Genomic DNA, 274,282 nt, shown 5'->3' with positions numbered 1-274,282 from the left:
CGTATTTGTACACCGCCGCCTTCGCAGGCTCGCTCCGTAGCGCGCCGGTAGCAACGTCGTTGCTTGCGGGCCTATACACAGCTTGACTTTATTTGCTCAGCGCGCCCACGGGACTGTCCCTACCGACGAAACGAAACTTGCGGTGCCGCAGTTGCAGGATCCGCGGAGTGCCGCGTGCAAGCTGAGAAAGGGGGGCGGGCAGCATGAGGCGCGCGCGGCCGCACGGAGCTGTTCTCGGCGCGTGTCGGCCTCACTCGATCGATTGTCGGCAGTCCGACTGCTGTGCATATTCTCCGAGTTGCGCACAGTATTTTTAGTGGCAAGGAGCTAAGCGTGCGCCGCGTCAAAGCAAGAGTTTGCCTCCTTGCAAGAAGAGCGGCCGTCAAAGGCGCCGCCAATCGCCGGGCCGCCCGCGGGGCCACGCACTTCGGTGGCGCCGCCACTTGGCGAAAAGGCGCCGGCTAGCCCTAGATAGTGCGAGAGATGCCAGCTCTGCCGCGGTCGGGCATGGAAGCGAGCCGAGGAGGCGTTGGCTGCGCGTAAGCGAGCGGAAGTCAATATGACGCCGACGTGATAGCTGCTCGAAATAAGCTGCAGCCGGCGCTCGAAGAATGGCCAGCGTCCAGCGAGATCACTGGTCTTTCGTCGTGCTTCAGTTTCTGCTGCTATCGCTGCTCATTTGCAGGCACGGTGCCTTCGCGGACCGGAACAAGTACTGTGAGTAGCACGCTCGGTTATGGAACCCCTTCTCGCGCCTTGTCCTGTGTTTCCGCGCGCGCGCTCTCTTGCCGCCGTGAAGCGCGCCGCCGGGACAATGCATGCGTGCGCACGATACGTGAATGCTACGAGTTATGGGCGTGCACGCCGTGGCTCTTGGCCGCGGACGCCGCCGACGCGGCGCGCTGCGAGTCGCCCCCAACGCAGCCCTAAATAAGGGGGACGCGGGCTGCACGGGAAAGAGGGAGTTCCGTGCCCTGCCCGTGCAGGCTCGAGCGTGCACCGCACGGCGCGACCCGTACAAGTATACTCGGACATTTCAGCCCCGTGCAAGGCGAGAATCGAGGTTCACTCGCGTGTGAGCACGATCTGTTATCCGAACTCTCGCCCCGCAGCTAACCGGGCGTGGGATGAATCCCAAGAAAGCAGGCCTTATAGGTACACGCACTGCGTTCAGTTAACGTTCCCTGTATTTGTTCGCAGTACGACCAGCCGCAGACGTTTTCGTGGTGTACGCTTGCGGGTGTTGGTTTTCCTTTGGTGTGAATTGAGCACCGGCGATTGGCCAGAAACGTCAAATAAAACGAGGATTGCGTATTCAAACCCACGCGAGGCATTGTAATACGTGGTGCGCTTGAGAATGCAAGGACGTTCGTGCAAAGTGTGTGTGTAAGAAGCGCATTTACGTTTATCGCGTGTATATGTATATATGCATGTACGTGACGCGAATATATATCCTTACTTATTTCATTTGCGCTGAATTTTAAACAAAGATATTGTACAGACAATTACTTCAGCCATGCATGCCGAAGAAAAGTTATATTACGTGGTGACTTTGTGAATATATATATATATATATATATATATATATATATATATATATATATATATATATATATATATATACAAGCTCTGAGCGAAATGATAATTTAGAGAGTTTCAATGAACTATAGCTACTTAATTTTCTCGAGTCTTTTCCTGGAATTGATTGTGAGCTCAAGCATCAATTATCAGTGTGAAGAAAATTCACAGGAGTGTTTTAAGGTTACAATGGAGAGACCTCTTTAAAGTACAAGTTTCATCGCCCGCAAAAGAAGCATGTGCTGGTTATATTTTTCTGCATTCTCGAAAGGAAGGGGAATTTTCCTGAATATTTACCTGCATGAATTTAATCCTGGATCCTATTTTTTGCCATTCGCAGTTCACATCTCATCATTGTGCATGGGAGAGCGACACTACCCTCAGTACAAGAAGATTGACGGCGCTGTGCTGACATCTGAAAGCGAAAACAACCTGGAGTGCGCCGTCACCTTCCAGACTGATTCAATCTTGCAACGCTTCATGCTTCGCTTTGAAAGGCTGGCCTTGGACTGCCACGATCATCTAGTCATTTTTGATGGTGCCCATGCTATAGGAAATCACAAGGTGCTAATAATAATTTGCATTTACAGGTATTGTAATCTGAACTGCTGCGCCAAGAACTAATATCAGAAACCGCAGGAAACACCCCGTTTTGCCATCTCCACGTGACGCGCACGACTGGTGTGGCATCTATGAGCAGTGTGTGTGCGTGTAAATGTAACACAGGGTGTCATGTACAAACACCATGTTGCTCTTTGAACTACATGACCATCTTCCCGCAAAAAGAAAAGTAGACAGAATGTCTTCATCTGATACGTCAGAACAGAAAATCAGTGTCCTTGCTACTTCTCTTAGTTAATTTTCTGTCTGCGAAGGAATTATTACTGCGTAAGCAATCGGCATTTTAAGAAAGCCGAATATACCAAATGCCGTTGTTTGCAAGCTGGCTTCACTGCAATATGACAATAGTTGCAGTGAAGCCGGACCAAACATGTTAAAAATATTAAATTATGGGGTTTTACGTAGCAAAACCACGATATGATTATGAGGCACGCAATATTGGGGGACTCCAGAATAATTTGGACCACCTGGGATTCTTCATCATGCACCTAAACCTAAGTACATGGGTGTTTTTGCCCCCATCGAAATGCGGCCGCCGTGGCCGGGATTCTATCCTGTGACCTCATGCTTAGCAGCCCAATACCGTAGCCATCAAGCAACCACGGCGGGGCAGACCGAACATGTGAGCAAGCATAAAAAAAGAAAACGTAAAAATTGGTGCTGCATCAAGAAAATGACGAGATGCTTACATTTTTCATGTTCAATTGCAGGCATCGAATCACAATGTCCTATTGTGCTGTAAATATCCAACTTTTAGAGAATTACTATTAGCTGGTTAAATGCTTAATTATACACTGTCTAATTGTCTAGTGCTTATATATAATCGCTTTTTGCTCGTGACACCTATGCCTGAACTGTTCAGTCAATTAAATATTGACATTCTACTGCTACAAGGTGGTCAATACGTACATAAAGAAAAAGAAAGAAAGAACAACACATGGTAAAATTTCTCTCTATAGCTGTTCAATATGTCAGCCTACTTTAGGCAACTTAGTTTGTGCTAATTATTTAACTCTACTTTTAGATCTTGTTAATACATGAGTCTTGAGCACCACTGCATCCAATTGAAGAAATGGAAGGTTTATTATAGTTGAAAAACAAAACCTTTCATTATGTTAGCTACTCTAAATAATATAATCCAGCTGTATCTTGTGTAAACTGGTGCTGTAGGGTCGATATCCTAAATTAGATAATATTTGGCATTCAATATATGTTGTATGAGCTGAAAAACTATGGACTGCTAAGACTTTTCCATACAAAAACATGTAAAATACAAAAACATCTCTGTATGTCATGTTAAGGACACGGTCTAATGCATGAGGTGACGTAATAAGAATTGCTCAATCACCATAATTACAATAAGCCAGATATGATAGCATTTAAGAGCTCATTTCTGTTGCACACTCACTCATGATTCTCGCTGGAACAACACATGCAAAACATTCAATAACCTTTAGCCAAAAACAATTGAGATTATTGAATACTTGAATATTGAATTGTCTCAGTGCTGAGCTTTCTCGTGACTTCTTTTTCTTTTTCTTTTGAACTCATGTGCACTGCTTTACTTTCATTGAAGCACTTGAAGAAGACTTTTAAAAAGAAGTAACTTATTTCATGTTATTGCTCTCCATGACATTTCTATTTGCCAGAAGTTGAGTTGAAGATAATACTGTTCTACCACAACAGTGTGATAAAGCTTCTTGTCTACAACGCAACTAGAAGGAGGAAAAAAGTGCTGTTTTTCACTGAACTGATAATATTTATGCCACGCTCCTGATATCCTTCGTGGCCGCAGGTGGATCTTTCATGTCGGAGCACACGCTCGGATGTGGGAACAATCTTCACCCAGGGGAACTACGTGACCCTCAAATATACCACTGACAGCTGGAGCCCACAAGGAAATGGCTTCAAGCTAATAATCACTGCCTACAAGGACAGCTCACTTCCTGGTGAGACATTATAGAATAGGACAGGCAGCAGTGCTTTAAAGAAGTAGGATTTATAGGTGTATTGACAAGTTCTTAGTGAAGTAAAATGAAATTTTTTTCACCATGGAATGTAATACCCTCTTATTGTTCCACTGAATGACACTTAAAACACTACAACATGCTTGCATGTAATGAAGTGGTTCAATGGAACAGCACTTCATGAAAGCCCCATTATGTATCATAATTGGTTGATTCCAAGTAATTTTAGACAGCGGATATTTTTAGTTTCAGATATGGGACAAGTGTGATTCTTATAATGTGCGAAAAAAATGTTTCTAACATGTAATATCATGACATTCATCCAGAATTGCTGCCTAGACATGGAAAAACCAAGTGTTATCTCAAATTTTATTCTTGCTCATACAATGACATGTCACTTTTTATGCACTTATATAAATCCTTATGATGCCCTTAAAATAGCATTTTCAATAGTTCTCATTATTTGCATTTCAGATCTCAAGCATGACCTGAAGTGCCGGGATTTTGAGTGCCGCAACACTTTTTGCATCTCAAGCAACTTGACATGTGATGGTGTAAACCACTGTGGAGACAACAGTGATGAGACAAGCCATGCTTTATGCATAGGTGAGAAAGTTTCAAGCTGGTTCTCTGCAAAACTGGGTAATTTAGTCGAGTATTTATGTACGTCGAGTTTAAGAACATTTAAAAACAATCACTAATGCACTCACTGTGTACGATGAGATCAGCCTCGGTATATCCAAGATAAAACTATGCAGCTTGTATACACAGCTCGGATGTTGGGGCTGACAAAAAATTACACAAAAGCAGGGATTGTATTTATGGCTTTTTTGGTCGATGTAAGTCCTTTTTGACGTATTTTGGGTCTCCGTTAGTACTGACTTGTTACGTGCCATACTTTAAGCTTACCACTTGCATTTTAAAAATAGCAGTTTGATTAATTCACATGTCCTCATTAAAAACACCAACATTAACTTGGGTACAAGCTCATGATCATGTAACTTGGAAACTTTATTCAGGTTTGAGAAATCTTTCTTTATGGAGCCTTTAATAGTAGTTGTGAGACATGCAGATAGGTAACACTGGTTGTGGAGTACCATACTGGCAGATGGACATTCATTACAGAGCCACTTCTCCAAAGCATAACCATTGTCAAATCTGGCATATTGTAATGCTGAATTCCTGCTTTCTATATGCTACACTAAAGATTGGGCACAGAAAACTTATTTTTGATGTACCAAATTATTGGCTTGCAGTATATTTATCTTTCGTCTTTTGTTTCAACATGGAGTCTTAATCCTTTTCGTTTAGCGCTGCTATCACATTTCAGTATAATATACTCATGGTCTCACTATTCCACACTGGTTCAGTGCATTATGTCATTTCTATACTGAAAGTTGCAACCCTGCCAAAGGGATACACATATATAGTTAGTCTTACATTTTAGAAATGAGGAGCAAGGCTGTTGAAACAAAATTCAACAGTGAGAGCTAAAATCAGTACCACAGAGGACTGTATTTTGATGGACAACAAATTTAATCCATAAAGACAAGAGCATACACATTAAATGGCAAGTAGAGAGAGAGATAGAAGGGAGGAGGAAAGGCAGGGAGGGTAGCCAGACTTTGTCCAGTTTGCTAGCCTACACATGGGGAGGGGATGGTGGGGTGAAAGAAAGACAGAAAGAAGACGCAAGTCTTGATCGCTCTGTCACATGCACTAAGCCAGGCGCAGCATATCTAAAGTCGGGCACTCAAGTCTGTCACCTTCAGGTACTGTAGAAGAACTTGAATGGCCTTGGGGCTGATGAGCTGTGAGGTCAGGCTCCCAAGACCTTTGATTCTGTAAATGGTCTATCGTCCAGTCTATTCAAGGCACAAATGGCAAGTAGAAGAGTATGTTTATAATACTGTGATGCCACTCTGTATATTTATCAGACAGACAGCTATTCCCAGTCAAGAAAGTAACATTGAGTGCAGTTGTATTTTTGAATGGGACCCAACTGGTTCCAATTGGACATCATATAGGAGGGCCAAGTTCCAATTGGGCTCCATGCAAAATTCAGTTGGTTCGAATTGGCCATCATGAGAAGTCTAGTTGGTTTCAGATGGACATCACTGGAGCTTCGTATGCCAATTGGTCCTAGCTGGACCCAATTGTAAATCATGAGTAACCTCATGAAACAACAAAATAGTTGATAATAATAATAGCAGAATTATAATGTTAGTTTTGAAGCAAAAGGTCTTTGTATATTGGTGTGATCAATGGAGAGAAGCATTTAGCTTTCTATTGAGTTAAAAATCTCTCTTGAAATTTTACCAATTTCTCATGAACCACTGGTACCGCTTGGTCAACCAAATATTGCTTATATGTATATATAGCATCTGACACCTATCTCTCATGTAGTGAGGTGTTGAATGTTGGTTATGTCAGTGAAGAGAATTGCTGTTGTGTGTTCATGGATGAGTATGCTTTTTGAAAGGAGTTTCGAGTATATCGGTGTCATGCTAAGTAAAGTGAGGGCCCATCTGTTGTTTTTCCCTTTCTTTTGTTTTTCATGTTGGTACCAAGGAGTCTAATTCAGAGGCCGATTTGGTCCAATTGTGTTCAAAAATCCAGTTGAACCTGTTGATTTTTCCAATGACTGTCCCAAAACACAATTGGAAATATCCAATTGGTTCCAACCGAAAATTTCGAATTGGTTTGAGTATTTTTTACTGCATTTCCTGGGCAGGGTCATGGGCTCTGAAGACACATATTCTTATGGGATTACTTGTGACCATGTCTTTTTACACGAAATGCATTGCCACCAAATTTTTTGGCAGGAAAACTTAGTCAAATATTGCAGTTTACATAGAAACAATTTTCCCATCTACATCGAGGCTTTAGTGAGCTTTTCTTTCTTTTGTTCACAAAAAGTTTACGTGGTTTGTGCTATGAACTGCGTACGCATGGTGCACTATCCACTGACTGGTGTGCATAATTGCGTCTTATAGGCAGACCATACTGCCTAAAAAACAAGCTGCATTAATGCATTTCCTTGCAGACGATATGGCCAGCAGCCAGATTCTGGGCCTTGGCGTGAGTGTTTTTGTGACACTGGCCCTGGTGGTGATAGTGGTGTGCCTGGTGCTGTGTGTGGGTGCCCTGTGCCTGTGCCAGCGGCTGCAGCAGCAACAGCAGCAGCGCCAAGCAGCCGCCGGAGCAATGACTCTGCCAGGGAGCCATCCCACTGCCCTGCAGGCCAACCACAGCGCCTTCCCCAGTAAGCGTGTAATGACGCTTTCCTGGCTTCCCCCCTGTCTGCTCTGCTGCACTGCCCTGCCTGCTTGTTGGAGAGGATGCATCTGCTCCCAGTGGTCATGCACTGCTCTGCACTAAGCTGGGCCTCTGCCCGGCCCAGAGGCCCAGTTTGTGTACAGTTAACACTGATGCTGACAGGACCGATAAGATAGTGCCTTGCTGAAGATGTGTGCCTATTAGTGCTCTTACTTGTTTAAGCGCAGACATACAAAGGTGAGAGTATACATAATCAAAGCATATTTTTTAGCCAGAAAAACAAAAGTGCTAGTGAGAAATTTGACAAGGTTCTGGCACCTTGTCACATTTCATCAGAATTAATACAATGGCAGCGCTTTGCAGTACAGTGATTCAGTGTGCACTTATCAGACTAGTTAAAAGAACACTAATAAAGTAGCAATCCACGACTCTTTCTGCAAGCTTGTTGCATGTCCTTTTTGCATGGATAAAAGAAAGAATGTCAGATGCATCCTTGCTCCCACTCCTTTGTCTCCTATCTGTTTCTGAAAACTGCACTGACGGCAGCATGTTGTGCCTAACATTATTACTGCGCACTGGAGGAATACAAATGTAGTCCTTATTTTCTACATCTCTTAACAGTGTAAATATATGTGCACTTGCCCCGTAACTTGGCACACCAATATATACCCACAAATAACATTTCAACACAAGGGCTCCGAGAGTGCTTGATGGCTTAGGGGGAGTCAAGATGCAACAGTCACTTTCCTACCAATGTACTGTTGGACTATGATGTTTGCATCTGCAAACATTCTAGAGTATGGAAGAAAAACCATGGCCTCCTGCTCCGCTACATTTGCTGTGACTGTTTCAGAAGCAACTCTGTAGTGCTTCAGGAATAAAGTTTAACTAGAAGTATGCTAATAACAATCCTTGAAATAGAATGAAGTACGAATTGAATAATGATGATGCCAAATCTAATATGAACTTAATAATGATGATACTGACTCAAATACAAACTGAGCAGTGATGGCACTGAATTGAATACAAATTAGTTTCTGAATAATTCAGAAAAAGTTACCCAAAACAATCCAGACCATTTAATTAGTATTATAACTTATGTGGCTACCTTTATATGTCTAGTAAAATAATTTGCAACTTGGGAAGTTATTAAAAAAATAGAAATTTTGAATATGAATATTTTTATTCAAGCACTCAATCAAACACTAGCAGCTATTCAATTTGAGTGCCAAATCAGCAAGACTTTCGGCTCGCTGCTTGAAATTTTTTTTAAGTTCACACCCACCTTCTAATAATATTTGACAAAGAAAAAATGGGAGTCATAGATATTGAGAAGGTGAAGTGCTTTTGTACTGAAAAGATTAGATTTTTAGGCATTTTACAGAAGTAGAATGACAATGCAGCTGCATAATGCAAAAAATTTTTATGACACACAGGCAAAGTATCAGCTTCTTTTTTCTCTAGTGTATGACTGTGAGCCAAAGTTCACAGGTAATTTCATGGTGATAGTTGAAACCTGGCAGAACAATAAAATAAGGATGCATAATATTTAGCCATTAGGTAAAGTCAGAATTATCTGCATGTTCAGGAATTACCACTGTAGTTGGTTATGTGATCTATAGTACTATAGCTCCTTTTAAGCCATATTTGTAAGATCAGAAATCGCTAGTGCGCTTCCATTAACTTGAAATTCTTTAGGAAGTGTCAATACAAATCATTGTTCTTGTTAGAAATGTCCTGTTTCAGCAAAGGGTATCTTTTGTGTGAGGAATGTTTGTGATGTCTTCAAAGGACATCACACAGCCTTCAACAATACTGAATTAGCTCTGTCTTTGCAAAGCACATCTTTTCTTTTCGCATTTTGGACCAGCTTTTGAGGGTACATGCATTATATTGTGACGTAGATAAAGATTAGGCAAAATGTTATGCTGCCGATGCTGCTCATATTTATTCAGTGCAGTTTTTATGTCTTGAATTCACATCCTGAGGCATACATTAATTGAGCCAGATTAACATGCACATTTTAATTCAATTTGGTGGGGTTTATTGGTTCTTTTCCGAGTTACATTTCTATAAAAGGCTACCTTATTCTATGCTTTTTCATGACATCTTGTCACACACACAGTACTTATGGCATTAGAGAACTCTTAAGCTAATCTTATTTAGGCTCAACAAAAGATTCGTTAAACAAATATATGATACTTATTAGGGAATTATACTACCAAAAATAGTAAACCAACCTCATCAACAACAGCCCTTGGCAACAATTTATTTCTCTTTATCGGGCAAGCACAGATTTGCTGGTGGGAAAGAGCAATGGTAAAAGCTAGGAAGTGCAGCATGAGAATGGGTATGCAGATTAATGTCCCCATATAAAACCATGAAATATGCATTGCTTAATGGAGCTTATTCTGATGAAAGCTTCCAACCCACAGGGTACCTGTCTGAGGATAGCTTGTCTCTGCACAGTGCTACCGGAGCAATAGGACAAGCCTCGTTCTATTTTGCACGCAGTGCACTTGCTTCACAGGCCCTCCCGTGACCTTTGAAACAAGTTCACTGCTTCAACAGACTCTTCGGGCATTGTGGCGCTGGGCAGAGACAAGCCTTTGGGCGGGGGGTTTGCTAAGGGCATTGACCCCCGAGGGGTGGTGTGTGTGACCCAGGTCACCAGCCTGGAAGCGGAGGTGTTTACGGGGGCACTGCCGAACGCCTTTGCGAGAAGCCTCCCCCATATCCTGGAAACAGCTACCCCCCAGCGGCCGGCATCACATTTCACGTTCCCCAGGAGAGCCTCTACTACCCAGCCACAAAGTGACCAGGCCCGCAACGGCTCCAACTGGCTCGTCTGAGCAGGGCCTCCAGCGCGACCTGTCCGCGTGTCGAGAGCAGTTCTCCTCGCCGAGGCCACTGGATGCTGTTCCTCCTGTTTCTCCGGGCGGCATCTCCCCAACTAGCATGTTTCGCCAGGGGTCCCTGTCGTCACAGCCTGACCTGTTGGCTGTCACACGTGGGGGTGAGGCCCCACAACACACCTGGGCCAACACGCTGCCCAGGGGTCGGCCTGATATACTGGGCCCCAGCTTTGCCATCGAGCATGTTGAGACACCTCCTCTGCCATGGGACATGCATAATGGCACGCTTTCCATGCTACGAGGAAAAGGCTCCGAGCTTCCTCCAGACTCTGTGCAAGTACGGCACCACAGTGTTGTCTCCGCTCAGCCCACTGGCTGGGAACAAACTTGGCTTTGAGCCAAGGTGCTAGTTGTAACTAAGAAGGGTGAGTGACACTTTCATCACCCCCACAATAAGAAAATTTGTTCCTGAGCAGATGGCCAATAGGGATAATGTTAAATTTGCATGGATTGAGGCAGCTATAGTTTATATTCAGTTTAAATGTGTAGATGCTGCGTTGCACTCATTGTGCAGAATGTGGTAACTTGCATTATTGGTAGTGAAAATACGTGCTCTGAAGGCTGTCTTTGGAGCAGCAAGTAAGTGAACTTGGAAAAGTAAAAAGAAATGAAGTGATGTAGCAGTCACTGTTTTTAATTCTTTAATTGTGCCACTTAGAGATCTTGGAGAAACAACCTTAATAATTATAGGTTTACAGTAAATTACAATAAGTATTTAGTTTGCATTACCAATCATTATTTATTATTTTTTATTATATATTTTGTGCAAATATATATTTATTTCATAAATGCATATTCATATGATGTAAAAATGTATAAACGAAGCTTGAAGAACATGATAGCTTCTGTATCCTTTTTTTAAAGCTGTGGCATCTTCTGTTACAATAGCTGTTAGCTAAACAGTATGTCATTATGTGTAAATATGTGCTGCTTGATATGAACCAAAGTGATGGATTGTATTACAGCGTATTGTGATGTAACAGCCACCAGAGTCTTGTTTATGGAACACTCTGGTAGGATACAAGTGTCCTCTAGTGATGCAAATGTATCAGCATGGTAGTATTTAATTGCAGTTGTTGAGAAGTTTGACATCGGAATGGCAACAGAAACATGCCACCTCTGGTGCTGTTGATGGTCAGCTGCCAGCAGCTTACCCAACTTATGTCAAAATTTCTGGAAAAAACATGTAGTTAATTACAAAATACATGTCCCCTGAACCTCAGTGTTACAGCTATAGCTAGGCAGCATAAAATTCAAGGATGGAGCCTACTTTTATAGTTGCAGCTGATGGTTAAGGGACAAAATTTTTACAAAGCTTGAAAATGCTGTGTATTCTGGGTTCCACGAAATGTCTGCAAGGCACCCAGTCATAAAAGCTTACACCAGGTGCCAACTCATGAGACATGGTAGCAAACAATTTTAGCAAGGTCAGCATTACTAACCACGAAGTACAGGCTCTCAAGCTAGCATGATAGATCATTAAACAAGTGTTTACAGTTTTTAACATTCCAAGTAAACAAAGTAATAATAAAGAATTGAATTATTTTTTCAGGGAGACAAAGCTGGACTTACAGCATTTGTCCAAAACATTGCCTTGTCCAACTGGTTCCAATTGGAAATCTTTGTACACCCAGCTGGTATTAAGACAGTTCCAACCAGACACCATTATGGAACTAATTGGCATTAAGACAGTCCCAATTGTACACCACTATGGGTCTAGATGGTGTCAAGACAGCTCCAATAGGGCATTCATTGGGTGTCATTACATAATTTTAGCCAAAGGGTCCAAGTTCCAAGTTCATCAATTAGTTATATATCCATGATCAAGGCTCAAGAACTAAGTTCATGGATATCTCATTCAGGTGTTCAGAGGCACCAATTGGAATCTGTAAATACCAACTGGTCTTAATGGGAGTCTGAATGCCATTTGGTTTAATTACATTCTAATGCATGTTTATATTGCGGTTTTGTTTAAAGGATCCCTGAACCACCCCTCGGGCTTGGTGAAATAACATAGTCTGCAGGTAGCATATGCTGTTGTGAACATTTCAGCCAAGTTTTGCTGTCACATGCGGTGCGTGGAGCTCGCAAGCGGATTGCGAAGTCTCCATTCTCTCAAATGCTCTCTTTTCAACAGAAGGCCCTGTCCTTACTCTCTTCTGGATGCTTTATTTCGTCATCAGACGACTTATTTCGTCATTTCCTTAGACAGCTCCTACTGGCCGATAGCTGACATCAAGCTGCGTTGACTACATGGTGTAGATACCGCGGCTGCCACGGGGTGCCGCCACGACTCCACTGGCTAAGCGCACTGCGGCTCGCTGAGGATAACCGCGTTTGGCTTACGTTTAGCGTGTCGTAGGCACCAAAGGCGGAAGTCATGGCGTCTATGTTAACTTCCAAAATGAAATTTGAACTGCGCGCCACGGTGACATTTAGAAGGCGGAGTGTTGTGGGCACACCCCACTGTGCCCTAGCAGTACAAGGCATTGAAGAAGGAGCGGGAGCACAGCGAAGGCCATGCTTGATTGCCAGTAATTTCGGTTCTGCTGAACGCATTGAACCACTTCTTGCCCGGAAAAGTATTTCTGAAATAGCCTATTTTCACTTCAAATATCTTTCTCCACTTTGATAAAAAGTGGTTCAGGGCCCCTTTAAAGCTTATTATTTATATTAAATTAGATTTGTAAAAGAAAGTAATGAAATGAAGTTTAGCTGTTGCAGTGATACCATAAACCTATACATTTTACTCAGTTTTAGGAAGATAACTATGCTAGTTTATCATATTTACTAGCATATAGAAACACACACAGGATCAGTTTAATTTTCTAAGTTTAGGCTTCACAAGCATTGTTTAAAAGCAAAAGCACTACATTCAAGTTTTGAATAAGGCAATGGTTAAAAATAAAGAAGACACAGCACAACTGTTTCATCTTTCGTTCTTTAATTTGGACAATGAGAACACAGCTCACTTGTATTTCATAGCAAACACCTCAAGTTTTTATTCCTGGCAGCTGGCTATCTGAGGCCACTGAAGAACAATGAGTACAATTTAGAGTCTGAGCTTCAATAACTCTGCATCACTAGTATTGGTGGAAAAAGCATTGGCTGTGTATATATATAATGTATGTGTGCATGCTTGTGTAAAACTGATCCTAACGTAGATCTGTACTGATATATACATATTTTATTAACACATATAATTTTCCTGTCGCAAACTTGAGTCATTTTTTTTTTATGAAAAAAAAAAGAAGCTGAACATTTCAATTAGGCCAACGTGTTTTATGCTGCATGCCAGTATATTGTAGGCACACATATATTTAAAAAAAAGCTAACTGTGCGTCAGTTGCATGCATGTGCGTGACAGTTATTAACAAATAAAATTATACTCTGGGAGCGCACACACCTGATCTCATATAATGGTGCCAGGGGATCATAGTGCCAGCCCATGGACGTGCGTGTCAACGCCATCTGTTACAACACTTCATTCTCACTTTGGAGGCTTCATGTTAAATGGAGTCATCTCTATGGGAATCAAGCTTTTGAAGATTAGATTACTTGCATGCATTTTTGAGAATTTTCATATCTGAGTATCTTGAGGAATTTGGCCAGCATAAGGGGGTGTGTTTTTACCACTGTTTTTGGACTGTTTCTGACAATGTTTTTTTACAACTTTGTCTAGCCTTAGAACACTTTTTATATCTGATGTGAACTCTTGATAAGAAGAACAGCCTGTTTTTTGGCAGTGAAATGCCATTAGGCTGTCATGTATGATGGAGGCAAGAGTCAGAGAAAGGTCTCGGACAATGCTTTTTTTATGATGCTGAAGCACTCTTACGCACTTACTTTGTGGTACGAGATGTGCTGGTGTTTTTTATTTTTGCCGCTGCGTATGGACGATTTCTTTTACAAGAGCTGCACAGGAAAAGGTGATCGTATTATTCACATTTTGCAAAGCCTAAAGTGCATATGTTTGCTAACGTTTTTGTTAACATTTCCATTTTCTATACAGTTGCTTGCATTTCTTGCTCTTTTTCATCATTAATGCAAATGTCTAATTATGTGTGCAGTCCTGTTCTCTTTAAATCATCCATGGCACTCAAATTTCGCTTCCACACTTTGCCCAGCTAATTTATTAATGACATATCACAGCCCATTTGCGATACAGTGACGTTTGGCAATATGTAATGTCATTATTACATAGAACAGCAATATAGTACTTTATGTAGACAGCTTGATGTGCAATGCTGTGATGAACTTGTTTTTGTTTTTCATTTTTGCATGGCCTGATATATATGATGCACATAGTGAGTGTACAAGGCCGTGCAGTCAACATACCCACGTAGCCTTATTACTGATAAGAAAAATGAGCCATTGTCAATAGGTCAAGTTATCAACATCTGTCACTAAAAAGAGAACAATTATGTCTTATGAATGCCAAAAATGAAAAGAGGATCACTGAAGGATTGTGGCATGTCAGTTCCACATGAAAGGAACTACCTGATCAAGAAGAGTACTCTTAAGCTGAATTATTATAATTGCTGACACCTTGATACAAGACCTAGATAAAAGTAAGCCAGTTGAGGCTGCAACAGAAGGGTGAAATTAACTATCTATTAACAACAGCTAAAAAATTGCAGTAAGTTGAGATAGGCAATTCATGTACTTGAACACAGTGCACAAATGTGTGAATGAAACGGAGTTAGTATCACTGTAAAGAGCATATTGGTGTGCTTCAGGGGTACCAAGTTAATGGTTGAATGGCATCATAAAAATTTATTAGCATTTTAATAAAATGAAGAAAATGGTCAAGACAAAGAAATTAATGTTGGTTAGCATGAAGCCTACAATGTTTCATCCCTTAAATGTAAAACAGGTGTGTCATAAGTGTGGGTCAATGCTTAATTCCCAAAAGACATGGTTTTGTGTTGAAATATTCTTTGGCTTTTATAATGCTGTGTTTTTCAGCGAAAATCAAACTGACCTTGCTATTTAACAAGTTTACTGATTGGTAACGGCAATCAACCATTATGATAAGAAAATTATACTGCTTCCAAACTTTCTGGAATGTTGGTAGCTCATTCTTGAGTAATCTGGCTCAACTGTATGAGGGTGTATTTATTTTCTTGAAATGCGGTACCCTGAAGCCTGCTAGCTTCCCTTCATTTTGGAGACATTAGTTTTATATTATGCTAATAACACCTGGCCTACCATGTAAAGACTTTAGTTATGCAGTCACCTTTATTGCACAACCATGATGTGACTGACATTTGACACTTGAGTTTCCACGGACCAAGCTAGTATACGCAAAAACACTGCAGGCATGATGGCCAGCATGCACACTGAAATTGACCTCCTGGGAAGCTTTGTGCATATCATGTTGTTTTTTTATGAGAGTTGTTTCGTGTACCTGTGTGGGGCCTTGTGTGCACACTGTAGAACTGTCGTGTTATGTCGGTTGAAAGAATCAGGGCTCTAAAAGAATAAAATGACCAATTGGAAGTTGACTGTGATCTCACAACTTCATTCAGATTCAACATTGTTCATTTGTTCCGAACCACAGATGAAAATGACACCAATCCAGCTCTACATGACTACAAGCAGACAGAGAGTGATTGAAAAGTTGGAGTCTACAAACATCACATTCATCTGCAGTATTGGAACAATGTACTGCTTTTGCACAGAAAAGTAATAGTGCCGACACGTGGAGTTTTTCTTTTTTTTTTCTATCTTGACTACTTCAAACTTCTTTTTATTGCTATGGATCCAATTATCTCCACTTGATAGAATAATTTAGAAGTTATATGTGTAACGACAGCCAATCTAGAATTCTATATGTTAAATAATAATTTATGGTTTGCATGCAGTTTATCAAGAATGACAGATTGTTTGCATTCTATGCAGGTGCACCAAGACAGAATATAGAACAGTCATGACGCCTATGTCTGTCAAACCAGATGTGGCCTTTGTCACTGCATGTATAATAGCTAACGGACACAGCTGATGGAAAGCAGAAATAGAAAATAAACCATCCCAACTACAGAAGTCAGCAATCACAGGTACGGTAAATCTGCAGCTGTGTGCTGCTGTAAAAATTTTTTTTTACCAGCTGCTGTTAGCTATACAACATAAAATTTGTATATTCACTCTTCACAGCCATATCCTTAGTTTAAACCACTACCTTCGAGAACAGCTATGACAGTTAGTGAAACCTACTAAATTCATATGGTTTACCTGCCCTTGCTATACATTATTTGATAAAAAAAAAAGGATCTTTCACTCTGTCAATTGATACTGATGAGATATGCTACCAGCGGAAATACTTTTATTTACTCGCTCAAAGAGTGTATTTGTTGCTGTAGTAAACCTGAAAACAGAGGAAATGCAGCTGAACTCTAGCAGACCTACAGTGAAAGGAACAGGCAACAAAGGAATATAGTACCAAATGAAAGCTATGAGTCAAAGAGGAAAAGGAGAAAATATTGATCCCATGAATCAGGATTCTGGATAATTCTGTGTGTTAGCAGGCAGTGAATTTTTTCAATTGAATGTTCTGTCATTCATGCAAAAAGTCTAATCAGTGATCTTTAATTGCTGTTTTTACAACTTCACCTAGCTACACTATGTCAAGTAAGCTTATCGGAAGTTATGTGACTTGAGTTGTCCATGTCTGGGGCATACATGAATGAGAAATGTAGGTTCAGTGACGCCTATCGGGAGAGGAGAGATTCTCCTCTCAGTCAGATTTTTGAGACCTCAGTGCAGCCCTAGTGGGGCCACTCGCACAGGTACGGCTTTGACGGCGGCTTCCTGAGACAGCGTCCGATCTTCTCACATCCAGGAGGCGCCCAGTGCTGAAAGGGGCATGCGAGAACGGGTGAGCTCGCTTATCTGCTGCAGAAATAAGTGCGCATAATTTAAAAAAATTATATATACAATTGAGAAAATAATATAAACGGGAGAGTAGGATCGTCGAGCAAGTATATCCCTGTTTCGAGAGAGGGCAACGTTAACAGCGTGTGTTTTCTAGAACATGAGTGGAGCCGCCGGCCATTTATCAGCCATTTAACATCGAGTTAGTATAACTAGTTAGTTATGCTAACTCTATGTATACGAATGAGCCATCCAAAGCACATACCTCGCTACTTGTACTCGTTCCGATTCCCTACACAGTGTCCCTACACAGCAAGTGGTCTGCACACTTTGCCATTGACCCGTGATGTTCCCTGCCTGTACAAATTTGAAGGCAAGGAACGGTAGATCCTTTCCCATTAGCCGAAGCACTCTCAACTCACAAATGACGAGAGTTATCGCGTTCACGGGGCCTTTCAGTTTTAAACGCAAAAAATAATTAAGATACAAAAAGCTCGCGCACTCTATACATAGATAGGCACTATCGCACTTGTCGATTTGCAGAGTCCTACACTATGTCACCTACACTTAGCTGATGTGGTTAGCTGATGCCGTTACGCATCAGCTAACCGCAGTTTCTCGAGCCTGCAGGTGTGCTCGCCAATAATCCGAATTTTCACCGGAAAGGTGGCTTCACTGCACACAGATACAATATGATGGAAAGCTTCGGATGTTGCGACTGTGGAGTTGTAGTAACGCGACTGAAAACTCTGCATAAGAAATATGATTTGGACCGCAGCTTCAAGATGTGCCGAGGATCCCCGGTTTTTACAGTAACCCAAAGCAGATTTTTATAATTTTTTATTTTTTTCATCGAACGTGGCGAAGGCAATGTTATGCCAAGGTTTAGAAAATGTTCCTCGACAAATTTTATTTTCGCACACAAAATCCTGAGCGGAATTACAAAAGAATGAACTCTTCATGTACCGCTCTTCTTATCAACTAATATCTCCTCTTAATCTTAAAGCGTTGTGCCGTCCACTGCAGCCAATATGGGGTATTACGTCCTAAAGCTTGTGGGGATGCGCGACTCTCACGCGTCCCCTGATATGTTGTTTTCTCGCATAGCTCCCGTCTCCTGTAATCCGGCTTTGCCGCGTGACTTTACTGCGGCGGTCGGTATGCTTGCAAGGTAGTACGAAAGATGGCGCGAGTGTTGCTCTGCTAACGGCGGGGTTACTTGGGCGCCATAAAGGAGAAGGCCCTTCCTCTTTGGCTCGGGCTCGGTATGCGGCGCGGACGTTCTGCGGGTGCGCCGATCCATGCTTCTGCGAGACCGCCTCGTTAGGCCTACCCCAGAATGGACGAACTCGATCGTTCGAACACGCCTACGTTCGCGTGACCGTACGCGCGAACGACCAGGCGTTGGTGTCCAGCATGGGGCGAACATATTTGCTCGTTATCCAGTCGCGGTGAGTCGGACTTCCGCGATTTGTCGGGCGCCCATCGGTATGTTTTGTGGATAGCAATTCGACTAGCAGGCATTAGACTATGAGAGGAGCAATAAATGCCCTTGTGATTGTTTGCACTACTGTGTTGTCGTTCCTTTGTCCCAAGAGCACGGGTGAGAACCCCACAAGCTGCACAATAGAATACGACGAACTCTATAATAATGTAGGGCTTGACTAGATCAAGCTTGTCTGCGTGGGGTTCTGTGACTCGTAGTTAAATACAAATACACGCGTGTGTTTTTATTTATTTATTTTTTTGCATTCCAACTCCACGCTGCCGCCGAAGAAAATCTAACCTCGCGACCTCGCGCTCAGCTGGCGAACGCAAAAAAAAAAGAAAAACAAGAAAAGGAGGAAGAAAAGAAAGCACTTATGCGATAATTCATTTATTGATTTATTCCGCTTTTGCTCCTGTCATAATAGCGATTTATAGTAAATGAAATAAGCAGGAACGTTGGACTGATTGAGAATATCTTCGGCGCCGTCCACAGAAGGCCGAGATGACCACCCACCGTTATACGGAGTAGAGATAATGCCGTCATTCATGCAGTCATGCGGTGCAACCTGTGCGCAGGGAAAAAAAGAGTGAAACTGAAAAAATAATGCGGGGGAATTAAGGAATGGAGGCAAAGTCTACTGCGAGAAATGCGCAGCCCCGACTCTGTTCTCGCAACTTGCCATGCAGGCCTGTACGAGTACATCCGCGCAATCACGTGCCGGTGCCCGTATTGCCTTTCACGCTAGCTATGAATGGCGCCATTCCAAGACGGTGGGTTGTCCCATATGGTGGATGGTTGCCTCAGCATGCTGTGGAAAGCGGTGAAGACATGTGTCAAACGCGATGACGTCCACTTGAGCGTATAGTGTCATCGTAGTAGGAGCTGTGCATCCGCCCTGTTATCTCGGTGGATATATAGTAGTTGCGCTGCTAACCAGGGGGTCCCAGGTTCAATTCCTGGCCGGGGTGGCCGCATTTTCGATGCCACCAGTTATATGCAAAAACGCTCGTGTATTCTGACAACCCCAGGTGGTCAGAATTAATGCAGAATTATTTAACCAGTTGGACTTGTTGGTTGCGTCTGTGTACTTCGTGTGCCTCCTTTGTCTCCGTCGGTTCCCGCGCTGTAGCCTTCTATTAATTGAAGCGCGTGGGTTCCTGGGTGTATTTTCATCACGTGCCAGAGTCTACTGGTAAGAGGCAGTCTATTTCCGATCATGCGTCATGAAACGGGCAGGCCACTGCTACTCGCGCTCGTCGCCACGCAACGAAGACGGCCGCTGCACGCACGTGGACCAAGCGCGGTGATGCTGGCACCGGGACGACCTCCAATAGCAGGAGGAGTGCCACAAAGCGAGAGGCGCGAGTAGCTGCGGCCTCACCAATGCAGCATCGCATGCTCAAAGCTTATGTGATCTAGAATATACCTCGAACCAGCTTATCTCCTGTAACATGGCGAAAACGCACTCCGGAGCTCTGTGCTCCAGACAAGTGTGGCCGAGGCTGTACAAATTTAAGGGTTTGCGACTTATCCATCGAGCATTGTTTGTTTCACTCACTTCCGCGTTTCAGCTTACTCACCATGACAGCAGCGTCGCACCAGTCTAGCTGCGGTTTGCCAGGAACCAACGATGCTTTGTGCTCGTAGTAAATGCTGAGAATGGGTGCCACGCTTTCGCGATATTCTGTGCTTTTCGGCCTGCAACAGCAAGTAAAACCACAACAGTAGTTTTAATGCGTCGATTTTTTTTTTTTGTCTGGGTTGCCACACGGCATAATGCCGGAACGAAATTAAATATTAACGTGGAGGGTCCCTTTCATGCAGATACTGCAACAGCGACTTACTAAATGTATTGTCTACAGGTATGAGCCATCCTTCAGGTTGGCCGCTCCTCAAATTCACACCCGTAAGTACACTATCGCGGACTCTCTTTGTGTCAGGACACATCCAAAGTAGATGGTGGGCGTCTGCTGCCGACGCAGGAGTGGAACACTTTGGACATCGTCTTCATGCGGTTGGCCTCAGGTGCAAGTGATGGTTGGTGCAATGTTTGTTATAAATTGATTTTTTTTTCTTTCGTTCAGCGCCCCTGATTTAAAGGATCAATGTCCACACCCGCCACCACAGTCTCGTTACGTATACACGCCGTCTGCCACGAAACACACCTGTAACTTAACTGACCCAGCGTGACCATAACTGATGTGGGTAGCTGTCGCAGTGTCGTATTTATGGCGTTACCCTCCTTTAAGTGTTACAACATCATCACAAAGTTTTTAGTTCGCTACGGCCACTATTGCATGGGGGATATACACATTTGTACAAAAATCTAGAAGGCAAAGGCCGGGTCATCCACCCTCGTGGCTCAGTGATGGTTGCCAACTGGCCGGTCTTGCACTGGCACAGTCAGTTTTTCCCTCGTGATGCCGACGCCGTTTGCCGGTTTTTCAGTTATCGCTAAATCGGCACATTATTGGGGGTGATAATATTAAAGTTTTACAGAAGTAAAAAAAAATATGCTGCAGATAACATAATCCTAGTCCTTGAATTGGATTATTCAGTGAGGCGGACATTACTTGCACGAGAAATAGAAACACATATTCAACAAATTAACAAAAACGCTAATTATCTTTTGAACTAATTGCTTTACGGCAAATATTGCAACTTACTAATTGTAGACGGTGACTTTGCAAGGCGTATCCACTTCGAATAAATTTCCAGAATGATACTGGTTTGGAGACATGCGTCATCAAACTCGACGTAAAAATGCACTGTTGCATTTACATTTTTAACGAAACACTCTTCGATGCATTAAAGCACAAAAGTAACTGGAACGCCCATGTATTTCGTCCGACACTTTGGGAGATAATATCTCAAAGTGGTGTCATCCTGGAAATTCATTTCAAATGAACACATCTTGCAAACTCACCGGCTACATGTATTTCGTAAACTGCAACATGAACGTGCCGTAAAGTGATTAATTGAGGAGTTAATTTGTGAATATCTGATAATTAGTTGACTATATGTTTCGATTTCTCGTGCTAGTAATGTTTGACTCTTCGAATAATACAGCTCAGTGACAAGAATAATGCTATCTGCCATCGGCGATTTTTTAAAAATTAGTAAAGCTACAAAGTGATCGCCCCGTATAAGACGCATCGCAAGCGATTTCCCGAGCGTTAATAAGGAGCAGACAAATGAATGACCGCCCTATAGCGGATTCATTCCTAATTTCTTAAATTTTTCAGCGTCGTGTTATCTGAGGTTGACTACCCGCCGTGGTTGCTCAGTGGCTATGATGTGCTGCTGAGCACAAGGTCGCGGGATCTAATCCCGGCCACGGCGGCCGCACTTCGGTGGGGACGAAATGCGAAAACACCCGTGTACTTAGATTTAAGTGCACGTTAAAGAACCCCAGGTGGTCGAAATTTCCGGAGTCCTCCACTACGGCGTGCCTCATAATCGGAAAGTGGTTTTGGCACGTAAAACCCCGTAATTTTAAATTATCTGAGGTTGACTGAACTGTCAATCCTTTGGCTTTATATTTTTTTCTTCATGAACTTTCTCATTGAGTCCAAGCGCATCTTTTGCTTCTCTGCAATTAGTTCCATCTTATTGCACTTGCGTAAGGAAACTGCTACTAGAACAAGGACGGACACAGAGGAACGAGACTAAACAGGTGAAGCACTTGGGCGTTTATTTAAAAACAAATGACGAAAGAAAAGCGAAAACGAAGGAAAAAAAGTCATAAATGTGGACCACGTGTCTTCAATTGCCGCTCAGGAGATCCATTTCGTGCCTTGTCAAGCTGGTCGAATTGCTTGAATGCTGGCGCACTCGCGTGCTGTTCCAGATAACATGGCGTACGCTTCCAAAATTTCTATGTTTTTATCCACGACCTTGCTAGAATTGATGTGTCAGCGAAAATTGACTTGCACTTTCAACTGACTTGTATACGCACTTGCACGAGGCCGCATGCGTACTACAAGCAGGCTCAAGGAACTGTGCTTCTCACGTACAAATTGTAACAGTTGTAGCGTGGCTTTTGTTTCAGAGCTGCTGGTGCCATGTCGATTTGTTACTTCTATAACAGCAGTTGTGAACTCGAAAGTTCGCCCATCGTGTTCGTCCGTGTGTAACGCTCTAGCTCAAACCGGCGTAATGTAAAAAGTCACAACGAGCAGGAAGACCCCGAGATGGAACCAAATATCCTGCTACATCAGGTCTATATGGTTTTAACCACTACGCCACGGCCTCACTCTGTCGCTTGCTTGCCGGAAACACACCTCGGAACACAAAACCGCGAGACGCCGTCAGAAAGAATGGCGCACAGCAAAGACCGCCGAGGTACACAACCCATCCGCGGTGTGATCCATTGTCGTATACCTAGGACGACGACGGCTCTAGTACACGTACACTTGCCGTGCAATTCCATGCTCAGTTTGTCCTTGAATGTTAACCAGCTAGCCAGCTGTGCTATCCAAGCAATAAATCGGGAGAGTTTTGCGTACCGACTCTAAAAATAGGCTCCCATTCAGTAACCATCTATGTATTGGACAAAATATAATGTGTGTAGTCGTTAGTGCTCAGCTGCATCCTAGTTTATCTTAGCATGAAAAGAGATGGCAATCAATTATTAGCATTCACATCATCCGTCTGATTATTCCAGGGAAATCGGTAAATTTAGTAGGTCATTCAGGTAAGTCAGAAACAAAAGTGGACGTACCGATCATTGCGGAACTCCTTGCGCTAGCATTACTTCGGATGACGATGTTGCATTACTTATCCATTCATTAAAAAAAAAAAGCCCCATTCACGACACTTATGGGGCGTCCATCTGAAATCAGTAGATCTCCAAGAGATTTCCGACAGATCTCCTGTTCGCTCCCCGTAGTTTTGTACTGATGTTTAGGAGATTTAAGTATGTCCCGCGGATGAAGTGTTTTCACGTGGTATCCCTCCGCATACGCACCTGATTGGGTACTTCTCTCCGGGATCCCTTCCGAGGTGGAAGAGAACCGGCGACGCCGTGTGGTTGAGCTGCTCGCGGGAGGTCACCTCGTCGACCACCACCCCGGGGCAGAAGTCGATGCCCTGCACGTGGCGTGCGCCGCGCGTTATCCGGCACGCGTATCGTGATGTGCACCGGCGCGAACGCTGTAGACACCGTACGGGCACTTTGTATTCTACACGTCGTCCTCTTCTATAAGTCGGGCAAGGTGACGAAGATGAGAGGAGAATGCCAAACTATACACTCGCCATATTACAGAAGCCTTATACACTCTTAGAATTAGCGCACGCAAGAGCCCGTTTCCATAAACCTAAACTCCCCTTGGAGTGTTTTGTACTTTCCCGTTTCTTTGCACGCGCAGTCCAATAGCGTGCCCTAACTTCAAGTCCCCTGTATCGAAAGCTCCCCATTGACAATGTGATAAGCTCCCGCCGCAGCTCGCTCTGGCTTCGGTCTTTCTACGTGTTTCTTTGTTTCTATGCGTGGACAAAAGACCTGTACGGCCTTACGAAGGTACAAACGCGCGCACACAATTCTGAAATCGGTTTATCGTACTGCCACTGCTTCCAAATTTTCCATACAAACAACCGTCCTCAAGGCTCTAATAAGATGTTAATTAACGAATTTTTGTTAATTAGTCTTTAGAAACTCAGGTTGTTAGAGGCAAAGTATCTCCGCCTCACCGACGAAATCCTCTGCAAGAACGCCACTTTCGCTACGCTCGTAGTTCCTTTATAAAAAAATCTGTATAGCTTAACAAAAAAACGCACTATGTTAATTGCACTATGTATAAGTTTACGTCATTCATTACACTACATTTGTCATTTGTATGTACGGGCAGTCTTTTTTATGCACTATAGGCCTGTATACAGACAATTTGTTTTCGTTAATTTAATTTTTCTATGTTGTATTTTCGTGATTGTGTTTGTTTCTTTTAGTTAGCTTGCTCTTCTTTAATACATCCCCCCATTGTTATTATTAACCGAAGGCCCCGTTGCAGTCTTTGACTTTGGGACCCTCGTCTGTATATTGTCTCTTACCAATTCATTGTATTTAAAGAATAATAAACTGAAATTGAAACTGACTTGACAGACGTCAAGTATTTTCCTTGTTCGTACAAAAATTAATTCTAATTTGTTTGCAAATAATTCATTAGCGGCTGGAAACCGCACCAAAACATCAAATTTTGCCGCCGAGCATCAATAAGAATAATGCACAACATCCCACGTGATGCCTATCATTATTGTTATTTTTTTGTGAGCCAATTAAAAAGCTTTTTTTCTCTCCCTCTCTTTCGCGGATCGTGGGGTGCAAGGTAGGTTGCACGTGACTGCGTGCAGCCTGCCGAGCCCTATTTATACCACTCTTACAAATTGAATTTACGACACGTTACACATGATTACATATGCTCACACATTCCCGCGTAGCGAGGGCCCGGAATTGTTTTGAGCGCGGCATCGATAATTCGCCTAGCTCTTCGACCGCGAACACTGAAATGTCGCACATAACTGGGATCCCTTGCACGGGTGACAGTGTGTTATCTATGTGCTCACGAGTGATCCTGCACTCGTCGCGTTCATTGCGTACATACCTGCTTGAACTCCTCCAAAGAATTAGTCCAGGTCCAGAAGTGCGCCTTGTAGAGGCCGTTGCGTACCGCCATCAGCTCGTTGCCGCGGTAGTAAAACACTGGCCTGCGTGAGGGCTACAATTACACGCTATGGAGGAGGTGCCCTTTGCAACGCTGTAATCGTATAAGAATTTCAAAATTTGAAACCGTGCGAAACAAAAATCACACGACGGTTACGAGTGTTTACCACGAATGTTTAAGCGTTAGCTGTTGTGGGGGCTAGGCGTTTTCGGTCCCGATCTCGAGCTCGCCGAATCGCTCGGTGGTCTGGAGGTCCTGCTTCATTCAGTGTAAACTTCCTCCAGCGAAATTTCAGTGCAAATGTTGTCTTATAGCGTTCCGGTTTAACCTCCTGCGCTCCTCTCCGATGCCCGACGCGCAGCAGCATGCCGAGCGAGCCACCACCGTCGGCGCTCCCGTCAAAAGATAAAGACGGAGTGATGTTAAGCACCATATGGCTAACGTGACGCGACGGCAAACGCCCGCACCGACACCGACTCGCGAAGGGAAAGGCGAGTGATTTGCGCCACGTGATCAAACTCTCCTCTCTCACTGGTGAGGTCGCACGCAGCATCGCATGCGCATCCATTAAAGGTAACACCTTCTGGCGCGATGCCAAGTTCTGCGCTGCGGACGGTGCCGGCGACACGAAACAGTTGAATGAGCTAAGCTAACGCTTTAAAATAATGTGGTCACCTTAGCGTGATGTCCTCTTCGCAAGCCGGTTGTAACGCATCATTTGAAGGAGCACCTACAGCCAAGAAATGTGTATTCAACATATATATATATATATTTTTTAAATTATGGGGTTTAACGTGCCAAAACCACTTTCTGATTATGAGGCACGCCGTAGTGGGGGACTCCGGAAATTTCGACCACCTGGGGTTCTTTAACGTGCACCTAAATCTAAGTACACGGGTGTTTTCGCTTTTCGCCCCCATCGAAATGCGGCCGCCGTGGCCGGGATTCGATCCCGCGAACTCGTGCTCAGCAGCCCAACACCATAGCCGCTGAGCAACCACAGCGGGTTTCAACATATTTGCAACCTGCTAAGCCAATAAGTCGTCTCTTCAAAACAAGTTTTTTTTTTTTGTTAACAATTCTTGTTGACTATTTTATGACAGTAGCCATATCAAACGAGGCTTTCCCATTACGGTAAAAACTTTTGCATATAACACTCTTGTTCTGTATATTTCATTTATTATGCACTTCTTAAACAATATAAAAATACTTTAATTTTCGCACTTTAGAAAATTTCGGAAAAGCTCATTTAGATTTTAATCTTTTCGCGTCAATCAAAATGTAAGCATTAGCAGAAGCACACGCGCCACCACGTGCGCTTCCACCAATGAGAGAGGAGGGTGGAGGTCTGAGAGATGAGAGAGCAGGTCTGCGGACAATGCCAACAACACGAAACTGAGGAACGAGCTAAGGAAAGCTAATGCTTTAAAATAGTTGGACCTTAGGAAAGGTAGCATTTCTAGTCTCACGTGTGGCGATCACAAACCAGCTATATCGCATGTGGTAGAATACGTACAAGCAGCTTGTTTCGTTGTATAATTTTTTAATCTAATTTAGAAATAGGCATTATCGCCCGAAAGGCGAAGCAGTGGCGGCGATAGCAAGGTATTAGACAAATTCACGAAGTGAGGTTCGTAGTTTTATCGGCCGTGTAAGTTGTAGTAAAACTTTGCTTATTAATTAGATTAAGCATGGTATCACCCGTACACATGCATGCATGAACACATCGCACTTGAACGCTCGCTGTCACAACGCTGGCGTCATGAAGAGCCCCGGAAGCGGGCAGGGGACGCGTCGTGTTGCCTCTCGCTTCAACGTGTCTCTGAAACTTAAAACTACGCGACCTCCAACTCTGGGCGCGCGGCAAGACTGCGCGCGGAAGCAACTAGCCATCTCGGCTCTCTCACTATTTGCACCCGCCGCAGATTACCTGCGCGGGCAGGCATGCGTAGCCACGGCCGGGTTAGAGGAGGAGACGCCCGCCCTACCGCCCCCATCCCCTAGCGCGCGCTTGGTCACATTGCCGCACGCTCAACTCACCCCCTTCCCCCTTGCACATGCTTTGTAACGGGACCTTCAACATTGGGCGCGCGGTATGACAGCGCGTATCAAGCTGCCATCCCTCTCGCCTCACCCTGGCACGCTTCCCCACGCACCCATAACATGCGGCGCGCGAGGCGTGATCTTATCGAACTTGCACTTTACGCGGAACCTCACGGCGACGACGACGGCTAAAATTCGCTTGGAGTGTCCATATAACTATCACAATAAAAAAGGCAGCGCAGGGGCTCCGAGGCTGCGCAGGGGGTGACGGCGAAGTTTGAAGTTCTGGATTCATTTTGATCCACCGGGCGCCGGGCGCCCTTGTTGCATATGTTGCTACTTGTTGCTACTGCACCTTGTTGCATATATGCAACATACCGATAAACGGCCATAATAACAAAATCTAAGTTCAGTTGGTTCTTCCTGTACATGATGTTGCATTTCTGCAACAATAGTTTGAAAAAGGCACCTTCATTCTCTGCCCTCTGTGTTCATTCTGCGCAATTATTGCCAAACAAACATGGTGGACGCTGCTCGCGCCAGCACGTAGCTATACAGGTAAGTTTTGACAGTTATAAATGCCTTTCTCAACGGAATAACCTGTTAAAAAAATGTTAAGCTGTGTAATACATCCTCCTAATCGTTTAGATGGCAAAAAACATTTTTTTTCTCGCAATAGTTTGCTTCTCACGACGGAAAGTTACTACGTTGCGTATTTGCAACAACGTGCTCACTGGGTTTGTTTTTTGTTCTCAAACTAGAAATGAACCTTTCAACGCTTTTATTGCCGAGCAATTCCGTCAGATAGCCAAGACAATGAACTTTCCGGGAGTGACGACGACCCCGAGTGTAAGTCTGTTTGGATTTATCGTGTGTGAAATGTGTTGCCTGGTGGAATGCCCGAATTTTTTTATCAGGGTGTGTGTGTGCGCGCGCTGCTGTATCGCATCGTTACGGCTTCACCCTTATATCTGTGCTCCTGCGTTTTAAATTTTTGGTTATAACCCGAAGACACCGTGCATAGTGGTTCCGTCTTTCAATATACAGAGGCACCTTGCTTTCTCTATCTGCATTTCGCTTTGTTTTACCGCCTATTTTATTCCCTGTATATCGCTGTCTGTTTGGGCTGCAGATGTTCAAACTGATCTCGAAAAGCTAAGTGACAGCACAAGCGAGTCGAGTGCATGCTCCGATGAGGACGAAGGTACAGCAAATGGCGCAACACCTGACCACCGCTTTATACAAGCTAAGAGAAGGATCATTTCGAAGAAGGCGAATCTAGTGAGAGATCCAGAGACAGTTCAGTTCTCCAGACAAAGTGAACTCCAAGAGTAAATTTCACAACTAGAGACACCATTCCAATACTTCAAGTTTCTCTTCCACGGCTCGCTGATTTAGCTATTTGCAGATCAGAGCAATTTGTATGCGCTTCAGAAAGACGTGAGTCAGTCCCTTTGTACCACCGCAGAAGATATGGAAGTGCTTATTGGGACGTGCCGCATGTGGATGTCGATCACTCAAATGAGGAAGTCGAGGTGCTACTGGAGTTCAGAAACCAGGGTTAGCCAAGTGGCTGACAACTTTCCTGTGGGCTTTGAAAAACTGAAGCATAACACCCACTTCATTGACAATAGTACTCCCGGCCCAAAGGACGCGCCAGGAAGAGATCGGCTTACGAAAATGCGTCCTCTCATTGATACCATCAATGATCAGTTGTCGCTTGTGCCTCTTGAAGAGAATCTGTCTATTGACGAACAGATCAGACCCTTCAAAGGTAGCAGCTCCCTCAAGCAGTACTGTCCCAAGAAGCCCCAAAAATGGGATTACAATGTTTTCGTGCTCTCCGGTGTAAGCGGCTTCTCCTACAAATTGGAGGTGTATACCAGACAGGAGAACTCGGCGCTAGGACGTTTAGGAGAGAGAGAGAATAAACTTTTTATTGTACGAAGGAACTCCGTGGGGTTAATCTCGGGTGGAGCCTTCTTGTAGAGCCCCACTGGCCGTAGCGGCTCGCCGGGCCTGGTCCAGGGTCGCCAGTTGGCTTCCCAGTGCCAGCTCGGAAAGCCGTGCCTCCCAAGACCACGTCGTGAGTGTTTGTGATGAGCTCACCAGCCTAGATACTGCCTGGGCTGGGCGCTCCGTACACTGGTAAGTAATGTGTGTCAGTGTGGCTGTGTGGTCGTTACACCACGGACATATCCCTGTTGTGTATACCTCTGGAAAGATTGCGTGCAGTCTCGATATGTGCGGGTATGTGTTTGTTTGAAGGCGGCGCCAGTCCCTGGCTTGTTGGCTGCTTAAGTTGGGATGTGGAGGAGCGCACTTCCGTCTGGTAAGGCGCTGGTACTCCAAAATCTGCCTGCCAGTGATGGTTTCCTCATGGTAATCTGAAGGGGGTCCCGAGGAGGGTTCTGCAGCTCGGCCAGCAAGTCCTCGAGCTACGCAGTTCGCCTCCTCGTTGCCCCCCAGGCCCGTGTGCCCCGGGCACCAGGCGACGGCATGGTCCTCAGTCAATCCGGGGCCCAGGATATCAGTGACGCACCTGGGAAGTGTGCCTCTGAGGTATAACCGACAGGCGGCCTGTGAATCTGTCAGAATGTATGCGGGGCGACCCCTTCGCTCTGCTTCTCTTACGTTTAGGAGAGCCTGACTGTGGAGCGAGTGAAAATGTTGTTGTTCGCTTGAGTAGAATGATTCCGAGAGGCGTACACCACAAAGTGTACTTCGACAACTATTTCAACTCGCACATGTACCCGACTGACACGTGGTCATACCATTCCTGAGCTTGCGCAGATGAGTTTTGTGTCTTCTTTCTTTTTTCGCCTCAGTGCTCCCTTCAGTTGATAGTGGGCGTTCGTGTTGTCCACTTCTCTACTCTTATGTCCTGTCTGCACGCCTCACCTCTTTTTTGCATAATGAATCATTACCAACTAGCTCAGCTTTCTGTCGTTCTAATATTTCAACTGCCCAACTTTGCAGGTGTACCTAGAAAAAGACTGTACACTGCATTGGTACTGTGCGGACAAACCGGGTCCCTGCAGTGAGCCTTCCTAGCGAGCAGGAAATGAAAAAAAAAATTACCGACGATTACGTTACTTCCTAATGCGAAATTTGAGCGCAGCAAATAAGCTGTTTCACCTTTTCGATAGATTGAGGCAAAGAAATCGAGCAACACATGTATGCGCTATCACAGAATTTTTTTTTTATTTTTCACACGTATTCCTTTAACAAAGACTCCACTAACAGTTCTTGACAGTCATGAAGGAAGCTTTGTGGTCGGAGAAATAGACTGATATATGTTCGACTTGGTACACCAATGCTTGATTCTCAAAGACGAGATCTATACAAGTGCCTCGCGAGGTTGTCACAGCCGTGGGACGCGTTACGAGCGAGAGGAACGGGATGTTCTCCCGCATAAGTGTTAGGAAATTGCTGTTTGTCTTTATGTCAACATTAAAGTCCCCCACTACTAACATCGGTGTGGATCGATGGACGGTTAATGCGAGTTGCAGGAAGTGCACGACGTCTTTCGTGAGTACTCCTGGATCATCTCGACGGCGGCGACGGTAAGCTTCTGCTTCGGCGGCACGCACCTCTGGATTCTGACGGCGACGGCGCTGGGCCTCTGCTCTGGCAGCTCGTTTAGCAGCAGCAGCAGCAGCAGACGGAGGACTTCCATCGGTCGTCTCGCTCATGGCTCAGAAAGAACTGGCAGATAATTTCGCAGTGGCGAACGGCAGCGGCAATTTCGGCTCGGGCGGTGCACATATACAGATCCGCCGCCACCGATCTGGCTCTCTGATTGCCACCGCACAGGGCGAACGGCAGCGGCAATTTCGGCTCGGGCGGTGCACATATACAGATCCGCCGCCACCGATCTGGCTCTCTGATTGCCACCGCACAGGGGTTGCATTGGAGGAGGAGCGAAGAAAGGAATTAAGTTCGAGCCGGCGCTTTGACAACCGGAGACTCGCAGGAAGAGGGGGGAGGGGGGCGGCGTGTACACCCAGCGGCAAACGATGGGGGCAGAAGCGCGCGCAGCAAGCGGACAACACGATAAAGGGAGGAGGGAAGAGATAGCAGTGACTGACTGATGCCGCTGACGCCGATAGTGAGTCAACCCCAGCTGCGGAGTTGGTTTCAGGGACAACGCCGCCGATGCCGGCACAAACAATATGATACCCTCGCTTCCGCAGCGCTAAGAACCAGGTCTAGCCGTGGGAAGGTGGTCACGTATTCGTCGACGTGCCGGGGCCTACGTGAAATAACCGGCGCGTCGGCAACTGAAGAGCACCCTATCCGCCACACAAGAACAGGGGGGGGGGGGGACCCTTTCCTCCTCTTTCTGCATGGCGGCGACGGTGTTCTATGCAGTCACGTTATCTTGACTCTCTAGCGGCGTCAGCGGCATCCAGCGGTATCAGTCGGTCGCTGCTAGCGCTGGGGGGATGAAAGGGGGGCGGAGCTGGTTACGAGGCCGACGACAACGCCGACGACGACGCGAAACCCAGGAACGGACGCCAAAGAGCTGCGCTCTAAAAGGAAGAGGACATTTTGAAGAGAGGGTTGCAGTTGTGGATGGAATTGAACTGTCATGCACAAGGTAGCAAGATACCCGAGCATTGACTTTGCTCTCCTACTTTGTTGGAACGCAGCCTGCTACAAGTGCATCAAGGTATAATCGTCAAAAAAAAGTACAGAGTAAGATACCATGCCCTGCAGTGATCACCATCTACAAGAACATGGGAGGCGTCGACCTTTTGAACTCCGTCATCTCCATTTACCGTCCCTACCGAAAGTCGAAAAGATATTATTTTCGTGTTTTTCTGCACATCCTTGACTTGACAGCTGTAAATGCTTGGTGGCTTTACAAGAGGAACATCATGAAAAAACGCGATCAGTACACTGAAAGGCTACTTCCGTTGGCTGAGTTCAGGATGGACCTGGCTGCATCACTCTGCAAGGCTGGGAAGACGGCGCTGAAAAAGCGAGGAAGGCCTAGCAATGAGTCAATAGAACAAGCCTGTGATGAGAAGAAAAAAAAGGGACCATCAACTCCAACTCAGGATGTCAGGCTAGATCATGTATTATTTCTCATCTACGAAGCTTTGTTTCAGTGCTCATTATTTTCATTTCTTTCCTCAGGTTGGTCACTGGGTTCTTTGGAGCAAGAAGCGGCAGCGCTGCCAGCTTCCTGGCTGCACAGGAATCTCCATGAGCTACTGTGTTAAGTGTGGAGTGCATCTCTGTTCCACAAACAAGAGCAATTGCTTTTTTGTGTATATCACACTACAAAATGAGTCCACCGTTTCTCATTACTTACCGATTACTGCTCAAGGTATAGAACCAACCTTTTCAAGCAAGCAAGTGAAAAAGCCTTCTATTGTACGATGTGTTCCCACTTGCTGATTGTCATGCAAATAAATGTTAGTTTGAAACACAATAAGCCGGGCTTTCCTCAACCTTTTCTTTATGTGCACGTTGTTGCAAATATGCAACGTACCCTTTTTCTGCCAATACAAACTGTTAAAGTCCACTGAAGGTATTTTTTTTGTTAGTACAGCTGTTGTTATGGTTCCCTGCAACGACATTAATAATTTTATGGCAAAAGAAAAAAATGTGCAGTAAAGGGTATACGCGCGCCAACATTCCAATGCACCAGTGGTCTTTTTTTTTTTTTCATTCTGCATGCAGCCACCATGCCGGACAGTGCATTGCTCAGCGGCGTAACGGCATATCCGTTGCTACAGACGGAGCCAATATATTTTTCCGAGATCCTAACGCTCAACCGTGTCGGCCTCCGCGACAGCCATATGGGCGGTTTAACGCAGGCGCCAGACATGTACAGTTGGCGTTCTCCTTGTGTAGAGCGCGGAAAAGGCAGCCGCCAGTGCGCTCCGCAGCCAGCCAGCGACGTTTAACGGTAGTGGCTGGGCCCGAGATTATATGCGTCGGCCGCGAGGGCCCAGGCACTCTACTAACTCTATGCCAGGCACTTATCTCGAGCCCAGTAGCTACCGTTAGACGTCGCTGGCTGCCTCCAGAAAGGCTCGGCGGCCGCCGTTCCCGCGCTCTACACAAAGGTGACGCCGACTGTACTTGCAGGGAACATGCAGCTTCAGTTCGCTCGTGCCTTCATCTACACAGTGCACTATGGGCACTATGGGATGTATTGTATATACCTGTTGGGCTGGAAGTGCGTGCCATCCAACGACGATTCCGCGAGCAGCAGGTGTGTCAGGCTGGAGCCGTCTAGGACCAGAGACGGGGGCAACGCCACACCGGCAAGCTCGCACAACGTCGGCAGAAGGTCAAGCACGGTGGCTGCTACTCCGCTGACCTGCTACAGGTCACATCATGGACTTACCGCTGTCGTCGACTCTACCCGAAGTGGCACAACGAGTTGCTTTCCCAACTTTGCACCTTCGGATAGATCTGACTTGTACAACTGCCATACAGTGCCGTGTGAAAAGCGTGGTCAACGAAACCTCATGACATCAGATTTACGGCACGCAACAAGTCATTATTGTTCAGCTGTGTAACTAAGTAAGGAAGTGTCTAGGTAAAAGCATGAAGCATTGTCAGTATACGGTGTTACTTTTTTAAATTCAAACACCTTTACAGCGAAGCTGTATATGGCTAAGTTACCGTGCATTTTTGTTCTCCGTGAACAAAAACTATCATCATCAATGGCTCATACCCCCGTAAGCATTCATACTCCCGTAAGCGAGCAAAAAATGTAATGGCTCATAGCCCCGTAAGGCAGAGGCTACAAGCACACAGCAAAGTGAAGCGAGCAGTGCTTAAATTCTTTCTAATCACGCATACAACATACAGAACAGCATGTCGAAAACTGTCATCATCAATGGCTTATACTCCCGTGAGCAATGGCCCATACCCCCGTAAGCAAGAAAAAAATGCACTGGCTCATAGTCCCGTAAGGTTCGTGACTACTCACTTTGTGTAAATTAGCTGCGATGACACTACCCATGTTGTCGTCGGTGATTTCAATGTGGATGTGTCGGTACCGCATGTGTCAGGCCGGTTTCTCTAACCTCCTGCGTCGGCAAGGTCATGGAGCGGCAAGGTCATGGACCTCAACAAGCTCAACGGGTACCTCGAAGACAACGAGATTTACACGTACAACATGATCGGCTTCCGCGCCGGACTCTCGACGCAGGATGCCATGAAACTAATCAAGCATCAGATCGTGGATGGCCGTTCCAGAGACGTAAGGCTCTGCTCGGTCTGAACCTTGAGAAGGCTTTCGACAACGTGCTCCACACCTTCATCGTCAAGACCATTTCAGACCTGGGTCTCGATTACAGATTCCACAGCTACGTCAGCTCTTTTCTAACGAACAGGAAGGCCAAGCTTCGCATTGGAGACATCCGCTCTGAAGATGTGCCCCTCGGAGGGTGGGACACTCCTTAAGGCGTTGTCATCTCCCACACACTGTTTAACATCTGTATGATTGGTCTTTCCGAGAGGTTGGCACGCGTCGAGGACGTCAAGCACACCATCTACGCCGATGACACCACCATCTGGTGCTCCGGCTGCGAGGGAAGAGTCGAAGAAGCCATGCAGGAGGCGATTGTAGAGCCGTGGTAAACGAGACGGACACACGTCTTTTCGGTAACAAGGCCTAGTTTATTCTGTCTAAAGAGAGAATTGAGCGGGCGCGCGCAGCGCGCCGGAAGTGGCGAGGGCTTTAGAGAGAGAGAGGAGAAAAGAAGGGAAAGGAGCATAGAGAAGTGCGGTGCGCGGACCTAGTGCGAAAGGAAAGCAGTAAACAAAATAATAAGAAAAGGGAGCTCGCGCACGACCTTCGGCACAGTGAGTCGGATCATGTGTCCGTGTGCCTGGTGTCCAACACTCGCGAAGGTCCGCTTACGGGAGGCCCGCGGGACGCCCCGCGGAGTTGTTTATGGCTGCGGGGGTGGTGCGCAGCTCCATCGCCGCGCCGCTACACGATCAGCGCGATCGAGGAGTATCTACGCCCCACCGGGCTTCGATGCTCCCCGCCAAGTCGGAGCTTCTCTGCTTTACAGAAAAGAGAAGGGAGGCAGACCCAAAGAGTGGAAGCCAGTCTCCGAAAGCAGCATCAGTTTTCGCACTTGTGACGGCGGGGGGGGGGGGGGGGGGGGGAGGGGGGATATCAAGGGTCGACGTTATCCGGGTCCAGGGCATGTTTGTCGAATTCAACGGAACGGCTCTCCGCAAGATCATTGCAAAGACGGACAACGGTTTCGCCTCGTTCGCAGAATCGCAAGCCGTCACCGAGGCATGAAGGAAAACAATCTCCTCAGGCTGATCTCGTACTATGCCACTTCACGTATAAGATTTCTATGCACAACTGGCTCAGAGCGGAGCGAGACAAGCTCAACGCTCTCATCCGCAAAGTAGTCAAGAGGGCTCTCGGGCTACCCATCAGGACCCATACCGAGGATCTCCTCAAGCTGGGGTACATAACACCGCCGAGGAGATTGCCGAAGCCCAAGAACGCGCGAAACTCACTCGCCTGACTACCACAGCGGCAGGTAAAGGCATCCTCGAAGAGCTGGGTTACCACCCTGCGGGATTCCCGATGGTCAGTACCCCGATTCCTAGGTGCATTCGATAAAAGTTCGAACTGGCCCCTGTACCCCGAAGCGTCCATCCCGTCCACAACGAGGGCAGACGCAAGGCCAGAGCAGCAGCCATCCTCAAACAGATCAAGCAACAAGACATTAGAGCAAGCTTCGTCGACGCCGCGGAGTACAGTGATTGGACGACCTTTGCCATCGTTATGGTCGACTCCAGTGGCAAGATTTCCAATAGCGCCTCGATTCGCACTTCAAACCCCGGAGTCGCCGAGCAAGCCGCCATCGCCCTCGCCCTGCTAGACGGTCGTGGGTCCGAGATCTATAGCGATTCCAAAACGGCAGTTAGGGCTTTTCAGAAGGGTTGCATCGCGAAGCAAGCTGCTCGTCGTCTTAGCGGCTCGAGTCCATATGCCCTCACGCATCATTCGATTCACTGGTTTCCCGCTCACGTAGGGCCGGTCGATGGCGCACCCCCGAACCTCAATGAGTCTGTTCACGACGCTGCGCGTGACCTCACCGACCACACTTCCTCTATAAGGAGCGCCGACTCCCCTCCTCCCTACGGCCACAGGGACGCTTCCACTACTCACAAAGAGGTTATGAAATTCTTCTACATGTCTAGAAGGGTCTTTTCACCCCCTCACCCCTAGTTGAATAGGGCGAAAGCCGTTTCGCTTAGACTTCTACAGACCAGCACTTAACCGTGTCTGTCCGTTCTCCACGAGGCTTACACCGACGTATATCGCGACGACGCCTGCCCGTCCTGCGGACAGACCTCCACTCTAGCACACATGCTCTGGGAGTGCGGATCGAGATAACCCAAGTTCATCAAGGAGGAGTGGGAGTCGCTTCTGCGTAGCCCCAAGCAAATTTTGGCTGTCCGGCGTGCCTACGAACGGGTCAGTGGGCTAGACCTGCCGGTCCCGACGTGGGATTAGTCGGGTGCGCGACGAGTTCGCGTCCTCGCCGGACCTGCAATAAGGTTTCTTGACTCACTTACTCACTCCGTACAGATGGTTAACTAGCGAAGCTTAAACGTGCAGCCCCGGTGTTTATCGCTGGGTAAATCCCGACAGTTCATTAAAGTATTTCTCAATTATTGGTTATGTCTTCGTGTTTCTTAATAAATAATTAAGTGGCACGAGCGCGTTCGCGTGGTAGCGCCAAGGAGCTTGCTGGGGAAGAAAACTTCGCTGGAGCCAATGCTAATGCTGATACTTTTTTTTTTTAACACGCGGACAGGATAGTGAGGAAAGTAGCCCTTAACAGCTTCGCTGTAATATGGGCTCGAATGTCAAATGCATTCCCTAAATTCCCACATAGTCACATCGCCATATGGCGTTGTGCCCTTGTCGAAAACTGTTATTCTGTGTACTGGATCTGGCCACAGTGTTGAAAAGCGCGATGTGCAATCATACAACAAACTTGAACAAAATTGATGAACCAGATATTCATATAAACAAACAAAGAAAAAAACCGTGAGTTCGGCGTGAAAATTTATCAATCGAAAACAGCCTTAGTGAAAGTTCTAGAAAAATTAATCCACCGAAAAGAAAGAAAATGAATAAATAATTTACGTATTAAAGTTAATACCGAAAATAAAAATACGTTGGAAAAGTACGTGCCCCCGAGTTCCGGGCAAATAAAAGTTGAAAACGCTGAAACCTAGGTATCAATCAATTTAAATGTTTACTTCAATGCGACACCTGAGGCGCACGCGCTTTCATGCGTCACCATGGGTTCAGGCAGTGCAGAGGCATCAGCAGGTCTTTCGCTGAACTCTTCACTGACTCGACGCGCCCATCCGCGAGCAGCAAGCAGAGAAGCTCACCTTTCCCGCCGGAATCGTGCCGGGCCACCAGGCGATAGCGGGCTCCCGCAGGCCCCCTTCGAAAGTTGTCTGCTTGCCGCACAGAAAAGGCCCATTGCTGCCTCCTGCACGACGAGAGGCAGTCCAGTCGGTGTCGACATTTAAGAGGCACACGCGATCATCATCATCATCATCATCAGCCTGGTTACGCCCACTGCAGGGCAAAGGCCTCTCCCATACTTCTCCAACAACCCCGGTCATGTACTAATTGCGGCCATGCCGTCCCTGCAAACTTCTTAATCTCATCCGCCCACCTAACTTTCTGCCGCCCCCTGCTACGCTTCCCTTCCCTTGGGATCCAGTCCGTAACCCTTAATGACCATCGGTTATCTTCCCTCCTCATTACATGTCCTGCCCATGCCCATTTCTTTTTCTTGATTTCAACTAAGATGTCATTAACTCGCGTTTGTTCCCTCACCCAATCTGGTCTTTTCTTATCCCTTAACGTTACACCTATCATTCTTCTTTCCATAGCTCGTTGCGTCGTCCCCAATTTGAGTAGAACCCTTTTCGTAAGCCTCCAGGTTTCTGCCCCGTAGGTGAGTACTGGTAAGACACAGCTATTATACACTTTTCTCTTGAGGGATAATGGCAACCTGCTGTTCATGATCTGAGAATGCCTGCCAAACGCACCCCAGCCCATTCTTATTCTTCTGATTATTTCCGTCTCATGATCCGGATCCGCCGTCACTACCTGCCCTAAGTAGATGTATTCCCTTACGACTTCCAGTGCCTCGCTGCCTATTGTAAATTGCTGTTCTCTTCCGAGACTGTTAAACATTACTTTAGTTTTCTGCAGATTAATTTTTAGACCCACTCTTCTGCTTTGCCTCTCCAGGTCAGTGAGCATGCATTGCAATTGGTCCCCTGAGTTACTAAGCAAGGCAATATCATCAGCGAATCGCAAGTTACTAAGGTATTCTCCATTAATTTTTATCCCCAATTCTTCCCAATCCAGGTCTCTGAATACCTCCTGTAAACACGCTGTGAATAGCATTGGAGAGATCGTATCTCCCTGCCTGACGCCTTTCTTTATTGGGATTTTGTTGCTTTCTTTATGGAGGACTACGGTGGCTGTGGAGCCGCTATAGATATTTTTCAGTATTTTTACATACGGCTCGTCTACACCCTGATTCCTTAATGCCTCCATGACTGCTGAGGTTTCGACAGAATCAAACGCTTTCTCATAATCAATGAAAGCTATATATAAGGGTTGGTTATATTCCGCACATTTCTCTATCACCTGATTGATAGTGTGAATATGATCTATTGTTGAGTAGCCTTTACGGAATCCTGCCTGGTCCTTTGCTTGACAGAAGTCTAAGGTGTTCCTGATTCTATTTGCGATTACCTTAGTAAATATTTTGTAGGCAACGGACAGTAAGCTGATCGGTCTATAATTTTTCAAGTCTTTGGCGTCCCCTTTCTTATGGATTAGGATTATGTTAGCGTTCTTCCAAGATTCCGGTACGCTCGACGTCATGAGGCATTGCGTATACAGGGTGGCCAGTTTCTCTAGAACAATCTGCCCACCATCCTTCAACAAATCTGCTGTTACCTGATCCTCCCCAGCTGCCTTCCCCCTTTGCATTTCTCCCAAGGCTTTCTTTACTTCTTCCGGCGTTACCTTTGGGACTTCGAATTCCTCTAGACTATTTTCTCTTCCATTATCGTCGTGGGTGCCACTGGTACTGTATAAATCTCTATAGAACTCCTCAGCCACTTGAACTATCTCATCCATATTAGTAATGATATTGCCGGCTTTGTCTCTTAACGCATACATCTGATTCTTGCCAATTCCTAGTTTCTTCTTCACTGTTTTTAGGCTTCCGCCGTTCCTGAGAGCATGTTCAATTCTATCCATATTATACTTCCTTATGTCAGCTGTCTTACGCTTGTTGATTAACTTCGAAAGTTCTGCCAGTTCTATTCTAGCTGTAGGGTTAGAGGCTTTCATACATTGGCGTTTCTTGATCAGATCTTTCGTCGCCTGCGATAGTTTACTGGTATCCTGCCTAATCGAGTTACCACCGACTTCCATTGCACACTTCTTAATGATGCCGTCTTTATAGTCCTTGCGATTCAACAATCTGCTTGTAACCCTCTGAGAATTAATATAGCGTCCGGCTTCTTGAACCATTCTGCAGAGAGTGTCGTTTTCTTCGAACGGCAAGTATACAGGGTGTCCCAGCTAACTTTAGCCAGAGTTTAAAGATATGCGAATGCCACGTAGCTGGACAGGACCAAAGTAATGTTGTTTGCTGTCGCTTGGAGATACTCATTTTTTTCCTTCCGCCTAATTAGATAATCAGTATTCATTGATTCTCAATTTCTCAAATATTATAATTAGATTAGAAGTGTCAATGAGAAAATTGTAGAGCGACATAAAACACTCCCGATACAACTTTCAGTTGCTCGATACGTGATACATAAAAATGATTTTTCCCAGCGTTGCACGCGAAATTCCCGCGTGACTGGCCGCTCGAGGCACTTTGCATGTATTCGCGGGCTGCTTTCACGCTCGGAAAATAAATGACGAAACTTAGTTTCGGAACGACCCTCGTAGAAGCACTTTCAAGTCGGCACTCGGATGATGAGACCTTTTCAAGCGGATAGGCTTTTAATTATCCTAAGGACATTTTTATTGAATTTTCCTGCCCTGCCATCAGATGAAAACTGAAAAATAGGCAATAATTTTTTTCATGCTTGAGACTGCCTGTTAATGTCCAGGATGCTCTCTTTTGCAACTTCTTAGATTAAAATGTTTGTTGTGAATAATAAACTATTTCGTTAACAGTGTGAACGCGCACGCAACAAAAGCCTTAGTCCATTTCCCAGTACTCATTCAATGAAAATGTCGCACGGCTATACTGTCACGTTGTACTGACGTAACGAAAGAGTTACAAAAGAATGTGTCACAAATCGAACTCATTCTTAGGTGAGCTTGCGCTGGAAAAGAAGTAACACTCAAAACACAACGATGGCTGCGCGCCAAGTCGTCCGTCGTCGGAGTCTCATCTACGGGTCAAGGCATCCGCCAATAAGACTTGAATCATCGTTAATTGCAGCGCATTCGCTGGCGCTCGCGTGTGATCGAGAATGTACGCCAGTATTCGCTCCACGCGTGCAATCTGATTAGATAACACTCTCTATTGAATCGGTAACAATAGTCTGGAAATTTCAAATACATGCAGGCGCGTCTTGAGCCAAGCGATAGCTTTGTAACGGTGTTTAACGCTAACGATAGCTTTAAAAAAAAAGAAGAAGAAAACTGTCGTACAGTCGCTTTAAATATTAGCTGAAACATGGTGCGCGTGGTAGACCGGACCCCCAAGACTGGCACAGTGACTATGACATGCCAAGAAATTGAAGAGCTAAACACTTTCAGATTACTGGTATTTATTAAACCAGTATTTCGTGTGTCAATGTAGCCGTGCAGTCTAGGGGCCGCTTCAACCACGGGCTCTATGTCGGAGCTCATAATTCACATGACTGCACTTGTTTCAGCATTAAGTGTCACAAAATCGTGGTACTTTCTTTCGTTGGGCCTTAATATTAGACAGCCAAAATATATGCCCCAAAGCACCCATTCTAACACTTCAGTACTTTTCGTTCGAACGCGCATGTCCGCGCTGCCCCATGTGCAACAAAGTACTGAAAGATGTACCCAATGCTTTCCCCCAGGCAGCTGCTTTCATTCCTGATGGCGCAAGGAAACCAATTCTGACGCCATCAACGCTCAGAAATCAAATGAGATGTTCTCGCACACCTTGTGTGATATACCGTAGCACAGAGCTGCTTTTTTGTATAATGCAAGGGAGCCCATTGTAAAGGCCTAAGTGCACGGATAGGAACATGCGTTAAAGTTTATGAACTTCATTTGCCTCAACAAAACGCATCCAAGCGTTCGCACCTGCTTTATGAGAAGGGTATTGCACCATGAATATTCCTGTTTGTGTTCTTAACAGTGTCAAATTAAGAAAAACAGATCGATGTAAATCTTGCTCACATTTTTGCTATCATTCGAGTGTTCAGGTGGTAATCTCTGGAAACTGAGTAAGTTTAGAAGTGTGCTTTTTTAACGAAGCAACGTTAATTAACTTTTAAATAATTGATTTTGGGTGGCTAAAGCAAATGATTAGTTTGGAGCACATCCTCAAAATCATCTAGCTGAGCAAGGAAATTTTTATTAACCACGCTCCTGGAAGAGCCATGCAAACAAATATTGTGCAATTAAACGCACACCGCTGGGAAAGAAAACTCCACTCAACCTTGATAATAAAAGTTTATTTCTCTCTCTCTCTCTGAAAGCGTGACTGACGCGGAAAAATATCGTCAGTAACGTCGATCTGACCGCGGCCAGCCTTTTCTCATATTGACCTCAATGGCATGGTTCTGTGAGCATGTTTCTTGCGGCCAGTCCGCTGTCAATTGTCATTCACGTTTTTTTTTTTTAGAGCAAGCAGTTTAAAGTTGTAACGTCAATATAGCAGCAAACGTAAGTCTCCGAAACCTTGATTGGCCGTATACATATAGAAGCGATGCACGGCGCAATGATGGTGCAGATTTAGCGCGTCACTGGCCGCAAGACATTGCGCTGCCGCCGAGGCAAGGAAGATTAACTGCAGAGCTGCTTCTCACGGGGCCATGCTAGTCGTGATAGTGCCATCGTGACGAAATCCAGGGCGGCGATGACGTCACAGGCGTTTTTGTGTGTGTGTGTGTGTGTGTGTGTGTGTGTGTGTGTGTGTGTGTGTGTGTGTGTGTGTGTGTGTGTGTGTGTGTGTGTGTGTGTGTGTGTGTGTGTGTGTGTGTGTGTGTGTGTGCGAGCGCGCGCGCGCGCGCGTCGGTTTCGCTTTCAGGAAGACATAATGCTATAAATACAGTGTCATTTCTTCTTGTCTCGTGGATTCAAATGTTGGTTCAAATAAAGTCTATATCCCGTTTATCTCCGAGGGTAGGTGCAAGCAGGGAAATGCTATTCGCACAAACACACGCATACACACATACGCACACTCACGCACACACATGTATGCATGCCTGAAACGCCCACAGAAACGTTCGCGCACGCACACATTCACACGCACGCACGCAAACGCACCCATAGAGCTGCACATAAATTCACACACGCATGCACTCATACACTAACATGCACGTACACACGCACACGCACGTAAATGCGTGCATGCAAACACGAACCCGGGCTCACACACGTACGCACGCTCAAGACGTGCACACGCACATACACTCCCTCTCCCTCCCTGCTGCCTCTCAAAGACCTGCGCGTGTAAACAGACTGGCGTTCCTACGCCAGCTGTAAGAAATACATACCATACAGTTGGCGTAGGAACGCTAGTGTAAGAGTGGGTGTCTATCAGGCTGGATGAAAGACTGCTTTAACGCAGCACCAATGTTCCGACTAAGTGCCGTAAATGCATATGCTGTCAGTTGGAACTTGTTGATACTAGGGCGACATTTCGAAATATAATTTTCTAAAAAATTTGCCCATTCAGTTAACGCTTGTGCATTGCCGTGAAGTTCCACAGAATGGCGTCGCTACCGATGCGCACTGACGGAAAGTGGTTTATAGCTAATGTATACTGCTAGTATGGGCGCAACGTCTTCATACCCTGGACGCCCACTATTCGTGCTACTCGATGTGTGCGCAGTGTAATAATAGCAGGCGATATAGATGCTGCGCGCTGCGTATTTTATTTAACTGATACTCGCCTTGTGTTTTGCTGACCAGCGCTGCTCCGTTGTCAGAGGTGAAGAAGACAAAAGTGTTGTTTACTGCCCCTGTGCGACGAAGGGCGTCCAATATGACGCCCACACCATGGTCCAGCTCCATCACGGCGTCCCCGTAGCTGTGGTCGAGAAAAAAAATGCAAGAAAGGAAAAATAAACAAATGAATAAAAGAAAAATGAAGTGTTAGTAGAACTCGTCTCACGATTACTCTCGATTAATGCGATTAGCAATCAAGCAATGTAGCCATCCACTATATAATAATAAAGACACATCTTGGCGGACGACAATCTGACAACTTTATCGGCTTGCCGATTCCGTCTCCATCGCTTCGGTACTGTCCCCTATGGCGCATAGTAGGGAACAGTGTGCCGAGAAATAGGACACGTCCTACTTCTCTTGAATCTTTGAGACGTCTGATGCACATCATAGACGGCCGCAGACATTACATGAAGGACCAAACTCGTCATCGATGAAGTTGTCCGTCGCTGTGTAGAGCGCTGGGCTTCGCGGGTTGCGACCCGTCTTTCATTCTGGGCTCGGCTCTCCTGTTGAAGGGATTCGCGTATTGCGCTAAGCATTAACGCTCTGTTTCGCTCTTGTGCTGGAGGACGGCTCCGCCGTTTGCAGCGCCGCGTTGGCGCTCAACCTGCCGCATTTGGTGTGGTCGCCTCCTCTGTTGAGCAGCTTATCGACGGTGAGCTGCCTCGGCACGACGCAATTTCCTCTCTTCGACTTCTAGAGACGTTCTTTCCTAGGTGGAATTGAATTTTTAAGGTATCTGTACCGGGCAGGTGGAGAACAAAGTCCCTCAGAAAGAAGTGTCAAGGTACTTGGAAACATCAACCTACCTGAAGATGCTGGCCGTTTGCTAGAAAAAGGCCCACAGTTTTTTTGTCCCTTCCCGTGTCCCTGCTCATGAATTGGTTGCAATGAATAGATGGGTGACTTCTAAAGCGAAGCAAGACGACCACGAACGTTGCCTGCTTGAAGGCGTGGGGTGTTTGGAAAAAGACTGCACCCAAAGGAACTGACCGCCGAGTGCATGACCGTGTTCGTAATGCGGTGTCTTTTTTTGAAGGTCAATAATTTGTGCCTTTTTGCAGGCTGATAAGGAAGGTGGGTTTATAGTGGTTGAAAAGGGCGTTCTTAATGAAAAAGGGCTGCAGGCGGTGTTAAAGAATTTTTGTTCCTGTTAAGAAACGCAAGGTCATAGCAAAAAACTAAGTTTATAGAATTTGGCAACAAACTGGAACTGACGTCGCTCCCTGAAGCTATAGAAAAAAGTAGAGGCAAATGTTTTACACCATTTTTTTACTGCAAAGGCGCATAAACCGGATATACCTTTCAGAACCATTATAAATGAGTCTGGTTGCTGGCAGCACATCGTAAGCTAATTTTTTCAAGAAATTAAAAATTGCTAGCGATGAATGACCCTTTCCGGACTAAGAAATCGGATGAAGTGGTGCAGTTTCTCCATGAGAATGAAGATGTTGGTTATGCTTTTTTCGGTCGATATAGAATATTTATTATATTCAGTGCCGCAGCGTGAACTTTTGTCTTCTGTTAATTCTTGCATTGAGGGAAACGGTGCGATTACGTTCCAGAATGATGTGGAACTGTCAGTGAGAAATTTCTTAGGTCTTTTGGGATATTACCTCACGGTAACGTTTATTGTTTTTTAATGACCAGCCTTTTTTTTACAAAGCAATGGCATTTGTATTGGGTCATGTGTTGCTCCAGTTCTCTGTGTTGTTTTTTTAGCTAGCTTAGAACGGTCTTAAGACTGCGTTTTTTAACGAGAGGTCTAGTTTAAGAGTATTTAGGTAAGGTGATGATTTTTTTAGTGTTTTTTAGTGCATGACTCATCCTACCGGGATACGGTTAATAAGGTCTGAACTGATTTTAAGCAACACGGACAAGGACTTGTTTTTTACTCACGAGCTACCTCATAATAATATTTTGCAGTTTTTTGGACCTTAGGCTCGAGGTACGCGATAGACATGTGTGTCGAGCTTACCAACCACGTGCACCAAATGAGTTCTTGGCGTTTAAGTCGGCTCATTCCAAAGTTTTAAAAACGAGGAATTGCGTCCTCTTGTATGGAATCGGCTCTCAAAAGATCGCGTGCGCATAAAAATGCAGCATAGCTTCGATGATCAGGTGCGCCGACTTTTTGGCAGCAGGTTTTCCCTACGTCGGTCCTGACTGCAGTTGCCGAGGCCCTGATTTGGAAAAGAAAAAACGAAAAGACGACAAGCGTTTAACGTGAAACGTTCAGACCTGCGGTGGTGCCTTATCTTCATAAGGTCACTCATCAACTCAAGAGAGTTGCTGGCAGGCATGGTGTCTCCCTGGCGTTTTGTGCGCCGAACAAGCTTGCTAAGTTGTGCTCCCGTACTTGCGGTGAAAGCGAGCGAGGTTGCCAAATCAAGCACGGGATATCCTACGTCCCATGTTCCACCGGTGTGGTTTATGCTTTCCCGCTCTCGTGTGGAAAGTCTTACATCGGGCAGACAGGGCGGATTACCAGACAAGGACAAATTACCAAAAGAGAAATTCCCAGGTGTTGTGTACGTTGTCCTATGCGCGGATTGCGACTACGTGTACATTGGCGAAACTGGTGACTTTGAAAGGCGTCTTAAACAGCACAATTATGACGTCAAAAAAGAAAATGTGAAATCCAGTGCTTTCGCTGAGCATGCCTCTGCAAGCGGCCACGCAATCGACAGCGGGAAATCATGTGTCCTTGCCAGGGAAAAAGGGCTATCTCGACGCCTTCATCTCGAGTCGCTCATGATTCAGACTACGCCACACACTCTGAACAGGAGCGATGGCAATCTGCCGTCAGTGTATGCGCGCTGCCTGCGTCACGTGTTCAAGACTATTTAAGCGAGCTGCTCGAATACCTTTGTTTATTTTACCTATGAACAAGGCTCCCGTGTGGGAGCCGAAACGTCTTCCTTTCTTTTAAATCTTTATTTGGTCGGCCAAGTGCCCCGGGTTTTCGTTTACCTTTTAACCATGTTTCATCCCGACCAGACGGGCTTCCGTCAAACACTGAACTTCATCAAGCTTGGTGTTGTGCATGGAATATCCAGGCGTGCATCCATAGTCCAACTGGTAGAGCATTGCGCTGCTGTGCTGAGGAAACCTGGTTCGAAACCAACTGTCAGACTTGTGTTTTTAAGTCATGCGATAGCGGTTAGATAGCAGCACACCAAAGTGGGGTTAGTGTAGGCTAAGAATGCTAATCGTATAATTATTATAGAGAAGGCCCGCGCCACGCGCGTGGTCATTGGAGCACTCGTGAGGAGCGAGTCTGGATAAAGTATTTCTTGTCAGGCTGTAGTTAGTGAAACAGCGCTCAGAAGAGGGGCACAAATTGACATATCATACACACAGAGAAGAACGGACGAGCGCCACAGATTTTGGAAGGGAGACTCAAATCGCCACATAATTACACGGAGAAGGACAGACAATATCACTGAGCCTGGATATATTATATACATATATACTTGAAGCGGCTACCGATCTGCTTTGCTGCACTGTATCGTGTAATGGTGCTTATTAGCCCCGGGATCTTTGAGTGGCTCCCTCTCGCGTGTGACGTCAGTGGGGAACTCCGCGCGTGCGCTAGCTAAAAAAAAAAAAAAAAAAAAAAATCTGGGGTGTTACGTGCCAAAACCACTTTCTCATTATGAGGCACGCCGTAGGGTAGGACTCCGGAAATTTTGACCACCTGGGGTTCTTTTACGTGCACCTAAATCTAAGTACACGGGTGTTTTCGCATTTCGCTTCCATCTAAATGTCGTGCGCTAGCTATACATGGTTCGCTACGTGAACGCAAGTTGAAGCTAGGTGTCGGCCGATGAGCTCTGCTCGAGTATTTGAAGTGTGAGCCGGCAGGTTCGCAGAACAGTATAGACGGAATATTCTAGGACACTATTCCCTGCGAAATCGAGTCGCTGTCGTCACCACGCTTAGGGTGGAGAGAGAGAGAGAGAAAGAGAGAGAGAGGGGGGGCAGGGATGTCAACCGGACCTACGCCTATGTTTACATGTTTGTACGGCCGATAAACCTACTATCCTTAATTCGTATAGCTGTCACTATTTTGTTATCGCAATTGATGCTTCGCCTTTCAGGCGAAACTGCGATTTTTTTTTTTTTTTTTTTTTTTACGGTAAACTGCAGTACTTGGCCTTCAGCTACTGTGCATGCGCTGTAATGCTGTGTTTGGCTGCGCAGCGCGTGGTGTGTGCTCGGCCGCCGTCGGCCGCAGACATTCCCATTTTGTTGCTACCCGGCGTGTTAAGCACATCACGAAAGACTTCTGATGTCATTCTCAGCATACTGCGTGGTCACTGCGGAGCGTTAGTTCATATGCGCTGCTTTAGCCGCATTGGAACAAAATGCGATCTGGAACGTCTGATACAAGGGCGGACAAAATTACTGGGAGAAAACAAAGTAATGCAGAGAAAGAAATTAAATTATGGGGTATTACGTGTCATAAACCTGATTATGAAGCACACCGTAGTAGGGGAACTCCGGATTAATCTTGACCACCTGGAGTTCTTGAACGTGCACATAAATCTAAATACACGGGTGTTTTTGCATCCCGCGACCTCGTGCTATAGCAGCCCAACACCATAGCCACTATAAGCAACCACGGCGGGTTTATGTAGTCTTGCGCTGCAGCGCTGACCTTTGCAAGATAATTTTACTTAAACTTGGTTACTTTCGCCGTTACAAAGCTCGCGTCTGCATGTTCGTCGGCTCAGGATAACCCTTTCTTTGTTTGCAACTGCCACGGGTAGAGAGCACATTTCACGGGTGAAGCTCGTCCATTGATGAGAATTAATGCTATTGCGTAACAAAAGAAGCGGCGACCTTTGCTTAGACCACCGTTTTCAAAATAGTTTGTTATATATAAACGCGTCATACGTATTTAGAACCAAAACAAGAAAATTTGACATGCTTAGGTTTGCTGGAACTCGACCGAACAAGTAGCTGGAGCGCTGAACAAACGCCACATTAACACACACTAAACACACCCACCAAGGCACAATTAAATGTTCACAGGCTTTGCGGTGTTTTCTTTCTCTTTCTAACATAATAGTTTTATAACGCTGATAAAGTTATGCTTTAGGAGTCGTTGTTGGTAGTCTGAAAGTGCGTTGAACAGCAATAGTCTTATGCTAACCTAAAGAAACAATCTTTTTGCGTTAGAAAGTCGTCGATTTATTTGAAAAAAAAAAAATTGTGTAAAGCATGCTTGACGATTGCGAAACATAATAGACAGTGGTGCATTTAATGTTCGGGATAAACCGCTCGTCAGTAAAATTATAATATTTTCCTTGTCAGAAAAAATTTGGTGTTTGCAACACCAAGTGACTAGAATTTTGTGCGAGATCTAAAATTTGTATTCAATGCCGCTTAACCAACGCGAAACTTTGCGAATGAGCCCGGGCTTCAATTTTCCAAATGTGCATATAGGCTCTCATTTATTCACTCGGTGCGTTGTTTTATGACTGAGTCACGAGTTTTCTGGCTGTACCTGCCCGCACGGGCTGTGGTTATATGAAAAAAATATGTCTTTACATAGACAAATTAAATTCTGCGATCTTACGCTGACGAAACCACCGTATAATTATTAGGGTCGCCGTAGTGCAGAACTGCGGATTAATTTCGACCACCTGGGTTTCTTTACCGTGCATCTAAATCTAACTACACACGAGCGCTTTTTTGCATTTCGCCCCATTGAAATGCGGCTAGGGTCGAACCAGCGACCTCGAACTTGGCAGCGCAATGCCATAGTCACTGAATTGACACAACGGATGGTTACATAAAATATACATTAAATATATAACGTTTATTGTCCTCCAGAGGTTGGCATTTATAAATCTAACGTTAGCAAAAAAAAAATTGTAAAAGGAGAGCGCCGTGCTAGCTAAGCGAGCATGCAGTCAGAGCGCGAGCGAACGCGTGAAAATGAAGCTATTTTAGCGGGAGTGTTGTGGACGACAAAGGCGACTCGTTCTGCTGTGTTTGCTTTCGTTTACTGTCCTCGCCTTCTTCGCGCTGCTTCGAGTTTTGATCATTTAGTAGTTAGTGGGACACGACCGTGCGCGCATATCCAACAAAAACTACACGATGCGTGGTCCACTCGAGCTTCTTTAATGTATTCCTGCAATAAGGAGACAGATGGCGAATGTTTGCAAACAACTGAACGAATTAAACGCCCATGCGAGCGGCTTCCGGCTGCACGAAATCTTAAGCCGATTTAAGAGGATATTAGAAGTACCTAATATATAACCGTCGTTTAAGCTTGACTATTTTGCTTCCTTGTACCACGCGGTAAAGCCTTTCAGAGTGCCTCGGCGGTGTGAGCATGCAGGTGAAAGTATAGAGCGACAAATAATCCGGCATGTATTTCTCATTTCATTTCTATGGTGTCGCCGTTTCTAGTGAGTCTCTTCCACTCATCCCTGTAGGCATCCACTCCTTCTTCACCTTCCGTGGCTTACACGGTTTCAACGCCACACCGGCGCGACTATTCTACTTTCTTTCTTTCCTTCAACACTTACGGTCCTCTCTGACTGCGTCCTCTGAACTCCTCGGACGAGTAGACGGGCGCGTGCGTGGCGTCGGGCGCCCAGTACAGGAAGAAGGGCTGGCGCAGCGCTGCCTGCTTCTCGATGAACTGCACCGCCTCCTGCGGAGAAAGCAGATATTGTAACGATGTGACTAAAACAGCAATATTTATTAAGGGTGAACTTGTGCCCACAAGTAAAAGTCACTGCGGTCGCGAAGAAATCCGCGGCAGTCGCGTTCTCAAACTGTCCTCGAACCGTGTTCCTCTTTCTTCTCGCGTGACACCTCGTGCGCGTGGCGCATGCGAGCCGGGTCCAACCGGCTGCCCGTGCCACGAAGATCGCTGCCTGTTGCTGAACAACAACACGGTGCGGCGTGCGCAGTGTCCAATACGAAGGGCGCGCAACTTGAATGTGACCAGAGAGAGAGAGAGAAAGGCAAAGGAAAGACAGGGAGGTTAACCAGAGATTATCTCCGGTCAGCTACTCTGTACTGGGGGAGGGGCAAGGGTATGAAATAGGTGAGAGAGAGAAGGATTAAAAAAAAACTACACACACACGCACGTACACACAAACTGTTTCTGTGGGCACTGTCACGTAGCCCGCAAAGGCGTTCCTAGTGTTATGCAGTGCACCGTACAATCCTGCGTCACACAGTGAAGTCACAATCTGTCAGAAAGTCCAGCGTCTTTCAATTACCGCAGCAGCGCTTTCATAGCCGATCGCGCTGATGTTCGCGTAGGCCAGTATCCAAGGATCTTGTTTTCTGTCAGTGGGCGCTTGTCCAGTTTGTACAAGTTGTCGCGGCATTATATATACTTACGGCGCAGATGCCTCGTGAGTGGTCAAAGAACGGGAAATTCTTTCTTTCCCTTTTCAGAATGTAATAATAATAATAATAATAATAATAATAATAATAATAATAATAATAATAATAATAATAATAAAATACTTCCGCCAGAGGAAAAGCACCAGAGAACACTCGTCTCAGCAGAATGCATTGACCGACTATAGTTGGTGTCTATTCATAATAAACCGTACAGTATGGCCCAAGAAAGAGACAGAAAAAGGCACTGCTCTCAACTGACCAACTGGTCAGCACTCATCTCAGTTTCGGGAAAATTACGTCTCGAGTAGGGAGCCCATTTAGAGAGAAAATGCCTACCTTGATGTACAACTGGGTCAGGTTCGACGTAAGTGTTGTCAGGTTTATCGCCAAGTCCTCATAGTACCTGCAGTATAATGAAGGACGACAAAAATTGTCGGTAACCGCGAAAGTCGCGGGCGCGCAACGTATTTTGACGAGGTGGGCATTATTGCATTTCTAGGGAATTCTCTGGCATTTTTTCAAGACATCATTCGCTCGATAAATCGCCGAGTGAAAAGAGTAGGGGCCTCAAACTTGTGGCAGGTATCGCGCTTCATACAATGATGCAAACCTTCCTCGCCAAGTTGTACAGTGGCGTGACAAGGGGTTGGAGGAGGAGTCGATAAAGTTTCACGAATATTTACAGGCAAATGGTGTAGATACAGGTGGCGGTCAAAACCAAAGGCCAGGGGCCGCATTCACGAAGCTTTTCGTTCGTAAGTGCTCCTATGCCATTGGCCGACCCCCTTGGTCAATAATATGTCTGGCATCAGGATTCGCTGGTTTTTGCCCTGACCATCAGTTTTAGCCGCGAGACGAATGTTTGAGGCCCTCACGTATAGTGCTGTGGTGGTCGCAGCTTCGCGATACCTCCCGCAGGTTTCACCCGCAGCAAGGGCTTCAGGTGGCGTGCGTTCGCCGTGCGTGCTCGGGCTAGTGCCACCGGCCACTATTCTAAGCCACTCCTTGGAATCGAAAAGAACCCAGCCACGTAGAACGCACGACGGCTGCCATTCGTGCCGCTGAACGATCAAAGCACACTCACTGTGCGTCGTGTACTTAAGTGCTTTCTATTTATTTTTTTTTGAGCGATCTCTAATGAAAGTGAATAACCGCACTCATAATAATGTGTCGTGTAGCAGCAAGATTTCCATAAAAGGAGCAAGCAATGCAAAAGTCATTTGATAAAGTACACGCACCCTCGCAATATGTAGTTTATCGTTGTACTAACACTGCCAGAAAAAAGCATAGTTCCAGGCGGCCATAAGGTGAAAATCACTTCGAACGGCTTCGGAAGGCATGCACTGCTTGGGGGAATTGGTCTTTTCTTTCTCTTCCTATCGCGTACGCAAAGAAGGCAGCTGACTTCCCTGCGGATGTAACTCGAAATCGAGTCTAGTTCATTTGGTGCTCCGATTTCGCCAAGAAAGTGCCGAAATTTAGCGTCAGTGTTATGGGCATGCCACTTACACGCCCTTATGTACGGACCTTGTCACCTTCTCTATCTATCTATCTATCTATCTATCTATCTATCTATCTATCTATCTATCTATCTATCTATCTATCTATCTATCTATCTATCTATCTATCTATCTATCTATCTATCTATCTATCTATCTATCTATCTATCTATCTATCTATCTATCTATCTATCTATCTATCTATCTATCTATCTATCTATCTATCTATCTATCTATCTATCTATCTATCTATCTATCTATCTATCTATCTATCTATCTATCTATCTATCTATCTATCTATCTATCTTTTCGGTTGTACCCATCATAAGGTGTGGCACCTTTCTTCATTCACATTTTTCTCTATCTGTAATGACAAACTCAATACGTGCCAATCAGCGACAACTATGAGCAATAACCAGCAATGCAGTAGCCACTGATTTCATTCGCATCCATAACCGTTGAATACCAAGACTGCATGTATACATACCTGCCAATCATGTAGTCATTGCGGAAAAAGGCGATGTTCGGCCTGTGGACGTTGTCGTATGGGCCGAAGTGGCAGTTTGACGAACCAATCCACTCGTGGAAGCCGTGTCTCAGGGGTAGATACTGCTCCTGGTGGCCAAGGTGCCTGCGTGGGTGGGTGGCGTGCGACACTGTAAGGTCTCCCAGGCATACGCGCTTTGCTTTGCAACATATACATGACATCACGCCTGCGCAACTCGAGCGTTGTTTACAATATATTAAAAAAAGAAGAAGAAGGAAAGAACACATGGCTGAGTTCGGAGCAGAAGGCACTGAAACTACCATGTTGAAGTTGCTAGTATTATTCCTTCTTCCACACGAGTCGGTCATCCTAAGAGAGATGACCTGTTGCCAGGACTATACAGTGTGCACATGTATGCATATTGTCACGTGTATTTGTTTATCTTCTCCCTCTGTGACCGCTTTTCACCAGCTAACAAGTGGTAAACGTTATCGCTTGGCGCAGGGTGCCTGCGTGTATCGCAGCATTCCCGATTCTTGTAGCCGACTCTACCTGCATGTTGTCTTCGTTGTCATCGAACCATTTGTAATCAGATCGCATGTGTGACGCAAATAGTGTTAAGCATTCTAGAACTTGTGCCCGCACCAGCGATTACGCTGGAACCGTCCATCAGTCAAGTATAAATAGCCGACGCGCCTGACCCGTAAATCAGATTCCGACGATCGACGAGCGTGCTCGCCGCTACCATTGTTCTGAGTGTTACTTGTTTTGCTGGGCACAACTTGCGGTGTGCTACTGTGGTTGTTCACCGTCACTACAACGTGAGAATATACAGGGTGTTTCAGCGAACACTTTCAAAATTTTTTGAAGGTTGCCTGTGGCAGATAGCTCAATTCTAGTTTATGAGCCGGTCTACTCGAAGCGGCGGGCACTACTTGCGCAAAAATTGAAATGTAAAATCAACGAATTAACAAGAATTCACTAATTAATTTTATGGCTAATTACCTTATGACACTTATTGCAATTTACAAATTTTAGCAGTGGACTTCGCAAGGCGGACCCACTTGGAACGAATTTTCAGGACGACACCAGTTTCGAGATATAAATGCCCGAACTTTGCGGAGAAAGGCATTGGCGTTCCAGTTACTTGTGAGCTTCAGTGCATGAGACGACGTTTTGTTAACAAATTTTCTCGGCAATCCCCTCAGTGTTGTTTTGAACCCGAGCACAACGGGAAAGCGGCGAGGACTGCACTGACAACATGGCGCCTTCAAAGCAGGGGGCCGAATTCACAAAGCTTTACGTTCGTAAGTGCTGTTGACCATTCGGCCTTCATTATTAATATGTCCGGCATCAGGATTCGCTGGCAGCTGCTCGTACGAACAGTTTTAGCGCAATAACTTTTTTTTTCGTTAATAACGTCCCAGATGAGCATGAGCTCAGAAGGTGGTGAGACACAGTTTTCGAATCATTCGTGTGCGTTAGAGCACCCTTGCCTGCATGGTGCATCATTGTGCAGCATTCACCGGTACACGTGAGTCCTTGCTTAATATAGGTGAGCCTCTTTGTCGAAAAGCTTCGGTAGGAGATAGGTCCACTATTCGGAACGTCGGCAATCTTGTCTGCGGCACGTGAACCATGGTCGCGACCACGGGGTGTGCATGTATGTGTGCGTGCGTGCACGGCTATTGCTTTCGTATACGGCAACGCACGCGGCCATCCTCCGCAAGGGACTCGCACCATTTGCCGACGATCTTGTTGCGGTAGCCGGCCTCGGCCAAGAGCTCGGGGATAAGCACTTCGTTGTCCTGGATGCCGCCCATGATTTCCTGGGGCGTGTAGCCTGCGTACGCGCACGGGGGAATTCGCGCATCAGCATGCGTGCGCGTTTCACCTTCGTCGCATGTCCGCACCGTTTCTTGAGTGGTTGTTGGTAGTGTAGAAGCCGTTCCTGATGGGCAGTCGGCCCGTGAGCAGCGCCGCCCGGGCTGCACGAGAAAAAAAAAAAAAATCGGCAGACACACTTAAGACTGCTTACGTGTGGGAATGTGAAAGCATCATAGTCCTTCTGAGGATTTTTTCGTTTGTTTGTTTTTGTCTGCGCGTGCCTTGTCCGCGCAAGCTCCCGCGCTCGGCTGCGTTTTAATTGCGCCTCGGTAACGCCAAATGAAAACACGCCAAACGTCACAACGCGTTCACTTGCCCGCGAGGAGTTCATAATTCAAAGGCTCGTTCAGCGGCGTTCACTTGCACATCAACGCTTTTTATTTTATACACTCATTTTGTACAATCATGACGTGGCGCCTCATCGTACCCATTGGTTGCGCCGCCACGTGCCCAACGACGCACACACTATAGCCACACGTTTATACTCAGCCAGGTGGCTGTGACGCGGCGTGCGCAATGACGCATGCACTATAGCCACACATTTAGTCAACCAGAACGGTGGAGGCGCCGTGGCGTAGGGTAAGCGTGCTCGTCTTGCGCACCGGAGGCACGGGTTCGATAACCACCCCGACCGAAGTTTGCCTAATATTGTTTTAAAGCCATTAGTTTAATTTGTTTACAGGAACCTCCCTGAGAAATTTGACCACAGTCCGAGTACTTGTTTATGTCTTTTTCACGATATCGCGGGATCGAATCCCGGCCACGGCGGCCGCATTTCGATGAGGGCGAAATGCGAAAACACCCGTGGTATATATATACTTAGAGTTAGGTGCACGTTAAAGAACCCCAGGTGGTCGAGATTTCCGGAATCCTCCACTACGGCGTTCCTCATGATCAGAAAGTGGTTTTGGCACGTAAAACCCCATACTTTAATTATTTTTTTTGTCTTGTTACTCTTTGCCGTCGGTCATTTTTGGTACCCTCATTCGGTCACGCCGCCGACTACAACGCCGGATTTTCGCGTAATGGGGAATATAATGCTTTCGCATTAAAAAGCGACGTTAACGTGTCGACGTCGTGTGCTCAAGCGTTCCCACTGGCAGACGAGCGTCATTGCTAACGCGTTCAGACGAGTAGGAAAATCGCCCGTTTGCCTCTATATAGGCGCTGCGAGTTTGTCGGAATAAGAACGAATAAAAAGATCTGGCATGGCATGGACCACGTCCTTTTTTTTTTCGTGAATTAATAAGCCCGCACGTAGCGTAATCATTCCTACGCATATAGTGCAAGCCATATCACTAAATACAAGCATTTATGTTCCGATGTACTATTGCGTTTTATGACTTTGCTGTTTCTCGAGCACGGTGTCCATAACGTTACTTGTGACGTCGTGTGTGCGATGAGCGGTGTCACGTGGCTTTTCAACGTCCGGGCAATTGTTATCCTCCCTGACACACGATATCTGAGGATAGTCTTAAGAAAGATAATGCTACCCAAGGACAAAAATACTTTCATGTTGTACGCTTCCTGCCGTCACAGCATGCCGGATATGTGTTTTGAAGCCTCGTACTCGGGAGATAAAACCTTTCGAAATTTTATCTGCTGGGGCATATATCAATGCCTCAAAATACGTAATTGTTCTGCGTCGCAGATGGTTAACGCCAAAGACACTTTCGAGAGAATGTGCGGCGGCGCTAAAGATGCGCCCCACTATCGCAGTGGAGGCAATAGCTAGCTTTAGGTATAGTGGTTCTTTGTCGTCGATATAGTCACGTGACGCATTCATTCGGCTTGACATCTTGATGTCATTATTCTGCCACTGTGCCAGCGTTACAATCTAGGTGCGGGTACTGAAGTTTACATTAGACTATTCTACCTTTGTTGCAATTTTCAGTGACAGCAGCAATAAAGCAATGTATTCTGTTCTTATTATTATTTGAATTGTACCTGTAGGAAAGCTACGTTATTCACAAGAACTCAAAACTTGCACATTCATTTGTATGGGTCTGGTTTCTGTCTATCTTTTTTTTTTCCGCTTTCGTGCCGCAGCGTTGTTTCCAGGGTACTAATAAAACATTCCACAATTTAAAACACATAAATAAAAGTGACGTGCGTTACTTATGACGACAGTGTATACCACTGACAGGGCGAGCACAGTGGATTGGCCGTGTAGAAGTCAGTCAGCAGCGCCCCTTCGGTCGCCATCTTGTCCAGGTTGGGAGTCTCTTTTGCCGGGTTGCCTAGGATGCCGAGATCTCCCCAGCCCATCTAAGGGGAGAGAGATAATGGCGGAAGCTGGAGAGGTTAGTCTGGCCGCAAGTTGCTCCAGACGAGAAATGAATCATGTACGTCACACAACACCACAAGCGCCTTCGTCGAGCGGCCACAAGCGGGCCGAATATACATCCCGCCGCTCATGCAGGGCGGGAATCCCGACGCATTTTTGCAGAAACCTGCGCAGTCTGCCTGTGATTTCCCGTGAGTGTTGTGGACACATGGTTCATGGTGTCAGATGCGAACGTGGTGCATGTCCACCTGAACCCATGATGCTGCGAGCACACTAGGGAGTACGAGCACGAGTACGAGCAACGGGTTACTGAAGTCAGGCGGCCGTGCTTACGGAACCAAACCTGTGAAACTATATATAGCTATGGTATACAGGAGAGTATTCGAAATTTTGAATACGAATCGAATAACATGTGCTATTTGATTCGTATTCGATTCGAGTAGTCACTATTAGAAGTTGTAGAATATTCGTTCGGGTCGAATACTGTAAGGCATAACAACAGTTATTGCAGTCCGCAGGGAGTAATACTGATGCTTCCGAATGCTCATGCTGCAGGAGGACCGCTATTCGTCCATGCAGTTACTGAGCAAGTACGCGAGGGAGATCACTCATGCACAATACTTTACAGTCATTTAATAAGCATGGCTCGCCTATAGGCAGCCCGTTTTTTTGATTTAGGCAAAGCAATTTATTTAGTCAATCTCACGACATTTGCATTCCTTTAAAACAAATACAAATACCTTTATTTCAACATCAGGGATGTTAGGGGTGCACCCAAAAAGCCTATGACTGGCTTGACAGAGGGGCGCACCCCCGTACATAAAGACCGGCAGCAACAGAACACGGACAGAACAATAAAAAAAAAAAAGACTACAGTGCATAGGTAAACATCATACTCAATAAAAAATTAGAGAACATCCTCTTGCAATAACAAATAAGTGAAGGCGGCAGAATTAATACGAAACGCTCAGGAACACTGAAGAATGCAAAACAAAGAATAATTAATAAGAAAAGAAAAAGGGAGAAAGGAGGCGCGAACAAAAGGGAGAAAGGAGGCGCGAACTTGCTGTAAAAAAAAAAAAAACCATATCGTTAGGTCCTCAGTGCTCATTGCGCCGATTAAGAAGAGTTGGAATTATATGTCGGAGCATTTGACACACCGTAATTAGTACGAAAGGTTGGCACATACCAGACGTCGTTGTTACGTGAGCGGTGCGGTGCTACATAGTATCGATTGCGTTTAGCTTCTTCAACAAGCACTACACTTTACTGCCTGCATCTCATGACGTTACACGAAGTTTTTGTTTTATTACTATCATTGTCATCATGACCCTGGATACGATAACAGTTTTCGTTTCTATCTCATTTACAAGCTTCTCAGTTGAGCTGACATTCAGTTATAAACGGCATTATATGTATCAACAACGCAAATAAGCCTTTTGTTGCTGAACAGACCCACGCACCAAGCCTTTATAGTATTTCATTTTGCCTAGAAAGTGGAAATATTCGGTATTCGATACGATACTCGAAGGTCCTTTCTGTCTAGGATTCGCCCATTCGATTCGATTAAAAAAATTTCGCTTTTCGAACTCCCCTATTTAGAACGTTTAGGCTACTGCGCGCATCTGCCGTAAACCCAACTGTAAGACGCGTTAAAGGCCCACGGATTTTATCTTAAGCACGTATACCAAGTCACCGTAAAACTCATTATCTTTTTTTTTTTTTAATCGCGTGCTCATATAACCCTGGAGACGCGTGTATAGCGCAGCACAAGCAGCGCGCACCACTGACATCCATCATAATGAGAAGTAACTCACGCATACGGTGACTCGTCTCAGTTTTCCCCCGTTGTGGTTACGGAGTATGTCTGTATGACATACTCGTAACATACATACATACATACTATGTATGAGTGTGTCTCTCAATTAATCTGTTTTATACGTAATCTCATTTCTGTCCAAATTACTAATCCCCGTTTTTCCGTTGTTGTTTTTTCTTATTCCAGAATGGGCCGAATCTGTTACAGCTCGGCCAGCGCAGGGTCTTGTTCCGTAACTCTCAAATATATTGCGCAAGACACGTTAAAATGCAACAAACACCCCTCTGGGGCAATTATATAGCTTTGGCCACTGCAAAGTGCGCGCTGAACAACACGCATGACTTCCCTCGAGCGAGTACGCAATGCAACTCGCCGTATCTATCATATATTGGAGGCCGATAACGATAGATTTATTACGAAACTGACTCACGTCATCCATGAGCATTATAATGAAGTTGGGCCTCGCAGCAGCGTCCACATGGGAGAAAGCAGTTGCCGCAAACAGCGTTGCACAAACCACACAATGTGCCAACATCGCGCTCGCTGTTGTGCTTAATCAAGCAGCGCGTTGCATTCAAATGTCCGCTGTCCGTCGCCAACACGTCGTCGGGAGCCCGCACGGCCCTCGGTCGATTGACTTCTGCTCGCGAGACTCGAGTGCCTTGGAGGAGTCCGCCGATCGGTCCTATCTCGCAGCTCGCGAGTCTGATTAGCAATCTCTGCTGTTGGCGTGCGCGTAAGGGTTTCTAGCCACGCTCATTTCACCTGCGACAGAAGGACGTCGGCATGCTATACGTAGGCTTTCTTTTTATTGGGAGGATTTGCTGCAAGGCATATGTAGTAAAAAAAAAACATCAAATAAACGCCTGCAGCCTTTTATGATGCAGGTGCTGCATCAGTGAGTTAGCGCATTTTATTGTCCGTTATCCAACGGGTAAAGTATTCTGGAACATTCGGCTTTAGTTCAGCCTCCCTGGGCATCTTGTGCCCTTAGTACCAGGGCACAGCCACAAAAGGTAGCGAATGTCCGCCGCAGACACAGGTATACCGGGCTCAATTTGGACAAGTTGCACGGTTGTCACTTGCAGATCTTCAGGCGCAGGCGACAGCAGGTGTCGGGCCACCCCGGCCCGAAGCCTCCGAAGACAAACTTTATCCACCCGGGAGAGATTGCGGGTAAGGAAGCAGACACACGGCGATATAAGTGCACCAGGCCAGGAGGCATCTCTACTCATTAAAAAAGAAACGGTGAGATTCCGGCGGCACCGGGATTTGAACTCAGTACCTACTGCGTACGCGGCGGATTTTCTACCGTAGGCTACCACTGCGTTTTTTTTTTTTTTTTTCAGCGCAATCAGCACATGAATCCCGTTTCTGGAACTACTGGTATCCTCTCGCTACAGCTTTGTGAGAGAAACAGAAACTTGTGCCGTCTCATACGCTGACTGAAGTGGCGGGTAAACAAGCAAACGTGAAACACGCAGGCAAACAAACTTACAAACAAGTAAGTAAATAAGTGCCTATCGCCATTAATTAAGGGTGTTCGAATGCTCAAATTTATTAACTGAATACGAATATTGGAGAAAGTACGATCTTCTAACATCGAATGGAATAAAAAATATTTTCGAATTTCTAAACAAAGTGAAATATAAAGTTTCCACGTCGCCCGTTTGGTTAAAAAGATATATTTAGACTTTTTGATACATGCACGTAATGCCGTTCCCAAGAGGACGTCCGTTCAGCCGACATTGGTCCTCCTCCACCGAGGCTTCAATAAGTGCACTTTTCCCTGATATTCAAATGAAAACGAATATTCAACAATTTCGAGAAGTCAATGCTCGAATCTAATACGAATCGAACAGTCAGGGCTGTTGGAAATTTCGTATTCGAAATTTCGCGCCTGAACCCCGGCATCAGTATGTAAGTGGATTGGAAGCCCCCTTTCAGCCACGTGCTAGGGGACCTCCTTCTGAATAAATACCCTAGGCTTGTCTTTATTTACGAGTAAATAAAGATTGTGATAAAAAGAAAAGTGTCACGCCATAAATTTCAAACTATTTTTTTTTTCCTATACGGTCGTTATGGCTCAGTAAACGTTCTGGAAACTCTTCACTCTTCGGCTCCTTTTAGAGTACACTGCAGTCCATCTTTACCGATAAAAAGATGAACTAGCTAGCGTGCGCAGACACTGTCAAAATCAGTGACGTCACGGCGAGCTGGTGCGGGAACTTCAAGACGGTGTCGCCACTCATCTTTCGTTTTTAATGAGAATAGCATTCTTGGCATTTCCAGAGCTGATTTCTTCGCGGCTACCTGACTGTCTGCCTATCCCCGCCCAAAATGTGGGCCGATTCCGAAGGTATAGTGCAGTCCAAAAGTGTGGGCCGCTCGCGTGGGTATGTGCCACTGCGCGCGTGCCGCTGTTCAGTGAGCTTCCCTGACGCCAACTCGCCTCACTGCGGATGATGTTAACCGATAGGCCGAGAAGCGATCTTGGGCCACGGCGTATGCACAGGCTTCCCGGCGGCGTCGGCAGGAGGCGCATCGTGCCCGAAGAGAACCGCGAGAGAGGTGCCCGGCTGCATTGCACGCCTCATAGATGACGCGTTTCAGGAATTCGCATGCTTGGATAGTCATCGTGGATGAGTTCTAGTCGAAGTTTGCCGCCTTTTCTGGCTCGCTAAGCCTCTTATAGCCGTAAGAGTGACCTTTCCTGTTTGTAGAAGGGTGGTCTAATAATAGAGCTCAAATTATTTTGCCTTTGGTGTCCCTTTACCCAGGAAATAATAACTTAATCTGCCTCACTCGAGATAACAAATACGTACCTGCCGAAAGGTCAGATATTCTAATTGAATTGCCGGAAATCACTCAGCCGAAGTTACCTGCCTGGGGTGTTAGCTCATGATCTGGTGCCAGTGTGGCACAACACTGGCCCTCCTGCAGAAGAAGCGTTAGGAGCAGTCCACTTGAATCGGTCCTTTTTCCCTGAGGCTACATTAAGCACTCTTATCCGTGTTGTTCGAACAGAAGCGAATATTCGACAATTTCGAGTAGTGAATGATCGAATCGAATGCGAATCAAATAGCCAAGATTATTCGTATTCAAAATTTCAAATATTCTCATACCCTACCATAATTAAATAAGCGAATTAGTATTAAACAACGAAGAACGTCGACGGCAGGCAAAAGAAGTAAGCTAACCTAGTCGTCATCTGATATGTTTTCTCTCGCTCAATTTTCTCATATTAATATATTGTTGAATACTGCGTATACTGAAAAGAAATAACAGTAGAAAACTATGTAGTGATACATTTCTCTCTCTCTCTCTCTTTCTCTCTCTCTCTCTCTCGTGTGCGTGTGTGTGTGTGTGTGTGTGTGTGTGTGTGTGTGTGTGTGTGTGTGTGTGTGTGTGTGTGTGTGTGTGTGTGTGTGTGTGTGTGTGTGTGTGTGTGTGTGTGTGTGTGTGTGTGTGTGTGTGTGTGTGTGTGTGTGTGTGTGTGTGTGTGTGTGTGTGTGTGTGTGTGTGTGTGTGTGTGTGTGTGTGTGTGTGTGTGTGTGTGTGTGTGTGTGTGTGTGTGTGTGTGTGTGTGTGTGTGTGTGTGTGTGTGTGTGTGTGTGTGTGTGTGTGTGTGTGTGTGTGTGTGTGTGTGTGTGTGTGTGTGTGTGTGTGTGTGTGTGTGTGTGTGTGTGTGTGTGTGTGTGTGTGTGTGTGTGTGTGTGTGTGTGTGTGTGTGTGTGTGTGTGTGTGTGTGTGTGTGTGTGTGTGTGTGTGTGTGTGTGTGTGTGTGTGTGTGTGTGTGTGTGTGTGTGTGTGTGTGTGTGTGTGTGTGTGTGTGTGTGTGTGTGTGTGTGTGTGTGTGTGTGTGTGTGTGTGTGTGTGTGTGTGTGTGTGTGTGTGTGTGTGTGTGTGTGTGTGTGTGTGTGTGTGTGTGTGTGTGTGTGTGTGTGTGTGTGTGTGTGTGTGTGTGTGTGTGTGTGTGTGTGTGTGTGTGTGTGTGTGTGTGTGTGTGTGTGTGTGTGTGTGTGTGTGTGTGTGTGTGTGTGTGTGTGTGTGTGTGTGTGTGTGTGTGTGTGTGTGTGTGTGTGTGTGTGTGTGTGTGTGTGTGTGTGTGTGTGTGTGTGTGTGTGTGTGTGTGTGTGTGTGTGTGTGTGTGTGTGTGTGTGTGTGTGTGTGTGTGTGTGTGTGTGTGTGTGTGTGTGTGTGTGTGTGTGTGTGTGTGTGTGTGTGTGTGTGTGTGTGTGTGTGTGTGTGTGTGTGTGTGTGTGTGTGTGTGTGTGTGTGTGTGTGTGTGTGTGTGTGTGTGTGTGTGTGTGTGTGTGTGTGTGTGTGTGTGTGTGTGTGTGTGTGTGTGTGTGTGTGTGTGTGTGTGTGTGTGTGTGTGTGTGTGTGTGTGTGTGTGTGTGTGTGTGTGTGTGTGTGTGTGTGTGTGTGTGTGTGTGTGTGTGTGTGTGTGTGTGTGTGTGTGTGTGTGTGTGTGTGTGTGTGTGTGTGTGTGTGTGTGTGTGTGTGTGTGTGTGTGTGTGTGTGTGTGTGTGTTGTCATTTAACAGCTAAATATATACAATCTCAGAGACAATGCTGTATATGGTAGTTGCATTTTTCTTCTGTTCGACCACTAACCTCGAGCCGTGTTCATTGAAAGTAGAGCAGCAATTGGGGCCAGTTGGTTATACAATTCCTAGGAAAAACGTACCTGTTATGCATAGGAACAGAACTGGACCAAACACACACCAGAGAGAACGCTTATTCCGGCTCTGTGTGGTGTGTGCTTTGTCCTGTCCAAGAAAATGTTCGTTCACGCTCAGGTTAAAACAAACAACCAGTTAAGAGAGAGAGAGAGAGAGAGAGAGATGTAGCCGTCCTTTGCCGCTTTCTTTTTATTCGACACTCCGGACACCTCCCCACGGGAGAGCACATAGTCAGTACAGCCACGAGCAGCGATACGGTCTCGACGGTGGCACTGGCAGGCACCGGTCGATCTTCTCGCAGCCAGGAGGAGCCCACTGCTGCAGAGAGAAAACGCGGGAAGGAGCAGACGGTGATGGGCGGGTAGAGGGCTACACGCGAGCTCGGGAGCCGAGCACGCACCTACCATGGCAGCATCGTCGCACCAGTCCAGCTGCGGCTTGCCCGGGACCAAGCTGCGCCTGTGCTTGTGATAGATCGCAAGTATAGGCCCGATTTCCTCGCTGTACTCTGACGAGTGGGGGCTAGAAAGAAAGGAGAAAAGCGCCCCTGAAACATGCGCGTCGCGGCCGCCAGTACACACGTCGTTGGGGATGACTGCGCAATAATTATGGCTGGCGCCATGGCTCTTTCTTTTATTTGTCTCTCTCGTCCATGGAGGAAGGAAAACGTCTAGGAAGGAGCATGACGCCTGGCAACTAGCCTCGGCAAGTCAACACCCTCTGACGCCTCCCGTCTTCTCAAGGCTCTCAAAGGTTGCCGAACCTTTGTTTGGTTCTTGGTATACCTTTTATGGACGCCCCCGTCGCGATCTGCGTACTTCAGCCGCTCTCCGCTTTGCTCTCCCAATCGCGAGCTTGGCGGCTAGAAATTGCCGCTTGCCTAGCGCGTGGCGGTGGTCTATATCACATGAGCCTTTCCTTCATATATATATATATATTTTATAATGACTAGGCTTCAAAATTATCATCGTTCTTCCTCCATGTTATCGTCAGGGTAGACTAACACTATACTTAGGACATCTTGGACAGATTCATAGCGCCCCGGCCAAGCTACGCAGTCGCGAAAGCAGTATATATACGAGCGCTATTGACAAAATACGCGCGTTCCGGTAGCGATAATCATTACACTTAGTTTTGGTTTGGGTCCCGCTCAGCCTCTTAACAAAGCTTTACTATTGCCTCGCACATCTGAAGATCGAGCTGCCGGAACTTTCTTAATCGACCAGTCGAAGATACCTCAAGACGACACGAGGCATTTGCAGTCAGGCGTGGCGCGTCCGGCAAGTCGACCGACAGCCCAGAAATCAGACGGAAATGGCGACAAACGAGCAGCGGCGCCCAGCCCGGCGTTCGTGCTTTCGTCGCGTCCTGCTCGGCCATGGGAACGCCGAACCACCTGTGCAACGTCATGGCTGAGAGGCAAACATGCCGCGCGTTGTCTACACAGGCGGTGATACAGCGGGCCAGATTCAGCGCATGCGACGTCCGCCACACCTCGCCTTTCCTCTTCTTTTCGGATATGCCTGCGGCGACTCGAGACAACGTGCCCGCGGGGAGTTTAATCCTCGTGCACGCTGTTGCGCGCATCTTGGCGCAAATGTGCGCACGAAAGATTCTCCTGTGAACGAGGTGACAAAGAGGGAGATCTCCGGCGCCCAATCGCAGTGGCCGGGTGGACGCCGCGCACCACCTCCGTGTGGCCGACAAGAAGCCAATCGATCGCCGTCGCGTTCCGTGGCTGCGGCCAGGCCCGGCAGACTGCGGGAGACCGCGGGGGCGACGGAAGTGGGGGAGGGGGGGGGGGAAGACTGCTGATTCCAGCGTTCTGCGAGTGTGCGCCGATTCGAAACGAGGCAAATCGCCGCGTGCACTGCTCAACAAAAGCAACATTACTCGAGCCACGGCGTGGTGCACACCTTCAAAAAATGTGCGAATCGATCTGAAATTGACCCGCTCATCAGTGGCAGTCATTCATCCCTGTTTTAAAGGAACAATAAGTGCGAACGCTAAATGACTTTTCCACCGCCAGGACACTTGCTTTATGGGATGCTGCGAACAGCTGCAGAAGGCTGGTCCCTTGCAGCATAGCGCTTTTGAGAATGCTCCCGCATGCTCGCAACAGTCCAACGCAGATTGTTTTGATGACCAGGCGGTTACCATAAAGACGGTCTGTAGATAATCTTGGGGGCCTGGCATCATAGTTCATTGGCCCAGAAAGCAGTTCGAGCGCTTTTTCGCTACCTGAGGGAAACAGACTTGAGTGCCAGACTGTAGACATCCTATACCTAAGTTCTCTCTCTCCCTCTTTCACTCCCCATTCCCCTCCCCACGTGTAGGGTAGCAAACTGGACTCAGTCTAGTTAACCTCCCTGCCTTTCTGTCTTCCCTTCTCTCTCTCTCTCTGTAGATATTTTCTTTGTCTCTATCAATGAAACCTGACTTACCGTTGTGTTAAGCACTCGGACACTTGTGTATAGTAGGCCGCAAGACTTGGTATCCTCGAATACCTATGTTCAAGTCCTATTGCAACGGCCGACAGCGCTTCTTGCGACACATGTCGCACACCCTCGTACTAGTATTTCTAATGCTGAATCAGTATAACACGCTCTCATTCTAAGCGTACGTTCCCCATTCTGAGCGTGCACGGTGAAAAGCGCCAAAGTGGTGACTCTTCCTTAATGTGCACCGAACTAAGATGTTTGCAGCGCAAGTAGCACATAGAGACGAAGAAAAAGTAGCTTTCCCATGCGCTACGAACATCTTCTGAGTATTGGCCTCGAGCTCCACTACTGGAAAAGCTGGCGCCACCATCGGCGTGACGTCCTATTAGGGATCACGTGGACATAGCGGCGGCGTCGGCTGCTTCGGGAGCTCCGAAGCGAGCTGAAAACGAGAGTTTAAATTCCCTCGTACGCTGCGGTCATCATTTAGTGGTGAAATTTTCCCGCTTCGAGTGTCTCCTTTACAACGCTTGAAAGCACTACAATAGGTAGTGGCTGCCTTTGAAGGCGCGCAACATGGTAGACTACTGCTCGGTGCCGCAGTGCAGGACGTACGCAAAGGAGCCCGCTGTCAGCCTTATTCACACGTAGCCGCAGGACAAGAAGTTGCGTGAAGCTTGGCTCGCGAAACATAAAACCGGCAAACAGTCATCGGCTACAACTCGGGTATGCAGGAAGCACAGACGCGAGGAAGATTTCTGCTACGGCGCCGGGTCTGCGATGTTCGGAAAACGCGCACTGAGACGCTCGCCCGAGTCCACTGCCCGACTAATGTCATGACGGTTTGGTCTATGAACTTGTCGATTCTATAGATACTGGCAAGTTCACTGGAATGGAAAGGGAGCGGTAAGACGCACATTAAAAAAAGGCATGGCATATGGTCATGTTTTTTCGTGTTATGAATTAATGCACTGGATTACAAAAAAGAAGCAGCGGGAATCGCACGCTGAGAAAACCGATAAACATACAGTGCGACGCAACTCGAGAAATAATATTGAAACGTCCAAGAATTTAGAAAAAGAAAAAGGTTGAATCGTCGCGACGGCACATCACAGTCCCCGTAGGCGTCGAAGTCTCTACAATGAAATTATTTTTGAACAGCTCTGATAGCGCCCACGCAACAATGGTTGCTTGTATACTGTCAAATGCTCATATTGTGCGGCCTAAAGCTCATGGCACGGTGCGAAAACGCGCACGCGGCGAAAGCGAAACAGTGCGCCGACAAGCATGCAAACGCGCAGTCGGTCGCTGCGAATCTGTGCGATCGCTGCATTGAGGCTTCATTCTATGACACTCTATTTAGTTATACAAACACTACAAGAACATATTTCACATAGTTTGCTCTCAGCGTTTACCTAGCTTTCACGCAAGAAGCCGATTCGGGAGACTCCATCGCGGCGACCGCGCGCAGTGGCGTTCACTGTATGTATTCGGTAAAAAGATAGCCTCTGTAAAGGATTCCGTGCTTTCAGTTTGTCCAAGATTATTGTTTAGACAGTAAAAAAAACTTCTCTCGTTTCGAAAGTACTTACAGAAATGTCCGGGAGAGCTCGTGCGTGGTGTTTTCAGTGAGCGCTGACAGCAAAACCTATGAGGAGCGCGCCGCGTGATCCCCCATACTACGCCAGCGAGGCGCTTCCGATAGATGGCGACTCCGTAACTCCTCGCCGCCAATAATGGCATACCGACAAGCTGAAACGGTCACCGTGGTGCGCCGAAATGTCTGAACACAGTTCGCCCCCACTTGAATGCGACCTCTGCGGCCGCGGGAATACCCAACCAGTGGCACGAGTATCTCGACTTAGCGTTGTCTCCTCTGTGAAACTTAAGACTAAGCGCCCACTGCCCCCGACCCGCAGTTGTGCACGTACGGTATGGGGAACTTCTCTCCCGGGTCCAAGCCTAGGTGGAAGAGCACCGGCTGCTGCGTGTAGTTCATTTGCTCGTGGCTCGTCACGCCGTCCACACTCTGTCCCGGGCAAAAGTCGAGGCCCTGAAATGCCGACATATTGTAGGCGCTATATATATATATATACATATATACATATATATATATATATATATATATATATATATATATATATATATATATATATATATATATATAAATAAATATATAAATATATAATACAGCCACACACTTGCAATCTGGACGGTGCATTTAAAGGTTCAAATGTGTTCAACGGGTCAACGATTGTTTTGTGTACAAATACGCACTGTGGCGCCAAGTATAGGAAACCGTAATTCAGGTTGAATGAAACACTTCCAGATTGTAAAAGGTAAGATTGCATTTTAGTCATTTCACGTTGACTGAAATGTCTGTGCCCTCGTGCACGAGGAGCCAGACATTTGTGCGCAATCGTACTACTAATGCTGTGCATCGACGAGACAAATAAGGAATCAGCGTAATTGTAAAAGCAGAGCTCGGTAAAACCGGTTATGCCGGGTGCCAACTCGCGGAAAACATGGCATCGGGAGTAAATCGCCACTGCCAGAATAGAACCTACCCGCTGAAAATCCTCCCGGAATTCTGTCCAGCACCAAAAGTGCGCCTTGTACAGGCCGCTCCGAATCGCCATCAGCTCGTTGCCACGGTAGTAGAAGATGGGCCTGCGCACACATTGCGGGTGCAATCTCATTTCGGGAAGAGGTGCGAATCCTATTCGCTTGTGGAAGTTGCACCTCCCGGTTGTTGTTGTTGTTGTTGTTGTTGTTGTTGTTGTTGTGGCCTGTCACACGTGTGGCTCCTACCCACGACTGGGGATTGGCCAAGAAATGGGTGGATTATTCCAAATTAATATGGAGCATAAATTTCCAAATATCTATGCAATTAGCATTGAATGGCGTAGAATTACCTGTTAAAATAAAATCAGGAAAGTCATATGGAATGAGTAATAGTTAATTTAAAAGTACAAAAGAAACTGAATTTAGCAGGGCATTCGTTTAGATTCCCGGTGGTGATCAGTGGAAAGACTCGGCTTTTTCTTCCTCTTCTGTACCTATCCAGACTTAGTCACTGGTCTCTACTAAAACAACCCTTTAGCTTCGTACCGCTGGATTCGTTCGGCTTTTTCTCAAGTTTACATTTTGCCTACCCCCATTAACAGGCACTTCCGCTATATTTCTTTTTTTTTTTTTGAAGCAAACAAGACGACGTCGGTGCCACCCAGCAAAACAAGCCGAGGGCTGTATGAAGACGGAGCAGACGCGCTGAGTCAGTCATCACAGGCAGAAGATGAAAACTTAATTGAGGATCGCCTCCTCAACAGGGAAGGCGACGTGCTAGAACACGAAGAATAACACGCCAGTTCTATCCAGTATGTACAGATGTTGAGCGGGCGTTATCCAATCATGACAGCTGCTGGCGCGATCACGCTCTCCAGGATCAGTACCATAACTGGTGTAGCGTCGGCAGTGCGGCTGAGATGTAGAATCCTGGACAGCCAATCTGATGGTCGTAAACGCGAATCCTTGCGGCACAATGATAACCGTTGCCTTCTTTTAATTCTCCCGCATATTTTCTCGCAAGGGAATTTCGAGCCACAAATCATTTGGTTTTAATTTCATTTTAGCTTTAGAGCTCCTCGCTCACGCCCTTTCATGACTAAGTAGAGTTGACATCCGTAGCACCGGCAAGGATTAGCTTATCCTGCCCTTCAATTCGAGCGCGTTCAAAAGTCATCAAATGCGCCAATAAATTTACGCAAAAAAAATTAAATCCCTTGTGTCGAACTTGAATTACCCGCACAGAATAATTTTAACTAGGGAGAATCGCCGACAGTTCTATACTTTGAAGGACCTACCACTGCAGGCTCTCCTTCCCTTCTCTTCTTTGCTGATTTTTTTTCTTTCTTTTTTCCACCCGCGTTCCTCCTCTAATACTCTCTTTGACCACGAGACACTTCAGGTACTAGTATGAGAGCGGCAGTTACGAAACAGCGACTACCCATGCCCACCTTTATTACACGGGGTGTTCTATTTTATGGGTAACATGATTTTTACAGGTCACCCGTGACAAGTAGCACAATTCTAATTCTTGAGCTAGATTACTCTCAGAGACATTATTTACGGGAGAAAAGTGAATGTCTGACTAATCAAAGAAGCTTTGTCAATTAACTTTTAAACTAATTTCTTTGCGTCACATACTATTCTTTACTAATTGTAGCAGGTAACATTTAAAGGCATATCCTATTGAAACGAATTCTGAAGATGACGCAAGTTTCGAGATATGCGTCCTCAAAGTTTCCGACGGAATGCATTGGTGTTCCAGTAACTTTCGAGCTTCTATATTCATAAAAAGGCGTTTTGTTAAAAAAGAAAGCTAAATGGAACAACAAAAGTTAAATTATGAGGTTTTGCGTGCCAGAACCACTTTCTGATTATGAGGCACGCCGTAGTGGGGGACTCCGGAAATTTGGACCACTTGGGGCTTCTTTAACGTGCACCTAAATCTAAGTACACGGCTGTTTTCGCATTTCCCCCCATCGAAATGCGGCCGCCGTGGCCGGGATTCGATCCCGCGACCTCATTCTTAGTAGCCCAGCACCATAGCCACTAAGCAAGTAAGTGGAACAACACTGCTCTTTTGCGGCAAATTTGACTGCACTTAACTCAAAACTGGTGCTAGTTTCGAAATTCGTTCTATGTGAATGCGCCTTGCGTAATCACTGGCTTCAATACGTGTATTACATTGTGCGCGCTAAAGTATTAGCTTAAAAGTTGATTAGTGAACATTTATTAATTAGTAAATAATGCGTATTGATTTCCAGCGCAAGTAATCTACGCTGAAAGTCAATATGCCTTCGAGCGTTCCAGCTCAATAAATAGATTTGTGCCAAGTTCCACAGGCAATTTTTTAAAATTCTGTTAACGTTAAAATAGAACACCCGGTATGTCTTTCATACTGACCCCACTGAGAAAACTTGACTTGTATGCGCCTCCTTCCTTCCTTCCTTCCTTCCTTCCTTCCTTCCTTCCTTCCTTCCTTCCTTCCTTCCATGTCCTTGTCTGTTTAGTGCTTTACCTACATATTTCCAAAACACTCCGTCCGTGGGATACCCAAATGAAGCCTCAATGTTTTTCATGCTGTTTATTTCACCACATCAGCATACAGCCGGGGGTCCCAGCTAACTTTAGCCAGAGTTTAAAATTATTCGAATGCCACGCAGCTGGACAGAACCAAAGTACTGTTGTTTGCCGTCGCTTGGAGATACTCAGATTATTCTTTTCATTCCACCTAATTAGATAAATAGTCTTAATTAATTAATCGGCTTCTCCAATCTTATAATTAGATGAAAACTGTCGATGAGAAAATTGTACAGCGAAATGAAAGACTCCCGATACAGCTTTCTGTTGCTCAATATGTGCTACATGAAAGTGTTTTTTCGAGCGTGAAAGAAGGCAGTGAATGCACGCAAAATAGCCGCACGACTGGCCGCTCGAGGCATTTTGCGTGCGTTCGCGGGCTTCTTTCATGCTCGGAAAAAGACTTTCATGTAGCACGTATTGAGCAACAGAAAGCTGTATCGGGAGTCTTTCATTTCGCTGTACAATTTTCTTATCGACAGTTTTCATCTAATTATAAGATTGGAGAAGTTGATTAATTAATTAAGACTAATTATCTAATTATGTGGAATGAAAAGAACAATCTGAGTATCTCCAAGCGACGGCCCACAACAGAACTTTGCGTGGCCCTGGAATAAATTAATCTTCTAAATGTTCCGTTATGCGAGAGATGGGATCAATCGTTAAATTTGTTTAAGTGCGTATGTGGCGACTATATTGAAATGTGTCGGATATAAATGCTGTTAACAGGTGGCACACATCAAGAATGTCCGTTTTTATAGCTTAAAGTTTAACAAATGTGTTGGATGTGTGCACAATGTATGGTAGACGCGCAATTGAACGCGACACGTTTTTTGTAATGCGACCAATTTGTTCGATGACCTCTTAGTGCCAGTAGTGCAAACCAAAAAGCCGTAATGTAACTGAGGGGAGGAAGCAGCATCGTACAGCGCATAGGCTTTCGCGGCTATACGGTAGTATATGCGCTGACCCTCCCGCTTCACATACTGACTGATGTACGTAAGCGTTCTCGCTGCGACTATGTTGTGTTATTTTCTCTACCTGAATTTATTTTGCCGCACACACAATGAAAAAGCTCGCTCCAGAGGCTCGGAGTTTTAGTTTGCAGACGAGGCAAATGTGGTTCGAATTATGACTGAACGTCATCACGTCTGTTGCTTGCGTCTTTAATCATTCCTTGCGTATTTTCCGACAATAATGATTAAAACTTTGCTTCATCGCTACAGGCGTCTGAGCATGGAAAAAAAAAAGTAAAGGAATATCCCGATGCACATTATTTGCGCCCAAATATGTTAAACATCAAGAATGAATTGACCTTTCCACGTGGCGTCATTTGTTGGCTTTTCGCCCAATATACTGACGTCAAACACACGAGAAATTTCATCCATCACACAAGCGACCGCCGGAAATGTACAATATATGCCGTTGGCGTCATAAATACGGCTGATGTTCATGGTATTTTTGTTACGTGCCTGCCTTCACATAACGTTGTTCGGCCATTTGCTACGTGCAGAACGACTAGCACAGTGCCATGGACAAATTGTTTTGCATATCCCAAGCATACATTCAGCACTTCCTACGGACATCCACACTCTTGTAATGCGCATCCAAATGGACATAATTCTGATCGGGCTCATTACTTATGTCGTACGGAAAGTAATCAAATAATTAGTCGATCAAATCATAATCTAACACTGCCGTGGGATGTTAAGTGCGTTATTGAATCTGTATTGTCGTGCCCACATCGCTTTCTTTTTCTTTTTTGGTAGGGTTACATTTAACGAAATATTTACGATCGAAGTGCCAATATATTCGGGCTCGAGTAACAGGCTTCCTCGAGCTACGAGAGTGTTGAGCCTGCATTTAAAGCGCACTTCTGCCCGCGAAGTCACGTGTGTGCCAAGACGGGCTTATTCGCGGCCCGCCGGACGTTTTTTTGGGCCCACTTCGCAAAGGAGCGACGCGACGTAGAGTAACAAAATCCCTGGCGGCCCGGGCACGGCGCCAGGCCCGGGCACACGGGGAGCCGCCAACGTCCGCGCGGGGCGTTCACCTCTCGCTCGGCGGCTCGTCGCGGCCGAGCACGCGGCCCAGCAGACTCTGCCCGTCCAGCACGAGGCCCGGCGGGAGTGCGGCGCCGGCCAGCTCGGCGATGGTGGGGAGCACGTCCATGTTGGAGGCCGGCCGCCGGCTCACCTGCAACGGGACCCACAAGCTTCTGGGCGCGCGTTATGTGTGCTTGTAATGGCATAGTAGAAAAAAATGTACTCTCTGGACTCTTACAAACAGGTTACAGAGTTGGCCCTGCCACTTTCATCGAGCTTTCGAGAGCGCGTACATAGTAGTCCAGCGAGGCAACTGGCGCTGGTTAGAAGGAGCTGTGACTGACGCTTGCAGTGTCCTGAGGGTTGCTGTTCTGGACCTCCCAGATCATGTCCTCGGTTCCACCAAGTCTTACAGTACTGTCCAATTCGTTACCTTCTCCGCTCCGTTTGGCTCAAAAGGGTGGCTACGTTTCCTCTGGTTGGCTATGAAAACGCAAACATGGCTGAATTTGACAGAGTCCAGGAAATCCCTTCTGCTCGAGCCGTACAACCGACGCCAGTCACTTGGGCGTCCATGAAAAGAAACAAACAAGTGACACTATTCTAAACAACGAGATATGTACGGCTTTTTCACCAGGGCGGAAGAACAGGCATGTTGGTAATGTTGCATCTTTGATTGGCAGCGCGAAGACCGAGGTAAGAGTGATAGAAGGGCTCATTTCTGTTCCTTCTCTCACTTCCTGTACACGTCGGTCGTCGCGCTGCTAACCAAAGATGCTTTTTCACCTATACTTATTAAATCACAAAAACGCAACAATTTGCCGTCTCTAGAGAGCGAAGTGAACCAATTCAAAGAACGGTTGGCTTTGCAAGAACGATTACCTACACAACTGACTGTGTATAATTGGCTAAGCTTTAGAATTAGCTAATTTGTTATTATCCTTGCTCACATAACGTTTGCTTCCTCCTATATATTCCATTTCACTTCTGTTCAATATATATTCCATATATTCCATTTCACTTCATTCAATGCCGCACCAGAACCTGTAACGAATCATTTATTCCTAGCACCTCTCAGGAATGGAACCACCTTAACGGCACAGTTGTCGTAATCAAGGACAACTCAAAGTTTCGTTCGGCCTTATCAGACATCATCACTCCCGGATAAAATTAACTAATCAATTTTGCTGTAATAACTAACCATTTCTTGCTGCTTTGCTATTTACTTGTGTATGTTTTTTACCCACTCCCCTCTGTAATACTTCGGTCTTGAGGGTACAATAAAATTTAAAAAATATGGGCCACGGCACTATAAGCAATCAAAATTATTTGAAATAAAATAAATTAACAAGAACACTGATGCACACGTGAAGCATGAAAAATAAGCAAACAGTACAGGACTCTGTCTATCCTTCAATAACTGGAGAAGGTCATAGTCCGAGTATAGTCTTAAACAGAGCGTACACGACTCCCTCGCATTCGGGCATAAAGCTCACAAGTTAACAACACAAGTCATGCCCTCGTCATGATTATCATGATGAGTATTAAGGGTACCCGATTTTATGTAGAGATAGTATGAAAATAAAAAACCGTGATAAAGTGGCAATGGGCCGGCGAGCGCCGCCACGATTTATCGTAGTCTGCAAGTGAATGACATACTTAAAGCGTAAACTGACAGCCTCAAATATAATGTGTCATTATAATGTGTTATTAAATATAAAGTATTATAGTATAATATATAGCACAGTAGTACTATGGCTATTGGTCTCTCACCAACTTTCTGTTAAACTTATGGGCCGGTATTCACAAAAAGCTCTTGCGCTAAAATCATTCGTAAGAGCAAATGCTAGCCAATCCTTATGCTGGACATATTATTAGTGAAGGCCATCGGCCAGGCCGAATTCACAAAGCTGTTCGGTCGTGAGTGCTCTTTGCCATTGGCCGACGGCCTTCACTAATATCTGCAACATGGTGATTGGCTGAAATATACAGTTTCAGCGTAAGAACGTTTTTGTGAATAAGGGTCCTGCAAAGGACCCGTAGTCACGAAAAGGACGTCACCTCTGACATATAATATACGACCCCGTATTCACAATACAGTTTGTGTGCTATGAGTAATTCATCAGAATGCGTCGGCCAATCGCAATAGCGATCATATGTATTCGCAAGCCGGTCAGCTAACAGTCCATGCGAACAAAAGGCTTTGTTAACTCGGCCTTTGAGTCAGTGAGGAAAACTTAAAAGAAAAACGGCGCACCAAAGGCTGTCTCCCAGTAGTCATGTGCCGATTCCTGTGTCACTAGTACGCTCACCAGGAGAAATCTGGTACTGCTTACCTAAAGTAGGTTTTGAAATCAAGTGGTCATAAGTTATTGCCAAACCACTAGCACCTGGGTCCGCAGTCACACGGTTCCAGCCCACTTTCCTCCAACACATCTGCCGGTTGGCGAGGCACGCCGCGCGTCGTTTGGTTCGAGCCGGTGACGTATACGTGCGCAGATGTGAGACCAAATAACTCGACCGCAATTTCGTCACATAGAGTCGACCTAGTTATCCCGCATAGTAATTCCGCCGAGCTATCGAGCACAGGCGGACTGCGTTTCACTTACCGTACCGGCAGGAATAGTTCCGGGCCACCAGGCGATGGCCGGTTCCCGGACGCCTCCCTCGAAAGTGGTCTGCTTTCCGCACAGCAGAGGACCGTTGCTGCCGCCTGCGATGCCGGCACCAGCTCACGCGGAGCGAATCGAGAACGCTCACGATGGGGAATCGCGCTCAAGTCGTCGAGTACCACAGCTGATAATCGTGTGCGTGCCCGTGCTTACCAAGGCCTAATCTGCACCCAAACTTCGAGAAAGAAGACTGTGCGCATCGTATTCCTTCGGGTACCATACGAATTTTCCTTTATGTTTCAACTTTTCATTTTTTTCTTTTAATGAAAGTCCTGCACCTCCAAATTCCCGAAAAAAGAAATTACTGGCAAGAGTTGCATTTCATCGATATATTTTCTAGGGTTGTAAGGTCTAGGACCTTCACGTACTGAATGCAAAAAAAAAGAAAAACGGAAATGATCGTGTGCAATACTCCTTTAAGGAGAAACTTGGTGCAGCAGTAAATAGGACCATCGCTCACAGGCCAAAACAATGAGACGTCGCGTGTTTGCCTTTGTTTCGAAAAAAAAACTTAAAGAACTCTGAGAATAGTCCGTCGACTGGCTAGTCGAGAAAGCACCCTATGCCTTTCGTTGAACGTGGGACCGCGCTGGCATTAATTGAGTCCTTTTTTGCAACATATGTCTAATGATACGAGCGGCACGCCAGAAGCAAAGCTCAACCGCGCTAAAAGCGCTATAGTGAGCTTGCTTCCTGAGCCAGGAACAACATGATTTTTGCATGGCCTACCTTACAAAAAAGAAATCAAATGCGTGGCTATGTCTTATCATCTTTCGCTTTCTCTGGCAAGGAGGAACAGGTAAAGTTAAACGACTAAAATATGCGAGGACACCTTAGCACTTCTTATCAGTTGTGAATGCGAAAGCATTAATGTCTAATTGAACGCCGCTGAGCGGTCCTTCGAGTTACGAACTCCTCGCTGGTAAGCGAGCGCGTTCAGACGCTTGGCCAACGCTTTCTAGATAGCACAAGGCCGGTGAACTTCGATCAGTGACTTCATGCTACCTTGCCCGACTGGTAGCGTCCCTATTAGATATAATCTAATGGGAACGCTCCCGAGTAAGCCTCGGTGATTTTGACGTCGCCGCTTTCGTCACGTCGGGCTTGGAAATGGAAATGTCGGTCCAAGTATCATGATGTCATAAAGCAGAGTGCACAGGCCTGTTATCTGGGAGGCGCTGGTTTAGCCCAGTGGGTAAGCCACTGGGCGTTTGAGCCTGGGGTCGTAGGTTCGCAATTCACTACAGTCAAAGTTCTTCCTTTGGAATTTATTCTGTTTTATATATTAATTTCTTTATAGCGATTACCGAGGCGAAGTTGGAACGCAAGCGAGAGCTTGCGCGGACAGGTAGAAGTGGTACTAAAGCGAAGGGGCAAAGGTTGGCGCTATCTTCTGCAGCCCTAGCACGACTCAGCGCCAGACAAGCAACGCGCGGGTGACACAGGCTTGCGAGAGCGAAGGTGGCGTGGCGTAGCGACGATGCTCCGTCCCCTCACGTAACCCCTCGCGCGCCATCGCGGCAGTAGATGTTTCCTTTCGCTCGCTATGCTCCGCCAAGGCGCGCACGTGACGTGTCATCGCAGCCAATGGGAATTTAGGTGCCTTTTCGCTGCTACAGACACCGGCTTTTTCGCTCACTGGGTCATTTGATGTTTTCGCATCAATAGTAAAACTCCCTCGATTTCTAGGAAGCCTAGGTGTTTTAGACTTTAATGTATAGGTACAAGCCTTACATACCAAGTGGACACAAATAGCCCTAGACTGAAACGTTCAGTTAACAAAGGCTCTGGCTTCGTTTTTCTCAGTACGTGAGTAGTTTCTTTTACAGGTCCCCCATTTTCACATTCCGTACCCCGCTCAAAATTCCCCTCCCCGTTTTACAAAGAAGGCGCGAACGTACTGTGTAAGCTAAAAGAAACCATCCCGGATTTAGATTTAAGAAACACTGCTCTCAAATTTCTTGTTGAGCACTTGCACCCAAAGTTTACGAAACACTTGGAGCAATAGAACAGACCAGCTAAAAACCGAGCTGGCATTTCATTTTGGCAGACTTTCTTGATGCTAAAAGAGCATCATCCATATGGCCTTTCACAAGAACATGTCTGCCAATAAGAAAGAAAGCCTTTGTATCTACTCAGGCAGGTATGAACGAAAAATTTCCCCTTTCGAAAAATGACCTCCGCCTCAAATCAAAACCACCTTGATGGATGGATGGATGGATGGATGGATGGATGGATGGATGGACGGACGGACGGACGGACGGACGGACGGACGGACGGACGGACGGACGGACGGACTAACTTTAATGAAAGGTCCTGCGAGCTACGGGGCGCAAGGTCCCATAGAGCGGGCTACTCCCACGTTGGAGCCGGGAGTTGTAACTCCCTGGCCGCATCCTTGGCTCGCTGGTCGGCCCAGAGCTGCTCCGCCAGGTCCGTGCTGCGTAATGCTTCGTATAGCCTGGCGGAGTCTTGATTCTTGTTTGCGTGGGTCCGACCACACGGCCAGAGCAAGTGATATACGTCTAGTGCGCTATGGCAATTTTCGCAATATGATGTTGTGTATAGGTCAGGCATGTAGTGATGTAGTTTGTTCTGCGTGGGGTACATGTTTGTTTGAAGCATTCTGAACGTGAGGGCTCGAAGCCTGGTGAGCTTATTGTGAGGTGTGCTGTATATTCTGCAGTCTAGATAAAAGTGATTTGTGATCTCGTTATATGTGGAGGTAGGATCCCGATTCTCGCTGGGATGGTCACGACCAGAATAGGTGGCGTCGCGGAAGGTCAGGTCTCGCGCGCTCCTGTGAGCCATCTCATTGAGATTGGGAGGGGCGTCCTCGATCTCTCCGAGGTGTGCCGGGAACCAGCAGATAGTGTGATGCTGCAGCGGTGCGGATCTATTGATTATTTGTAGTACTTGGCTTGCAACGGCTCCTTTCTGAAAGGATTTGACGACCGAGCGTTAATCGCTGTAGACGTGGATGGTGGTGGGGTCTGTGAGCGCGAGTGCGATGGCGACATGTTCTGCTATCTCGGACTTGTGGGTCTTGACTGTGAGAGCGTTTGTGACTTGACCTTGCTTATTGACCGTGGTGGCAACGAAGACCTTCCTGGACGGATACTGTGCCGCGTCTACGAAACAGGCTAGGATCTTCTTATCCCGTATTTCGCGCAGGATGAACGATCCGCGTGCCAGCCTTCTGGGTTGATGGTGCGCGGGGTTCATGTTCCGCGGGAGTGGGCGAACCGTGTAGGAGTTGCGTGTGTCCGTCGGAACGCTTTGATATAGATTCTCGATTACTGTGGTGTCATGACCTAGTTTGGCTAGGATTTCTCTACCCGGTTTGGTTCCAGAGTGTTGTCCATTGAGCCAGTTCTTGAGCTTCGGCGATTTCTTCAAGTGTATTGTGTTCCCCCAGTTGCAGCAGGAGCTCTGTCTCGGTGTTCTTGGGGATTCCCAGCGCTAGTTTGACTAGCTTCCTCAGTTGTACATTGAGTTACGAATTATGATGGTCAGCTGAGATTTGAAATCTCGTTAGGAGACAGAACTTTATGAGCTGTCCTCTTTTCCATCTGGCAAAGCAAGGCGCCCCAGTTGGAAAACCCATTCATTCAGTTTGAGAGAGAACTCACCATCCACCTTGGCGTAGGTAGCCGCCCCATTGTCTGATGTGAAGAACACGAATGTGTTCTCTGCGACACCCGTGGACCTCAAGGCACCCAGGATAGCGCCCACGCCTCGGTCCAGCTCGATCACCGCGTCGCCGTAACTGCATACGTCCGCGAGACGCGCGTCATATAACCGTTCACAACACGTATAAATGTTAATATCTTGTTATAAGCCATTGAGCCATAACACATAATGCGAAACGCGCGTTTGTGGAAGCGTGAACGTTCTGAATGTCAGGTTTTTACTGTTCGTCAAGCCGTCGTGTATAACGCTTAACGTTGGGATTGTTTGTAATAGTAAAATTCAGGTTTATCGAGTGCGTGAATTTGCATTGCTTCTGATGAAAATCTATGCTTGTCACCCCATTTTCGCAACGTCACGCCTTTCACAGCTTCGTGACAGCACATTCCTCATGCATCTGACCTGTCGATAAAGCAACATCGTTAGCTAAAGAAGACAAGGCAGCCATGACAATGTGGCTAGCGACGATGTAGAGCAATGATTGACTGGTGCCCGAAACCGCGGGTAACCGGACGCCGGACGCTTTCCCTTTGGTCCCCATGCTTTTGAGATGCTGCTGCGCTTCATACGCGTCGCAAGTAGAGGATAACTTCTGAATTGTCTTTGCATTTACCCTGGGCTAATATATGTGCTCCTTGAGGGTGGTACTCTCTGGTTAATCCTTGCTTTAACAACCGAGAGAGTGACAATAACCTTCTACAAGGTCATCGTTACGGCGTGCCCCTTATGACACAATGGAGCATTCATTACACTCATAACCAAGGAAGCAACTCCCGTCAAGAAAGTACGGATGATGACGTGAGTGTACATGTGACGTCCCGGTACCGTAGGGCCAGCTACCCGTTTCGAGACGCACCAGTGACGTAGGCTAGAGCGTGACCCTATGTGTTGCGCCCGACTCCGAGACCACGAAACCCAAATCCCGAAGGCACAGTTAAGAGCGACGAGGCGACAAAAACGCCGTCTGTCAACTTCCCACGCTCCTGTGTCCTCTCAAGCAGTTTTCGGCACGAAATCGCCATCGTATGTCAAGCTACGTCGCATGATATATAGGGTACAAGGTGCAAGCTCCTGTAAGCTATTCAGCCGAGCATTCTCTCCAGTCCCTAGAATCAAAGTGAACTCGGTTGACGTCGAATGAGGAAGTCGGCCGCACAATTTTTCGGCAAATCCGTTTGACGAACCCCTTTCCGGGTTTCTGATCACTAAAGTAATTTATTTATTTGCATATGTTTTCGTTCCAATGCTGTCAAGTACTCTCACTTCACAGTATAGAAGTTCGGCCTTGTTGTGTGTTAGAGAAACGCTATACAAAAGAGATCAATAATTTGAATTTAAACGCACACAAAGACACTTCAAAATAAAAAAGGCGTGAAGAACGTTTATTTAATTAAGACTCTATTAAAGTGTGCACGCATGCATTCTTTTATATACATAAATGAAATGAAGCAGCAAAAGCCGTTGTGGCAATAATATCCGTATATGTGTACGGGGTGATCATTTTAAAGTTTACCGGAATTTTTAAAAATCGCCTGTGGCAGATAGCAGAATTCTTGCCCTTGAGATGACTTATTCGAAGAGGCGGATATTACTAGCACGAGAAATAGAAACACATATTCAACTAATTAAACAAATGTTCACTAGTTATCTTCTTAATTAGCTTTTAAGAATTGTAGCCGGTGAGATCGTAAGACGTATCCACCCGAAATTAATCTCCAGGATGACTCCAGTTTTCAAATATTATTTCCCAGAGTGTGGTACGAAATACATGGGCATTCCAGTTACTTATGTGCTTCAATGCATCAAAGAGCGTTCTTTTAATAAAGTAAGTAGAACAACAGCGTATTTTTACGGCGAGTTTGATGACGCATATCTCCTGGTGTCATTCTGGAAATCCATTCAGTCATTCTGGAGTCAACTGGTGTCATTCTGGAAATTCATTCCAAGTGGATACGCCTTGTAAACTCACTGGTTTGCAATATGTGCGTGAAGTAAGTAATTACGAAGTTATTAGATATTTTTTGTTAATTAGTTGAATGTGTGCTTCGATTTCTCGTGCGAGTAATGACCGGCTCTCCTAATAATCCAGCTCAAGGACTAGAATTATATGTTATCTGCAACAGGCGATTCCGGGAAAGCCTAAAAATGATCGCCCCGTACGATATCCCCACCCGAGGAAGGCATCGGCTCACGCTCCACGGACGCTTTGGCCCCTGACCGCCTCGGAAGAGTAGACGGGCAAGTGCGTGGAGTCCGGCGCCCAGTACAGGAAGAAAGGCTGGCGGCGAGCCGCTTGCCGCCTGATGAACGACACGGCCTCCTGGGCACGGGCGAGACGCTCAGCGTGCGGGTTCTCCTTGCCGCTCAGGCGGAACATACGAGTCAGGGAAGATAGAATGAGTGCCCCCATCAAATTAAAATAAAAAATAAAGCTCTGTTCCTTGCATTGCGTACTTGTTAGAGAGAGAGCACCAGACACCAATAGTGACCTGCGGGTCTTGTGACCAGGAAACCATACGACCACAGTTGATACTTAGAAATTGAATTGTACCATGTTACAGGAATGTTCACCGTATACGTACCTCGGTGTACAGCACTGTAATGTTGGACGTCGCCGTCTTCACGTTAATTTCGAAGTCCTCGTAATACCTGAAAGGGTTATCGATCTGCTTCAATTTGCAATGGCACGCGGAGTTGAGCATATATAGACATGGCAGCTGACCACACATTCGGGCAATGGTACCTCGATCAATAAATAACCAAACAAATTCTGCGGATATCCGCCGCGCATGGTTTTCCCCACATGTCAGTTGTGCGTTCCACTGTTTTGATCGCCCTTCGCTTAGCGATGTCAATATGATTGATTGATTGATTGATTGATTGATTGATTGATTGATTGATTGATTGATTGATTGATTGATTGATTGATTGATTGATTGATTGATTGATTGATTGATTTTAACGTCCCAAAACGAAACAGAAACAGTGGCTATGACTGCAGTGGACGGCGACGGGTTAACAGCACCGGTTTCGTTAGCATGCGCCCAAAGCACCGTCGACGAGCTTTTCTGCAGCCCACCCCCATCGCAATGTGGCCGCAGCCACCGACAATCGGGCGGGTCGTTGACAGTCAAGTATTTCGGCATGCTGCTCCAGATCTGAACGACTGCCCCGATCTGGCCGTGGTTCCGGGATTTCGGGGGGTCATGAAGAATGTTATATTTCTTGACCACGAAAGCTTGGTTTCTGATTAACCCTCACGTGTATTCCTTTTGAGCAGCCTGCTACAATTTTGTCAATGGTATATAAACTTAATTCGCACATCGACTGGCATCACCGCGTTATAGCAGACTCCACTACTTCGGATCGGCACGAAACATCAAATGCGGCGGGAAAGTGTAAGGAATGCAACAACAAACTCATTCACTCACTGTGCAGTTAGCACAGTGAGTTTGAGGATATATAAAAAGAAATCTCACGTTATGTAGTAATGTTTAGTCTCTGCATTTTCCTTGAGATCGGCTATCGTGGCTGGGATATATTGATACTACAGTCTTAACTTGTTCTAATCAACTGTGAGTTGGCAGGGTTGTGCGCTGTGCTATAACATGGCAAACTGAATTGCCATGCCAGTCGAGAGACTATTCTGAAGGAAGGAGTGTCCAGGTAACTCTCTGCTTTGAAGCGTCAGTTCGTCACGGGCATCGAGTGACACTCTTGTTTCTTGCGCAGCACTTCCGGTTCACCTCCTGAGACGACCGGGGACGAAATTCAGAATAAATCAGAAAAAAAAACAGAAAAAATAATAGTACAGTACAAAATTCATGGGTTTCATTATAGATATGATATCAGAGCATAAGTTTAGTTACAAGTTGAGTTGCTGAAGTGTCTGTAATAATTAAAGTTAATTAGAAATCACTGATTACCGCACACCGAAGCACAGAATCGTAGTCTTTAGAGATCCACCACGTGAGCACGACTTTGGCGAAATTCCTGGAAACACGGAAGTAGAAAGCGGAAGCAATGACTCCACTAATGACGTCACACACAAAGTGGCATGATATATAACCGCATAATTAATGGAAAGCAGCTGCCGCCGAGTTCAGTTCGTGCGTTGCGTTCGCCTAAAGTCAACCTAAAGAACACCAACGCCGAGGTTCGAGTGCCACTAAAAGACACCTAAGTCAAAGATTAACGCACGTCGCCTACCATGTTTCTTATTTGCACTTAAATGTGATTTCAAGAGTTTCAGTACAGGTGGTGATATGAATAAACTCCATTGCGGTATAGCCAAACGCTGGTACGCAGCGATTAATGCACCGAACTGCTACTAGCAGAGCCGTGGCGCAACTTGAGGGCGTGCTCGTTTTGTTATATGGTGTCTAATAGAGACGTATGTTCTTTTCACAACTTTTCACCCATTGTTCTGTAGCTGTTTATAGGTGAAGATAAGGTTTTATTTTTAGACTAAATTCTTACCCATTGTGAACGACGATTTCGTCGTCACAAAACATTCGCACTCCAACTATATCCAACGGTTCCACAGGCCCAGAAATTTTGGACATTGACCCTCCGGCAATCGAGCTTCACCGCAATACATCAGAGTAACTCAATGGCAGCATTTTCAAAAACTTATATTTCAAGAAAGTATCAATCAGCGATGTCGAGAGGGTGCTTCCTTACAACGCATTCACGGCACCTAGTCGGCACCACGTCGGTACTTAACTAGTGCTGCGTTAAAGCGGTGTTTCAATGCGAGATCATTACTTATTGGCTCACTGGGTGACGTTGCTGACATCAGAAAACCGTGGCAGAAAAACGGCACACAAATTACGTCATCTTCATCTAACAACAACAACAACAACAACACAAAAAGCCACCTCGGTGAGGAGTCGATCTTCTGCCCCACCTCCTCTGCTACCGTTCCGTAACCGATCGCGCTAACCACTGCGCCACCGCTGCATTGGGCCACCGTTGCGACAGTGATGAATATCTTCGAGGCTGTGAGCGCGGTTTGGCTCTCCCTGACGAGCGATTCACTAGCTGGCGCATGTCTTAAATGGACGCTAAGTTCCCAGTGACCTTAACGGACGTGGCAGCGTTCGTCCCTTCGGCTCCACGCTGCGGCACGTCCATGCTCGTCGTAGGAGTATTCAGGATGTACATTCAACGCCAACGTTCATCGGCGCGATGCGTGCCGATCTCAACTTAAACCGTTTCGCGAGTCACCGGAATCGACTGGGCGTTCGAGAACATGCCACGCACGCTGCACGAAGTAAGGTACGCATCGACTACTCTGATCACAAGACGCCGTCGCCGGAGCCCATGGACGACGACGAATAAGATGCAGCGCGCTTCGTGTGCCTGTCGGACGGCGACTACGACATCCCCCCAGAGTATAAGGTAGGAGTTAGCCTACGAACCCGATGAAGAAATCTATAGTGTGAACACCATGGTGCCGCTTGGAAAAGTGCTGTCATCGCTCGGCAAAGTCGTGCCATCGTGCTGGAAAGTAGTGTCCTCGAGAAAGGACACTCAGTGCAATGTGCGTGAAACACTACCTTAAAGGGACACTAAAGCGAAACAATAAATCAGTTTAGACTAATGAAGCATTGTTTGAGAACCCTGCAGGCAGTCGTTTCAAAAAAATACTTTGATTATTAGATGAGAAAATGAAGGCCCAAGTATCTGCTTTTGAATTTCGCGCTGAAACCCCAGCGCCAGTACGTCAGCGTGACGTCAGGGATTCCAAAGTATGTTTTCGCATTTGGGCCGCGTTGGCTGAGTAAAGGTTCCCGAAACTTGCCATGTTTAATATTTGGTTCCTTTAGAACACTATGTAGTTAATATGTACCGCTATATATAATTAGTAGGCCCTAAAAGATTCCATCAAAGTCCAAGACGTCACAGCCCCTAGGTGCGGGAACTTAAGTAGGCGTCGCCACCCGTATTTCGTTCTTGCGCTTTTTCTGGCTTACCAAGCGTCTTATCGTTGTAAGAGTGGTGTTTTTGGTGTTGTAGAACGGTAATTTACTGATGCAGAAGAAATCATTTTTCACTTTAGTGTCTCTTTAATGAAAACTCCGCAAATAAAACTCAGCTGAGAGATCGCAATATGGTCGGCTTGTCGTCTTGCATTGTTGTGACCTCATAAGCAGCTCGGCAATTTTTCACCGCAACATTAAACTCAGCGACATAACTCAGCGACACACTAAGCGACAAGTAACGCTCTCTATTACTTGTCGGCCAAAAGCTTGCATCGAATAGCCTCGCTGCGCACACTCACGACGAGCTGGTCTCTGAGCGCCTCAGTTAAAAACGTTCCAAACGAGCCCTTCGTTGCCAACCGCTTCAATTCCACGATGAAGTCGTCAACTGCCTCCCGAGGTGCCTGTGTGCGTTTATGGAAGTTGTAACGCTCCGTGACTATCGACCGCTTTGGCGCGTAATGGTTCAGAAGCGCCTGTTTTATCTCTTGATTTGTCTTCTTTTCAGGAGCCTCCGCAAACATCAAGTTCCACAATGCGGCGTACGCGCTGTCACCCACTGATGAGAACGTCCGTCTTGTTTTGTTCGTCCAGCTTATTCACTCTCGCAAAAGTCTCGAACCGCTCAAAGTAGATAACCATGTTACCTGTCGTGGTACAGAATTCCGTCAGGCGCCAGACGAACGGCTGGTGGCTAGAAGACGGTGGCAGAACGTTGTCCATGATGTCTACTGCTGCTTGCTGCTCGAATCAGGGCCGTCGGTTCATCCCACCCTCGTCGCCATTATTAAAGAGACGACAGTTGCGTAAGAGGTTTATTGACGACGACTGGCCGGTACAACACATAATAACGCAAGACACGCCCCCCTGCTTGGGTAGGCTATTTATACTGTAATGGTGGCGCTGGAGTGCCCACAAGCGTGGCCCCCTGCTGGTTACAAGATACAACACTCTCGCATTTACGCATAATAAGAATTGCTTATAGGTGCCCCCATAGATTTTGTCAGGAACTAAATATTACTATGCCGCAGCACTAAACGCCGAAGAAGTGCCGTAAATGCACATGTTATTGGAATAAGTTACCCTCTCAATGTCGCTAAACTAGTCGTTGAATCACAGCAAATAAAATTATTGAAAATGCTACCCAAAAAACGAGTTATGCTGGCGTATCGGGTGAAAGTTTAAAATATTGCCGGAGGGGCAATGTACAAAACTGCTGGGCATGGGGACGCCACTAGCAGAGCAGGGGAGCCACTGACACGATGGAGCATACAGAAGTGCAGTGTTATACCCGTCTATCCTGCTATCTCACATCAAGAAGTGCTGGTTGTGCACAGGCGAGGACTCGCCGATGGGTTTCGGACCTAAAAGTGTAAAGAAATGTTTTCGTCTCTTTCTATGCACTTTCCAAGTTACGCTTTAGCAATGCTCAAACAGCTTTCAGCGCATCTCTGCAAGATTAAAAGGCCAGCAATTATGGGAACCACGAGCGGGTTATTTCCTTCTTATTTCAAGCACTTCGTTGTTTGCATGCTCGGCTGCACGAGCGACGTGGTGTTCTATCCCTCACGACTTGCCTGCCAATCATGTGGTCGTCCCTGAAGACGGGAATATTTGGCTCCGTCACATCGTCGAATGGGCCCGGATGCGTCGACGGCGAACCGAAGAACTCGTGGAAGCCGTGACGTAGCGGCAGGAACGCCGGCTCATGGCCCAGGTGCCTGCGCGCCCAGCCCCCGACTTTAGGTAAACACATCCGTCGCGATGCAGCCTGTTCGCTCTACACATTAACGCCGTGTGTTTACAACACCGAAACTATGGCGGAAAGCGTTCAAGATATGAACCTCACACTTCAAAGGCAGCTCTAAGGATCAAGTGCGAGCCTTCGCCATTCCAGTGGTGCGGGGGGCTTGGGAGATGGGAGAGGATTTTATTTAATTTTTAGCGTCTTTATTTGACCCACTAAATTGCCTCGAGTACCCTACACATTAGAGGATGGGACTTAAATCCGCTGTCTTTCATGGCTTGTTTGGTACTTAATGTTCTCAAAATCCTCACTTCAATTTTGCTCAGAAACATTCTACAGCTAACGTGTTATTGCAACTTGATGCGATGGAGAACGTGCACGCGAAACGGCCACTCAATGGTGTCCATAAAAATGTCGACAGGAATTCGATGAAAGAAGCAAAGATGGTAGCGCAATGAAATTTAGAGATGTTGGTGGTCATGAACCGTACGTAACGTTACACAAGTTTATACGTATGCGGGATGATTAGGGGCGTCGTATAGGGGATTAGCAACGTTCCGTTAATTGGGCTTTGGAGTTTTACGGGGTCTCAACAGTGCTACGGTTAAGAACTATACCGGTCGCATCAAGAACAAACAGGAGCAATCCTTTTTGTCTTGGGAGTACCACGGCGGAGAAATTTCGAAGTTGCATACATGGGTCTCTTGCGGACGAAGTAGGAAATCATCAAAAGTGTGCTAATTACGATACTTCCGTGCTTGCCGAGACACAGAAATGTTTTTCGTTTGCAAAATCTGAGGTGCATCAAGATGAAGCATGTGAATAAAGGTGCGCTTGTATATCCACTGACATTCGGCAGCATGGCGTCAAGCGTTGTCGTAGGGTTTCTTTCCGCTTTAGCCGCGTCACCTGCGTTAATTTTCAAGGTTGCGGATGCTTTCGCGAAGCCATGTGGAAAATTCCCAAAGTACTGTCGGGCACCCTGGAGCGCTCCTTCGAGCTGCAATATAAAATTTCAAATTGCTTCTATAAGCAAATGACTAAACATTTACGCTTGAACTATTTTGCGCGTATACCGGGGCGCTATAGTGTAAAAGTATTCCAAACTTTTCTATTCCAATTCTGTAATCAGCCCTCTGCGATTGGTCAAAAACTTTATTGGACCACCCACACTTCACCTGTCTGTCACGCCACGTCACGAAAACCGCGGTAGCTCTCCCCATCTCATATGACGTGTACCACTGATTATGCATGATTTGACCACGCAAAAGAAAAACAGTTATTCCTGATTCGACGCCTTTTCGCCATTAGCCCCCGACTATTGGTCAAAAGTTTTCGGGCTGCACCCACTTCACCTGCCTGTCACGCGAAGTCACAAAACCGCAAGAACTCGCCGCGTCAAAGTGACGTGTACGCATTAAAGACGCATTAATATCCTGAACAAAACTGAATTTTCTTCTGAATAGCAGCAGGCTGCCCCCTTCCGAAAGGAATAAAATATGGCTGCCGCCGATCGCTCAGGCGCTGGCTACTCACACCTGCCGGAGTGCATGGGTTTATTTGTGTATAATAAAACTTTTTGCGTGGCCGTGTATAACGTTTTCGAGCACTTTCGGCACGTTTACGACCTCGTTCTGCCAACTATTCTTTGCTGAGGATCCGTTTTAGCGTCATTCTTAAGCTTCCGTTGCATGCCGCCCTGATTTTCGACCAGCCACTGCCAGCTAAGTAAAGTATAAACCCCATGCAAGCGATCTTGCACGCAACAGCGACAAGCGACGCGATGGAGATGGCTGTCGCGTTCGCTCGTCGCCTACAAGTTGCACCCCATGCGAGCGATGACTTCGAGCGACGTCTCCCCAGTGTTGCCGGTATGAGGGCAGCAATATAGGCGCCGAAACTAGCGTGACGCGTGCTTTATTACCTTAACTTGATGTGTTTTACTGTAAAAAGCAGCATAAAATATTTCTGAAAGTCTTGCAGTAGGTTCTTATCCTTGCACGTATAAAAATTCAATCGTTTGCTCGTTCCCTGCGACAATCGGAAGTACTTGAGTTATGTACATCCAGTTCCGGCTTCGCGCTATTGGCTAGTCGCTCATAGCACTTCCGGGCGACGAGCAACGAATTCTAGATTTGCAGAACCGAGCGATCGCGCGACAAGACCGAGCGATCTGTTCACGCGACGGCCCGATCCGTCGCTCGAAGCCGTCACTCGTCGCTGTCGCGCACAAGATCGCGCTCATGGGGTTTAGCCTTAAGGGAAAGCGGACCAATCGCAGACGCCGGCTCCACCCTCTTCATCCGGTTATCGACTTTCAGTGCAGTGGCTCGGCCCCATCGAATCCCTCTGCACTTGAGCGTACTCCTCGCCTCTTGTCAGCCAATTAGGTAAGACAAACCGCTCAGTGTAGGCAATGTTATTCGTTTTTCAAGCAAACAAAAGTGACCTCCTATGAACGAGGAGAGCGTTCGATTGGTCTGTTCAGACAACCCTGCGGGTGACCGCCCGGTGCTTGCGTCGGCGGTTACGCAAATTTGACGCCAGTATATTTGAATAAAAACATATTGGAATAGTTTTACATTATAGGACCCCCGGATACCCTCTTCGCTACAAGCCAAACAAGCCTACAAGTCCACATGCCGCCTAAAACGCCGAAGAAGTTTTATGACGCAAAGGGGCCGCAGCATCCGTCGCATCCATAACTATAGTGCACGGTAATCATTCTATGTAGGCACAACATATACCAGGAGACTTCTTTTACGCGGAACACTTTAAAAGAAACTGTCATATCTAGATCCCTGTCATCTTTACAGATATAAAGCCTACGTGGCAGGCAGACATAACCAGCAAGAACATTTTCGACGATAATTTCGCTAATTACCGAAAACTTGATAATTAACCTTCTTTATTACTGTACGGCGCATGTTTAATTGCGAAATTGAAGCAGGAATCGTAAAGTCACGTTTGCTTAGTAGACTTTCGAAATGTACGACCTTAAAATGTGCTACAACATACATTGGCCCCTCCCCCCCCCCTTTTTTTTAGAGTGTGATAAGTTCCCCCAAAAGCATGTCACAGCTCGGGAGGATCTGGAACGCCGAGGCATCTTTGAGCACATTTTGGGGACAGATATCTCGAAAGTAGTGCAAGCCTTGAGATCTCTGCTAACCAGGCATGACTACACCAATCTCCTGCTTCAATTCCGCAATTACAACATGTGCCCTGAATGAAAAAGTTAATAAGCATATTCCAGTTTATTAGCGAAACTACTGTTGAACATTTTCTTGCAGTTAATGTCCGCCTAGCCGCGCAGGTTATCTGCAACAACGGCAGAGGCCTATATATGACTGTTTCTTTTAAAATCAATGTTCCGCTTATAAGGGGGAATCACCTGGCATATTATGTTATGACTGATACGCCGGGTGCTGTGGCTATTTTCTATTTAAACAAAAAATGCCCGACGATTACGATACTCCCTAATGCGAAATTTTAGCGCAGCTTTATACGCGATTTCATTTCGCGATACATTGAGGCAAAACAATTTAGGCCGAAATCAGCGACTGGCAGTGGGTCAGTGCCGTCAGCGCCTTCGCCGAGGGAGGGGCAGTATGGGAACGCTGGCATGATGAGCGGCCTCGGAGCCAGTTGTGGAAGACGGCGACGACGAACGCGACAGCAGTGGCACGAGCGCGTTCGCGCGGTTACGCCGACGCCGACGCTCAACTCAGGAACGGATGTCTAAAAGCTGCGCTCTAAAAAAAAAAAAGAAAGAAAAACACTCTAATTCGATGGTATTTGGTTGCTGTTTATGCAAGGTCGCATCAGTCTGCCAGTTTTGCTTCTTGTCTTTTTGTGTGTGTGTGTGTGTGTGTGTGTGTGTGTGTGTGTGTGTGTGTGTGTGTGTGTGTGTGTGTTTGTTTTTCCTCAATCTTTGATTTCGCAATGAGAAAGGGTGTCAGAGGTAGTGAAAAACTCAAACGGCCCCTGTTTATTTCGATTGCGCATTAGTTCCGGATAAGCCGCAAACTATTTACATTCGTTGCCTTGATTTTACGTATAATTAAGCCGCCATTACTTATAACGACGAAGCCAGACTTGTCTCCGCAGTCACTATATAGTGAAACTTTGTGTCACCTCACTACGATCCCATGGATCTATGCATATAAGGATTGACCTCAACAAATTTTTAAAAACCCATATCGTCTCTCGAGTGTATACACTGCATGCCTATAAAGTTATTGTTATATTCTTCACTGCTAAATTAAAACTGTAGAACTGTTCAAGAGCTAGCTTATCCTTTCACGCAGTGTATTCATTGTATTGCTTTTATCGTTATGACTATTTGGCGTTGTATTTGTTGTTACCTTATTGTTACCCTTAGCGCTGCATTTTTCTTGTTATAGGTTGGTGGAGTATATTTCTTTTTCTAATTTCCATTTTCTGACTTTCTCATGCGGTCTCTCTTCATCTACCTTCATCTAAATGCTTAGATTTGTTCTTCCTTTTCATTCTTGTGTTTCTTTGGTTGATGCTGCCATGATTCTTGCATTTGCGACTTCTTGTTTATTAATTTTCTTTCGTTTATACGTGCAATTGTAAACATCCATCCGTCCCTTTAACCAATGTTCCTAATAAAGGGTGCAACATATTTTTTAATGAACGAACTAAACAAGTTTACTGTTTCTTTTTTATTATGATTAGCCATCCTATAAGTATCTGTGTAAAATTCGTGTAGCATATGCACATCGGCATATGCCGCTTGCACCTTATGAAGTCTATGTCATACAAACGTCACCGCGCAGAGAAACCGGCGCGATTACTATTATAGCAAGCATACCAGTACGGGTACCAATAATTTATCGACGAATATCGCGTACAGAAGCCACAAAATATAAACAGTCACGGCGTACCAACCATTTGCCGATGATCATGTTTCTGTAGCCGACCTCGTCAAGGATTTCTGGGATGAGCAGCTCTTCTTTCGGTATGCCGCCCGCAACACTCGGAGACACATACGCTGCGCCAGAAAAGTCCCGAATATAGGACGGAGAAAGAAAGAAAGAAACTGAGAGCAGGCGGCCTACACCGCGGAAGTAAACACGTCCTTCTTGGACACAGAAGAATATGTCATGCTCGATTTCGTACACAAAACTCGTTTTTCTGAATATTCGTATCTGATACAAATATTTCGCTAGTCGCACATCCTTAGTCACGATAGGTTCGGCAATGGGTCGCAGAACATGCACATACTGAATCTGTCAACGTCTTCTGTATTCCGAACCTTGGCGCACATTCAATCTGAATTCTGCAGCCCAGAAGAAAAAAAAAGGATAGCTGTATTGTGCAGTTTCAAACGAGGATGACGTCCCGTCGCCCTTATTTAGAGAAACTATTAAAAAAAAACAGACAAGCTCCCTTTTAGTCTTCAGAAAGAGCCAGCACTATGAATATCCTCCCTTTATTAGTCCGTCAATGATTAACGCTGACAGTAATTTGCCATTAAAACTATAATTTTGCGTGTTCTATGTTGTGCCTGACAACCGCATGATGCTGTCGAAGTCCTCACGCAGAAGAACCGCTCAAATCAGTACTCGTGCGTAACCGTATACCATCATGCATGGAGGCACCGCTGCTTCCAATTTCAAATTGCGCGAATGCACTATGCGCGTAGACGTACCGTTCCTGGAGTGGTTGTTGGTCGTGTAGAACCCGTTCCGGATGGGCAGCCGACCCGTGAGCAGTGCCGCTCGGGCTGCAAGAGTCCTCAGTCATGTACCCACTATCTCCACTTGTATGGTAAGATTAACAAACAAAAATAAAAAAAAACTATGGGGGCACCTTAAGCAATTCTTAGGGTATGTATATGCGAGAGCTTTACTTGGCGCTGCCTGTGTCGCTGCGTTATGTCGCTGAGTTTAGTGTTGCGGCGAAATGTTGCCGAGTTTAATGCTGCTGCGTAATGCTTTCGAGTTGCTGCTCACGAGGTCGCAACGCAAGACGATAAAGCGGCCGCATTGCGATCTCTCGGCTTAAAGGGAAGCTGAAAGGTTTTCCAGAAAAAATGAGTGAACATGTGTACATAACGGTTTTCAACCCTCCAAATTCGAATATCGTATCGAAATTGAGCGAAAGAAAGCGCAAATATATTTTATTTCGACGAAAAGTGCAGCAGCGGACACGCCCAGCTCGCGCGTCTCGTTTCCGCCTGTGATTGGTCGGGCGCCTCGTGACGTCAACTCTAGTAACCGACCGCTGCCGCTACACATGAAGCGCGGTGCCAGGTAGTTTGGTGCTGTTTTTCTGAGACGGTAATGGAAAATTGAGAGAGACTGCGTTTTTCTGAGAAGTTCCGCGTTACTCCCTACATGTACGAGCCGATTGCGAAGAGCCGGCCTCTCGAAGAAGCAAACGATGCTGGTGCGAGCAGTGCTTTCGACGCGAACGAAAGCAAAGTCTTGGGATCTCCTCGTGTTGGAAATGCTCTTTGGTGAGTATGTTTTTTGCAAAGCGATCTAGTGATCTCGCCGATCTTTCGCCGATCTAGTGAGCTCGTTTCCGGTCAAACAACTGTAGTGTTGTGTTCCTGCATGCCTCCTCGTGGAACGTAAGCGGGGATGCGATCGTCGGCATTTGTGCGCTGTCCAAAGCTGTCGGCAATCTACAAAGACGGTTTAAACGCGTGAAAAGCTTCCCGGTTCATGCAGTACGTGTAGTGACCTTCATCTGTTGACTACCACGTTGACTACCACTCACGTTGATTACCACTCACGTTGACTACCACACACGTTGACTACCACTCTACATAGACGCAGACGCACCAACAAAGGAATGCAGGGTCGATCGAAGCAGATTGCGATGACACGCACGCAGAAACAAGCGCGGTCAGGCACGGTCGCGGACGCTGCGAAGGAACGAAACACTAGAGTTGACATCACAACACCGCGGTTTCCGGTCTCCGCTCGCATCGTCAGCGTCAGCAGCAGCGCGCGGCATTCGACGGGGGGCGGAGCTACAGCGCAATTTCAACCGAGGATTACGTCGCTCCTAATTGAAAAAAAAAACCCCCAAATTTTACCTACATGGTTTATAAGGTTCCCGCATCCGTATATGAGCGTCTTATTGAATTCGACCGACTCTTCAGCTTCCCATTAACGACATAACGAGCGCCGAATTTACACTTTTCCGAGGGGCGCACCATGGTGTATAGATTTATTCATCGGGTTCGTAGGCGAACTCCACCTCATCCTCTTGGGGGATATCGTAGTCGTCGTCCGACGGGTACTTGAACCGCCTTGCTTCTTATTCGTCGTCGGCCATGGGCTCCGGCGACGACGTCTGCGGGCCCCCGACACGCGGAATGCAGAGCGCGAGCGGCTGCAGCTCGCCGTGCTCGCTCCGGGGCCTTAGCCCCCTCCAGACTTTTCGGCGGGGAGGGCGGAGCCTGCCCCCCCCCCCCCGACCCACACACACACACAAAAAGTGTCATTACTAGAGCTTCTGCACTCACATCATTTCAGGTTTCTTTTGATTTGCCTGGACCTTTTCACTTAAAATTTGTTGTGGCTAATAGCTTACTGCATCATCGTTGACACGGCCGTGCATGGATTTTAATTGATACTTTCGCTTTATTTCTGCAAATCCTGACAATATGAGGACAAGCGCATTAGAAGTGCCAGTGGCGGCTGCCTCCTCCGTATTTTCTCACTTTAACATTGTTTTAAATTTCCACTGCTAACACCGTGCACATACACAATACATCTAAATATACACGCAGGACAAAGTTTATTATATTTTTGAAAGAGCTGGAGGTAGCCAATTTAAAATTATTTCTAAAGCTATGGATAGCATATGCCTAGAGAATGAATATTTTGCTGTATGTTCTCCACGCTTCAAATTGCTTTGCACGCTTTTTTCACCATGAAAAAAACCTTGAGTGACCCCTTCGGCAGAGTCTTTTATGAATGGCGTGTGAAATGCACGTGAATGTTCTGTGTCTCGGTATTGCTTCTCTTTCCAGTAAGCAATGTTAACGACTCTTAAAAAAAAGATACCGATGGGCTAGTCGGTGAGCCTTGATATTGAAGCAGAGCACTTACATCTGACTCGTACACGTACACATAAAAAGGACATACACAGGCGCTGTGTATGTCCTTTCTATGTGTACGCGTACCTGTCAGATGTAAGTGCGCTGCTTCAATATCGCATAATATTTTGGAGAAAAAAAAACATTTCTAATAAACTACAACATTTATTAGAGATAGAAACATCGTCACTTGCATGCAAAGGTCATAAATATATACAGGGTGTCCTATCATGCACCAAGATTTATAAAAAGAGCAATGCGTTACTCGAAGAAAACCCAGTGCATATTGTTTCCAGCACAGTGGAGTAGCTGTCAGTAATTTTTCGTTACTGAGATTTAATTAGGTAATTGTAATTATTTATCTAACTCAAGACGTACTATCCTAATTATCAAAGTGTCAGTGAGGCGTTTCTAGGCACAGCCAAGGCACATCTAACTGTGGTATTTTCAGCGACGTGCTAATACGTACTAATTTTTTACGATTGATAAATAAACCCTGCGAAATATGGACAATACCACGTACGTGACTGCATTCCCACCGGATCATAAAGCAGCGCCCTCGAACATGTTCCCTCTGAGTTAGTGAGGACAAATAAAGGAAATAAAGAAAAACATCGTGATCGAACTAGTGCCTTACCTGCCGCGCCCCGGCCGAAGTAACACGCCGCGTTTGGTGTTAGTTGGAAACAAGCTGTGATAACTGTTTCTTAGCGTAGATAAAGTACACAGATGATTCTCTATTTTTTTATTTATTTATTTATTGCCACGAAAACTATATCACCACAATAGCGAATTGATAACGTGAGAGCAAATATTTAAAGGTGCCTTTTGTTTCATCCCAGTCGCCATGTCTTTCTCTAATGAGCAGAAGGAAAACATGATCTTTGCCTTTGGAGCTGCAAATGGCAACAAGAGGAAGACCGCAAATATATAACAGTCATGGAAGTGTGGCGGTAGACCGAACGCATCGACTATCATGAGAAATTATGAGAACCTGAGACAAACCGGCTGCTTCAAGAAACAGCGGCAGAGGACTCCATCTTTTAGCCCTAGCCTACGCCCGGATGTTCAAGCATTTATGGAATGAAACCCTCATGCTAGCGTGCGGGACGTGGCCGCCCAGGTACCAATTTCCAAATCATCAGTTTGGAGGATTCTAAATGACGGCCTTTCACCCGTACCACCTTAACCAGCACCAATGCTTCGAAGATAGGGATCTGTAGAATCGTCTAGATTTCTCGAACTTGGTCCTCACAAAATCCAATGAGTCACCGAACTTTTGAGCAACATCATGTGCACAGATGAAGCCACTTTTCGCAGAAATGCCTAGGTAAATTTGCATAATGCACACTATCGGAAGGACTCCAATCCACACTGAGTAAAGCGCAATCGGCACCAGTACCAGTGGTCGCTCAGTGCGTGGTTCGGAATTTACGCCGGTGCTATAACGGGTCTCATCTTCTTCAATCACACACTGACTGGACAGCGTTACGTGAACGAAATCCTTGAAGGAGTGTGGTATAAGCCAGATTGGGCAGCCGCACACAGCTGCAGCCAAGCACGAAACTAGCTGGATGCGACTTTTCATGTGCAATAGATTGGAAAGCACGGGCTGTATATTGGCCGGCTAGGTCACCTGACCTCTCTCTACTCGATTTCTTTCTTTGGGGTTATATGAAAGATCGTGCTTACATGATCGAGACTGACGTCGCATTAGTTCAAGGGAAGGATGACGGATGTCTGCCGTAGAATTCCGGCGTCGGTCATCAAGAAAGCCACTGAAGATGTGATAAAGCGGACTCAGTACTGCGTAGCTGCAGAAGGAGACCCACTCGAATACGTCCTCTATAGGCAGCAGCTTGTGTTCAACGGGGCTTACGAATTCATAGATGATAAGGACACACTGAAATCATATGTTCTTTTTTTGTGTGTGCAGACCTCCTGATTGCCAATTCGGCTCGTTTTGAAGTAGGATATTTACTTTGTTGAACGCATCGGTTTTGCCTTTCCTCTAAACGTTGGTCGCTTCCCGGTATTTTTTGACACGAACCTGTTTTGGCAGCACGTATACACTTTCATGAAATAAAGACGGTCGCTTTAATTTGGCTTCGGTCTGAAGCAAATTTCTGGCACAAAATATAGTTTCGCGCGCACTCTTTCGATGCGGTGCGAGCAAAGCCGAGAGTTTGAAATCCTCTATGCCTGTTACATTGCTTTTCGCATTTCGTGCGTGGTCAGAGCGGCGCTTCAGCCGCGTTATCAAGGGGCTTTTGTTATCAATGTGATCAGTCGGTCTTGAGAGACGGATAATAAGTGTGATGTAGAGAGGAAGGTAGCTGCAAGGACGCGAAACCTGCTGTCGGTGTTCCTTCCATACCCTTATCAAGTTGATGGGCTGTCTCTTCGGGTTTGTGACAGGCAATGCAGTTGCTTTCACTCAGCGTATTTGAGGGCGCTGCTTCATGATGCGGGTGGGAGCGCACCCACGTAGTATTTTTCATACTTTGTGAGGTTTCTTTACAAGCCGTAAAAATTGTACACAAGTAGTACGTCGCTGAAAACACCGCAGTTAGATGTCATTTTGGGGTGCCTACAAATGCCTCATTAACACTTTGAAGATTAGGACAGTACTTCTCCAGTTTGATAATTACTTGCATTTACCGAATTAAATCTCAGTAACGAAAGAATTACTGGCGGATACTCCAGTGTACTGGAAACAATATGCACTAGGTTTTCTTCGAGTAACGCAACTGCTCTTTTTTAAGTCTTGGTACGTGATAGTGGGGGAACACTGTGTAGTTCACTAAGTTACAGAAATGAGGCGAAGCCGGATTCACTCGAAATCAGAATCAACAGCAGTCATGCGCAGCAGCAATCATACTCGGACTCTCAGAAAAAGAAGAGAGAGGCTGCATTTTCACCGGAAAGGCGAAGCAGTATTAATGATAACCAAGCATGTGACAATTACACGAAGAAAGATTACAACTCCGAGAGGCGTGAAATTGGCACTCAGACTGTGAAATTAAACTGTCTCCTACTATGAGGTCTGGTATATACTCATATAACGCCGTCACTTCAGCGCTCAATTCTTCGAGGTCACACGAAGTTTCTGGAAGTGCAAGAATTATGTATATTGTGACGAAAAAGATCGGCAGACTGAAAAGCCCCGTTGCCATCGCGTGGCTCGTACCCAGCACCTACACCAATTGTAAAGGGGGGTTTATTCGGCTCGTAGAGCAGCAGCGACAAACTCAGCACCAGCAGGTAGGTCACGGCGGAGTGTCAAAAACTTACACACGGCTTCGCCTACAATATTATTGACGAGGGATGTACACCTTCGTCCACAAATACGTGCGCTCCTGCATTGCCTGCCAGCGACGCAAATGTGTCCCGCATCTCACCACCGCACCTCTCCAACCACTTCCCTGCCCAGCTCAGCCATTTGACCGTGTCGGCATTGATATATACGGGCCTCTTCCATCTACTAGCGCTGGCAACCGATGGATTGTTGTGGTCGTAGATCATTTGACACGGTATGCTGAAACCGCCGCCTTGCCTGCTGCATCAGCAAAAGACATCGCCTCGTTCATTCTAAACAACTTCGTTCTCCGCCATGGCGCAGCTCGTGAACTGTTGAGCGATCGGGGCCGCGTATTCCTCTCGGATGTCCTGCAGTCACTCCTATCTGAATGCCAAATTATTCACCGCACTACTACTGCTTATCATCCACAGACCAATGGCTTAACAGAACGATTCAACAGAACTCTTGGTGACATGCTATCAATGTATGTTGCATCTGACCACTCCAACTGGGACCTTGTACTTCCGTTCGTCACATACGCCTATAACACTGCCTCTCAAGCCACTACCGGATTCTCACCATTCTTTCTGCTTTACGGCCGCCATCCCTCCAGCACCATTGATACGGTTCTCCCGTACGGACCGGACCCTCCTGAATGCTCAGCTGTTTCTGCGGTTGAGCACGCCGAGAAATGCCGACAACTCGCCCGTTCTTTGACGTCTGCTCAACAGTGCCGCCAAAAAGAACGCCATGACCTCAATCCTCCCCCTCACCCCTTCCCCGTCGACTCACTCGTGCGGCTTTGGGTCCCGCCTGTTGCTGCTCCTGGCCTTTCGTCCAAGCTCCTCCCGAAGTACCACGGGCCCTACCGCGTGGTTGCACAAACATCACCAGTGAACTACGTGGTCGAACCCGTATCGCCATCTCCCGATCTGCATCGTAGGGGGCGAGAGACTGTGCACATTGACCGGCTGAAGCCGTATTACGATCCGCCCACCTCTTCCTAGGTTGCCAGGATGGCTACTCTTCAATTCCGGCGGTGACTGTGACGAAGAAGATCGGCAGGCTTAAAAGCCCCGTTGCCATCGCGTGGCTCGTACCCAGTTCGTTCGCTGGCTGCGCCCTACCTGCTGGTGCTGAGTCTGTCGCTGCTGCTCTACTAGCCGAATAAATCCCCCTTTACAATATATATATTGTAACGAAGAAGAGTAGCCTGCCTGTACCACAGCACCATCGCTACCGGCATGAGCTCGTGGTTGCTGTCCTTCGCCGAACGCTTGTGACTGCTACCCGTTCGCGCCCGTTGCTAATAAATCTCTTAGCAAGTGGTGGAGGTGCTGGGTTTCGACCACCCTGGAACTTCGGAGTCGCACTCTACCCCCCATCATGCCCAACGACGCACGCACTCCTCCAGCTCCTCCAACGGCGCCGGCCACCTTGGTTTGTGCCGGTGCCTTGCGTCAGCGAGATCCCCCTATCTTCTCCGGCACAGATGGCAAAGACGTTAAGATTGGATCTCGTCTTATGAGCGAGTGAGTGCCCATAACCAGTGGGACGATGTTACCAAGCTAAGAAACGTCGCATTCTATCTTACGGACGTTGCGAAACTATGGTTTCTAAACCATGAAGCCGACCTCACTTCGTGGTTGGTCTTCAAGACCAACTTTACCCAAGTTTTTGGTCGGCCAGCAGTAAGAAAGCTTCGTGCAGAACAACGTTTGCGCACACGATCCCAAGAGGCCGGAGAGAACTTCCCGAGCTACATTGAAGACATTGTCGACCTTTGCAGACGGGTGAATGCGTCGATGTCAGAGGAGGAGAAGATCAAACATATCATGAAGGGTATTCAGGACGACGCGTTTCAAATGTTATTATCGAAGAGTCCTCACACTGTCGCTGAAATGATAGAATTGTGCCAGAGTTACCACGAATTGCTCAGGCAACGTCTTCACACCCGACGTCCCACCCCGCCCGCCGACTCTCTGTCAAGCCTCGGAGTCGACGACAACCATGCTGGTCTGTTCGTAAAAATTCAGGAATTCGTTCGCGCAGAGGTCGCCCGCCAGCTATCTTTGATATCTTCTGTCCAAGAACCACCACCTGCTTTGCATCCTACGATCCACGACTTCATTCAAGAGCAAGTATCTCAAGCCGTTCCTCCAGCCGCTGAGCAGACACCAGTCACGGCACCTCTCACTTACGCTGAAGCAGTTTCCCGATCTCGTCCCCAAACGCCTTTGCCGCCCTCTATGCATCGACCACCGACATTTTTGCCGCCATCTATGCCGCTTCACGAACGACAGCATTTTCCTCCTATGCCGCTACCTGACCGACAGCATTTTCCGAATCCTCAACCACGACTCGGACGTTACCCCCACCAGTGGCGCACCTTCGATGACCGCCCAATATGTTTTGCTTGTGGTGGTGCTGGTCACGTAGCGCGCCATTGTCGTCGTTGCATGCTTCCTCTTCGGAATGGAATGGAAAAACTTTACTGCTCTATATCTCAGAGAGATTGGCGGTGGGCCGGTGTCTTCATGTCTTGAGTCCTGGCCGCTTCACAAGGTCGGCTGTCAGGATTGGGGGCTCAATCCCATCGCTCGTGATCCGTTGTCAAGATTGGAGTCGGGCATGAATTAGAAGGTAGCTGGCCCATGCCGTCGTCCAACTTATCCACGCTGAGGACGTTGATGAAGGGAAGGACTGCTTCTCATCGAGAACGAGGAATATGGGTTTATTTACAGTATTTATATCAGTCTAACATGACTGTTTGAGAAAGTACATCAGTCTAACATGACTGCTTGAGAGAGAGTGACCTGAGCAGCCGCACAACAGCGGTTTTTAAACACTCGGTCCTCTCCCGATACAAGGTGATGCGAACGTTCGTTTCGTCATCGCAAACTAGCCGCCTCCCCGCAGGACGGTCTACACACACAAATGCACACACGTTCGAATGTCCGGAGCCGACGTCAGAGGGGCCCCGTAGAACTCGGAGCCGTTCCGGGTAGCGCGTTGGGGAGTTTGGGAACAATAGTTGGCCCGCCGAACTCATCCCGTCACAACGGCGATGAGGCTAGAGGTTGGTGGCGGTTTCAGCACAAAGCCTGCTTCATCGAACGCATCCTAGCTGAAGCGATGGAGAGTGGGGGATGCCCATATTGTTCCCCGACACAAAATCGATTTAGTCACGCTGTGGCTAGAAGTTAGCGGCGACGCTCCCGGAATGTTCCCGCCATAGTTGTGGAGGAGGAGGAGGAGGAGGAAAAAACTTTATTCTTGTCCTGTACAAGGTGTTGCCACCCGCCTGGCTAGTCCCATGTTGGGACCGGGAGGTCAAGCCTCCTAGCCCTATCACGGGCGTACTGGACAGCCAGGACTTGAGGGATATGATCTGGAGATCTTATCATTCCTAAAAACCGATTCCGGGAAATGCCAGGGCCGAGCGACCCACACTCCCAGAGCATATGTTCAAGCGTGCATATCTCCTTTTTGCATGCTTTGCATATAATATTCATGTCTGCAATGTCATACCATTCCTTTATTTGTGCAGGTGAATAATAAGACTCTGTTTGTAATTGCCTAAGTGTAACTGCTTGTGCTCTGTTTAGTCTATAGTGAGGGGGTGGAAACTCCCTCCTTCCCATGTAGTAATGTTTTGTAATTTCATTGTATGTAATGAGGGTATCTCTCTGTAAGTTCTCCAATCCAGCAGAATCAAAACCATATGTAGAAGCGGCCCGGTCTGTAAGGTCGCGGGCGACGCTGTTGGCCGATTCATTTGGATTGACAGGAATACCATCAAGTGAACCAAGGTGCGCAGGGAACCAATAAATGAAACGCGTAACATTTGTTTGCCTTTTGTTAATTATTTTCGCAGCCTGTGGGGCAATTTTTCCCCTATTGAAAGCTCTAATAGCTGTTTTCGAGTCGCTATAAATTTCTGTAAATCTATCGTCTGTTAGTGCCAATGCAATGGCAACTTGTTCAGCGACTTCAGGTTTGCTAGTGTAGACCGTGGCGCAGTTGGTGCAATTGCCCTGATGATCCACTACTGCCGCCGCGAACTTAGTTCGATCGTTGTAAGCAGCCGAATCAACAAAGCAGGCTCCTCTGCCCCCTTTATCCATTTTCTTGATTAACGCGGCTCGCGCAACTCTCCTGTTGATGTTATGTTTTGGGTGCATATTCCTGGGTAGCGGTGCGACAATTATGTTGTCTGCGAATTCTTGATTCACTTTAGTGTACTGTGCTGGATCCGTAATCGGGTTGATCATAATCTTGTCCAGGATTGATCTTCCCGTGCTGGTTGTAGATAGTCTCGCTATTTGTGATGTTTCTTGAGCCTCCGCGATCTCCATGGTCGTGTTGTGTATTCCTAACTTGAGCAATTTTGCAGTGCTGGTTCGAATTGGGAGCCCCAATGCGCTTTTAACAACTTTCTTGATCGCTGAGTCAAGCTTCTTGAGTTGAACCTGCGTCCAGTTGTACATGGCAGCGGCGTATGAAATATGACAGAGCACGAAAGAGTTGATTAACCTGATGAGGTTATCTTCTTTCATGCCCTTGTGTCTTCCTTCCAGGCGTCTGATCATCCGGCACGCGTTATCCGTTTTAAGGGTGATTTTCTTGACCTCCGTATGGTTTCCACCGTTTGCGTCAATGAAAAAGCCTAGTACCCTGATCACGTTGACTCTGGGTATATTGGCACCATTTTCTGTATGTAGGTGTATATTGCTTTCCGATAGAGGTTTCCAGCCCTTAGGCCTGCCCCCTTTTTCACGTCTATAAAGTAGCAACTCCGATTTATGTGGGGACCACCTGAGTCCAGTGGGTCTCAGGTATTCTTCCACCGTCTTGATCGCTTCAGTCAGTGCGTCCTGTATCTGCCCTTCACTGCCACCAGCACACCATACAGTGAGATCATCAGCATAAATGGTATGGTCAATGCCCTTAATGTTGCCCAGCTTTCTGGACAGACCAATCATGCACAGGTTGAAAAGGACGGGAGAGATCACCGATCCTTGGGGGGTTCCTCGATCTCCGAGCTGAACCACTTCCGAGTTTGTGTCTCCGACCTTTATCATCGCCGTGCGTGCTTCAAGAAAGGATTTGATGTATTTAAACATCCTCAACCCGAGTCCAATGTCTTCTATTGTTTTGAGGATGTACTCATGCTTGATGCTGTATAGTTGTAACTGGGTGGCAAACTTGCACTGCAGCTGGCCGTTCTTAACAGCACCGGAATGTTGCCGCCATAGTTGTAACTGGGTGGCAAACTTGCACTGCAGCTGGCCGTTCTTAGCACGGCGCCCCTATTCCAGGGCACCGCTGAGTCTTGCTGCCTCGCATGCGTGCTGCACAATTGCCCGTTGGGCTGCGAGCTCGCTGCTGGTGAGCAGACTCTCCCATTGTTCCGTGCTTGGGTTATTTACTTTATGGAATGCGAAATTACGCTTGCATTCCCACGTGATGTGGTATAACGTGGGGGTTGCCCCGCACCACGGACATGTATCCCTGTACTGGGTAGGGAACATTTTGTGTAGTGTGTGCAGGTTGAAGAACGTGCCTGCTTGCAGTCTTCGCCAGCTGACTGCCTCGTGTTGTGTGAGCGATGTGTGTGTGTTGGGGGGGGGAGGGTATTTAAGTCTACTTCCTCTGTAGTGGTTAAGTATTTCTGCATACGTCGGCTCCACCGTTAAGGGGGCCTCTAGGGTTTCCGACTGCCCTGCTCGGTGCGTGAGTTCGCGAACTAGGCTGTCCACCCTTGAGTTGCCCTCTATCCCGGTGTGTGCCGGTATCCAGAAGATCCTATGTTTTATGTTTTTGTTAGGAGGCTCTGTTTCGAGGAGGATTCTCAGTGCTTCCTTACTAACTGTGCCTTGTATGTACCTAGTTCCTGCATGTTGCTTTGGAGTCTGTTAGAATTATCAGAGATTTGTTCCTGCGGTAACCTTCAGCCACCGCTAGAGCTACGGCGACTTCTTCCCCCTCCGGTACCGTACAGCTTCTCAGGGTCGCGCAGCTAATTGGTTCTCCCGTGTGGTTCACCACTGCTGCAGCGACTCTAAACATTCTAGTGTTGCGGTCCCATGGGTATACGACCGCGTCTGTGTACACTGTGTTTTCTAGTGTAGCTAGGTCTTCGGAACATCCGGCGAGCGCCACCTTTCGCCGCTCCGTTTTCCTCTTCGCCTTCCAGCCTTCCTACGTCTTCCTTTTCCCCTGACCGCCCAACCGCGTCTACCCGCCGCTCACGATCTCCCCGTCGTCGCTCGCTTTCTCTGATGCGGCGCCGTCCCTGTCCACCGAGCAGGAAAACTGATGGCCGCAGTTCCCTAGGCACGAACTGCTTCCACGTCGCAATGCCCAAGTCCTCGTCCCTCTCCAGCCAACGTAATTTAAGTCTCTGTCGAAGGAATCGCCGTCCTGGCACTTGTAGATGCAGGAGCCGCCGTATCCGTAATTTCCGCCGAACTCTGCCGCACATTACGAAAAGTTTTGACGCCTCTCTCCGACTTCTCCCATCGAAGCGCGAACGCTCAAAATATAACGCCTCTCGCTGCCTGCACTGCTCGCGTCTTCATTCAAGGACTGCTGTATACCGTCGAATTCGTCGTGCTGCCCTCGTGTTCCCATGACATTATATTAGGCTGGGACTTCCTTGCAAATAATAACGCCGTTATTGACTGTTGTCACGCCGAACTGGAACTTTCTGCACTTCCCGACCTTGAGACTATCGAAAACGGCCCTTCTAGTGTTAAACTGCTTGTGTCCGAAGACAATGCCGTCCCTCCACGCACTTCCCTGCTTGTGCCTGTGTCGTGTGCCGCTATTTCTGATGGCACTGTTCTCTTTACGTCCTCTGAGGTGTTCATTCGCGGCCGATGTTCCCCGCTGCCCTTTGCTCTCCTTACTCTTCGCAGTGGCGTCACGAAAATGGTCTGCGGAGGGCGATTGTAACGAAGAAGAGTAGCCTGCCCGTACCACAGCACCATCGCTACCGGCATGATCTCGTGATTGCTGTCCTTCGCCGAACGCTTGTGACTGCTACCCGTTCGCGCCCATTGCTAATAAATATCCATCAGGAAGGAGGTCCGTTTGCTCTACCAAGCGCACAGACACTTGTGAAATATCGGACTAAGATATGTAGGGTTTGATTTAATGTAAATAAAAAGTGGCGAAATGTTTCAGTTGGCCTGGCGTGCAAGACTACTGACCACACTCCAAATCTTACTGGGAGGAAGTCGGTGACCAAGCATCTTCTCTATGAGAATTAGCTGGTACTCTTTACTACATACGCAGGATAAATGCATTGTGGTCAGTTAAAACAAAACTATGGCCAGCTCGATGCATTCAAGGCGTTTAGTACGCAAGCCCGAAACTCGCGATGCAGGCATTTGTTGTTGCCGCAGTACTAGACCGATAAACTTGCCTGCCACCTTTCAATTCTTTTCATCTTCTTTTGCCAAAATGAAACTGCTTACCCTTTGCCCAAAGCAACCTAGCACAATGAAATTATCACACACACACACCCACCCACCCACACACACATTATATATATATATATATATATATATATATATATATATATATATATATATATATATAAGCTGGTTGGGCCCAAGCTCCCCCCCCCCCCGGAAAAATGAAAACTCTCCGCATATGCACATAATCGTACAAAGTGCGAATATTCGAAATTTTTGCACTGTCAGCGAGCGCAAAAACCTAAATCCCCGTTGTAGCGCGCCTTACGTGTTACGTCACAATATGGCGGCGCAACTGGACGTGTGTCACCGCCCTGTACGGAGGAACGTGGTATCGAGACATGGACAATAGAGAGTCTTAGGTTAGGGGACGCAAGCGGCCTCTAATGTGCATGGAAGCACCCTACTCCGCAGCCGCTCGCTCTGCCGTTTAGTGAATCACCCACCAGGCAGAACCCAACCAAGCTCGAAGATATTCATCACTGACGCCTGCAGTGTGTCGGGACGAAACGAAAACAAAAACAAAACGATATTCTTTGACCGGAACGAAAACGTAACCGAAACGTTATTTTGTCTCGGAGTGAAACCGAAATACCTTTTATCGGTTGTCGCTTCCAGGGGAAAGTCAGCAATCCGAAACAAACGATGCCAGGCAACGTCAGTATTAGCGCGTGTCTCAGGCACGGATAGCGCGAGCGATCGCCGGTCGAGAGCTCCACGAAGATAAGCCTTTCGCTCGGGACACTATAGCAGATCGGCACCGTAGGAAAATCCAGGGTGTGCTCGCTGAAGAGCTTATCGTTTCATTCTCTACGGGTACGACACTTTATTACCAAAGTTTTATCGTTCGTTTAAGTTTGTTTTATCGGAACAGCGGTGTCGCATTTCGGCGAGTACACTCGATGACGTGCTGCTTCTGAGCTCATGCTCAGTGCCTTGACTTAAGGCACTGAGCATGATTTCATAATTCAGTTATTGAGAAAAATAAATACTATGTTTTTATCGTTACACTGCTTAGAACATTTTTGCATGCAAACAAAAGCCGTTATGAACCGTTACGGATCATTTTTTTTCCGTTCCGGAGCAGAAACGAAATACCAGTTTTTTTCAGTAAAACGAAGCTAAAACCAGAACGAAAAAATTCGAGTGTCCGGGAATGTCTCGAGCCGGGATACAATTGGGTGAACTTGATTGGATCGTCACCAATATCTGCCTTTCCGCGACACAGGGAACTAGGGTAAGGAGAAGTTACTTAAACGCAGGTTTTAGACCGAGCTAAGCAGTCTAGAAGCTAAGCTTATATTCTGCTGAGAAGCGTCAAGGAGCTAGTGCCGTCCAGTATCGCCTGGGCCGCCTAGCCGCGTCTGAACTGCGAGTTACTAGTTGACGTAAGAGACGACAAGCCAACGTCTGCAACGAAGCTCACGGTAGTTCCCCTCAAGTTAGCTCAACCTGCTCGAGGGAAGACGTCAGACCTAGACTTCCAGGAAACCCAGCCCAGCAATCGCATCCACCGCAACGAGATCGGCTTGCCAGCGTTCTTCGGGAAAGCTCTGCCGTCGATCACTCCACGCTCTATGGACTTGCTGCTGCTGCCCGGCCATGCGTATCCCATCATTTGTTTTCTTTTGAACTCTGTTTAGTTGACCACCGTTAAGTGTGTTTTGTGTAGTGTTAATTTCTATATTTACTGTTAACTGTTCGTCATATTTCTGTTGTCTTCACCATTGATCTATATTAAGTGTCTGTGTGTTAGTGTTCTTGCTTTGTTTTAATTTGTCTATCGTCGTCAGTAGATAAACTTTTTTTCTCTCTATCTCCCGACTCTGACTCCTTCGCTGTGTTCGCTTGAGTACGGACCGACCAACCGGCTTGTATACGCCGTCGACGACTTGGCCCCGACGGCGAACAGTTGACAAGCGGTGACAGAGGTATAGCGTATATATATATATATATATATATATAACATCTTTCAAGAGTGTCTAGGGATCTAATAAGCGGCGTGACAGATTTCTTCAACATACGCCACGACTAATCGAGTAAGAAAGTATTATGTAAGAGTAAAAACGTAATTGAAAGAAGCTCATCCTTAAGCCACCTTATAGTGCAAGTCAGCGTAAGATTTCCTCCGCGCGTCTTGAAGACGCTATACCTCTGTCACCGCTTGTCACCCGTTCGCCGTCGGCGCGAAGTCGTCGACGGCGTATACAAGCCGGTTATATATTTATATATATATATATATATATATATATATATAGAGAGAGAGAGAGAGAAGATGAATGAACGCCAACAACACGTACACATCATTGGAAACTTTCAGCAGTTTCAGGAGGTCATGATCGTGGCGCGCGAGGTATTCGGAGATTCTTATAACGCCTCACGTGATCAACCGGATAATTACTTTTCGACGAGAATAAGAAACATGAAAGTTTTTCCTTCACCCACATGGCGAGCAGACTGGGCTGGCGGCGTAGAAGTCGGTGAAGAGGATTCCCTCGGATGCCATCTCGTCCAGGTTGGGAGTCTCTCTGGCGGGCTGACCGAAGACACCGAGGTCTCCCCAGCCCATCTGAAGGAGAAGAAGAAACTTTCTGCGTGAGCAATTTTCACCCATCAAGAGAGGCTGAAGACGCAACGGCGAGCTCCGTCTTCAATAAACTTTCCCCAGCAAGACAATCGTAAGTTTTCTTTCAAACGATAGTTTCCCTTCAAAACGAATGGTGTGGTATTTTCGATCTTTCTGCGCTAGAGTAAAAAAAAAAAGTAACGCCAGTTCCACGCAGTGAAAGCTGTCAAAATTGCGAAGCTAGTTTGTACTCGTGTTTAGCGCGATTTACTAATCGCGCGAGTTACAACGCAGGCGAGAGCTCACGCGGACAAGGAGCGCGCGGATAACACAGGCTTCCAGAGCGAGTGGCGTTACGCCGATGCCCTCTCCCCTCACGCAACACCTGGCACGCGATAGCGGCAGCAGGCGTCCCCTTTCGCTCGTCCTGCTCTGTCGGGGCGCGCTCGGGACGTAGCTTCGCAGCCAATGGGAAATGAGGTGCCGTTGTCCAGACAACAGACGCCGGCTTTTTCGCTCAATGGGCCATTTGATGCCTTCGCATCGAAAATTCCGGCAGAAACCATATAACGACGAATGTCGATGTTAAAGTAGGAGACACACGCTGCGATTCTGCGTCCGATCCAGTATGCGGCATACGACGATCCAGGTTACAAGGGACGTGCATCCGAACGAATGAGCGGCGCGTAAGCTCCGCCCAGATCCAACGCCACAGCTTGTACGCTCGGAAGACCTCATATTCTCGTCGAGAAATACAAAATAAACAACTTTGCACAATGCTGCTTCGCTTTACGTAAACTGTCAATAAGATCATGCCTTTGCGAGTGACAAAACCCTTCACAACGGCGCGTTGTCCACTGACGGACCCGCTGACACCCAGGAAAAGGGCCGGTAAGCCTAGCTTGACGGACGCCGCGGTCGACGGCGCTTGCGATCCAGTCTGGGCTCATCGAAGGGCGCTTAATAGAGCACAACTCTTAGGCGCCCGTTCCTGCGCCGAGCGTCGGCGTAACCGAGCGAACGAGCACAGCGAAAGATGAAAGCGAACGCGGAGCGGGATACTTAAAAAAAAACGCGAGGAGGAAAGCAGAGGAGGAGGGTGCAGTGGAACCATGAGGCGGAAAGCGGAGGAGGGTATGGCGAAAGGGTGAGAAGAAAAGCGTAGTGCGGTGACGATGGCTACGAGATGGTGCCAGAGTCTGGGAGGTCTGTCGGCCGTGGCTGCTGCTGTGACTCGCGCCCACGCGTCACGCACGTGCTGGCTCTCGCGATCCCAGATTGGCTAGGCAGTCGCGTCACACTTCGCTCAGTTTGCAACGTGCTGCACGGGAGAGACTGTCCGCGCCAGCCACTATATCGCGAAATGAAAACACGTATAGAGCTGAGCTCAAATTTCTCATTAGGGAGTAAGTACCGTAAGCATCGCCTTCTTTTTTTTTTTGCCAACAGGATTAACAGTGTACACTTATGTTGCCTGTAATTAAATACGATTGGTTCACTCGAGGCTGTCGATGTGAAGGGCAAACGTGCAAGCCAAGCAAACAGCCTCTCTCAGACAGTCGATGTGTGCTGTCTACATGCGAAATAACCTCGCATCGCGGCTCCCGATGTACTAGGCGCTGTTTTGCAGAACAGGCACACGTTGGGGATAAGTTTGCTGAAATGGTAACTATTGCGTGTTAGAAAGGTATTGTAGCCGGCAAAGAAAGGAAAAACAAAGCCGCGAGGAACCAGCCCGCCGGCGCCGCCTATGTTGTGGGAACGTCAGAGAACGTCACGCGCCAGCCGCGCTGTCATTGGCTGCAGCCAAACGACTGTGCGCTTGTCGGACGCGTCGGATGATGAAAATCTGCCCAGATTGTCGCACGCCGGGCGTCCAATCCGGCGCTTCGACACGGCAAAACGCCTCGGTTCCGGCTGCCGTTCCGACGCGTCGAACGCCGTGTCGGACCGCGCGTCTTCCGCTCAATGCGATTAGAATTGAAGCAATGTGGCGACACACCCTATGTCATCGCCGAAGCGCGTCATGTTTGAGAAGTGTGTACAGCCGGGATCCTATCCCGCGTTTACATCGGGACACTCTGCGCCATCTAGCGGTGCTGCCGCGAAGTCTGCGCGTGCGCGTGTGTGTATATTCATACAGACTTATCTGAATATATGTGAAGCGCGTTTGATTCCGCCTAGCGCCGTAGAATTGTTAAATGTTTTTTTCTTCGTTGAAGCATGTGAGCCACACGACGTCAAAGGAGTTAATCGAAGGGCGGCACATATCGAGTGCCACATACCCAGTGACCCTAGTTGGCGTCAAAGAGGATTATTGGAGAGTGGCACATACCCAGTGGCACATATTCAGTGAGCCAAGTAGGCGTGAAACAGTTTCATTATTGAAGAACGGCACATAGCCAGTGAGCCAAGCTGGTAAGCTGGTCCGATGGTTGGTTTCGAACCCGGTTCCTCCAGCACAGCAGCCCGATGCTCTACCCATTAGACCATGGACTACCCAGAGACCCAAGACCCAAGTTGGCTGGGAATACGGATAGATAGATAGATAGATAGATAGATAGATAGATAGATAGATAGATAGATAGATAGATAGATAGATAGATAGATAGATAGATAGATAGATAGATAGATAGATAGATAGATAGATAGATAGATAGATAGATAGATAGATAGATAGATATCTAAGTACCCTAAAATGCTAATCGCATTAAAATTAGTAGTGCATATTCACCGACTGCACCGCAGAAGCGAGTGAGTGAGTCAGTGAGTGAAATAACTTTATTCGGTCCAGAGAAGACGCAGGGGAGACCCCGCGCCACCCGGCTAGTCCCACGTAAGGACCGCCAAGCCGAGCTCGACGGCCCGATCGCGGGCACTCTGGACGGCCAGGGTTTCGTCGTTGAATTCTGGGCTGCCCAAGAGCGCCTATCCTCGCTGAAGGCTGAAGGCCTCACTCCATAACTCCATCAAAACCTCTATGGCGCGGCACTAGGACAACCCCTAACATCGGCAAGAGCGTCTTCAGAGACTTGACGCTGGGTTGTGATATCGGCTTCCACTTCGGTTGAAGAGGTCAGGAAACAACCATCCATCGTTTGCGGCTAGATGTGGCGTATACTCGCCGATACCTTCAGAAAACTGGACGAGCACGGAACCCTGACTGTGGCGTCTATCACACTCCCGAGACAATAGCTCACATACTTTGCGTGTGCCCTTAATATGCGGCCGAGCGAAGGACATCTAAGCCTAGTGTTGACTGCTTAAACTTTCGCCCCTTTTCATAAGACTTTAGGCGCGTGGAGAAGAGTTGACCATGCCCAACGCACCATAAAATCACTCTTGAACTTTCTATGTGGCTTAGACGGTCGTCTCTAGGACCTGTGAGACGTGAAGACAGTGCGAATAATGTGTTTGCAGGATAACGTTTTGTGTGGACAAAATTACTCCTGCGTGTAGTGTGTCTAAAGCGCGCACCCGCCCGCGTATTGGAAAACGTGTATATATATATATAGCTCATAAGGATGGCTTAGTGGGCTAGTTTTTAAAGCATCTTAAAGGGTTAACAGCGCACACAGACGAGAACAGAGTGAGGAACAAGAGGTAACAGTGCTATGTCCTGTTGTCCCTCACTCTGTTCCCGTCTGTGTGCACCGTTAACCCTTTAAGATTTATATAGCTCATTGTAACATATAATTCGCTCTTCCATTATCCATTCTCTCTTCTATTCTCTCTTCCATTATCGTCGTGAGTATACAGTACCAGTGGCACCCACGACGATAATGGAAGAGAGAACAGTCTAGAGGAATTTGAAATCCCCCAAATAACGCCAGAAGAAGTAAAGAAAGCCTTGGGAGCTATGCAAAGGGGGAAGGCAGCTGGGGAGGATCAGGTAACAGCAGATTTGTTGAAGGATGGTGGCCAGATTGTTGTAGAAAAACTGGCCACCCTGTATACGCAATGCCTCGCGACTTAGAGCGTACCGGAATCCTGGAAGAACGCTAACATAATCCTAATCCATAAGAAAGGGGACACCAAAGACTTGAAAAATTATAAACCGATCAGCTTACTGTCCGTTGCCTACAAAGTATTTACTAAGGTAATTGCAAATAGAATCAGGAATACCTTAGACTTCCGTCAACCAAAGGACCAGGCAGGATTCCGTAAAGGCTACTCAACAATAGACCATATTCACACTATCAATCAGGTGATAGAGAAATGTGCGGAATATAACCAGCCCTTATATATAGCTTTCATTGATTACGAGAAAGCGTTTGACTCAGTCGAAACCTCAGCAGTCATGGAGGCATTACGGAATCAGGGTGTAGATGAGCCGCATGTAAAAATACTGAAAGATATCTATAGCGGCTACACAGCCACCGTGGTCCTCCATAAAGAAAGCAACAAAATCCCAATAAAAAAAAGGCGTCAGGCAGGGAGATACGATCTCTCTATTGCTATTCACAGCGTGTTTACAGGAGGTATTCAGAGACCTGGATTGGGAAGAATTGGGGAGAACTGGGAAGAATTGGGAATAAGAGTTCATGGAGAATGCCTTAGTAACTTGCGATTCGCTGATGATATTGCCTTGCTTAGTAACTCAGGAGACCAATTGCAATTCATGATCACTGACCTGGAGGGGCAAAGCAGAAGGGTGGGTCTAAAAATTAATCTGCAGAAAACTAAAGTAATGTTTAACAGTCTCGGAAGAGAACAGCAGTTTACGATAGGTAGCGACGCACTGGAAGTGGTAAGGGAATACATCTACTTAGGACAGGTAGTGACTGCGGATCCGGATCATGAGACTGAAATAATCAGAAGAATAAGAATGGGCTGGGGTGCGTTTGGCTGGCATTCTCAGATCATGAATAGCAGGTTGCCATTATCCCTCAAGAGAAAAGTGTATAACAGCTGTGTCTTACCAGTACTCACGTACGGGGCAGAAACCTGGAGGCTTATGAAAATGGTTCTACTTAAATTAAGGAGAGCAGGATAAGATAAGAGCAGATTGGGTGAGGGAACAAACGCGAGTTAATGACATCTTAGTTGAAATCAAGAAAAAGAAATGGGCATGGGCAGGACATGTAATGAGAAGGGAAGATAACCGATGGTCATTAAGTGTTACGGACTGGATTCCAAGGGAAGGGAAGCGTAGCAGGGGACGGCAAAAAGTTAGGTGGGCGGATGAGATAAAGAAGTTTGCAGGGACAACATGGCCACAATTAGTACATGACCGGGGTAGTTGTAGAAGTATGGGAGAGACCTTTGCCCTGCAGTGGGCGTAACCAGGCTGATGAAGATGATGAACATATAATCACATGCCACCTACCTTTCCCTGTATCCCTCACTTCCTCTTACCCCAATGAGGAGTAGCAGGCTAGATACATGCTCTCCAGGTCGACCTATCCTCCTTTCTCTTCAATAAAATCTACTCATCCTTTTCATATAAGCACTGCGTTTTAACTGCTATTATGTCCCATACAAAACACATCTTTACCTTCTTTAGAACTCTTTCCAACTTTCTATTAACTTTATTAGCAACGTATTTAATTCTAACTTTTTATTAACACATGTTAGAAGAACGTTGGTATGCTGTCCTTACTTTCGTTTAAAGGAAGCTTGTAAGTGCGAGCGTGTCGATGGCGTGAGAATATTTCCAGGTTTTTCAGCCTCGTAGATACAGTCAAATGCGTCGTTCTGCTGGGCGAGGTGAGAAGAATAAAGTATATCTTATCCTGTCGAGTGCTTTACTGAAGTCCTGCCATAATTACACTGTCCGTTCTCACGCTTAGCTTTGCCAAGACCGCAAGACACAGCGATAGCTTTTACAAGTCCACAAGGCGCCATTTAGGATTGCATATATCGTCCTACATGATAGCAAAATGAGCACATAAAAAATGCGGCAATTACAAGATATAAGCAGGTTTGATTTCTGCCAAGGGCAGATGCATGGCGGCGCCACAAAGTGCTTTTCTGCTGTTTAGATGAACGCGAGCTTTTTAAAAGCGGCTTCAGATTTCAGTTCTTTTTTCTTTTCTGTTTTTCTTTTGGGCAATGGAGGTGTACATTTTTTGATGGGTTTTATATACAGGAGGAGGTCCCATAGCCTGAGACTAAGGAGATTTCGTTTGCTTGGACAAAGAGATGAAGGTCACTTACGTCGTCCATCACCATGACGACAAAGTTCGGTCTGGCTTCCCAGGAACACTGCGCCGTCTCCAAGACCACGAGGCACAGGCATAATGCTCGAATAGCATTCTTCTCCGGTCGCATCGCCCACGGCACGAAGTCGTAGCCAGGCTACCCTTGGACGTAAACCTTCCCCTAGAAGTACGTGGGACTCAGGCCCAACAAATAGCGTCCAGTCTCACGTGCTAGGGAAGTCGTGTCTCGGACGACGAATATATCTGTGATGCGAACCGCCATCCGGCTCATCTCCTTTCCTACAGCTGGTATCAGTCTAACACGCGATAAGTTACCCATACACGCGCATTATTTTTTTTATTTTTCTCTCGATTTTTCTTGTCGCGCCTATTAGTGCGGTTCGGCAGGAAGCCAACCCAGATAGCACCAAAACATTACAACAATGATATCTTTCAAAGCGAGGCTTTCTTTGCGACCCCCCCCCCCCCCCCCCCCTTGCGACTGCTGGCTGTTAGCTGCTTAACTTCAGGCAAAGTGAAAAAAACAACACGAGGACAAAAGAACGAAACGAAGACATAGTACTGTGTCTTCGTTTCCATCTCTTGTACTCGTGTGCATGTTTTCTTTTTTTCTTTTTTTTTTGCGCTTTGGCCTCGAGTTATGCAGTACCAACTAGCCCACCAGTCTGCTCTCTTGTTAGCTGCTGTCTTGCTGATTATACAACTTGGCCCGCTGGGTATGTGCAACTGGGCATGTGCTATTTGGTATGGAAACATTCCTTCAGAAGTCCCGACTTAGAGCTGAACGCATTATGCAAAAAGTTCAAAGGCACAGCAAAAGTTCGAGGGCGCAAAGAAGTCAAAGGAGGATAGCTACCCAGAGTTCTAGTACAAGGTGAAGGTCAGCCTTATCGAATGGTCATAAAGTTCTGAGTACCACGAAAGGAACTTTCCAGTCTCGCAAATTTTGTTACAGCAGTTATACAAGCGCATTCCTGAGGATGTGCCTCCGCAAGCGACCTTTATTATCTACCTTCTCCCATGCCGTAGCCAAGGAACCGCGTCACGTTTACGTCACAAGCCATGCACTCCGTAGTCGTCAGGCCGTCGTCGTCGTTCCGTCATTTCCATCGTCATCACACCATCGTCACGTTGTCATATGACCATCTACCGAAACACAACGATAGTTTGCGCCACCATCAAAATAAATAAAAATTCCGGCAGAATTCCAACCCACGATGACTGTCGACGCAGCCACACACTACGAGTTGATGCAGGCGAAACCTGAGCAAATACTTCCGACGCTCGCCCACGTACTACGTATACTCGGGAACAAAGCCACGTCGTTGTTCGCTCTGCTGCAATACATGTGCACTGTCACATGCTCTATTTTTCTAACTAAGGCATGGATTCTCCGTAGAAAAAAATTATGCATATCCCATGCGCTGTAGGAATCGGTGTAAGCGAAGCTTTCCGTGCTGGGTGCTTTGATTGACGATAATTAGCGGTGATGTTGACGGCTAAAGCTTAATTTCTTCAACGTTTAGGCTAACACGAGAGTGGTGAGTTGATGTTAAAGGTTGCCTTGCGTGCACCACTGCTGTTTGTCTGCGTAGTACACAGAACACACAGGGTGAGGTGTCTGCTTGAATCGTTGTTGAGCTCCATATTTCATAACCTCTGAGAGGATTGAGCATAGTCATTGCCTCACATGGCACATCGCATTGTGGCAGAAGTATTAAACTTGAATTGAATGTTGGGGCTGTGCGTGTCAAAACCACATTTGGATTATGTGGCAAGCCGTAGTGGCGGACTCCGGATTAATTTTGACACCATGTTTTTTAACGTGTCCCAAAATCTACGTGCACGTGCGTTTTCGATTTCGCCACCGTCGAAATGCGGCTGCCGCGATTGTGATCAAATCCAAGACCTCCAGCAATGTCATAGCCGCAAAGCTAAAGCCGCGGCCACAGAAGTCCTGGTTTGACGGTCGACCGCTTCCGTGCAGTCGCCGTGCTTCCGTGCGGACCCTGCGGTGCGGTGCGCTTTTAATTATTGCGGCTCTGCTTCTGTACGCCCTGCGTAAGTTGCCCACTTGACATATTTGCATGGCGTTTATTTTTCAGAAATAGCAGCTACGTACTGTACCGTACCTTGAACTTAAGCTTATCCTGTGTCCCCGCAACCGCTGTCGTATAGTAGTGGGGTTTCCTTGCCTTCTCACGTCACCTCCACCCCCTTTCTTATATGGCAACTGCCTCTTCTCCTCCTCTCTCCTTCTCCTCTGTGCAGTTATATCTGCGTCCCCTCTGGCCTCGCACGTTAGTAGAAAGGGAAGAGCTGCGGTTTCTGCAATACTTCTGAGGGGAGTCACGGATAATTACAGCTGTCAAGCGGCTAATGTGGCGACGACCAGGGAGCTCCAGAGGGCATTGTGCACATTCGACGCTGACAGTGGAGACAGACAGTGAAGATACAAGGCCAGGAAATACCTCGGGCAACAGAATATAAATACCTTGATATGTGGATAAACGAAGGCAATAGATATATGGAAACACAAGGAAAAGCAATAACAGTGAAGGGGAAGAGAAATGGCAGCCATAATGAAGCACAGAGCGTTATGGGGATACAATAGGTATGAGGTCCTCCAATTAAGGTATGTGGAAAGGTGTAATGGTTCCAGGACTTACTTTTGGAAATGCGGTTGTTTGCTTTAAATCAGGGGTACGATCAGGACTCGGCGTGAACCAAAGGTCAGTGGGTCGCCTCGCATTGGGCGCTCACGGGAAGACTACAAATGAAGCTGTGCAGGGTGATGTGGGCTGGACTAGTTTTGAAGTGAGGGAAGCTCGCAGTAAAATTGAGTATGAAGAACGGCTGAGGAATATATGGAAGAAAGTAAATGGTGCTGGGAGCGTGTTCAGGTATCTGTACAGGAAAAACATTGATTCACAGTGGAGGAAAATAACTAGGAAGCTTACCAGCAAGTATGCGGCCTGTAGGGTGGGCAACACAGCAACAAAGAAGGTCAAGCGGAAAGTCAGAGAGGCTGAAATAATCTCATGAGTGGCGGCAATGGAAAAGAAACCTGCCATGAGTAACTACTTAAGAGGAAAAACGAAATCAGGAAAGAAACAATTTATGATAACTCAAAAGGAAGCTCATTACTTTTCGAAGCGAGATCGGGATGCCTTAGAACACGCACCTATAAAGCGAGATATAAGACGGAAGAATAAGCATGTGCTTGCTGCGGTAAAGCTAGGGAAACTATGGAGCATGTTGTATTAGAACGTGAAGACGTCTACCCAACGGTCGATTTAGGCACCACTGGCCTCCTTGAAGCCCTTGGGTTCGGCGAGAGCAGTGGAAAAGTAAACATGTCCGCAGTAGGCATTAGTAAGAGGCGATTGGAGGATTGGTGGAAGAAAAGTAGGGAAACGACAAAAACGGAGACGTACAAAAGCACAGTTCGCAATAGGAGATCAGAAAATTTGGTTGTGGTAGTTCATAGTTTTTTTCTTCTTTTTTTATTGTTTAACCTAGGTAGGACATTAGGCAGTATATTAGCAAGAGCTTGGTGGCGCAACCCACCGCCCCGTTCCAAATGGGACGCTCATAACATCCATCCATCCATCCATCCATCCATCCATCCAGCGGTGGGGTGAAAACTAGTTTCTCCCGTCGCCTTTCCTCTCTTACTCGCGCCTGTCATGTATATACACGCTCTGAAACAGCACACCGACGCGGTGTGTGCGACAGCAGCAGCCCACAGCAGCAGCGGCAGTGGGAAAGTCGAAGGAAGAGGCAAAGAAAGCGTCGCTTTAAAACAAATAAAAGAATGCACATCAGCAAAGAAGTTTCGTTAACTACGTGGCTCCAGAAGTTGCTGCCGACGGAATGCGCATTGCACACTTTCATCGGTGGTGCGACCGGCTTGCCAATTCGCAACTTGACAACCCATTCCTTCTTTGCCGCATCTTCGGGGAACGAGTGTAGGTTCACTTCACTGGCCACAGCTCTGTTGGTGCATTGCGGCGCGCAGCACGTGCTATTGCGTTTGAATTTCATCTTGCACAAACGATGCGTCAAAACAGATAATCAAGCCTACTGGCCGCCACCAAGAAAGCAAGCAGATGCGCTACCGCCAAGCCGCCTGCGGTTACTCTGATATTCTTTGAAAAAAGTTTGTCGATGGCCGCGGGCTGGCGTGACAGTCTACGGAACTTGCGAATAAAAAAGCCAGCGAGCCGCCACGTGCAGTCACATCTTCTTTGACCTTGCGTGCAGGTGCACGCACGCTGAACGTTTCTGTATCTTTATTTATTTATTTATTTATTTATTTATTTATTTATTTATTTATTTATTATATTTTGGAGCGCACAGCTCACCCGTAATGATGTATTAAACTTCCGTTTTTATATCGCCTCATTTTCCCTGCCGAATCCTCTCCGATGGTCAACCTAGTCCGAGCTCCAAGCAGACGGTGTTGAAGGTAACAAGGTCCCGAAACCCCATCCCCTTAACTGTGCCCAATTTTCATTCAAACCCGCCGTGGTTGCTCAATGGCTATGGTGTTGGACTGCTGAACACAAGGTCGCGGGATCGAATCCCGATCACGGCGGCCGCATTTCGATGAGGGCGAAATGCCAAAACACCCGTGTACTTAGATTTAGGTGCACGTTAAAGAACCCCAGGTGGTCGAAAATTCCAGAGTCCTCTACTACGACATGCCTCATAATCAGAAAGTGGTTTTGGCACGCAAAACTCCATAATTTAAATTTTCATTCAAACCAAGTCTACAGAACACAGCATCAGTAAATATTATGCAGATTCTGCGCACTGCAGGAATCGATTTCATGCGAAGCATTCTGCAGGCAGCGTGCTATCCAGCATCATTTGGGGTTCTTCAAAGAGTTACCTGATGGATGAACGTGTTTGTGTAAAGCAGGCAGTTGTCTGTGTCGCGCGGTCGTGCGACAGAAGTAAGACGAAGGTAGCATGACGGAGACGGCATGAGTTTTTAAAGCGAAGCTTTCTTTGCCTCTCCCTTCGGCTTTCCCACTGCTGTGGCTGTCTTGCACGCCGCGTCGGGGGTGAGGCTACCGGGCTTTAGACCACCCCCCACCACCAGTGGTGTAGCCAGAAATTTCGTTTGCGTGGGGCTCACGTTGCAGCTCGGCCTCCTCCTCATAGAATTTGTCGAAGGATCAAATACATGAATAATAACTGCATCGCCATGGCCAAAGGTGCTGCAAATGAATTTTTGAACACTACGCAGTGTCAAGACAAGTAAAATACAGGTATATATGTTTTCATAAAAGAATGCACTCGTATGTCCCGAAAATTGTGTCCGAAATAACTTATATCAATGCTTCATTGTTTTTGTCTATTTAATAAGTAAAGAAAATATGACACAAACTTTAGAACTATATCAGCTAGAAACCAGCAAATCAGTGCATGTCGCCGATATAATAATGCAAAGGCCGTGAAATGAACAAGTTGAGGGCAAATATTTTAATGAAACTTTCTCATTCAAGAACCTTGTTTACATTTTTGTACATATGCAACGGCCAGGGAAAAATCTCAATGACGCTGTCATTTGTTCCAATGTATTGCGCAGGAGCAGCTGTCACCGGTCGTGTATTGTGAGTAATTGCACTGAAATTATAGTCGCAACAGAGAGCACATACAAAAAGCAAGAGTTCTACAAAATATACGAGGGCGAGTCAAATGAAAGTGAGCCAATGCGAATATATGACAAACGGGAAATTTTATTCAAAAGTCTCCATGAGTATTTAGACATTTGTCCCGCTGACTAACGAGTCACGTGATTCCCGTCTCATAAACATCCTTGTGTTGCTAATTCAAAAAGTCTGTAACTCACTCTTTCACGTCATCGTCCGACACCAGTCTGATTCCCTTGAGCTGTTTCTTCAACTGCCCCAAATATGTGGAATTCGCAAGGCGACAGGTCTGGGCTATATGGCGGATGTTGCAGTGTTTCCCACTTGAACTTTGACAGTTTAGTATTAACCATATAAACGACGTGGGCACGGGAATTGTCGTGGAAGAAAGTGACCTTATTTTGTTCTTGATCGCGACACGTAGCCGATCCGTTGTTTCACAATATCGGAAACGATTGATAGTATCTCCAGGTTTAGCAAATTCGATCAGTAATGGCTCCTGACGATCGAAAAAAAAAACTTAACAAGACCTTTCCGGCGGAAATGACAGCCTTTGCATTCTTTGGGGGTGGTGAATTCTAATGTTTCCACTGTGAGCTTTGCCGTCCTATTTCAGGCTCGTAGTAGCGGCACCATGATTCGTCCCGGGTCAGAATTGCAGACCAGAAGTCGTCACCGTCATTGTGATACCGGATCAGATTAGTCAGGGCAGTGCCGAACCTCTCCGTCTTGTGGCGGTGGTTCAAAATCTTGGGCATCCATTGCGCACACAAGAGCTGATAACCGAGATGTTCATGAATTATGGTGCGAAACGAACCGTGACTGATGTTCACACGCTCTGCCAGTTCATCGATGATTATCCTCCGTTCTTGTCTAATCAGCTCAACAACCTTTGCAATTGTGTTGTGGGTGATTGCACGGTGGCTTTGGACCGGTCTTGGACCGTCTATGCAACTTTCACGTACTTTGAACGGTCTGCTCCAACGCTTCACAGTTGCCAATGAAATACAATGTTCAACGTGCACGGCAGCCATACGGCGACTAATTTCGTTTTGGGAAACACTTTCAGCTGTCAAAGACCTCACGACACCACACTGGTCAACTTTTGGAGCGTCTATTATATCACGCAACCATGTTCAACCCAATGTATAAGAGCAATGAAGAACATTTATCCTCACACCTGCGTGTCACTTTTGTAAGTGAGAGATGCCTGTGTGCTACGCGCATGCCCTGCAGATAATGAACCGAACCATTATAGCGCGGGGTGGGTTGGTTCACTTTCATTTGACGCGCCCTCTTACATTAGAAATTGAAGATACAATGGAATATACAAATGCGAAGGCAAACCTTGATAAAGGGCAAGAAAAGAGTCACTGGAAACAAAGTTCTATGCACGTATATACAAAACCTCGCAACAATTAAGATATTTAAATACACGTATAAGTATCCAATAAATGAACACATCTAAGAAAAAGCCGCTGTATATGATGCGTCAAACAAGGCAAATAAACATCTTGGGCAATCACAGATAAAAGAATCCCAAGGCTTGCTCCCCCCCCCCGCCACTCCCCCCGATGAATCGCGCGCAACGCAAGGCGGCGCGCTTCCTCTCTGCTTTTCCCCCTTGCGCACGCAAGACTGAGCCACCGGCGTCGGCTCACCCCACCCCCTCCCCGCGTTTTCACTCGCACATCTAGCATGCAGCGCACGGTCACGATGTTATCGCCCTTGGACTTTATGCGGAACATGAGGGCGACGGCAGGAATGCGCCGGAGTGTCCATATTATTGCTATCGCAATAATATAATAACGGTATCCGGCAAGTGAAGCATCCTGCGGCCCGTTATTTTCCGCAAAAGAAGTAACCAAACAGAACGTTAGCCATGCAGCAATTCGCTGCGCCGCAACGTCTTTTCTTTTTTCTTTTTTTGTGGGGCCGGAGCAACGAAACAAAATACTCAAAGGAAAGCATGTTGGCCACAATCGAATGCCTACTGTGGGTACCTAACGTGGCTACCGAAGGAATATCGAGGAAAACGTGAGACGCTTGGTCCACTGAGAACCATACGCATACTGCTAGGTATCCTGCACAGGCGATACAAGACTTTTCAGAGAGGTTGCGCTTAAGCGAACCCGTTGCAATCCGTCGAGTACCCACAGTGATGGCGGCGAGCGACCATTGTTTATTTTACTCGGCTGCTATCCAGAAAGCGTTCAAAACTCTGCCAGGCGAAAATCCATTCGGCCAGACAAAAATAAAAGCGCACTGAGGGCGCCGCGCGGTGTTCGGGGCAACACGAGACAAACGCATGTGCTCTGGCTGGCTTTGGCAGCCCGCGGGTAGTGTTACGGTTGGCATGTAACACCCCGGGCAAAAATGATGCTCAAAGACCATGCCTAATCGAAACGGAGGATGGATCCCTAATTTGCTATGGTTGTCTCGAGCGGTTGCCAGTCTGGCAGGGGCCCCGCAGTGATTACAGGCCCCTTTGTGAGTGTGCGACTCTAGGGAAGAACCCTTTCCGCGAACTGTCCGACTCTAGAGGAGACCCTTTCCGCGAACCAAACAGGACCCGCGGGTTGCCGCCAGATGAGGCAAGCACGTGCAACGTCGCCTAGGAGAAAGGATCAGCCGCCCATCCCTGACCAGACTCAGTGCTTGTCACGTGACGTTGACGTGAGAAAGATCCCGCCTACGATTTTAGCAGAGCAAGGTTTGGGTACGGGCTAGTTGGTATTATTCCATGGTATCAATAATCGTCACTTACAGCGCATACATAGACGAGGGACAAAAAGGACGACGAGGACAAGCGTACAGGGTCCTTCGTCGTCCTTTTTGTCCCTCGTCTATGCATGCGCTGTAAGTGACGATTGATTTTAGCGGGCCTATTTAAGCGGCCCCGCAATGTACTTTTTAATTCTTTCATTTTCTTCTATATCCTTCACCAACCATTGAATAAACAGTGCAAGTTTCACACTACAAATCCTCTCGTCCCTGCCTGGTCGCCATGGTATACCGGATGCGTGCAGCCTTCCGACAACGCCACGCTATAGTAACGCCGGTCGAGGTTCGAGAAACTGGCGTCGCAACAGTAGCGAGAACAAGAAAATTGAAGAGGCTCAACGTGTCCTCGAGTATGAAAGTCAAAGTAGAAAAATAAGTAAGAACGTAGTTACCTTTGCTGGCTTTAGTGTCCTTACATAGATCATTTGGCGCAGGTGAAACAAAATGTTGATTTTCTTTTCTGTGATATGACGGCACAAATGAACTACCACGACGCTTCGTCTACTCGGACTTCGCTGCGTGCTTAGTCAACTTGTATGATAGTGTGTTGATTTATCTTGTCTAGTTGTGTGGTTCGATGTGCGACTTTAGAAAAATCAATGCACCTTTGGCGTCAAATGTTTATAACAACATTAAACCCGCAAGGTCTCGGGATTGAAATCCATGAACTCCGTAGATTCAGCGACCTCCGCGAGATGCCGCGACGAGCCCGCTCGCCATCGAAACGCCCTTGAAACTTGGGGCTCGGATGGGGCTCCTTGCGTTATGTGACTCCCGGTGCATGGGAGATGCCGCGAAATGCAGCCCTAGTTTGCAATGTTCGCGCTGAAATGTATTTTCGAGCGTGAAAATGACACTCTAGACAAAAGCGTGTTGACCGCTCCTGGAGCCATAGAGTTAATATAACCAACTATAGCAACTCTATGCCTGGAACACGCGACTGCCATCCCTGAAACGCTGCTTTCTGCAGCTGCCGGCAAACGGGACACAAGTTTATGCTTGCGCCGTCACGGCCGCAGCTCGCATCCCTATAAGTTGGCAAATTAGAACTTTAGTGTAATATGAAACGACATGGAACCCAAAAGTGCGATCTTTCTGCAAAATTTGAGCAAGAACAGTGCAGCGGTGAGCGCAAAACCTTTATTACTTTTTTCGAACGTACAGGGTCCTGACTATTTGGCTGCGCGTGTTCAAAAAAAAGATATTGCACTCACCGCTGCGCTGCTCTTGCTCAATTTTTGCAGAAAGATCGCATTTTGGAGTCCATGTCGTTTAGTATAACACTTGGCACGATTAGTCGCCTGTTTTTTTAAGACAAAAATGCGAAACTATTTTTGTCTATGGCAAAAATGCCGTCTGAAAAGCCGGCTTTGACACAGACTTGTGTCGCCACCTGCCGTCATCTGCAGAAAGCAGCATTTATGGAGGGCAGCCGCGTGTTGCCCGCTCCTGGAACAGGCGACTGACCTCCCTGGAACGCTGCTTTCTGCAGACGACGACAGGTGGCGATACAAGTGTATGCTTTCTATTATGCTTGTTATCAGTTTCGCCCGAAGGGCGAAGTACTGATAACGATAGCAAAGTATAATGGACAACTTCTTTGTCCTTCGCAGCGCAGCAAACAGAAAGATGCCATACCAGCTAGCCCCAGTCGAAGCTTATTGAACTACACGAAAAAGGTTCGCAGTTTTATCGACAGTATGAATTGCAGTAAATATTAATTTGCTTACTAATCGAGCTAACAAGCATGCACGGTGTCACGTGTGCACGGGCAAACATGAACAGGTCTCGCTCGATGACCGCGAACACTCGCTGTCACAACGCTTGCGTGAAAAGCGCCAGCCCCGGCCGAGCGAACATTTCTTCGCGCTGCCTCTCGCTTCAGCGCATCTCCGCAACCTCCAGCACATAGGCGCGCGGGAAGACATCGCAGATGAAGCGATCACCAATTTCGGGTCTGCCAACTTTTGCGCACGCCGATTACCTCCAAGATAGGGCGCCGTGGGCGACAGCCATGCCCAGCCACGGCAGGACTCGAGGAGACGCCACCGCTCGCCTGCCCCCCTAGTGCGAGCTTAATCATGTTACCGCAAGCTCAACCCCCCCCCCCCCTCACTCGCCCAACCATCACCCACAGTATACGGCAAACGGGTCGCGATATAATCTTATCGCACTTGGACGGTACCTCACGGCGACGACGGCGAAAATTCGCCTGTTGTGCCCCATGTTATTGTTATCGTAATAAAAAAAAAGTCAGTTTCGGCCGACAGGTGATTACGATAGCAAATTATTAGGCAGCTATACGAAGTAAGGTTAGTCGATTTATAAGCCGCATAAACTGCTGGAAAGGTTAGCTTACCAATTAACAAGCACGTTGTCACGCACGCACAGGCAACACATCTCACTCTATGACCGCGGACACCCACTTTCAGAAGGCCATCGTTATGGATACACTCTAAAACAAAATTACACCCTTTGGGTCGTATCTTGCCACACAACAAACGTCATCTGTCTTGTCCGCATTTCCTTTAACGCTGCGAGTCCAGTACTTCCCACTAACGGACGGCATGCGCGTTATCAGCACGACATAGCATTCCCGACAGGATAGAAGCGGGCGCGGCGTTTTCAAGAAAGGAAACGCAAGCAATACAGATGACGATTATCGTTGTGTGGTAAATATACACCCCAATGGGTGCACCTCTGTCTAAGAGTGTAGAGCGGCGGCTGCGACGCGCGAATTCCCCGTCGTGCCGCCTCTCGCTTCAACATGAACTAGCCACGCGAGAACACAGCGCACACGAAGCTATCAGCTACATCAGGTCAGCTAGCCTTCGAATCTAGCGCAGGTTGCTTCCAGGATAGGACACGCATTAACCTGCTCCCTTCCTACCGCCCCCCTCATAGCGCGAGATGGCGCGCACCCTGCACTCCATTGCCAGCGCGAGAAGACACCGCCGCATCAAGCCACCTAAAGCCACTATCCTTCTCGGCTCGCCCTCGCAAGCTTTCGCTCACACCTACGGCATACGGCGCGCGGCCGCGATGTTATCGCACTTGCCTTTATACAGAACATCATGGCGGCGACGATCGCGGGAATTCGCCTGGAGTAACCATATAATTGCTATCGCAATAATTTAGCTACGTTAGTGTGATGTACTCTTTGCAAGGCGGCTGTAGCGCATCATTTGAAGTACCTGCAGCCAAGAAATGTGCGTTAGACATATTTGCAACCTGCTTATCCAACAAATCGTCTGGTCAAAAACTCTTTTGGTGTTACATTAATTGCTGACAATTTATGTAACAGTTGGCCATATCAAACGAGGCTTTCCCATTATGGCAAAAACGTTTGTATATAATAGCCTTCTTTTTCATGTCCGTGTTGTGTTCAGTTTATTATGCCATATTTTTAAACAATATAAAATTACTTTCATCTTTTGCATGATTTGGAAAAGCTCATTGCAATATTTAATATTTTCATGCAACTCAAATATAATCCGTTGTTTTTGTAGGTTCCTATGCTGTGCACACATACTAAAGGGGAAACATTGACTGTACTGATACAAAGCATGAGATAAAAGCATTGTAAGCATCATTAGCCTCTCTTTTGCCAGCACACAACTAGTCTAGAGAAGACAGTTTACAAATTTCTAAATATTTACGAAAGTGTCTGACCAAATATTCTTTCACTAAAGGAGCTGAGCCACTGCAAGGTAGGACATAATATATTGGTAAATGATCCTTTGACATATCATGGCAAGATCCGACTTAATATTCTTGTACCATTTAATATAACGCAAAGACCTAAAACAGTTTAACATTTGAAGTAACTCTTACAGGAAACTGATTATATTAGTGCAACCATACTTTTGAAATAATTCATAAAGGATAAATTAAGCTGGACTGTTAAACGAGGCATGCATATTAACATCTCCCACAAAAGCACTATCCAGCGGAAGCAAAAATGATTCACAGTACAAAGGCACAAACGCAATACTACAATATGAAGAGCACATTCATAACTTCCATTGATGACATGAAAACAGGAAAAATGTCAACATGGTTATTTAGAACGAACATATATTGCAATGCCACAGCCATTTAAAGCGATAGCTTTCTTTAGCCACTTCATTCACTTTGGATGGACAACGGCTGATCTCGCACTATAAAACCGGGAGGAGAGTCAACTTGGGTCACTAGGTAGTACGTGGTGGCTGCCTTCTTGCCGAGCAGACAATATGGACCACTGGGTATTTGCTAGAATAACCAGCCTGTTGCTGGCTGCTGCCTGGCCTAGTAGAGCTCTAGGGTCACTGGTATGTGCCACTGGATATGCACCCAAACAAACAACTTCAGCACTGCGTATGTGATTTGTTATGTGCCACTTTTTGGCCAATCCCCAAGAATGAATGTGCCAAGGTGACACAAGGAGTATGTAGCCTTAAATAGCTACGCTGCCTACTTGAGATTGACATCGGCAAACCTCATACAATAGAAACCGGGAGGCCAGTAAACAGCAGAGAGAGAATTCGCAGGCGCAGAGGAGAAGAGCAAGACACCTGATTGGTTGGTACATGTGTGGGTGACGTCAAGCACAAGGGGAGAAGGTGGCAAGGAGGGTGCGCACCCACTGCGAGTGCCACATCTGCGACAGACAGCTCCGCATCGAGTAGAGCTGCTTGAAGGAGAGGCCTTGCGACGAAGTTGCAGCCACGATACTAGGGATACTGGGTGTTGCTACAGTTTCAATTGGGGTGCTGTGATTAAAAGATATACTGCATCGTTGACTCATTTCGCATTGTTGTTGGAAGCGAGACTGCCACTTTGTGTGTCTGCTGATGTGCCCATAATGTTTTGCGATTTACAGATGGCATGGGGATATGTAGCAAGTTACACAAGAAAGCTATCACTGACTTTGGCACTTCTTTTCTATGGTTTCTGTCACATCTTTCCTGAACAATATACAGATATACAATCATATCGGGCAAACAGATATATGTGTATGAATAGCTACCCCAAGGCGCAGTTCAGGGGGCAGTGCCACAACAACCAGATTTTTATGCTTTGAGCATGCACAAGTTCCCTAGATGTCTACACTGCTGTCATGGCAGCTGAGGCATTACTAAGACCTCTCCTTTGTAACAACAGCAAATAAAAACATGTTTAATTTGTGCAGCTGCTGAACAAATACAACCACATCATCATCATCAGCAGCAGCAGCTTGGTTAAGCCCACTGCAGGGCAAAGGCCTCTCCCATACTTCTCCAACTACCCCAGTCATGTACTAATTGTGGCCATGTCATCCATGCAAATTTCTTAATCTCATCCGCCCACCTAACTTTCTGCCGCCCCCTGCTACGCTTCCCTTCCCTTAGAATCCAGTCCGTAACCCTTAATGACCATCGGTTATCTTCCCTCCTCATTACATGTCCTGCCCATGCCCATTTCTTTTTCTTGATTTCAACTAAGATGTCATTAACTCGCGTTTGTTCCCTCACCCAATCTGCTCTTTTCTTATCCCTTAACGTTACACTCATCATTCCTCTTTCCATAGCTCGTTGCGTCGCCCTCAATTTAATTAGAACCCTTTTCGCAAGCCTCCAGGTTTCTGCCCCGTACGTGAGTACTGCTAAGACACAGCTGTTATACACTTTTCTCTTGAGGGATAATGGCAACCTGCTGTTCATGATCTGAGAATGCCTGCCAAACACACCCCAGCCCATTCTTATTCTTCTGATTAATTCTGTCTCATGATCCGGATCCACGGTCACTACCTGCCCTAAGTAGATGTATTCCCTTACCACTTCCAGTGCCTCGCTACCTATCGTAAGCTGTTGTTCTCTTCCGAGACTGTTAAACATTACTTTAGTTTTCTGCAGATTAATTTTTAGACCCACCCTTCTGCTTTGCCTCTCCAGGTCAGTGAGCATGCCTTGCAATTGGTCCCCTGAGTTACTAAGCAAGGCAATATCATCAGCGAATCGCAAGTTACTAAGGTATTCTCCATTAACTCTTATCCCCAATTCTTCCCAATCCAGGTCTCTGAATACCTCCTGTAAACACGCTGTGAATAGCATTGGAGAGATCGTATCTCCCTGCCTGACGCCTTTTTTTATTGGGATTTTGTTGCTTTCTTTATGGAGGACTACGGTGGCTGTGGAGCCGCTATAGATATCTTTCAGTATTTTTACATACGGCTCGTCTACACCCCGATTCCGTAATACCTCCATGACTGCTGAGGTTTCGACTGAATCAAACGCTTTTTCGTAATCAATGAAAGCTATATATAAGGGTTGGTTATATTCGGCACATTTCTCTATCACCTGATTGATAGTGTGAATATCGTCTATTGTTAAGTAGCCTTTATGGAATCCTGCCTGGTCCTTTGATTGACAGAAGTATAAGGTGTTCCTGATTCTATTTGCGATTACCTTAGTAAATGCTTTGTAGGCAACGGATAGTAAGCTGATCGGTCTCTAATTTTTCAAGTCTTTGGCGTCCCCTTTCTTATGGATTAGGATTATGTTAGCGTTCTTCGAAGATTCCGAACCACATATGAGGCCTCAACCAACATGTGCATACATGTCCTAGGGAGAGTTCCTGTACAGGAGCATAGAGTATACTTGACCTCATGCAGTTTGGGTGTTGACAGCAACACGCTTTAGTATGTTATGTTCTTCCATTTATGTACACCACATACAAACAAGGAATTGTGCCTGACAGTCCTCCTACTTTTACAAACACATGCATAGCTCTTTTGTGCCAACATCAAGAATAAACCAAGTAATGTGTTGCTTTGTTTGCTTACTTAACATTAGGCATCACTGAATAGTGATGGTTGCAGCACATAAATTGCATCAAGCACTTTTATTGCAGATGTCAGTTTCCCAAAAAATTCAAGCACAGTGAATTTCATTATTAGAGGTTGCATTTGGACTGTGTCAACTCAAGACTGGTTAAAAGTTTTTTAATAAACAAGGATTATATTGTGTTCTAAAGGAACCAAAGACACAATGAAGTGCATTTTGAAAACTTTTTTTTTCTGGACAGAAATGTCCCAAAACGCGAAAATATTTCGCAATTTGTGACATCATACTATAATACTGGCACCTCAGTTCTGGCATGAAATTTCAAAGTGGGAAACTTAGCCTAGCATTTTATCCACTAAAAACCGACTTTTCACCGCTGAATAAATGCAAGTTGAATACCGAAAAGAAAACACTTCACCAGACTAAACGACCCTTTAGTGCTGCTCTTTAGTGCCCCTTCAAAGCCATATGTCACAACCTACCAATAGCTTATTCCTTCTGGTTCATATTAACTGAAAAAGACAACCTCAGTTATTGTAAGTCGTGATGAATTTCGACTTTATTTACAATCTACGCAGTATGTTGTAAAAGACTACACCAATCACTGGGGCTTCATCTTGTCTCGCAGCATCTGTCTCAGCTCGCCCCTCGTTGGCATAGGTTTTATGAGACCCCGTTTGACAAGTAACCGGATGGCTATTGATGTCCCTCCAAGTGTAACTGTGTAACGAGCTGGAGTGGCCAACTTGTACAAGGCTGAAGCTGTAGCAATGTAGTTCAGTCCAGACTTCCGCAAAGGACTGATGATAGACTCGGGCAGCCCCAGGTATTCCATGATTTGAACAACATCGATACCACTGCAGGGAGCAGAGGAGAGAGGAAAAATAAACAGTGAACATGCACCATACTGGTCCACATGAACTATGAAGGCCTGCACCACACATATTTCAGCCAACATGCACTGCACTTTGGATCAGTGCAATATGCCTGTGTTTCAGCCAGACACTATAACAGTGCTTGCTCTTTCTTCTGGGCAAAATAGCTGATTTGATGATGAAAATGTACTTTGTTTTAGGTGAATAACCCAAGTGCTTGAATGACTAGAGCGAAATCCTTCGTTGACCATTTACATCGATGGATGACTTAGGCTTGTCTGTGGTAATGAAGTCCACTTAGTACACCAAAGATGAGATGAAGACAATCATTGTGCGACATCCCTTCCCCTCCCGTAAGTGGTGCAGCAAAATATCTCTGGGCCAGAAATGATTTTCACCATGAAAGAAAAATGAAAATTACATTATTCTTTAGTTGCCAATTTGTAAAGTTGAAAATTTTCACAAAGCACAAAAATTAACATTTAAAGATATTTTGTCAGCCCTTTGGGGAACAAAAACTAACCAGATAGCTACCCAGAAAAGATGTAGTATACTAATTCTAGCTCAACATTGCCTGATCTAGTTTTGCTGGACATGCAAATAATGGATGCAAGTCACCATGGAGAGTACGCTGTGTTCCAAATGACTGGCTCTGATCCCTGGCACTTAATTAGTCACTGGCACATGTCAGCTTCAAATTGGGTCCTATACATCTTTTCAGAAAAAGCTTGTTGGGTTCAGGCACATTCAAAGCTGGGCTGTGGCAGGCACCATCAGTTGCCCCAAAATAAGCTGCAGGGAGCAGATGCATCCACACACAGCTGCCATAGTCCAAAAAACAGCAGCCTCTGGCAGTATGAAGGTCAGTAGGGCCAGTACTAGTCTTTTGCTCAAGTTAATGCTACCAATTCGGCCAAATCTCACTTTCTCCTAAATACAATGCACAAAATATTAGCCGATTCATTTGGTTTTTCTGACCAATATTGATGTTACTCCCTTCCTCTTCATTTGAATAAACATGACTACCAACAGTCTCAGTATTTGCACTGCTATATAGTGTCACTACTATGGCTATGCAATGTTACACTGGATGCAAGCAAAAACTTCTATATCACAAAAACTACACTTAACATTTCATATTCACTTTTTTTCAAAATGTTGATAAGCTAGCAATTAGTTTCGAGCTATTGCAACGACTGCTGGCAACAGTAGACACTGGGAGAATGTTGCTTCATGGTTAATAAATCTACGAGACAAAAAATTTGATCTCAGCTGTCTACACAGAAGGTGAAACACAGAACTTCCATAGGTACTTACACCTTGATGACTTAGAATGGAGTGAATAGTAAACAAATATTGAAGGGTCTGGCAGAAAAAGAAAAAAGGGGGTGGGGTGGGGCATATAAGTGGGCACAAGCACAGATATAGTAAGGGCATAACTATGCCAGACAAAAATTTGATCCAAGCTGTCTACACAGAAGGTGAAAATACAGAACTTCTAAAGGTACACTTTGATGACTTAGAATGGAGTGAATAGTAAACAAATATTGAAGGGTCTGGCAGAAAAGAAAAAAAGAAGGGGGGAGGGGGAGGGGTTCCTTCAAGTCGACACAAGCACAGATATAGTAAGGACATACACATCATGTTGAAGTTTATTTAAACTTACCATGTTGCTAAGTAGAAGAACGAGCCAAACCAGACGATCGACGTTGCAATGTGCACAGGCAACATGACATACCAATATTCTTTGAACATTTTCTTGTACCGCTGAAATATATTTAAGTTTTCTTCCACAACTTCATCCTTTTTTGGCTCAGCACTGGCTTCCAATGGACTTGCAACACCTTTTTTTAAATCTGCTTTCGAGTCCGACTTCGTGCAGTAGTTTGAAGAGAAAGTACATGTAGAGGTGAGGAACGATGGTTTTGCTGATGTAACACCACATTGCAAAGTTGAGTGCTTGATGTATGCCTTGTGCCATTGCAAATCTGGCAAGAAATATAAAACGGAGTAAGTCTTACGATAGCAAACTACTCACACAGAACAATATTTGGCGCGCATTAACAGAGGCGAATGAGCCAATAAAGAAGAATCCCTCTGATGAAGGATATGTAAAACTGATTAAACTGCATTCTGCCGCGACTTCTACGAATCGGCAATCGTAGCTTCTCTACCACCCCTCCAGCATGTTTCTCTGATGCAGCGTATCTTATTTTTCTTTGCTAATATATACATTCAGCCACAACTTCGACAAGTGATCACAAAAAGGCAATGCTCTGACTGGTGTTGTAGTAGAAGTCCTTGTTAGTCCCCCAAATATCCCCGTTATAACGCTTGCTGCCGAAGTGACCCTAACATTTTTGTTTGTTTGCCCTCCGACTTCTTCGGCGCAGTTCTTCCTCGGTGTTGTCTGAAGATACATTACTGAAAGTCTCCAGTGAAACCTACGCAAACGAGTGTCCCAAAATTTTTTGTATAGAAACGGACAAGCACAGCATTATATCACCAAATAATCAGCATTTTCTTCGTCGAAGAAACGAAAAGCCTTGCACTGGCCAATAATAAAATACTTGACTTCATCTTCAAGATGTGCACTCACAGGGAAGCAACCGGCTGGTCTTCTGCAAGGGGATTTGTCGTAAATGCAACAGCCGAGGCAGTCTGCAGGACGAAACTTCGATTCTCCACAATAAACTAATTGTTGACGACATAGCGGAAATAACTGCTCAATTTTAAAAGTTATTCAAATGACCATCTGCGACAGCGGGATCGTGAGGCAAACCCACAAACACATGAGTCTCAAAGCTCGAAGATGCTATATCAAATACACGTGCTATTCGCAAACCACGTAGAAGCAAGCCAGCGAGCACATAGAGTCGCGGCCGGTCTCGAGGGGTGCGCGCGCTTCTCTTCTTACGGCCTTCGCAATGGGGTCTGTTTCCGCCTCCCACCGCACCGCGGTGGGGTCGCCACTGCCCCACTGCTCCGCCGCTGCGACCGCCGTTCACGCGGAAGGAGAACGCGCGCCCGCTCCAAGTCCGTCCCGCGTGAGTGGTAACCATCAGGTCCTAATATTTCACCCCTATGCATAATGCAACGACCGCGCAATCAGCCTCTTCGATTTGACAGCTAAGAGTTATAAACAACAGAATAATTACCGCGCGCCATCGCGTGCTCTTCTTCAGTATGACTGCATGGTCGCATGAGGCTTTGGTACACTCACGTCAACACTTTCTACCCGTTAAATTTGGAGAGAAACAAATCTATCAGCCTCTTCAGTTTGCCTACTGACGGGTTTTAACCAGTGTGTAGAATTATAAGCGACCTGAAGCGTTTATATGACAGATTCCTAAGAATTCCGAAGCGTATAAGATATAGCTCCTGAAATCTCAAGCGCTGCCGTTTTTGTTTTGCGCGAAAGCGGATTTAGCATGAATTCATGACGCTGGACGGATTCGGACGCTGGACTCATCGAACACGGTTGGCACAGCAACAGGCAAAAGTTTTCTGATGCGGCACCCTGAAACGTAGTCACTCGCGAGGAAATGCCGGCTGCAAACCACACTCGATGCCGACTTGTCGTTGAAGACGAAATTTTCTCTGGAGATGTTTTTGAGCCACTTTGCAAACAGTTCTGAATCACTCGGGATTTGATGAAAGGAAACGCCCTGAGTCTTACCCAACTGCGACTTGCAAAGCGGTACGCAGCAGTACACCATCGCCGCGTTGGATGATCAACGGCGGGCAAGAAACACCGTCGCACAGCAAATAACTTAATCCGTGGAAGAAACGGGTAGAAACGTGCACCAGCGCTCACAACACTTAAGGCCACGCTGCCTGCCGGCACACAGTGCGATGAGAGCACTCCCCGTCCAAGATAGAAATATGCAAGGCTCGGGAAAAAAAAAAAAAAAGCAAGCGCAGACCAACAGTGACGTTTGCGCTTCGCACATAAGAGGGAAGTCAAGTTGGCAGGCTTTTCTGCACATTGTTAAGATCGGCGAATTCGGACCTTGGGATGATTCTTAGAAAACCAACGTAAAGGCGGATGAGTCGGAATTCGAGACATAATTCGACACGCAGCTGCGAGGAATGCCGTTCGCGGAAGCAGCGGCGACAATGGCGTCGTCAGGTAGCCGAATCAGGAGACGATACCCCCATTCCTGACAATGTGGCGAGAAAAAGAAAGCAATGAATATGGCGGCATTTAAATTTATATGAATCCGCCGCGATGGCTTAGTGGTCGGAGTGCTAAGCTACTGAGCCATTTCTATGAAGGCGAAATTCTAGAGGCCCGTGTACTGTGCAGTGTCTGTGCACGTTGAAGAACGCCATGTGGTCGAAATTTCCAGAGCCCTTCACATTGGCGTCCCTCATAGCCCGAGTCGCTTTGGGACGTTAAACCCCCATAAACCATTCCGTTAACCTTCGCATTAACTAAATTCTCTACCAGCACTTAACTTCGGCATGGACTATGAGACATGCTAGAAATTGACCGAAATACGACCTCCGGCATTTCAGACCGCAACATCTGTCATTTCCCTGTCATACCTTTCAGGAACGAGAGTGATTGGACCTTTGATGTTTCTATGGTTCGAATTTCTCTATGAAAACTTCGTTCACGTGTGAACTTATTGGCTGACATGTAGATAAATCATTTGCTTTTTGTTTTCTTTCGTTTCGGTGAATCGTTGAACAAGAAGCAGCGGAAAAACAGCACGAAATCAGGCGATCACCGCCCGCCGCCGCAGAAGCAGGCGGGCAGAGAGCGGTCCCTAGCAGTAGGGTCGTCGCGCCCCTGGCGGCCGCGAAAGGCGTAACTCCTGGAGAAAAACTCCCATTGCTTCCGCGGCGAATGCGAAGGCCGTAAGAAGGAAAGCGCGCGCTCCCCTAGAGACCGGCCTTGATAGAGTTAAGCGAGCATGATATGAAACGACGATACAGCAAGAGTCGGCAACACCTGCAACACCACAAAGAAAACAGTAATTTGTAGTTCCTCTACGCCCAAGTACATTCGCAAGAAATATTACATGTCTACATTTTCACAATATATTTTGGTGTTTAGTAAACGCTAGTCAACACTGATCGCGCATATCTCGTTGACTGGACATTATCAGCATCATGAACTCCCGAGCGCCATATTTAAAGTGGTTGTACCGTTGTACATGGTTGTACGTGGTTGTACCATGCGTGGGTTGTCTAACAACAATGCAACATGGCTAACGTAGGCGCGTTTCATACAATAATTACTTTTATTGTAAGAAACTCTGTGGACGAAACCAGTGAGGACGAGACGTTCATTTCAGGCATTGTTTGGGGGGTCGCCAGCGGTTTGTGCGCAGACGCGGAAGAGCGGGTGCGCGAAAGAAAATGGCTTTTGCTCTCTGAATATATGACTCTAACTAGGCAGTACCCATGGCAGTACGGAGGAGGTTGCTTCGCGCGTGTTGTAGGCGTGTGTCCCTAGGAGTGCTGGCATTATGGAGTGGGGTCGAGTTTGTTCATGGTCTGACGCTGGCTGACGGCGCGGTAAAATAGGTGAAGCAGCGTGCACTGACGCCCGATTTGGCGACGGCTGTGTCGGACAGACTGTCTCGCACCTGCGGCGCTCGTGCTATAGCTTTCTCGCGCCTTACGGCGATGTATGTACCTTGTAAATAACATCACAGATGTTTCTGAGGGAGCAGTAGCGACCGTAGTAGAGCCCGGGCCGCATATATTGAAAATCTAGAAGGCAGAGCGCCTTAGCAACCGCGGTTGAACGCAAGTGGCTGAAAGGCCGCCGGTGACGATGACTGACTCAGCACCAGCGCCGCAGGCGCGAGAAAGTCTCCGACTAGGGTGGGGCGCGCGCATCGAGGCACCCTATCTCCGACATGCCTTCAGAGGCAAAGTTCCGACTGGTGTTGCAGAAGTCGCGGGGCGCGGTAGTGCTGAAGTTAGCTTCCCAAGTTGGCGGCTGGACGAAATTATATTTATTCAATCGTGTTTTTTTTCTTTCTTTTTTTTTTACTAATTGAAACAACGTGTCATTATTTCGCATTATTGGCGGCGCCTCCAGGACACTAAAGCTAGAACCCGGACTGGTCCGTGAGTTGGGGCTCGCCGTGGCCGGCGCGTGTCAGGGATGTATAAGATAGGCTGTCCGCTATCGCGGACACCCATTTTTTTATGCGAACACCCCTTGGCACGCTTCGGCCTCCGCGGCCCCAACTCACGTGCCGCCCTGCTTCCAGCTTTGATCCACCCGCTACCCCTTGGGTGCCCCGGAGATCCTGCGCCGCCTGCTTTATTATAACCTTAGGTGCTCTCCTGAGGCCTCCGTTTGCTGGTTGCATGTGCCCTCCTGGAGCAGTGCTTGTAAAAAATCCAATCTATCGTCGCGACGAAAAAAGCAACACCACTTATACAACACCAGTCAGAACCTTGCCCCTTCAGACACAGCGATCACCAAATGGGGCGTTCGTGCACACTGCCTCGCCGCGCGGGCAGCCAGCGGAGCGTAAACAAACTCGACCGCACCCCGCAATGCCGGCATGTCTAGGGGACAAACGCATACAACACGCACTAAGAAACCTCTTCCGTAGTGCCAAGGTAGAGCCATATATTCAAGGAGCAAAAGCCCCCAGATTTTCTTACTCGCGCCTGCGCACAAATGGCTGGCGATCCCTCAAATGAACGTGTCGTGCTAACGTAGCATGCTTGGAGGATGAAGGCATGGCTGAGCATGCTGCCGAAGTCCCAGAGACAGCCAAGGCTTGACTCTTCTGCTACTTTGTTTTTCGGTCTTTTCTTTCCTTTTTTTGAGAGAAGCTTTTTTTAACGGAGTGTGCAGATCTGGACTGGTTTTGCACACGGGAACAGCGCTTGGACGGCACGAAGCACCTTGTCTGTCGTCCCCACTTCATCCCGTACAAGCGCTGTTTGTTCCTGTCCTAAAGTGCTTTCTTTGCCTACCCTCCATTTGGTGTGGCTGCTGCCTGCGCTGTTGGGTCGGTTGGTATTTCGATGGATATATTTGTGGATTATATATTTTATATGAAGCTAGCTTAGCAGGACTCTTTAAGGAACTGTCAAGCATTGTTTGGGATATCATTGGCCTTAGTGAGGTTAGAACAACTGGTGAGGCTTATTTGCAACTTCCGTAGACTGTCACGCCACCCCACGGCCATTGGCAAATTTTTTTCAAAGAGTATCGGAGTAACAGCGGGTGGCGTGGCGGTAGCACATTTGCTTGCTTTCTTCGCGGCGGCCGGTAGACTTGATTATCTGTTTTTACGCATCGTTTGTGCAAGATAAAATTCAAAAGCAATTGCATGTGCTGCATGCCGCAAAGCACCAGCATAGTTGTGGCAAGTGAAGTGAGTCTCCATTCGTTCCCCAAAGATGCTGCAAAGAAGAAAGAACGGGTTGTCAAGTTGTGAATTGGCAAGGCAGGCACAGCACCGATGAAAGTGTGCAGTGCACATTTCATCGGCAGTGACTTTTTCTGCAGCCATGTGGTTAAGAAAATGAAAGTTCTTTGCTTATGTGCATTCTTTTATTTGTTTTTCTACGGATAATTGACGCATTAGTTAGAAGAAACAGAGCTTGCGACAGTGTATTGCAGCAGCGTGAACAACGGCGTGGCTTTGATCCTGAGTATAAGGAGTACGTGAGCAAGCGTCGGAAGTATTTGCTCAGGTTTCACCTGCAGTAACTCATAGTGTGTGTTTGCCATGGTGTCTCGTTTCGCCAGAAATGCACATTTTCATTCTTGCTGCATGCCGGGGTCCTCCGCATGGCCAAGCTCAAGCTGTGCACTTGTGGCCTGCGCAATGAGAACACACGAGCATTTAACATAAAAACTGACGTTGTAGCACTTTGTCGCAGCTCTATAGAAATGCTACAGTAGATCTACGTGGGTGGGCATAGTATTTGACCGTGTTTCACCGGCAGCAGCCCGCATTGTGGTCACTGTTGTATCACCGCTGTACCACAGTGTGGTCACCATTGTATTTTTACATTCTGGGCTGTATCCTGTGCACCATTGCACAGCCAAGCTTTGCGGCTCCAGTGGCCCCGAAAACAAGATTGGTAGAGCATAGAACACAAGCACCGAATTCGCGACGTGAGCGCAACAAGCTTCTGTCGGGACTCCTCATCACTTGAACGATAATACAACTGTACCAGGTAGCATGTGTGGGTTTATTGACCGGTTGCCTGCACCCAAAAAGATCACATTCTCGTGACGTCTGCGGCAGAAAGGATGTTCCACATCCGCTGCCAAGGTATGTGAGTGGTGGCGCTGGCTAACGCTCCCAGGGTTCTACTAGGAAACATAAATACGCAAGAAAGTGGATGGGGAAATGGCGGCACCGTAGCTCAATTGGTAGAGCATCGCACGCATAATGCGAAGGTTGTGGGATCATTCCCCACCTGCGGCAAGTTGTTTTTTCATCCACTTTCATTTCCATTAATTTATCGTTTCTTTATTTCATTTATTAGACACAAGTAATTTCCCCTATGTTGTCCTCGGTGTCAGTGTTTGTTGGCTTCTTATGATATGACTAATAAAAATAGGGCCCCTCGGTTAACCCCCTTTCTTCTCATATATATACAACAGTCATGAGATGAGCTCTACTTATCCCATTGATCACTGCACTTACTTTTTTCTCTCTTCCATAGCTGCAGATGAGATCTGTTCCATGTTATTAGCTTTGAAGCATACTAGCCCTGGCTTAGGTAACATTTCTGTATTTCATCTAATAATTGTTGCACCACTCATCTCTGAAACACTCTGTATAATAATTAATCATATTTTTAAGTGCAGTATTTTCCAAGTTCACTTAAAGAAAGTTAAGATCGTTCCTGTTCATAAGAAAGTTTGTAAAAGTGACGTGTTTACTATCATCCTATTTCTATTCTCTCACAGATTAGCAAAACTGTTGAGAACTTATTCTGTAAACACTTAAATATTTAAATTTAATTTAAATTTTATTTTATTAAATCTTGTTGATTTGATTTTTGCACTGGCGGCTCAACTAACTTAGCTTTAATATCACTAAATTGTTACATTCTACACTCGATTGATACTGGTAACTTCATTGGTTTTGTGTTTTTGGATTTTACTAAAGCTTTTGATACAAATAATTGTAACATCCGTTTTGCCATGCTAGAAGCCCTGGGAATTGCCAATCCAACACTAAAAATTCTAAAAAGTTACCTGCAGATCGTTGCCCTGGCTGTGGCAGCTCGCCCACAATCTTCCACGTCACGAATGAGTGCACTGCAAACCTCTTTCCTCCCTTGCCAACACTCCTTTATCCACTTCGCAACAAAGAGCTGTGGGACAATGCCCTCCGCGACGGACCTCCCGAGGTCCTCCGAGCTGTGATACAACGGGCTCGAAACATCACCGGAATCATCTTAGGGACCCTGGACTGAGGGTTCCTCCCACACTGCTCTTACCATTCAAATATTATTAATAAAGATGTTTTACTCTCTCTACCTGCATGATAGACAACAAACAGCTTTTCCAGGAGGTGCTTACTCTGATACTAAAGTTATTAATCAAGGTTTACCACAGAGCTCAATACTAGATCCTTAGTATTCTGCATTTGTATTAATGATTTACCCAAGTGGTCTTAATTCTGCACAGCGTACTATACGCAGATAATACTATAGTATTAAGAAGATGGTATACCATCTTCTTGTATGACAAATCTTTAACAACCTTAATCTTTAATCTAAACAATGAGCTTGAACAGATTGTTGCATGGTACTCTTCCAATCACTTAACTATAAATCCTGCCAAAACTCAATTCATTATTCTTTTTTAACAAGCGAAATAATACCCGGCATACCTGAGATATCTCTAAATGGTCATCACATGTCCACATCTCACTGTGCATTATTTTTGAGCATCAAATTGGATTCTAACCATAGAGTTTTCTAAACACATTGCCTTCATTAAGCAAAAGTGTACCTTCAGTATTAGAGCATTAATCAAATCATGAGCATATTTTTCCACCCACATGTTGTTACCATTGTACTTTGCTTTCGTTTGTAGTCACATCAATTAAAGCATTGTTTCACGGGTAAATACATATTACTATCATATCTCATCTATTCTCTACTTACAAAACCAAGCAATATGCATTATCACTAACAGCATTTTTTTTTTTTTTTACAGCGCAGCTGTTTATGCGGACCCTGTGACGTCATTGTCGAACTTTGCTAAAAGGGGGCCACATGACCTATAGCGAGAGAAGAAAAGAGCTCAACAAGGGCAAAGGGGTTGGCGTGACCCCTTTCCCCCTATGAGAATGCTATCTTATACGCGAATCTTATACGGTTGTCACACGGTGCATTTTCGGCGACCGAGCCAGATCGACATTGAATTTATCGACAATTAATTCCACCCTACCGCGAAAGAAACAAATATTATGCTGGCGGTTTGCGGCCAACGAACAGTGCCCATCAATTGAAATGCGATACTAAGAGTGCGTGGCTGCTGGCACGTCAATCGTCAAACCAATCCAACCAATCGTCAAAACGATCGCAGCGCCCGCATCTCCAGTGATGGGCCTTGTGCCCATTATACGGAGCTTTGGATTAGTGATTCTGCACATTCCATCCCAGCTACAACTATGGAAAGACCATGAGTAGTGCTTACTGCTGAGAAAGAAGCTGCCTACTGTGAGCGTCAGCACAAAAAAGGGGCGGAGCAACTTGCACGCGAAAAAAAAGTATGGCAATACACAGACAGAAACCTGAAACGAAAAAAAAAAGAAAGAGACGCTGGGAGAACTGCAAAAAACAAGCACTCCTAAAGCATGCTCAGCATGCAAAGCACGCAAAAGCGAAAATGAAGTGAAAGAATGTTGAGATAAAAGATTTACAATACAGACTGCTTCCAAAGTTTGACTTGCATGATGTAACACTCGGTGTAACTAACACAGCTTCGCTGTTCGACTATCTTTAGAGACTGGAAGGGGCGGTGATTTTTTTTTTAATCTTAATTACTTTGTTATTTTGTAAAAACAACGTCCTTCTTGTGACGAGCTTGTTCAGCTGTCATCTCACAATTTTGTTCGATAAATTACTTACTAAACACCTTTTCCAGTAATTAATTGATTTTAGCTATGTTATTAACAAATAACGCTAGGTTTGTATGGTACTCCAATTTTCTACTGCCTATGGTTCATTGTAACTATGGAAAAATAGCACTATTGTTGTTCATGGCTATAAAACTATGGAATGATTTGCCTAACTCTATGAAATGTTAATCATCCTTTCATCCATTTAAACAGGTCCTGAAGCATATTCACTTGCATAAGTGAGTTTAGATTGCTCGATCATTATACTACCTTGTTTCATTTGTATCTATTGTTAGTATTTTTATGTACTAAAGCATTTTATATTGACATTATATTTAATTTGTTCAGTTTTTCTTATGTTTTATTTCACGCCATTGTGTTCGTTCTTTTTCTTTTTTAGATATTTTCACCTTTAGTTTTTCCTAGCTTGCTGATCTTTTCACACTTCTCTACATTTTTATCATTAATTGAGAGTCCTGCTGCAGTCGTTGACTTTGGGACCCTCGTCTGTATATTATTTCTAACCCATTCACAGTACGTTAACAAATAAAAAGATTCCTGCAGAAACTCCTCTGGTAGTTATCTATAAGTACACGTAAGCATTGTGCCACTTGCTCATCTCCAAGCAGCCCAGTGTCATTATCAATGTTATGAAGCTTTATCCGACCAGTATCAACCCTTATCAACCTTCATCGGTTGTTGTCAACCTTATTGAACATGATCCGACCCTTATCAACTCTTATCGGTCCTTATAAACCTCGATGTCCAGCGAAGCTGTTGCCACTACATCTGCTGAGGGGGGTATGCAGTGCTTTATTGATGGTTCGGATGCTTGCTTTGAGCTTGTTCTTTATTTAAACATATGCTGTTCTATGTGTTGTATAGGTTATTTCAGTGAATGTATGCACTGTTCGCTTCACTTTGCTGAGCACTTAAGTGGGAATGAGCCATTGCATTTTTTGCTTGCTTATGGGGGTATGAGCCATTGCTTACATAGTTATGAGCCATTATTTAGGGGGGTATGAGCCATTTCATTCATCTTACGTGATGGACGTAAAGGATCGATTCTCGTTGGGTAGGCATAGAAATGCTTACGCATTTAATGAACTGAAACTGATGACGTATTTACTGGATTAAGAGCATGCATGTTAATTCATGAACACTCCTATATGTGTAGCACTAGCAATGTTCCCTGCTTGCTTTTGTATAGATATTTTATTAGCACTGCATCTTTAGCATTGAACATTCTATCAGCTGCACAATTCATCACATTACTCGCTACTGTTTTGTGTCATTATTTGACTTTTCTTGTGCTTCAATCAATCCCCAAAATTTGTGCAGAATACATTTGGATTCCCTTTAATTATTTTCCAAATAAGCCTGTCTTGTACACTATGTGCACAGCAAGACTATGTGGAAGACAACATATTTTGTGGAACATTTCGAGAATAGATATCTTGAATCTTACTCATATGCATGCTGCAGACACTGAATGACCTCAGTTGTGTGATTGCAACATGTGCCCAAGGGTGGGAGGTTAATTAGTCAAATCTGTGAGCGACATGTACAGCATGGCCTAAACAAATTATGTAAGTGGGCTGACAAGAATAGATTTAAACTAAACCCTCAAAAAAGCATGTGCATTCTTTTCTCGAAAAAGAGAGGTATACTGCCTGACCCCACTATCTATCTTAATGAACAATGGCTATCTGACAGCTATAAACATAAGTTTTTTAGAAATTATCTTAGACTCCAAACTAACTTTTGTTCCTCACCTTAGGTATCTTAGAGCGAAGTGTCTGAAGACAATGAATCTACTGAAGCTCTTGTCCCGTACATATTGAGGAAGTGACAGGAGATGCCTTTTGAGCCTCTACAAAAGCCTTATACAGTTCTACCTCGACTACGGAGCTACAGTACATAACTCTGCTGCACATAGTGTTTTGAAGATGCTAGATCCCGTTCACCACTTAGGTATATGCCTAGCTAGAGGTGCTTTCAGGACTAGTCCCGTAGAAAGCCCATATGTAGAATCTAATGAATGGTCACTGCATCTCCAAAGGACATATCTAAGTTTTTCCAATGCTCTCAAGGTTAAATCAGATGTGGAGCATCCATGTCGCTCATCTATTCGTGACAGCTACTGCCAGGCTGTTTCGTAACCGCCCAGCTATTAGGGCCCCATTAACCTTCCTTTGGAAGCACGGGCAAGAGACGCAGGTGTCCCACTTCTAGACATTGTCCTAATGGCTCCCACTCGCCTGCCCCCACCATGGAAATGGCAGACCATTGAATGCAATATCTCTTTTGTAGAAATATCAAAGCATGCACCGGAAGCACATTACACTCCCATTTTGGTGAACTCCAGGAGAAGTACTCCTGCACAGAATACTATACAGAGGCTTCCAAGTCCTCTACTGGTGTTTCTTATGCCGCTCTCAGACCTTCATTTTCAACATTCGGGGCAATAAATCCACACACAAGTATCTTTACAGCGGAAGCCTATGATATACTCTTGGCTATTCAACACATAAGGCTCACAAATCGTGCTAGGACTATTGTGTTTACAGATTCATTAAGTGTAATCAAAGCCCTAATTAGGCCATAAAAACATAAGAACTCTGTCTTTAGTGAGCTGTACAGCTTGTTGTGCTCCACATATATGTGCAATCAAGTGATTGTCATATGGGTACGTGGCCACAAAGGTATCAAAGGCAATGTAGCTGCTGATGAAAACACTATGTCAGTAACTTTTGGTGACAGCAATGTAAATATCCCCATCACTGCCACAGACCTAAAGTCTTTTCTATGCCATAAGATGAGGAAGCATTGGCAAGGACAGTGGAATAGCCAAGTATTCAATAAGCTACATGATAAAACCAAAGCTAGGGAACTGGATAACTGAAAAAACAGCACGATATAAGGAAGTACTTGTTTGTCGATTAAGTATAGGACACACTTACAGTACTCACTCTTACCTCTTGACTGGGAGCGATCCTTCAACTTGTAGCAAGTGCGGCAATAATGTCACAGTTCTCCATGTTCTTATTCAATGCCCTGCAATAGAAGGAAAGAGGAAAAAGTATTTCCCTTCTGCATATCGTGACAACATACTTGTACAGCCGGCATTTTTTCTTAGCAATGAACTGCTTTTTAATCTGCAAATCGTCTTGGACTTTTTAGCTGAAACAGACACTCTGAAAATCATTTGGCCAGGTAATTTTAGCATGTGATTAACAGCCCTTATATGCAAGAGTCCTTTTGAAGCTCTTGTGTCACTGTTATGTTTTGTTGCATCACATTTTTAATAAAACCCAGTTGTCATAGCCCACAACATTAACTAGTCAGTGTCATTATTTTAACAGCTATATCTCTTGCACCGTTTACAGTGACAGTTTTTTAGGGCTTTTTACAGCCATGCCACATGTTTCATGAAGAATACATTGTCCATGCCATCAACAATTCATCTAACATTACCATTTGTCATGGCACTCTTTGGCCATACCTGGCCCTTGCACCATAAAAAATGCCACACATCATCAATAACTAGTAGAATTTGTTAAAAGGGCTAATTGTTCATTGGAAGATGTCGTTCAAATAATGTCTGCCTGTTTGAGTAATCAGCCGAAGTGGCAGGATTGCAAGCGCTATCTCCCGCAAATGATTTTCTAAAATTACGTACTGGTTAAAAAACACATAGAATATTCAAATGAATTAGCTTTCGCCGTTTATTTGCAGCACAAATATAAATAGTTAAACTGCCACATTGCTGACTATATAACTTTTTTAATTCAACGCCCTCTCCTTGTGCTTGATACCTGCTTGGACAAATATGTCCAATTACGTGTATAGCCACTCGTACACCACCATTAGAACACCTCATTGTTGTCCTTTGTTTCCATGTAACTAACAGCATTCTTCAGTATACTAAAGATATGAAGATCTGATGAGGGAAGTTGAAGGTTGCTTGATTCCATCTATTACCTCATCACTTGCAATACATATCCAGACATATTGGTGCATCTCTTTTATGGTTCAGGCACCAGTAAGCCAAACTCGCACAGATGTCAGCTCGTAACAAATAATGTGATGGGGTAATTGTCCTCTAGTGTTTAATAATGATGCCCCTTTAGCTTCCTTGATGTCCGCGTTTTTTGTTTGTCTTTTACATATTATTTCCTTTATAGAGGCAAAGGTGAAGAGTTAATAAGTAGAAATCAATAGTTTGACGAAAACTCGTCTGGATGGGATTGCTTATAGTCTAGGGTAAAACATTTTCATTGTGAACAAGGCCCCTGTATGGGAGCCGAAATGTCTTGGTTTCATTTTCTTTTAACGTTTTGGTCGGTGCCCGTTTTACCCTTGACTTGAAGGCACTGAAGTGATCCCATGCCGTAGAAAAAGGGGACAACTCATAACTCACGTTTGCTGGTAATGGTTCTGGTCTTAACGTAATTAGCATTCTTTGGGAACTTCTCCCACTTTACGGTATCTCTGTTCATCACTTCCTAACATACCTCTTTTGCTACAACCTGGGTGACTGGGTAGATGCATGGTCTAATGTGTATGTGACACTGGCTATGTGCCGCTCTTCGATGAACCTCTTTCATGCCAACTTGGCTCAGGTACGTACCGCTTTTCAATGAGTCATCCTGAAAGTCATCCATATCAGTCATCCTGATATGGTTTAATTCTACCAGAATTGGAAGTGAGAATATAAACTACTGGGGCAAAAACATATATGCTGTTCATTTTAATGACACTCAACATGAAATGCCATTATTTAGTGTTGTATACTGCCCAGCCAGTTGTGATATGTCTGGAGAGCATGTAATGATAAATTTGTGTCACCTGCTTAAGATATTACTTTTCCTGGCCGTAAGCATGTAAGAATTAAGAAATTTAGTCAAAAAATCAACATAACTTGACTATAGTTTAAAAATTCTTTCCTTAAGAGATGGAAGGTATACTTTCCATCTTTTAAGCTAAGAAACTGTATGGCTTCTACCTATACAAACTGATGGGAAACTAATTATTAAGCCATGCATGCACAAAATGCTGAATTACCTAATTGAGTCTTGTTTAACTTTATGGCCCAGACCTGGGGCGGGGGGGGGGCAACAAATAATTATAGAAATAATTCCTTGTTTGTACACATTACAGTTAGACGAAGCCACTCAGCAAGTAGAATACAAATATATTATTGTGCTTTGGTGAATGGATGAGTCGTTTACGCCTGCAGCATAGTTTGATTATACAGGGCAGACATAATCTATTGTGGTGTACTGTGCAAGTTTATAATTAAATTTTTCATATCCAGTGAAGACTCAAAACCAGAATTCAATACATGTACTTTTTGGCCTTTAGTCGTGGTTGTAGATTCCCTGTTTTCATCTCGACTGCATCTTAGTCATTGTTGTTTGCTTGTCTTCTTTTAAGAGCTGGATAATTATATGTAGGTATAGGTAGTGTAGCACTGCAATCAGAATAGCACTACAAGCTTTTTAAAAGCATTTTAGCAAAAGCTGTTTTGTTTGATATTCCCATATGCATTGCAATCACTATAGCTTACCTAGTCATTTACACACTCCCACATTGAGGGTTCAAATTATTCTTGCAAGAAGCATACTATACTGAAATGTGCAGAGGAGAATTATTGAGAGGTAAAAGAGTGGTATCGAAGATAGCAAGAACCAGTCTGCATATTTCAGGCAGAATTTATTGAAGCCAATTACATGAAGGTGAGTTTTGCTTAGAGATAACTTGATGGCTATTTTACAAGGTTCACTAGTATATGTGTATAGTACTACAAACAGTCAAGGGAGTTTTCAGGTACTCCTTTTAACTCAATTTATTTGGATTAGCTTTAGGTATAGTCTTCAGTAGAGGCTTCTCCAGGGGTCCAGAAACACAGTTAGTTTTTGTTTCTTAATTACAGACAGTAATTGTTAAGCTACTGCAAAAGCAAATTCATCAGATTCTGCTGCTTTTTAGGCGAATTAATAAGTTATAATATTGCACAGAGGGTGCACTTGAAGACAAGGACTGAGTGAGGCCCAGTAGGTTTCTAGATGAGACCAGTTGGCCTGTAAAAATCCAGTTGGATTCCATTTGAAACCAGCTTGACCAGGCTAACTAGAACCAGTTGGATTCCCAGTTGAATATTTTCACCTGTGAGAGCCTACGCTCGTATAGCATGCCATAGTGGCATGAATATACATTGTGTGCAACACTGAGACATCTTGAAAGGATGGAAGAATTATATTGTACACTTGTGATAAGCTTCATTCAGGCACTGCTCCCATATTCTATCATTGTCATCATCACTTTCTGGGTAGCTTTCCTGTTTATTCACAATTCAGGATTTTATTCACCATTTCCTTCCTTTTGTCATTCTGCACGCATTTCTTAGCTCTTTTGGTAATATATAGTGTGTGAAAGTAAACACTAACTTAACAATGCTTAGACAGGAGAGCATGCACAGATAGCAAGCTCCCACACTGTAGTTTTGTAGTTCTGTGGCCGTTGTTCGTTGTGTATGGTGAGTCCCTGCATAGGCACAGGCTTCTTCTAACCCAAGTGCCTGTACCATCTATAGCCTGTGGACCATATGCCCAACTGGAGAACTTGTCTTGTGCTCAGACTGAGGCCAGATGAATGTTCCTTCATATCAGATAAGTGGATTGCATCCAGTGCCCAATTTCAGCCCTGCAGTGATGTGCAGATTGTTTGCATGCCAGTGCAAATGTTTACTGGGAGCAATTTTGCATGAAACATTGCGAGTCTCACTGCACTTAATATTGCACTGCTTTGCACATTCAGTGAGTCTCCAATTCTTTTTTGAAAGGTGACATGGCTTTTAAGAAAACTCATATGTTGATCAGCTTCTTCAGCCCAGTATATGTTGTCATAATTGGCTTGTGTAGCTGCTCAAATGCACCTTTCATAGCAGCTATATAGTGCACTTGTGAAATGACTACTGCAGATGTCGACAGCAGTGGACAAAGAGACCTGCATTGGCTAATACATAGTGCACACAGTTTTTTTGTTTGAATTTATAGATAGTATGTACAATTAAAAATCAATATGATTTATCTATCATATACTAAGATCGCTCAATCCCAACCGAACTTCTCACCCCAACCCCACCATTTCTAGAGCTTCAGTCCACTGGCAGATTCAGAAAGGAAGCGCTGCTCCCCCCCTCGTGAAACATTCTGGCACTTTCCACTCACATAATTGAGATTAAGTGTGTAATGGGAGCTCCTCCCCTGCTGGTTCTCTATTTCTTATGGTGAGGGACGCGCCCCTTGATTCCCTGGGTCCACTGGCCCCTGTTAATTCTCAATACATTTTACATTAGAAAAAACAAAACAGACATTCACAATAATTTAACATGTGGTCATCAATATCTTGGCCGAATAGTGCTTCTCCATAAACCACAGAGATGCACTATTTGGCTATTCATGAACACATGTTGCAAATGGTGTGCACATTTGTTTCGCTTCCTCTGTTCAAAGGTGCTGGGGGTGCATGTGGAAGTAAATTTGTGTGTGGAAATTGTGCAAACTTTATCGTGTGGTATCAGTATTGCAGCAAGCAAAATAATTGAGTAAAATTTACTTTGCTTATGCAATATAATTGTACACAGAAGCATTGCTGTGTACAATAACTTAACCCCTTCAGGTGCCATTTAATTGTGTCCATTGAAAATTTAGTTTGACCACATTTCTTGCATCTGTAGAAACATAAAAGCATACAGTTTTGGAACAGATATAAAATTTTCACTTCAGTAAATTTTCTCGAGTTTTCAAAATGTGCACTCTATGCGAGAGTTCTCTACGGGAACGTTGGACATGAGAATGTAAAGTACTTTATGTTTACTGCATAGCATGTCTGTCCAGCCACTTGAAAAAGATGCCTGATGTAAATCATTGTGAGAAACAATGAAAGAAGTGAACCCGCTATGCTATGGCATACTGACACCAAGAGCAAAGCCATCTACCTTAATGCAGACCCATTTTACTAAACGACTGTACTCACATTACTGAAATTTGCAGCGTGGGTCCGACCAGAAGTGATTCAAGATCTGTGAGATACATTTTAAATAAACTGCCATCCGTGCTTTTGCTTTTGATGTGGTATATCCTTACAAGCACAATTGCGCACAAAGCACTTGAAAGGGTTAAGAACACTTGATATAGATGCAATGGCATGAAATAAACAATAGCTTGATGATGCTCATTGCAACTATGAAAAGACTAATTACTCACTCCCCATAGTTAATTTGGCATCTTCTAAACAGCTCAACAGCAAACAGAAGCATTTATTTCGCATCGCAAAAGTTTCTAAATCCTAATGTGGATCGGAATAAATATTTAGCTATTGAAAAAAATTTAATGCTCCAACCCAGAAAGCAAACATAATTTCTTTAACAACGTGCTGCCATCTGTGCTGCAATGTGACCCAAATCTATTTTGGAAAACAATTATTCCCATTGAATCTGTACAATTTTCGATCGACTCCTCCAGCTTTCCTCTATTTAGACGTTGCTGACGTCCTAAACACATCTGTTTGCTCAGTTTTCATCAATAAGTGTACTGATAATCTTCCTGAGGCCCCAAAATTTCTTTACACACCCATGAAAAGCATCGTTGTGAACGTGCAGCGGTTTATTAACATGATTGACGAGCTAAAAAATTCGTTAACCGGTATTCATGGTATCAATGTCAAGGCCCTCAAGAATAACCTACATTCTTGCTTTCATCTTCCAGCAATCTCTTGCTACCGAATTAGTCATGGTTGATAGATGAGTGGAAAGGATCATTACAGGGGACGTATTCTGCGATGATCGCTTCGGTGATAATATTGCCTTCGTGTGGCGTAGTGCTCAACCAGCCAATCAGCTCATCCGATTTTGCTCAACCAGCCAATTAGTATGCGCCTAACGGTGATACTCTCGCTGAGGTGACACTATCACCAAAAGTGATCGTTACAGAATACGTCTCCATGGCAAAAAAGATGACCAATCCTTTCCGCTAAACTACAGGCCAACGTCACGTAATTATCAGCACCTGCTCTAAAGTTAGGGAACACATAGTTTATTGTCAAGTTGCTATCTTTCTATTGTTTTTAATTTCTTTCAACCTAACCAACATGGCTTCCGCAAAGACCTCCCTTGTGAAAAACAGCTTGCTCTCTTGCTTCATGACTTGCACTGTTCTTTTGATTCTAATGTCCCTATATTGATGCTCCCTTTCTTGACTTTGAAAAAGCTTTTAATGAAGTGCCCCACTCCTGTCTATTACTTAAGCTTTCACACGTCACCTTAATTCATCCAACTGTCGTAGACCGGATTCAAGGGTTCTTTACAAATCTGCAACAGTTTGTTTACGCAAACTCTTATTCATTCGGCTTTTCATATGTACATCCTGGTGCACCTCAAGGTATTGTTTTAGGCCCCTCCTTTTTCTAATATACATTAGTGACCTTTCTTTCAATCTTTCTTCTAAAACACACCTTTTTGCTCGCAACTGTGTAATTTACCACCCTATTGCCACATCAAATGAAGCGTCTCTATTCTTCAGCATGACCTTCTACTACGTAATTCAAGAATAGTGCAGTAAATGTTGCTTAATGTAAGCAGAACAGTGATACTCTCATTTCACCATTGACATAATATATGCAGCAAACACCCACATTCTTAACAATATAACATACCATGACTGTTGTATTAATAACGTCGTGAATTCTGCTAATCATGTTCTTTCTTTTTTATGGCTTAACACAGTCCTAGCACCACCTTAGCTAAAACTTCTTGCCAGCAAAACCCTGACATAACCTAAGCTGGAATATGCATGTTTTGTGTTTGACCCTCACCAGTCTTGTTTAACTAACACCTTCAAATTAGTCCAATGCCAAGCCACATGATTCATAGTGTCCGATTACTGTTTCATCACCAGCGCCTTCACTTTAAAATTCAAGCTTGATTTATCCCCGCTAACCTCTTGCCGTAAAATTACCCGCCATTGCAGGGCACTTCGTCATGTCCTCATTTCTAATTTCTTTATTCTCATGCGCCCCCCAATCCCATTACTGTGGATTATGTTTTGTCTTCTTCTTCATCAACTGCCTGAGCACGCCTCACTTCCCCCACCCTTGTTCTCATCTTTCCCGCGGTGGTATTTAAAAACATTTGCTATAGAGGCTGATTCGATGGTGCCATTGGTACTGACATACCAGACAGTCTTTAAAATTCCCTGTTGGCTTGCTGTTTTGACAATGGAGAATGACCCTCTGTGATTTTAGCCTGAGTTCGACAGTTCTTTTCTCATTAGCACCAAGTGTCCAACCTCTAGTCTTGGTGTTGCTGTGTTTTGTTTTTTTGTGTGAAAATTTCTTTTCATTCTTTCATGGTACTTTGCTCTCTTCACTTCCTCTCTTCTGTCAGTTGCACCACAGCTTGAACTCCTAGAGACGTGCCGGCTGGTAAATAGGTTGGGTTCCCAGTAGCAGCCAAGAGCGGTGTGCATCCCAGAGCTGTTGTATAGGAGCGGGTATGGTAAGCTACCGCCGCTTTAAGGCAGCGTTTCCATTCACCTGGGAAATCTGGATACATAGTTATGTGCTGTTTGATGTCGCAAATAGCTTACTCAGCTAGCCATTTAGCTGCTGGGTGATATGGTGCTGTGAACCTGAGCGTAACTCCACATTGCTCAGCCCATTCCTTAAGTTGATGGCTCCAAAAAGCAGGTTCATTATCTGACACTAATGCTTTCACGTTGTCAAACATCGACAGCTTAAAAAGGAGATCACACTGTTGGCATCCTCCTTCCCCGGTTTTGCTGTCACCATCCTGGTACACTCATCCACACACAACAGGAATGCTTGAGTTTTCTTCATGCCTTCAGACTTTTTTCGTAGCTCAGCGAAGTCCATGTGAATAGTTTCGAATGGTGAACTCGAGTGCTTCGGTTGAGTTGATTGTTTAAGCTTTACATTATTCACCTGGCATTTGTGACATGACTGCACGTATCTTTTTGTGTCTTCTTTCATGTGGGGCCATGTGAACCTTTTTGACAGTTCCATGTATTGTGGTAAAAGTCCAGAATTTTTGGAACCAGTGTGGGAGGCGTTTTAGTTCTACCTGTCTGTTTCTGTTGTAAAGGTTCAGTTCCTTCCCAAATTTTGGCAGCACCTATTGTTTTGTGTTTCACATCAACAAATACGACCCTCAATCTGGACATTGCATTGGCATCTTTCATAGAAGCTCTTGGAAGGTGATTCACTTCAAAGCCAAACTCTTGAAGCTTGTTGACCCACCATGCAACTTTTCCTGGCTCTGCCATTTTCAAAAGGTGGGTGAGCATCTCATGATCGGTGCACAACTTGATTCTGGTACCTTAGGTAGTACTGAATTGCCTTTAAAACGGCTAGAGCTTTCTTCTTTGTCGTCGTGTAGTTCACCACCACTTTTGTTAAATGAGTAGCTATGGTAGCTAATTACGCGTAGCTGGCAATTATTTGGCTGGCTTGCGCCTCGCTGGTATAGTATCGCTCCCATTCCGTAGTGTGAGGAATCTATAGTGAGCTCAAATGGCAGAGCAAAGTGTGGAAGTCGGAGAACTGGATTGGACGAGATAACTCGTACCAACTCTTTGTTGGTCACCTTGTGACAGAATGGTATGACCTTTTGTGTTAGCCGAGTCAGACACTTAGTTTTGAGAGCATATTCTTGGATAAAGAAAACTTATGTAATGTTTAACAGTCTTGGAAGAGAACAGCAATTTACAATAGGTAGCGAGGCACTGGAAGTGGTAAGGGAATACATCTACTTAGGGCAGGTAGTGGCGGCGGATCCGGATCATGAGACGGAAATAACCAAAAGAATAAGAATGGGCTGGGGTGCGCTTGGCAGGCATTCTCAGATCATGAACAGCAGGTTGCCATTATCGACCTCAATATGAAAGTGTATAATAGCTGTGTCTTACCAGTACTCGCTTACGGGGCAGAAACCTGGAGGCTTACGAAAAGGGTTCTTCTTAAATTGAGGACGACGCAACGAGCTATGGAAAGAAGAATGATGGGGGTAACGTTAAGGGATAAGAAAAGAGCAGATTGGGTGACGGAACAAACGCGAGTTAATGACATCTTAGTTGAAATCAAGAAAAAGAAATGGGCATGGGCAGGACATGTAATGAGGAGGGAAGATAACCGATGGTCATTAAGGGTTACGGACTGGATTCTAAGGGAAGGGAAGCGTAGCAGGGGGCGGCAGAAAGTTAGGTGGGCGGATGAGATTAAGAAGTTTGCAGGGACGACATGGCCACAATTAGTACATGACCGGGGTCGTTGGAGAAGTATGGGAGAGGCCTTTGCCCTGCAGTGGGCGTAACCAGGCTGATGATGATGATGATTCTCGGATAAATGCTCTAAAATGTCCTTGCTGACCCCGAGGACATGTGTAGTGAGTGAACACCAAAAGGTTTCACGAGTTTTGCAAGGCATGCCACCGATTCTTCCTTTGTGTTCTTTTTAGTGCCATCCAGTACTCTGCCCAAGAAAGTTACCTTGCTCTTGAAGAATTCACTCTTCTTAAAACTGACCTTTAGGTTCGCCTCTGACAAAGTTGCGAGGACATGTGCCAAGTATTGTTCATGGAGACACTCACTCTTGGAATACACAATGTGTGCATCCACCTATGTAGACATTGCAGAAGCAGCCAATGAATGTATCCAGAACTATATTCATGATTTTCTGAAACCAGCTGGGTGAGTTCTTCCATCCGAAGGGGAAGTGGTTGTATTCGTAGATCTCAAACGGAGTTGTGAAAGCCATGTACTGCTTTGTATCCTCTTTAAGGGGGGACACCCCACTTAAATTTTTATTTTTTATTTGTGGCCACAATTTGATAAAACTTCCATCACTTATGTATTTTAACATGCTGATTTCAAATATTCAATTGGTTTTCCCATGCAACAAGTACTTTTCAAAATATAAGCAATTCATGTTTTTTTGTATGGACTAATTTGGAGGCAAGTTCTCTCTACAATGCTGGCTGTTAATGAAGGAGACTGGCACATCAAAATGATGTTGAATGATCAGAGGTTGCAGTGCTACAAGAATGAATGTTCTAAACTGATTTATGCCGAAGTTACAGCATGTCAAACTTTTGTAAGCAGAAGGCATTAGTGAAACCCTGGAGAAATTATTACTTTTTCAAAATTTCTGTAATGATATTTGTTCACATTTTAGGCCTACTGCACTCCTAATTTGTCCACCTTTCTGATGAAAAAAGAATTAATGCAATAAGATGAGTAGAACCAGAGATATCGTCACTCCAAAACTACACTACCATCAAAAATGTCGTTTTGAGAAAACGAGAAAAACATTTCAGGACATGTTCATAGTGATTACGGCAAATGCTTGAATACTAAATTGATCAAGGATGATACAGGGGTCCAACCAGGCAAGAATGAAACTTTCGCTTCTTTAAGGGGGACACTAATTCAAATAATGTTCATGATGTTTTCCATCAATATTCATAAAACCTTCCATTCTTGTTAAGACTTTTGTGCTGATTTCAAATACGTAATTATTTTTCCAATAGGCCATTTAGTTCTGAAGATAAATGAAATTCATTGTTCATAATTTGCAGAAACAATAGGGGGGGGGAATGCGCTACGAAATTCGTACTGGCACATGCCTGGGTACTAGAAAACATAAGGAACATAATGGTAGGAATACTATTTTGATATATCAAATATTAGTAATTTTATAGCAATTCAATCTTTACTGTTCGAATTGTGGCTACCTACTGTCTGATCTAAAGCAGAATTGAAAATTTTTAAAGCATAAATTCCAAAATCTGACCCTACATTGTGTACAAGTGAAAAGTCGGTGTTTTGAGAAAACGAGAAAAAAGGAATACATTCACTTTTAATCAAAAGTGCAGAAATAATTTTGCATTACTTTGCAGTGAAAGTGGCTAAATGCCACCAGGAATGTAGTCGCTCTGACCACGGCCACCCAAATGCGGCAAAAACATCGTTTAGCGCCGTTCGCCGATTCCCGGTGACTTGCATCGCGCGCGCGGCAAGGTTCACGAGGGTCGAGCTCCATGCCGACGCGATATCGCCGCGACACGCGCACGTGATAACGATCTTTATGGCGAGGCCAGATTACCGTTCGCTTTTGCCTACTGCGACGCTGCCGCCGCACACCTTGCACTTGACGACATCAGTCCGCTCACGGAGTCCTACTGAGGAAAGCGAAGCCTGCCTCGGCGTCGACTGGCGCGGCTGCAACGCCGTCGGCGCGAGTGAGCAAATCCAACACCCGCTTTGTTGCTGGCGTTGACGCAAGAACTCGAAGTTTTTTTTGAGCATTCATCTCCCTCTGCAGCAAATCTGCACGCTGCAACATTGCAGTGTCACGCCGAACGCGGCCGCTGTCCGTAACGATTTCATTTGTGAGCTGACTAGGCCTACTTCGGCATCGTCCGCGGTTTCGGCATCATTTGCGGTTGGCGGCGAGCTACTCTCGATGCTTTCAGAAGGAATGGAGCGCTTTTGAAAGTTATAAGCTGATCGCTTCTTCTTTTTGCCGAACTTGTGCCTCGTGGCGAACTTTCCCGGTGGATCGGACATCGTTGGGCATGGTGCCAACAAACCTACGAGACGCGCAGTCGCGTCGCCTGCGGTGTGGAGCAGACGATGGGAACCTCGCGCAGCCAACCACAGCGCGCGTTTTTGGTCACGTGCGCTAGTCAACGAATCGGATCGCGCGTTCGGGCTTTTTTTCTCCCCGGATTTCAACGTCACTGGCGTACCGACGGAGTCACTTTTGGCGGGAAATTAAAGAAGGAAGGGTCCTCTTTCCAACGAGACCAAGATGGCTGCGATCGCGCGCGTAGATAAAGAGCTACGCGCCGCGATAAAAAGGGCTGTTTTTGCGCGGAATTCAGCTCACAGTGATGTTATAAATTGATATTGCGGACGAAATACTCTTCCCCGAGATTCGAAACTTGGTGAATTAAAGGAATATTAGCTGTAGATGTCAAAAATTTCGTTTTCAAAAAATCGATTTTTTCGCAATTTTTTCGCCGCAAAGAGCCGTGTCCCCCCTTAAAGGGCCCCTCACCAGGTCTAGCCATTTTGACATGGAGGAAGGAAACTGAGGAGAGGCCCTACCCCCTCCGCGTGCTAGGAGAAAAGTGTGGAGGAAATGACGTAGTAGGTTCTCCTTTGTTTTGCTGTTTTTTTTTTATTTCTTTGCTGTAGTGGCCCTGCCTTTCGGGCCAGAATGGGGGCTTTGTTATTGTTCTGTGCGCTGTGTTGCTCTGTAGGTTTCGTACCGTGGCAAAGGCGCCGTGCGGGCAGGTTTGCGTTGGTCTCCGTGTTTTGTTGCGCTGCGTTATCTGGACCGTGCTCTACCGGATGTTGCTGTGGCCAGGTGGGACAGGAGGAACTAAAGTTCGTGAAATGAATGCGCATGCAACGCTGTACGCAATGTACCGCGCCACGCCAATGACAACGGACGAAGGAATATCCGCGGGAAATTTTGCCCTCTTTGGCGGAATCATGCTAACGTGCTAACGATTGTTTAGTATTGCTGCGGAGCGCGCGGGTCCGAGCAGCACGGTTGCGTGCAGCGCGACATGGTTTCGCGAGAAATGTAAACAAGAGAGGAGAGCTGGCCCGATAGGCGGAGCAACGCCATGAGCAACGCCAACTTCCATCTTCACTTTCGCTTCACAAAGAGTGACGTCAGGGCCTCTCCTGAGTTTCCTTCCTCCGTGCATTTTGAGCTGACAAGTGCAGAGCATACATTGCGCGATAACAATCGTGTCTGCAAAGTATTACATTGCTACGCGCCGCGGAAAGGCCTGAAATTTCAATCCGAACGCCATTTCCCTCTTCACTCGCGGCGAATCCGCCCAGAGAGGGACGGTGACGTAGTCGGGCTCCTGCGCCTACGTAATCGTGTCAGCAGTGTGACGTCGCTCGTGGTGACACGTGACTTCGAGAATTATTCAAGACATCTGTTATCTGTGCGATCTGTTGCTTGAATTGACGAATTGAAGCTTTGAGAAATAATAAAATGTGCAAACGGAATGTCTGCGTGTTTTTTGTTTCACTTCGCAACGAAGCAAGAGAGATGTACTTCCGGTTCGTCTGTTTGTTTCCGCGGTCGTGCGGTCACGTGCACAGGTACCGAAACTATGCTATTTTCTACTGTGTTCTAGCGCGTGATCACGCTCTGCGATCCGCTTGTTCTGCCTCAGTATTCGTCTAGCACTAAATTATACCGCTAGTCATGTTTCCTTGTGCCAAGCGCGCAAAATCGTGCGCTGCGCGTATGAGAAAACTTAGGTGAGGAACTTTAGAGACAACAGCTGGCGCGCGACGCCGTCGGCGGAAATGCGTAGCACCGAGAACAAAAAAGCGAGGAGCAAAAAAAAAAAAAAAATCAAGGCGGGGCCTGTGACGTATGCATCACGCGATCCTCGAGTTCCGGTATGGGAGAACGCAGGGAAGGAATTTTGCTTGCTTAGCCACCCTACTTAGGCTAGACAGGGCGAGTGGAGAGAGATTGCTTGGCAGCGGAGCCCGCCTGCTGAAATCATGGGTTCTCGGCACTGAAATATTTCTATCTCGGCTACTAATGAGCCGATTTGAAAAATTTAGGGGCAGAACGCTCCCTAGAGGACACGTAACAACTTCCAGCATATAACCAAAATTTGCTATTGGGCCTGGTGAGGGGCCCTTTAAGTGGTACTTTAAAAAAAAATCTATCAATCCTAGAAAACCCTGTATATCCACCTGTGTCGTCATTAATTCCATCTATTCTAGGCATAAAAAATAAAATGAGCTGTGTCTGCAGTTGTTAATTGCTCCGTAATCCGTGCAGGATCGGAGGCTTCCATCTTCCATGGGTGCTATCGTCATCGGTTATGCATATATGGTGATACGGATGGATGGATAATACTTGCGTCCAACATCTTCGCAAGCTCTTCTTTCAGCCCTTTCTTTCCTCTGGTGAGGTTGTAAGGTTTCTTGCATACAAAAATGTTTAATGCAATTGGCATTATTAGGGTACTTCATGCACTTTCTGGGACTGTCTGTCTGGTGATGTCTCTGACCGTTTTACCGCCAACTTATTTGCGTCACTGGGTAGTCCATGGTCTAGTGGTTAGAGCATCGTGCTGCTGTAATAAGAGAACCAGGTTTGAAACCAATCGTAAGGCCAATTTGGGTTACGGGTATATGACACTGTGTATGTGCTGCTTATCAGTTAATTTTATTTAGCATACCATCAGGACCATTATGGCATTATAGAGGGTAGCATATTATCTAACCATTTCACGTACCAACCTGGGCTAATGGGAGTGGGTAGTCAATGGTCTAACATGGATAGTGCATCAGGCTGCTGTGCTGATGCAAGAGGATTCAAAACAAACCGTCGGAACAACTTGATTCACTTACTATATGGTTCACACTATATTAGTCATATCCATAGCAACCAAATTACTTAATCATATTTGTATTTATGAAATAAACTGCATCTTTTACTGCTCCCACAAGCATCTGTGAGCCATTATGGCAGGTTATGTCTGTGCACAGGCAGGAAAGAGCCTTTGCACATGCCGTTTTAGCTTGCTTAAAATATGCACTCTCCACACACTTGCACTCAGTTCTGCTGCCATTAGTACTGCATGCAACCGTTTAGAGTGCAGTTTACCTGAGGCAACAGCAGTATTTATTAGCTGTTTTCGGTCATGGAAATGGCATATGTGGCTTTTGCATATGGATCCATGCATTTTCATACCAGTACAAGTCTACTGGCACATAAGATGCACATGCAGCACAACCTACTCATAGCCTGTGGAACAAGGGAAATTGAATTGCACATTTGTTGCAATGTTTCAGACAACTAGACATGTTTATTAAATGCACTAGCTGCTGCAGCTAGCCGGCATGGTATAGTATGCTAGCTAATACTGATCCACTAGTGTCACAATGCAATGGTCCTTTTCAGACTCTGAATATGATGCCAAGTGCTTTTCTTCAACCAAACAAAATTTTTACAAACCAGCTGTGGAAGCTAGCGCAATTGTAGTAGCTATAGTAATGCTGGATTACTTAAAGTGACGGACGTTACTTGAATGCAACATCTAAATGAATAAAAATCATTAATTACACTTTTAATTAATTAATTCACAGCACATGTTGCAATTTCCAAATTAAAGCCAGTGGGGTCACAAAGTGTATCCATTTAGAATGAATCTTCAGGTTGACACCACAATACATCGGCCTCCCATTACTGTTGTGCTCAAAACAACATTTTCTTCAGAAAGTGGAACAGTGCATTTTATCTCAAGTTTGACAATGCATATCTCAAAACCATTGCCAGCCTCACTATTTGCTCCTAGTAGATATGCCTTGCAAACTTGACAGCTACAATTTCCAAATTACAATAATTAGTTTAAGAGTTATTATCTTTGCTAATTAGTTGGTTATGCATTTCAATTTATTGGGCAAGTCCACTGCTTTGAGCAACCCGAATCAAGACTACACACTACCTGCCATGGGCAATATTTGAAAATTCTGTTCTGGAACGAAAAGACACCCTGTATAGTTATTCAGTTACAAAGAAACATTAAGGAGAGAATAAAGAAATCTGTGAGTCAGCATATGCACTACCAGTTTTTCACGAAACTGCTATGGTGACTTGATTTCAAACATCTTGCAATCCAGCAATTAAGAGAGAATTCAGCCTCTATTTGACCATGTTAGATACAACTTAAGAGACATATGACCCAATATGACCCAATCAGTGCAAATTCGTGAGGCTTAGGTTGCTTGCACATTTTCAAAGTCTCCATCAGCAATGCATCAATGAAGAGAATAGCACTCCAAGACCGAAAAAAGGCCTTGGAGAGGCATCAGAAGCTGAATAAATAAACGTATTTAAGAGCCTACAGCTAAGGTAAACCTCCATCTAAAATGCAACACCTTCAATTACACCAAAAGCAGGAAGTAACCAGGACTGCAAGAAACCACACACTCACATCTGAGTAAACAGCAGCCGCTCCTTTCTTCACCAATGCCGCTGCTTGCTCTGATGCACGACGAAACCACCAAATTGCATATTTTTCTATTTCTTTGATAGTTGTGCTAGCTTGAGATGACACCTGCCAGTCTGTGAGTGCCACTGCAAGTAAAAAAAAAGGCATACGAATTTGTGCTAACTTCGTCACAGGAACAAGAACAGCTTTAGTTATAATGGTACCAGATGAAAGTTCAAAGCAAGGCCAATCCTGCAAATTACTAGACATGCCGAGTTAGCAGAAAGGTTGTGAGTGAGTGAGTGAGTGAGTGAGTAAACTTTTATTTGGTCCAGCAAAGCGCGATAAAACGCGCACCCGGCTAATCCCACGACGCGACTGACAGATCTAGTCTGCCGGCCCGATCGCGGGCGCGCTGGACGGCCAGGATTTGGTCCTCAAAGACGGGACTTCGCAGGAGCACGTCCCACTCTTCCTTGGTGAACTTCGGGCCCAGCGACCCGCACTCCCAGAGCATATGAGGTAACGTAGCTACCTCACCACAGGCAATCAATCCCTTCAATCGCCCCGACGTGTGCAGGTGAGCCATGTGGCATTCATTTTGGTTGAACCCTGAAGTTATTCAGCCAGCAAGCAAGACAAATACCATTATAAACCATTGGAACTGACATATCACACATCTTTTTAGGCAGATGACGATTATTGTGTGGCAGAGATACACCCCAAAGGGTTTAACATTGCCTAAGAGTGTAGAAAAAGTTTACACTCTTTGGGGCTTATATCTCGTCCCCAAACACTCTAAGAAAAGTTTACACCCTTTGGAGTGCCCCTTCTTCCACACAACGATAATCGTCATCTGCCTTGATGTGTTTCCTTTCTTTAACGCTGCGAGCCCGGTACTTTCCAGTAACGAACGACATGCGCGTTATCAGCATGATAGCATTCCCGAAGGGAAAGTTGCGGGCGCGGCGTTTTCAAGAAAGGAAACGCATCAAGGCAGATGACGATTATCGTTGTGTGGCAGAAGGGGCACTCCAAAGGGTGTAAACTTTTCTTAGTGTGTAGACAAAGGTACAGTACACCCTTTGGGCTCTATATGCCACACAACGACAATCGTCATCTGTCTTGCTTGCGTTTCCTTTCTTGAAAACGCCGCGCCCGCTACTTTCGTGTTGGGAATGCTATGGCATGCTGATAACGCGCATGCCGTTGGTTACTGGAAAGTACCGAGCTGGGCAAGACAGATGACGATTATCGTTGTGTGGTAAAAGGGTGTGATTTTGCTTAAGAGTGTACACTCTTAGGCAAAGTTACACCCTTTGGAGTGCCCCTTCTGCCACACAACGATAATCGTTATCTGCCTTGATGCGTTTCCTTTCTTGAAAACGCCGCGCACGCCACTTTCCTGTCGGGAATGCTATCATGCTGATAACGCGAATGCCGTTCGTTGCTGGAAAGTACCGGGCTCGCAGCGTTAAAGAAAGGAAACGCATCAAGGCATATGACGCTTATCGTTGTGTGGCAGAAGGGGCACTCCAAAGGGTGTAACTTTGCCTACACTCTTAGAAATATTTACACCCTTTGGGCTTATCTTGTCCCACAACAATAATCGTCATCTGTCTTGCCCGAGTTTCCTTTCTTGAAAGCTCGGCGCTCGCTACTTTCCTTTCGAGAAGCTGCGTCACACTGATAACGCGCATGCCGTTCGTGACTGGGAAGTACCGGGCTCGCAGCGTTAAAGAAAGGAAACGCGGGCAAGACAGATGACGATTATTGTTGTGGGACAAGATACGCCCCAAAGGGCGTAAATATTTCTAAGAGTGTACACTCTAAAAACAGTTTGCACCCTTTGGGGCGTATATTTGTCCCACAACAATAATCGTCATCTGCCTTGCTTGCGTTTCCCTTCTTGAAAACTCGGCGCTCGCTACTTTCCTGTCGAGAATGCTGCGTCACATTGATAACGCGCATGCCGTTCGTGACTGGGAAGTACCGGGCTCGCAGCGTTAAAGAAAGGAAACGCGGGCAAGACAGATGACGATTATCGTTGTGGGACAAATATACACCCCAAAGGGTGCAACTGTTTTTAGAGTGTATATAAGAGTGTAGGAAGTACCGCGCTCGCAGCATTAAAGAAAGGAAATGCGGGCAAGACATGACAACAGCAGCGGCTGTTGTGACGCAGCTAGTTTCGCGTGCATTGAATCTTACTGTAGGAAACGCGACGAGCGATTGCCAATTGAGTGATAACACGGGAGTACATGTAGCTTGCGCCGGCAGAACGCGCAAAAGATAACGCTGAGAAACCCAAAACCAGGAACCTCGTACACTCTTAGGCAAAGTTACACCCTTTGGCTTGCCCCTTCTGCCACACAACGATAATCGTTATCTGCCTTGATGCGTTTCCTTTCTTTAACGCTGCGAGCCCGGTACTTTCCAGTAACGAACGGCACGCGTGTTATCAGCATAGAACAGTTTACACCCTTTGGATTGCCCCTTCTGATAACGCGCGTGCCGTTCGTTACTGGAAAGTTCCGGGCTCGCAGCGTTAAAGAAAGGAAACGCATCAAGGCAGATAACGATTATTGTTGTGTGGCAGAAGGGGCAAGCCAAAGGGTGTAACTTTGCCTAAGAGTGTAAAGTCTGTCATCTAAACGACTGAAAATAGGCTTTGCACCCATACATTTGTCTTGAGTGCGAGTAGAAGGCATTCTGCGAGCGTCTATTGTGGTATAAGTGGGAGCGTGTGTTGTAGCCACATGTGTGTGCGTGGCGTACCATCGCGTCGGCTGCGACCAAGTTGTGTCGAATACATGCAGTCGCCCGTGTATTTGCGCTCCTAAAGTGCAGGAAATATAAGGCCCGAGAATGGGAGAATGCTAGAAAATTTCGCTATATTTTAATTTTCTTCGTATATTATTTATTTATTTCTATTTATTTACAAAATACTGCAGGCCCAAGCTAGGGCCCATGCAGGAGGGGTATCAGAAGGGTTTACACAAGCACTGGTAAAAACATCAAACAGAAATCATCATAGCTAGATCATGAAGAGAGAGAAAAAAATAATATATACATAAAGATGACACATAAATGAGCACCTTATGGCCGTGAAAACAATTATAAACATTGCAACTTTAGGAAAAACAGACCTTTGCAAGAAAAAAACAAGAAAAGCACTTCACATTATGACGTAGGTGTGTCGAATGAGTCACTGTTCTGAAGCATACATAGCCGCAAAGCGTTCCAGTCTGTAATCGTTCGTGGAAAAAATGAAAACTTTAATGTGTTAGTACGTGTTCTCGATTCAGCATGACGATTTCGAGTCAGTCGTGACATCAGAGGTTGGATGTACGGAGCAGAGTCTAATGCGAGATGGTTGTTTTTCAAGTGAAAAAGAAACTTTAATCTCAGAATTTTGCGACCTATAGCTTAAGTTCCTGGATATTATTTTGTTGCATCATAAAGGTTGGGGAGTTCGTCATGCGGTATCGAGAAAAGATAAACCGAATGGATTTACTTTGAATCATTTCTAGAGCATCAATGTTTTTCTTAGTGTGTGGGTCCCAAATAATACACGCATATTCGAGGGCAGGTCTAATGATTGAATTATAGGCCAACAGCTTGACGGATGGAGGGATTTGTCGAAGTTTATGTCTGAGGTAGGATAACTTACGGAAGGCGGATGCGCATATGTTAGATACGTGGTTATTCCAACTGAGATTATTTATTGTTATTGTTACGCCAAGGTACTTATATTCGCTGACTTCTTTGAGTTGGTGAGATGATAGCGTGTATGGAAACGAGAAGTAATTTTTCTTTCTCGGTACATTCATGTACACTGTTTTTTCGGAGTTCAGCTTAATTCATACCCCATTGGTTGCACCGCTGATAAACATTATTCATGCAATTATTTAGAAGCACCTGATCGTCTACGCTGCAGTTTCCTTAAGCATAACGCAATCGTCAGCGAATTATGGTATTGTTTGGGATGATACGGGTATTTTCTACGCAATGTATGCAAAATGGAATTGCTTTTGTTTATAATGTCACCCATTCACCACTTTCTACACGCAGTTTTCCTACAAGTTCTAAATATCGAAATCACACATTGCTCATGTAATTTACTTTTTTCAGGTGATGCCGTCCTGTGGATATTTTTACGGGAAGTACTGCTGCTTAGCTGATGCCACAGCATTGAATGAATTCGCAAAAAGCCCGGAACGAGCATTTATATAAAGCAAAATAAACATTTCCTCATTTCACACGTCGAATTGGGCCTAGCTTTGTGAAATTGCACGTTTCACAAAGGACAGATTCGATGGGGGCTTGTAGAGGTCGCTCGCAGTCGTATTTATGTTACTAAAAAAAAAAAATCGATTCCTCACCAAGACAACGTGGGGTTGAGCAGTAAAAGCAAAAACATGCCGCGGAGATCAGCGCAGCCGGCGTAGCTCGTACCAACTAGCGTTCAAAAAGTGCGCGCCGAAAACCGAAATCGGAAGTGGGGGGTTGGGGGGGGGGATCAAGTTTTAATGCTAGCCGCATGGTGCGCTAGAGTCTATTCGGCCGTTAACCCCTCAATAATTTCAAAGTATTGACAGGCTTTGATCCAGCCAACGACGCCAGTGATAGGCTGAACGGTGACATGTGACCTTGCTCCGTCCCTTTGCCGCCATGAAAGTTCCTGCGCGCCGGGCGCAGTGATGCCACGGCTGTTGATTTATCAGTAGATCTACTGATGTTTAAAATTTTCTGCTGATTCAGTGATAAAGCGCTTGAATCTGCTGATTTTCTTGCTTTTCTACTGAAACGAAAGCGAAATCTGCAAATTTTTCAGTACAGGAGGTGGATGGATGGTTATAGAGGTTACAGAGGATAGATGGATAGATGATTGAGGCTCAATTCTTTGAATCGGGTGGCGGCGGCGCGCGCCACCTAGCCTTTAATGGTTCTATATGCATGCATACCTATATATTTACTCCTTTACTTTTGCGTTGATATTATCCACCAATCAGATAGTCTCCGTTTAGTTATTTCTACCTGTTCAAAGTCTATTCTACTTTCACTGTCTTTAAAACCCAAAGCTTTGAATAGTTCCCCGTTAGATTCAACTGCAGGGTGAAGTTGTTTACAAGCAAGTATCAGGTGTTCAGCCGTTTCCTCCTCCTCTCCACACGCCTCGCACACCAAATCTATCTCCTGGTATCTGTCTCGGTACGTTTTAATCCGCAGTACACCTGTCCTGGCTTCAAACAACAATGAGCTTCCCTTAGAGTTATCGTAAATATTTTCTTTGGCTATTTCTTGCTTAAACGTCCTGTATGTCTCCAATGCCGATTTGGTTTGCATCTCTGTACTCCACATACCCCTCTCTGTCTCCTTAACCTTTTTCTTGACAGATGATTCCTTACTTGTTTCCCCGCTACTGCCCAAGTATTTGCTTGTCAATTTTCTAGTTCGCTTCCTCCACCTCGTGTCAACATTCCTCGTGTATAAGTAACTGAAAACCTTACAGAGGTTATATTACAGAGGTTGTATTAATGTGATACCACCTAGCGAGGGAAAAAAAAAACGTGGTTGGCTCCGAGGTTAACACTCCTGCGTTTCCAGACTCTCAAACGTGGCGCTACCTCTGTCTTTGAGCAAAGTGGGGAAAAGGCATAGAGTTTCTATGCTCTATGGGAAACGGTGAGGCGGTGAATTTGTGAAAGTGTGTGCACTACCGAACTCCACAACTATAAAACCACCACCACCACCACCACCACCACCACCACCACCATCATCATCATCATCATGACCAACCTATTTTTATGTGCACTGCAGCACGGAGGCCTCTATGGAGGCCTCTCCCAGCGATCTCCAATTACCCCTGTCTGGAAGATACTATACTCTAAAGCTTTCAGGTACTAACTACCATCTGACGCCTTTGAATAGGCCATCGGAGGGCTTCGCTGTTTTTAAATTCGTGCTTGACAATGGCTCTCTGGATCCCCGGGTTTTTCAAAAGTATCGCTAAGAGTCTCGGGGTCAATTTTGTACTATTTCCTGGAAGCTACAACACTTCAACAGAGTACTAATATTGCTAATATAAGCGCTGAATTCGTGGGCTCATAAACTGAGTGCAAAAACTGAAATTAAAAATCTACTGATATCTACTGATTTTCCGCGAAAAAATCTACTACTATTTTTTAATGTGTCGTGGCAACACTGGCCGGGCGAAGTGCGCGCGTTTTTCCTGTTGTGCTATGCACATTTCTGCGATAATTTCGTTCTGGTAGGGCCGAAATGCCTTGTTGCTGTGCGGTTGGGTGCCGAAACCGGACGAAGGATGGCAAGAAGTTATTTTGCATCCCGCGCGGCAACCAGAACCTAACCAGAAGAAAAGTATGGTTGCACAGAATTTAACGGAAGGACTTTAAACCGTCGCTAACTGCACGACTATGCGAGGCAAGTAACGTAGAGCGGCACCACGGTGTAAGAATATACGAAGGTGCGATAGTATACACGTGCGTGTGTCGAGCTGTGATAGTATTTCACTCGCGTGCATGAATGTGGATGGCCGAAGTTTGCGGTGAATATTTATTTTAGTTAGTTATGAGCCCGCTGAATAGCTCAGTATGACCTAGGATGCGAAAAAGCAAAATGCCTTGTTGCTGTGCGGGTGGGTGCCGAGATCAGACGGAGGACGGCAAGAAGTTATTTTGCATCCCGCGCGGCAAACAAAACCTAGCCAAAAGATAAATGTAGTCGCATAGAATTGGTCGGAAAGACTGAACCGTCGGTAACTGCACGACTATGCTAGGAAAGTAATGTAGAGCGATACGAAGGTGCGAGAGAAACTATACTCGTGTGTGTGTGCAGAGCTGCGATTTAGTACTTCATTCGCGCGCATGAATGTTGACGGCCGAACCTTGTGGAGATTATTGATTTTAGTGCATTATGAACCCGTTGACTTAGCAAGTACGGCATGATCCTAGCATGCAAGTAAATAGTGTGGCAGAGGCGCTTTAACTCGCTGACAAATATCCGCATTGCGTTACGTGCGCAATTTCAACAAATTTCAGCAGCGAATTCTACTTTTATACTTTCCTGTGTTTGTGCGAGCGTTATTAACTGCGCTTCACAATATGTCCAAAAAGCTATCCAACTCTGCATATCCTAATCGAATTTGGTGCATTGCATATGTGAATAAATAGATTCCTAAGTGCCTGCATTACTCTGCTTTTGAAAACAAATTCTGCATAGCCACTGCTATCGGCCATCAAATAATAAAGTGTAATACAATATATCAAAGTAGATTACATACAGCTGCGAGCTCGTTCCTTCCAAGTTTCCCTTACGCTCGAAGATGTTTCAATAATCGGCGAATCCATTTTACTGATGAAAAACACACAACTGCAAATTGCCAGCAAAACACAGGGCAGTAATATCTAGGCCAATCCGCGTGCGTTTCGTATAAGGGTCCTCTAATTCTTACGGCCCTTAGCGGTGCACGGAGGCGAAAAGGCATAAACTCAACAATGCGCGTCATGATTCAAGTTCACGTGGCGACGTCACACGGTTCCCGAGAACAGTCAACCGCATTCACACACGCGCACACACTACGCTCGATGTTGGTGTGCCGCGAGATAAGATCGCTCTGGCAGCCGATCGAGGAGACTCGCTGACACGATACCACCGCTTCAGAATGTCACGACAGTTGCACTGCCTCGTAGCATTGGACCGCAAGACACAACAGTCGTCGTGTAATCGCTACACGACAGACACACTCAGCGTCAAGAAGACTGTTGAGCGTCAAGAAGACTGTTGGCGCACTCGTTTCCACACACATACACAAGATGTTTAGTTACCGTAAGGGTCGCACGTTTCAGCGACGTTATGTCGAAAGTTTTTCGGTCCAAGCGACTGTCGGCCTTCTTTTTTACACGAATTCTTCGTTCAAAGTAACCGCTCTGTGTACGCAGCACACTTACAAGCAAAATACTTAACAGAGCGAACGGGACTAAGCGCAAGCAATCACCAAGGCTCGCGCGGTGATTGAGCGCAAACAAACGAAATGTAAACATGCAGAATCGAGGCGATCAAGCCCTCATTCCGCTCTCTTGAGCGTTTTTCTTTCAGCGCTCATTTGAAATTAAAGGACTAGATTTAGCAGTTCGGGCCCTTCTTTCGTTTTTCACCACAGTCAGGCACCAGTAGGGTTTATTTCCGCGCGCGTGCAGATATTTTTTCACCTCACGAATGCCGCGGCGCCGCAGTTTAGCGTGGGCGCCGTCTGCTACAGGAACTTCCTAGGTGGCGCGCGCGGCAGATGTCGCTACCTTGAAAATTATAGAGGGACCTTATGCGGCCGCTGGGCTCTATGGGGGTGTCTGCTCGTGTTGAATGTCTTTCTCTCTGGTTAAAATATTATTCGTCGTATTTACGAACTCTAGCGTTACGAGCAAGCGGGATAGTTCGCCACATAAGCCGCCGTACTTGCATATGCTAACAGCCCAAACACGCTGTCTGCATCAGTGTTGCTTGCGATTTCAGTTTTTTTGTTTCTGAATCTGCATGAGCTCCGGCTATAAAATCTTAAAAAAAAGTACACGGGTACATTATTTGGTCTCTGCTGGTGTCTGAAACGATGTTGTACCCTCTTAAATAAAGTGTGCACCCTTTAGGGCTTATCTTGTGTCACTACGATGATCATCATCTATCTTGCGCGCATTTCCTTCTTCAACGCTGCGCGGAATACGCGTTATCAACGCGACATTGCATTCCTGAAAGGGATGTACGGAGCGCAGAATTTTCAAGAAAAAAAAAACGCATGCAAGGCAGATGACGATTATCGTTGTGGGTCAAGATAAGCCCCAGAGGTTAAAACTTTTTAAAGAGTGTACCGCTAGCACAATCAACGTTGGTCCTTATGAGTTTAGTGGCGCCAAATTATGCGGCGAATGTTAGAACTTTGTCCAGTCGGTCCAGCTTGAAAAGAGGGCGCTGGCTATGACACGCTTGCGTCAAGCAACTGCCAGGGATGTGGGTATGTGGACTGGAAGTCAGGTGGCAGCGCATGCGCAATTGTTCATTTTCTGGACTTAGTCTTCAACGCAGTTGTGCTGTGCCGCTATTGAGTCTTTGTCGCCATAGTTGAAGTGATCTTGGGGCCGATCATGTTAGAGATGAATTCGCTTGAAGGCAGCTCGGCGGCAGGGCTCAAGGTAAGTGAATTGTGATTGTAGGCCGAGAACTGAACACAAAATGCTGCACTGCTTATTCTTTGAGGCTACTTCGTGGCTTCCAGCCTGATGAGGCCGCTTAGGCACAGCCAGCCGCATTTTCTAAGTCGCAATGGCGACGAATATTCTAAGTCCAGAAGTGGCGGTGCTAGTAGGGCTCGTGAATACTGTGTGTTGGCGTTTGCTTGATCGTGTCAGTGTTTTTAGAAACTGTTGAAATGTGTCTAAATAAAGGGCAGCATTAATTTAGAGAATATACTTCTGTGAACAGTTCGTAACTTGGTGTTCCATTTCGAAACGCGACGCAGTGTGACGACCGGTGCTTTTGTCTTGGTGAGCTTTCAGTTCGAAGTCTCGTTGCAGCAGCCATGCACACTTGAGGCCACTTTTGTTTGTACGGATGCGGTTTTCATGTTGGGTGGTGTAAGCGTTTTCGTTAAGATCCTACTCGCGTAAAACTTAACCCCGTTTCTTTTCTTTCTTTCTCTCTCTCTTTTCTCCTTTGCAGTCGCCAAGCGGAAGCCACGGGGATTGCGGCAGTGTCTCTCATGGTACGGTCTGGATTTGGGGAGAGCTTTGGCCTCGCTGATGCCTCGTGTTGCTTACGGCAGTATCGGGTTCATTGCGTCGTGAAAGCAGATCTTGTAGACGCCTGCGTTACCCTTATGCTCCGTAAATGTGTAATGTCAGCCTAAGGGAAAAGGACGCTTTTCTGGCCTACTTCATTCAGGAATGATTCGCTTTGCTCTCCGGCCAGCGTAGAACAAACGTTTTGAGATGTTTTAAAGGCTACTGTAATGTCTTTAGTCGGGCCTGGATAGACGCAATGAATAGATAAATGCGCTCAACATTCCGATTGAGGCTGGTGAAAATTGAATCGGTGCCATCATCTGGCCACTGCGTACCGCGTGCACGAAACGGCGCACGCAATTCGGAGCTCGCATTTCCGAAGGATGTCCACCTAGGGACTTCTCACGTCAATTACCCACCGTGATTGCTCAGTGGCCATGGTGTTGGGTTGCTAAGCACGGAGGTCGCGGAATCGAATCCCGGCCACGGCGGCCGCATTTCGATGGGGGTGAAATGCGAAAGCACCCGTCTACTTATATTTATGCGCACGTTAAAGAACCCCAGGTGGTCCAAATTTCCGGAGTCTCTCACCAAGGCGTGCCTCAGTCAACTCGTGCTTTTGGCACATAAAACCCCCATAATTATATATATGTATTCTCACGCCAGTTGGCTTCTGCCGCCGGATCCTTTGCCGTTCAAGCCGGCACTGCGCGTGGATGTGCGTTGCGCCGTGACCGAGGTCGGAGGAGAGGCCTGTGTGTGTCGCAGCGCAGCATGTCGGTTTTGTTCTCCTTTATGCCATTCGCGGCTACTTCGCAGCCTCTGCGTTCAACGTCACATTTGAAGATTGCCTGGCCTAATGCTGTAACGGCTCGGCAACCTTATGTGCGCCGTTTCTTTTTCGTTCCTTCCCTCAACTACTACACAAACACGCACTTCTATTTTTCCGTTACGTGACGTTGTTTGTACTGCTTGCGGCACGTGTGCTTCTGCGTGGGATTTTTATCGCATACTCTCGTAGGTCCCATTGCCGCCCGGTGCAGTTTTCTGCACGATGAGACCGCGATGATGTGCCAGAATTTAACATATGCAAGTGATTTGGTGGGGCGAAGCGATAACATGGAGCATTCTTGCAAACGCTGTCGCCTTCAATTTTAGATTGTTTTCTTGACCAATAGTTGTGTTGTCGCCGTTGCAACACCCTCATGGAGCGTTTCCGTCTGGTTGGCGAAATAATTAGTGATATTGGTTGTATTGCTAGGTTAATTTTTATGCTTTGGAACTAGTTAAGGGGTTGGCGGCTAGGTTATGTCGTAACGCGAAAAACATCTCGCAGGGGCTGAATTATCCATATACACTAAAAGTTATCTCTCTCTCTCTCACACACACACACACACAGCTGAAAGTGGGTAAAATGGTTTAATTGGCCCCAGAGAAGGTGATTCGCAGTGTGGTAGGTGTACTCGTGTAACACTGAACGCCCAGTGAGTAGGGTCATTGCATGTTGTAAATGACAATGCAATGCTTCCCGTTATGGTATGAAGCTGTGCTCACGTTGACTTGTTTCACCTGTGTGCCCTAGAATTAAGGTATCTTTATTGTGTTGTTTAAAAATAGTTATCTGGTTTACATGCTGTTAGCATTATAGAAGTGTGCAAATATTGCATTTATTAATACAAAATGAAGTCATTATTTGATTCAGTAATTAAGAATTTCTGAGTGTTTAACAATATAAGAATGCTGTGCTGGTTGGAGTCTTCAGATAGCAAGACATGTGGAAGTAGTGCATTGTAGGCCTTTTCGGGGCACTGGAGGTTCCTATTTTCTGAATTTAGGCAGCCACTTGCGGAGCCTTATGACACCTATTCCCTGCCAGCCTCGGTCCTTTCTCAAGTGTGGCAGCAGCCTCTGAGTTTTTGCTACAAGGTATATAGTGATCCACCGTGAAGGGAACTCGGCCAGAAATGTGCAGCCATTCTGCAACCCTGTTCCAAATCATCCTGCTGTGGGAGTCATTGCTGCGCAGATGTGCCACTTAATCGAGTGAGCAACTGCAACAGCAAACTTTTTGCAAATCTTGCAGTCATGGAATAGTTTGCATCGTTCTTCTGCTACTTGAAAATTTGTATTTATGTGAATTTTTTATGTTGATGATCCTCACCATGGTCAGGGTTAGAAAAAGATATTCTACTCTGGTTTTACTTTTCCATATCTGCCATTATCCCTCCGTGATAGGCCAAAATGGCTCAGGCCCTGCCCATACAGCCCATGTTGACATCACTACAGCAGCACATGTTATGCTATCTGTGTATATCAAATCAGTTAATGTGATGTACTAGTACATAGTAAACTGGACTCCTTTTAAATGAATCTAATTTGTTTCATTACTGTCATTGTCATGTTGATCCCACATAAAACCGTGCATTTGCTGCTCAGACAAGTTGCTCATTACTTTTTTTAGAAATAAAAGAAAAAAAAGGCATCACTTTGACACTTGATGAGTTTTGTGTTTTTGAATGTTTGTAATCAATTGGAAACTTCTGTTATTCAGCACCCCAAGCTGATACTGAAGCATTTACACAAATTGGCTTAAAGGGACTGATCACCGATCAACACATGCCATGAGATATTAGTAGAAATTAAAAGATTGATTTATAGTTATATAATCGAGCATGCTGTTCACAATTTAAGTTCAAATTATACGTATAAATTGGCATGGAAAGTCGCAATAACCGGCTAGTGGCGGGAACTGGCGGTGAAGCCTTGGTACTTTAGATGTAGTATAGGAGATTATTGTAGATAAATTTGCAGTGTTTAAGTATCCCATTGTTTAAAATTGCAATACTTAGGCTTTTGCGCTTTATTCTTTGCTATTATGACGTAAAATGCATGCTAACAAACGGTGCTGCCTTTGTGGTAATGAATGGAGCGGCAGAGCCATTCAATGCATGGTGACATTCATGAGTGCGGTTGTATGTGCACATTTGTGAGTTAGTACCAGTGCAATAGCACTACTGGCATGTCCTACCACTTAGCTTGGCTTGGCTAAAAATTAAAAGTCGTGCGCATGTAAACAGCAAAAACATGGCCTTTGAGATTAGCTTCTGTTTTTTGGAGAGAGCTGTCACAGGAGTGTAGATTTGGACACCAATTGTAAAAATCTACACTTCAGAAAACATGAACCACAGGAATACTGGCTTGATAAACAAAATATTACTTTCTTACAGCTAGGGTTGTATTTGTCATTTGCTTTCCACAAATGCCAGCATATAATTGCTATTGCGCTCACCTATCACTGTTTCCAGCATGTTTCTTGAGCACGACTACATCAATGCAGATACAAACATTCTGGTAAAAAATGTTCCACAATGTTTCCCACTTTACCACTGTATGATTGGACACACAGACCGGTGCGCTTACTGCTGCATTAAAGAAATGGGCACAATAAAAATACTCAGTCCCTTAAACAGTTCCTAAATGTACCACTGTCAGACAGGCAAATTTATTGCGACAAGGTATAGGAGTGAGCTTGTTAGTCTGTAATGAAAGCGACTACAGTGCATAAATGCACTAGGGACGAATGCGATTGGCGGTCATGTGTTCACAAATTTATGTATATGTATCTGTGAAACTGAAAATTACCTTTAGTTGGACGTGAGTACTTGTCTGCCCTTGTTATTTGCCCATTGTCTGTTCTTGAGCGAGTGTCACTTGGGGGTTGATGTAATTTGGAGGCTGTCACCCTAGTTTTAAAGATGCTCTCAGCTTAATGCACCTGATGACAATTGCTTGCAGAAACCTTGCTTCACGAAGCACCAGCACTTAAAGAAGTAAATGAAAATGGAGAAAAAAAAGGTAGAATGGTTTGGTATTTTTCTGCAAGTCGCATTCAAACTGCATTCGTTAAACAACTAAACTGTGTGTATACCATGTGGTATGCTGCAGGAATGGGCTATAATCTTCTGGCAGATAGTGTAGCAGTGCTGGTGACTGATATTTAGCAATATATTTTTGAAAGTAGGCTGGTAAAACTGAAATTTGCATTGCCAAAGTTCTGGTACTGTACATTGTTATTCTCCAGCAACTATTTGGAAAAACAAATATGCATGCAGTAAAAGCCAGTTCTCTTTGGAAACTGGTAACACGTGTCACCAAGGCAGCAGCACATTTTAGTATCTTCATACCAAAATTCAGGCTTCAATCCTTGTACACTTGTAATTTTGAGGGTGGTAGGTCTGCTGCACACTGGGTGTTTCTGCGGACGCTTACGAATGAAAAAAATTGCCTTTGGCAAAAAGCCCAATTCTAATCCTTGAGCTGGATTGCTGAAATAGGTAGGCATTTGCATAAGAAATTCAAATTAATAATGACTAGTTATAAGTTCACTAATGAAGTTAACTAATTACCTTGCAGTACATATATTGATATTTACAAATTGTAAACGGAGAGTTTGTTAGGCAGATCCACTTCAGCAAAACCTCTGGGTGACACCAGTTTCAAGATATCAGTTCCTGAGCTTTGTGAAGAAATATGTTGGCGGTCCAGTTACTTTTGTAATTCAGTGCATAAAGGGGTGTTTTGTTAGAAAAGTAGATGGAATGAGAGTTCATTTTTACCACAAGTTTGATGGTGCATATCATCAAAATGGTGTCATCCCCAGAATTCTATTTAAGGGGATATGCCTTGCAGTCCAACCGGCTTCGATTTGTAGATCGCAATATGTGCCATAGAATAATAAACATATTTATTCGAATATAGGCGACCTTTTTTTCCCCAAAAACTACCTTAAATGAGCTGTCAACCTATATTAGGGAATGCAGCTAGCAGAGTACCTAGATAATGGAGTTTTCCCCATTGTGCTCTCCGTAAAGCCAGTCTGGAGATTATCTTGACTGGTGTTAAGAAATGCTGCTTATCCAATGCCTAGATGGCACTGAGGGCGACATCGTTTGGGGGTTCCTAGGACACTTGCAAAGCATCTGATGAGGACGGCTTTTCTGGTAGTTTTGATGAGAATGCCACTTGTGGTATTGACTAGCAAGGTTTAGTAGCTGAGGTTAGGTAAATGAAGGTGCTTCAAGTTTTTCAGTTTTCTAAAAAGATGTGGGTCGATTTATATTAACAAAAAATATTTCTCAGTGAGTTCAATATATAGGGGTTGACCTGTATTTATGTTCTACCTATATTTGAGTAAATACAGTAGTTAAAAACCTCATTAGTGAATTTTATTAACTAGTCAATTATGCATTTTCATTTCATATGCAAATAATGTCTGCCTCTTTGAGCAATCCAGCTCAAGGATTAGAATTAGAACAGATTACCTTTAAAAATTTCTAAAGGTCCTTGCAGAAACACCTGTGTGAAAGGCAATGTAGTGGCTATAAAATTTAATAAATTTAATGCAGAAGAGGAAGAGTAACAGCAAGTGCACAGAGGTTTCTGCTTTTTTGACATTCCCCTCTAAAATAATTTTTATTTTAAAAAGCAGTATTTAATTTTTTGCCAGAAAAGTTACAAATCACAACTACTACACGGTGTCAATGCGTGTTTCAATTTGACGGGCTTGCCAGCTCAGGTGACAAGATTCTTTTTATGTAGCTGGTTCAGATGTTAATGTGCTGACTAGAAAGCTCAAAGGCTCTGTCAGAGTGGATGAATCGGGTTGATAAAGGGGACGTGGATGTTTGGTTTCATTCTATGTTTAGTTTTCACTTATTTACTCGTCTTCATGGCTTATCTATATATAATCTCTGCCATTTTTTTAAGTGGCAGGCACAAGTGTAGCATTTGGTAAATGTCAGTAGAGACACAGATTTTTAGGCACCAAAAATGTGAATTTTAGGTGCAATAGGGACCAAAAAGCATTGTAACCTGCCTGCAGACCACATAGTTTTATGTAATGATTGTGTGTAGCCCGTTTTCATGGTAAGAAAACTGACACATCATTAACTTGCGACATCTGGAAAGCAGCAACCATATTGTGCAGCCTATCGCTTCACAGGGCTCTGCTGGGGCACACGAGAGATTGCTTTTTTGTCAGTCCACATATACTGCAGCCAACATGTTTATACATTTGTTCTGACACAATGAGCAGGTAGTATATATTTAAGACACTTTCCTGCTTACAATAACACATTAAGCAGAGCAAGAGTGAAAAACTAAAGATATGTCAGTAAAGCTGCTAAAAGGTTAATAAGAATCTTAAATCCGTGCTAATGAATTGAAGTCAGCAAATTTACCAGTAAGAAAACATTCTTTGAATAGTCTGCGTTGTGTGCCTCTTCTTATCAGAAAATGTTCAGGTTGAAAATGAGTGCACAGCATTGATGGAAGGGAATAGAACATTTTTGTATATTTCAGGGCCTCACAAACCCAGAGATTCTTCAGTGTTCCCTTGTTAAAACCTCTGAAATTTCTGTGAGCAGAAAAAAAGTGTTTTATGTCTAAGGGCGACCGCAGTTTGCATAAGTTTTTTCGACAGCTGCTGCAACATACGTGGGATGCATTAAACTTAGGTTGCGCTGCGACAGATGTGTAGTGATATCAACCCTGGAAGTCACATTTGGTGACTTCCAAGGTTGATTTTTTTTTTATTGCAGATTTAGTATTTAGTCCTTTATTTTGAAAAAAAAAAAAAAAAACTTACCCGCAATGTTTTTAATGACCGTAAAGTGACAAGATTCTTTTACATAGGTAAACATGCATTGTTGATTCATGAATACATATTGTCAATTCGGCTTCGATGAACTTCGGTTTCTCGGACACGTCATCAGTGCTGAAGGCGTCCGACCAGATCCCGAAAAGACAGCAGCTGTTGCGAGGTTCCCGACACCCACAGACAAAAAGTCAGTGCGACGTTTCTTGGGTTTATGCGCATACTACAGAAGATTTGTGGAAAACTTTTCAAACATTGCTGAGCCCCTTACAATACTGACAAGAGATGATCAACCTTTCATGTGGAAAAGCGAACAACAAGACGCCTTTGACGAGTTAAGGAAACGCCTGCAAGCTTCTCCAATCCTTGCCCATTTTGATGAGACAGCCGACACTGAAGTTCATACCGATGCGAGTAACGTCGGCCTCGGTGCCATACTAGTGCAGTGGAATAACGGCCAGGAGAAAGTAATTGCTTATGCCAGCCGTAAGCTCTCGAAAGCAGAGGCAAACTACTCCGCAACCGAGAAAGAGTGCCTTGCAGTCATTTGGGCAATATGTAAATTTCGGCCCTACCTCTATGGTAGACCATTCAGAGCAGTCAGCGATCACCATTCGCTTTGCTGGCTGGCGAATCTCAAGGATCCATCCGGACGACTAGCAAGATGGAGCCTTAGGCTTCAAGAGTATGACATTACTGTCGTATACCGATCCGGGAGGAAACACAGCGATGCCGACTGCTTGTCACGCGCACCCGTCGAGACAACTGTGTCAGAAGAAGAGGATTTCCCGTTCCTTGGCATTGTTGACGCGTCACAAATTGCTCAACAACAACGAGATGACCCGGAATTGCTTCCACTTATACAGCGCCTGGAGGGACTGGACGTTCAACTGCCGCGTATTTTCTCTAGGGGGCTATCCTCGTTCTGTCTGCGAGGAAGTGTCCTCTACAAGAGAAACTTCGGAAACAGCGAGACAAAGTTTTTACTTGTCGTACCCACATCTATGCGAGAAGAAGTTTTGCATGCATGTCACGATGAGCCGACGTCTGGACACATGGGCGTGAGCCGTACAGTCGCTAGGATTCGTCTGAAATACTACTGGCCCAAGTTATTAGCCTCAGTGCAGCACTACGTCAAGACTTGTCGCGAGTGTCAAAGGCGCAAGACTCCATCCGTAAAACCGGCCGGCCTCCTCCAGCCAATAGAGCCACCAAAAGCCCCATTCCAACAAGTCGGTATGGACCTGCTTGGACCCTTCCCAACATCATCTTTAGGCAAAAAGTGGATAGTTGTGGCCACGGACTATCTGACCCGTTACGCAGAAACTGATTCCCTGTACAATGCAACGGCTGTCGAAGTTGCAAAATTCTTTGTCCACAATATCGTGCTCAGGCATGGCGCTCCCGCAGTTGTTATTACCGATCGTGGAACGGCCTTTACTGCGGACCTAATGAAATGCTTGTTGCAAATGACACATACTGATCATAGGAAAACTACGGCGTACCACCCTCAGACAAACGGTTTAACTGAACGCCTTAACAGAACACTGACCGACATGCTTTCGATGTATGTCGACGTTGAACATAGGCTGTGGGACGAAATTTTGCCATACATCACCTTCGCATATAATACGGCCGTTCAGGAAACAACACGAGTCACCCCGTTTGAACTTGTATTCGGCCGAGCAGTAACCACAACTTTGGATGCTATGTTCCCGTTAGATGAAGAAAACCATAACTCATCTGACCTAGATGATTTCTTGCAACGAGCCGAGGAGGCACGACAGATGGCAAGGTACCGAATACGCCGCCAACAACGCATCGACTCCAGCCGGTACAACCAGCGCCGTAGTGAAGCTCATTACCAGCCCGGTGACAAGGTGTGGGTATGGACCCCAGTGCGACGCCGTGGACTATCTGAAAAGCTTCTGTGCCGATACTTCGGCCCTTACGAAATACTTCGTCGTATAAGCGACGTCACTTACGAAGTGAAATCCGCTGGACACGAGAGCCCAAGACGGCGCAACTCCACGGAAGTTGTGCATGTTGTCCGCATGAAACCCTACCAGGAGAGGTCATGACCAACAACAACAACAACAAAAAAAAAAGTGAGAGCCCACAGGAACCCCTACTTCCTCTCACGCATCGGGCCGATGCGGCAAGGAGGGGGATAATGCCACGACAAACTTGGTGACATTCAAGTTGCGCGCCCTTTGCATTGGGCACTGTGCACGCCATACAGTGGTGTTGTTCAGCAACAACAGGAAGCGATCTTCGTGGCACGGGCAGCCAGTTGGACCCGGCTCGCATGCGGCACGCGCCCGAGGTGTCACGCGAGAAGAAGAGGAAGATGTTTCGAGCCCAGTTGGAGAACGCGACTGCCGCGGATTCCTGCACGACCGCAGTGACTTTTACTTGTGGGCACAAGTTCGCCTTTAATAAATATCCTTGTTTTACTAACATCGTTACAATATGGACTTGCATAAGTGCTTGTAATAAGAATAAAAAAAGTAGATACACTGAAATACATAGATTCTGGTTCGGCACTTGGGCAGTAGTCCGCATATAAGGAATCGCCGCTCGACTCACTTGCAGAAGAGCAACCGGTGCCCACGTTCATAGTATTGTCGAACCATATATATGAGCACACACAAGAAAACCCTGTGGTTGTGCACCAATCAGAAAAACCCAGAAAGTCAAACTTGCAGTTATCCTTCATCCTGTCACCACTGAGGGGCAATCAGTTTTTGCGAGTCTTAAGAAACACAGGCGTGGCAGCATTGTTCATATATTACAGCTTCGTTTGTAGTACCAGCACCCACCTGTGAATAAATGTAACTGCACCGCTGTGAGCAATAAACAAGCAAGCATATAGCAATGACCTTTTGAGAGATCAGAAACCATAGACATCAGTTTTTGCGAGCACGGCAAACAGAAACAGCCCATGAGGCGAAACCAAAATTAACCGCTGTGGAATTATAAAACCGAGAGACTATGGAGCGAAAAAAAAAAAAAAATTATTGTATCCACACAGGTTCGCAGCTCGTGCTGGGCAATAGAGAAACTTGATGCGTTTTTCAAACATGCAGACAGCGTCGTAAATATATCGCACCAACCATTTGGGACTTGTTCATGGCTGTGTATATCTTACGTCTTTGACACACAAAGGGTTAAGTGCTTTTTGTATATCATCATCATCATGATCAACATCATCCTATTTTACATCCACTGCAGAACGAAGACATCTCCCTGTGATCTCCAATTACCCCTGTCCTGTGCCAACCGATCCTAACTAGCGCCTGCGAATTTCCTAATGTCATCGCCCCACCTAGTCTTCTGCCATCCTCGACTGCACTTTCCTTCTCTTGGCATCCATTCTGTAACGCTAATGATCCGCCGGTTATCTAACCTATGCATTACATGACCTGCCCAGCTCCATTTTATTTTCTCTTAATATCAGTTGGAATATCGGCTATCCCCGTTTGCTCTTTGAACCACACCGCCCTCTGTCTCTTAACCTTACGCCTATCATTCTTTGTTCCATCGCTCTTTGCGCGGTCCTCAACTTGTTCTCAAGCTTCTTTGTCATTCTCCAAGTCTCTGCCCCATACGGCAGCACTGGTAAAACGCACCGATTGTGTGCCTCCCTTTTCAGCGATAATGGTAAGCTTCCAGTCAGGGGCTTGCATTGTCTGCCATATGCAATCCGACCCATTTTTATTCACTGAATTTCCTTCTAATGATTAGTGTTCCCTGCAAGTAATTTACCTAGGAAAACATACTTCTTCACAGACTCTAGAGGCTGACTGGTGATACTGAACTTTTCTTCCCTAAACAGCTATTGATCATTATCTTTGTCTTAGGCATGTTAATAAACCCCCCTCTTACACTCTATCTGTTAAGGTCCTCAATCATTTGTTGTAACTCGTCCCCAGTGTCGCTGAACAGGACAGTGTCATCTGCAAACCGAAGGTTGCCGAGATATTCGCCGCTGATCCTCACTCCTAACCCTTCCCACCCGCCGTGGTTGCTCAGTGGCTATGGTGTTGGGCTGCTGAGCACGAGGTCGCGGGATCGAATCCCGGCCACGGCGGCCGCATTTCGATGGGGGCGAAATGCGAAAACACCTGTGTACTTAGATTTAGGTGCACGTTAAAGAACCCCAGGTGGTCGAAATTTCCGGAGTCCCCCACTACGGCGTGCCTCATAATCAGAAAGTGGTTTGGCACGTAAAACCCCATAATTTAATAATTAACCCTTCCCAGTTTGATAGCTTGAATACTTCTTCCAAGCACGCAGTGAATAGCATTGGAGAGATTGTGCCTCCTTGTCTGACCGCTTTCTTTATAGGTATCTTCCTACTTGTGGAGAATCAGCTGTACTTGAACTTTATTTTGTGCAAAGTGTTTCTCATTTTATGACATGTTGGAACACAATAGCATGTATCTCCTTACCTGCACTTATTTACATAAAAAGTGCAGGGGAGGGGCCGAGCTTATTGCTTTTGATGAACCACCATCGGCAGATCGTCTCTATGACTACGTAGGAGTGGAGGTGCTGAAAAATGGAACCATGTAACTACAGTCGACAGTACTTCCAGTGTACTTTGCATGCTTTGACCTAACACATGGGCAGTGCATTTAAATAGTCAAGTCTTTCCAAGCTACATTCTATCTTACACCATTTTCGAAATGCTGCACCTTTGTCTCTAAATCTCCACCTTCAGTGTAACATGGAGGTGCGTGTCCACTGCTGAATGAGACTTTTGGTGATCGTTTTTTTCTCGCATCGCTAACCAGTGTCAGGCAGATGGTGAGAGGTCCTCAAAAGCTCAAATTACATTGACAGCGCAAGCATTTATTTGCTAGCTTGCATTGCAATTACCAACACTGTCTGCCAATGCTGCCACCTTCTTTGGGAAGAAGTAAGGAAATGGGCTTGTGTAGCAAAGAGGGCCTTAAAAAGCATTTTTAGGTGCTAAAAGCAAAAGTGAGCATATATAGCCACTATAAAATGGTGCCAAACTATCTCATTTGATACTCTTGCACTAATAGGGTGGGGCACTGACTTCGAGAAGCAGGCATTTGCCTATAATTGATTCAGCAATGCAGGGGCTAAATCTGATGTCAGTGTTGTTGTGAGCCGATTTATGTTGGTTATTTCATGATTCAAGTCTTGCGTGTAGTAATCTGAGGGTGCTGCACATAGTCACCTTTGAGGCTTCCAGGGTGTGGAGGTCTTTTAGGATCTTCTCTTTTTTTTTTGCCATGCCTGGCCATTGGCTATCGAAAGAGTAATTTTTGCAGACAAGCTGAGTGACATTGACAGTGACAGTCAGCCTGGCCTTACAGATTGCTCGGTTCACATTGCTTCATTTTGAAATAATTCGCATCAGTAAATGTGTTGTTTATAAAGGAGACGTTTAAGAAACTTTTTATAACTGTCATTTCTGCTCCAGTTATTTTCTCAAGTCGGAGACCTAATTACAAAAATAAGGAAAATTGCAGCACACAAACTGGAGTTAGACTGTTAAAGTTGCCAAGCACAAAAAAAGTGAGGGGAGAGGGGGATATTAGTGAAATTTTGCATTTTGCTGCATTAGGATCAGCAGTATTGTTAATCTGACCGCTTAAGTAGGTTTGCAGAATTGAAGAGCAATGAACATTATTCTACATGTATTTCTGTGAAAAAAATTGCTGGACAAGTGGTTCATTTTTATGGTCATACAAATCCTAACCAGTTAAGTAGGTCACAAGTTATCCTTCAGTGGGAAATATGCGGAATGCAATGTAGAGAGCATTGGGTGACATTACTCCTGATCCAGGTGCTGGATTGATCATAGTATGCATTCACATTTTAGTTTAGTGCATTTCAAGTGCCCATTCACAGTTAAATAACAGCGTGTTGTCATCCACTGGGATTATAAGGATGGTTTGCTGCCTTGGTGCATTTTCAAGGTTTCATGAAAGAATACAGAGTAGGAAGAAGCCATTGTAAAGTGAATTTCAGCGTAATTTTCTGTCCACAGGCTTGACAAATGGTGTGAATGGAGTGGTGGTCAACAGCAGCAACAGCAGCAGCAGTAGTCACCACAAGTCATCTGACAAGCATAACCACAGTAGCAGCAGCAGCAGCAAGCACCATAAAAGCAGCAAAGAACATAAAGATGACCATCACAAGCACAAAGACAAGCACAAGGATAAGCACAAGGATAAGGACAGGGAAAAGGAAAGGGAAAAGGAAAAATCTTCCTCTGGGTAAGCAGATGGTATTTTCTACTCTCTTCATTTTGTTTTCCTGCTAGTATGCAAGTAGGCTCAAAGCAGGGATTTTTGTGTGAACTAATTAGTGCTGGATATCCAACCAATCGGGTTGCATGCAAGCAGATTGAACAAGGCTTTTTTTTTTATTCTTGTTCCATGTAGAGCTTGTAGCAAAGGATGCTTTTCTAACTTAAATGGCCTGCAGCAATGTCAATGCACTTAGGTATTGACAGATCAAGGTCAATTTGGCTCTCCTTTAAACCATTTTATGTGTAGTTCTGTTTATAATGTTACGAAACAGCATTAAATTGTGAGTGTATAGTTCCATGCAGCGTACTGTAACCATAACGTGCAAGATAAAGACAGGGACATAGTGCTGCTAAAAACTGAAGGTTTATAGCATCTTCTCAATATAAATACCATGTGCAATATGCCCTCAGTTTATTGCTTGCGGTCATCTGTACCATCTGTATAAAAATGCAATTTGCAGTGAGTTTTCAGTTGTTAGTAGTGAAATCTCTGGCTGTGCTGTACTGTACAGAATGCCATACCAACTAAAATAGCCCGTCAGTCGGCTCTTTTGTGAATTTCCACCCTGTACTTCATATCGTAGTAAAGTTGGGAAGGTGGGGCAGTGTTTTAATGCTGAAAAATTGGATGTCTTTTAAGAGCTGATTTGGCAAATAAAAGTTGCAGCCACTGCTTATTTAAGCCTAAATGATGCTGCATTGCTCACAGGCCCAGTGGCAGCGCCTCGTCTTCCTCTGCAAAACACAAAGAGGGCCATCATTTGTCGTCATCCTCCAAAGGACATTCCAGTGGCAAGGAGCACAAATCATCTTCCTCCTCTTCATCCAAACCCAAAGATGCTCTTTCTTCATCATCGTCTGTTTATAAGGGTACAGAGGTCAAGAAGGAGTCCTCTGCTAGCAAGGAAAGTAAAGCATCATCAGAGTCCAAGCACAAGGACAGCAGCAGCAAAGACAAGGATAGGCACAAGGACAAGCATAAAGAGCATAAGGATAAAGACAAGCACAGGGACAAAGTGAGTAAGCTCCTGCTGCCTGTTTCATACTTTGTGTATTTAGGGAGCCAAACCACAATTCTTGCCTGCTTTGAAATATTAGCATTACTGTTTCCTGTTGTGGTCTCTTGCTGTTCAAAGGCAGGCAGGGTTAATGTCTGTTTTGTGTGGGTAAGCATAAGGCTATTGGGGGTACAAAGTGCTTTTTGGTCTGGTGTGTGCACAAGGGGAAGCCATGGAGGTCTTGCAAATGTGGATAGTTGCATTAATCGAAAAGTGACTGTTTCGGATTGGTTGCTTGCCGGAGTCTCTGCATTTTTCAGCTGCATTTTTTGGGGCCTTTTTTTGGTATGGCTGAGAAGTGCAAAGCAAATTGCCAGTATGCCACACAACTATAAGAATAACGCAGACTGGGCTGGCGCATTATGGTTGAACACGATAGAGTTCAGAACAACCAATGTTGTGAGGTAACATGAGAATCTGAAACTGCACTCGAAAGGAACACTGTAGGCTAAATATTGTTTTATAGATGCTGATGTTGAAAATAGGCATTTATAGGCCCTAATGCCAGAAAGAGGCATATATAGACATTATAAAAACGGTACAAAACATTTTCTTAGTCAGTTCCTGCTCATATGCAGTCGACAACCGATAATTGGGACTCTGCGGAGAATGCAAGTCAAAACTATAGAATGTATGAAAAAAGCTAATGTATAAAAAATATATCATTTTACAGTAATACCTCAGTAACTCAAGTATCAAAACCGGAAAAAATTTTGAGTTAAGTGAAGTCGCAGAAATTGCAGTGAAAAGTCAAGTTCTTTCAAAAAAATTACCGCTACTGACAAGCTTTTCAAGAAGAGCTTTTAAACTGGCTCTTCGTAAAGGTTTCAAAGAAAAAATAAAAACATACCAGAGATATCATCGAGCTATTTTGCGGCACTGCTATTGTGTTCATTGCATTAAATGTGTGTAAGGGTGGTCTGCTTTGTAGTAGCACTTGGACCTGGAAAGGCGTCCTTGAGCTGTTTCACACATCGCGTGAGCCGATTGTTCCCACTGCTGCACTTAACTTTATTTTGCAATAAGCGAACTATGTTTCCAGTTTCAGCTGATGTTCGTACCTTTCAAGGTCTTTCATCGTCGCCACCGTCCTCTCCGTTTGTAGCCATCCCAGCGATTTCAGAGTCAGTAAATTCACCTGTCACCGGTACATCCTGCTCGCATAGCGCATACTCAAGAATGCTCATGTCACATTCTACTACGCAACACACGCAGTGTGGACTTGCAGAGAATGGTGCCACAGAAAATGATGGGAGAATTCACGACTGCGTACTCTGTGAGCGGGTTGTACTGGAACGCACGCCGCATGTGCGTTTTTGTTCTACATTGCGTAGCATAAAAATTCAGTGCAGCGTGCTCCGCATAAAATAAAATTAAAACTGAAATCGCACTTCTGATGATAAGTCACGTGCATTGCATAAAGCAAACAAAACAAACTGCATCAAGCATGCTATTTCGCAGGGCCTGCCTCTGCACGCGTCTCTCCCATCACATGACGTGCCACATGGTTGCTTGATGAAGTTGTTATGCTGCCAGGTTCAGACTTCACATTTGGGGAAAGCATCCGCTTTGTGGTAGGTGTGATTAAGATGTGGCAGCATCGCGCGAAGCTTGTTTAACGGTCCGATGGCAGAGTTTTTGTTCGACACTCAGTCAAGATTTCGAGATATCTGCAATTTGGCCCAAAAATAGTTTGAGATAAAGGGCCGTAAATATATGACACGTATAAGAAATGGTTCAGTGCCGCGGAAAATTTCAACTTGGCTTCTACACCACACCGCGACGCATTGTCCCAGCCGCTGGCCCAGTGCGCTATCGCCATTCGAGCAACATAACAAAGGTAGAGACAGTGCGTTGCACTGTCCCACTGCAGGTTATAGCAATTCAGACGATTTTTCGAGATATGCGAGTTCGAGTTAACGAGGTATTGCTGTATTTACGTCTTAAGGCACCTGTGCCAGGATGAAGTCGTTGATGTGTTGCTGTGCGCACTTCCGCTTACGTGCAACCAACACCGCCTGTCTTTATGCCAGTGCGGTGTTGTCACTGTACACGGATTAAAGAACGGCAAAGGCTCCAGTCAGGTGTACATGTGAAGGCTCTGGAGCAAAGTGCAAATCATCATCATCCGAATCAGGATTGCTGTTCAACAGTGGGAGAACTTGCTCTATTATTTCGTCATCGTTAAGTTCGGCACATGGTGACACCACATTGTCGACATTTGAAAAGTCTTTGTGGTGTATTTGCTGTGTTTCGTCGTCATCGGCATGGACTGCGAGGTCACCATTGCTGCCATTTGACATGGCCTGTGTGTAACTTCACGAGGAAGACTTCATGGAGCCAGCGAAGTGCTGTCTGGAATGCAAACTAAACAAACAAGCATAGAATGGCGGAGCGCTGTCCGGAAGGCAAACTCAACAAACAGAATAGCGACAGCCGGCCATGTGCGGGGGTGCTGGAATAGGATGTGTTGATCGCGATGCTGATGCAGCCTCACAATTCAAGCAAAGCCTCAGAGATCACCCTCTAGCATGTAATCTCGAGGCCTTAGTTGAGGTCTCGTCGAGGTTGCTAGAGGAGATAATGGCGGCAGAGTCTACGTATGCTACAGCTATGGATGGAGTCCGGATAACCGAATGTAGAGCTGGAGGCTGTCCAATATATTGGTTGTGTTTACACATTTAAGTCTATGGGGCCATTGGCAGTGCTGCAAAGTTGTTCGAATTACCAAGCATGTCGAGGTTACTGGTCCGGTTTATTGGTCAGCGATTGTAATGAAAAGGGTTGATTGTGAAGCAAGGAACAAAATAGGCACATGCCTAAAATCCAGTCTTAGTAATGCAGCAGCCCTAACAAAATTGCCAACATAATCAGAAACGGCTCCACAGCAGCAGTGTTTGCACGAAAAGGAAACAACAGAGGGAGTCTCGCTGAAAATGTGCTATAGAAATTTCATTGATCCAATTTTCCTACAAAAGCCTAGTCTACAGCAGTATGAAGTTGTTGCTTATAAGTTCTCTAAGGTGCTTTGACAGAAAACTATGTTTATAAAATTGCTTCCAAACAAATGTATAATCTGCTCTATGCAGGCTCAGCACTAGTTTTGTGAGAGTTCTGCCTCACAAATATTAAACACAGCTTTAATATGGCCCCTATACATGTCCCAGATACTTTCATGGTCCGACAATTTGTCAGCCATTCAGGTGCAATGCTGTGCTCACTTAAATACCACGAAGTCACGAGATTTCATTCGGAATCGCGAAATAAAATTTCATCCTTATGAGTGTTCTGCGTCTGGTTGGTACTTTAATGTACTTGACCTCACATGACATTATGCCTGAAAAATGACATGCACACACAATTCTGGCCTGAAAATGTTATGGACAGTGGTGGTTCAGTGTTCAAATAATTAGGGTGGGGGGTGGACTTGCACAGTGTGCATTCATATTACTTGTGTTCTTTTTGCAGGAGCGTGAAAAGCATAAGAGCTCAACGGAGAAGCATCGGGACAGCACATCTCCAGTGAAGATTAAGCAGGAAGTGGTCACTCCGAAAAAGCCTAGTTCAGAAAGTATGTCCCCACCTCCTGTAAAGGTCAAGACAGAAGTGTCATCGCCACCCCACCCTCCTGCTCCACGGATGACTCTTGAGACCGAGACTGTTGACATCAGTGAGATCAAGGGCGAGGTGCTCAGCGATGATGATATGCCACTGGTGTGTCCTTTTTTTGACATTTTACAGCATAGTTATTTGCATTCGAGTCTGGGAATTCTTGTTTGGCAAGAAGGGTTGGCATAATGTAACAATTCCTTTCAGTGGGTTCTACTCATTTAGCATCCATTGCTCACAACAGGGCTACCCTGGTATTACATAGGCATAGTGCTGCTGGGTCCAGTGATGAGGCATCAAAAGGAAAATAATTGTAGTGGGATTGCTGCATTATCTCTGCCAAAGTTACAGCTGTGAATGTGCATGAGGTGTTCTTGCCAACTTATGCAAGCTGTGATGGTGCTTACTCATTTCCCTTACATTTCTGTGTTCGCTGTGTCATCTGGGTCGATATCATGTATGTACCCACTCTCATTTATTCATACGTGCTGGGAATCGCCGACTATACAAGGTGTTCTCTGATCACCTTATGCACTCCTTCAGAATCTGAAGCTAATATGGGGATCATATTCAGCTGTACAGTCGAGCCCACTCATAACACCGGTTCTAACAATATATCGGTTATAACAATGAGAAGCTACTGTACCATAAACTTTTGTATGTTTTCCATGGTGAAATAACCTGATTACTACAATGCCCCGACGCCGCATTATCGGTTTTAATGGTGAAGTCTGGCTGCTAGGTGTCCGAGCTGAAAGGTAGGGAAATTTGAAATCTTTGAAAAAAGGAAAATTAGAAATTCGAGCTGCTGCACGATGGCCTACTGCTCCAACAGCCGCCGCGCTCATTTTCCAGCCTTCTCCGTGCGGCTCTCTCCTGTTGCCCTTCAACCCCTCCGAACAAGAATGGGCTGCGCCCATAGCTCTACACCGTGCCACCCTCCGAAACACGAATAGACCGCGCGAACTGCGCTACTCCCAGATTGCTCGCATGTTGATTGTTGCATGTTGCATAAAGTTAGTTCTTTATTCTATGGCTGGCTCTTCATTCAGTGCAGTTCTGAGGAAGCATGGAAGCAATGACTGAGGAAGCATGGAAGTAGCATGTAGCCGGCAGTCGATTTGAACGCATAAAACTAGAGCTACCGGGAAATAGCAACACGTGAGCGGTGCATAGAATAAAGAACATACTAGCGGCGTCTGCTCTTCAATGAACTATCAATACTCCCTGCAAGCGCCGCCGTTCTGGGGGTGCCACCATGAATCGAACAGTGGCACTTCCATCGGCTATCGACACCCCCCCGTGAGTGTTGTGTGCGCTGTAAAACCCTAAAAAATGTTGAAAAACCCTTCCGAAAAGTGAACAAATGTGCGGGATAGCGAAAACTATGGGTATGGCCATAGAGCAAACACAAAATTGTAACTACATTGTAGCTCCCCCGATATCTCGTTGGTCTTGCTTTTTTGGCGGTTCCATGTTTTGGTTTCGATTGTAAGTCGACTCCCCCACTTCAGATTTCCAAATAAAAAAAAAAATAGCTCGACTTACAATCGTGTAAATACAGTAGTTTTCTCGCATCAGCTTTGCCACCCCCTATTTTGATGTTTTCATGCAACTCGGTTATAACAGTTATCTGTTATAACAATGGAATTTTCGAGGCACTTGGATATTTTTTAAGTGGGTTCGACTGTATTGACAAAGTGTCGCAGGAGCAATATTCTACAAATAGCTCTGAATGTATGCCATGCCTCCTTGGGTGGACATTGGTCAATCACAACTGTGCCTTCAGATAAAAATATTTTCTACATTCAATTACAAAGCTCTTCTATTTACTTAAGATGCAACATGTTGGTTTTTGTGTTGTCTGAAAAGGCATTCATCATGTGGCACTAACAGCATGCAGCTCTGGGCGCATTACATTGCCGCAATTGCAGACACGTGAAAAGCATGCTGCAAATATTTAAATGTATGCAACTGTACCAGCTTTTTTTTGCTCTGATTGCAGCATGTGAAATGGCCTTCACAGGTCTTGGAAGGATCCAAATCCAGAAAGAAAACTAATAATTGCTTCAACATGCCCCTATTTAGTGACGATTTGCACTAGATTGTACTTATTCTGCTCATCAATTTTCATCCAACTGCAGTTGGTGCAGCGCTTGGCAACTATTTTGGAGTGGCTTCACTGAGCTTAACAGTGAAGGCCTTGTGACCTGCTTCAGTACGACAGCAGTGGTCCAATGGTTGTCTTTGTCCGAGAATACATGCTTTGTCATGGTTGAGCCCATGTGCTTTTATTCTGTCATAAGCGAGTTGGTAGACAGCCTTGCTCGTAATCCAGTAGTGTAACCTCGTTAAACCGTAGTTGGCCGGAGCTCGGAAAAAGTATGTACTAAACGGTAGTACTGCTTAACCAAAATAGCATGAGATAGCCCACTTCCCTGTCAAAAACGTAACTCCGTGAGAGCGCGATGAAAGGGCAAAAACATGCAGTATTTATTCATTTCGCGCAATAAAAGCCTGTCGTTTTCGTTTGATGCCACGGCGGCCTAGCAGCGACCACGGCGGCCTCAAATTTACTGAAGCTGTGAGCTAGCTTTTCAGCCAGAATCCTCTTCTCGGCAAACACTTGCATGGCAGATTCCTCGTTCAGTTGCATATCCTCCGTGCACGGGCACGGTAGCACTGCAGAAGTTGCGGGGCGTCTATTTCATTCCGGGGTGCTGTTCTTGTCGCGATGATTTCATCCTTTATACTTTAGGCACGTTACCTTAGGCATGACAATAGCTAGGCTGTGCGAGAAAGTGAGGGCAATGTAAGCGATTCTTTATAGAAATGGATAAACGTTCGGGGAAGAAAAATGCTTCCACATTCTGGCAGTGAAGTTGTACAGGGTACCAGAGGAAAAGAGCGTTGCTTCAACAAAACCTCGAGCTACAACAGGAAGCACCCGTAGCCATAGTCATGCAGGAAACTGGTAAAGCCCCTGTTGATTATCGGGTTACCAAAGCTTTGACAGCGGCAAGGGGATAAATTTCGAGTCGCCACCTTTGTAAAGCGAAACATTGCAACCATAGTCCATGATGTCTCCCCAAGAGAGGCAGAGGCTGTTCTCGTTGAGATTATCACAAGAAAGAAAAATAGAAATAGCATATTCCTGCTGAATTTGTACAGCACACCCAGGCAGAAGAAAATTACATTCATTACTTTATTCCGCATAGCACTCAGAGCCGCGGATGGGAGACCTCTCATCATTATGGGAGACGTCAACGCAGTTCACGAGGAAGGGCGATATACATACAGAGACCCCAAAGGTAGACGAATTTGGGAGGATATACAAATGCTAGGGCTTACTCTACATACTAACCCATGCGTCCCTACGCACACAGGCAACAGTATAACCGGGGATACTGCACCCGACCTCACGATAAGCCATATGGCGGGAATAGTAATCTGGAGAAGCACAGGACAAAATCTAGGCAGCAACCACTTTATTATTTCGCTCACGCTAGGAAAAGGTGTCAAGACTCGCCTCATCAAACAGCCGAAATTAGTGGGGTGGGATAAATTCAGAGAGATAAGAAAGGAGGCCTCACTGCAGGATGATATCTACAATATTGACGAGTGGACACACCTCCTTAACATGCACATAGGGCAAGCGACTACAGCTGTAAAGATGAGGACGCAGCCCCAGCGCGAGACAGCAAACTGCTGTACATGTGGAGCAGAAAGAGTAACCTGGAGAAAAGACTCAAGGCACAAAGATGGAATATCAGGTGCGAACTAGCCAGACTCAACAAAGAAATGGAAAGATTTGCGATTAAGCTCAACCAGCAGAATTGGTACAGCAAGTGCGATGAGATAGAAGCCAATGTGAGTCTCTCCAAAACCTGGAGCCTTCTCAGACATCTCATCGACCCTAGTAAATAAAGAATGCAAGCTAGTACAAACCAGTTAAAAGCGAGGCATGGCTTCATAGGCACAGATGACGAGCTCATTAGCGAGTTCCAAGAGACATATCTTGGAAAAGCAGAGAGCGAGGTGTTTAAGAACTATGAGGGACCTCCCAACCCAGATCTGGATGCCCCCATCACCACGACAGAGGATAGAGCAGAGGATAAAACCTAAGAAAGAGATCGGCCCCCGATCTGGACAGGATAATGAACACAGCTCTCAGGAATCTAGACGATGAGTCCATCATCGCACTAACCAAATACATGAATCAGGTGTGGGAGAAAGGAGAACTCCCAAAACATGGAAACAGGTGGACATAGTCTTTATTCCAAAGCCAGGCAAAGTGCGCAAGTGCGCAAGTGAACAACATGCAAACGTTCTCCCTGAACTCGTGTGTAGGGAAGTTGATGGAGCATGTTGTTCAAACGAGACTGGCCAGGTACACGGAGGAGAACGATCTCTGGCCACATGAAATGGTTGGATTCAGGCCAGGGCTTAGTACACAAGATGTCATGCTCAGACTTAAGCATGATATCCTAGACTGATACGACTCAACTGACACCAGGGCGATCTTAGGCCTCGACCTCACCAAGGCATTTGACAACGGTAGCCACAAGGCTATCTTGGCAGGCCTTGAAGAGGTAGGTGTGGGGCATGGGGCATATGCATACGTCAGACTTCCTGCAGGCCTTGAAGAGGTAGGTGTGGGACACAGGGCATATGCATACGTCAGACTTCCTGTCACAGAGGGAGGCGAATATAAAATTTCTGGACGTAAAGTCCCCTCCCATCACACTTAGGAGCAAGGGGACCCCGTGAGGGCCGGTGCTATCACCCTTCCTATTTAACATAGCGATGAGGGGTCTCCTGGATGAACTCAATAAATCCAACACCCGCGTTGTTGCTGGCGTTGACGCAAGAACTCGAAGTTTTTTTGAGCATTCATCTCCCTCTGCAACAAATCCGCACGCTGCAACATTGCAGTGTCACGCCGAACGCAGCCGCTGTCCGTAACGATTTCACTCATTTGTGAGCTGGCTAGGCCTACTTCGGCATCGTCCGTGGTTTCGGCATCATTTGCGGTTGGCGGCGAGCTACTCTCGATGCTTTCAGAAGGAATGGAGCGCTTTTGAAAGTTATAGGCTGATCGCTTCTTCTTTTTGCCAAACTTATGCCTCGTGGCGAACTTCCCTGGTGGATTGGACATCGTTGGGCATGTGCCAACAAACCTACGAGACTCGCAGTCGCGTCGCCTGCGGAGTGGAGCAGACGATGGCAACCTCGCGCAGCCAACCACAGCACGCGTTATTGGTCACGTGCGCTAGTCAACGAATCGGATCGCGCGTTCGGGCTTTTTTTCCTCCCCGGATTTCAACGTCCCTGGCGTACCGACGGAGTCACTTTTGGCGGGAAATTAAAGAAGGAAGGCTCCTCTTTCCAACGAGACCAAGATGGCTGCGATCGCGCGCGTAGAAAAAGAGCTACGCGCCGCGATAAAAAGGGCTGTTTTTGCACGGAATTCAGCTCACAGTGATGTTATAAATTGATATTGCGGACGAAATACTCTTCCCCGAGATTCGAAACTTGGTAAATTAAAGGAATATTAGCTGTAGATATCGAAAATTTCGTTTTCAAAAAATCTATTTTTTCGCGATTTTTTCGCCGCAAAGAGCCGTGTCCCCCCCTTAAATTGATAAAATTTAGCATGTAGGCGGATGAGATCACCATCTGGGTTAACAGTGGGGTGGTGAATATGGTGGAAGAGTATGTGGCCAGCAGAGGCGTGGCGTGCTCGCCACAGAAATGGGAGCTATTAATCGTTGAGCCAAAAGATCAAAGGGGACACGCTGGGAGCAATTGCACCAGTTTCTCGTTCTACCGATGCATTCATTATAAATGGACAACATGTAAGTGACAATGTCCAGGTTTCAGCAGCATTTAATAACACCTTTAAGAAAGTTTTCACGAAAGATGACGGGCGTCTCCCACCCTTTAGCATGTCCCTTCCTTCCATGCCTGATGTTATAATTTCTGAAGAGGGTGTTTTTAATCTATTATTAAAACTGGATATTAAGAAATCACCTGGACCAGATGATATACCGAATGCCTTCCTTAAACAGTATGCAGAGTGGTGTTCAAAGTATTTGTGCGTCCTATTCACTCGATCATTAAAAGAAGGTGTTCTACCGTGTGATTGGAAAACTGCTAGAATTAAGCCTTTGCATAAAAGTGGAGAGAAGACGTGTATTGAAAATTATCGCCCTATTTCATTAACTTCGACAACGTGCAAATTATTGGAACACATCATTCATAAGCATCTAACTAATTTCCTCGACGAGCATAATGTACTGGCAGCTGTTCAACACGGGTTCAGGCGAGGGTATTCCACATGCACTCAACTGGTCGAAACAATCCATGATTTTGCGACAGCAATCAACGAAGGAAAACAAACTGATGTTATCTTTATGGACTTTCGAAAAGCTTTCGATAAGGTTCCGCACAAGAAACTACTTCACAAACTCAGTTTTATTATAAATAATAAACAGATATTAACATGGATACAATCGTACCTATCTGATCGCCGTCAGTTTGTCGAACTGCATAGAACTTGCTCCAATTACGTTCCTGTCGATTCTGGTGTTCCCCAGGGATCCGTCCTCGGCCCCCTACTGTTTTTATTGTTTATTAATGATATTGTTAAAAACCTGTCAGTACGTGTTAAGTTATATGCGGACGACTGCGTGCTGTATGAGAAAATAAGTTCGACTGATGATCAAATTAGGCTGAATAATGATTTTGCAAAAATAGTTTCTTGGTGTGAGAAGTGGCAAATGTCAATTAACTTTGAAAAAACCGTATTTATGAGGATAACACTTAAAAATATCCCTCTTCTATATTACTACACTGCTAATAATAATTTTCTTCATGAAGTCACAGAATATAAGTATCTAGGTCTATGGATCTCTGATAACCTTTCTTGGACCAGGCATGTCGACTATGTTTCAGCAACCGCTCTCCGAAAGCTTTTTTTCTTACGACGCTCGCTTAAGCTAGCGACCCCTGCTACACGCCTCCTTGCCTACAACACTATTATTAGATCAATCTTAGAATATGCAGTAATTATCTGGGACCCTTTTACAAAGGTAAACATAAATAAACTTGAAAGAATCCAAAAGAAAGGAGTAAGGTTTATATATAACACTTACGGGCGAGCATCAGTCAGTGACCTCCTCAAAAAAAGCGGTTTACCCTCTATTCCTAACAGAAATCGCATATGTCGCTTAAAGTTTTTCTATCAATTAATTAATAATAATCTCAAAGTTGACACCTCCAATATCCTTACCTATTCCTCGGGGTACCAAACTAGAAATCGCCATTCTCTTTCTATAACACCATTAAATCCGCGAGTTAATTGTTTTAAATATTCCTTTTTTCCAAGGACCATCAGTGATTGGAATAACCTCACGGATGATGTTGTCAGACAGACATCATTACATTCATTTCAAGAGCATTTGAATTGATTGTTGTTAATTGACCTTGTCGCTGTATTCTCTTGTTGAAATTCTATGTGCAATTTTGCTTTCTTTGTGTCTGTAATTCTGTATCTTAACACAATGTTTCCCACCTGCTATGATCTTGTGTACAAGATCGCAGTATTCATAAATAAAAAATAAATAAAATAAATAAAAAAACGGAAATCGGGTTCCCAAAGTGGAGGAAATGAGAATTCTGGGCATGTATAACGAGAGAAATTGATACAACCTCACGACAATCAAGAAGGTTAGAAGCATACGTGGCGCTGGTCACGGGGATCTTTAGGAGAGTTGCACTCAAAGGCAGGGGCCTCAAAGAGAACAGCCTCCTCAGACTCGTGCAAGCTTTTATTACCAGCCGAATAGCGTATGCCACACCGTATCTTGTGTTTAAACAAGAAGAAAAAGAGAAAATAGATGCAGTCATTAGGAAGAGCGTTAGCCCTAGGGCTCCCAGACTCGACCTCGACAGACCTCCTTCTCAAAATGGGGGTTCACAACATGCTAGTTGAGCTCACCGAAACAGTACGAGTGTCTCAGTTAAAAAGATTAGGCCAGTCCAAAACAGGGAGAAAAATCATGGAATGGGTAGGAATCCAATGCGACGCGGGTGCCCTGACTGGCAAGAAGGATATTCTGTTGGGCGTGCGTAAACGCTTCCGAATTGCCCCCTACCTAAAAATATGCATCCTATCTACAACAAAGAGAGGAGAGCTCACAGGCCTAAGGCTCTAGCAAATAAACTTGAAAACATACCAGCGTATAACGTAGCGTACGTGGACGCCGCTTGCAGCAGAAACAGGGCTGCGGTATCAATGGTGGTTGATGGCGACTGGTGCGTTAAGATAGCGTACTCCACATGTACGAGGAATGCCTGTACAGCCGAGGAGGTTGCAGTAGCGTTCGTGTACAAAAGCGGGAGTCATATTATGCGATAGCAAATTAGCTGTCCGAAATTTTAGCAAAGGGAGAATCCCGGATGAGGCCCTCCAAATTCTACTCAATAACCCTCCTAGGAGGGACGTAACTTTTATTTGGGTTCCGGCCCATGAAGAAGTCCCAGGTAACGAAGCCGCTCACAAGCTTGCCCGAGCACTCTACCACCGGGCAACTCTAGAGCAGCCAGTTCCAGGGATCAGATATCATCACGTACAGGGAAATTGTAGATCATTACAAAGCCGAAAGAAGAATCTTTCCGCCACCGCATCAGTCTCTTTCTCTCTGGAGGATGCTCGCATTTGGCGGCGCCTCCAGGGAAACAATTGTACATCACCATATTGGATCTACTCAACTCAGACGAGGGACTATAACGAAGCCCTCTGCAAAATTTGTAAGGAGAAAGGTACGCTAGGCCATGTAATATGGGAGTGTGCTGGCTCCCCAGGGGCCAAGGAAAACATTGACAGTAGAGAAGCTTGGGAGGCCTTGCTACAGAGCGAGACTGAAGACTACCAGCGTCGAGCAATCTGCCTGGCTGTTGAGGCCGTGAAGACTCACCGTCCTCAACGCGCGGGGACTGCTTTGTCCTCCCCCTCACCTGCGTGTAGGTTAAGAGGCGGGCACCCCAGCTTGGTGGAATAAAGTTTTCAATCAATCGAGACACTGGCGTAATGCGCAGCTTCTGACACTGTCGGGCCCGAATAGCCCGTGCTGTTGCTTTCCGTGTTGTCCTCATCACTGTTGTTAGGCAACACTTCGGCAACAGAGGCAGCGATGACGAAAAGTCGAACCTCATAGCCGACATCTTCTTGCGGTTGCAGCAGCACTGCCGAGCAACCTCTGCGCATTGCAAATGCCACAGACCGTAGTCAACAGTAGATCCCTGTCACGTGCCATCGTCGATTTCTTTGTGCCACGTGCGATAGCACGAACCATGTCCAGTTTTTCTTCTATGCTGAGCACTCGGTGTTTTTTATCCGAGCTTCGGCATGACGAGAGTCCTCGCTTGCATGACGCCGAAATGATGTTGATGTGGCTTCACGCTCAAATGCACAGGGCGTTTGGAGGCCGTTGTTCCAATCTCTGAGGCTTGTTCTGACGGGTGGCCCGATGGGGACGACGCACCGCTGTGATTGTGCGACGAAAAGTGGAAATACTACGTGTTCACCGATACGTACGCAATAAGCTGGTATGGTTTATGCAATACAAAACACATTATGTTCAATGGCCACTCAGTTGGGGATTTGACTTTACTACTTTTAAAACGAAACTACTGTTTAAGCGTGTACGGTTTAACGAGGTTTTACTGTATAGCATAAAAAATTAGCTGAACGTTAATATGGAGGTCGAAATCAAAGCACCCCTTAAAATCGCCCAGTGTTTCTGTCGTGTCTGTCACATTGAACATGTCATACTTAAGGAACTGCCAGCTGCACCTTTTGACCCACGTGGCACACTGCAAGGCAAGGGGGAGGAAGAACTGCAGTGTTACTGCGCTTTCCACAATTTTTCAAGTGATAATTGTTGCTATGTGTATGCTTTTGTCTCATTTCTGTTGAATGGAAGCACCACTTCTTCATTTGTCATGCTTATAGTCTTCAACATTTGCCTTGCTCTAGGACTTCTCCATACTATAGGGGTTGAATTAAGGCACTTCTGCTGTACAAAGGACTTCATTCTCTACCTTATTATAAAAGCAAGGTGCATTCTCAATTGAGAAAAAAGCAAGCTGCTCCTAATCAACCTGTGGAATTCACCAAAAGTGTCAAAGATAGCCTTTAACCTAATGTTGGTTTTAATAATGCAATAAATTATGTTAATGTTATTTTTTATTTCTCTGTAGTCTGCACGTAAGCCACAGCAAAGGCTCTCCGATACGTCGCCTGTCAAAGTCAAGCGTGCTTTGGAGTCTGATTCTGAAGAAGATGAACCCCTCTCTGTCAGGTGATTGCAAGTTTTTGTGTGGAATTACGTCTTTTTTTTGTCACATGCTGTGTTGTTAAAGGACCACTGGCACTATCATTTCAAACCCTTGATGTTTGTGGTGTTCGATTATCCTGCATATTCATAAGTTTGAGGGCGAATCAGAAAGTCCTTGCCCCTATTTTTTTTTTTAGCCAAATTACGGCTGTGAACGTGAGGTTAGCATATCCATTCCCAACGGTGGACCTTTCTTAGACTGGCCTAGCCTTATCTGCCATTAGCTCTGCACCACGGTGCTGCTGACAGTTCTTGAAAATGGCAGTTGCTTGTACGCCGTGGTTGTGTGAAGCACAACGAAGTGCGGCAATCAGAACTGCCGACAAGCTCTGTTCATTTCATCGGGAGAGTCTGGACCACACATGGTACAGTCCAGACCTCGCCCCTAGTGATTTCGACGTTGTCGGTCTGCTAAAGAAGTTCCTGCCAGGACAGAGATTCACGTGCAGTAATGAAGCCAAGACAGCAGTCCAACAGTGGTTCCACAGTCAGCCGGACGAATTCTACTACAGGGGCATTTCAAATTTAGTGCTCCGGTGTGGGGACTGTGGAAAAATAGTGTAAGGTACGTAGAATAGCATATTTGTAATTGCCTTTATGTACCTTATTTTGGCTAATAAAAAAATAGAAGCAAGGACCTTCTGATTTGCCCTCGTACATCTGATGGAGTACTAATGGCAACCTTTACCTAGAAAATTTCAATATCAGTAAATCCTCATTAGTTTAAATTTCATGCGACTAAAGAATGTCCAGATCAACCGAATGTTGAATTATCGAGGGTATCAAGAAAACAAACAAATGCTTACTAAGTCAACATGCTTTTATTTAATGAATGAGCAAATCCTGTTTCTATTTTGTACAAAAGAACTGCGGAAGCTGCAATCCTTGTCATAGTGTCTTGCAGCGGCAAAGATATTGAGACTTCCTTCGCAATGTGACTGTGGTGCACACCTTCATCTGAGACATGCTTTTAAATTTCGTGCGCACATGTTGATTATTTTTTCGCCAGTGAGCTGGTCGCCAACAGATTGCCTGTCCATCGTGATGTAGCCAGCGCTCTCGGCAGCTTTGCGCAGAGCCAGAACGAAAACATTTTGTTTGTTTATGACACAAAAGAGTAACTAATAGAATAGCTACGTTGAAATTGGACCTGTTCTGCAAAGCAGTGCCCAGTACTAAAACGCAGATGTGATTGGGAGCTGCGATGTGAGAGCATTTAACCCGCTGACGGACACCACATGCCAACCATCTCGGCTGTGTTTGCTCTTTGCACCCTCAGTATCAAGAAAAGGCGAGTTGATTAAAGCACAACATAATTGTGCAAACATTAATCATGTTTGAAAAAAGTGCTCCAGTGAGGAGCTGCGGCGTAATTGCAAGCACTGTTGGCAGCGGCAGCCAGCATGGAGACCTGGCTCGCTGTCATCACAGTCGTACGTTGTTGAACGGTGCTCCGTTGTGCAGTGTTTGTTGCATGCGCAGTAACATGCTTTATTTGACAACGTTCATGTAACAAAGCAGCATTGTGCAAAGATGTTGGTTTTGTGTTTTGTACTTCCTGACGATGACTACCATGATTCCGATGCTGATGATGAGATGCTTGCCACTAGCAGACAAATTCTGCAACTGCGAGCTCCTCAACGTTGCCAGTATTTGAGCCCACGAGATCATGTGTCCGGTCATTTGTGACTGCCGAGGCATGGTCCTCCTTTCTTATCATTTTGGGCACGCGTTCTGAGGTTGCGTTTAAATTGATCACAATGATGCCAGCAGTAATTATACGTCACATTGGAGCATTTATGGTTTCATGCCGTGATTATCAGACACAGACCTGCTTTAAAGCATTGTCACAAACAAATTTGGCTGTCAGTGGTCCTTTAAGCTCTGCTCACAGACATTCGGTCAAATGTGTTGTGTTGCATGTGCAGTATCTGCAAACTGGCCTCTAAAATGCACTAATTTGCTAGGCACATTGGCTAACTGTTCTTTGTGATAGGCCAAGCTCGTTCAAATGTTTACTGGCTGACACAAGGAGACCAAGAAAGCTGCTGCTCAGTTCCTTTACTGTACAAAGGGTGCAGGGCTTGCATTTTTGTTGAGTGAACTTGATCGGACATATTTTCAGAGAGTATGGTTTTAATTGTGCATATATTTTCTGTGAATTCGGTACATGCAAGGGACAACTGTGTTGCACTACACTATATGGTTCTCAAGTTTAGCGATGTTGGCAAGTGGCATTGTAAAACTGCTGTATGGACATAGCCAGTGAGCTTGTGTAGTACTGTAATCTGGACTTAACAATAACATGATGAATTTTAAAATTCAGGTCACAGAAAGCTGCAAAGAAGAGCAAGTCTGAGGAAAAGGCAAAGAAGAAGCGGAAAGCTGAAGACAGCGATTATGAAGACGATATAAAGGTGTGCATTCTTTTTTTTCTTGTGCAGTATGACGCATGTATTGAAACACACTGAGAAAAAATTGAAAACAATTAGGCTTGACATAGTTTTTGGAATACAGTTAACCCTTTGAGGGTCAGTGACGTAAAAATACAGCGCCGCAATGAAGTCCAAAAATGCTCGATGCCATATATTTATGGCGCCGTCTGTACGTTTAAAAAGAGCGCCAATTTCTGAACTTGTTCTTTTCTGTCATGTGCTGGCACTATGGAATACAGGGAATTTTTTTTGTGCGCCTCCCTCTCTCGTTTTTTTTTGCATGGTTTGTTTTAAAGCTAGTTTGCTCCCGCGTGTCTATATACTACCGTTCGCGCGTGGGCGGCGGTTTGGGTTTAGTTTCGCGGGCGGTTTCGGCTTCTTTCGCTTCAAAACTGATGGCTATATTGTTACTAATGGTTCAAAGGGCTACCGCTTATTTCTCGCTCGTTTAAGTGCTCACTAGGGTGTGCATAGGAAGGATGTCGCCGTGCATGCGTTTCCGTTGCTTTCTTTGGGGGGTGCACTCGCGAAAACTAATTGCCTCTAGATGGTGATAAGATGAAAATTTGAAGTTTGTCACGCATTTTGCTTTTTTTACGGGCACACAACCACACAGTTTTCTTGAGTGCGGGCACCTTTGCAGTTTGATTACGCTACGGACGTAAATATTAGTGTAAGAGCACGAACAGGTGAGAGTTGCGAAATATTCTCATGCGTGCATTTTCAAAGCCTTGAACTATGTGTATAACAATGCATCAAATTTTTAATTATAAGTTTATTTCCTTTTTTATTATTACTCACGAATGAAGAGTATGCATATACCAACGCAAAATATCTTTTTCTCGCTTTACGGATAAATTTTTTTCGAAATAAATCCCTAAGAAGAATTGAGGTCTGCAATAAAAAAAAATCGACCCTGGGCGGTCGCATGTCGAAAAAATAATCAACACTCAAAGGGTTAACCTTGCAGTAACGAAATCGGTAGGAAACTAAAAAAAACATAGCTTTCGCGAGAATGTTGTTGCGCAATGAGACAGCACTGATAGGTAATGCATCACAGAATGAAACCGCGTCCGCTATCGACGCGTTCATGGACAGCAACCTTGCGGTTCTAAAGGCAAGTGGGCGACGCACGTACCAAGTCAAAATCAAACTACTGCTTGCTGCCACAAGTGCTGACGAAAGCGCGGTAGCTATCAATGCGATCATGGATGACGACTACGCAGTTTTGAAGGCATGCGGCTGGCAATGTGGACTCCACTGCTTCGTTTTGGTTGGACGCTAGTACCGTTTTAGCTCTTTTGTGTTGTGCATTTGTGGTGTTCTGCTCTCGCTGAGCTACAGTACTAGAAGTCGGCGTACACGCTAGCAGCACAAATCTAAAAACGAGAGAAATGCGCATGGTGGTAAGTTACGGCATCCGAGATTCAAACGAAAAGTTTAGGCGCACTGCCTCTTTTTGGAGGCTGGGGGTTGATTTACTGCGCAGTTCACCCATTTCTGTTACGCACTGGGATGTGCTTTTTGGCACTCGGGGCATGGGTAATGGAAGTTCCTTGGATCGAGTGCACCTTGTGTTCGCTGTTTTAGCCACATGGTGAGCGCGAAACCGGGGAAAATTTATTAGTGGCTCGCGGAACCTCGAGGAGGGGCCTGTGGAACCCACTTTGAGAATCGATGTTCTAGTCTGTGCTGCAAGAATGTTTGCTCGCAATGGACATTGAAACATGCCTATTGTGAAGTTGTTCAATGTGGACTTTTCTCCTCTCCAGTTTATTCTTCTCTGAAGTTCTATGGGTAGTGCTGTACGAGTTCAGGGTCGTCGCTAGCCTACACCATCAGTGCGTTGCGTAACGGGTAGCTGGTCTACACTACCGGGGCAGCGCACGGAGGCTAAGCCGGCCCACGCCGTCGTCCGAGCTTTCTTTACGAGGGTTGCGTTTTTTAGGAAGAATACGGGATTGAGAGGATGAGGAATGGAACAAAGCGTTTATTGACAATGGAAAGGCAAGCTCATTTACGTAGAACGAGTGGTGCTTGTACTGGAGGGAGCACGTAGTGCAGTACAGTTCTTGTAGCATGAGCTGCAGGTCAAACCAGACTACCATAAAATTCCAAGCTAGCTCCCCTACCTGTCCTAGCCCCCCCCCCCCCCCCCCCCCCACTTTTGAGTGATTTGAAATTGGCGCCAACTACCGAGCAAGTGCCTCCTCCCTTTCTTTACCCTGTTTACCGCTTTGTGCATTTTCACCGAACCACTTGTCTACAGCTTTTCGGACAACTTTTTACGAAATTGTATGTTAAAGGGACACTAAAGGTTAATATTAAGTCAACGTGGACTGTTGAAATACCGTCCCAGAAACCTCGAAACGCTTGTTTCATGCGAAGAAGAGACTTATATTAAGAGAAAATGCAGTTTGAAGCGTCCGCGCACCTCTAGAGCAGTTCAAATCGCCCACCCTCCGATGGAGGTGTGGTGACGTCATGTTCTCATAGTGACGTTGCGCTGTCGGTGAGTAAAACAGCGCCCGCAGATGGCGCTACGGCTTTTATGCACAAAACGCAAATGCGTGGCCAGAAACAGAGCTAAGACAGAGCTGACAGCAGCGCGAAAGCGGAACAATGGTGGCTAGCGCAAGGGAAAGCGCGTGACGATAAGCTGGTTCTTTATTTTATGCCGCCAACTTCGACGCTTGTTACAATGGACGACCCTGAAAACGACACATTGGCTCGCGATGCTGGGCTCGACTTCAGCGATTTAAGCACTGATGAACGTTACCTGCTGCTGAGGGCTCGTGCTGCCGGCGTCGTTGCGTGCTACTACGATGGCAACTGTATGTCATGGCTGTACATATTCACACATTTGTAGCTTTTCTTTCGTGGAAACCAAATGCCGCACTTACCGCCCCGCCCCGTCTTCGACCTGCAGTTGTTCTTGCGCTTCGGAGAATGCAGGCAAGACCGACAGAACAGCGCTACGGGAACGCATTGCTTTGAAAGGCACTCCACACGACTTCAGTAAGTCGGTGTTGAAGTTGTAATCCTCTGGACGAAAGGGCAGCGAGCACACTATGCGATTTTTCGGCTCTTTGCCAACGCGCTGTGGCAGAGGTACGGCACTTAGCCACTTCGAACGGAGAGGTTCACTCGTCGGCATACAGTGATAAGTAACGTTGGATTCACTGCTGCAACTTCCCTCGGCCAAGGTCTGCGGACTGTTCGCACATCCCACGACATCACATGGACGTGGCATTCTCGCTGCCTGTTCCAAATGCAAGTTTCGCGGGCCAGCAGAACCAGCGCAGCACGACGCGATAATGAAACAACTGCAACTCCAAAGCGCAGGCGGTGCAGAGTCAAGCGAAAACGAAACTTCCGACCACCTATGCTACTGAAGGGTAACGTCAAAATGTTATTTTTTCTTAGAATTGAACAGAAGTAGACAAGTAGCATTTTCTTCTGTCTTATAACCTAATGAAATGATCTTTTTAATACGAGTAGTTGAGTACTAGGGACATAAATTATGATGAGGAGTGACTTCGTCATCGGGTTAGTACCGGAATGTCGCTGGGGGGTCTCAAATCGTGTCATGCATTACCTCAATTCCTCGTTACTAAAGCTCTGTTAGCGATTATATTGACACCTTTGACAGTGATAAAGCATTACTTTATCACTTCATGTAACCTTAAGTGTCCCTTTAAAGGGATACAGAATAAAAATCGAAGAATATAGAGAAAGCCCCACAATTGCATTCCTAAGACACGATTGCTATAGTATATAGTCATTATTCGGGCTACTTTTGAGCGGATGGCTTTATTTTTGACTCTCTATGAGCGGCCACCGCGTCACTCGCAAAGCGCTCCCGACAACGAGCCGGCGGATCTGACGTCACACCTACCCTCAGCAGTTAGGAGCGAGCTGGCCGGCTGCGCAGTTTTGTTTTCCTCGCGCTGCGCAGTGCAAAATGCAAAGTTCTAGTGAGAGCGATACTATGAGCGGAACTTATGACTCCGACTTGGATGAGCGGCCTACTGAACGACCACGAAAGATAAAGGCGTATGCCTACGATCCGTCCGCGTCGTCAAGCGAAATTGACGACGACCCGCCGCAGCAGTCCCCTTCCGCGGTGCCGAGAGAGTCTGGACCATCAAAGTGGTGTTCACACTGTGCATTCCATGTACACGCGTTCGCCTCGAGAGATCAGGGGCGGCATCATAGGTGGAAGCCACATATAAACGCGGTTCCTGCGGCTGGGATCGCAAGCTCGCACCTGTCACGAATGAGTTAGCGAGACCAGAGGCGCACGCCTCATTGACAGCGTTGCATCCGTGGCGGCGCGCCCAACGTGATTCACTCACGCAAACGCTTTGCCATGTTTGGCTTCAACAGAGCGAGGACGCTTATGCTTCAGGCTATGCAATGTCAGGCTACTCTGCGTACTGCGCAAAGCGGCTTGCTCCGCCCGCTTGGATGGGTAGCTGCTAGCGCGTAAAACATGAAAGCCACCAATGCACAATACAGGTGCCGCGAGTACACACTGTACAAAAAAAAAACAAGAAACGTAGAAATCGTTGAAGATATTGACGCGTGTGAACCTCCCTGTACCTACGCCATCGGAGCAGTTGTGGCCGGCGGCGTGAGCATAACAGTCGGCTGCCGACTCTCGCGCGGCAGGTACTTGATGCGCGCAAGTAGCTGTTTTGAGAATAGATACGATGAAGCAACGGGTGAGGATTGAAGCCAGGCATCTGCAGTGACTGAAATGCGCCTCTGTGAGCAGGGAACGTCTTGTTATTCACGGTGTGAACGAGTACATGCGCAGCGGTTTCAGCGTCCCGTTGTTTCATCGCAGCCGAGCACTCCTTCCCTTGGTGCACACGAGATGGCGCCACTAGTCTCATGTCGGCGAATTTGTTTTCGTCAGCCGTCGCTTCAGACGATGCGGATTTCGATTCATTCTGGCAGAATTGGCCAAACATCTGGCTCAGAACGTCGTACAAACGACAAATTACGGTCAAACGGCACCTGTGCGCAAAACTACAGCGTGAACAAGTACGCGAGAAAAAGACTACCGCTGCCTGCCGTTTTCACATGCGCACAGCAGACCCTCGGCATTTTGCGGCGTTGACACGGCTGCTCCACACATCAAACCACAAATCCACGAGCTGAAAGACGAGGTTTTCGAACAGCTCACATGAGGAAGCGGTATGAATAGGGCGGTCGAACAAAGAAAGCGCGTCGCTGCAAACGTCCACTCGCCCCTTCGCGCGCTCAGTGTGGACGATCGCTCGCGATGGGCCTCGAGGTGGGTAAGCGTGACGTGACATCCGGTTTTGCCAGAGCTTTCGGAGGAGGCCGGTAGGTGCTGTGATTTGAGAAATGTTCATTAAAATAATTACTTTTCGCTCACTTCTCCTCAGAAAGAGTGCTGTTTTGGTCGCTCTCGGTGCGACAGCTATCACTGGAGACAGAAATCTCGGCGACAAATTTTTTATTCACTATCCCTTTAAGGGGGGAGGCTACCTCGGAGACCGAAGTTTTTTTAGTTTTGTAAGATATCCGGATAAAACTTTCAGGGGACGTTCACACCACTGAACTATGTGGAACAGCAAAGTTTCATGAATATGTGTTTATTAGTTCCAGAGTTATCGAGGTCTAACTAGGTGGTTCATGTGTGTGCCTGAGGAAGAGCCTGGAAAAATGCCAGGACATCGTAGGAAGCTGAAATTCACTGTGATGATCCCTTGATAGATATCCCAGGGTGTTAAAGAGCCCTTTTCTTTAATTTCCCCTCCAAAAAACTTTAAGACAAGTTTGAATTTGATGTAGCCAGTAATGACCACATTCATCAAAAATTGTTGCTGTTGAACTGTTGCTGCATGCTGCTATGAAAGCCTGATTTTTGCAAAAATTGCTCCATGTCTACTTCAGAACAGATTCTGGTGGCCTGGTCGTAGTGAATGTGAATGAAACCACAACTTATGTTCAGCATGCATGTGCGCATGGCTGCGCATCAGTATATCCGGTCACAAATTGGCATCTGTTTGCTAGGCCTGAGTTGGCAAAACAAGCGAACACAGTGGGCTGTTGCTTTGTTTGTTTGTTTGAGAAAAAAAGAATTCCAGCTTGATGCTATAAGATTTATTGCATCTGCTGCTCGCTACATGCTGTCTAGACTTCTGCTAGATAACACAGTACTTGGACTTCAGGACACTCAAGTTTTTGAAAGCAAGGTCTTCTTTGTCGAGTTTAAATCAATTTGGGATTCGTCCAGTCAAATTAGACGATTTGAGGCCTTCTAGTGCACATAGGACACCGAAAAAATTGTCAAAATGAAGCATGGAACAAAAAAGTTGCATCTATGTTCAAAGCAGTATTAATGTGTAATTAGCACAGAAAAACCAAAATTAAACCCTGATGTGCTTGTCTAAAACCGGAACAGGACATGTGGCTTTACTCAACAAAAGACTGGGGACGATCCTGTAGGTAGTGCAGCCTAAAAAAGAGTGAAGTAAATAAAAGTAATGTTGAAGTAAAAGGTCCATATGTAAGAGTAAGATAATACCAAAGCAGGATATGGTGGTGTGTGTGAAGTTAAAATGCTTTAACAGTGGTTGACATAAAAGAAAGACAGTCTTCTGGGGGAGCCTCCCTTCCCCCCTGAATAACATGAAAAAACAAAAGCTGAACCACATGCCACATTACTGCGTCCCAGGAGGCCTTCTCTTTCTTGATATCTACCATTAAGTCGTGTTTCCTCTTCTTTGCAAAATGAAAGTTCGGTTCGGTAGAGTCTGAGGAACTTGGCTGAACAAATGCCAATAGTCGTTCCACCTCATAAAGTGTACTCCCCGATAGATAAGTTAAGCCTGCTGACAACTGAAAGTGTGGACGCTGCCCCTGTGAAAAGACTGGATGAGTTCTAGCAGATTTGTAGCTAATGTTGCCTGAAGGGAAGAGGAACTACACCTTGCTGTACACATAATGAAGCTTTTCTGAGCCTATCACAGGGAAATGTGGATGTTGAGAGCGGCATTAGTGCAAATAGATGCAGCTTTTCAAAGCTAGCATCAAGACTCCGCTCTGTGTTGTTGTATTCAGAGAGGTTCGGGCAGGATTTAAAAAATATTCCCCATACCTACGATGTGATCAAAGCAGTGAAGAATTCTGCGCAAGTGACAGCTTGAATGACGGAAAGAAAAAAGGCTTCAGCGCTGTCACATGTAATGAATTTGGCGGATGATGTCTATGGTAGACTAGGCACTTTAGCAGAAGAGAGACTGCAAATCCATGAAGATGCTTAGAATGCCCAACTACACTTAGCAAAGTAAATTAGACAATTTTTTTTTTTGATATTGAGAGTGCTCAGGTTCTTTTTCAGGACAGAAGATGTCAGAGGCGCTTGCAAACCAAGAAACACTTGGAACATAATAAAGGTGTCAACAGTTATTGCTTGCTTATGTGGTGCTCTTGCGAACTTACAGAGCTTATGTGTAAATAAGTATATTTTTATGTTATGCCAGATACTTGACTGCATTATTTTGCTTTTTATAGTGTTCGAGTCAACTGAAATGGTGTGGGGCCCTAGATAGTCTTTGCACCTTGTGTAGTGACCTAAAGGTATGTGCTACAAAAACCAATACGTCAGTTACAAACACACATTTTTTCTACTATAAAACTACTCCAGAAGGCCTGTTCCACCACTCCTTGCCCCTTTTACCTCCCATAGCAAGCTGAGATTGTCCACACATTTTGCACATGATGAAAAGGGCCAATTTATCTTGCCAAAGGCAATCCGAGAACAGTGAGTTGTGTAAAAGCTTTGTTGCTGGTTTTGTCCTTGAGGTTCAGCAGTCTTCTTAAATTGGTTTGATCTGGTGTGTTAATGTTTTTATTTATTTGTGTTTTTTTGGTCACATTTTTCAGATTGCCAAGAAAGCTGCAGCTCCTAAACCTAAGAAGGTGAAAGCTGAAGTTAAAGCTGAGCCAAGAACAGAGGAGGGCAGCCCTAAGAAGAAAGGCAAAGCAAAGAAGGAAGAAGAAGTGGAAGTATGGAAATGGTACGTGTTGTGGTACTACTACTGTATTTATTCATCTAAGGATCTAAGGTCAACGCCACCTCCACTTTGGAGCTTGAAAAAAAAAAAAAAATCCTACAATTATGATACTTCCTAATGTGATATTTGACTGCAGCTCTATTCAGTGGAACCCCACTATTGCATTTTCCCGGCTACTACGTCGTGTTTTTGTGGTCCTGACCTAAATTCCGTTGACCCCTTGGGGAAAAATAAAGTGCTTAGACGCATGCTGCTGCAAATGCTTGTGCCGTGTATCGCATTGAAAGTACACTGATAGCCTGACGCCAGTGTGGTGCTGAAAACGTGTATACGTAAGACTGCAACTCGACTTTAAAAGAGCGGCCTGGGCTTCGTCCGGACATTTTGAGTGGTCTGGAATGCACCATGAGCCACGTAGTTCCTGCCTTTCATTGATGGCTAACCTGCCGTGGTTGCTTAGTGGCTATCGTGTTGGACTGCGAAGCACATGGTCGCTGGATCGAATCCTGGCCACGTTGACCGCATTTCGATGGAGGCGAAATGTGAAAATACCGGTGTACTTAGATTTAGGTGCACGTTAAAGAGCCCCGGGTGGTCCAAATTTCCAGAGTCCCCCACTACGGCATATCTCATAATTGGATTGTGGTTTTGGTATGTAAAACCCCATAACCTAATTTTTTAAATTGATGGCTAGCAAATTTATGAGACGCACAAACAATGTGCACTCAACATGGGCGCAGATTCACAAATCACCCGGCGAAAGCCCTGGCACCCTTCGAAAACGTTTCCAATGGCGTGTGGCAGAGGGCAGCACAGGAAAAATGAAAAAGGTGGATGGAGACTGGTAGGGGAGAGGGGAAAACAGTGGCGACAGCGCCTGCGCACATGGCCCGTGATATTGTGGTTATAACGTCATGCGTTGGAGGTGCCGGCGTGGCTGCAGCAGTGGTAGTGGCAGATGCATGGGAGGTGTTGTGACCGCGGCAGCGCTTGTGTCGGTCTAGTGTGGTGCCATATGGAAAAAATTGTGATTTCGTAATGTATGCAGTCTTAAACAGCTTCGCCAGTATTCCATCGCCGTATGAATGTTGCAGTCTCACGAATTTTTTTCCATGGTCCCTTTAAAAAAGTATCAGTGGGGTTCTACTGTACGTGTTTTCATTTTGAGATATATTGCGATACACTACGGCCAATCTGTCTCGTGTGGCACGTTGTAAATGGAGTGGAGTGTGGCGTGTGACTGCCTTTCTAGTCTGGAGATCGCAGGATGCTACGTATGGGTGACACAGGGGCACGATTCACAGCAGCAGCTGCAGACAGACCTCCCAGACAATGCGCTATACTCTGGCACCACCACGTAGCCATCGTCGTCACACTAGGCTTTTTCACGCTTTCACCATACCTTTTTCCTCCGCTTTCTGCCTCATGGTTCCGCTGCACCCTCCTCCTCAGCTTTCCCCCTTGAGTCTTTCATCCCACGCTGCGCTCTGAGTTCGCTCTTTCATCCTTTGCTGTGCTCGTTCACTCGGTTAAACCGACACAAATGCTTGCCGCAGAAATGGGCACCTAAGTGCATACTAGCCAACCCTTCCGATTCGCCCGGGAGACTCCCGATATTTTACTGAACTTTCCGATTGTATGATCACTGTCTTATATCTCCCGAAAGGTTGTCTCTGTTTGCGCCATAATTTGCGAAACCGGCACCGCGGAATCTGCAGCCACATCGTAATCGTCAGCATCACCAACAACAGCTGCATTAGCGCAATCGGTATCATAGACAAAGCAGCCAACTACGGTGTCTAGTAAGCCGACCAAAGCCAGAGCCAATGTAGCTCTTGCATTTCGTGCATGCATTCCTCCATGGTGCATTGTTACTGCTGTTTGTGTGTATGATTAGTGTTGGCTAGGCCGTGTGTGCGGTGCACCATGTAAAGTTAGAAACCTCGTGTGCTTGATGCCATGGCGCTATCAATGCTCATGAAAAGGTATTTGCAGAAGTTTTTCCGATCTTACACTTCTGAATTTCCGTGCTTTATGACATCAAGAAAAGGAGAACATATTGCATTTTGTACAATGTGTGGATGCGATGTCAGCGTGCCTACTGGTGGCAAAGGCGACTTCAAACTGCATGTTTCTACGGCGAAGCATCAGAGCTACTGTATTTACACGATTGTAAGTCGACCCCCCCATATCGCATGACAGGAAAAAAAGAAAAGAAGGAAGAGCATACCCGAGGGCGCATTCGATAACAAAAATTTATTAGTAGCTGACATGGTCACTGGACTACTCGTCTTCACTTGTGCTGCTATCGTCATCGATGCTACGGTCCCACAGTGCGTCGTCGTCCCGTGAAATTTCACATTTGGCAAATGACCGCACCACGACATCTTGTGGAACAACAGCCCACGCCGAATGCACCCAACCACACGCAGCCGTCATTGAGGCTCTTTTGACAGGTCCGGTTGGCATAATTTCGTGGTCTTCTGCCGCCAGCCACTCTTAACTCATGGCGGAGCAGGTCCTTAAAAGGCGAAGATCCGGGCTTGTTTCATGACCATGTCGCACTTTACTGGCAGAGACCGATCGCGCATTTCAGCGACGTACGCCGCAAGCTTAGCCTGCAGCTCCGGAAAGCGTCCAGACTTCGGCACGTGGGAAATTCCTCACTTGCCATCACAGGTGAAAATTTTGCTTCGCTGCAGTCGCCACTCTCGCACCACCCATTCAGAAACATTGAACTTGCGGTCCGCTGCGCAGTGATTTGTTTCTTCGGCGTAAAAGATGGCAGCCCTCTTGAACGCTGCTGTGAACGAGTGCCGAATGATTAGTGGGCCTGGAGCATTCATGACGACTGAGGAAGCATAGAAGTAGCACGTAGCCGGCAGTCAAGTGGAACGCATCAAACCAATGCCTTTTGTCAAACTATAGAGAAAGCTAAGTGCAACAGGCAAAGAGAAACCCGCGAGCGGTATCTGCTCTTCCATGAACTACCGATACTCCCCGCAAGCACCGCCATTCTGAAGGTGCCGCCACGAATGGAACAGCGGCGCTTCCATCAACTATCTATACCCCCTCATGAGTGTTGTGTGCACTGTAAAACTCTCAAAAATGTTGAAAAACCCTTCCGAAAAGCGAACAAACACGCAGGATAGCGAAAAGCTACGGGTAGGGTCATAGAGCACGCATAAAATCGTAACTACGTTGGAGCTCCCGTTGGTCTTGCTTTTTTGGCAATGCTATGCTTTTGTTTCGATTGTAAGTCGACCCCCCCACTTCAGATTTTCAAATTTTAAGAAAGTGGTCGACTTACAATCGTGTAAATGCGGTATGTTCGCACCGCTGAGCAGCAAGACAACATAGTGAACTTTCTCCGGAACAACTGTGACGACAGTGTCATACCTGTTTATGGGATTCCTCGCCGAACACAACCTACCCCTTAGTGTCAGCGACCACGTTAGGCCTCTTCTACGAAAAATGTTTCCGAAATGTGACGAGGCGAAGTATTATGGATGTGGATGCAACTCTGAAGAATGTGGAAACTGGTTTATTTCTTGGGCATCGCTTTCGAGTTTTTCGTTTCTTTATTCAGAGTTTCCCTAAGCTGCTGCCCCGAGATTCCAGTGAATCTCCTGAAGACGCTTTAGATGCTCTTGAAGCTGAGTTTGCCGCTCTACAGGCGTACAGTCTTCTAGAGGACATTCTGAATGAAGAAAGGTGGGATGTGCAGTGGTCTATGGTTGGAAAAATGAAAAACGCTGATCGAAAACATGTTTCACCGAGTTGCTAAGGTGATGCTGGATTTAATTGTGATATCACATAGCTACGCAGTGTGTGAGAATATTTTTAGCATGGCACGAAAACCGAGGACTGAATTCTTCTCATCGATGTTCAACACAACCTTCCAACACCTGCTGCTGGCAAAGGGCCGTCAGTCTGGACCATGTTTTGAGCAAAGCTACTCCGACAAATTTTTGAAGTGAGCGCAGTCTGCTACTGCAAGGTCCCTGCAAAAGGACTCGCCGAACACTGCCTGAAAGTTTGAACGGTCCCCACCACCAAATGCAACCCCCCCCCCCCAGTGGTGTGAATAAAAGGTCTCCCTATTTTTGATCTCGCCAGGTTGGCAGGTATGTAAGGGCTGCGCCCCAAAAAGTTGAGCTAATTGTAACGCGCGTACTTGCATGCTGGTCAATTTCCGCAAGCTGCTACTAGATGGCGCTAGTTGTCCTGCTGAGGATTGCAATATCGTCACAGTATCCTGCACTCAACACCAAAACCAAACCGCAGCTTTGGCCACTTCGGTCACACACTCGTTAGGCTTAGTCAGCGAGTGTGGCGAGGGACAAGTATTTATTAAAAATATTACATTGGACATTGGCAGTTGAACCACTGAGCTAGTTGACCAAGTGTGTAAAGCGAAGTTAGGGTCCGCGTGCGATCAGCCGGTAACTACCTCAACCGCCTACCAAATTTATGTGAATGCTTACTGGATGAAACTGTATGCTAGAGGGCGGGCATAAAGCCAATAAAGCTCCTAACTGGTTTTGTTCAGCACAGCTTTAATTTACAGTGACAAGAATTGAGTTGTGTTTGCAGTACCTGCATTGTGCAACAACCCCGCACATTGGCCTGCGTGATGGGTTAAGGGGGGAAGCGGGGATCAGATCGCGATTTTCGCGAAAAAAATCGATTTTTGAAAAGTACGCTTTTCAGAATCTACAGCATCATTTCTATCTTGTACTGAAATATTTCACCGAAAAACAAACTCTAAGCACTTAAAATAAATATATTTGTCGGTGCCGGCGTCCACAAATCCGCCCGAAATCGCGAAAAAGCCGCGAAGTTCAACGCGCGACTGCTCGGCTTTCCCGCCACGGAGCGCCGCCATTTTGGTATCGTTGGAAAGCCCGACTCTTTGACTCTTTGTCCCAGCCCTTCCCTTCCTTCCCTGCCAGCCAGCAAGCGCACAAAAAAAGAAAAACAGGAGAGTGGCAGCACGGAGCAGCCAATGGCTGCCGCGCCCCGATTGGCTCTGCGCCGCGGCTCGTTGTAAGGCGCCTCCTCATTGGTCGACGCCGTGCCATAATGGCGGCCGAGGCAAGGAGCGCAAGGAGCGTCTGCTTTTGTCCGCTGCTGGGAAGCCTTTCTGGACTTTCCTTCTCTTGTGTTTCGAGGACGTCGGCCACGTGCAATGGATCCGCGCACGTTCGAAAAGAAGTACCAGACGAAGCATGCCTACGGGAAGCGGAAACGCAAGCCCGTCACAGCAAGGAAGAAGCGGCGATTGTCAGCAGGTGGTTCGGCCGAGCCGAGCGTCCGTTCAGAATCGGCGGAGTACGCGCCCAACGTGCTGTGCGATCTCTCGCCCAACGTGCTGCGGGATCTTGCGCCGAGTCGAGCACCAGCCAGCGATAGTGAGACGAACCATGATCTTTTGCCGTCGAAGCGCGGGCGCAGTGTTACTTCACCGGTGACGATCGACATGCCAGTGAGTCTCGCCTTACGCGAGCGTCCCGTCGCAAGTTCGTCCAGCACAGATTACGGAGTGAGCTTGCAGCGGTCATCGCCGCCCGACTGCAGAGCATCGGAGACGCGCTTCCGCGGTGTGTCGTTCAACGCCGAGATGTCTCCGCAGCCAACAACCGCCAGTGAAGGCAGTCCCATGCCATCGACGAGTTCCGGCGCTTCGACGGAGCTGCAACGCGGGCGCACGCTCGCTGCCGCGGATGCGCCGGCGGCCGACCTTGCCGCTCATCGCAGTGTTGACTGTTCGCCCAGTGAACGTCGCACTATTCAAGCTCACCTGGAAACACGATTTGTGTCCGCGGAAACTGCAGAACTGCAAGCGTCGAGAGTTCGCGAATCGCTTCGCGCGGTTTCAGCAACGGAGCGCAAGTTCGGGCTGACTGGCTCACAGGAAAATGCCATTCCCGCACCTCCAGAAGAGGAGTTTATGCTTGTTCAAGTTGCTGCTTTGAACTCGCTGATTGGTTCCCCGCTTTGCCCAACTTGTCAGCAGCCCGGCCTAGCAGTGCACCGCGAGACTGAACTGGGACTAGCTGTGAAGATGGTACTTTCATGCATTTCCTGTGGTAGTACCCTACAGTCTGAGTGGTCCTCACAAAGGAAGAGCGGCTCTAGAGCTTTCGAGGTCAACATCAGAGCTATGCAAGCAATAAAGAGCATTGGGAAAGGACCAACTGCTCTTAATGACTTCTGGGCCACCATGAATGTCTCGCATCGTGGGTTACACCACAAAACATATGATGGGCACCTCAAAAAGACTTTCAAGCCTGCCGCAGCGGCAGCTGCACACAACATCTTCACAGATGCTGTAGAGGCAGTGAAAAAGGTGTACACTGAAATGGAGACAACATTTTCAAAGAACATTACAGTAGTGTATGATGGCACATGGTTGACACGCGGCCACAGCTCCCATACCGGCGTAGGCTGTATAATTGATTTCCATACAGGGCTTGTGTTGGACTGCATAGTTCCGTCCAACTTCTGCCTTGGGTGCAGCCGACAGCCAGCAGAAAGTGACCCCAACTATGCTGAATGGAAGCAGCAACACCAGTGCCAGAAAAACACTGATGTGAATTCTGGAAGAATGGAGGTTGAGGCTGCACTACAGCTCTTCAGGCGCTCCTTGAGCAGAAATGATCTACGTTACACAAACATAGTTTGTGACGGGGACAGCCGCATGTTTCGCACTCTATGTGATGAAGAAGTTTATGGTTTTGTGCAGCTATCTAAAGAGGACTGCATAAATCATGTTAAAAAACGAATGGGGGCTGCACTTCGCTCTTTGGTGGCCAAGGCAAAGAAAGGAGAGCCACTAGGTGGAAAGGGGGGCCTGACACAGCAGCTCATCAAAAAACTGACAAACTACTATGGCCTTGCTCTGCGGAACCACTCGGAAGTCGAGGAAATGCAAAGGGCAGTAATGGCAACGTACTACCACATCACATCAACAGATGATGAGCCCCATCATGAGCTGTGTCCCCCTGGCCCCCTTAGCTGGTGCAACCACCGGTCAGCTGAGGCAGAAGGGCAGCCAGCACCAGCTCACAAGTACAAGCTTTCAGCTAAAGTTGCTGAAGCACTCCTGCCTGTGTACCAGCGCCTCTCAGACCCTCAGTTGCTGGCCCGGTGCAGAGGAGGCAAAACTCAAAACGCGGCTGAGAGTCTCCATTCAGTGATATGGTCACTAGTATCAAAAGACCAGCATGCCTCACTGTTTGCTGTGGAAACAGCAGTGCACGAGGCAATTTCAAAGTACAACTCGGGCAGTCTGAAAGCTTATTCAGACCTGTGCACAACATTGGGCCTGCGCCCTGGTGCCCTCTCTCTTCAGCGGGCTGTCGAGAAAGACTCCCAGCGAATGAAGAAGGCACACAAAGTCCATCTCCTGAAAGGACAGAGGGCTAAGAAGTCACCTGCTGCCAAGGACGCCAAATTCTACAATGCAGGAGCATTCTAGACAGTGTGTGCCAGTATGGAACTTTGAGGCTTGTTTTCTCAAAAGTTTGTTTTGAGCTTATCACCTCGCTCGTGGAAAGCATAGCACGGCAATGGGAGCACGGATTTTAATCCTGTTTGTTTTGCTGCAATTGGTGAAGTGTGCCTTATGTCAAGACAGTCTCAGATTTACCATTTAGGCTCACCATTTTTTTATTACACAATAATTGGAGCATGATACATTCTAAACATAAAGAGAAGGTGCATACTATATCGTTTAGAAGAAGAGCAGAGAAATTTAAAAAGAAATTAAGAGAATCTTGACTTAGACTATACTTCTTAGTAACTATTAAAAACATTTACAGACCCATAACCCATTTTGCTGTCACGCTAGGCTTTCCACGAGCAAGCAACATGTGAGCAATATATAAATAATGATAAAATAAAAACTACTGAAGATATGATTGTGAAACTTTGCAGCTGTCTGTTTGATGCTATTTCGAACCTGTATGCCAAATTTCATCACTCTAAGATAAAAAATGAAAAAGTTAGTTCCGATCCCCTCATCCCCCCTTAACACGAAAAACGCCAATGGGCTTGGCCATCACGAAATCTACTTTAATGGAGTACAACGCAACAAGCGACTGTAAATTGCTTTTCTACTGTGCTGGCACTCTAATATACAAAATCATTTTACCATTGCAATCTACTTTTTGCAGACTACCCGATTGTTCGGACATTTTTTGCAGCATTGTTCCCGTCTGAGAAATCGGTCTCAGGCTAAATGTGCTCATAGTCAGCCGCAAGTGGTTGTGGTGTTTTGCTTTGCAGTCTGTGTGCAGTTTGAGGCTTCATTATGTGGCTATAAGCCAGCCTAGGCCTGCACCTGGTGAGAATTCCGGGGGAAGAAATGAGGGCCTTACAAAAGTAAATGTGCTATTTTGTAACTGAAGTCATTGTTAAAAGCAGTGTGTTGAGGGGAAAAGGCCATTTAAATGTGGGGGCATTGCTAAGCTGTGTTTGATGCTGGTGCAGGTGGGAAGAGGAGAAGCAAAATGATGGAAAGAAATGGCACACACTAGAACACAAGGGACCAGTGTTTGCACCACCATATGAGCCTCTGCCAGACAATGTGCGCTTCTACTATGATGGTAAGCAATGCTTTCTCGAAAAAGCAAAATCTGTTTGTTGCTTTACTAAATGTTTGGAATAAGTTGAGATTGAAGTTAAGGAAAACTGCTGTATGGTGATGGTGTGGTGACTGCAATTATGACTCATTTAGTGGATAGTGAGGGGATCATGTGATAGCTGAATGCCACTAGCATATATGCTCCAGTATTCGCTTGTTCATGCCACCAGACATCAAACCATTTGTGCTGGCAGCAAGATTGAAGTCTAGTGGTGTTGTGGCTAATGGTAGTGATCAGGCTTTAATGACTTGGTAAACAGTACAAGGGGTATGCTTTTGAATGCGAGTTGCACGCGCTGGTTTTACATAGCAAAATTTTAATGCATAATGGCAGTGCTTTTTCGTATTTGTTCATTCATGTATGCCTTGCAAGACTAAAAAGTCATGTTCACCCTTTAAGGGTCATTCGAGCTTCTGGCTAAACCACATCCAGCAAGTACACAACATGAACTGTTGCCAAGGTGCTCCTAATTTAAAGTTATTTGCATACCTACCAAAACCCCCGAATATATAAGTTCACGAATGTTGGCTCCTTTTACAATTTTAGGAAGGTTGCATCAAGTTTTCCGAAAAACAATGTTCACAAAAATGTTTCCCTCATCGATTTTTTTAACTTTCTGCTGGAAGTCTTCTGACATTGAAAGGACGCCAGGTGAAATTAGCAACAGCAAAGTCACTAAAAAAGTCGCTGTAGTTAAAAAACAATATTTTCCTTATCACTCTCTGCTGTTCCAAGTTTGCTGCTGCTTGTGTTCTGCGTCCAAAGTAAATGATTTTTAATAAAGTACGTATATATCACTCAAAAGGTATATGGTCAGAGCAAGCTCCTCCCCCGCTCTCTGTGTGTCGTGACTGCGGGATTTTATGAATTTTAATGTTTGCAGGTTGGCAGGTATATATTTGCACATCTATAACACAAAAAGCCCACTTCAATAATATTTGCAATGAAGTGGGGATGTGTGAACATACAAAACTTTTAAATTTTTAATGAATTGAATATCGTATTCAATTTGATCCTTAAATCAGTCACTTAAGCTTTATATGATAATGCACGACTGTGTATACTTCAAAGAGCCCAGAGTTTGCTTTAAAAAAAAAAAAAACTGCTTGGTTATTCCTAATTGTCCCATTGTGCTTTTAGTAAATCATATAATATGCAGTGTGAGAGCAAACTTTCCAATGCTGTGAATACAAGGACTGGAAAATTGTTTAATATCTATGGTGAAATGGCTATACATTATTTTCGAGCTATTAGACAATTATATTTTATTTAGTTTGATTCTGTGTCAAACTACTATTCGCACACCCCTACAATTAAGTGTTTAGCTGCAGATTTGATTTAATTGAATCGAGATACAATTGTATCGTACAATACACAGCAGTGTTAGTCGTTAACTTGCGAGTTATGACAACGGATGCACTAGGTGAACTTTCAATTTTGCCATAAGATTTAACCTTTTCAGGTTTTTCTTTGGTTTTTTTTTTTTTCGCCATATGCAACCACCCAGGGTCGTTTTTTTATTAAAGATTTCAATTCTTTAGAGTGACCTGTTTAAAAAAAAATTACCATAATTTTTCTAGGGTGACCGTTAAGTGAGAAAAACATATTTTGCATTTGTATATATGTAGTGTTTGTATGTATGTAGTGTGTAGTGTAACAAAAATATCAAGCAGATATGCATGTTTGATCTCTCATGGAATCGCCGTACAGTGGGTGAGAGCGAAAGAAACTGGCATTCGTTGCTGGTTTCCCTCCCTTGTTTACGCTGCTTTCTTAGCGTCTTGTTAGGAACTTGAAGGGATCAAGGGTGGACAGTTCCAATACAATTTTTGTATCTCTAGTGCAGTAACGCTGTCTAGAAGGCTTTAAAAACGCGGAGAAAATTGCTATATGGGATGCCACTCTGCACCCTTGAAAAAGTTTTGGTGGGGCCTTGAAAAGTCCTTGCATACCTTTGAATTTTGTCTGAAACCTGAATGAACCCTCTGGGGTTAGCTAGCGCAAGACAGGTAATTAGAGATTGCTGTGTGGGGCGTTCGTTCTGCAGTGGACATAAATAGCCCGCTGATTTGTGTATACATGGAGTAAAAAAATTATAACGAATGTTAAGCAGTGCTTGTGAAAGATTTACTTGCTCATTCCAAAGAATCCAAGTAATTCTCAGTTTTGTCCTCAAACTGTTGCAGGTGTACCAGTCAAGCTAAGCTCCGAGGCTGAGGAAGTAGCTGGCTTTTATGGTAGAATGCTTGACCACGAGTACACATCCAAGGATGCTTTCAACAAGAATTTCTTCCATGACTGGCGGAAGTGCATGACTTCTAAGGAGGCTGAGCTCATCAAAGACCTCAAGAAGTGCAATTTCAAGGAAATTGACATTTACTATAAGCAAAAGTCAGAAGAACGCAAGGCTATGACCAAGGAGGAGAAACAGGTGATGTCTCTAGTGTGATAAAGGCACTTGGCTATCAGATTGGCTTACCATTAAAACCCCACATGTAATACGAGGTGAGATTTGGGGATAATGAAAAGTGGGCAAAAAGTTTCATACCAATGGCGATATGGTAGTGTGGATTTACGGTTGTACTCGATTCTAACGCGCATGCAATTTTTGGACCAGTTTTATCAGAAAAAAAGTACGTGTTAGGTTCGAGTGAATTCCGTAATATTGTTCTGCATCAACTCATCACCGGTACCAATGCTGTGGCGCAATCTGCTAACTGGACATCTCACCACTATGCCTCTAATCCTAGCACAGTCAATACAAGCAACTGATTACAGTAATGGCAAAACATACCTAATGCTTTTTTCTGAGCGTGAGATGACATAAGCAATGAAAGGTTTCACCATTTATTTCTTGTTGTCAGGGCAGGGAGCAAATAACAAGCATGAATTTGAATCAAAGTGGCCGGCCTGTATGGGCACTGCTATGTTGTTACTACGTAATCATGGTTAGGGTAGCTATTACGGTTACTGACTGTAACCACTACAGTAATTTGCAGTATACGATGTGCATGCAAAAAGTGTAAACAGTCGAAACCGGTGATAATGAAATCCTCCGACTATGAAATTCTTGTGACAACGAAACATTTTCGTATCCCCGGCGAACACCCATAGGATTCAATGCATTTCGTACCTCTCGACAATAAAATGTCGCTGTACTGCAATCCTGCATCAGCGAAATTCGCCGAAATGTAACCCCGCTATTACCTACTCTTGCAAGGTTAGCAAGCTTCAAAAGGTGCTCAAATGCGATTGCTTTCCACTAAAATTGTGTAAAATACCACCACATTACACTTGCATGGGCGCTGCCATTTCTGTTTACAAAAACAACTAAGCGCCGGAAGCTATCGCGCTGGAAACACGTCATGGCCGCCCTCTTGTTTGTTGATCGCCTGTTAGAAGCGGCGGCTTGTGACGACAGTTTTTGCATACCTAAAGCAGTGTGTAATGTGCGCCTAGGCAACGAAAATGCAGCAAGAACAAGGAAATCTCCGTCCCACCTATGTGGAATTGTTTATGGCGCTTGAGATGGCAGTCGCAGCATGGAGTGTGCTATACATCGGGCCGTGATTGAGCGATCATCGCGTGCGGATTCGGCGCTGGACGTAGATCTGTGAACAAGCTGTAATTTCAATCGACAGCCTTCGGGTATACGAGATAAGATCACTTTCATGCTCGGCACCAGACGCGTTGGCTTCTATGGGTGACAGCATGCGCTGTAGATATGCTGCTGCATGTGTGGAAGACTGTTGCGCTGTGTCTGATGCTGTGCTGAGTTACGCCTAATCTCGTAAAAGTGTTTGTGTCTCGGGAAGCAATAGACTGAGAATACTGCTCACGGCAGTGCTGCCACTGCTGATCGACGCATGCAGCATGCTTGGTACTGTCGGAAATGCGGTTTTATATCGTGACGCAAGCTTGCCAAAGTAGGCTAATGGAATTTTGACTTTAAAGTTTCGTTCTGCGACACATTGCCTATCTGTGCTGTCTCATTTCGCAACAACGAAATTCTCGCGAAAGCAAATTTTTTCGCATTCGCCGCCGATTTCGTTATTTGCGAGGTTCGACTGTAATATGCAACATATCGCTGTAATGTATCCTGCACCTAGCAAAAATAACTCTCCCCAATAATCGTTCAGTAACACCTGGAACTAGTCAAACTTCCATATATCGAACACGGGTATATCATATTACAGTAAAAGCTCGTTAATTCGAATTCCGCGGGGATGCTATGAAAATTCGAATTATACAAAATTCGAACTAATGAAAGTCAGAGAAAAAAATCGCTCGGTTAAGGCGCGTATATAGTCTGACGTGGCGTGAGCACGCGCGCACACGCTACGTCACGTTGGCGTGAACAACGTCTATACTTCGAAGCTCTGGCGCAGCCAACGTAACCGGACGCGGCCAGCGCGGTCCGACGCGCCCGACGTCGAGATGGCTCTTGCTCCATCCGCGCGTTTGTCGCGCTGACTGGGACGGAGAAAAAAAAAAAAAAGTCTCCGTCTCGCGCGACAAGCGCAGCACCGATTGCGATAGAAAATTAGTAGATAGCTATACGAAGTAAGGATAATAGTTTTATCGGCCGTATAAACTTGTAAGCATTCGCTTACTAACTAAATTAACAAGCACTGTGTCACGCGCGCACAGGTGAGCATGAACGCATCTTGCTCGAGGACCGCGGAAACTCGCTGAAAAACGCTGGAGTGAGGGCACGCAGCAGTAGCAGCGAGCGAATTGACGTTCATAAGCCCTCGCTTTAACGCGAACGAAACGTAGAAAGCACATCGCATATGAAGCTACCGGCAATACGCGCACTCTGCAAACATCGCAGATCGCCTTGAAGACGAGGCCCACGCGGGCGCGCACTTTAGCCACGTCGCAGATCGCTTTCAGGATGCAGCGACCGCATGGTCGCGCGGCCGCGCCGTAAGCAGCAGCCGCCTCAGCCGCCGAAGGTCGTCCCCCGGTCCCTCCCTTGCCTCACCCCTCTGCCTCGCGCGCGACAAGAGAGGGCGCGCTCCTCCAACACCTTCTCCTCCCCACCTTCCCCTCTCGTGCACGCGAGATTGAGCCGCGTTCGCCGGCTCACCCTCGCAAGCTCGTACGCAAAGAACATGGCGCGCGGCGAGGGCGTTATCGACCTTGCCGCTGATCGAAAAAGCAAAAGCTGCGCGACCCGCGCGGCGAAGCCAGCGTGCTCCCGCGCACTAGCACTCTCCCCATCCACGATGATGCGGAGTTTGAATTATCGGTGGCGGTGCGGATTTCAGTGTGAATTAGCGGGATGTGTCACATATTGCTTTCAATACATTGTGGGAAGGACCGCGGCAACTAATTCGAATTATCCGAAATTTTGAATTAACGAGTAGTAAATTAACGAGCTTTTACTGTACGTATATAGAAGACTTTCTATATCGCCTGGTAAATCGCATGCATTTTTAATTTTTTATTTCGAACGGGGTCGGATGTAAAATGGATATATCGAACTCCGCCACCTCAAACTAGGTGCGCTCTGTTGAGAGGTGGTGAGCTTTCCCACAACACCCTCAAAGATAGCGGTGGCGTGATGGGTGTTCCCGACTGTGGCGCACTATACCTGCACACATCAATCACGCCGAAAGCGGCATTTGAAAGTTGCGGCTTACGCACGTGGCAGCTTGGCTAGTTCGACAACTTCAACGACGCATTGCATTCGCCGCACTCACACCACCTCATTGCCACGCCTGCCGTGCCTCGTGAGGACTGGTGGTTTGCATCCACAAAGACGTTGCGTGCGCTCACTGGGCTCACTCGTAGATGCCTGGGCAGACGCCACTTAATACTTTGTTATTGACAGTGTTTCAAAATGCTTCGATTGACAGATGTGGAGATAGCAGCAAACGAAGATGCTGCTGATAATGATCCCGCAAGCGCTGATGTTTCCCCGCTCCCGACTTCAACTGAGGCTGTAGCTGTTTTGGCCCTTCTGTGCCGCTGCTGCGGCGTAATAGAAGGCACCGGCCTATTGCTTGTGGATTGTTTAGACTATGTTGAGGACTCTGTGTTTAAACGGGGAGGCTATCCTGGAGACCGAACTCTTTTATTTTTGAAGATATCCGAATGAAACTTGCAGAGTACATTCACACCATTGAACTATGAGGAACTGCAAAGTTTCATGAAGATGTGTTTATTAGTTCCAGAGTTATTGAGGTCTAACTAGGTAGTTCATGTATATGCCTGAGGAAGAGCCTGGGGAAATGCCAGGACATTGTTGAAATTCCAGGAAGTTGAAATTCACTGTGATGTTCCCTTTATAGATATCCCAAGGGGCTACAAAGCCTCTTTCTTTATTCCCCCCCCCCAAAAAAAAAAAGAAATTTAACACGACTTTGAATTTGATGTAGCCAGTAATGACCACATTCATCAAAAATTAATTGCTTATTATAAATTAACTGCACCAGCTTTCAAAAAAAGAAGCTTGTTACACTCTGTCAAAGTCATTCAGGAACAGAATTTTAAAAAAATACGGCATACAAATCTGAAGAGCGGTTCTTGAGATATCGCCTTCCCCAGCACTACTAGCGAAAAAATACATTCTGAGAAAACAGGCCTTAAAGTTCAACAGAAGTGTTTTTATTAGAAAGCTCCTGCTGAGCTTCTAATGAGCTCTTGCGGCTTCAGGCACACTCAATTTGTCGGATTCTTGACTGGCGACAGCCGACAGTACAGTTCCGCCGCCGCAAGCGTCTACGCAGTCTGCATTCGCTGCGGAATGCTCATACAAGTCGCATATCGCGCTTCCATGCACTGCACATCTGCACTGTCTTGTGCTTCGTTGCCGGCATCGCGTGCAGCAAAGAACTAGCGCAAAAAAAAGAAAAAGAAAGAAAATAATCTAAAAGATAGCGCAAGGCGATGAGCAGCTCGCAAGCAGGCGTCAGTTGAGGTGGACGGAGCAAGGGGCAACAACGATGCGAGTGCGGCGGGTGCGGCATCGAAGGGAGCAGCCGCTGCCGCCGCCACCGCTTGCGCAGCAGCCAATGGCAGGCGCACCTTATCCCGCGGGATTTGAACGCACTGCTCCGGCCAATCAGTGCTCCGCATCGCATCGCGGGAACACGCCAATAGTGCCTCAACTGCACTGACGGTGCCATTTTGCAAGGCAGCAAAACAGACAAAGAATTCACGGTCAAAATGACACCAAGATGGTGCAGGCAGGCCGGCCGCATGGGCAGGGAATGGCGCGCGTGCGAAGTTTGATTTCATTTCGGCATTTGAGCGTGTTTTGTGGGCCGCGGTGGCCTCAAATGTTTTTTTTTTTACTTTGCGGTTTAATTAGGTGCTAATAATTACAGAACAGGTAGTTTATGAGACATACAATCCAAAAATATTGTTTTTCAAAAATTGACTTTTTCGCGATTTTTCGGTTTTTGAGGGCCGCGTCCCCCTTAAGCATGCGGCTGCCAATAAGAAGCAGGCTACACTGCTGCTGTACCTTCAGCCAAATAAATATATACTTTGTGTGAAACTTCAAGTATCTACTGCGTCGTGATTGGGGCGCAATTGGGCATCATTGTTGAAGCGCGTTCGGTTCTGCCCCGCGCAATTGGCTTAGGCTGCACAGACTTCGTCAGCCGTCTGAAGTCGGCGTGGCCTGGGCAACCAAACGCGCACTTCGAACAACGATCCCTGATTGCGCGCTTGGTTCGTTGATTTGCAGAAGTTTTTTTACCCGTTTTTTATGTGATTTTCTATATTGAATTCTGGCTATATCGAACTTTCTTGTGATCACCGTGCTGTTCGATATATCGAGGTTCAACTGTATATTCCGCTGCACAAGGATATTGCATTTGTACCCTCGTACTTTCGGCCATGCTGGAACTTACTGTGAGGTAGAGTATGGTCGATCCAGTGGTCATTGGCTGTGCAAAAACCATGGGACAAGCCAAGCCAAGCCACTAAGCTGTAACGACTGCATTTATGGTTTGTCACATGAGTTCTGCATGTCCAGCATTTGTTCCTTCATATGTAAAATAGTAATGTGATGCTGTGCGACTTATGATTGCCATTATGATGTAATGCCACCCTTGATGTCTGTGCCAACAAAAGCAGTGATTAAGTGAGGGAAGTGCCAAACAATTATTGTTGTAAAGAAACTTGCAACCATTCGGCTATCGGAGTGCGGTCCACTTTTTTTTTTTAGGTCGCCAGGGTATACATTGACTGTACTTTCGTCTATCTGTAGCAACAGCATTGATAATGGTCAAAGTACAGACTGACAAGGTTGCAAGCAATTGTATGTACACACAGCAAGCGTTGACAATCTTTTTTTGGCCACTTGTGGAATAATGTTATTTTCGGGGGAATCTGATATTTCGGAATTCCGATTATATTTTTACATTTAGGTAGTCTTCTCTGAGTCTCTGTTATCGGTTGACAGCTTAGTACCTCAGCTGTCTGCTGTTTCTCAGTCTGACGGGTGCAGAAGGTATTTCTGTAATATGTGCTATTTATTGAAAAAATTTGTTATGTAAAGCATACAGTTAAAAATGTGGCTCGTGGGCTGCCCTTGTGCTGTGTTTAATATCTGTGGCTTGCCTATTGTCATAGCACAAACAGAATTGAAAACAAATCAAAGCCAAATATTTATGACACATAGGGAATGGTAACCCATATAGCTACATCTTTCCATACAATTTAATTACATTAATTTTCTTCAATGCTCTTAACTGTTTTCACTCACAGGTACTCAAACAGCAGAATGAAAAACTGGTGGAAGAGTATGGGTTCTGCATCATTGATGGTCACAAGCAGAAGATTGGCAACTTCAAGATTGAACCGCCCGGTTTGTTTCGTGGTCGTGGAGAGCATCCAAAAATGGGCATGCTTAAACGTCGTATCATGCCGGAAGATGTGATAATTAACATTGGAAAGTAAGTCAAAAGTTCTAACGTGTTGTAGAACAAGTTAGCAGGTTTTATTATGGAGGCATATATTGTGTGCTGCAAAGCATAACCATCCCATTGTGGTCTTCCCTTTAGGTTGCAGTTTTAGCATGAAGTCTGCTCAAATAACTACATGTCAGAAAGGCTTTCAAGTAACTTTCTGAAGCAACAAATACAATTATGTTGATGGAATTTTATGCATGTATAAATGCTTATTTGTGCACTGGGCAAGCATTTAAAAGTTAATGCTTATGCATGTTTTCTTCTAGTGAACCAACCCTTGTAGTTTTTCTTCTTGCATGGTGGTTTAACTGTTGAAGTACAAAAGAATAAAATACCAATGAGCAGGAAACTTGCAATTGAGGGGACGAATATATTTGCTGTAAATTGATGACTGCCATTATGTGGTTAAGCTTCTACCTCCTTTCACAGCTGCAAACAGTGTATAAGATGCTGTGGCACATTCAAAGCCACACTTTGCTAGAACAGTCCCAGCACCATACGCTAAATAAGGCAGTAGAATTGTTTTCTGGAGCACTTGCATTTCTGCAGAAACAGCTCTAGCGTAGTGTCGCATAGTTCGCATTTCTCTTCATATCTGTGTGCATCCTCTCATTGGAGAGGTGGCATTCATGTAGTCTGGTCGCTGGAGTGGTTTGATTTAGCAGCGTTTATTACAGCTCTGTACATGCTACTTGGTTTTGCCATAAAGAGGCACTGCAATCTGTTGTCTATCCATTTGTACAGGGAGGCAAATGTTCCAGACCCACCGGCAGGGCACAAGTGGAAGGAAGTGCGGCACGACAACAATGTGTCGTGGCTGTCGTCATGGACTGAGAATATTCTCGGGCAAACTAAGTACATCATGCTGAACCCTAGCTCCAAGCTGAAGGGTGAAAAGGACATGCAGAAGTATGAAATGGCCCGTAAGCTGAAATCTTGTGTGGACAAGATTAGGCAGAATTACATGAGTGACTGGAAATCCAAAGAGATGCGCATCCGGCAGCGTTCTGTTGCACTCTACTTCATCGACAAGGTGTGTACATCATCGATTATTGTAGGGCTCTCAGGGCTTGTGCATTTGTTAAAAGTTATGTCCCCACTTTCTGGCCATTTTTCAGTCTGTAAAATGGGGTCAGATTGTGGCTGTATGCAAAGCTGGGCGGAACACAAAATACACCCTACTGTAAAATATATAGGCCAGCTGCTCATTGCCAACAGTCGACTGATGTTACTTAAGGGGAGACGCTCCTCAGAAACCTTTTTTTTTTTTTTTTTTTTTGATCAAATCCCGGCCACGGCGGCCGCATTTCGATGGGGGCGAAATGCGAAAACACCCGTGTACTTAGATTTAGGTGCACGTTAAAGAACCCCAGGTGGTCAAAATTTCCGGAGTCCCCCACTACAGCGTGCCTCATAATCAGAAAGTGGTTTTGGCACGTAAAACCCCATATATTATTATTATTATTAGAAACCTTTTTTTTTAAATATTAATGCTAGACAAATGAAAATTGTACCACTTATATAGCTTGACATCCTCATTCCAAATCTGTTCTTAGTTTTAGGATAGCTTGATGCTTTCATGTCCTAAGTGCCATGCATAAGTGAAAAACAGTGCATGTTTGTGCAGCTACTGGATCTAGCAGTTGGCATGATATAGCAGTGCAAAATGGCTTTTCTTGTCCCTAACACTCCACTGAGTGCTAATAACCAAGATAATGCAATTCCCTTGACAGGCAACATTTTGAGAGAATTTCATATCTGATGCTTCGTTTTCAGTGACTGGTACCCAAGGGTATTGAACATTTCCATTCTTAAAAATAAACTGGTTGCACTAAAATCTAGATCAGTGCATTCTACACATCTTAAAGATGATGCACACCGAATTTGGTCTTGATTGGACCACAATAAGTACATTAAATGTCATGCACAAAAGCCATGTTTGGCCAAAAATATGAAGCTGAGAAAAACACGATTGAAAGTTATAAAAGTTCTTTATTTGTGTTGTAGCACTGAAATCTATATAAAAATTGCACATAATGCAGGCCAGGGTATCTAGATCCAGTGCACTACTTTAGAATTCACCAGCGCCATATGTTCTCTCATAAAGTCTTCGTGAGCACCATGCTGACCCACTTCCTGCGCTGTTACTTTCCGAGCCAACTCCAAGTTCAGCCACTGCTTTTGTAGCAGCGAGGTGCACTTTCTTTGTTATGGCGGTGAACGATTTATGGTGCATCGGTTTTGGTAAACCAAGAACTGCACAAAATCGGACGAGTTGATTGTGTTCAGCTCTATATGCGCGCGCCGCAACCACTGCCTTGATATTCACGGCGAAACTCTCTCTTGGGCTGGCCGAAGGGCGCGCTCCACCGTTAGCGTCGTCTACCGGAGATGCACGCCGCGACGAATACGTTGACGAGATAACGGACGTGGTACACGCTGCATTGTTGCAACATAACCACAAAAACGACGCGAGTCGTTTCCGTTTTTTGGCCAACTCACGGATAAAAAGGTCGCGCCGTCCGCACGCCGGACATGCCGCGGCGCTCGCGTTCCCGACGCCGATCTCGCAGATAAAGGTGCTTGCCGTCTCCTCGCCGCTCCTATCTTGATTGTCGAAGATTATCTACTTTTTCTCCGATGCGCTGACGAATTCGTCTGCGCTGTCAACGAAACTTGAGCGGCCGGCCGGCTCTGAACCGTCGAAAGCGTCGCCGTCACCTAGGTTAGGCTTAGCTGCCGCGGACGTTTCCATTGCACGCCGCTTTACTTTGCGGCGAGTCCCCTTGAACTTGTGCTTCGACCGATGCTTTCGAGATTGAAAATCGCGTTTCTTCACGGGATCCATCGAAACAAGGAGCAGAAAAATGCCTCAAAGCCTGGGAACACGTCGAGAGAGCGGCGCGTCGCAGAAAGAGCAGACAACCTGCGGCCGCGTCGTGCGCTAGCAGCCAATGTCGTGGCCGGAATCGCACCACGTGATTTAGAAATCCAGCGAAAGCGCTCGGTTTTGGCGGTGAAATGTTGTTTTTATTATTACTTCCCGGCGAGATTGTGACGCGGCAAAGCCGACCTCGGAGAGAAAAAGCGTAGGCCTACTGCCTTGCACAAGCCCAATAGCTTGCGACGCCGCGATTTGACGCATCGCGCGCTGAAAAATGGGCCAGATTTGCACCTTTTCTCGCCACCTCGGGTGTTTTCACCGAGCTTATTTATTATTTCCCAATCATTTACGGCTCTGATTTCTTTATATGTGAAAGAGGAGGGATCAATCTTGCTGAAACAGTCAAAAACATAAAACTGACTTTTCTGATGAAAATCGCCGTTTTTCGACCCGCGTCTCCCCTTAATATGAAAATTTAGCTCTTAGGCTTCCCTTCTCACATTCGTTCATAGCGAGGGTCTCAAATCTGACTGCTTTGATGCCATTAGGTAGCATGTGAGGGTTTTTAAGCCGCATGTGTGCCCTCTTAAGTTCATGTGTTAAGTGACGCCATAGGGCAAAAAGGGATATAGCTCAGAGTGGCGCTGGCTAATACTTCCAGGCCTAGATCTAGTAAACATAAATACCCAAGTTAGTGGAAGTATTCGTAGCCGTCGCCATAGCACAATTGGTAGTGCAATGCACACATAAGGGGGTTTTACATTCGGCTCCCACTGGCAGCAAGTAATCTTTTTGTCCACTTTCATTTCCCTTGATTTTCTACTTTCATTTCCCTTCATTTTCTACAGTTCAATTTCAACCCTAGTTAATTTCCTCGATGCTTTCCTCAGCTTCATTGTCTATTGGCTTATATGGTCAGGGTTAACAAAAATAGAGCCCCTTGGTTTTCTTTCTTCTCTCATTTATTCACAGTGAGGGTGTCAAATCTAGCAGCTTTGATATCATTAGATAGCATACGAGGGCTTTTTGTCCATATACGTACAGTGCATATATCTAAGGGAACACTCAAATGTGCGGCTCTCACTCTGCTGGCACCCAAGCTCCAAGTAGAACTGCGGAAGCAGTGTCAGTGTACTGCGCCGGTGTGTCGAAATGAGTCGGAGCTACAACCACAAGTTATCTGCTGCAAATCTAGGCGATTGTACTCTTGCGTGAGGAAAATACGGACACGCTCTAGACTTGGGTGTTCCCTTTAACAGCGGACCCCTCTGTACATGTCCAAGTTAACGTGTCACGTGACACCATTGGGCAAAAAAGGACGTTCCACATTTGCCCACCATGGCTCTAAGTGCTGCAGGCTAACACTCCCAGGCCTAGATCTAGTAAACATAAATGCCCAAGTTAGTGCATGGATTGAGAGCCATTGCCACGGCACAATTGAGTTGAACCAGGTTATATCGAATTTGCAAAAAAACTCCTGTCAATTAGATGTAGTGCATAAGTCGATATAAGCCTGCTAAAGAATTGGACGTCATAGAAGCAAATAGCATTTATAAGAGCACTTTATTGATGAAACTAGCTTATTTTCGCATGAAATAGTCCCGATTATTCTGTTTGGGCAACTTTGCTGCTGTGACAACATGCACTTCTCCACATTGTCTAACCCTTTGAAGGTTTTCGCCGTACATTTAGGGCGGCGGTTTTCTGTCCCGCAAGGTCTTTGCTGTACGGGTACGGTTCCGGCCCTCCGTTTGAAATTTCGCGCCATAATGACGATGAGCGCTCATCGGGAGGTGCTGCCACCTCTTAGCACTTACAAGATGCATTTGAAATTGGTGCTACCTTCTTGGGGAGATAAACAGAGCTGATTGCTAGCTTCAGCGCGTTGCTCAGACTGCGGCTACGCCCCTTTGGTGGTTTCGGTTTCGCCGCGTGATCGCAACGGAGGCGCGCGAAACGTCATCTTTTTCTTTGTCGGCACTCTCTTGCAGGGCGGTGGAAGTTGATTTCTACCTTGATTGGCGCTGCTCTTAGCTTGCTTATCAGCGCCATTCGCGAGGTATTCTCGCTCTCAGTGGCAACGCGCTTTCACGGTTTCGGTTCCTCCTCGTGATTGCAACGGAGGCGCGCGAAACGTGGTTTTTCTTTTTGTCGGCACGCTCTGGCAGGGGCGGCGGAAGTTGATTTCTATCTTGATTGGCACTGCTCTTAGCTTGTTTATCACCACTTGCTTATCAGCGCCGTTCGCGAGGTATTCTTGCTCTCCGCGGCAACGCGCTTACGCGAGAGGGTGCCTCAGACCTCTGCCCAAGGCAGCCGCACGCAGAGATGGCATGTGAGCTGGCATATGAGCGCCAACACAACTCCTCGCTTCAAGAGAAGAGACACGCATTTTAGGTGTGCAGACTGCGATAAGGCGCTGTGCGTAGACTCGTGTTTCAAGGAGTACCACGCTCGGAAATACTATTGAACATTTTGCAGTTCTGAGTGATGCCGACACCAAAATACTGTTCCTAATTATTTTTGACTATTTATTCCCGACTTAATACATTTTGTACATTCAAGATCCGCAATAAAGTAATTTGACCACCTGGGAAAGCTTTTTTCAAAATAATTCGACCCTCAAAGGGCTAAAGAGTCAGCAGCTGAGGAGCCTGAGGTAATTGGTGCGAGTGCACCAATCACCTAAGAAGATGTGGATAAAGGATTGTTGCTTTCCTTATTGTGCCCGCTTTCACTTTTGCTAGGTACGATGTTCGCAGTGTAGTCGTCGTTTTCAGGCTTTCTCGTGGTCGCGATGCCATCATCCGCATGCGCAAACTCGTTGACTGTTGATCTTCAACGGCTTCCGGAAATTATGACAGCTCGCTACAAACTTTGGCGACCCTAACAATGGCTTTGTCGCACTCAGACTTTTCAGTCATCACCGGGCACGCGGAAGCCGGTACATCTGAAGCATTTTCGGATGAAGCACTTACGGCTGCCTCCACATTTTATATACAGAGCCGTGCATACACGTTGGGCACCACAGGCACCAGGCCGTTTGTCTGCTAATTTTTCCCTTATCCTTTAACATGTTGCTGACCCTTATTCTTTAACCGTTTGAAGGTTTTTGCCGTACATGTACGGCAGCGGTTTTCTGTCCCGCAAAGTCTTAGCTGTACGGGTACGGTTTCGACCCTCCGTTTGAAATTTCGCGCCATAATGGCGATGCATGCTTACTGGGAGGTGCTGCCGCCTCTTAGGACTTGCAAGAAGCGTTTGAAATTTGTGCTACCTTCTTGGGGAGATAAACAGAACTGATTTCTAGCTTCAGCACGTCGCGCGGACTGTGGCAACACCCCTTTTGCGGTTTCGGTTTCGCCGCGTGATCGCAACGGAGGCGCGCGAAACGTCATTTTTCTCTTTGTCGGCACTCTCTTGCAGAGGCGGTGGAGGTTGATTTCTATCTTGATTGGCGCTGCTCTTAGCTTGTTTATAACTGCCGTTCGCGAGGTGTTCTCGCTCTCAGCGGCAACGCGCTTATGCGGTTTCAGTTCCTCCACGTGATCGCAACGGAGGCGCGCGAAACGTAATTTTTCTCTTTGTCGGCACGCTATCGCAGGGGCGGCTGAAGTTGATTTCTATCTCGATTGGCACTGCCCTTAGCTTGTTTATCACCGCCGCTCGCGAGGTATTCTCGATCTCTGCGGCAGCGCGCTTACGCGAGAGGGTGCCTCAGACCTCTGCCCAAGGCAGCCGCACGCAGAGATGGCATATGAGCGCCAACACAACTCCTCGCTTCAAGAGAAGAGACACTCATTTTAGGTGTGCAGACTGCGATAAGGCGCTGTGCGGAGACCCTTGTTTCAAGGAGTACCACACTCTGAAATACTATTGAACATTTTGCAGTTCTGCGTGATGCTGACACCAAAATACTGTTCGTAATTTTTTTTTACTATTTATTCCCGACTTTATACATCTTGTACATTCAAGATCCGCAATAAAGTAATTTGACCACCTGGGAAAGCTTTTTTCAAAATAATTCGACCTCAAAGGGTTAAGATGTTGCTGAGAATGCTCCTCGGAATCTTGTACGCTGCGGCGGCATCCGACTTCACTGCGTGCTTACTTGTGCTTAATAAATGAAATGAAACGATAAATTATTGGAAATGAAAGTGGATGAAAAAACAACTTGCCACAGGTGGGGAACGATCCCACAGCCTTTGCTCCCGGTTAACCCCCTTTCTTTATGTTTGCGACATGAAATCCAAACTGATATAGAGTACCTAAAAATTTTCATTTAAGAACAGTACTCGTACCATTGTTTGCCTGTCCTTTGTAGTATCTAGTCATGCACCAGTAGTTACCCTCTGAGGAAATGCTTTTGTGTTATTGTACTTGCAAACGATATAAATTTAATTATATCTGAACTAATTGACCCATAGAAAATTCACATTTTTGAAATCGGCATGTAAAACTACCACATTACTCTTGCATTGGAATAACAAAAAAATGTAGAAAAGACTCAACCAAGCATTCTTGCTAAAGAAAACTTCAATGCTATATGGTCATTGAAATGAATCGATGATTAAAAATGGTTAAGTGTTGATAATGCAGCCACAATATGATTCACGCATTTAGGCAAGACTGGCGTCGCAAACTTTGGTGGCGTCTTAGCTTGGCTGGTACAAGATTTGGCAAGATACGCTGGTCTGTTGAGCCTCTGCAACGTGCTAGGGTAGTGTCAAGGCCGGTGCACCCCCTTTTTTATGTCTGCGCATGCCCAAGCTCTGGTTGTGCACGTTTGACACTCGTGTAGCCCAGCTCTCGTCCATCCTGAACTAGAGCACTTGCGTCATCTGTTACATGGTGCAGTGTTATATGGCACTTGATGGTGGCACAGGCAGTCTCATCCCATTCCAATTACGGCTAATTGTTTTCATTTCTTGTATATTCCTAATTGCCTACTATTGATGCATGTTCTCGTCATGGAGAACTATCATTTGAGGCCGTTCTCATACATTTACAGGTCGTCAAATCGACCGTTTTTTTTTTTTTTCTGGAAGTGCTTACAAGATAGCTAGATCCCAGATACGTCAAATACGTCTGAGGGTAGATAAGACTTTGTCCTCAAGCTTTCTTGAGGCCAGTGTCCCCCCTTAAGTAGGGTAATTACTACGTGGCTCCGCTCTGCTTATTAGTCAGGTTCAGGTTTCCTATTGTGCATTTTAAGCCAGCATAATGTCGTACTTGCAGTTTGAAACTGCATTGAGAGAATTTATTGGATTGAGGTTTGTGTGTTTTAAAAGTGAAAATAATTACATATATATGCCCTCATCGTGTTGGCCACCATGTTATGCGATGAACATGTTTAACCCTTTGAGGGTCTATTTTTTTTCACCATATGCGACCGCCCAGTGTCGATTTTTTTATTGCAGATTCCAGTTCTTCTTGGGGACTTATTTTGAAAAAAATTTTTCACATTTTTTTCTAGGGTGACCTTAAAGTGACAAAAAAATATTTTGAGTTGGTATATATGTGCACCAATGTACGAGTACCACTCTAAGCGATGTGTGCAGTAAGCTGTGTAATGGCACAAATGTGTAGGATGTGCAAAAGGTTTAATTTTTTGCCCACGTTCGTTATAAGTTGCTTGCACTACAGAATGGTCTTCGAAATCCAGATTGAAACACTAAGCCTACGTCACCTGGCACACAGCTACAGTGGTGCTCCTCGTGCGCATTGAAATGCTTGTCATTCATTTGTATTCTAGATAAGTTAGAAACCAGTGCAGTGTGATAGCAAACCAGCCTGTATTGAAACTGCACCGTGCCTATGCCGGAATTCACGCGAGAATGCACCCTGCTTGTCTGTTGCAATACGTCGCTAAATTTGGGAACTGGCCCTCAGCTTGCAAAACTTCAATTGATTCTTTCTCATGTGCTACAAACTGCCCTCACGAGCACCATAAGGCTCAGTGCGTACACTTTGTGCCATAATATCACAGCGATAAGCCTTGTGCGCTGCTGCTGCAGGGGTCTTTTGCAAAGATGACTGAAGTGTGGATGCGGTGTGTGGTGGCTTTCTCAAATACAGAATGCAAGGTTTCTTCCTTGTGTCAAAAAATTGTAGAAATGAATGGCGGAAAACTGGTTTCAGTATTTCCCCATTTAACATTTTGGCAGAATCCAGTTTTAGAACCCCTGGCTGATCTAAAGCAACTCTTGAATGCCTGTCTATGAACTTTCAGTGAACCATAAGATATAGAAATGGTCAGTCGGAAAGCTACTTGTTAGGTAATAATCTTGCTCCTATCATGATTAATGATTGCTTAAAAATGAACTGTGTTCGCTTTCATGACTATGAGGAGCAGCGTCTCTTTAAATTGATTTTGGAGTAAAATTAGGAAGCTCAAGTGGGCCATTACTTTTAGTGATAACTTCTCTGTTCTTTTGCTCTTCCCTTCTCCTTTAGCTTGCTTTGAGAGCTGGCAATGAAAAGGAAGAAGGCGAGACTGCTGACACTGTGGGCTGTTGCTCCTTGCGTGTTGAGCACATCACACTGCACGATGAGAAAGATGGCAAGGAGTTTGTGGTGGAGTTTGACTTCCTTGGAAAGGACTCAATTCGATATGTGAATGCAGTCCCGGTGGAAAAGAGAGTTTTCAAAAATTTGAAGCTCTTTATGGAGAACAAAAAGCCTCAGGATGACCTTTTTGATCGGCTCAATGTAAGTAAATTGTAAAATGGGTAAAATTGAAAGTTTGAATGTCACTCTTGTTTAAATTTTGTGTTTAAGTTATGTATGTACATATAAATATTCATCCTTGCAGACAAGCATTCTGAACAAGCATCTCAATGAGCTTATGGAAGGCTTGACTGCCAAAGTCTTCCGTACCTACAACGCTTCTAAGACACTTCAGGAACAGTTGGAGCTCCTAACTGAAGGTATGCCCTGTCACCCAGGCACTTACAAGTATCAAGAGACTTCATTTCTGGCCAACATATTGTTACATGAATGACTTGTTTTTGTCAATTTTACAAATACCCACAAGGGCATCCAACTAGTAACTTAATGGGCAGGTTTTTTTTCAACATGTAGTGTGTGGTGTAGTTATTCTGCCATGTGGACAAAACTTTGCTACATTTAGGCAGAATTTCAAATAATTTGTGCACTGGCTGTGCCAAGAGTTCACTTTAAGTGCAGACTAAAATTGAATTTTTTGTTGTGATGTGGTAAATAAACAAATTGAGAGTAGGGTGGGGCTGTTTTCTCATGCAGAAAAGCGATGTTCCTTTCTTGCTTCAGATGATCCCTCCTTAAACAGAAAAGCTTTATTTGTAGCAGTCACTGCATGTGTGTCAATACCATACCCACCACAGTAGCTTAGTGGCTGGGGCCGTTGCACTGCTAAACTCAATATCATGGGGTCGATCCTGGTCGAGGCGGCCACATTTCAATTGGGGCAGAATGTAGGAACACTCGTGTACTTAGAGTTATGTGCACATTAAAGAACACCATGTGGTCAAAATTAATGCAGATTTCCCTTCTACAGCGGGCCTCATAATCAGATCGTAGTACGTAAAACCCAAAATTTTAAATGTGGAGGTTAAAGTATAGTTGTTAATACCACCTTGGCCATCTTGCACGCTCATTGTAGTTCATTCTGAAATGCAATGCTTAAGTGGAGCTTTCCTTTTCGCCCACCATGGTGGTGTATTGGCTATGACGTTTCGCTGCTAAGCCAGAAGGTGCGGGATCAAATCCCGGCCGCAGTGGCCACATTTTGATGGGGGTGAAATGCAAAAGTGCCTGTGTACCTTTGCATGGGGTTGTCATTAAAAGCCCCAAGTGCTTAAAATTTATCTATCTGCGCCACTTGACGCATCAGCTCCTACACAGGGGTGCACCGATGCAAATGGCCAGGGAATCTATGCTGTCTTAGTGCAAGTTCAGCATGGTCATGACCAGGTTATTGCGTCCTTCACTACGGCATGCCTCATAAACGGATCATGATTTCAGCACATAAAACCGCAGAATTTTTAAAAACATTTATTACCCTTTCTTCAAGAAAATAGGCTGACCAGATAGATTAGGCAGATATGTGCATATAACGAAACAATTTGGTCCTTTATGTTGTATCTGCTGTAAAGTTTGGCAAATTACCAACTGGTTTCTTCCTTTAATACAGCACTGAGTACTTGCCACAGTTGACCTACAGCATGCCATGTTTCAGTCCATTGGTTGATTAGACAGAAGTCATGATTATTAGAGAATGACAGAATCGAGGCGACATGGTGTTAGCCTCTCTTGATATAAAACAAAGTTCTGTGCCACTCGGGGAATTTTGCAGAGGTACTCTGGGAAAACCTGGAAAACTCTGGGAATTTGAAACTGTCATCTTGGTAGACACCCTATAAAGCATGGCTTGCTTTCTATCACCGATTGTGAAGACATGGGCCTGAAACTATCTTTCATAAACAACTCTCAAATTCAACAAAATGAATCCACCAAATACAAGATTGACAAGAAGTCAACACCGATTGGCTGACTAGCACAGTGTGTCAATGAGACCGTTTTATCATACAGACGAATCTCGATAATTCGAACTTGAAGGGGCCCGAAAATTTGTTGCGATTTAAGGGGGGAGGAGGGGATCAGAATTAACTTTTTTGTTTCTTGACAGAAAGGACTGAAATTTGGCACACACACTGCGCATTGCAATAAAGAGACAAATCTAAAATTTCATTAGGATATCTTAATTATTTTTTGTTTTATAAGAATTTATAAGTTCCTTGCTTGTGGAAAGCCTGGCACAGTAACGAAACATGATAGGGAGCTGGGAATACTTTGCATGTTTGCCCAGATGTCTAATCTACATCAAGACAGTGTTCGATTTTTTTTTTAGTGCGCTAATAATTTTTTGCTCAACATAACATGCACATGACTGTGCTTCACTGCATGGATCCATGTAGTAATTGTGAAATAATTAAATAATGGAAAGATAAAGAAACATTTCAAGACTTACAGCACAGCTTGTGGATCACAGCAAAACAAACTGGACTAAAATCAGTCCAGCCATTGTTGTACTACGCTTCCCACGAGCGAGGTGATTGACAAAAAAAAATGCAATTGAGAAAACTGGCTGCAAAGTTTTAAAAGCACTGCAAATTTATTAAAAAGCACCAAGGCTGTAATATTTTGAATCATTGCTGTCAGGTATCTTCTTACACCTTCGCCTCTTTGTTTGGTGGGCTTTGGATGCCTTCTTCAGGCGTTCTTTATCCTTTTCTTGCGCCGTCTGGAGTAGTGCATGACCACCATTTTCACTGCCAGACCGAGCCTGGTATCGCAGTGTACACCCACAGAACGCTGTTGGCATCTTGGGCACAGAGTTTTAGCGATCAAAGAGTTCATCGTGGAAACAGGCATAGTAATGAACTCACAGTCACAAGGGGCCGAAATTTGTTCTTGGTCTTGCTGCTTCCACTCAGTCGCGGACACTGCGCGAAGGGAGTCGCGAACACTGCATGCCTGCGCTTCTGCAATCACCGCTGACACAAAACGCGGCTCAAGGTGCGTCTGAATCGTGCGACGATTCGTCTGGTGAGCCTTGAGTCGCTATACAGTATGTAGCTCGTCGAGGGTTGGGGCTCACTTGCAGGCTGCGTGTCCCTGTCGCACGATGCATCGGAAACTCACACCGTCTCTGCCCTCCAACAACGCGATCTCGGTTGCTGACTCGCGCGGCCGTACGCACAGGTGTGAGAGCCTCCGTTGGCACGTCTTCTGGTGGCTTGGTTATCAGTGTCGATGTCACAGGGCAATTGTCGGCTTCGCTGCTGGAATCGCACGGTGCAAGATAAACGTGGCCTGTTATCCGCGTGTTCAGTTGGGTTCTCCGCTGGCCGCCGTCTTTTTCTCGCCGTAGGAGACTTGCGCTTCCGTTTTCCGAAGGCATGCTTCATTTAAAAGTTATTTTCGAACGAGCGACAATCCATCACTGACTTGGGAGCTTTCATAAATCCGAATTCTGCGAGTGTCAAACGAAGAAAGACGCCAGCGTGGTTTTCAAAGCAGACAACTGCGGTCCGCTGTGGTTGCCAGCTTGCCCGCTGCTGCAGCAGCAACCAATGGCGAGACGGCTTTCAGTACGGCAACCAATCGGAGGCCCACTTTCATCGCAAGGCCCGTGTGACCACCTCGAGCAGACCCGCGCTTCTTTTGTATTTGTGTGTTTGTTACAAGATGGCGACAACCGAAGAATTCAGAAACGGAATGGCAAAACTTCGAGCTTTCGAACGATACCAAGATGGCGGCGTTTGGTGGCGGGAAAGACGAGTTAGGGCTCCGCGAACTGCGGCGATTTTACGTGATTTAAAGCTGTTTTCTCGCCCTACGCACTGATAAGTTAATTTTTTTTCGGCCACATTTAGTGCATTTTCAGTCAAACCATTTTGATACAATGTAGATTAGGCATTGCAGATACCGAAACGCGTCGTTGCCAAAAATCGATCTTTTTTTCGATTTTCGTGATCTGATCCCCGCATCCCCCCTTAAAGAAGTTCAAATTGAATGGAGGACTTACTTGCCCTGGTGCATGTGCACTGAGCTAAGACATCAGCGGGAAGTTCCAGAAGAGTTTTACTAATTACAGTCAACGTCCGATTTTTTTGGACTCCATAGGGGCTGAGAAAATAGGAAAAAAAATCGGGTGGTCCAAAAAAATGAATGCATGCCTTTTACTGCCCTCTTGCCACAGGCACGTCCGAAATAGCTCTAAAGGGTTGCCAGTACGCTTATTAGGCGTATCGGTGCTCGTACTGCGACAAAAGACGGCAGGTGCACGCGTGCATGATGGCCTCTTTCCATTCAAACGCTCATGCTGTACGTTTAAGATTTGACCATGCTTCTATCAATAATGTCCGGTGCAACTGCGATAACGATACTAATTCCCTTGTCGAAGCATCTTGCAGATTGAATAGTTTGTCATGCAGGATCACTGAGTGCTCGGTGACGGCCACATTGCCCTTGCGATAAGCTAAACTTTTTAAATTTAAATGCAATAAGCCTAGTAAATAAGTATTCTGAATTTATTTCTTTAATTTTATCATACTCTCCACAAATTGTTGGTGTAGCTGAAACTTGTCTAAGTGGTGATATACGCTATGTCAAACTTAACACCACCAGGTTTTACCGTCCGTAGATCTGACTGTACCAATGGTAGAGGAGGAGGTGGAGCTATATTTATTCGCTCAGACCTTCACTTTTCGGTTATTAAAAGCCCCGCTGACATAGGATGTGTATAATGCAAAGCTTACTTGGGAAACGACTCAATACATAGTTACTGTTTACCGTCCTCCTGGGTTGTCACTTAGTCAATTGCACATTTTAAGCTCTTTCATTCATGAACAGGGCCTCTATTCCTCCAATTTAGTAATACTTAGTGATTTCAACTTGCCAGGAATTTGGTGGTCATCCGTCGCAGTTTCTGGTCCTGAACCTTCCATATCTACGGAACTAGTAAACTTATCCTTATCTTGCAATCTAAAGCAAATAGTCTATAGCAAAACTTGAGGCATGTCAGATTTGGTTTTCCTCAGTGAGCATTTGTCTGAAACTGGCTACATGTGTGAAATTATCGAGGGTATATCGGATCATAAAGCAGTATATGTTTCTGTTCATTTAAACGTCCCTAAAAGAAGCTTTATTTACTACACATTTAATGATTTTGCCCAGGCTGATGATGCCGCCATCATTGACTACTTAGCTCATTCATTTTCTATTTTTTAATAATTTAACGTTGCGTTTGATGTTAATGGCTTACTTATTTTAGGATACTATTAAGGGGGGACCCTGCACTTGAAAACGTTTTTCTTTAATTCTTGATCGATTTTGATGAAACTTGCCGAGTTTATGTATTTCAATGTGCTATTTTAAATATACATCCAGTTTTCTCGCAGAATAAATAACAGAAATCGTAGAAATTCAGCCTTATTGCATAATTTGCTTAGAGGTGAGCCATTTAGCAAACTATATAACTATGTACGAAAATGATGTGGAACTAATAAAGAGTGCAAATTAGCAAGAATGCTGTTCTAACCCAATTCTATATGGGATGAGAACACTGCAAACTTCAGTGAGAGAAATCCATGTAAATGCTAAAAATACAAACATTAAAAATTTTTTTTTATAATAAATAGAATGTTATTTCGTAAATTTGCACTCTACACAGCTTTGCTTTCCTGGGAAAAAAAGAATTACAGTGATAGCACAAGTAGATGCAGAGGTGATAAACCTCCAAAATGGCGTCATCACCAAAATTGTGGTTTTGAGAAAACAACAAAAAACATTTCACAACTGATATATTCAAGGAAAGTTTGAAGAAACTGCACCAAAAGCCATCAGTAGACACCAGGTATCATTCATGGCTGTTTGGCCGTTACGGTCGACAACATAGCATGCACTGCGAGTACGTTCAGTTCAAAAGGATTACACGTTCTCGGGCCCTAAATTCTTGCGGCGAGCTCCATCCCGACGCAACTTCACTGCAGATCTCGCAAACAACAGTCAGTTTTGTTGCAAGACCGTAATCCTGATTGCTCTGCACTAGGTTTGCAGAATCACTGCAAGTATTGCATGAGAGAACACCAAGAATATTGTTCACTGCTGCAAATTCGACAACATATGAAGCAGCGAGCTCCGCAACTCAGGCTATTGCTCTATCGGCATCGGATCTTCAACAAAACGACGAATTTTTCACTCCGTGGCCATCGTAGATGCAATCTTGTTGAACGTAGCTTACTGATGCGCTGTCATCTTATCCATTTCCTCTTCAGTTATGACAGCTATGTCAATTCTTACGTGAGTGGGACAGGCGTGTGGAGATGTGTGATCCGGCAGAGCAGTTGAGGCGTCGACGTTTGTCGGTGGTACTTCAGAGGCAAGCTGCAGGGTATTCTGTGCCGATTGCGACGACTGAATCGTTTTCGGAAGTTTCTTGCATTTTGCACGTTTCCGCCTGTAATGATTCACGGAACAAAACTTTGTCGGACCTCCTGCATATTCAGCGTCGCACTCTTCAGACCAAGACAAAATTGCAGCTGTTGTCCGAGTGCTCGTAGTCCCTGGCGCCAATCACTACTCGCTACCTTGATCACATGCTCGAACTGACCAATACTAGCAAGCACGACATACTGAACTCCAGATCTGCACAGATTCTTGCTCCAGCACACGTGGTCTAGTTCGCCCCTTTTTCTGCTAGGGACAGAGCGTACGAGCAGAGTGGCGCTAGTTATAACCTGTTCGCTGTCGTCTGCTTCTGCGATCTGTTCAACGCTCATGCTGCCATTTCAGCAGGCACGTGTGCTTGTATTGGTGGTAAATGAATAAATTCACAAATATAAAAAGAAAACAAAAATTTCCGAATGCTTTGCATTTGAGTAGTGAAATTAGAGGAGGTAGAGCGGTGCAAGAAAGGTAAACAATGAGCATAGGTGGCAACTGCAATGCTAGATCGACGGCATAAATTTTCCTTTCCTAGCCTCTGTAAGAGACTGGAAAAATCGTTTTAAAAGATTCATAGGATAGTCTAGCTTTTTTGAGTTGGTTGCAGATAGCCTAATGTCATAGATGACACTAGGATTTACTGTTGTGTGCCGTAGTGAAATGCAGATGATCTGGTAAAAGTATTCCCGAGTAAGTCCTGCGCCCGGTATGTGCAATAGGTTGATCGAGTCTGTTTCAAGGAAAGGTGTGCATACCTAGTTTTTAATGTTGTTGGATGTCTAGCTCAGTAGAAAGCTTGCAAAGGTGGCCCCAGTGCTTTAAAACGTGCTGCGCTGCTTGCTGGCTTTGTGTCACGGAACTCTTTTCAAACTGCAAAGCTAGCTTTCTTGCGTGGTAAGGCGGCAGCATAACGATAGTGCGAAAGATAGGTACTCAGTGAAGCTGTGTGCACAATTCTCTTTTTGAACTTGCAATGCACTCGCAAACAACTTTTAAGAGTTAAAATGAGTAGTAATCGTTCTTTTGTCGAACATTACGGCGGTTTCAAGTTTCTAAAGTCCGCAGAAACGAACTTTACATTGTGTACAATGAAACTATTGTGTACCTTATGAACTCTATAAACAATGTGACATAATAATCTGCGAGATCTGCGCAGTTTGCTACTGCTTGAAAAAGGCAATGGGAGTGGCTATTTAGCGCTATTTTATGTTGAATTCCAATGGTGGAGTCGGAGCAGCCGACGGACTCCGCGAGCGAGCACTCGACTCTGGCGTAGAGCAACGCCTCCAAATCCGCGAGTGGAACAAAACCTGCGCCGCCGGAGCAAGGCGGAAGCGGAACTTCTATTGCCGAGTTACCCAGGATGCATTGCGTACTGTCATTTCCTTCTGCTGTTTGCTCCCGGCACCGGTCGCTTGTCTCTTCAGCGCCGTTCACCTGTTGTTTCTTTAAAAGCGCGAAATGGATATGTCGCCAAGCGTGCAGCAGGTTTTGCTTCCTCGCGAGTCGTGACCGGTGGCGCCTCCCAGCAGACAAACGTGGTAAAGGAAATACGTCACGCAGAGTTCCGGTCCACTCCGCCAATTTGGCGGAGCATCTTTTTCTGCTCCACGGAGTGACTCCCGCTCTGAATCCACTCCGACTCTCTCATTGGAACACCTTACTCGCGCCCTCACTCTGTCATTGGAACAAACTTGCTCCGAAACGAGCAGAAAAACTTGCTCCGTCTCCGCCATTGGAATTCAACATTAGAGAGCAGCGGACTACATGCAACATTTTTAGGTTCAGGCAGTCAACTTTTGGAGCCAAGTGACTGATCAAAGCCTTGTGGCATCACTGTCACTGTTCACGAAAATCAACTAGGCAAGCAGTTCATCCCAACATAACAGCCACCATACTAATTATAATGCCGCATCAATCAGCCGTAGAGTAGCAGACAAACAGGTTATAAAAGTGACACGAATGGCCAACGGTTGAATGATAGTGGGTACAAGTGGCTCCCATAGAAACGGGCTTAGGTAGGTCGTGCTAGCTGTTTTCTGCTGTTTTTTCACAGCCGCAGAGCCGGCAATGTTGTCGACCGATGAACAAAAAAAGCCAGAAATGTGAGCTTTCGAATGATACCAAAATGGCACTGGCAGAGCGCGTAGTTATCAAGTTAGGCACGACGAAAATGTGGCGCGATTTGTCCCCAATTGAAAGGGCAACGCTTGCGGACCCGCATCCTTAGGTCATGATAATGGAAGAAATGTGCGGTATTTTGTAACCAAGTTTCGAGGACAGGTGTGGAAACACGTCAGGAACGTGGCAATTAAAAATTGAAAATTCAAAGTCTAGGCAGATTTTCGGTCCCAAAGACAGGTGTTCCCCCTTAAGACCTGTATTGAGCGCTTCGTACCTCATAAAACAGACTAAATTGCCATGAATAACTTGCGAAATTTTGCATCTATCTCGCCGTGTCGCCAGATTTCGATGTGCGAAGTGGTGATCCTGATACTTTGCGAAAATTCCACTAAAAGTGGAACTTCGAGTTAACCCTATCGAGGGTGGATTTTTTTTGCCATATGCAACCGCCCAGGGTTGATTTTTTTATTGCAGATTCCAATTCTTCTTGGGGACTTATTTCAAAAAAAATTTACCGTAATTTTTCAAGGGTGACCGTAAAGTGAGAAACAAATATTTTGCATTGGTATATATGTACTCTTCATTCATGAATAACAGCAATAAAAAAGGAAATAAACTTATAAGAATTAATAATTTGATGCATTGTTATACACATAGTTCAAGGCTTTGAAAATGCGCACACAAGAATATTTCGTAAGACTCAAATGTTCCTGCTCTTACACTAGTATGTACATCCATAGCGTAATCGAACTATGTAGGTGCACTCACTCAAGAAAACTGTGTGGTTGTGTGCCTGTCAAAAAATCAAAATGCGTGACAAACTTGCACTAAATCTTATCGCCAACCAGGGGCAATTAGTTTCGTGAGTCTCCAAAAAGAAAAAAGCAACGGAAAGCATGCACGGCAGCATCCTTCCTATGCGCACCCCTGTGAGCACTAAACGAGCGAGAAACAAGCGGTCGCCCTTTGAGCGATTAGTAACGAATAGCCATCAGTTCTGCAAGCGCAAGAAGCCAAAACCCAGACCACCGCCTGGCCATGCGCGCGCCAATGTGCGAGTGGTAGTACATAGACCCGCAGGAGCAAACTAGCTCTAAAACAAACCATGCAACGAAAACCGAGAGACGGAGGTGCGCGAAAAAAATTCCCTGTATTCCCACATAGTGGCAGCTCATGACAGAAAAGAAAAAGTTTGGAAATGGCGCGCTTTTTCAGCGTACAGACGGCGCCGTAAATATACAGCATCAACAATTTTGAACTTGTTCGCGGCACTGTATATTTACGTCATTGACCCTGAAAGGGTTAAAATGGTGGCTGTTCGGGATTTTTACTGCAGACACACTTTGCCGAATTTACTTAAAGCTAACCCACATAAGTTTTGGTCTTCCTTTTTACTTCCAGGTTTCTCGACCAATTCATGTACATTTAACTGCCAAAATATTAGTGATCCACTTGAAATTTCAAAACTGTTTAACAGTTATTTCAAATCAGTTTTTACTACAGATAATCTTCAGGTTCTCTCTGTTGGTCGTGTTACAGGTACTTCGATAGAGGACATCAAAGTGAGCCAGGAAGGTGTTTGAAGTCTTATTCTAAATCTTGATTAAAAAAAGAACACAGGCCCTGATGGCATTCCAAACTCATTTCATTTGCGTTACTCCTTATGGACTTGCAAGTTCCTTACCATTATCTTGAAAAAATCCTTGTCCACTTGTGTAGTCCCAAATTCATTAAAGGTTGCTAAGATTCTCCCATTATACAAATCTGATAAGCACACTTCAACAAATTATTGACCAATTTCATTAACATCCCAATGTGGCAAGTTACTAGAGCATATTGTCTATAAATGTATAGCTGGGTTTCTTGAGTCTAACAACATCCTGTCTCAACATGGTTTTAGAAAAGGCCTCAGCACAGTCTCACAGCTCGTAGAATTCGCCCACAACATAGGCCAGTCTCTTGATGTAGATGACGAAATTGACGCTTTATCTATTGATTTTTCAAAAGCTTTTGATACAGTAGTTCACATCAAACTCTTGCATAAACTTCAAAGTATTTTAAATGACTGAAATATTTTAAACTGGTTATCCAGCTTTCTCCCCAACGGTCACAGTATGTACTATTTAACTCTAGTAAATGCCCGATAGTAGGTGTATCCTCAGGTGTCCAACGAAGCTCTGTGCCCGGCCCTCTCCTGTTCTTACTTTATATAAATTATCTCCCTTCTATTTCCTCAAAAATACACTTAATGCCAATGATTGTGTCATATACCATCATCAAATGTTAGGTTATTCAGCTGGTGGAAAAAGTGGCAGATGACCATCAACTTCAGGAAAACTGTTCTTTTATCATTTCTTAGGCGTCGTTCTTTAGCCCATTTTACATACTCCTTTAACAACCAAACATTAAACAGAGTTGACCAATATAAATATTTGGGAGTTTTTTTTTTTTTTCGCACGATATGTCTTGGTTTTCGCACATCGAACTAACATGCAAAGAAGCCCTTTGACGCCTCGGTTATTTGCAGCGCACGCTCCGATCCGCACCAAAACACACTAGACTGTTAACCTACATAGCCTTAATACGTCCAATATTAAAGTGCGCCTCTCTCGCATGGAATCCCCATCATAAAAAAAAAACGTCATGTTAGAATCAGTACAGAAAAAGAAACTGTTAGGTTTGTCTGTCAGCGTTATGATAGATATTTTTCACCCTCTTCCAACCTTTCTCACCTGAACTTAATCACACTTCGGAAACGTAGCCACTTCGATTGTTTGAAGTTTTTGCACAATTATGTAAATTCACCACATTCTTCTCAGGGTTATACATAATTTTCAGCCCTCTAAAATACTCGTCAATATCATGCTCTAAATATTGTTCTGTATAGTTCTCGTTCAGGCTTGTTTTTGTACACTTTTTTTCTCTCATTTGATTCAGTGCTGGAATGCTTTGCCTGGGAATGTATGCGAATGTGCTTTAGATGAATTTCTTATTGCTATTTAATAGTTGCAATGTATATGTAAAATTCATTGTTCATTCCTACTCCTCCTATAGCCAAATGTTTAGCTGTAGTATATACAAATAAATAAATAAAAATAAATACCATGTCATGTCAATTGCCCTTCTAACTTTAGGTATTCTTCACCGCATAACACTGCTGTATTGAGGCGAAGTTGACTTTCGAGAACCGGCATTATGCAACACGCCATACTTTCAGTGCTCCAAAACCATCGGCAAGGATTACAAAGACGGAGTCGGCTACCTTGCTAACAGTGGCGAATCGTTTCCATGAAAAACATGGCACTGAACAGCAAGAAGCTTGGCAACGAACGTTGAAGTAGCTAGGCCTAGCGTTGCCACAGTGTTGCTACAGCTGCCTGCGGACCTGCTGGTTGGAGGCGCCGCCACGTGATTTGCCGCCCTGCTAGAACATTGTCAGAGCACAGCGTGTTTGAATTAACTGTCGCAAATGCTTGCCCATTCGAAATACCGGGCGTTTTCGCCCATTGGAATACACATAACTTTGACGGGACCACAGAGTCAGCCAGTTCGAGCGCCCAAATTTATGCACTGGCTACCGGCAGACGCGAGCTGAAAAGTAAGCAGTTAGGACGAAGGAAACTACTTTAAAGTTCAGTTATGGCCTTGGCGATTTGAAATCAACTACTCTTCAATTCTGTTGTAAGCGTGCAAAGTGGTGACAAAGCACTGTGCCGAGATCTGTACGTCATTATTCCCGAAGCCTGCCAGTAAAATTTTGCTACGTAGATAAGTGGGTCAATACGTGCTGTTATGCTGAAAAATTTCATTTCCAGAGATGCGCTATCTATCTCTGCATCAAACGGGAAACAAGAGATGGTGTGTACAATACAGCAGCATAAACAAGTGCCTTGCTCAGTTAACTACTGTCAGCGATGTCATCCATGTTTTTGCGAGAGAACTGTATGGCCTATAAATGTATGCTTATGCGAGCATAGTTTTCCCTACTTATACATCATGAAATGTGGGAACTGTAGGTAGGATGAAGTTGAAGAAAAGCAAGAAGCTGTAACAACCCGTAATTTATGTATCTAGTTCAGTTACTTGTGCGCTCGCATTGATTTGTCTAAAGGCGGAACAGTGGGGCTCATATGCCCACATATGTATGTTTTGCTACATTTTGAGATTATTTCCTATCAGTGATGTGCCATTTCCACAATATTTTAAGCTAACAACGATCTGTGGCTGTAGATGTTGATGTAAACAAATGCACAGCTTTAGTAAATACGATGCGGAAAGCTGCTTTTGAAGGCTCCTGGAATGTGTGAAATGTCTAAAGAATTAAAAGGAATACGAAAAGCGAGCTGCAAGTGCCGGAATTGGTGACAACAAATTCAGAAGCAGCTGCGTCAGCAAATGGAACTCAGCGTGCCTTTATTGGCTGCACTGTTAGCAAAATAGTGCACTCAAGTCTTCCACCCTCCTAATTTTAATGAGCAGTGGTTGGGCAAAGAATGTCGTTGGAGCTTGCTACATTCCTTGTCCAGCCTCTGCTCATTGCTTCAAGCCTCCCATCTTCCTGTGAACTTCTGTCTTGTTTGGATTTCTGCTTAATTTGTGACTATTGAACTGTTCTCAGAATATGCCAATAGCAAACTTCTTTTTCCTTCTAGCTGACATGTCTCTGCCTGAAAAGATGCTGGCTTACAATCGAGCAAACAGGGCTGTAGCCATCCTCTGCAACCATCAACGAGCTGTTCCCAAGACGTTTGGGAAACAAATGGAAAACCTACAAAAGAAGGCAAGTCTGTTGCTATTTCTACTAAATGCAGTCGAACCTCTCTATATAATAAACGCGGATATAAAATAAATATAAAATGGTTCATGCTTTATTTCAGTGAAGATTTCTTCTGCTGTTATGAAATCAAGATGCAAGCTCTGACACAGTATCAATTATAGCAAAGCACATATTTTTTTGCCCATGCCTCAAATTATATGCAGTACTAGAACCTCGTTCATACGTGTAAAAAAAAAAAAAAAAAAACGGTAAAAACGTACTGGCTGGATAAATGCATGTTTCTGAGTCGCACAAAATAATTAACTTGGCCGACTCAGCTGTACTTGAGAACTACCTAATATAGTACTAACCGGGAAGATGTATGATGCGAATTAACTAAAATTTGACAGACTGGACTATTAAAGCGTTTTAATGTAGCATAAAATGTTTGCGATAGTATGTTTCGCATGGTAACACTTCGCGGCATGCTATTCGATAGAGCTTTAGTATAGCGTAAAACAATGGAGCGCTGCAAAGCGCAAAACTTCACCGCGCCATCTTGGTGCGAGTAGTATAAGGGAGGACACGGGTTTTAGAGACTCAAAAATAAAAAAAAGCAATATTTTGGAAATGGTATTTTCGGAATTTCCAACTATTATTCTAGCACGACGCCAAATTTTTCGCCTTCTTAATCAATATTTTAGCCGTAATATAAATTTTTGGCATTAGTGTCGGCCAAATATTAGCCAAAGTTTCTGTAAGAAGCGATTTTTCCACAGCGCGTGATGGCCCCTGCAGTCGTTTGGTCGCGCCGACCTGTATATTGTTTGAAAGAACAGTCTCTCCTCTTCAATTTCTCGCCACCACTGGCTTTGTTTGCACATTGGCAGTGAAGAAATTCTGCCTCATAAAGAAGACCCAATGCGTGCTGTAATTGGTCGACAAAGGCACGTGACCCTCAGCTAGCCACGCCATTAGCTAGACTGGCATCGTCTGCATCACTCCACGAGTGCTGCGCACATGCCGTGTGTGCCAACTAGGTTTCCCACGCTGACCGATGCTGACCTCGACTGTGAAGTTGGCTACGAAGTACAAATTTACAAAAAAAAAAAAAAAGGAAGGTGAAGTCTGCATACAACTTCGAGAAATGACGTCCCGCTGCGCCGCTTCCTGATGACATCGCTAACAGCCTGCTCCCTCAGTCGAGCGACGCCAGAGATCCCGATGGCCTGTCAGGCCTAGTCCCCCGAAGTGTTCCTGACAACGGCCACATTTCATTGTCATTTCAGCACGACGTTACTATTCTGCAGCCGGAAATATTGTGGCATATTGACAGTGAAGCTCAAGAAAAACTTCAAGCATTAGCATCAACTCTGTGCTACTGACCGAAAATCAGAACCGCTAGATCGCGTTGATGACACTGCTGCGGGGACAAACGAGCTGGCTACGTCTGCTGAGCATGCGTCTGGTGAAAACTTGCAGCGGGTGCTCAGAAGGCATCACCGTAGTGACACTAGCCAGACAGACTACATTCCTGGAGGCTGCTAATGCAATATCACTTGTATATATTCAAATATTTTGTGGTGTTATAAAAATATGCTCTTTTTGTTTTTTCAAGTTTTCTCAGAATCTCATTTTTGGTGTTTTCTTTTAATTTGCCGAACCGCCATCTCGGTCTTCAGGTCACAAAGAACCATAACTTTAACAGCAGCATGTAGCTACATATGTGTACTGCACAATGCAAGGAGCAGTTTTTAATTTCACTTTTGTAAATATTAAAATCTGGCTACTAATTGGACCACATAACTGCCATGTCTGGAGATTGAACCTCTAATTGCTGTAAAGTTGTAATTCCTGCAATATAAAATAAAAATAGTCCAACAGTTGCGTTGTTTACACTTTGTAGTATCCAGCCATATGTCTTTATAAACATTCTGGCTGATACTATTTTTACAGTTGTTCCGATAAATAGGTGATTAACTTTAATATCTGGAACCACTCATTCAACTTAAGAAGTAATTATATTTTTGAAATTAGCATGAAAAACTCGTCTGGGTGACAGTTTTTATTAAATTCAGTCAAAAAATGAAAAAAAGTTCGAAGCACCTCTTCCCCCCTTAAGCTGATTGGCTCAACATCTAGTTAAGGGTAGTCAAAGCAGCATTTTTTTTTTATAGTTACGTGATGCAGATATCCGTGATTCTTTTTTTTTTTTTTTTTTTTTTGTACATGAAGGTACAAGCGTGGTCCTCGATGATGTCGCAAATACTATTTGTGGGTTCAGGCATAAAAAAGGAAAAGGAGAGTACTTTCATGCTGCTGCATTAACCAGCGGAGACAAGTTGTGCTACTTCACATGTTCTCTCCGTGAAAGAAGTTGCCAGCTTGGACGTTCATGCTAAGTGCCGTTTGCAGCAGCGAAAACAACTGTACGAAGTCATCCTGCACGTGAGCAAAGCCTACTGTGACACTAACATTTAAGTCACTAAACTGGCACCCTGAAAACGTTGTGCTTCTAATAGGCTGACTTATTTTTAATCGACGCCTCGCTGTTGGCAATGCATGCCTTGTTTCGCTCCGGCACATTGTAAGCCGCGGCCAATCATTTTATGCCATGACACATTGTTACTTTAGATAGCCATACAGCTCGATCACCGCCGGGTACTGCTGCACGGTCACTTTGGATAGCGATTTTTCTCTATATGCGTTCAGTCGATCGCGATCCGCGCATCGAGTTCGAGCTTCACGATCGTGATCGTAGGCTGTTGTCAGCACCGTCATTCTGAGTGAGCTAAACTAACTCTATTCGAATTGTTGGACCATGTAGCAGTGACCATGCTTGATCAAAATTGAGAAATTTGATCCGGTCGGGCGCGGTCTTAATTGAAAGTGACTGTGCGACACCACGGTACTCTAACATTCTTTGTTCTTCGTCGTCTGGTATGGTGCTAAACAAAAGCTTTTGCGGTTTTGAAGCAGTTGTAAGTGGTCTGTCATAGCTCACTACTGAACACAGATCTGGGACCTACTTGCTGACGTAATTGGTGCAACTACAAGTCGCTTTGCGTGGCTAGCAAGACAAAAGAGCCCTTATTTATCAGGTCTTTTTATTCATCATATTATTCTCATCAGCTTGCCGCACTTTGTAAACGTCCGAAAAATCTGTCGGGTTGTCGTCAGGACAATTTTCGATTGTGCTTTTTTCTCCATTGACGAAATGATTAGAGAATACCCTGGCGTTTGGGACTCATTCGGAGCCATCTGCAGCTGAAAAATGATTTTATTAACCAAGAGATCAGAATTGATATGACGCGAATGTTCGTTTTTCATAATGTACAACGATTGATGTTCATTATGCCCTGTTCGTAAGGTCCGATTGCGCTTGCGAGTTAGTTTCCTTCCGTTGCAAGACATATCCGGAAAAAAAAAAGGGGGAGGGCTAATTAACAAAGCAAGACGGTCCCAACTGTGGCCGACATGAAGTGCCGTGGCCGTGAAGTAATACACGTCGAGCCAGCCGAGCTGCAGAGCCACCTTTCCAGTACTGTCGCATCGCTGTTCCAGATGGCACCAGAGTAGCCACAAACTTGACTGTACAGGGGCTATTGCGTGGTGTTTTAAAAAGGCCACAGGAAGTCTAACCGAAATCGAGCTGGTGGGTGACACCGCATGCAGCCGAAGCGAAATGTGATGCCCACATCGTGCCGCCTGCCGCAGGGAAAAGTGGCGAGTTTGGATTATCACCTACTAAAAGCGTGCAATATGGTACCATCGGCACTACGCACCATGCACTCTAAAAAAACATAGGTGAAGGTGCTTATCGCAATAGGTTTGGCGGCTATAGCTGTGAATGCGTCATGCGACGATTCGGGCAAAAATTTGTTGGTGCCGGAATAAGAAACTGTTTGTGCCGTCGTTTTCACATGAGACAGGCGGCTATGTACTGTTCTCGATCGTGCGCGCCTCGCCCCTTGTTCACACGGGATCTAGTGGCCGGGAAACGTATACGATCGCAGTCTGGACTACAGGCAACAGCGGCACGTTTCAGTTATCGCCTATTAAAAGTGTGCACTGTGCTTCCGATGGCACCATGGGCTCTGAAACAGATAGGCGAAGGTCCTTCTCGTAATAAGATTGGCGGTGATAGCTGTGGATGCCACATGCGACGACCCCGAAGAAGATTTGCTGGTACCAAAATGAGAAACTGAGTACGCGCTGGTGTTATTATGTGAGGTGGGCGGGCGAGTATTGCAGTGAAGCTGTCGCAGCTGGCAGCTATATACTGTTCTCGATCACGCGCCTCGGGCATTTTCTTGTTTACACAGGATCTAGTGGCCGGAAAACGTATCATACCATCGCAGTTTGGCGATGTACTGAAATGTTGGTGCCAAGAAAGTGTTTTCCGGAAGCATGTGTACCGGTAAAAAAATTTGCGTAACTCTATTGGGTCATTTTCTGGGTTCTTGATTTCGAACCTTGGCGTTGGGGAAACGTACATAATGGGAACGTATCAGCGAGGTTCTACTGTACGAAGCTTTGCGTGAATTGTTGCAGCATGGGATGGCACTGCATGCTGAGTTGGTGAGGCCCAAGCGGCTTGAGATGTGTGTTGGCGTTTTTGCAGCTTTTCCAAGCTTATGTTTGCACTCCTGGCCTGGGTCTGCAGCTTCTTCAAGCAGAGCATTTTAGTGGGAAGTTTTGACAAGCCCACACGTGCGAATCGTTGCTTGACGCCCGTCAAGCTGGTGGGTGGTTGGGGACCCGAGCGGCCTAAGATGCATGTTGTCATTTTATCTTTTGCATCAGCGACGGAAATGGGAAATGAAATCAAGTTGGTGGGTGACACAAGAATAGAATGTCTGCAGGGCTGCAAAACCAAAACATGAGGCTCATTTTACGCTACTTGTAGCAGGGAACCGGCGACGTGTGGTTATCGCTTATTAGAAGCGTGCGGTACGTTTCCAACAGCACTACGCCCCACGTGCTGTGAAACGATAGGTGAAGATGCGTGTTGCATTAGGGTTGGCTGCGATAGTGGTGAATGCGGCTTGTGACAGCCTGGGAGTTTTGGTTGTACCAGAATGGAAATGAGTGTGTGCCAGCATTTTCACGTGCCACGGGTGAGCGAGTATTGCAAGGAAGCTGCTGTGGTGGGAGGCTATTCTCGATTGCGTGCGCCTCGAGCCATTTCTAGTTTACATGGTATTTAGCTGCCATAAAACGTGTCTTACAACTGCAATTTGGCAACATACTGAACATACATAGCCGAAAGATTGTGTTTTCGAGAAATGTATGTATTAATCGGTAAAAAGGCATAGCTGTATTAGGTCATTTATTGTGTTCTCAGTTGCGAATGTTGGAGCCGGCAAATTGTACCTAATGGGATCGTGTCGATGAGGTTATTCTGTATTCTGGTAGCGAAAATGTTGTTTACAGTTGCGAATGATTTTTAACTCCTGAATTTTCAAGCCTGCATGATTATAGAGACTTCCCTGCAGCACTGCCACCTATACCTACCACCAATGTACAGTCAATGACCGATTTTTCGAACATGTCTGAGAATTTTTATGCCTTATGCCTCATAGAACCAATAGACAGTTTTAGTTTAGCGTACGCAACTTATAGCGTACGCTATACGCTATAGTGTAGTGTATGCTAAGCAGCGCACATTTTCTACAATTTTAGTTGGCCAGCAATATCTTCGAATTTCAGAGGCCATATGCCGTCGTTGCAGCTATTTCTCGACTGTAGCAATAGGTCGCGCTGACATCTCGAATGTTTCTTTCATTAGGCTTCGATTCGTTCGAAACGAGAAGCGATCTTGAAAACACCACGAGGTTATCCATAATACTCTGTCGTTGAAGCGGCCTGAGCCTAAGCGAAAGCCGTTTACACAATCATTTGCTACGAATGAAGTGCATATTACAGAAGCAACGCGAAATTCAATTTGAAGCGGGCAGCCGGGACCGCCGCCATGTTTCACGCAAACTCCGCAAACCACGTAAAAACGCTAACTCGTTTGCGTTGTGTACGCCCGCTATACACGCTATTTCGTTTAGTGTTCAGCGCATGCGCAGTGATGACCCGCTATTATTTAGCATACGCTATACTAAAACTGTCTAATGTATAAGGACGTCGGAAATTTGGGGTGCTGAAATTCATCTGATTTCTTCCTGTGACCGCAGATCTGAAACTGCTATAATTCAAGCCACCATGGCCGTGATTTTGATTACTGCGGTTGCCATGATAGGCATGTGAGCACGCTGGTTCGAGGCTACAAGATTGTTTTGCGCTGTCGTTAGACCAAGCTTTTCGCTGTAGGCTATGGCCTAGCATCTTTGGGGTACCTAGGGAGTTCCAAAAATCGGACATTGACTGTATCGCAGCAATAACCGAAATTTTGGACTCTGAAAGGAAGGGTTCTCCCCTTCATGAGGGCTGGTTAAGTGCCTCCCATTTCTCCGGTTTACTGCCCACTCCTGTAGGGGTGACTGTGCAGTTAGAATGGTTGATTTGGTTGTTTTTAATTTTCTGTCTTTCTCTCTCTCTGAATTCCGCGGTGTTCTTTTAGCACAGGGGGACATGTTAAACGGAAATTAAAAGTGGGAGTGGAGAATCACACTTTCCTAGTATGCTAGAACAAAAATTCTGCTTTGGTAGGTGGCATTGCCCTGCTGATCAGGCGGCTTTCTTTTGACTTAATGGCGTCAGTTTTGTTTTTGTACCATCATAAAGAGAAGATATCGGAGCTGAAGGTAGCCGCAGCGCAGTATTTCTCCATGCAAAAAGAGGGAGAACAGGTGTCGCAATTCATTGCTGCTGCCACGTGCACACAGGAAGCACTCCTCTTGGCTGATTCAGATTTTAATTGCTGGTGTGCATTTTGTGAGCGTTTTGACAACAGCGAGCTGTGAATTTCTTGAACCCGGTGATGCCTGTCAGTCACAGGAAGCATGCATCACTCATTAAGGTTTTTTTCGTATGTCCAAAATGCAAAATTGTTGAATCCCACCATTCAAAAATGGTCACATAAAAAAAGAACAAAGGGCGAAAAGAACTTATTTGCATGTATACCTCCCTGGATCCAAACTGTGTCATGGGCTCGTGATTCTTAATGAAGTGTTCAGAATGCAAAATTGTTGTATGTATTAAAAACTATGGTCGTATCGAAAAAACAGAAATGGAAAATTTTTAATTGTGTATCCCCTGTTCCGGCCGGAGGATGTCCAGCCCTCAAATTTTTTGGGGGAAAGCTCTGCTACATGGTGTTTCGGGCATAAGCCGCGAACGTGATAGTACAGCAAATATGGTGGGTGTGAATAAAGTTGCCGTCTGTCGACTGGCATGAAACCAGGACTTCAGTTGTAGACTCTCAACAAAGCGGCGCTGGTTGGGCCTGCCAGCCTAAGCAATGCGGCCTGCAAAGTTGTTGATGACGGGCCAACCGTCATCGGACGGTCGCTGCCAATAAGTACATACTCGTAGACCTCATCTATAGTCAAGCGAGAGATGAGACACTATACGCCTGAAGCTTGATTCTCTACCGTTTTTTTTTGCTTTAAGCTCACTAGGAAAGTGCTATTTCCTCAACTTCTGCTTCATATTTATTCCTAATATTACCCTACGTGATAATAGAACACATGGAAATTCTGGGGAAAAGAAGGTATCTGAAACTTTGATCACATTGACCATTTAAAATGCAAGAGACTCCCTCAAAGGTGTGGGCTGTCAACTGAAACAGTGGGTGGCATTTCTCCTGCTGTCCATCATGGGGAGAACCCTTGGTTAAGGTTCTCTCTTGTTAAGGTTGCCACCAGTTGTACGAGGATGAGGTTTTGGCCACCTTCAACAGCGTCTGCTTGGAGCTGAAATGACCGTCGGGAGAGGGTTCGGCAGGGAAAACGAGATGATGTAAAAACAAGTAACAGAAGTTTAATACATCGTTAGAAGTGAGCGGTGCGTTTCAAGACAAAGTACAGAAACGTTCGGCATGCGTGCTCTTGCACGCAAGGGCAGAGAAGATGTCCACGTGGTGTTTCGCTGGCCTTCTTATACCCACACCATCCGGGCAGCCTCACTATCCCCTGGTAGAGGGCCTTGTCAGCACACTGGTCAGCCCACACAGAAGAATATAGAGAAAACCCACTCCCTGGCATAGATGGGCTGAACTTAGGACAAAGGAGAGGGAGATTTGCACTGGCGCATAATCCCGTCGCACTCACACAATGGACAAGTTTTTCATGTTGATGAGCGTGACGATCAGGCATGTTGTCTCAGGCGCTTGGCATTCGTTTCATTCATCGCCGCACACAGTGAACCATAACACTTCAAAACATGGCGTCTGGAATTGGTGTATGCATATCATTCGCAATTTCTTGTGAGCAGATAGCAGCATCGGAATTGGTGTATGCTTATCACTTGCAATTTCTTGTGAGCAGATAGCACAGCTAATGTTGTGTGATTATTTCAGATGGAGGAAAAGGAAGAACAGATCCGACAATGCAAAACGGAAGTGAAGCAGCTCAAATCTGACTACCACAACTCCCGGTCAGAGAAGGACAAACAGTAAGTGTTGCAGCAGTGGGGCATAGAAATTCAACAGTGAAGGGAACAAAGCTGGCCTGTTGGAATGTTGATACAAATCTGAAATATTCTCTAGGCTGTTGGAACGCAAAAAGAAGCGTATGCAGCAACTGGAAGACCAAATGAAGAAGTTGGAGGTACAAGCAATGGATAAAGAGGAGAACAAGCAGATTGCCTTGGGCACCTCCAAGCTCAACTATCTTGACCCAAGGATCAGTGTTGCCTGGTGAGACTGCATTATTGTCTCCAAAGCTGTAGTTGTAAAACCTTTTTGCAGCTATTGATCACATTATCCACTTGTTAGTCATTGTCTACTAGTTTTGGATCAAGTGATGTAGGGACCTTCCCTTTATTACTTCCATGAAAAGTAATCCATAAAGGAACAAAAAGAGGTGATCTACACTCCCACACTTTGCTATGAACAAAGAGGAGGGTATTTTTTTTTTTTTCATTGCCTCCTCGATAAGGATAAGAATGGCATGCCTGCTTACAATCACAATAGGCCTGGCAAAATGTTGCCTCACTCAGGGGCTTTAAGTAGGGTGATTTGGTTATTCGTGTGCTAAGAAAAACTGTGCAAGAGATTGGACAAAGGACGATTAGCATCAGTGTGGCTTAATCTCGTCGTCCATCCTGTTCCTTGTTTTGTCACTGGTAGCGAATTCGGCTCCACCAGTAGAGAGTTTTAGCAGTGCCGTATTACGGTGTGGTAAGTGCGGTATACGGTACGGTATTACTGTTCCGTACTAACCTGCCGTGGGGGCAGAAGACGGTTCAGCCGCGTGTGCCACTCGATGTGTACGGTAATGTGATAAAGTTTAAGCTTGTCTGTACACACATAATTCTTTAGGGAAGAGCCGAGTAACGGCAAACGTAGGTGCCACTCTCAATGTTGGTAATGAAATCTTGTGACACTTTGTCCTACAACACGTGAAACATCTTTTGGTTGCGTAGGTGTTCTTGTCTAAGCAAAATATTAAAAAAAAAACTGTTTGTTGTAAATTGCATCACTGCCGACACTTTAGACCAGCAGATAAGTAAAACATTGTTACTACAATAAAAAGTCCGCATCCCCTTTATGTAGACTCTGCGTCACTAGATGGTGCAACCAACCTTAAGTGTTTTTTTTTCTTCACTTTTTATTTTCTGTTTGAGATTTGCTTTTTAAAATCTTTTTCACATTCAGCCTTAGTATATTACTTATTATGAAGGGTACGGCCACAAGTTCAGCTGAAGTTTATCTTACAGTTAGAAAGGCTGTCATACTTGCTGCCACTCGTCGCTTGGCAAGAGGTGAATTAAAGTTAGCTTGTGCCTTGGTCCTGTCATGGTGAAAAAAGCACGTGAGACACAGACATGCGCGGTGTGGCGCAAAACACTGTGCGTGCTGAGCCTTACCGACACCTTGCCATCTAGTATGGTGCACGGAACGTTTTTCTGTATGGTAAAGTACGCACATGCGCAGTCCTCTGCTGGTACAGCATTGCCACACTTACCGTACAGTAACTTGGCACTGCTAAAACTCTAGTGTGTGCTGCCCGCCTCAATGTCCTCGCTTCACGGCTTCCATTGTCAGCAGTGCTTTACTACCGGGTGCAGCTTTGCAGAAGAGATGCACTTTCGACATAACTTTATTGTATTAGCTACTGTTTCGTGTCTGAAGCAAGTTGTAGCTGATTTTTATGCTGCTGTAAGCGACGATGGGAGGCAGATGTTTTGGCCAAATTGATTGGACCGGCAAGGAACTGGTCCGTCAATTGTGCTGGCTACGTGGGAGGCAACGTCTCGCCTAATATACCCTGTGCGTCGCAAGACGGAATCTAGGCAGTTTGTGTGACAGTACATCCTGTGGGAATTTGTTGGATTGTACCTAGTAAAACTGCTCGTGCAGTTGCATTCGCTTGCACTTTGCTACTTATGCTCATGTTCTAGGGACTTGCAAACTGCATGAAAATCCGCGAAGCTATGTCAAACGCTGGCTGTCTGCTTCTGTACCCTGCTGCTATGGGTAGGCACGACGCCATGCCTGTCGGCGCACAATCATTAATCGCCAAAAAATACAGCCATCAGCTAAAAAAATGTGTGCTGTAATCGCCATATATTGGCGTAAGTGCATCTGGATGATAGAGAATCTTTTTGTTCCACATGTGCCCAGGAAAGCTTGCAAGTTTGGTGCTTTAGTCACATATTTACATGTGCTCAAGCTGCATCTTATAATGCTCATATTAATAATGCCTTTACAGGTGCAAGAAGTGGAACGTCCCTATTGACAAGATCTACAACAAGACCCAGCGGGACAAGTTCCGTTGGGCCATAGAGATGGCAGGTCCCGATTACAAGTTTTGAGCAGAGGCCTGCCTAGTAGCTGCTACCAAGTTGATCCCATTTGGACTGAAGTGATGAGTTGCTCCTCCCCTTCTGCCCTCCTAGCCCCAGGTGCTGGCCAAGCCAGCCTTTGGGCTCCCGCACAGTTCCCATAACTGAAGCACCATCAAGGGGAAGGGCAGAGGGGGCAGAGCCCTTTACCCCACCAGAGACCCCTCCACTGTTCCCACCAGCCATCTATCTCACTTTCCCATAGCTGTGGAAAGGGAAACTGCACCATAGCCAGATTCTCTCGTTTCAGGTCTGCCTGTTTGCTCAACCTGATGCCGTTTGTTTTGACCGCCTCTTTTCTCGCCCCCCCCCCCCCCCCTTTTTTTTCCTTCCACCCACCAGCTACATGTGACCATCACTTTTTTTCCCCTCTTGCTTGCTGTGTCAGTGTTATCAGGGGATATTTGAGTGGACTGAAGTGTGTTTGCTGGGAGCACTGCTGTTTTATGTTTTGCTTTTAAGCTAAGAAAAACTTTTATTTATGGTTGCGCACCTTTGGGTGCATACGCATGTATACATAAGGCAATTGTGACTTCCTCCTTTGTTGTCTGTTGCTGTGACCGGGGGCTAACAAAACTTTTTTGAAAGAGGGTAAGGATCATGTCCAAAGTATACATTGTCAGTGTTATGTTGTGTGTTGTTTTGTGTGCATGTGTGTGCGAGCTTCTCGGATATTTTTCTCATCTGGCTTCATTTAGGCAGCCCCACAGTGAATGCCATCGCAGATTCTTCCCTGGTGATGCATAAATGAGCTTTTATGGTAATAAAGCATGCTTTCCGCATGAATCTTAACATAATTGACCACTGTAAACAGTTATGACCAAGACAACTTTGTAAGAAACTGGCATGGCACTTGTGTGCTTCAAATTATGATGTTGAATATAGGGAGCAAAGTGGAGTATTAAAGCATAGCGATGTAGTTAAAAGATGCAGCCTGCATTGGTATGATGATTGCAAAACAAAAGTAATGTACCTTGATTTACGTGGCATCTGCAGAATATGAATTAATCAATGAATTTCCACTGTTCTATTCTATGTTCTTTCTAGCAATATGGGTGCACTATATTTTAGGTACCAGTGTCATCACTATCAGGAAATGAAACTTGTATGCCGAACTTGCACATTGTCGTCAATGTACACAGGCACTCTTGATTTTTCAAGTATCTTGTGCTGATGCATTGGTTTAGCCTTTCATCCGCACTGTCTGGGCAAAAAATACTGGCATTGGTGCTCTTTGTTCTTTCTGGACCATCTGTAAACGTGCATTATTCATTTCTAAGCATTGTCTTACCATATCAGCAGTAAAGGTTAAAAAAAGATGTGTATAGTGTGTGTCTGTCTTGTACTCCCTGGGAGTGTAGCATGCATACAGTCGGTCATTGGGCTGGTGCCAGCATCAGCATTGCATTTCAGTGAATCGAATAAGCATCATATAGATGTGCAGCTTGTTGCAACATTGAAAGTATTCTGGTCAGGGTGCTGTAGTCATGTGCAACATGCACACCCTGCTTATCAAGTTAGTTTGGCTGTGGCTCTTTGCTGTGAGATTCCTCATTTCTGTTTGGAGCATAGATTCACGGCCATATGGCAAGGTTCGTTAGTCTGTCTGAATGCTTGGTAGCTTTTGGACAGATGGCTTAATCTGCTGAGAGCTACTAATGATGCTCACAAATTGAAAATATGAACCATGGCACGTTTTTCTATAATGTGCAGCCTTTGTCGAGAAACTCGCGACTACAGCCAAGTATGCAATGTTGAGTAGGCCTGCTACTGTGTTCACCCTGCTCGAAAGCACTGGAGAAAGTGGGAAAACTTTGTCCTTGCCCTTTGGAGCCTTCTAGCACAAGAAATTCCATGGGAACTTTTTACTAAGGCTGTGCCTTTAGATTGTTGGACTGTATTGAGTACCCAATGTTTGTTGTGCATGATGGTTTTGCAGCCAGTAAAGAATGCAGAAGTTCTCGCTAGGTGAACTATCATGCTGACAGGAGTAGAGTTGTCATATAGGCAAGATTAGGACACTTATGAGATTCGGTCAGCGATTCATATATGCAAAAGCACACATATTTGTCGCACAAATGTCAAAAATATGGTACAGGACACTTCCAACTTTCATTGTACAATCCGTTACTTTAGTAGTACTTTCAGATTTTAGAATGCTCAGGCTAAACAATACTGCGCGCTTTGCCTTGGCAAGTTATTTTGTAATGGGAACTGGGTGTCCCAGTAATGTTGTACCAGGACACGCGGAAACATTCTGGTGCTGTGCAAGACATGACTCTATGCTTTCAGGCAACCGTGTTCGTATGGTTTCCTTCGAGTGTAGCCAAGAAGTTGCTTTAGGTGCACCTTATTTCTATGCTGCAAAATATCAGGTTAGTATGTCCAGAGGTTTAAGTCGGACATGCGACGGAGTATAACATAATATTCTGTGAATAGAAGTAACTGTCCTGGGTTGTGGGGCATCCCGATTTTCTTCTGCTGCTTATATAAACTGCAGCTTTCGCACGCTTCTCGCGCGTTGTACGCTTTTGTGCCAACCCGCATGTACCCAACCAATACCGGTGGTAAATTGAATGAGGGCAACGACAGTGCGACTTTCCCCTAAAGGAACACGCCTGCTAAATTTCCCTCGAGAAAATGTGTTCCCTTCGTCAGTCCTCGGCCTCTGCCTTTTACGTATTAAACTCCTCTTCGCTACTTCATAACGGAATGTTGCCTCAATTTTTTGTGCTTACCTCGTTTTCGGGGGCATTGAACTGTGTTGAATGTGCTCGACCGTTTCCCTAACTTTTGCCTCGGAGATGTGCCGGTTAGATAGAACAAACTGCACTACCATTGACCGAAATTCTGCCCTGGCATGTGAAGGTGGAAGAAAAGAGAGAAATAATGGGGAGATGATTGCCAAAGTAAGCGAATAGCCGAAATCAAATGGCCGCAGTGTGAATGCTTCCCTACGTGTGCTACTGACGTTAACGGTGTTCGATGATTACGGCACAAGTTATCGCGGGCATGTTTTGGTGGACTGTGACAGGCGTGGCGACGGCAGCAGGACTTATACGGAATCACGACAGCGGCCGCGCACTGGTAAGCCGGCAAGACGAAACCGCGTTTAAAAACGACACGCGCAGCGTACTTCGGCGACGAGCGCGCCTGCCCACACGGTGTGAAACTATTCGGTGCCGCCTCGGACTACAGCGTCTAAACCTTCATACGCCACAAAAGATCTTGACTGACAGCACGTGCGTCACAAACCGACCCCATCATCAACGTTCAGACGCAACGTGCACCTCGGTTGCGGGAGCACGTGCCCGTCGCATTGGCTGCACAATTCCGGCTGCAGGCCACAAAAACGGGGCAGAGAAATGGCATTCACAGACCTGTCACCGGTAGGGTGGTTCAGTTTGCTTAGAAATTTATTAGTAATTTTAAATAACCAATAATACCGAAACGGCTAGCTGCTTCGTGTGACGTCACGATCAATCGATGACGTCAGATCCTACGCAACCATAATGTAAACACGCAGTGCACGTGGCGCTAACTCCAAAGACGACACGGGGGCTTTCACAGATCTTGCGAACTAGACAGCGGCGATTTCAGCGACAGTGGCGGTGTAGTCTGTGACGTCACAAACACGGTGGCCAAGAGCCGGGACGCAACCAATCTTTAAAATTCATTTTCAGGAAAACTGAATTACTTGCAGCCGTATTGTTTGTCACATATAATTCGAGTGTAAAAGAGAACGTATATTCAAAAACCTGCAGACTTCAGTGATCCCTCCGGCAGTCTCATCCACTGCGTGTGAAATACGCGTGATGAGCATCCCACGCGTAATGCGAAGACGGATCGTTCCCCACAATTCAATTATGAGTACAAGTAATTTCCGCTGTGTTTTCCTTGGTGTCTTTGTTGGCTTCTCATGATATGATTAATAAAGAAATCGGGTCCCTCGGTTAACCCCTTCACGTGAATGATATGTGTCAGGATTACTTCTCTTACCAGTAGGCAATGCTAACGACTGATGGAAAAAGAATAATAATTTACAACATTTATTAGGAATGAAAATCGCCATTGCATGCAGAGGTCATAAGTACGTATAATTCGCTCGAACTCGGAATCAGTAGCAGTCGTGCTCAGCAGCGCTTATACTCTGATTAGAGAGAGTGCTCGCCATCCCGAGCCTGCGAAAGCGGATGTCCAACGACGCTGTAGAAAACTACCACTACAACTGCTGAGAGTGGTATGCATGCTTTATTGCATTAGAGTAAAGGTAGTAATGGTAATTTAGAGTGATGGGAGCAATAGTAATTTTTACAACGCCGCCGCCGCTGGTCGTATTGCCGTTTCTTTTTCCCTTTGACGCTCCTGGTATTCACGCTGCTCCTCGAGTCCTAGCTATGCGTTGCCTACCTATAGCGGTGCTGCAACAATAAAATCAATTGCTAGGCTGATTCTTTTGTATACGAAAGGCTAGTGACGTCACTTACCACGTCGCAAGCTGCCGCGGCAGCTTGCGCAACTAATCTACAGGAAAATTTTTGCAAGGAGTTCTACGAGCTTCGCATTATTAGAAGCGCTTTATCGTTATGTGGTTCGGATGCTTGTTTTGTGCTTTTTCTTTATTGCAATGAGTGCTGTTCTGCATGTTGTTTACGTCATTCCAAAGAACGTATACACTTTTCTCTTCACTTGTCTGAGTGCTTGAAGCTTAACTCCTCCGCCGCGGGTCTACCAGATTTTGTACTACCTCTGGGATCGGCCCACATTTTTGCCCACGGACCCGAAATATGCAGACCAACGAGCGGTTAACAGCTTCGTTGTAAAAAAAGAGGCTGCAGTTTCGCCGGAAAGGTGAAGCAGTATTAACCCCTTCAGTCACGAATTATGACCGACCGTTGATAAATGTGAAATTTACATAATTTGATGCCAAGGTGCTGGAGACTCCATAGAAAGCAAGTCAAGGAGGGATGAGAATGACTATATGCATTTTATAGAGGCCCATCACAATTATACAGTGATTAAATATTCACTTAATGTACAGTCAGTCATACTCCGTTTCTTCATTAAAAATACTGAACCACCCACTCAAATTACATGCACAGGTGAATTACTGGGTGCAAGTATTACAATAAGGGAAAAAATCTAGCAATTACTACCGAAGCACCCTACGTCAAACGTCTCGTCAAACAGGGTAGTGCCTTCACCAAAGTGGTCGGTCGTCTTGTCGTAGGGAACCTGAAAAACGATACGGACCACTCCTTGCTCCGTTAGCTCTAGCACCCCACAGCGCTTCATCTCCACAAGGACGAAGCCGTTTGTTCTTTTTTTTGACGTAGTTATCCGGAGAGCCTCAAACCATGGCCAGCATGCGGGAGTTATTGGCTTTAGCGGGTCGCATGGGGCTTGAAGGAGCTGAGTTAAAATGCTACGATGAACAAGAGGCGCGAACGCGAGAGGAAAGGGCTGCGGAACGAGACGCTAAAAAGCAAGAATGCGAATTGGAAGAGAGAAACCTGCAGTTACGACAAAAAGTCGCAGAAGCTGGGCGCAGTCGTAGAGAGAGAAGTCGGTGGCAGTTGGAGGTGAAGGAGAGAATACGTTAGCTGCGTCTCAAGGTCGCAGAGGCGGAAAAGGCACGTGCACTGAAAGATTAGCGAGCTTGAGTCGTACGCAAGCTCTGCTGAGCAAGCGTTTGATGCGCGCTCCGAAAGCAGTTATAGCTGGAGCGTTTCAGAATCTCTGTCTGGTGGCTGCTCCGAACGCTGTCACGGTCGTTTGGTAGAATTAGGCGCTCAACAAGAAGGCAACAGAGGTGTGGGCAGGAAACGGACTATGTATAGGTCCTGAAATGGGCCTCAGGAAGGCTGAGAATAGCTCAAGCATCAGGATACTGGCAACTCCTACTGAAATCGAGGCAAGCATGCACACCTGTTGTGCATGCGTGCACCACTTGTGCGCTTCAGTCGTGAAACGACGTTTTGTTAACAAATTAAGTGGAATGCAAATGCATTTCTCCGCAAAGTTCGGGAATTTATATCTCGAAGCTGGTGTCATATTGAAAAGTCGTTCCAAGTGAATCCGCCTTGCGAACTCCACGGCTAGACTTTGTAAATTGCAATATGGGCCATAATGTCAATAGTTAAGAACTTAATTAGTGAGATTTTATTAATTAGTCGATTTTGCATCTCAATATTTTATGCAAGTATTGTCCGCCGCTATAAGTAGACCAGCTCATGAACTAGAATTGTGATATCTGCCACAGGCAACGTTTAAATATTTTTGAAAGTGTTCGCTGAAACACCCTGTATATTGTTACGTCTCAACACCACCAAGGGTGTTAACTGAACGTTCGCCACGTCTCAGACCACCGCACCTCCTAACCAGACGTCAGCGCGGCGTGGAGAACGACTAAACGCGCTCACCTTACCATTACCTGGAAACCGGAGGAAAGAATAAACGGGAGGGAACCACGACAACGAATGGACAGGCGCAATTAATTAGACAAGTAAAATCACCACCCATCCCTCGGCACTTATCCAGCCTTCAAGACAGCGTTGGAAGAGTTGGGGTTGGGCATGAAATAAGTGGTAGCTGGCCCATGCCGTCGTCCGACTCATCCACGCTGAGGACGTTGTTGGAGGGAGGGACTTGTTCTCATTGAGAACGAGGAATATGGGATTTATTTACAATATCTACATGAAGGGTGGAGAACGTTACATTTCATCAATCAAGCATGACTGAAAGAGAAAGCACCGCAAAACACCCTGTTCCAGGAGTTCTCTTGCTCCAAGTAGACCGTGAAGGCGACAGCGAATCAACTAACAATACTCGGCCCGCCGAACGTGGCTAGACATGCCGGCGCCGTTGGGCTGTCGGGGAGGCGCATTGTCTTTACAAAGCGAGTCGTGGCAGCGGGCCGGAAGGATTCGAAGATCGCTACTTCCGCAGGTCGATCGAAACAACTGCAGCGGGCCGTGAAAGGTTTGCAGTTCAGTACCCTTGCAGGCCGATCTTAACAGCTCCTCCACGACCCAAAGAATCTCGACTGGCCGGTGTTGATAACCACTGGGCAGGACGAGAATGGCTGGTGGCAAGGGGTGGGGATGCCTTGGCTTACAACGACCAGCTGTGAAATGATACCGCCCCAAAACCTCCAACAAGGACAGGCAACTGCAAAGCGAACCCCACAACACGGCTCTGCGCCGAGATAACGTATCTTGGATCTTACTTTAGACCCCCTAGGCTTCAAAGAAAACATAAGTGCGGAAACAACAAATGCTGCATTTCGCTTCGCCAATTTTGAAGGAATTTCGTGCTGACTAATTCAACAATCATGGATGGAGTCCTGCTAAATGAGGGGATCTTGGCTTAACAACATTCACAATAACCCCAAAATTTAGGCGCGATCCCTAAACGCAGAATTCAAATTAGCCTGCTCAAACCATCCGCAATGCTATGCAACTTTCCCTTCTTATATCTACCGGAGAAGTTGTACTCTTGGAGAGTGAGGCTCCATCGGAGCAAGCGGCCATTTTTGTGTGACATTTGATTGAGCCACGTCAGAGGACAGTGGTCGGTCTCGAAGATGAACCTCGCTCCTTACAAGTAACACGACAACTGGGCTGCCCAAACTAAACTAGAACATTCCTTCTCTGAAGCGCTGTAGGCTTCCTCTCTTACAGTTACTTTACGGCTGGCATAGAGGATAGGATGTTCCTCATTATCGTCGCCGACCTGACTAAGTACCACGCCCATACCCCTGTCGCTTGCGTCGCACTGAAATATGAATTCCTTTGTGTAGTATGGCGTGCGAAGCACAGGACGAGAAACCAACAGCGTTTTCAAACCTTGGAAAGCGTTCTCTTTGTCCTTATCCCAGTGCACGCTACTCGGTGCTTCCTTTCGGAGGGCGTCCATTAAAGGACTTGCTATTTGCGAGTAATTCGGAATGTACCGTTGATAGTACCCCACAAGTCCCAAAAATGAACGAATGTCTGTTTTCGTGCGCGGCTGTGAAAAATCTGCAATCGTAGGTATCTTCTGCTCGGCCGGCCGTCTCGTGCCCTGACCGACAACATGGCCCAGATACGTAACCTGCGAGCAGCCAAACCTACACTTTTCCGCCTTCATCGTTAAACCTGCTTCCCTGAAGCGTGAGAACATCTGTTTGAGGTGCGATACGTGCTGTTTCCAGCTGTCCGAAAAAATTGCTACATCATCAAGGTAGGGCAAGGCGAACTCCTGCAAGTCTTTTAGGGCAATATCCATTAACTTAGAGAAGCTAAACGGCGCGTTTTTCAGCTCGAAGCTGAGGGCGAGAGGGCGAAGAGCGCCTACAGGTGAGATAAATGCGGCATAGCGGCTGCCACTTTCTGAAAGGGGAACTTGCCAGTATCCCCGCTCCACGAAATCTATAGTTGAAATGTATTTAGCAGCGCCAAATCTTTCGATTCGTTCTTCAATGTTAGGTATCGGGTACAGCGGATCCCTAGTGATGGCATTTAACTTCCTGTAGTCAACACACGGACGAGGGTCCTTATTATGGGTTTCTACAAGTATTAGCGGTGACGTGTAGTCACTCTCAGCGGGCTCAATAACTCCCAACTCTAGCATGCACTGTATGTCTGCCTCCGTAATTTCTCTCTGTAGTGGAGACACCCTGTAAGGCTTTGATCTTACGGGTTCGGTTGATGTCAGATATTTCATGCTTATTAGTTCGGTTCTACCTGGCCGATCGCTGAATCTCTCGAGATATTCCCCTAACAGCCCTCTTAGCTCATCTAGCTGCTCGGGTCTAAGAGCGTGCGAGCTTACCGAATGTTTTACCACTTCTTGCAGGCTGATTTCAGAGTTGGAGGTTGCCTTATACTCATTAAACTCGGTACTAGTGTGATCCTGCTCCTTGATGGTAAAGTTAAGGACTCCGCTCCGCTCTATGTACGGCTTCATCAAATTGTAGTAGTATATCCTCACCTCCTTCCTGCGACCGGGCATTTTCAGAGCATATTTAGTATCTGAAAGTTTGTGCGACACTTTAACGGGTCCGTCCCCGTGAACTTCAAACTTGCTCTTTCTTGAAGCTTTGAGCATCATTCCTTGGTGTCCGGCGTTAAACGTATACGAAGCCTCACATTCTTGTCGTAATAGAACTTGGCGTTCTTTTGAGCTACTCCCATGTTCTTTTCGACTAGTTCTTGGGTTGCGCTTAGCCGTTCCAGCAGATTTAGCACGTATTCTACCACTGTTGGACTCTTTCCTCCCTCATCTCTCTTAACATTCTCAGTGGAGAACGGAGTGTCCTCCCATACACTAGTTCTGCTAGTGAGAACCCTGTAGCCTCATGAGGAACCGTTCGCAAAGCAAACAAAGTGGCCGGTAGACAATTCTCCCAGTCCTCCTTGCGCTCGTAGCAGAGCGCCCGCAAAACTCGCTTAAGCACTGAATGTCACCTTTGTACACTATTTGACTGAGAGTGATAGACGGAACTGTATCAACTTTACCCCGCATTTTTGTAAGAATGTGGAAGTCAGTGCGCTGGTGAATACTGACCCTTGATCCGCCTGAATTTCGGCTGGAAACCTAACTAGTGCGAGTACTGACAAAAGCGCGTCTACTACTTCGGTGGAGCTGAGCTCTTTCAGAGGGATTGCTTCCGGAAACTTTGTAGCCGGACACAGCATGGTAAACAAGTACCTGTAACCCGACTTTGCCTTCAGTAGAGGCCCTACCGTGTCTAACACAAGTCGTCCGAAAGGTTCTGAAATTAAGGGCACTACCTTTAGCGGAGCTTTCTAGGTTTCTCCTGGTTTACCCGAGCGCTGACAGCCGTCGCATGATCTTACAAAGTTTTCTGCGTCTTTGAAACAGCCAGGCCAGTAGTATTCCATAAGTAATCTTTCCTTCGATTTGTTTATGCCTAGGTGGCCAGACCACCCATTTCCATGACAGAGACTCAAAAGGTCCTCCCTGTACGTAGTAGATACGACTAACTGATCTAGAATCCTGTCCTTTCGGTCCCTGTAGTGCCGGTACAACAATCCTCTCTCTTGTATCGTCACGTTGCGCCTAGCAATGCCTTCTTTAGCTGTGTGATGCAGTTTAACTAAGCTGTAATCATTCTTTTGCTTGGCTGTCCTCTATCCACACGTAAAAGCCGATCAATGTTCTTTGAGGCCGGTGTTAGTAACGACACTGTCTCGCTTGCGAGTGCGTCAGCTGGCTCTTCCTGGAGGCGTGAACTTTGACACCCTAGTGATCCGCTCTGATTGAGCTGGTCAGCTGGCAGGGTTTCCTCAACCGGTTTTTCGTCCCTCCAGCCTAGCTCGGATTCGGTTACTGAAGTTACCTCTTTTGCTACTTCCGCTGGAGCAGCTTTTGCATTTTCAGCGGAAAGCGGCGCGATTTTACGAGCTGTACAACGCCTGTACTACGCCCTCTCCCAGTTAAGCCCCTTGTCCCGTAGTAACTGATCCGACCGATTCGAAAGCATGTAAGGGTACTGCAGCGACAAGAATTTGGAAACTGCAGCCTCGGTCACGAGCTCCCCGAACAGTCCACTGATGGGCAGACACACGCTGTGTTCTTCTACAACCTGTTTGATCCATGCTACTTCTCCCGTGAAGTCATCTACCGTCACGTAAGACGGATGGACAATGTCCATAGTGGCGGCACTGTCTCGCAGCACCGGGCATGGTTTCCCATTAACTTGCAGGTCGTGAAGATATGGGCTTAAAAGTTCCATATTCTCGTCTTTTTCATCCACGTAGGAGAAAATACGCTAGGCTTCCCGCAGTTTACAGCGATATGTCCGAGTTTGTGGCACTTATAGCAGCGGATCGGTCTAAAAGATTCGAATTTTCTTTTCTGCTCATTTTGTGTGGTTTCCCCGCTTGACTTCTCGCTTTTTCCTGAGGTCTTTTCCTCCACGTCTACAGGCTCCGGTCGTCTAGTCTGCGAACCCTTTTTGAACGGAAATGGTTTCCGCGGTTCATTTCGACCGTCCCAATTTTATTCCTAGGCGTTCAGCTTTCTACGCGTTGCGTACTCTTCGGCTAATTCAGCCGCCCTTTCCACAGTGTTTACGTTTCCTCTGTCTTGCACCCACAGCTTCACAGATGGTAGGATGCTTTTGTAAAACTGCTCTAGACACATCCATTCAATAATCATACTCTGCTCTCGTACGCTTCGACGCTTTTCAGCCACTCGACTAGGTTTGCCTTTAAGCCATATGCAAAGTCCGGATACCCCTCGCTAGCCTTCTTTCCCGTGCTTCTAAACCTTTGCCGAAAAGCTTCTGGTGAAAGGTGTTACGTATTCAAAAGACTAGCCTTAACTTTCGCATAATCATATGCATCCTGCGCAATGAGTCTGGATATTACTTCCGCAGCCTCACACGGCAACATAGACAGCAACCGCTGTGGCCATGTACTCGGACGGAAGTTAATCTTCTCGCAAGTCCTTTCAAAATTTCCGAGGAACAAGCCTATGTCGTTCCCGACCTCAAATGGCTTTAACAGCCTGTCCATGCGGTATGATTCTACCTCACTTGATCGTCCCAGAGCCTGTTCACTTCCTTGAGACAACTTCACACGTTTCCTTTCAAGTTCAAGTTGCATTTTTCTTAACTCGCGATCTCTCTCGGGTTCCTCTCTGTCCCGTTCTTCTCTCTCTCTCTCTCTCTGTGTCCCGTTTCTCTTTCCCGTTCTCTCTCTCTGTCCCGTTTCTCTCTTTTCCTAAAAAATTCTAACCCAATTTCAATGACCTCCTCACTGGCCTGTTCGGAAATCCGTTGCAATATTTCCTGTTTTAATATTTCCTTGCTTACCTCTAGGCCCAGTTCCTCACCAACAATCAACAATTTGTCTTTCAGCAATGTCCTAAACTTCATGATTGCTGCTTTATTGCCTTGGTCCTGCTCGCTAAACATACCTAGGTAAACACAACCTAGCTAACAATCAACATTTCAGCTTCCCTACTGTTCTAAACTGAACCACAACATGAATCCTAGAGAGTAAAAGCAAGAACAAAGCACTCACCGCAGACACAGCACCACGTCGCAGCAAAGTCCGTCTCACCGCTGCCAGCAAGTTGTAAGAGTTGGGGTTGGGCAAGAAATAAGTAGTAGCTGGCCCATGCCGTCGTCTGACTCATCCACGCTGAGGACGTTGTTGAAGGGAGGGACTTGTTCTCATCGAGAACGAGGAATATGGGATTTATTTACAATATCTACATGAAAGGTGGAGAACGTTACATTTCATCAGTCTAGCATGACTGAAAGAGAAAGCACCACAAAACACCCTGTTCCAGGAGTTCTTTTGCTCCAAGTAGACCGTGAAGGCGACATCGAATCAAGTAACAATACTCGGCCCGCCGAACGTGTCGAGACATGCCGGCGCCGTTGGGCTGTCGAGGAGGCGCATTGTTGTCTTTAGAAAGCGAGTCATCGCAGCGGGCCGGGAAGAGTTTGAAGGTCGCTTCTCGGGATATCGCTACTTCCGCCGGTCTATCGAAACAACTGTAGCGGGCCATGAAAGGTTTGCAGTTCAGTACTCCTGCAGGCCGATCTTAACAGCGTGTAAACCGGCGTTTGCACGATTCCACGAAAGGCCCTCAGCCCGCGCTTCACCTTGCAGACTGAGCGAAGAAGAAAGCGTGTAGACCGGCTGCTGCAGGATTCCACGAAAGGCCCTCAGCTCGCGCTTCACCTTGCAGACTGAGCGAGGAAGAAAGCGTGTAGACCGGCTGCTGCAGGATTCCACGAAAGGCCCTCAGCTCGCGCTTCACCTTGCAGGCTGAGCGAAGAAAGACAGCGTGTAAACCGGCTGCTGCAGGATTCTACGAAAGACCCTCAGCTCGCGCTTCACCTTGCAGGCTGAGCGAAGAAAGACAGCGTGTAAACGGGCTGCTGCAGGATTCCACGAAAGGCCCTCAGCTCGCGCTTCACCTTGCAGGCTGAGCGAAGAAAGACAGCGTGTAAACCGGCTGGTGTAGGATTCCACGAAAGACCCTCAGCTCGCGCTTCGCCTTGCAGGCTGAGCGAAGAAGAAAGACAGCGTGTAAACCGGCTGCTTCAGGATTCCACGAAAGGCCCTCAGCCCGTGCTTCACCTTGCAGACTGAGCGAAGAATGGGGTGGGCAACGACGAACGAACCAGGTGTTGCCGGGTGATTTCTTCCACAAATTCTAAACCAGTTTCTTCGTGGCGAAGTTACTTGGGGTTATGGGTAGTATGGGCGTGGTATTGCAACCGAGTCGACGATGGTGATTTGCTGCTGGACAGTCTTCAGATTCCCTAATCGACTCGCCTGGGGAAGACGACGGGATTAAAAGCAGATACTTTTCTAGAGTGAGGACAGAGGGTGCTGAT

At 45.6% G+C, this 274,282-nt stretch overlaps 5 protein-coding genes, 1 long non-coding RNA gene and 1 pseudogene across 14 annotated transcripts; 3 read left to right on the top strand and 4 right to left on the bottom strand.

The window, feature by feature from the left end:
• The first annotated feature begins 291 nt into the window (after nucleotides 1-291).
• Nucleotides 292-15,867, top strand: LOC126544848 (uncharacterized). Of its 4 annotated transcripts, none has more exons than XM_050192362.3 (6): nucleotides 292-717; nucleotides 1,919-2,142; nucleotides 3,995-4,148; nucleotides 4,641-4,772; nucleotides 7,213-7,439; nucleotides 10,112-10,385. In XM_050192362.3, exons 1-6 carry the CDS (start codon nucleotides 612-614, stop codon nucleotides 10,295-10,297), a joined length of 1,029 nt encoding a protein of 342 aa, XP_050048319.1. In that variant the 5' UTR covers nucleotides 292-611; the 3' UTR covers nucleotides 10,298-10,385. The 4 variants fall into 4 exon arrangements, with proteins under 4 accessions (XP_050048319.1, XP_054918111.1, XP_050048320.1 ...); XM_055062136.2 differs by having other exon boundaries at nucleotides 10,234-10,364; XM_050192363.3 differs by having other exon boundaries at nucleotides 293-717; nucleotides 7,213-7,431; nucleotides 10,112-10,364.
• On the bottom strand, nucleotides 13,288-59,703 carry LOC126544873 (N-acetylgalactosamine-6-sulfatase-like). 6 transcript variants are annotated; one of them, XM_055062133.2, is made up of 14 exons: nucleotides 59,457-59,698; nucleotides 57,065-57,188; nucleotides 54,947-55,021; nucleotides 54,774-54,876; nucleotides 53,034-53,177; nucleotides 51,384-51,450; nucleotides 50,213-50,340; nucleotides 43,610-43,746; nucleotides 37,841-37,944; nucleotides 33,607-33,767; nucleotides 25,322-25,424; nucleotides 23,692-23,876; nucleotides 20,303-20,420; nucleotides 13,288-17,214 (listed from the first exon to the last, which is right to left on the bottom strand). In XM_055062133.2, exons 1-14 carry the CDS (start codon nucleotides 59,559-59,561, stop codon nucleotides 17,128-17,130), a joined length of 1,641 nt encoding a protein of 546 aa, XP_054918108.1. In that variant the 5' UTR covers nucleotides 59,562-59,698; the 3' UTR covers nucleotides 13,288-17,127. The 6 variants fall into 6 exon arrangements, with proteins under 6 accessions (XP_054918108.1, XP_050048362.1, XP_054918106.1 ...); XM_050192405.3 differs by having other exon boundaries at nucleotides 23,692-23,813; nucleotides 59,457-59,695; XM_055062131.2 differs by lacking the exon at nucleotides 13,288-17,214 and adding an exon at nucleotides 17,221-19,287 and having other exon boundaries at nucleotides 33,607-33,764; nucleotides 59,457-59,703.
• Nucleotides 31,738-33,600, top strand: LOC129380609 (piggyBac transposable element-derived protein 3-like; annotated as a pseudogene).
• Nucleotides 59,704-63,878: 4,175 nt separating the features above from the next.
• On the bottom strand, nucleotides 63,879-115,330 carry LOC126544847 (N-acetylgalactosamine-6-sulfatase-like). Its single transcript, XM_050192360.3, has 14 exons — nucleotides 115,037-115,330; nucleotides 108,757-108,880; nucleotides 93,121-93,195; nucleotides 92,358-92,460; nucleotides 87,271-87,414; nucleotides 82,289-82,355; nucleotides 81,899-82,026; nucleotides 79,649-79,785; nucleotides 75,954-76,057; nucleotides 73,353-73,495; nucleotides 68,722-68,824; nucleotides 68,086-68,207; nucleotides 64,118-64,235; nucleotides 63,879-64,031 (listed from the first exon to the last, which is right to left on the bottom strand). Exons 1-14 carry the CDS (start codon nucleotides 115,148-115,150, stop codon nucleotides 63,945-63,947), a joined length of 1,569 nt encoding a protein of 522 aa, XP_050048317.1. The 5' UTR covers nucleotides 115,151-115,330; the 3' UTR covers nucleotides 63,879-63,944.
• A 15,495-nt stretch (nucleotides 115,331-130,825) lies between these two features.
• LOC126544864 (uncharacterized protein C18orf19 homolog B) lies at nucleotides 130,826-134,090 on the bottom strand. Its single transcript, XM_050192395.3, has 3 exons — nucleotides 133,769-134,090; nucleotides 132,836-133,157; nucleotides 130,826-131,151 (listed from the first exon to the last, which is right to left on the bottom strand). The coding sequence occupies exons 1-3, from the start codon at nucleotides 133,878-133,880 to the stop codon at nucleotides 130,896-130,898; spliced, it is 690 nt and encodes a 229-aa protein (XP_050048352.2). The 5' UTR covers nucleotides 133,881-134,090; the 3' UTR covers nucleotides 130,826-130,895.
• Nucleotides 134,091-138,674: 4,584 nt separating this feature from the next.
• LOC126544879 (uncharacterized) lies at nucleotides 138,675-174,902 on the bottom strand. The gene is made up of 5 exons (XR_011893582.1): nucleotides 171,775-174,902; nucleotides 161,323-161,465; nucleotides 159,244-159,459; nucleotides 145,229-145,307; nucleotides 138,675-138,979 (listed from the first exon to the last, which is right to left on the bottom strand). It is a non-coding gene; the product is annotated as an uncharacterized lncRNA (long non-coding RNA).
• On the top strand, nucleotides 170,406-262,239 carry LOC126544835 (DNA topoisomerase I, mitochondrial-like). Its single transcript, XM_050192331.3, has 18 exons — nucleotides 170,406-170,525; nucleotides 171,052-171,094; nucleotides 183,797-184,025; nucleotides 184,770-185,076; nucleotides 188,587-188,832; nucleotides 198,994-199,094; nucleotides 201,457-201,547; nucleotides 209,492-209,625; nucleotides 218,119-218,234; nucleotides 220,460-220,704; nucleotides 227,001-227,188; nucleotides 227,948-228,236; nucleotides 236,544-236,798; nucleotides 236,902-237,016; nucleotides 249,854-249,981; nucleotides 258,428-258,522; nucleotides 258,617-258,766; nucleotides 260,784-262,239. The coding sequence occupies exons 1-18, from the start codon at nucleotides 170,478-170,480 to the stop codon at nucleotides 260,884-260,886; spliced, it is 2,883 nt and encodes a 960-aa protein (XP_050048288.2). The 5' UTR covers nucleotides 170,406-170,477; the 3' UTR covers nucleotides 260,887-262,239.
• Nucleotides 262,240-274,282: the final 12,043 nt, after the last annotated feature.

The sequence above is a fragment of the Dermacentor andersoni genome, chromosome 1 (assembly GCF_023375885.2).
Source record: "Dermacentor andersoni chromosome 1, qqDerAnde1_hic_scaffold, whole genome shotgun sequence".
Lineage (NCBI taxonomy): Eukaryota > Metazoa > Arthropoda > Arachnida > Ixodida > Ixodidae > Dermacentor > Dermacentor andersoni.
This window is presented reverse-complemented; position numbering and strand designations above follow the sequence as displayed.

What these genes read in the sequence shown, in the direction of transcription:
- LOC126544864 (XM_050192395.3), bottom strand. Translation starts at nt 133,880, where the DNA reads ATGTCGTCAACAATTAGTTTATTGTGGAGAATCGAAGTTTCGTCCTGC. An exon ending in GACCAGCCGGTTGCTTCCCT is followed by an intron (nt 133,158 to 133,768) that starts GTGAGTGCACAT and finishes ATTTCTTGCCAG; the next exon opens with ATTTGCAATGGCACAAGGCA. An exon ending in TTCTTCTACTTAGCAACATG is followed by an intron (nt 131,152 to 132,835) that starts GTAAGTTTAAAT and finishes TGCTCCCTGCAG; the next exon opens with TGGTATCGATGTTGTTCAAA.
- LOC126544848 (XM_050192361.3), top strand. Translation starts at nt 612, where the DNA reads ATGGCCAGCGTCCAGCGAGATCACTGGTCTTTCGTCGTGCTTCAGTTT. An exon ending in CGCGGACCGGAACAAGTACT is followed by an intron (nt 718 to 1,918) that starts GTGAGTAGCACG and finishes TGCCATTCGCAG; the next exon opens with TTCACATCTCATCATTGTGC. An exon ending in AAGCCATGCTTTATGCATAG is followed by an intron (nt 4,773 to 7,212) that starts GTGAGAAAGTTT and finishes ATTTCCTTGCAG; the next exon opens with ACGATATGGCCAGCAGCCAG.
- LOC126544873 (XM_055062130.2), bottom strand. Translation starts at nt 59,561, where the DNA reads ATGTTGGCACATTGTGTGGTTTGTGCAACGCTGTTTGCGGCAACTGCT. An exon ending in TTATAATGCTCATGGATGAC is followed by an intron (nt 57,189 to 59,456) that starts GTGAGTCAGTTT and finishes CTCTCCCCTTAG; the next exon opens with ATGGGCTGGGGAGATCTCGG. An exon ending in CAATCCACTGTGCTCGCCCT is followed by an intron (nt 55,022 to 57,064) that starts GTCAGTGGTATA and finishes TTTCTCGTGCAG; the next exon opens with CCCGGGCGGCGCTGCTCACG.
- LOC126544847 (XM_050192360.3), bottom strand. Translation starts at nt 115,150, where the DNA reads ATGCGACCGGAGAAGAATGCTATTCGAGCATTATGCCTGTGCCTCGTG. An exon ending in GGCCAAAGCGTCCGTGGAGC is followed by an intron (nt 79,786 to 81,898) that starts GTGAGCCGATGC and finishes GGACGTATGCAG; the next exon opens with TTACGGCGACGCGGTGATCG. An exon ending in TCCGGGAGGATTTTCAGCGG is followed by an intron (nt 68,208 to 68,721) that starts GTAGGTTCTATT and finishes TCGGCATTTCAG; the next exon opens with GGCCTCGACTTTTGCCCGGG.
- LOC126544835 (XM_050192331.3), top strand. Translation starts at nt 170,478, where the DNA reads ATGTTAGAGATGAATTCGCTTGAAGGCAGCTCGGCGGCAGGGCTCAAG. An exon ending in GATGAACCCCTCTCTGTCAG is followed by an intron (nt 199,095 to 201,456) that starts GTGATTGCAAGT and finishes TTTAAAATTCAG; the next exon opens with GTCACAGAAAGCTGCAAAGA. An exon ending in CACTCTACTTCATCGACAAG is followed by an intron (nt 228,237 to 236,543) that starts GTGTGTACATCA and finishes CTTCTCCTTTAG; the next exon opens with CTTGCTTTGAGAGCTGGCAA.